The sequence below is a fragment of the Rissa tridactyla genome, chromosome 8, assembly GCF_028500815.1.
Source record: "Rissa tridactyla isolate bRisTri1 chromosome 8, bRisTri1.patW.cur.20221130, whole genome shotgun sequence".
Taxonomy (NCBI): Eukaryota; Metazoa; Chordata; class Aves; order Charadriiformes; family Laridae; genus Rissa; species Rissa tridactyla.
This window is the reverse complement of record NC_071473.1, coordinates 11,941,571-12,223,787: the sequence shown is the minus strand read 5'-3', so window position 1 is coordinate 12,223,787 and position 282,217 is coordinate 11,941,571. Positions and strand designations below refer to the sequence as shown.

At 37.7% G+C, this 282,217-nt stretch overlaps 6 protein-coding genes and 2 long non-coding RNA genes across 33 annotated transcripts; 4 read left to right on the top strand and 4 right to left on the bottom strand.

Annotated features, from left to right (window-relative positions):
* Positions 1-66,836: 66,836 nt before the first annotated feature.
* Positions 66,837-75,216, top strand: SNN (stannin). Its single transcript, XM_054211600.1, has 3 exons — positions 66,837-66,943; positions 67,705-67,976; positions 74,870-75,216. Exon 3 carries the CDS (start codon positions 74,953-74,955, stop codon positions 75,214-75,216), a length of 264 nt encoding a protein of 87 aa, XP_054067575.1. The 5' UTR covers positions 66,837-66,943; positions 67,705-67,976; positions 74,870-74,952.
* Positions 75,217-77,683: 2,467 nt separating this feature from the next.
* Positions 77,684-106,999, bottom strand: TXNDC11 (thioredoxin domain containing 11). 3 transcript variants are annotated; one of them, XM_054211596.1, is made up of 13 exons: positions 106,772-106,999; positions 102,773-102,847; positions 102,268-102,484; positions 101,449-101,546; positions 99,395-99,524; positions 92,009-92,102; positions 90,691-90,803; positions 89,296-89,496; positions 86,361-87,144; positions 84,003-84,148; positions 82,638-82,747; positions 80,655-80,735; positions 77,684-78,311 (listed from the first exon to the last, which is right to left on the bottom strand). In XM_054211596.1, exons 1-13 carry the CDS (start codon positions 106,915-106,917, stop codon positions 77,684-77,686), a joined length of 2,823 nt encoding a protein of 940 aa, XP_054067571.1. In that variant the 5' UTR covers positions 106,918-106,999. The 3 variants fall into 3 exon arrangements, with proteins under 3 accessions (XP_054067571.1, XP_054067573.1, XP_054067574.1); XM_054211598.1 differs by lacking the exon at positions 102,773-102,847; XM_054211599.1 differs by lacking the exons at positions 99,395-99,524; positions 102,773-102,847; positions 106,772-106,999 and having other exon boundaries at positions 102,268-102,399.
* A 347-nt stretch (positions 107,000-107,346) lies between these two features.
* On the bottom strand, positions 107,347-137,242 carry ZC3H7A (zinc finger CCCH-type containing 7A). 2 transcript variants are annotated; one of them, XM_054211546.1, is made up of 23 exons: positions 137,131-137,242; positions 130,512-130,615; positions 129,290-129,329; positions 128,288-128,485; positions 127,580-127,738; positions 125,855-125,935; positions 125,726-125,767; positions 124,856-124,889; positions 124,131-124,411; positions 122,050-122,257; positions 121,009-121,073; positions 120,059-120,251; positions 118,167-118,328; positions 117,321-117,517; positions 116,987-117,084; positions 115,740-115,921; positions 113,667-113,743; positions 112,986-113,119; positions 112,522-112,627; positions 111,916-112,024; positions 111,125-111,258; positions 110,611-110,774; positions 107,347-109,366 (listed from the first exon to the last, which is right to left on the bottom strand). In XM_054211546.1, the coding sequence occupies exons 2-23, from the start codon at positions 130,577-130,579 to the stop codon at positions 109,177-109,179; spliced, it is 2,922 nt and encodes a 973-aa protein (XP_054067521.1). In that variant the 5' UTR covers positions 130,580-130,615; positions 137,131-137,242; the 3' UTR covers positions 107,347-109,176. The 2 variants fall into 2 exon arrangements, 1 of the variants encoding a protein (XP_054067521.1); XR_008468017.1 differs by lacking the exon at positions 107,347-109,366 and having other exon boundaries at positions 110,635-110,774; positions 111,125-111,274.
* Positions 137,243-137,865: 623 nt separating this feature from the next.
* Positions 137,866-157,333, top strand: LOC128913625 (uncharacterized). The gene is made up of 6 exons (XR_008468019.1): positions 137,866-138,125; positions 139,008-139,176; positions 140,783-140,927; positions 142,953-143,051; positions 155,642-156,599; positions 156,914-157,333. It is a non-coding gene; the product is annotated as an uncharacterized LOC128913625 (long non-coding RNA).
* On the bottom strand, positions 151,842-155,661 carry LOC128913626 (uncharacterized). The gene is made up of 3 exons (XR_008468020.1): positions 155,560-155,661; positions 152,645-154,695; positions 151,842-152,353 (listed from the first exon to the last, which is right to left on the bottom strand). It is a non-coding gene; the product is annotated as an uncharacterized LOC128913626 (long non-coding RNA).
* Positions 157,334-158,940: 1,607 nt separating the features above from the next.
* Positions 158,941-172,865, top strand: PLA2G10 (phospholipase A2 group X). The gene is made up of 4 exons (XM_054211572.1): positions 158,941-159,170; positions 165,234-165,399; positions 168,169-168,275; positions 170,809-172,865. Exons 1-4 carry the CDS (start codon positions 159,098-159,100, stop codon positions 170,952-170,954), a joined length of 492 nt encoding a protein of 163 aa, XP_054067547.1. The 5' UTR covers positions 158,941-159,097; the 3' UTR covers positions 170,955-172,865.
* Positions 172,054-184,004, bottom strand: BFAR (bifunctional apoptosis regulator). Of its 13 annotated transcripts, none has more exons than XM_054211560.1 (9): positions 179,704-179,944; positions 179,013-179,088; positions 177,662-177,989; positions 176,611-176,812; positions 176,074-176,243; positions 175,287-175,431; positions 174,865-175,035; positions 174,172-174,374; positions 172,054-173,264 (listed from the first exon to the last, which is right to left on the bottom strand). In XM_054211560.1, exons 3-9 carry the CDS (start codon positions 177,922-177,924, stop codon positions 173,072-173,074), a joined length of 1,347 nt encoding a protein of 448 aa, XP_054067535.1. In that variant the 5' UTR covers positions 177,925-177,989; positions 179,013-179,088; positions 179,704-179,944; the 3' UTR covers positions 172,054-173,071. The 13 variants fall into 13 exon arrangements, with proteins under 13 accessions (XP_054067535.1, XP_054067534.1, XP_054067543.1 ...); XM_054211559.1 differs by having other exon boundaries at positions 178,911-179,088; positions 179,704-179,918; XM_054211568.1 differs by having other exon boundaries at positions 177,662-177,936; positions 179,704-179,918.
* Positions 184,005-184,087: 83 nt separating this feature from the next.
* On the top strand, positions 184,088-244,252 carry PARN (poly(A)-specific ribonuclease). Of its 11 annotated transcripts, none has more exons than XM_054211550.1 (24): positions 184,088-184,184; positions 184,516-184,593; positions 185,468-185,547; positions 187,389-187,456; positions 187,551-187,632; positions 188,384-188,444; positions 189,158-189,323; positions 189,538-189,603; positions 190,419-190,457; positions 192,335-192,377; positions 193,031-193,111; positions 195,047-195,103; positions 196,169-196,246; positions 197,432-197,475; positions 197,959-198,001; positions 199,506-199,581; positions 201,791-201,901; positions 201,984-202,053; positions 206,181-206,236; positions 210,953-211,039; positions 217,955-218,029; positions 233,892-234,081; positions 240,863-241,056; positions 243,313-244,252. In XM_054211550.1, the coding sequence occupies exons 1-24, from the start codon at positions 184,166-184,168 to the stop codon at positions 243,363-243,365; spliced, it is 1,917 nt and encodes a 638-aa protein (XP_054067525.1). In that variant the 5' UTR covers positions 184,088-184,165; the 3' UTR covers positions 243,366-244,252. The 11 variants fall into 11 exon arrangements, with proteins under 11 accessions (XP_054067525.1, XP_054067529.1, XP_054067530.1 ...); XM_054211555.1 differs by having other exon boundaries at positions 184,119-184,318; XM_054211547.1 differs by having other exon boundaries at positions 184,129-184,171.
* The last annotated feature ends 37,965 nt before the right edge of the window (positions 244,253-282,217 follow it).

Below are 282,217 nucleotides of genomic sequence, written 5' to 3'. Positions count from 1 at the left end.
AAGCATCAATTGTTTGAAGAAAACCTACTTCAAAATCCCAAGGGCATGAACTTCCGGATGGGATCAATACTGACGAACAAGTTATTTACACTTACAATGTCATTGTAATGTTACAATACATCAGTTAAAAAACAAACCAAAACAAAAAACACACACCAGCAACCCCCCACACACACACACACTACACCACAAAACATCAAATGGCATAACAGCAATTTGTACTGCTATCTAGTGACTTTGGTCAAACTTCCCTTCTTTAAAATTGACCTGCGTTTTAAACAATAATAAAATACACATACTACCAGTCTCACAAGCGTAAATCAATATTCTCTTCTACAGGTCCAAGGTACAAATGAAGATGTTCTGCTGCCTCTCCAGCTAACAGCATTTTTTCTCTCTCTGACTAGCCAAGTCACCATGTGACGAGTTTTGAGGTTCACACTTTAAGCCTCAAAGCTGAAAACATGACACACACCCCATACTTCAGTGTAAAGCACGTGTTCACGTTGCTGAGATGTCCTCAAAACACTGATAATATTTAACCGTTGTGAGCCGGGCACAGTTTGCCCAGATGAGATGCGGTTACCTAAGCAGGTCTTCAATATTAGATGGGAGCATGAAAAAAGGAATTTTGCATATCCCTACTAAAGCACCAACAGCACCCTTGTTAGCACCCAGTAGAGTAATCAGAACTATTCTGGCTGAGGTTCTGAATGCAAAACACTCACGGTAGAACACAGAGTCCCCTTAACTAATTCTATGGGGTTTTATACAGTGCTTTAAATGGTTGGCACTCCATGTGTTTTTTGATCAGGAAGGAGAAAGTGTCATTGACTTTTGTTTTTAAATATGTTCTCATTTGGGTTGGATCCAGGGCTTAGAGCTTTGATAAAACAAAGACTGGGACAGCATATTAGTTGATTTGGTAAATACTAACAAATAAAAAAATCTGCCACTTGCTTCATGTGTCAAGATAACGAAGGATAGGCAAGAGCTACATTTTGAAGGAATAATGTTACCACATAATATTTATGTCTACTCTAAGTTAACTCAATTGACTTTAGTGCAGGAGAAATTAATTTCAACTTCTACATGGTCCTCTCGAAGTCTGTTGGGCAGAGGACCAATAGCTAAAGGAACCACTTGAGCCTCGAAGCTTTGGTGAGCTCAGGGTTTAGGGTTTCATCAGCTTCCAAACCCACTCTATAGTAACTTCAGCACTTTCTGATTGTAATGTGCAGACAGCTTCAGTTTTATTCTCTAAGCTACTTTTAACAGTGAGTGCACATAAAAATTTCTGCAATAATCAAAACTAGGTACAACCATAGTATACTTCCTCTCAGGTACTACTACAGAAATACTAATCACAACATTCTTCAGAGCTAACAATGCAATAATTAACAGCTTGCAGAGACAGGCCTAGATAACACTGCTGGATTGTTTCTGCGTGGGTGAGCACTAGCCCTGGTCAATAAAAACAACTATACCAACATGTACAGTTATCAAAGAGTCTGATAAATGTGCCAAATTCATTTGAAAGTGCAGTTTGCTTGTGTGAAATAAGAGCAGAGCCTAGGTTTCAAGGCTGCCAGGAAGTAGGTTATCTTGAACACTCGTTTCCAAACACTTGGCTTTTAAAAAAAAAAAAAAGCTGTGATAGTGGACCTTGCAATGTTGATTTGAGAGTTAATAAATTCAACTTATTCCCGAATAAATTCTCTTTGTGACAGAGGGGGAAGGGGAAAGAAAAAAAAACAAACCCACAAACAAACAAAAAAAAGAGAACAGAACGCCCACAAATACACCAATACATCCTCCCTTTCAGAAACTGCTTTGTGAAGATAAATACCCTTTGACCGACAGCATCATTGCTTAGGTTCATGTATCAAAATAAAATTATTGCTCCACACCAATATGGAACTGGTAAGGGGGAAAAACCCAAGACAAACCCTCATGATAGATAAATAATGACTTCAAGGCCCCTCTCAGATACGTGCTGCCTTACATAAAACCATTTTCTTTCTCTGTTCCCATTTTCTTCTAGTGCCTTTTACACTTCCCCCGGTGATCCAGCCCCCTGGGTGCTGGAAACCGATGGGATGAAAAGGATGAACACTCCAAAAGTTATGACCATTAAGGAAAAAAAAGACTTATTTCTTTCATCTGCGAGTTGGTTAATACATGGGGTAATATACTTGTGGAAGACTGGAATATTAATGGATTTGTTACATGAAACAGAAGTAGAATATCAAGTCTGAAACTGCAAACAATCCCCCCAGACTGTACCTGGTTGACAGAATTGCTAAATTAATCCAAACCTAAGTATTAATGTCCTTCTTTTGGTATTGCTTCCTTCTTAATTACCAACTCCCATAGTGTTATTTGATCATCATAACAGCTAATAACAGCCGCCAGATTATAAAACACTATTTCACACTACAGCAAAACATTTGAGTATGTAAATCATATCATCTCCCCTAGAGAGCGACACAGCAGTGTGGTGTCAAAAGAGGTAACGATAGATTTATTTCTCCCAGAACGCTTGACACTTCATGTAAAGAATTACAAGGAGAATAATCATTCACTGCCAGTTATGGTTCTCCTAGTATAAACAACCAAAAAGAAATGGTTATGACAGAAAAGCTTCACATTTAAAACTGGCAGATCTGTGCTGTTTAAGTCATCCATTTTTTGATGGATTCTCTAATAATGCCATCAGAAAACAGAGAGGAAAATTATGATTCTCCAACCATTTATCCTTCAAATTAGTCTTCCACTCCCTTGACAGGGTACAGAAAGGATATGGTTTTAAAAATAAAGCTGCCTGATTATGTTTTCTACAGACAGAACTGAAGTGCAATTTCAACTGCAGTGATGCCATTGCTGAACAAAGCGGTGCAAAAAACATCTTCTCACCCTTCCTCCAGAATAATGCCTGACCTGCTGTTTGGCCAAGCTGTGGTATAGTCTTGGCTGTAAACCATCTTTACTGGCTCATGTTGTATCTGACCGCTGAAACCACTGATGTAAATGTTACATTTAAGCTTTCTGTTGTTTTCTTTAAGGCATCAGCCAGACTTATTTTAATTAACTGCTTTGATCCAACTCTGTGGATCTGAAGCAAATAAGGAATGATACAGTAGTCTCTTCTGCATAATTTGGACATAGTAATCTTTCACACAGCTGTCATCTGGACACCAGAATTATTACAACCTAGTTGGGAGATAGGCAAGAAATATGAAATATATATAGAAATTAAGACTTTATTGCTAAAACTCATAATTTTCCAATGAGGCTTTCCTTAAGGCCTTAAATACCCACTTTCCTGAAATACTGTTCCCAGCATCACCCACGCACATCATGTGCCAAGCTGGAGGCCAAGGTCTGTTTGTTTTCTCACTCTCCTCTCACTTCATGCTACAAACATTTGAACTTAGCATATCTTGTCACTTGATACTGCTTGTCCACAGGCACAAGTGTCAGAGCTACAGAGCTAAAACAGCGATAGCAATGTGAGGATTAATACCCTTTTACCAAAATGATGACTAATTATGGTGAAATGCAATTTCATCCTCCATTGCTACACATGAAGAAAGCACTTCACCAAATTTGCTGGCAGCCTTGAATGGCTTGTTACATGTGGATGCCAAATGTTCAGGACACTCCTCAGTTGAAATGAATCCTCTGTCTTTTCAGACTAATCCTTAGCGACACGCGAGGCAATCAGTAAACAACTGAATATCCTCACAGACAAACATTAGTAATAAAAATAAGTGAACAAGAAACCCTCATGTGATGGTTGAAAGCACTTGGGGATTTTGAGAGCTGGCTGATCAGCAGTACGCCATAGATTCTGCAAGTCTTGATTGTCTGCACAGCTCCTGAATTTGGCCTGCAAAAAAATCATGCGATATGTGCCACAACCAGAACAGAATCCACAGTAACTAAAAATAAACTGCTTCTGCACAAATTCATGGCTCAGTTTAGCCCAGCTCATAAGCTCTGTGTTTGCTGACCAAGTTATTTATGATTATCACAAGGTGCATGACCTCATTTATTGTCCTATGGATGGGCAATGTTAGTATCTTCAAATACTTGCAACACTCGGTTTTGTTCCTAGGTGTTTGTTTAGTAAGTCATGAGTTTTCTTACCAGGTACCTTCCCCACATTTGTATATCATCTCAACAGTAGAACCATCTGGTCCTGCTGCTTTGCCACTTGCTTGATAGCTTTCAGTACTTCAGCGGTACCTGGCAATATTGGGCGACAAATCTATTACCAGAAGCTGCTGACACCTCTGCAGCACTATAATTCTCTTGCACATGAATAGAATAGTGTGAAAGCTTATAAATCAGCCACGTTTCCAGTATCTCTTCATGACCAATTAACAAGAATATCTGCTCTAAAGCTAGAAATGGCTCTGCCTACCTGCAGGATAGAGAGAGCTGTCAGCACAATGAACATTAAAGTTTCTTTAATTAGCATGTGGTTGACACTACTTTATTTGTCCAGCAATTTTTATTAATGATCTTAAATTTAAATTACAGCCTTTTTTAATACATAAAATAGCTTCTAATTGAGTTCAAATTCGATTTTAAGTTAGATCAACTGAATTGAGGCTTTTTCCTATTAGAATCGTAATTTAACAGCAAAAACTTGACCTTGTAACCATCTTGTTACATATTTGCTTTTGGAAACATTTACCATAAACCTGCCTTATTTTAAATTTTAGAAGAAACAGGCAGTGGGATATCTGTAAAGGACTTTTACAAGACAAGATCTGTTGAACTCTGATCTCTGCATGAAAAGGGAAATGATCTCATTCAGCAAGCATAATATTTTGACAAAGGTTGGGGGGTTTTAAAGCCTTCCCTGTAAAAAAAATCCTTATTGCTTTTGGAAAGGACTTTTCAGTCACTAAAGATTGTCTTAAGAGTTGTCACTTGCTTTCTACCAAGAAATAATCAAATAAACTAATATGGGTCAACAAAGAATACAGATATATTAATTTCAGATAAAAAAAGATATTTATACAAGTTATTTGTCTCTTTAATAAGAATATTTTCACTTTCATTCTCGAAGGAAGGAAATTTCTAAAGTTTTCTTCTTTTTATTATTGGCATGTAGCAATTATGCTGCTTTGACAGATGTTTCTCCTAATTATTTCTGCTTTGTTCCCAGATGAACAGTTCTAGGTCATTGATTTAAACTTAACTAAGAAGAAAACTGCAAAGAATTTTATGTTTGATAGTTGTACAAATGATAACAAGAGATTCATATCCTAGCAAAATTAATTCAGCTTCCTCAAAAGTAAAGGAACCAAGTCAAACTCAAGTAACTTCAATTACAAAATCAGTGTCCAAGAAGAGGGATTGTTTGCACTGAGCTAAAAATATGTACTATTTTACATATTGCACAACAGAATGTCACGATCTTTAAATAATTGTCTCAAGGATTCAGACATAATGTGACTTCTCCACAAGATGGCATATGCTGTGTCCAAAAGGAACGGACACAGCAAAGTGCTTTCAACATCTATGGGAGAAAAAAAGCTTCAATGTAATTATCTTTCTTCATTTCATTATCCTTCTAGACAAGCACAGAAGAAAAGCTGTCTGTAATTATTTTCATCATTTGCTTATATAATCTGAAAATCTACTTGCCTCAGAGCTAAGCAGAAACTTCAGTTCACATGGAAAACAGAAAGTGTCTGTCATCCAGGGGAACCAGTTTTTCTCTTTGAGATTTCATGTGGCTGTAATCAAGCTAAGTCATACACAAGAGGCAAAGGCATCATAGGGAGCAGGAATATAACCTTACCACATGTCTTTTTTTTACCAGTGTCTATCTCACTGCCTAGGAGAAGCAGGCAAGAGTGGGAAGAGAAAGAACTTAGGGCTCTGAAGGGACTGACCAAAGCCCAAAAAATTCAGAATGAAGATGACAATGCTTCATAGAAAGATGAAACTAAGAACAGTCTAGAAGAATTTATCTCTACATACCCGATAACCAAAAAGGCATCAAATTATCACACCTCTCAGTAGGTCCGTTCAGATTAAAAAAAACAAAATACATACCCCCCACCCCACATCCTGCCACAGATGCTGCTAGAAATAGAAATGTTAAATGAATACAACTGACCCATCTGTCCCTTTTGGATCTCACAGTTATATTGGACTATACTTTTTGAAATAAAGTTTGCACAGGGAGGTGATATTCTTCTATTAGACTCACCTATGAAGCTCATTTTCAAGTCTACATGCTTGTCTTCAGATGAGGTGTGCCTTAAGGTCACTTTGTTTATGTCAGCCTAATAAAAGGACTTACCACTCTGCAAATTTGACCGTATTGCCATCTGTCATTAGTTTAGCATTACTAATACTATAGAGACAGCATTGGACTTTTTTTTTTTTTTTTTTTTTTTTTTTTTTAAAATGAACCCACTACAGTTTAGGACAGTTTCCAAGCCACCAATAAGGCTGAAATGATCATTGGCATATGACTGTCCTTTTGACAGCAGACTGAAGGGCCAAAAGGACGTGGAGCTGTCTGGGCTCTAGTACGAAGCAGTGTTTCCCAGCTAAGCTCAGAAGTACTGGCACCGAGTGGCTGAAGTGTAAGTGTTCCAACAGATACACTTAGCAAGTTGCCAAAGTTTGGCAGGTTTGCTGTTACTGCAACATCAGGATTTTCCACTTTTTTCTTCCAGTGATCAAATAATAATCAAACCCCCCTTATCATCCACCCTCCAGCCTTCCTCAGTTTGTTGATATTTATATATATCTTTAACAACCAATATATTGAAAACAACCAAAACATTTCTAATACTGACATCACATTTCTATTCAAGGATTATTCTGGGTCAATATTGCTTCCTCCACCAGCTGCAGCTGAAGTTTTAAGAAGAAATCCACTGGGCGATAGACTGTTCAGAGTGAAAGTAGAGGGTTTCCAACAACACCAACAAGGGCATCTCTCAGCTCAGCACGGTGACACTCAGAAGCTACAACGGACAAATGTAGAGTCAGTGCTCAGAGCTGTGTACTAGCTAATAGTGAGTGTGAAGCGGAAATCACACTTAGATTAAATTTGTTCTAAGGTTAACAGTTCTACAGAACTTGCGAAAATGCCCAGCAGTGCTATAAGAGAAACAGATGGGCACTAAAGGCACTTTTTTGGCATTTAAGCTAAAGAGACTATGGAAACTTGGGGCTAAATTTCATCTTGCACAAGGTTAGGGCTTTTTGTGAGAGTGAAGCAATATTATTGCTTTCAACTATCACTCACTCCTCCAGCTCCTACTTTGCACCCCTGTGCTGTATTCCTTCTTAAGGGAAGTTCTCTTAAGCATGCATCAGGTCTGCTTACAGGCTCGCTGAAGACAAGAACTGAGCACACCCAACAAGAAGTACTTGAAAAGAAGCAAGCTACATGAGGGGACAGCTGATAGGTAGAATAAAACAGTGGCAGTCAGAATATCCAAGTTTCACTTTCTACTTCGTTTACTGAATTGCTGTACAACAGAGTAAGTAATTCCACTGCACAGTACTACCACTGACAACATCAGATGAAGTGCCTTTACTCAGAGAGCCCCCAAAGCTGACCTCCAGCAAATTGCACAGGAAAGCCAAGCCCACAGCTGCAAGATGAGTTGAATCAATGAGATAAGAACATGGAAGTTCTTCTATTGTGCATGATTATTATGGGACTGTGTTTTGAGCAAATGTTATGAACAGTCCATTATTTATTAGTGTGTTTTGTGACAAGCAAGACGGAAAAAAGATCAGTTTAAAAATCACTCAGGTGCAGAGGTGGAAGTTACACCAATTGTTCCTTAAAAATAATAATAAAAAAAACCACCAACCCACCCTGTCCCCAAGCCCCCCAATATCACCCACACATTATATATATAAAATATAATCTGCATTAATTTTTCCAGCTCTACAATGGGAGCTACATGTCCATGCAATGTCTCCTCTCCATTTCAAACACAGACAGATTTACACAGTGTGCAATGGAATGTCCCCATCAGAAAAATCTTTTACCCAGGCACACAAAATTCGCATTGGTGTTCCATCTTATATGAAGTTGCACTGCTCCACAAGGCTACCAGTGACTGTCGGCAACAATATCAGTATGCTACCTATCCTGAGAATTTGAAAAAAGAGATGAAAAGTTGCTCTAGCAAACCAGGCATTTTATTTTCTCTTCTATAAATCAGTATGTGTGGACCTATAACTGCATATGATACTATTAATACATTCTCTATTCATTTATTTCCAAGTTGGAATATGCCTGCTGTGTTCCAGAACACCCAAACCATTCAATGTTCAGCCATTCTTGATTAGTTCAGACACTGGGTTTGGATACCCAGAGGATAGGCAGAAATGTCAGTTACAAGAGCAGACCAGAAGAGCAATGTTAAATCAGTGTGAAATCAGCATCCAATTTCCCCATGTAAAGGAATAATGGCAATGCTGCATACTTTTTAATTAAATGTCAGCCTGTCGATATTTTTCAGATTAGTTACGAATATGAAAAAATCATAAGAAAGTGGAATTAAAATGGACAAATTGGTGAAACTCCTGCAGACACATTTTGTTTCTATTCTCAGTGTCCTACCACTCTAAGAAACTACAGCATATCTTTTTACTATAGTAATGAATTAACTTACAGATTCTGCATGCGAAACATAGACCAAAATAATGTATTTATTCCAGTTATTTCAAGCCTATTCCCACAGAATATCTTTTGCTTTAGGATTGTTGCCATCCCCAAATGCTTATGAAGCGAAAATGGTTGAGAGCTCCATCTGGTATTCAGAGATGGTACTATATAGTGAAGTGTGGGCTTAGGTCAGACTTTATTAGAGATTCAATTATTAGTTGTTCTTGAGGGTAATGGAATGGGTCTCATATAATGTGAATTAATTAGTTATGGTGGAGAAAAATGAAAAAAAGAAACTGTCTTTTAAACTAAATTAGTGGGAATTGTGTTTTCTTACCACTATGCCTTGTGCCTTCCCTGAAGAAAGGGCTCTGTACAGCAGATTGGGATCCAAAATTTGTTTCTACCTGTAGCAGCTTCTGCCAGGTCTTATTGTTGCTACAGCATGGAAAGATTCAGGCTTTTTGTTTTGTTTTTTTCAAATTTGATAGCTGGAATGCAAGAACTCAGTATATTTAGAATTATTATTTTAGAAACTGCACAAGACACATTCTTTGGGGATTATCATCAAGAGTCTCCAAACACTTTGTAACATACAGCTCCATAAGAAATATCTCTGAAGGTGGTAAAGTTATAGAGGTTTCAGGCTCAACTCTCTAGAAATACTGAGAGAGACAGGCTAAAACACGTGACTGCAGCTGGTAATGCAACACCCCCCTGATGTTATTATATTATGGTGCAAGAATAGAGGATGAAAAGGAAAATTCAGGATAAATATTACAAAATTATTACTTTCTTCTCCATACCAGAATTTAATTTTATTACTCCTAACAGGATATTGAAACTTTCAAAAGAAGCAGTCAGCTTTCAATGCTGCAAGTCTCAGGTTAAAAATCACAAGGAAAAAAATGTATGTATTTTCACCGATTTAATAGCAGACATGAATTTACTCCAAAGACTCTTACTAATTTCTTAAATTCAGACTGACAAGATTGTAGCAGATTTTCAGATGCCGACCAAACCAAGTTCCACCACAGTCAGTGTTTTACAGGATTAGTCTGTCAGAAGGGAGCAATGTTGTAGAGCAGGAGACAGCTGGCATGGATCAGGAAGACAGGAAGAGTCTATTCACCTGGTATCATTTACTTCTCCCCACCCTATAGGTAGAAAATGGATGCAGATATGAAATACTGCATAGATTCAAAGATTTATTTATTTTTTTTAAGAAGCACTGACCAGTTTTGTGTTAAGAGTAGGAGGGGCTGAATTTACTTATTAATAATCACACTGCTGTATTAACAGGCTGCTGTTGCACTATTTTAATTTGGTAAAAACAGCCCTACATTGAGGCTAGCATTTATAGTGCCCTAGTGTTAAAATTGAAGCTGTAATATCATCCTTCTGGAAATCAGGCTGTGTGCTCAACCATACAGTATTATTCCGGAACCACTGACCTGAAAATAAGGAAAAAAAATCTGCTTGCCTTTGCTTCAGTACAAGGACGCTAGATGCTTTTAGCTGTGGTTATCTGAAGCACTTACGAAATCTCAGTGCAACTCCAAAAACTCGCTTTCTTCAGCAAGAGATGCACTGAATTCTCAATTATATTGCAAAAACTGGATGGGTGATAACAACCCTGCCAGGACTGTAACTGACAACTCTTTATTCTGCCCTTTCAGCAGCTATGTGAAAGCAAACTTGGAAATACAAATGATTCATTGAAAACTAACAGGATCTATTAATTAAAGCTGCCCTATTTGGGTTTCCAGGATAATGCAAATAGGCTTCACAGGTAACATTTAGAACAATTAGAAATTATCACACCGTCTCTTTTCATTTGAATTAGATAAAATTAGCATCTGAGAAATAGGATAGTACAAAAAGATACAGCTCCAGCACTTTATCAGGACACTGTATCAGAATCCCACCAAAAAGACTCAAGTGTCACCTTTTAGGTCTTCTTTCAGCCATTTATTTGTAACACAGGGCTCTCCTTTTAAGTGAAAAGCCAGAGTGCTGCTAGCAGCTAAACCCCCAGAAGATTACTAAAGCTCACAATAGAAGTGTGAGATCAGCACTAAAAGAAATGGGTGAAAGATTCTTGAGGAAGCATGCTGCTTGGGGAGAAAGGTCTCCTTAAGAGATATATTGCTGTGGGCACCAGCATACCTCCTCACCCTGACCATGCTGCTCAAGTTGGGAAGTGCACAAGGCACCCCTTGGCAAGAGATCCTTGGTGCCTCGCTCAGCCTCCATGAATACTTTTTGGGAGCACTCCATACAGCCTCAGACTACACAACAAGAACATGGCAGCACAATCCACAGCGGGAGCTTCCTGCGAGTTTAGAGGAATTGCCCACAGGCAACTCGTACCCAGTTGGAGAAGCAGACAAGTGGTACTTAAACATATCTTTGGTGCTGTAGTAGCCTTTGGCAAGCCTTAGACAGCAATAGAAACGGTAAAGGTAAACTTTTGTCCTGTGAAAATGCTGATTACTCAAGTCAGCAAGATATCTTTCTCACAATATGTGTCTACCTTTTATATAAAGGAAATGGAGTGGTAATAAGCCACTTGCTTCTATCCCAGAGAACAAGAGGCTGTACAAAGGATGTTATGAGATATGTTAAGGCATTCTGGTTGAGGGTTATATTAAGTAGAACAGCACCCTGCTACTCATCTTTCCCTCCATATTCCCTCTGATTTCTCATGAAACAGGACTGCCTCTGTCTATTAAGGGGAGACCCAGAAATAGCTTTCTAGATGTTTGCTGTCTTTCTGGTCATTTCCTCTATGCTGTTACACAGACTGTGCACCATTTGTTATCTTCTATGGCGTATGTTAGAGCATGTTTCTGCTGCAACATGCTGTTGTTGAAGGTTTAGTTACTGTGGTGCCAGAGCATGGGATAAGTAACAGAAGGAGCTGTAGCTGTAAAAAAGTCCAAGTGACCACACCACTGCCAGAAAACACAAGAGTTGTGAAGTTGCCTGGCTGTTTGTTTCACAATGAAAAGCGAACTCTGCTCAACACCAGAGGCTGGACTGCTTGCTCCCCTGTCCTCTCATTAGATTGTAACCTGCACGCCAGTAAGCAAGCATATTGTGTCCCTAACCACCAGGGTTACAGGATCTGTAGATTTTTGCTACTCTGGCTTCAAGGCCACACAGCACAGAGGAGCCAATGTGCCCGCTCCCTGTCCCTGCAGCAATAAATATTTTTAACTCTGTGCAAGATTGCAAACAAGACAGAAGCACCTGCAGCCTGGGTTGGAAAGCTGACTGTATCTTTTAACCTTCTTCCCCAAAAGGAAAAAAACAAACAAACAAAAACCAAACCCCAACACCCTTAATCTGTTATATTATTATTTAGGTGTCATAATTTAAACAGATTTCTTGTCTCTGTTGAAGAGATGTAACTACTAATGATTAAAGACCAACAGCACATACACAGCTGTAGATTCTCTTTGCTATTTTATTTTGTATGAATTGCCAAATAATGGCAGTGCCGCACGCAACACACACAGCTCCTTGACAGCTCATTGCCCTGTCTTAAACTCAGCTCCACTTTCTAGCAAAGAGTTTTCTTAGAATTGATGTTTCTTCCTAGGTGGAAAATGAGATTCCTTTACTCGAGATCCAAGTTTTTCAGGCTCACGAAAAAAAGCTCCAAGAAAAGGCAAAACTCCATTTTATAGTATCAACTTGCAGAGTTATCTTTGCATTTGAAATGTAAGTTCCAAAAGAAAAGTCATGCAAAATGCTAACTATAGACAGCAAAGATTTATTTGGACAGACGATGTTTCAATGGATTACTACAACTATTTCCTTCCTACACATATGACTTTGAAAATAGATTTCTACATCCTTTCCATGTTTTTCTGTCTATGTTTTCCCCCCAGCTGCAAGAGCTCTGTGTAGCAACCCACACCTACTACCTTGCTACAGAACAGTATTCTCTTCCATATCACCTGTGCTCCTTTTTAAATATTTTTTTAAACAGTTACAAATAGATTTCTTCCAGATGATACAAGCTATTCCCTATATGTGAGCTCAGTTATCTTTTTCTTCCTTCCACCTCCATCAGGATGGCAGAACTACCACCACCCTCTTTCCCTTTAGCTCCTTTATTAACTAGACAAGTGTATGACAGCTACTAGTAATTAGAGTATGACAATAAAAAGTAAACTTAATTCCATTTCATCCTTTGCTTCCTCCATACATGAGATATTATTCCCACTCCTGACAAGACCTTTTATCAACTCCTGATCCTTCAGTCATCCTTCCTCCTCCACCTTGTGCTCCCACGCCATCCCACCTCTGGAACCACAGCAGCTCTCCTCTGACCTCTGTCCCGCGGGACCCAGCCCCCGCTGGCTGCAGGGTTCGCATCAGGAGAGCTGTGGGAACCAAGGGCGGGACAGACTCTGGCCCTACAACCTTGTCTCGCTTCACCTCACAGTGCCACTCATGTATTCCCATTATGTTGCCTGCCTGCAACTCCACAAGGTACTGTTGTTTCTTCAAACCATTAAATGTGTGTTCAGAAGTGAATTTATACTTTCAAGGATCCCTGCTGACAACAGGATTGTTGCAGGTTGTGAGTTAAAGAACCTATTTGCAGAAAATTACTGTGCAGCTCTGACAACTCCTCAATCATCTTTCTCAAAGTGACACTAAACGCAAAGTTCAATACCTGTTTTAATACCATGAAAAAATATATATTTAAAAAAAAAGTAAACACATGAAGGCATTCTAGATCACCAGTAACACAGAATGTTATTCTCCTAGGCAATGAAAGTCGCTGAAACTCATCATCTGCCTCTAAATAATTCAGAATGCTGTTTGACCACATCTAAGATCAGTGTTTATTTGTACTCTTGCTTTCCTCTTGAGTAATGTATAACTGAACATTGATTAATTCAGTGATTAATCTCAAGTAGAAATAAAGTAAATAATTTGAAGGGGGATGTCACAAGTGGTTTTAAGCATGGTAGCATGCAGTCATTTACCAATGGCATTCAATTTCAGTTTATTAAGCTTTTACTTAGATTCACCCTAAACTGTGTACAAAAATCTTCCTCTTTCTTTCCCTTTAGAAATTCACAGTGTAATCTGGACCCTGCATCCATAGATACAGCAATTTGGAGAAGCTTTATTGTAAAGGGATATTACAAATGTATGTTCTCATAAACTAACCTTTTTTCCTAAAAGGGGAAAAAAAAAAGTTTTGCCAGTATTTCAAACCTTGAAATTATTACAGATGTACCAAGCAACAATAGAAGGAGAATTCACCAATTAAAATGAGGATGCTAAAAGATATTAAACAAAAAGGCAAGTTTTATCCAAGGAGATACAAACAAGGGGTGAGAAACCTCAAGGTCAAAAAAAACTTTGCCTCTATAGATCACAGATTATTTTGCAATTTAGGAAAGAATTTGCTTATCATGCGCAGATGGATGCATACTAAAGCCACACCACAGTGAACAGAGTGGACAAAACCTATATATCAAAAGTAACAGAAGTAGCATTTCATCACAGATCTTATAATAGGCAAGCTTAACACTCTGGTGGTAAGTCATCAAACAAAAGACTGCAGGAGACACATTCTGAGTCCTGAAAAGCGAACACAGCATTCTGTGAGAATTTGGTCATACTTCCACAAAGAATGGCAGAATAAAAACATCTTCTTAGATTCTTAAAGGATAAGCTATAAATATTTTTTTCATAGCACACTGTCACCTTTCTAGTGTTACTCAGAAGTCTTCCCAATCACAATTCTTTTGTAAATACAATAGACATCCCATGGTTCTCATCTCCAGTTCCTGCGTGCATTTAACACTCACCCTGTATCCCGAGTGCAGCAGAATACTGGAACCTGTTCAACCACCCCCAGGACAAACCCCCTGAGCTTACCCAACTCTCAGAGCTGCTGGGCTGGGCAGCTCTTTAGAGTGGATGACATAATGGTCTGCAGCTGAAAGGATCCCTTTGACACAAGCTGGGTTTTTTCAGAGCTATATACAGCCTATTTACTCTGGTCCAGCTCATTTGGAAAAGAAGAGATAATGCAAAGTTCCCACTACTCTCCCATGAATTGCTTGAGTTATTCTAGTCCTGGTCATGACAAAAAAATGGACTGCATAATTTTAGGTCTTAGGATTACATATATTAAAATATTTTATTTTTAAGCACAGGAAGAACTAGGGAGAAAATTTCAGAGTTGAAAGCAGATTTCTTTATTTGTTTTCTTTCTAGGGCCTGTAATTCCCCATCAAACATATCTGGAGAATGTCTTGCAGCCAGTAGCACCAAGACACATACTGAGCTTTGCAGTTCATGTAAGCAGAGAACAGGGTAGTTTGTATCTAGGACGTAATTGCTTAGCGATGTTTTAAACAACATTCAAAAACTTTCAATAAGGTGAAAACTAGGCTTTATAATAGGCTTTACATAGGCTTTTAATACAAAAGCCTATTTAGATTTAGAACTTCCGGAGAGCCAGAGTGTCTTTTAAATTTAACAAAACAATTGCAAAGATCCTTCATCTAATACTTTAGAGTAGGTACATTAAATTTCAGGTACTCCATTGGTTTCCTCCCACAGGAGAAAACATTGGATTGAACGAGCTGTGTTGGCAAGTCCCAGGGCAGCACTCTCTGGGATCTAAAGGTGCGTGGCTGAGTCATCCCTACAGCAGAGCTATTATATCCTGTCCTTTTAGCCTACCTCACTGATAGCAACACAGCATGGGGAATCTCTGCTGTCATCAGTAGTGGTAAAAACATACACTAGCTAAAAATTAGACTAGAAAAGCAAAATCTGGAACATAGGTTTGCTTGGTGTTAGGAAAACTCGATGAAATTATTTAAAAGAGCTTAAAAAAATAAATCAGGTTATTTGTATAAATACATTTCTTAGTTATGGCCTGAAACCATTTTTTGCTCTGCCCAAAACCAGCTAGGCAGTATGGCATATGATAAAATCACAAAGTCACCTTACGGGCTGAGTGCATTTTTTAATTTAGAGAAATTACTCAAGCTTTTCATAAAGCAGGCCGAAGCCTTTCTGGTGTCATTCCCCATTGTTAAGTTACAAGAAACAGCACTGTCTAAAGTTCTGGTATAAGTACAGGCACTTGTATAAAGTACTAGTATTTATCTACTAACAAAAATCTAATGGTAACGGCACATCTCAGCTTCCCCTTCTCACTCAGTTCAAGTACCTGTTCAGTCAGAAGTAACTATTCCATTCTCCTTCCACGGAAATTAGCACTGACAGTAGAGAACTGGTTGCAGTGCTCACACAGCACCGGCACTTGTAACTCAGTCAGTGCACTGAAAATAGTAGTGAGTCTTTGTTTGGCATAAGCCTTAAACATTGGTATATTGTGTTTAGTTGATTGCAGACTTCATCTTTGCTACAGTTATTTTTCATCACTATTAGCTGCAGAAGCCACAGCAAATCAGGTAATTTGCTTAAACTGTTTTAGACCTCTATTCACCTACCCAATTTCAGGCATCTAAGGCATCTGACGTGTTAATACGGTCACTCGCATCGCACAAAATAGATGCCCAATGACAAGCTTAACCACAGCAAGTGCTTGGCTTTGTAATTTATGATTTCTTTTAACACACTCTCTCTGTACTTAAATGTTTTGTTTAATAAAGGATGGAAGCTATTCTTTTGTACAGCAGTTCTATCATTTGCAGTTATTTTATGGCATCACTGAAAATGGCATGTTTGGAAAGTACTTGAAGTCTGTACTCCAAGCAAGTATAGGGAAATAGTGCCCTAAAGAGAGCACACCCATGCCTTAAGCTCAGATCACAATCTGCTTCATTTCTAAGAAACTTCTGGGAAAAATCTGAGTGTGTCTGCAAAGAAACAAAAGAAGACAGATGACTTTTGCATTGATTCACCCACTAGAATCATACTGCCAGTTTCATTGCTGCCAGGCTGTAGAGATGACTTAACCACAGGTCTTGTGTTGTGACTTGGCACTTATCTGGCACCTCCTCATCCTGTTAGAAAAAAGAGATGCAATCTGAAAACAAGTGTTGTTGAATGTGCTGGGCTGAGTTAAGATGCGTTCTGGTGTACACTTAGTTCTGAGGCCTTGCTCACACAAGAGAGTTACTGAGTCTAAACTGCAGTTTAAATAAAAATAAAATGAGTCATATCCAATCTAGTTAAATCAGTGGAAATCACGTCAATGATGGTAATTTCATTACCACAGATTGTCTCATTGCAGCTCAGCTACTACAGATATGGTAGAAATTTAAAAGCCGCTTCAGACTCTTTTCAAAAATGAATTTCAGTGTGATTTGGGCCATTTGAAACTTCTATTCATTCTAAGATATAGATGTCCATATACCTTCTTGTACTCTAAATGCTCAAAAATTACAACCTGAACAAGTGTAAACGGCTTGTTCCTGGTAATAACCGAAGTTTTTATTGGTGCTTTTTCAGAGAGCTTCCAGTCTTTCTGACAACACTGGCCTATACACATCTAGTGAGGCTGTGTCATTTGACTTACAGACATTCAGTGTTTCCGTTTACAGTGAAAGTGGAACTTTGCACCTCTCAGTACGGATGACATGAGTACAGAGACCTATGTACAACATAATGGTACATAGAAGAAATCCTTGTTAAAATAGGACAACATGATAAAAGGAATCGCATCAATAGAGACGCAATTAATATCACATTAAAATCTACATATAGATCACAAAGGGGTATCTGCAGGTTGAAGAGTGGGGATAAAACTTCATATCTATCCTGCTTCTGCCACATAGGAATGCAAAGCATTAGACCTCCAACCCACACGGATTTTTTCTTCTGAAGGAGCAAAGTCCCCAAAGGCTTCTGTGTGAAAACTTTACAGATGCCCCAGGCTCCAGTCACCGCAGCAGCAGCTTTGTACAGCCAGCTACCTCTCATTTACATTCCTGTAGACTCCCCTCTTTCTGCAATTTTCTCCCTACTTGCTCACCTCTTTCTCAGTAATATCACTTCATCTTGTTAGTTTTCACCATGCTTCTTGGTTGTTATTTGGTTCTGATGTTTTTTTCTTTTTATTATTTTCAAACTCAATGTACTGGATCCAACAGGGGCTAAAAGGAGTAGTGAGTATGTCCTTCCTTATACCTTTGCCTTTGCAATGGTCATAGCATATTGTGTCAGGATTCTTTTGTCTTTTCATTCCTTCATTCTGGGAATGAAGAGACACATTCTGCCTGATCACATCAGTGTAAATCAGGCTCTGCTAGTGCTAGGGGTATTACTGCAGATTTACACCAGCATCAAAGAACTTGGCTTTAGATTCTTTCATACACTTTCCAGACTCCTCTTTTTTGTTGATAGCAGTTGTATTATTCATGGTCTTCCCACAAGAGTAACACAAGGCACATCTAGACTTTAATAAAAGATTAAAAAAAGCTTTAGGTACATAGTGTATGGCCTATTGTAAGAAACTCAAAATGCCTTAGTCTTTTAAATTGTTCCTGTTTGCATGTTTGCCTTATAGAAGCGGAGGCCAAATCTACTTTTGATGCTTATGTAGGGCTCATACATATGTCCAACTGAATTGTTTACAAAGGTGGGTCTCTCTCTGGAAGTAGAAAACCATGTTTAGGGGCTACCCAAGTTGTGCCCAAGGCTTTCAACACCAAACTAATACTGAGAAAGACCTCCCCTGTTTCCCTTCCTTGTGTAGTTGTGTTTGTAGGGCTCATGCAGGACAGCAGCTGCCTGTCCCCCACCACAGCCAGGGCTAGAGGATGAGGGCAAGAGCATCCTGGAGCTCAGCACTGATTAAGGGAGGAAATGCATACTTGTATCATAAGTTTCTTCTGCCACTAGTAAAGGGTTAAATAACTTACCCAACTGCAGTCTCCTTAGACAGCATTCATCAAAAAGAAGGTACTATATAGGAGCCGAAAAAGCCTTTTCCCCAACTGCAGTATATATACAGAGGATGTGTGCTTTACAAAAGAGGCAAGAAAGAAGCAGCGCAGTGGCAGGTCTGACTGACGGAGTGGGTGTAACACAGTAGGTCTGACATCACACAGAGGTGTGAAACAGGCCTAAAACCGTAACATAGAATAATTCCACATCAAAAGAATTCAACATACTAGACAGGATCATAAACTGGGAAGTGAGCATGTTGTGTCTTTCTCCAGTTTTAGACAGGATTGTGCATATTCCTTAAGCCTCAAGGAATTTCATCCCAGAACTGGTAGGAAGGGTGGAATCCTTTAAGTGGTCTCCAAAGCACCTGGAGACACTTTGGGAATTGAAGGGAAATATATAAACATAAGTTATTTCCCCTGTTAAGGGATTTGCCATTCATCAACTCTTGCATCATATCCATTGCACTTAGTTTCCTTATGCGCCTTTAGATTCTCTGTCAGAAAGACAGTATAAAGAAAGAGAGCAGCACAGTAAAGTTAGAGGTCTAGAAGAAATGGGATCACTTTCAAAAACACTTCAGTGAGAGCTTTAAACTCTTCTACTTTATATCCGAAAAGCATACTTAAATTGGGGAAAAAAAAAGGTGACTAAATATATAGTGTACTAATTTTGTTCCTTATCTGACAAATTATATCTTCTGTTGGGCCATAATGAAACATGAAGTTAAATGAGAAGCTTCGTTCATGGTGCCAAGATCCTAATGAGCCATATTCCCAGCTTTCTGAATGAAGAACGAGATTCCTTTCCCATAGAAAATGCTGTGGAGTGGAGGGGCAGCAGGGACGACGCAGCAGTGGCAGACAGGCTGCATGAACTGCAGCACTGGCCAGGGAATTAGAAGGCAGCGGAAAAGGAACATTGTTTCCCTGACAAAAGAGCAGTTATAATGACAGAAGACTCACAAATGAGGATTAGACATCCCCGCACCAAATGCACAATACTCCATTCATTCTTCTTGAAGAAATGAACTACTTTCACCCAGACATGAAACAAAAACTGGACTCCCTACAAGAAAAGTTTAGTGTATGTCAAAGCCTACATCACTGCACCACTGATAACAAGCCTTGAAGTATCAAAAGGGACATCTCTTTTATTTTGTTGATGAATTGCAGGAACATTTCACTTCCTGTACAAAATGGCGAACAGGACTTTGTTTCCACACACACGCATACATACATAAAAACTGGTGTGCTGTGTTATCTAAACTCCACAGAGAACTGGCAAAGTGCTACAGGAAAAGTTCGGATCCATCACTTTCATGGTAAAATCTCTTCTTTGTAGAGCTCTCCTTCAACTGTATAAGATATAGCCCTATAAAGAAGAGTTGAGGAATAACATCCATAGAAATTATGAATGAAGGAAGTCTCTTGTCTTACTGGGTTTTATACATGGACTCTTCAATAAGCTAGACTATGGTCTTCCCACCTCCATAAGCCATGCCTACATTCACTGCTTCCATAAAACTGAGCATGGTGGGTTTAGATCCATGGGGATTCTTACATAAGGTCTTGCTTCCAAGTATGTAATGAGTTGTATGTCATGTTCTTTGGAGAAGCCTAATACACGGAACAGATAAAAGCAATTACTGTACTAGGCATCGGATAAGATATTCTGGCTCCCTCAGTTTATCACACCTTAGCTGGGTAGTTCTGAATGAACAAACCCACACAGCTTAAAAAACAAACAAGAAAGGAATTTATGGAATAGTTTTGCACAAGTTCTTACAATTTCTTACAGCTTTCAAACAGAGACTGTCTTGTTTCCTTAATGCTACTGCAATTTGGAAGGAAAGATACCAGAAACAAACTGTGGACATTCTGTAGTATCACTACAGAAAGTGGAAGGGGAGGCAGCAATACCTATTGCTATACCTACCCTAGAAGTTCCTAAAACAAGAGATGCCCGTCAGTATGATGAGCTGCCATCTTCCTTCTTTCATAATGTTCTGTAAGTCATTAACAACAAAGCCTACAAGCCAGCAACAATAAATCCTCTAGGAATTATTTTGAAGATGGACATCTCTGGTTTATAAGAAGCTTTCTATACCACATCATGAATTAACTCGAACGAGCATTAAATTGTAGGCTGTAGTAGTATTCTAACTCCTGCTGGAAAATCTGCATTGTGCAGTTCAGTTGCTAATCAGATCTTCAGTTTAATAAAATTGTTTCCATTTAATGTTAATCACTTTTACAATTTGCTGCTGACAGAGTTTCTAATTGCTGCTAGTAAAGCTTTCTGGACACCGGGTGATTGCACATTCAGTTCTTGATCTGATCCTACTTTGTGCTCCATCTTACAATGACCTGCTTAAATAATTATTTTTAAATCATTCTGTGACTATTCAGCTAGATTTCTATATCACTGGCTGTAGGGAGATTGGATGCCCTTTGAATACTGATGCAAGACCAAGAACTCTATTTACTAGCAAAAACATTTATGGAAAGTGGATTTCAAAGCAATTGCAGCATGCTAACAATCTGTGTGTGATCATTTAGATCACTGAGGTGCCACCACAAGGTTCTCAATTAAGCAGCAGTGACTAAATGTAGAGATTGTCATTGGAAAATTGGAGCAATAACTTGGAGCTATTTCAAGATCACAGAAACTTTGAATATATGCAAATTCATAAAAGTAAATAAACATTAATTCTATGCAAAAAGTCACTAAATTGGGAATAATTTTCTCAAATCTTTGCGTTTGTAACTCCACAAAACTGTGGCTTGAGTTTTCCCCTTACACAAGAATTGTGTGATGAATAGAACAAACACATCTCTCTTCTGATATGGGTGCAGTTGAGTTCAGAGATATTTCTTGCACTTTGTGCTTGAAAATGTATGACAAAAGCAGAAATTAGCCATGGAATGCTGCTAAGCGTTTGCTTAAAATACAAAATTTATCTATGCCTTCCTTACTAAACCTGGTGATACTTGATGCACTTACAGAAAATCTATGTTCAGGCTTTGGATATAAAATTAGTCCAGTGTCAGCAATGAAATAATCTTCTACGTTATTTTTCCCGTTTAGCCTTCAGTAGTGGTTTATCACGAACAAATAATTGTACATGACCAATCCTTTGTCAGTGAGGATTGTTAGCTCAGCCTATTTACTTCTGTCTTGCATACAAATTTCTGAAAAAATTAGAGTTTATTTATGCAAGAGCCTTAAATTTTCCTATTACGACACTGAATGTCCTGTGACTGATTAAAAACATTTTTTCTTCCTCATAATTGCAAATGTACCACTCCCTCCCTCTCTCCAAATACTGGAATTAATTTTGCGCTCAGCTGTAACTATTCAGTTTCCCCACATTACAGCTGCAGTTAGAATTGCAAGGGCCTTGTTTTGCTCCACTGAACTCAATGCTAAAACCGCAATTCAGTTTGATCACAATGTGCAGGAAAACAGGCCCTCAGTCTTTGCTACCTATTGAAAAGAGAGGCTAGGAAATGGGGTCTTGCAACTCCTAGCTAACTATCCCTGTATGAGCTCCTGTGTGACAAGCTCAGGTCTTCAGCGTGATGCTATAATGGCAAAAGTATTAGCAAAGAGATTACATTAGAGACAGCCTGCCTCAGGATTTCTTCAAAATGCTTTGAAAAAATTACTGAAGAACTTGTATTCCCTGCACTTTGCTGTTTGACATACTTAGACATCATCGTATCCTTACGTTTGTGGAGTGGTTTGTTTTTAATTTCTTGCCATGCAAGAAGCTTTAGAAGCCTGTTACAAGGTATAGGTGAAGTTGACAGAGCTTCCTCTCTCTCTTCTTTAATGCTGTTTTATTCTGACAAAGTACTTCCAGTGCCTGTCAGGAGAAAAGTCCTCATACACTGAAACCCACCAAAGTATGTAGAACAGAATGCTAATGCAATCTTAAAGAGATAAACAAAATCTTGTGAGCACAGATGCTATTATACTTCACTGATTGTGAGTTTTTATGCTTTAGAAGTTACTTCATTGCCACAGATTCTCAAGTCACTGGCATAAGAACTCCATTTTAATGTGTGGTATAGAGAAACTGGTATCAGACAGGAAAATATTGGATAAAGTTATGACTGGAGGTTGAGAGATAAGAATCTTTAAGATCCCAGGACCACATAAAAACATAAAAGTGAGAACATTTAAAAAAAATTTTTGAGTTCATTGCACAAGGTCCTCTGCCATGCCACTAATTATGTAGAGCTGACACTATCTTTCACTTCAGTAAGTTTCTGCCATAAAATCTAAAAATTCTGAACAAGAATTATTACAGAAGAATTTTCTGTGAAGTCCTGAAGTATGTAGACAGACATCAGTTGACAGGGACTGATCCAGTGCAAGACCACTATTTTCATCTGCCTGTACAGTATAAGGTGAATCCATTCCCTTATCTCCACTTCCCCTTCTCGATTATGAAAGAGTTAAAGAAGGTGATCACTTAAGGATGCTTTTCAAAGAAAATACAAGAGCCTAGCAAGCAGCTTCATCATTTGCAGAGTATATACCACACATAGAACAGTAAAAGCTTAAGGGAAAAAAATAAAAAGTAGAAAAAAAGATTAAAAGGAAAAAGAAAAAAAGACAAATTAACTCCTCTTTGGACTTCTGTCATTTTCTTACAAAGCAGTAATGTGGTACACTGATAAGAGAAGGCAGAAAAGAAGTATAGCTGACATTCTGCTGGAAATTATGGAGGTGTATCTCCTTAACTTTGGGCACTGTCATGCTCATTTGGCCATGCTGCATTAACCATTCTCATGTGAAAGTGGGAGATGTGCACCTGCTAAAGAGCTTGCAGAGCCAAACTCCTGCAAAGCTTTTGGCAGGGTAGCATTAGTTCAAGAGGAATATCTCTTCTTGGCTTCTTGCATGCACAGACCTTTAGCTTAACAATAGTTCAGCTTCATTAGGAAAGCAGATAGGGGAAATCATAGCTAAGAGCTCAGTCAACTCAAACCCTGCCCAAACCACACAGCACGAAACCTCTGGAAACTCCCTGGTTTGGATTTCCATCTCTCCCTGCCTTACGACTGGCTGAAGGTACCAAAATGAGAAGACTCCTAGTTTAGTACCACCATCCATGTACCACACAGCACTCTTGGTTTGAAAATGCTGACTGTGCAGCTCTGCTATTCACCCTCCCCTGCCTGTCAAGACAATTTTTGATAGATTAATGAACATTTGGCCAATTTTCTGCCTTCTCTCCCTTCCCCCACCCGCTCACACAGTATCTGCTTTCACAGTAACCAGAGTAAGCAGAGGCATTCTTATGCTACCTTGTAATGAAAATAAAATTTTTGTCTATTCATCCAGCTACCACTAAACCATTTCCCTTAAGCATCTGTAGAGATTTCAGCAGCACAGTGCATTTGTACTGTGTGCTGTTTATTTTTCATTTACTCTTGTGCCTTTATTTTGCCTACAGCTGTCTGATCACAACACAGATGGCATTAAATTCATTGAGTATTCAGAAAAGCTTCTTTCCTCTGGGATGACAAAAGCCTCATTTCTAGTGCAAGTTTAATGCACTCCGTAGTCTGAAGAAGAGCTGTGTGCATTTCCTTGTGCATCCATAAAGGCTGCAGCCAAGAGGCTGAACTCAAAATCCAGAACATGACCAAGGAGGTTTGTCTCACTGTCTCCCACTTGGGTTCTGTGCTTTAGAAATGAGCCATAACACTACATGAATGGCATATATTTGCTCTGTTTGTAGCCAAGATTTACTTTCCTGGGAGGTGAATAGCATCTTGTGGGTGTTTTCTGTATATGGCCCCATGGCTTATACAATACTGCCATATTGTCACAAAATCTTTTGAAATGGACCCAAAATCACCATATCAAAACACTTCTCTACAGTAGTATTCCACGTGACAACTATTAACCACTCCCTTTGCTGTCATAGATGCATGCAGACGCTACTGGATACATGCCAGAGACATTCATGAATCACAGGATCATTTAGGTTGAAAAAGACGCTTAAGATCATCAAGTCCAGATGAAGACACTTAGAGGCACTGTGGAATCTCTAAACATCTCTCAGTCTAAACTCTCCTCCAGTCAAATCATAAAACCATTGAAACTCAGGTGGAAGGAAAGTAAAAAAGGATTTTCTCTCTATATATGACACCCCCAGAAATTCTTCATTAGGCCCTCTTCTGGGGAGAAATGAACAAAACATAATCGACACTAGTATTGTGGGAAGTACCAGTCACTAATCTATCATGTTTATATATATATATATATGTTTATATGTAAATATATATATAAACAGTGTAGCTGCCCCTTGGTTTTGCTATGCTAACATAGCATGTAGGTATGCTAACATAGCAAAACCACGGGGCAGCTACACTGTCAGAGCCCAGATATCCCAGTTACGTGTTAGTTCACTCCTGTTTCCAGTCCTAGGTCCCTCTGCAAGAAACCCAGATGTGAAATAAAAGATATTTCTCTCTTTACTTGGCTCTGATGTGTGGACCAAAACAATTCTATGATTCTGCGACACTAAAGACATGAGGACACCAAGTGGCTGACTGTCAGGGCTCACCCAGGACATGGGTCTCAAAGCACAATATCACAGTACACACTACAACTCAGGCCAAACACTCTGTAGTTCACTCTCCAATGCAAAATCTCTGACAACTCTATAGCTAAAAGTGTAAGAAGTTGCTTTGTTAAAATAACCAACAAAAACCTCACAGGAGTTTTAATATTATGTGCCCACAGATGGTCTTAGGTCTGTAGTTAAAGCAACAAAATAGGCTCTGTTAATGCATAAGTATTAAGGACTCGAAGTTTCCACTACAGCTGCTTAGCTTCCACTATCTACTTAATAGAGAAATGACATTTGATTGAGGCTTGGAGTGCTCATACTGCAAATACTAGTTTGGATTCCCTGGCCCCACTATCTCCAAATACATTGGCAACACATGAATTCTTACACAACCCCCCCCCAAATGCTAAAATATGTAACAAAAGATATAACATATTTGTATCACATTTTGAAGATAAATACAGAATCTATCAGTCAACAGGTATGCTGTTAAATCAAGAAGTCTCTTAAATAATGTGGAGCTCCAGCAGAAAATATTACTATTGTTACTTCATTTTTATTCTGTCAAGATATCCAAGCCAAAGCTGATCACAGGAATCCTCGTGACTTGAAGTATTAGTCATAGCTTTATTCAGGGAAATCACATATTTGATCTCTGCATGTGAGATGACCAGGCTACACAACTGTTCTTTTCTGATAAAGTGGGGGTGGGTGGCTGTTATAATAGCAAATGATCGCTGCCTGAAAGAACACAAAGGAAATAGGTCTATGAATATTTTATTCTCTGCTATTGGGTCATAAACTGTTTTTCCTTTTGATGCTTCTTAACATTTGGGGGGTAATGGTTAAGGACTTATTTCAAGGCACGTTAATATCTTAGAGTAAGACACGTGTTGTTAAAGTTGCAGTAAGATTTACCTCACATATGATTCTAACACAGCTAGCACTAACTTTGCCCAGGTGGCAGCCTGAGATGTTTGCTTTCATGTGACAGGATGAACAATATTTGTAGGACCCCTTACTGCCTTTAGACCACAAAAGATTAAGCAACAGCAGGAACGAAGACGTGTTTGCATACTCTATTCACTGCTAACATCTTGCCATTAGGCAACACACTAACAATAATTCTTTGGCAAGGCGAGGGTCCATTGGGGTCAGTAACTGCAAATGGCAAAGCCATGCTGTGGAAGTGAGAGTAATATTTTTAGAGATTATTTGAAAGCTACCAGCAAAGTTTCAAAGAAGAGGCTTTCTTTTAATGTGGGACTCTGGAAATTTGTACCCTAGCAACTAGAAAATTTTCAACATGAGTATTTTCTAATACAAAAGTTTCCCAAATCCTTGTCGCTGGGGAGAAAGAATGACTTCCCCAGCACACTCACTGTGGAAGTGCAACCAACCTGTCCAGCACCTATTACTCATTACAACGAACACAATGCGAATGTGAGAGTGGCTGGTAATCTCTGCTCAGGAAACCCAGGTCTGTATGTGGATTTAGTATTAATTGGCAAGACTGGCAAGTGAACTAAACCATTCTTTTTCTACTGCTGGAGCATATGATATCAAGTTCTTACAAAGTGCAGAGGAATTGCAGATCATCAGCAATCGTATTTAGACACTGTTTATTCAGGTGTAAGTGAGGGCCGGGGTGAATTCAAACTAGAGAGAAAATTTGATTAGTATCCTGGTGGCGTTCACTTGGTAATGGTAATCTCTCAGTAATCTGGCACAACATCAGATTTGTTTTTGTCTGAGGACTGACACCTTTGGAAGCCGTTTTAGCTTGCAATATGATTTCCTACCAATATTTGTTAAGATAGGGAATATTTGCTATCCCCTACCTGTGCTGCCTTGTTGCTAAGCATCCCAATGAGATGCCAAAGACTAATTGTAACCCTAAGGTGCTTTCTGACTTGTGCTCTAGACCCTTCATTGCCCTTCTCTGGACACGCTCCAGCACCTCAATGTCTTTCTTGTAGTGAGGGGCCCAAAACTGAACACAGTTTTCAAGGCACAGCCTCACCACTGCTGAGTACAGGGGGATGAGCACTTCACTAGTCCTGCTGGCCACACTGTTTCTGATACAAGCCAGGATGCTATTGGCATCTGCTTCTGTTAGAACTTGCGTTAGGCCAGGTTTGTTCAAATTGACTATACTGACATGAAGGGCCAGAGCATGGAGGGGTGGCAGAGGACCTAAATGCACAAGTACCGACTGAGCCAGCTGCTGCCGTGCACAGGCAGGGACGGCAGGGTCTCTGGGAGGCAGCAGTTCAGAAGCCAGAAGCAATGTCACCATCACTCAGGGCTAAGGCTGGTCAGCTCCTTCTGCCAAAACGTACACGGATTAAACCAACACAGCTGTGAGATACTCACAAAAATAAGTAGCAAGCCAACCTGAAGAAACTCTGAGTATAACTCAGAATTCTAAAGCCTAAACTAAGTGTGCAAGTGGTACAAATTCTCTCTTTTCAGAAAAACTAACTGGAAGTAAACATAGGGACAATTTTATGTGTTCTTACATACATTAACTTAAATCAGATGACTTTTTATTCCTTCTAGACATGACAGCTGCAGAATATTACTTTATTTTATAACTCAGTTCCATCAGGAAGTCTGTGCCTGGTCTCCATTAAGTAATCATAATTCAGGACAGATATCAGAGCTAAGCAAGATTTACCATTTCTCACAGAGCTGCCAGTAGTTCATATTGCAAGGGCTTGATCTGTCTTCTCAATTACTCCTGTGCCCCCTTACGATACATAGGAAAATGTTGTTTATTCCAAAATCTTAATTATACAATTTCCAACTTGGTTTGATATAAGCAAAGTTAACACAAAACTAATAATAAGAAGTGCACAAGAATTTTATTCTATGTTTTCATTATTACACAAAAAGTTTTCCCTCTGAGATTAGTCATGTAAGTTTATCTCCAGGGAGAAAGGGTTCTGCAATCAAAATTCCCTCTTATGGGGTAAAAATTTAAATCTAGCTAAATTATTCTAATTACATATTATTCATCTTTTGCTGAACATTCAACCAGTGAGTGCTGCACTATGTTAACCCATACAGTTTGGCTTAAGACTAATAGGAAAAAAAACCAGCTATTATTGGTCGGTGTAACAGGAATGAGACTACTAGATTTTCTTATTATAATATTGCAGTCTTCTTCAGGTGAATGCCACAACCTCCATGTACAATACCCCAATTTAATTTTCAAGCCAGAGAAGAAAAACCGAGCAGTGATATTAACAGATTTTTAGGCAAAAGACCTTACAGACTAAGAGTGTTTAGCTGAACCTCTTAGAAGCCTTTAACATTCAGTGAGTTCCTCCCAGGATTTCCCTCCACCTGCCATAACTCAGTCTTGCTTCAGTCAGACCAAAAAAATCTAGAAGGTGGTCTCCTTCCGTTGCATAATCAGAATAGGGAGTCTAATTTCCATACTATAACACTGTTGGGTTTTTTTTTCTCCCTCATGCCTGCTGCCAGCCCTGGGTCAGACTTCAGCTTTACCACAGCAGCTGCAGCAGGCAGAGACACTCAGAGTTGCATGGTTTTTACTGCTGTTGTGGAGGTGCTTCATGACAGAGAAAGTAAATAACTCAGCAATTCAAATTATACACTGTAACTTTGATTTCTATCCCCCCATTGTATTAAGAAAGCGCTACAGCCACCGAGCTTATCTTGATTACAAGAAGGTATTTTTTCTTCTAAAACTATTCTTGATCCTTCTACAGAAAAGCACTAGCAGTTGCCCTTTCCTAACAGCTTTTGAACGCCAGATGAGAAAGCAGTAAATTACTTTCAGATGATCTATTTACCGTTGGCATTTAAAAGAGAAATGCAAGACTGGTCACAAGGCACTCACTTCATGATTCTATATTAAAGACCTCTGATATTATTCTGAGTAATTTATGCATTGTGCAATGCCAATATACAATCACCTATAGTGTGCATGGAGGCCTATTAGACTGGTTACACACTTGCAATTATTTAATCCATTTTGCATTTTCTGAACCAGATTTTTCCGCTGAATAACAAATCCTTACAGTGAAAAAAATGTAGTTGCAGCAGTAAAAACTTTGACCATCTCTGTTCTCACTGTGGAGGTTTACCTGCCGTAGCACAGAGCAAAACCACTGAGTCCCACCCTTGTGTGCACGTGAGGCACCGGAGCCCATAGGTTTGAAAGGTGACAGTAAACTAAACCCAGCAACCACTCATTCCCCATTTTAGTGTCTACAAACCACAAGCCCTCCTAACACTCCTTTTTATCTTTGCCATCTAATCATTGCTTACGTAGCTGGAAGTTAAGTATATTTTAATCTGTAAAATCTTTCTTTGCAATGCTTACATACATTATATTAATGAAGGACAAGATTGGAAATGGAATAAAAATTTTAGAAAATGCTAGATATACTATACCATCCCACTTGTGAAATTGCTGGATGTAAACCAAGGCCATTCTTAGGCTACTTGCACCATGGTTTTCTTCCTTAAAAAAATCCTTGGTGTTGTGCGATCTACTGTCTACATTATTGATTCAATGAAACCACAAACTGCCATCTGTTATGATTCACATTGCATTCCTGAGGATGATTGAGTAATTGAGACTGATAGAGGTGTTGTCAACACTGGAGAAAAGTATAGCTTAAGCTCTGGTTAGAATAGTGTATCTTACTGGTTTCAGATAGTATGTCTGAAAGTGTAACCTTCTGCAAAGGAACTTTTAACTTTTTTCAAAATCAGGATTTTTACTTCTGGAGGATGTGGCATGGCTCGATTTCGTCCTTTGGTACACTCTGACAGTTATCTAGTTAAGACTTTTCAGTATATTTGACATTCACAGTACATCCTTCTGTATTTCACACATTCTCCAAAACACTTCTTCTTAAGGCACCAATACAAAGGCTGAAAAAGAACCCTTTCTGCCACTGGCTTTCTGGTAGAAGGTAATTTTGACTATTTTCTTTTCTTTTTTGTCCTGCATAAAGGAAGCAGATATCTGCGGGCCCTGTAATCTTAATAATAGAGTAAGCAGTAACTCCAGAATGTTGATGCAAATATAAGAAGCAGCAACAAACTCAGGGGGCTGAGATTGCTAAGAACTAACATCAGAACTTCGCTGTTGTCATTTCAGACATTGTCATGATATGCTGCTCATGGCATTGGTGCAAGTGCCAGACAGCAAAAATATACAGCACAGAGAAAAAAAGTTAAAATAATCAGTTTTCCAGACAAAGAGACAATCCTAGTTCTGCCTTAGGCTACTGTGTCTGCAGTGCATGCACGTCACCCTGGGCTGACAGGGTACTGCAGGCTTGAGCCAGTCCCTGACCATTTACTATTTATCTTCAAGAATCAGATTTTGGCAATAGCTGTTTTAAGACTCGTTGAGTACAGAAAATCTCTCTCCACAAGTGGAACAAGGACATTAAAAAAGGATAGGGAAAACCAATTACAGTTTAAATTAAAAATTATTGCAATCGCGTCAACATTTTTAGGAAGAGACGAAAACTATTGTTTTACCCAGTCTGAAATGCATGTTTCAAAACACAAAGGAAGCATAAGAATTTTATTCAAAGGCAAAAGCTAAATAATTTTTTTTGCTGGCTTTACATTTTTCTCCACAGAATAGTGGATTAAAGGAAAGAAGTGAAGTATGTTCTCCTGCACTGTACGAGATGGCCAAAGTGGCATTAGCTGCATATGGATGCTGCATAACATGGTCGTACCAGAGTTTAGCTTAGTTTTTGGTGGAGATGGACGACCGACCAAGAAAATTGAAAAATGTCCTTCAAGCAACTGGGCATTTACAATGTTACCTGTAATTATCTCACGAGAATGCGTGCACATACACTTTATATGAAGAAGATTCAAACGCTCAGCAGCACAGCTACTACTACTAATTACATATTCAATGTATTAGGGGAAAATGTCTACTACAGTCTTAGAATCATAGAATTGCCTAGGTTGGAAGGGACCTTTCAGATCATCTAGTCCAACCATCAACCTAACTTTGACAAAAACTATCACTAAACCATTTCTAAGCATCTCTAATCACTAATCATTTCTAAGCACTATGTCTATCAGCCTTTTATACCTCCAGGGATGGTGCCTCAACCACTTCCCTGGGCAGCCTGTTCCAATGCTTAATAACCCTTTCAGTGTAAAAATTTTTCCTAATATCCAGTCTAAACAGATGTGATTTGATCCAATGCATTCCTACAAAGGTTTATTCACTGAAGTAAAGCAATGCCAAAAAGTTGGTTATTTTAAACTGTGAGTGTGAATGTTACCCTGTTGAAAAGGCGAAGCATACTTTCATATCCTTTGCCCATCCTTTGTGAGGTATTACTATCTGCTTTACATTATCTGAAATTAGCTGCCATTTGGGAGCCATAAAGAGCTATCAATTACTTTTTCTCTTTTGTATTAAATAAGCTGTGGTTCTTCATATTAGCTGAGGAGTAAGTTGATACAATGCACCAATTTCAAGATGGTTCATATTTATACCTTATGAACAATAACCTGGCTATGATGGTTTGGATGCAAAAGTATTGCTAGTGTCAAACAAAAAGTTGATACCAGCAAGCACTTTTGATATCTACTCATCATTTATGTAAGTTTTGTCCGAAATCTGAAGTTCACCATGGCTTCACACTGATCTTAGACAGTCAGATTGGAGATGAAGGCTCTTCAAATACAGAGTGAGCATTTATCTGTACTCCAGGCATACTGATTACACCATGTCCCAAAACACCCTCCAAATATTTCCTACAGTTTTCCACAGGCATTCGAAGCAGAGGCCTGTTCTGTATCTCCCTTGGCAAATCCCAGAGTCTATTTGGGGAGGATTTGCACTAGAAGCACCATCACAGGTGTCATATTCTGTCAAGTTAACTTTTTAAAAGCAATAAACATGATGATGGATCTATGTGCACCATTTAAAAAATGGAGGCCTCATTTAAATGAAAATGTACTTTTAAAATTTTTGTTAATGAAAAAATGCTGAAAGTCTACACAAAAGTGCTTTTGCTGTAGATAATACAGTGGGCTTAATTTTTAATTTTCCTTCCACATCTGGAAAAATTATCCCTCATAAATGAAGCTTCAACAAGCTGAGCAGATCTTTTCTGACCTTTAGAAACAAATTGCAAGTTGTTTAAAAGCGTTAATTATCCTCGGTCATGCCACAAATAGAAAGGAGCAGATGAAGACACTGTCCCTTTAGGCACTGACTGGAAAGCAGAGTGCAGGGCTGGTGCTACTTTCCACAGAAAGGAAACTACACAGTGACAGTACCAAAAATATATTTCAAGCTTTCCCCGTGGTTTAAAAGACTCTAGACTTCTTTGTCGCATGGCAAAAATAGAACAAATATATTGATTCTACTGCCTAATCCCCTCTGGTGCTAAATTTCTGATTCCTGTACAAAGCAGGGCCAGGCAAGTTCTAGGCACCTTCCGCAGACTGAACACTTTCTTATCAAGTTCTGTGGAGCAGAAAACACAAATCCATTCTGCTGGCTGGGATATTTTAAGCAGTGGATGAGGAGAGGGAAGAGAATAAAAATAGCTTTATTATCATAGCCCTTGAAAGGCTAAAGTGACATACAGCAGGCTTAAAAATGTTCTGTAGATAAATTAAGAAAAATAAATCTTTTACTCCTCCACACCTATATTTTAGGTGTTTTTTTGCTTTCGCTGAATATTTTAAGGTTAGTCTGGCAAGCAATGCATTTCACAGCAAAGCTAATTCCTTTATGCTCGTAGAGTCCAAATTCATATCCATCTGGGGGCTTTTCCAGGAATCCCATGGAAAAGGCAGACTTTTTCATGTGTCACATGGACAACATGTCTGCAGTAGACTCTGTGTTGTTCCTTCCCCTTCCTTTCTCGCACCCTCCTCTCCCCGCCATCAAGTTTATAGGTAGTGGTGACTGTCTTCAGTCACGGATTGCTTAATAACATTTCATATCTGCACTTTCCCCATATTATTGCAGATTGATTTACAGTTCTGATCTGACTTGACTGATTAGAGAGCTGTACTTTGCAAATAATTTGTCAGCTCTAGTACAGTATTTTAGATACTTATCATCAAGAGAGAGTCTTTCTTACAAATGTGTAAAATTAGATATTAAACCTAGGCGAAGATGTTCCCTAAAAATGCAAATGAATCATTTTTATGTGAAAATATCAGCATCTGTTGAGACTGCAAAATTAAGGTTTAGTTTGGAACTGGTCCAGGCAAAATAAACCTTTACAACTGAAGGATAATACGACAGCAGACGTAAATCTAAGCATTAAGAACCCAGTAGTTCTTTTTCTGGAAATTAAAGAATTTTAGATCTAATACAAGTTCTTGTTGGTTTGGCCTTCTCAATACAATATCTACATTTGGAATTAAACATTATATTGAAAAGAGAGGAAAGGGAAAAAAAATAGCTAATCTTTGAGATACGGTGTTCAAAGAGGCAAAGTCCTTATTATATCATCTAAAAGATGGAATTAAAAAAACACTTTCTTGAAAAAAAATTAGCAGAATTATAGAACTATGCTTGAAATTTGCACTTAATTTACTGGTTTATCTTTAATTACATACGAATTCCAGCGTCCAGAAAATCATTATAGAGTGGCTTAATTAAAAACCTCTCCGTTGACTGAGTGCATGAAGCTCTATGTAACACAATATCTATATTGGTAGAGCCAATATAGTTTGACCTAACATCTCTGTATAGGGTAGATGGAATACAACCAAAAAGCACATTAGAACAACACAGCTCAATAGATATTGGATTCCAAGTCCAATCCACTTCCCTTCTTCCACCAAGTAGTCTAACAAAACTGAAATTTAATTTGCTTAAAAAAACCAAATAAAATGATGCATTATAAAGGGGAATATTTTACAAATATAAATCTGCTCCACTGAGAACTGAACAATCTTCACAACTATTTGGATGGTATTTTTCCTCTAATCATCCTTGTTTTTAAATCCTGCAGGCAGGATTATAATAACAAAAAGTTGATCAATACAATGCATTTATTTAGATCTTCTGGTCATTAAGGAATAAGAGTGTTTTGGAGTTCAGAATAATTTCGATTATTCACATCTTACATTACGTGGTCATAAAAGCATGTCTCCTTAGAATGCCTATGAAGCCAACACTTCAGTTTCAAGACATCGTTAATGTACAGAAGGCACATCAGCCACATGTTTCTTGAAATTACTGATAAAGTAGTAGGAATACACCTTTCACATTTCATGCTTCTGTTACATCAGTGGATTGACAAGACAAAACCAGTAAACCTCTACTTAGTACTTTTCATCTGAAAGTTTGAAAATAAACATGCTAGTTCATTTTTAATAGAGCACTTTGCACATTTCTAATTGTTGTATAAATAAACACACTAATTTATTAACACCGCACGATAACTCCAGGACATGGGAACACTGGTGGACAACCTGATTTAAACTAAACCCATGGATGGTCACATACAGATTGTGGTAGGGACAGAATCAGAAAACATGTTCTGCTTAAGTGTTAGCCAAGAGCTATGCCTCCCCCAGAACTGAACTGGGGTTCCTTGTCATTTGCCACACCTATAAGAGAGTCAAGTTAAAACATTTCATTGATGCATCAAAAGTCTTTTTTTTTCCAGTTATTTGTGAAAAAGCCCCATTTAGGTTATACTTTCTGGAAATATTTAATAAGAGAATAATTTCATTGGATAATGTGCAAACTAGTACCCATCTAAATGAAGAGAAGTGACCTACTTCCACTTTTATTTTAGGCCCCAAGGAAGGATTATAATGTTCTAGCAACAATATGCCACGAACAACTATCTTTCCCCTCTGTTAGTACAGCCCTGCTTTTTTTAGTTGAATTTAATGCTTTCAAAGGTCATGGCTTAGATCCCAGAAGCAAACTTTATTGCCACTTACTTTTTAATTCACAAGGAAATCTACTACTCTCCAAATCATCCTCCTTCTTTTTCAGCAGCGTCCTTAACTATTTGTCCTAACTGCATGTTAGAGGACTGACTGGCCATTACTGTACTGTTGGGACTCAGAATCCCTGTGCGGTTCAGAATAGAGCAATGCCTAATCATCATCTCCTTGTACATAAATAAAGAACATTACTTCTTTTATCTTCAGTCCTATCTCCTCCTATCTACTCATACCTACCATAGATTATGTCAGTTAAAATATGTTCATAAAGACTCAGCCATCAATTGATTAGGATTCATTCAAGACAAATCACCTTAGCAGATCCAGCCACATTATTCTTTGAGGGCTTCTTAAGTGAACCCAGAGTCATCCTCAGCATTATTCCACTAGCTTTGCTAAAGCCACAACGTGGGTTACAGTTTAGCTGAATTGAAAAGCACGTTACTAACAAGTGTTGGAGAAAACTCTCTGTAATTAATACTAGCTCGCATATACATACGGTGCAATGGTTTGCATTATGAGGAAATGCTCTATCTCCCGTTTGCTTTGGTAAAAACAGACACTTTACAAGAGTCATAGTATTTTCTTCATCTAATAAACATGGAAATTATCTTTTATTTTTGCTTAACTGTTACATAGATGCCACTGTAAAAATAGAGGAGTAAAGTTAGCTAGTGTAAACTAAAACTTCTGAACTTTCAGAGTATTTCTGCTTAACAAACGTTTTTCAAGTGGATTTAAATAGTATCTAATCTAGTTAATCCAGCCTCACACCTTCTTGATAATATTTTGGTTTTGTAGAATTTTGTGAACAGAATTAATTAAGATAATGCAGCACTCATTAAAATACTTTGGTGTAGAAAAAGTGTCCAGTGAAATCCTAAGTTCTTAGAAGACTCAGACCAGAAATAACATCCAGATACTCTGAGACCTAGTGTATTTTTCTAGCCAAGACTTTCCTGCTCATAATTTCATACTTCTGTAAATTTCTGCCTTTCTGATGATGGTGTATAGATTGCAAAGCAGATGCTTTTCCTAGGGCGAATCAGCTCCACCTGAAGACTTTCCATCCCATCCTTTTTTTTTAAAATAACTTTTGCTCTTATTTTAATAAGGATAGAAAAATCCTTCACTGTAAAAAGTCTACAGAGGGGAAAGAAAAAAGCATATAAGCATTTTTGAAGGATACATTAAACAAAAGAGATACATAGAGCAGTTTTGTGGAAAGAAAAAGTGTTTGTTTACTTTCCTATATTCATTTTTCATTCTATTTTACACCAGAGTAAATCCAGTTGCCTCATCAAAAAGAAACAAGGCATTACGAAATACCAAATCCAGAGGAAAATCTTCTGACTTTACAGACAATATTATATTTGTTGGCAGTGAATGGTTTTGTATTGGTCATCCTTACTTTTTCGTTAGAAGTAGCTGATTTGGATACATGTTAAATGAATTAGATCGCTCACTATTATTCATCAGAAAATTATCAAGGCACTCTCACCCCTGTGGTGGAGTGGCTGGCACTAGCCACTGAGGAGAAAGGTCAAGCTTAAATTGATTTACCTCCTGGGGAAAAAAAAAAAGGTAAAGAAAGAGAGATTAAATGCTGGTAAACAAGTTTTCCTCAGTACTCCCTATACATGACCACTACTGCTTGGACATTCAAGCCCAGACGCTGCCTTTATTGCCTTCAGCAAGCACTGTTACAGCCCCAGAGGAAACTGCATAATATTTTATGTGTGTCGATAAAAGAATGAAAGTGATTAATAAGGTCTAGAGGAATGCGTAGATTTTTCCCTCTAACCACTCACCCCTTTTCTGGTCTGACTTGTGCACATTGATTTTTTTCTGTGCAATCAATTTCATTTTAAATTGCTTCTAGCAGTTATTTTGTTGCTATAGGAGCTTCCACAGTTTCTCTGAGCTATACTGATGTGTAGTTCATCTATTTATTCAGCTTCTCCTCTTAAGCCCATGACATTGAAATCACCTCAGTCCAAATGTTTTCATTTTTCTTACTTTCTTTGCCTGTCCCCTTGCACGCAAGCACTATAAAAACCTTCCATACCTAGCGGTCTTATTATATTCTGGACTTTACCTGACTTATTTACTGAGTTTTTCTTTACTTCTGTTTTTCCCTTGTTACATTAGGGGAAACAATGGTACTTCAGCCTCTTCATACTATTGACTTTCTTCAACAACACTTTTTACTCTGGTAGTTTTTAATCTATTTGGTCAAAAACTGCTTCAAACATCCTTTTCTGGTTCTCCTACCTGCAATGGATCTTCATTCTCTAAAACCTTTCCTGATCTGCCCCTACGTTATTTTGAACACATATTCTCAAATTATATGCTCCTACCTCTGATCTTCCAGTTGTTCACATTCAGTTGTACAGCAAGCATCACTGTTCACCTCTGCAGCATGGTGTTTTCCTTTCTTTTGTCCATCATGAACAGGAAGGATTCATACAAAATTCTGCAATGGAATAGCATCAAACATTTACTTAAAATTCTACCATGTGTCTTTAAAAAACAGCTAATCCATCTATATCATTGTTTCTGTTGCATTCAGATCACTGCCTATTATGTTGATCTTTCTTTCCTGGTCATCTTCTGCTGTCTCCTGCCTTCAAGAAGAGGTTGGGGACAGCCATGAGTTTTTCTGTACAGCACCCAGGATTCACATCTGAACCTTTTGAAGCCACCAGAAAACCAGTAAATCCCAAGCACTGGTACTGTTCGTTGGTGAGTGTGTACCAGCTGGGGACAGTCATATTCTCTTTCTTACCAAAACAAAGACTTGTTCATTTTCAGAAACAGTTTTCTGATACATATTATCTGCTTTTAAAAATAATCTTTTTTTTTTCCATCTAAAAAAATCTGCCTTTTTTATTCAAAACCCATTATTTTTCCTCAACATTTTTGCAGAAACAGTTCAACCAGTTCCAATAATTCTGTATGTAATTAAAGCCCTAAGTGCAAAATATAAAGCTAATTAGGAAACAAAAGATTGTGCTGTAATAAGACCAGCTGAAGTACTTGTCGTGTAAACAAAAGCACAGAATCCATTTAATGCCACTTAAAGCTTTTGCAGCCTTCATAACACTATGGCTATTTCCATATTATTTTTCCCATTCATATGATCTTTCTCTAAGCTAAGAAAAGGAGTAAAACTCTGTCCTGGTTTGAGGTAACCAATTTTCCTTTCGGTCATTTTACTTTTCAGCTAAGCCTCTTCTAACTAACTGAACTCTCTGAAATTAACAGCAGATTTTTAAGACCGTAGTCTGCTTATGGAGTGATAAGACCTGATGTTTGTAGTTTATGCCAAGGAATGGTATGCAGAGAGGCTCTTGCTTACACTTACTGCTATAACAACCAAGGGCAGCTCACTTTGTTATGTGCCACGTTGGAGGGTCAGAAGCAGAAAAGCGTAGAGGGGTCGCACCTGTAGGGAGAAGAGGACAGGACAGGGGACCCAAAGCTGACCAACGGGGTATTCCATCCTGTCAGCATCATGCTCAGCATAAAGCTGAGGGATCAAAGGATCAGTCTCTTCCTTCAGCAGCTGGCATCCGAGGAGGACTCTGTCTGTTCGTCTGCCTTGATGCTGATTCTGTGCGTTCCTGAATCCAGTTCCTGTCCATTGCTCAGTTCAGTCTGGGACTTTCACAGTGCTTGTTGATGATGTGATCGTCATCCTGGCAGCTTGATATGGTTTTATATATATTGTATATATTTCATTATTTTCTTTTTATTATTTTATTAATATTTTCATTAAAGTAGTTTAGTTTCTTTTTAAACTCATAAGTCTCTTTTCTCTCTCATCCTTCTCTCCCTGAAGGGAGCTGCTCTCCCTTCTCTGAAGGGGAGAGAAGTAAAAGAGAGCATCTGTCATTCCTTTTTAGTGGCCAACCCAGCCCAAACCACATCAAACTGAGACTACTGGGAAAGAGTATAATGTGCAACTTTTGATACACTATTTTTCAGGACAGAATAACTGTGTTACAGAAGAAATTAATATTAGATCAAACAAGACCTGATTTTGAACAGAATCTCAAACCAGTTTCTCCTTCTGCCTTTACAACTAAGTCTAGAAACAGTTGATGGTGTTCGAACTCTTCTTCAAACCTGCAAATTTTGCACATAAATGTATATTTGTGTTCAAAAGAGGGAGCCAAATCAGTTAATGCTTAGTAATAAATGCAGAGTTATTGACAACATTAGTGCTTGTATACACGTGGCTCGATGGGGCCTTTTACACATGCATGCAAAGGAGGCAGAGTAATAAGCAGCAACATTTACAGACAGAACGTGCACCATATTGAAATGCCAGTATTTCACCCTTGACTTATTTCCTGTACAAAGGAAAAGAAAGCACGATTCTCACTTCCTCCTTTGAGGTTGTCAGCACACTATTAACCTGAGAATCTTTTAAAATCAGCAATCATATGGTTAGTCTAGAACAAAACAAGGAAACATCTGTCAAAATAATAGGTGCAATATCCACTCTTTGAAATGAATTAGCAGACTTCTGGAAACCTATTGAGTCCATTATTCTTTGCTGTTCTGAATTCTTCTAAAGGATCACAGTAAGAAAGATTAATCAAAATGTAAGGGTCTGCAGTGGATATACTAGCTGGAGATAGGCTGCTTGCTTGCACGGAGCTAGGTATGGAGCTCTGGCATACTACCGAGGTAAAACACTTCATGGAACTGTGAGAGTGGCTGAACCCTACCATGGATGCACAAGAAGCAACACTCGCAAGTTGCGGCAAGGAAAATTTCTGTTAAATCATTAAAAAGAATTCTTCAGAGTGAGGGTGAAACACTGGAACATTTTGCTAACTGAGGCTGTGCAATCTCCAGCCTGGAAGATATTCAAAACTCAACCGGACAAGTCCTTGAGCAATCTGCTCTAATCTTGAAATAAACCCTGCTTTCAGAGGTGGGTTGGACTAGAGACCTTCCAACCTGCCTTCCAACCTGATTCTCCTGTATGTCTGAGTAAAGGAAACACCTCCTCATATATCTTTGATCTATGATACTCTTTTATATGCTTTACAATGAAAATTGTCTTTATAATCACTTCTTATTGTCTATTCACTCAGCCACTGAAAAACTATAGACTATAGACCTGTCTTCCTGTTCTGCAGTTCTGCTGCGTCTTAGATGCTTCCCATTTGCACATGTTTATAAGCAAAGTTTTTCAACTACTGTGACAGATGTCTTGATTTCTACCATTTATATGAGTGAACAGAAGCTGAATTCATTTTACTGGAATAACAGAGATAAGGTTATCACAAAAAAGGTGAATATATATTCACAGCCTTAGGGCTATTCACACACTGAACAAGCACACAAGTATTATAAACCCTGCATTTGTACAAGACTGTCTCAACTGTCTCCAATGATACCAGACTCAGGAGTATAATTTAGGCCCTTTGTCTCTCTAGTCTACACATTCTTTGCTGACACTATTGAGAAGTATGGGAAGTAATGCCCACTGTAACACAGTGCTTCTTTTCTGGTTATAATTTAGTTACCTTCAGTATCCTCCTAAGTGAAGGAATAGCATCCTTCACAGTAACAGGATGCTGTACGGGCAGCTGTAGCTGCTGAGATCTCTGGCTAGAAGGCACTAATTTGCATTGTTCATTTGATTTCACCTTGAAGCCAATCCTGCAACATTTTCCTTTATACCAGTTCGAAATAAACGGTCTGTATGACTCCAAATGTAGCTGCATGAAAACTCCTCACACTTTGTGCTCTCAATAATCACTCTGAAAACATCACTATGTGCACAGTGCCACAAGTGAATGACGCCACTTTCCCCTTCCTTGGCTTACAGAGGAGGCAGTTATTGCTAATGAATTTCTCTCCATTTTCAAGTTTTTTATTACATTATTTTTTATTTTGTTCTTCTGCAAGACTAAACACTTGACGTCGCAAGGGTCTGGGTGACCACTTACATCTGGTCAGTGAAAGATGGTAGCTAAAGTAGGGTCATGGCACAGTAACCATAGGAATGTCTCAATCATATAGATTGGCCAGGGATTTTCAAGCAATTCTTTCTTGCCTTTCATACACAGAATGCCCTAGTACCACAAAAGGATTAGAAGGTGGCAACTGCAGGTGTTTATATGGCAGAGAAACAACACAAAGAATTCTCATGAATAGGTTACTGGATGCATATTGGAGATTAAAGTAGGAAGACCTGGAGGGCTGGCCTATCAGAAAGGTTTGGGCAAAGGAGAGCAGGAGTGAGAAGAAAGAATGAGAAAAGCGCTTCCTAGACCTACAGAGATGACATTGTTAGTCCCCATTTACCACTTGAAAATAGTGAACACTACACAGCTTTATCCTAATTATCTCCCTTCAGGCACACATTCCATTTGTCAACTGTTACCTTTGCACTGAAGAAGCAGGAGCTGAAATGCCCTGTTCTTGCCCACAAAGTGCTGCCACATTATTCGGAATTCCATCACAAAACACAAAACTGCCAAGATTTCCCCTTGCAAAGCTCTCCTTCGGCTGGCACACTGGCACACTGCTCCCCCTGGAAAGCTGCCACAGGGTGGAGGGCACTAGAAAGCAGCTCCATGTGAGACAGGACGTTTAACCATTGCTAGAAATAGTGATAAGACTCCAAATCTCACATTGGCCAAAAGGGAAGGCAGCAGTGCAATGAGCAGTGATTGCTGCTAGCCTCCCGCAAAGAAAGTATAACCTAACTGGGGGAGTCATCAGGATTGCCTACAGTGAAAAATGTATGTCATCATCCAAGCTAATAAGCAGAGTCACTGTCTGTCTGTGGAATTTAACAATGAAGAGGTTTGTTTTTCACTTTTAAAATGGTTAGCTTTCACATCCTGTGCTAGCAAGCATTCCTTTTTCTTAACATCTAGGGTTTTTAAAAAAAAAAAAAAAGAAAAAAGGTTTCAGCCTTGACAACTTATTACAACGTATAAAGGATGAAAACACCTCTCCTTGAACAGTCCCTTCCATTGATTGTCAGCCTAGTCATTTGAAACCCTTGCAGCTTACATTACCATAGTGAGCTTAATCGTTTTGGCATAGTTAGTTTTAATGTGAATAGGAAATAAGATCTGACAGCCATCAAAACCACCAGGATATCTGCATCACCAATAAAGGACTGAAAAAACCAGCTGTTCATTGTGGAAGGCTATGACATTCTAGGGGATCATACAATGCTGCCACAGTACATCCGCATAGCCTCTTCTCTCGTTGAATTGCACAGCCATTCACTGAATTATCATCCTTTGACTGCCATGTCCCACTTCAGACCCTTGGGAAGAATTTAATCAGTCTCTGCCCACTGAGGGCTCAACATCAATGAAATGCAAAAGCAAATACTGAAGAATAAAAGGGCGAGTCAGCTAAAGCTGACTCACAGGCAGGAAAGGCAATGCTAATCCTGAATTGTCACTGTATCTCCCTTTTTGCCAGCGGCAATATTCTAGACCTTTCTTCAAAAGGGTGCTCTGAGTATGAAAATCCTCACACTATTATCAATTTCTTTGACATTAACTGAATGTCTATTTGAGCAGTTTCTTACAAGTGTGGAATCAGACATTGGACTACAATCACAGGGGCACAAGATCTTCTGGCTCGCTGCACACTGCTGATCCAACTCTGAATAGTCACCTTAAAGATTCCTGGAAACATCACCAGACAACTACTATTTTTAACCCAGTTACATGTGCTACTTTATGTAGTTACCAATGCAGGTAATGAGAGTATAAGATGAGGGCCTTGGTATTTCCTTAACATCAATAGCCTCTTTAAATGTAATTATAATTTGGATTTATGAAGATATACAACCAACTTCGGCACAACCTTGGGATAAAAGTGAAACCAGTTGGTCTGATGAGAGCCAAACCACAGAGATGGATGGTTAGGGCTGCCATGCCATCCTCAAAAGGTACCAACTGCAGAAATATGCAGGGATAGGTTAGTGTGTGTCTTCTTTTTTGAGTGAAGCTGGCAGATAGCAATTTTTCTGTTCCTGCAAGTTAATTTCTTCACTTGATAGATAATAGAATTGCTTAATTCAATTTAAGAAGCAGCTGGTTGTGTGCCGAATTAAATGCTATGTAGACTCTTCCCAGCGCCTGTTTAGGTATGCAGTTATCCAGGGCAGCCATGAGTCACTGCAGGCAGTCAAGGGGTAAGAGACTTAGAAGAGCTGAGTACAGAACAGTCTAGAGAAAATCAAGTAAATCCAGCTGCTTAACTTCTAACATTTAAAATGAAAATACCAGTATTGTGTTATTGTAGCAATACTTAAACTCCTCATTATTTTCAGAGAACTTTAAGTTCAGTTCCTTCCAGTCAGGTCATTCCAGTAACATTTATGTCAGCATTTCTATTCTAATAGCCTCCTATTTTAGAGGTTTTATAACTCACCTAACTATAAAAATACACTTCAGACTCAGGAAGTACAGACTCCTTTTCTTGGTATTACTTATGAATATAGCACAAATTTTATTTTAACCCAATTCCACATTAGTTCACAGGTGAGTTACAAAAGCAAAAGTCTTTAAGATGGCATTGAAACAGTATCAGTTGCATAGGGAGGGGAAAAACAAGGGATGGAAAAGAGGAATGAAAAAAGAAGTAATATCAAATTAGGATGGCACAGACATAATAAATAAGTGGAAAGAAAAGAGCTAGCAGATGAAATCTTGTTCTCTACATCTTCAAAAGTGGTTTGGGGGGTTTTTTTATCATTAACTAGTTTCCCCAGTGTCCTCATGGAACAGATCATTATTACCCAAGGTGAAAGAGGACTTTCTGTGTGCAGGAGCAGTGTGAAACATTCAGTATTGTGTTGGCAAAGTGGTTGGTTCCTAAGTCCTGGCCATGCATTAAAGGAAGTGTACACAGAGTTCAGGGCAAACTGCAAGTGAAGGAGACTTTCCAGAAAAGCCCTACATTGCTGCCTGAAGGGCAATTAGTGTTAGCTTCCTATCTGGCAAAGGTTTAAACCCAGTGATTGTTACAAGTGGTTGAGGATGCTCTAATAATAGCAAATTATTTTATGGAACCCAAAGTGATTTAGAAAAAAGTCTGTGCATCAACATTGTTTATTAGTGGTCTAGAAAAGAAGTAAGCACCTTGAAAAATCCACAAATTACAGAAACTTGACTAACTGAGGGTGCTTGGGGCTTCCGACTGCACTTGCCTGGTGCTGAGAAGAAAGAGAAATCCAGGCCCAGCACCAAGGCATCGAGAAATCGGGAAGCCACACATGAAGTGAGAATAAAATAAGAAAAGAAAGTACTATTCCATCCACTGGCTTTTTTTGGCAGACCTATTCAGAAGAAAAAAAAAAAGCTACGGGGAACTGTAGACCTTCTGGGAACAGATGTATTAAATGGAGCAAAACGTATCAACACAGATTCTTTCCCATTGCTTCTGGCCATTGGTGTCATCCATGACACAGATCCTTGCCAATTGGATCTAAAGGGCTTTTTTTTTTTTTTTTCTTCAGGGACTAATCCCTGTAGGAGAGTCCATATAAAATTTTCCCCTCTATCAGCTTTGGCTATCCTCCAAACATCATCTGGAATAAAGAATTTGTATCCCCATTCTGTCCAACTCTAACACGCCATTTTCCTCTTGCTCTATTTTTGCTTTTCATGGTGTAGCCAGGCAAAACTGCGTGCTGTTCTTGTTTTCCTCCAGCAGTCTGAGTGCAAGTTTAAAATATAAAAAACCTAACCCTCATAAGCACAGTAGAAACAAACTATGTTTTCAGTCTTTGCTCTGCTCTTTACATACATTTCATCTCCAGAAAAGCAGTCAATCTCAAGAAAATTCGTTTCTCCTATGTAAAAAGACAATTATTATCTTGTTTAACTGCATCTTAAAACATGTCAAAGAGCAGGTTTAATTTAGAAAACCTATAAATCTTTTTTTTTTCCTAGCTAAAGGAAAACATTGTTAAAGTGAGATATTATGAGCTCATTAAGAGAGATGCTGCTAACATGAAAGCCTCACTTCATACTTCCCATTTCAAACTTTTCACCCATTGTTCCTTACTCTGCATTTATAGGACAAATTCGAAATATTTATTACAGTGATTTTTTTTTATCCTGGAAGTAAATAGGCAGAAATTTCTGTACTTGAAGCACCAAATCTGTAAATGAATGAAGTTTACAGTAATATGATAATGACAATATCTCTCTCTGACCTGTCCCCAAAATTAATATAAACCGTTCTTTGGACTTTCAGCTAGCCTGCTATGATGGCAGCAACATGTATTCTTCTTGAGGTCTGGGGCTCTGGGATATCCCCGCAATGCAGCCTGCCTGCTGGCTCCCCTGCCATCTTGCAAGCCAGCTGACTAAGCAATCTGCCAGCTGTAGTCCCCTGGTTAACACAGACTAAGCAGCGCTGTCCCGGCTGCTTCACCGCCTGGGAAACTGGAAATAAATAGTGAGTATTTTAACTGACATAAGAAGCTGCCCCACTGTTTGACTGCTTTCATCTGAAAATACATTCAATCTAAACCAAGTCCAAACATTACGAATTTTCTAAAATCTGTCATTTTGTTATGTGGTAGACATCAAGCATTAAGAAAAAAATTCCCTTTGCTTATTGTCACATGGAAGATAGTCTGCCTGCATTGTTCCACTATCTGGACTAGATTATTTAAAAATGTCCTTAAAAGGAGGCCTCAGATTGCAAAACAATGAGAGAAGCCTCAGACAGAAGCAGGATACTGAGTCCTATATATCTAATACCATACATTTAGCCACATTTTAGAACCATGTATATTCTCATTAGTAACACAGCCTTCCTATTTAGACAAGAATTGTATGGGTCTTTCAAAAACAAAAAATGAAGGAGAGTCAATGATAAAAAGTGCCACCAGCTTGCTTTTTGTTTCTCCTAGAAGCTTGAAAAGGTGAGTGTGCGTGCTCACAAGGATGTTAACCAAGGAATGCCTTTTATTTCAGCCTTCCACCCACTCAAATACCACCAGCTACTGATGTTAAGGGCAAACTTCAGTCCCTGATCCCAGTTCCTTTCTTGTGTAATGAACGAAAATGAAATCTCTACAAGCCTTCAAAGAATTTCCTTCTCTCCTTTTAAACTGTCAATGGGAATTTGACAAATCAGTCAATAGATCACACTGGAAAAGTCTTCATTATGTAAAAGGCATGATAAGGGTAATGACATATTATAGGTAAAGATGATAAATACCCCACACTTGAATTGTCATGGAAAACAATTTTAAGTAAAATTCCTTACATCTATATATGAAAATATCCTAAGCTTATTGGAGGTGTTTTGAGGTATTGTGTTGTCTAAGGCTGTGCTAGAAAAGATATAGTTTTTATAAGCTTAGCTCTTGTCACTTTTTTTTCCAAAATGTTTATACGTGGGCCATGGTGATCAGGCAAGCCACACATTAGCTTCTTGTCCGAAACTGATACCTAGTTATTAAAAATAAAATCTCCATTTTCTTTTGTTATAAATTAGAATTGCCAAACACATACATAATTATTCGTATGCATATTATTCATTAATAAACAAACAATATTTTCTAGTGCTTCTATTAGATCTGTGACATGCCAGCTAGGTTTCTGTTTACTGACTCTGTAAAAAAAAATAGCATTCTAACAGAGACTTCAGACACAGATTTACTAACTCAAGACTCAGATTCAGGTGACAGTGTACAACCCTCAGTACAGTATTATTGCACACATTCATACGAATGAAACAGCTTGCTGATACAAACCTACTGAACCAAACCCTCTCCATTTCTGGAGTTGCTGAGCTCTCTCAGCTCCCCAGGCAGCCACTGAGATCTCCAGGTGCTCAGATCTTCTAGAAACCCACCCCACTGCAATATAACTCCAAACCACAACACATGCCTGTTCTGCATGACATCAGACGCACATTGCAGTTACTTGACCTCAATTAGAGGAATATGCATAAAAACATCCCAGCCATTGCCACTTTCTGCCTCTTGAAAGCAAGTTATTTTTCTTCTCTGTTCTAACAGAGCATAAAAATAACACTGAGCTCTCTCACATGCTACTAAAAAGACTGAAAGAGAATGATTAAATTTATGGAAAATAATTGGCTCTCTAGTAAACGTATGTCTTGATTTCTGCAACATGACAGGGCTGCATGCTTGCAGAATTAGGTAAGAAAATGCTAACATAAACAGGAAAGAAGTTCAAACATCAGTATTTTGTGGAGGGAAATACAACTTATTATTTTATTTTCACCACAATTGTTTAAACAAAAGCTGTGAAATTTGTATATTTCTAAAATGTGCAGTAGGATTCAAAATGAATAGTGTCAGATTACTATCATGGGGCATTAGCTTGTGTGCTGCTGTGCCTAACAGATATGGTAGACTGCTGACATCAAAAGAAACACAGAAAAAACATAGCACTTATGTGCTGGATGAAAAATGATTAATTTACAACTCTGCAGCTTTGAACTTCCTGACTCTTTTTGAACTGTCAGTTTTCAAAATGCTTTCCAGAGTGCTGCTTTTATTTAGGCTATCCTCTCTGCACTGAACACTGAGTGCAGAACTGCTTTGGCTTTTCCCTGAAACATGCCTCTGCTGGGAGGTGGGGGGACAAAAGAGAAGTGGAACTGTTCTAAAGGGTCTGTATCAGCTACGGAAATGCCAAAAGGCCACTTCAGACAGTTCTGCAACCTTTTCATCCTGACAAGTCCAAGAAGAAAAGCCAATTCAGGAACCTTAAATTCATACTTTTCTTTCTATCCTTGTCTTCATGTGAATAATTGCTTTTTCTCACCGCTACTCATTAGTCTGTAGTTGCCTGCACAGCCAGTCCAAATTAAATATATATATTTTTAACCACCTTATTTTCTTAGGTTTAGACACTTTGTAGTATATAAATTCTTTGGAGCAGGGACTATATTTACAGCATAATTTGTACAATGCTTAGCATACTAGAGTACTTCACATTAATTTTTATTTTTTTTTACATAAACCATACCTAATACTTGAGATATCAAATTTAACTCCCTTTGAATCCCAAAGTAATTTTTTTCCACTTAAATAGCTAAAATTATTTGTTCAAATTGGAATTTCTAAAACATTTCACTTTAAAACTGAGTATCATTTCTATAAAAACTAATACACTTCTCTCTGTCTTGCATTTGTGTAAGGTAGCTTACAAACCATTCATTTATGATTGCCTTTACCACTTTTAAGTTATATCATTTGTAGGGGAAATCTGGGACCATCTAACTTTGGACTAATACCAGATACATACCCAATTAATTTCACTAGCAATAACTCCCCTGAGTAGTTGTGCTGAATTTCACAGTTAATACACACAATCAAGGACATTTATATTCTTTAAACATTATGTAAGTTGTATGTAGAAAATAATTAGCTGTTTGTTTTGGGGTTTTTTTGAAAAGTTGCTGCTTATATTTTTTTCCATTTACAACTTGTCTGGAAATTTCACAGATACAGCATAAAGTTCTCAGAATTTACAGTTCCTATAAGAAAGGTACAGTGTGATTTCTTCTTTGAGTGACTGCTATGAAATAAATGTTTAAAATTTAACATAAGTTACCAGCTTCAAAATTTACATGCGGTTACCCTGGGAAAGTCTTAAAAAACAGGGTATGTTTTGCATATGCAGTGAATTTGCTTTTCCTCGCTGATGATGCACACTGAAAACATTATTTACAGAGTCACATACCGATACCTCACAGATATCTGCCAGACAATATCACAGACAAATGGGGATCCACTTTCAGTATGACACTCTTGAAGAGAGAGGTTATAAAAAGGGATGTTTCAGACCATGACATTCATTTACACTTCAGTTTCCCTTTATAAAATCCCTCATTTTGGATTTATAACCATATTTATCTCCAAACTCCTGTTGCAAAATCTAGGAAGTTTCTCTCTGCTGCTTTCCTGAAGGAAGTAAAAGAAATAGAGCTACACTCACACTGTAATAATGACTTCACAAAGGGAAAAAGCTAGCTAGTGCTAGTGCTGTAGCTTTCTCTTGAATTATACCTATGGCCACATAGTTCTGCTGTATTTAATAAAATTGTAATGAGAAACAGTGCCAGCCAGCTTTGCTCATTTGGCATTTCCTGCCATCAGTTTGCTGTCTCCTCCCGAGAGAACAGGGGATTAAATAATGAACAAAGGCTCTTGATGAATATAACACACTTGAATCTAATCTCTTGAAACAGAAATATTAATTACTAATACATTTCATGCTCACATGCAGATGGTATTATAAATATACTATTTTGTAAAGCTATGAAAAATATCTTCTAAATTAATAATTAATTATATGTGTTTTAGTAGTGAAAAATTGTGGAAAAGTCTGACTTGATTCACTCATAGTTGTAATTCACTCTTCATACATCAGACAACCGTGGCATCAGTCTCATTCTTATTCCAAACACAAAAAATGTACATATTTCTTGTTATTTAAGCTACTACTTTCCCTGTTTAGTCACATCTAGCCATCATTAGTTTATTCGCTTAATTCATCAAAATAAAAGTCTGGACAAACTAGCCTGTGGTATATGAATATAAAGAGATATTCATTATGCATTTTAAACACTTTCTATATCACAGAATATCATGAAGTTACAGCCCCATTTCCCAGAAAAATCAGTTGAGATCCTGTAGCAGTTACCTCTTCTGTGTATGCTAGAGATTAACAATTCATTAGAATAAGATAGTTTGACTAAAATTTTTGTAAAATCTTATTAAAAAGCCAAGTTGCCATTTAGCTAAAACTACTTTAAGTTTAGCACATTAAAAACAAACAAGCAAAAAAAACCCAAATTAAACAAAAAAAAAAAGAGAAAAGAAAAAGAGAAACTGTTATGGTAATCTGTATTTACAAATCATTAAACGTACCCCCACAGATGTGCTGCTGCAAGCTATTTTTAGGTAGAAATTTAAGACTTAGAACACTCAAAAAAGCAGAAAGACTGTGAATCATTTCCCTATATAATGAACCTTGTCTGCCTATAGAGAGGTCAGCAGGAATCAACCCAGAATCTTTAACGTGGAAACTGCAGGCTTCTCCCATTAAAGTTAAAACAAAGTGCATGTTGTTACAGTCACTACAGCCAGATTATAAAAGGAGACTCAGGATTGCTGACTGACCACAACAGCTCTAAAATCATGAGTTTTTAAATGAAAAATGATGGAATTAAAAAAGTTATAATCCATATAATGTTTTTATTCATCTATGTGTGACAAGAGAATTCCTGTCTTCCTTTCAATCTTTCTTTGAAAAATACAACATCCCACAACTTGCTTTGCATTTATTTATGGAGTCTAACTAATTTTGGTATAAATCCAAAGACATTCCTAAACCAGGGTGCAGCACATACAAATCCAGCTATTTTTCTGGTGACACGCAAAAACAAACTGCTAAATGCACTCGAATAGCAAAAATGGAGGCAAGATTTGCCTCTAGGTCCGAATCATGCCAAATGAGTAACAAAATTGCCTGCAGAGTGAATCCTTTACCTGGCTTTAGTTACTTGTTCTGTTCACTGGAGTTTGAATCTCCTGCTACTTATAAGCAATTCACTTTCTCATCTTTTTCCCATCTTTGTTTTATGAAAAGGGATCCAAGCAAATGGCCACCTCCAAGCAATATGGGCAACTGTCGGAGTGACGGGCTGTAAAGGAAGCCAAAAAAAAATTTAAGCCATAAATAAGGACAGAAACAACTGTGCTATTTGCCCAGTATACTAGAAGGGTCATAAAGAGTGCTCATGTATCCTGTAGATTAATTCCACCTTATAAGAGGACCCTATACCTGTTGCAGGCATGATTTAGTTTGTTTTGAAAACAGATTCACAAAACCAGGAGATGTATCACACATCTGATAAGTGATGTGGGAGCTTCTCTTACAGTTCCCAGACCGTGTTACTGGTGGATCCTAAAGGGAACTTAGCTACACTTCGTCCTATGATAGCTTCTCTTCTTGAACCCCTTCATTCCTGGATACGTCACCACTTCAAAAACTGGTGAAATGCAGAGATAGCTGGAAATCGCTGAATTATTTCAAGTTCCTGTAACAGCACAGAGCTTCCTGCAGAGAAGCTTGGACACATCTAACATTCAGCACAAAGTAGAGGCAAGCTCGCTGTTATGGGACATGGTAGTTGGGAATCTTGTGTTACGCTGTGTTATGTAAAAAAAACAGTCATCATCTATATTTGCATGGGTCATGTCATACACCATCTTTCATACAATGAGGAGAAATTATTAGTTCCATTTTTCAGACTAAGGCACAGAAACGAAAGCCCCATGGGACTTAGTGGCAGTTAGGCACCTAAAATCTCTCTGGGGTAATGAAATACTTCAGTGACTGTGTGCAAGGTCACACTAGGGCAGAACAGGGAAATAAGTGTCCTGACTCATTTCTGAAGTTAATGGTACACTCTGTGTTTCTACAAGTTCATGTTCCGGTGAATTACTCTTTATAAAAGACTGATTGATAGTAAAGATTATTACAACCATTTGAAATGGTACTTCAGGACACATCTTTTGTCATGTAACATACACAGATCTTCTGTTTATATCCATAATTTATTCCCCCCTCAACCTTTCTGAATTAGAAATGGAACCACTTATAAAATGAGACTTTCAGATATAAAACCCTGTTAACTCAGTAAATCCAAATAAGGACTGTGATCTTACTGCAATAAGGAAACTGCAGATTCTGTCCATATCTGTAGCTAAACACAATCTGTCTTAACGCTTGCCTACGTCATGCCCATATTTTTCAGGACTCTTACTCCAACTTCAGTGACATTATATAATTGTATTACACCTTGACTAGTTCTCTGCCTACTTCACAGGCTTGTGTACGTATTTAATTTTATTTCTACATACATAATGAAACAATTTCTTCTAAAAATCCTTCTCACAGTTTTCCCTCTAGTCACACTTAAAGGAAAAGCATCTTAACAGACATACAGTTGATTAATTGTATTAATTTTTCAGCTGGGCAAATTAAAACATTTAATACATATATATTTTATATTAAATTCTGTATTTCTGGTTCAAGAACTAAAGTGAATCACTCAGCAGCTGAACTGTTTTAACAGAAGCTACAAAAATATATTAAATGCCTAATCTCGGAGTAACATTTACAGGCTTCTAATCCACTATTTGTTGTTTTTCTTCATCCCTCTGTGTGTAAGTTTAAAAGCCAGCATTCACTCCTCTTCAGTATATTAACATATGGCAATTCCATTTCTGTAAGTGCTGATGCATAAATAATTCATCTGCCATTAAAACATAAGCTCTCCCAGAAGAACTATATATTTTATTGAGACTTTATACACAAAAAGAAATGCAGCAGCAGAGAAAAACATCTCATTCTAACTTAAAGGCTGGAAAAATACCCATAGTTACCAGACACATCTGATCAAGTATTGGCTACAGCTGTCTTCAGGAAGGGTTTTTTCAGTGTATTAGAGAGACAGCGCTTTATCTAATCTGATAAAAGTTATTAACTTCTTCTATAAACAAGGTGAACAAATACAAATGTGAATTTTCTTAACCAAGACACAAAACCTGTCCCTGAACAAAATCTGAAGATAATGAAAAAAAAGGAACAGGTAACTTTTATATCTACAATTTCGCAGCTTGAAAAAAAGTTTCATTTATCTTCATTTACACAATATCCAACAAGAAGAGATGTTTACCATAATTGGAAATTGATTTGTCCTGTAAAGTGTTGTGCTATGGAGAGGAGTGATGGAACAGGACAGAAAACACCACCGCCACCTGTGTCTTTTCAGTACAGACCAGTTTGCAAACACTGAACACTAACTATAGGAAACAGGAAAATTTTATAGCTATATAGGTAATATTGCCTCACTAGCTTGCATAAAAGTGACAAGTTCAAAAAATAGCACTGTGTAAAAAATTCCACTATTTTATCAAAAAGGTTTTCTTGCTGTTTGTTGCAGGCTCTGTTCAGTCCAAAAATATGTCTCTGGTCATAATAACCTTCCTAACAGCTATTTCTTACTGCAGGGAGTAGATCCCATTTAGAAACCTTGGTAATATCACTAGTAATTTAACTTTCAGAAAGCCTCCTAAATATGCCCCATTTCGAGACCCATGTTCTCTGGTCTGCCTTGAAAATACCACTAAAAGGATATACTTTGGAAAGCTTACACTTTTGTGTGTGTTTTACTGAGTAATTTGGACTGCTAAAAAAATTCTCTGTGCAGTTTGTCCTGATGTCAGAAACTGCAGGTGGAACACAAGAAAAGAATGCAGTTTCATCTGGCAAATTTCTCTTCCTCTGAAGATCACATTCAACATGAATTGCACTGAAACAGCTTCTATGGCTGCAACCACAACTTTCCAAAGCAAATGCTGTCAAAACCCTTCAAATACTAAGTATAGTTTTGAATATAAATATTTTCCAAAAATAGCTAGTGGACTGCTAATACAATTTCTGTCAATGCATCAGTTCCAATATTTCACTCAAAAGAATGGAATTGTCTTGTGCAAAGACTGGGAAGTTCCCAATCTAGCCTAGCAAGCATTCATTCAAAGAAGGATAAGCTATTTTTATTCATTCTACATAATAGCATTTTCAATAGTACTTAAATATTTCGGTCTTCTAGGCCAATTAGTTTGTTAGATTGACAGCTACTTATCTGCAGCTGCAGGTGTATACATAATGTGGCTGAGGGCTAGATATTTTCTTCTCTGTCACATCCTGAATAACAGGGAAAGATGTCTGCAGGCTTAGACCTTCGAGCTCTCCCAATGAAATCTCGCTCTGGCAGCCAATCCATACACCAAGGAACACAAAGATCCTTCCCCAGAGACAGCAGATACCAGATTTGTTGGCAAACTATGAAGCTACTTCAAAAAACATCATGCTGCAGCAGTGTTTCTACACCTTCAGTATTTGACATTGTGTTGTTACCTCTTTGTAGTCTCTCTTTGCACTGATTCTTTACCCTTGATTCACTCATTGCGTATGTGTCCTAATCTCTGCATTGGTATAGTTCATGTAATTACTTTATCTCACATACTAAACTGTTCATAAGGAACACATCAACAGCAGAAAATGGAGGTATCATATAAGGTGTTTTCCAGAAGAGATGGGGTCTTTTGGGGGACCCTCAATTGAAGAGCCTAACGAAGGCTTCTATTTATAATAATAGGGTGGATGATCCAATTTTAAAACTGTGCCATAAGCTGATTCAGCAACAACCAAAAAAGCTGAGCCAAGATGGACTTAAAGTGCCAAGTTCTTGATCTCTGATTCTGCTATTAAATGCACCTAGTAATTTGGTGTCCTAATTACAGCTCTTTCTCTTTTTTTACAGGTTCTTCTCTGCCTATTAAAAGGGAAAGGCAAGACAAACACTGGGAGGAGGAGGAAATGTAGTATCTACGAAGAATGAAAACTGCTTAGGTTCATTGGCATGATTAAGTCACTTCAGAACTTACTAGGAAATTAAAGAGGACAAAACCCCCCACATTTAGCACAGCAATACATTTAGTCTGCCCTGAAAAGAGTGGAACAGAGCAGGATCAAGACTTCTACAAGAGAGCTCAACTGTACCAAAAAGAGCCAAATTGCACCATTTGATAAATGTGCTATAAAGAAATATAAATATGTGATAATTATCACTGGAACTGTGTAGCCTCTACTTTATGACTTTGCAAGCTATAATAGTATATAATCATACAATCTATGTTCCTCACTTTGTTTCCCTCCTGCCTTCCACTATGAAACAGAAGTGACAGCACTTAGGGGAGCATACAACGTGCGGTGAAACTACATATTAACTCAGATACAACAGTCTCACAAAACACTTGTGCCCCTACCAAGCACCCCTCCAGGTCCCCATCTGCCCCGGGCATTGCTCCGCAGGCAGGTGCAGGCAATGGTACACTAGCTCTTCTCACGCTTCAGGGCTCACAGTCAGTTCTGACTGTGTTGGCCTGTGTTAGTTTGCATAAATGGCTTCCCAACCAGAAGTCCACCATGATTCACAAGCTCAGAACCTAGATAAATCTAATACGTGACTGTCTCTGCTTGTCACCATAAACATGTCTTCTGCCATCTTTACTTCTCAAGTCCTGAAAGGCTTAAAGAGGTGAATTGCTCAGAAGTTTCTATCTACACCAGGTTAGGATGGCTTGTCGCATAGCAGGGGGAGGTAAGTGTTTAAAGCTGACTCTTCCATGCTGCTAAGGAATCCCTTTGCTGTTCCTTTACTTAAACACCGCTCCAAGCTTTCAATTTGCAGTTTGGATTTTTAGAGCACTTCATGTGCCATCTGAAGAAGCATCATGTCAAAGTATCTTTACCTGAACAAAACTATGCTGAATGGGAGCAAGCAGTGACCTGGAAGATGAAAAACTTAGTGAGTAAAATCCCACTACTCCTCAGTTAAACAAGCTTTGAATCCTTTCTACTGTTTGCATAGACACCATCACTTTAGCCCCTCATGAAGTCATAGCACAGGTTCTAGCTAAGGAAAGGGAAAAAGAAAAAACAAACAAACAAAAGAAAAAAACAGGTTTATACTAGCTAACTTTAAATGTGTTCTTCACTGGAAGATCCTCACATGACTCCCACTTAGCAATTTGCCTTTTCAGTACAGTAAATTAATTAACATAAGAGTGTGGGCCCTGTTTTCTGTCACTGGTGGCTGCAACGTAGACAGACACAGGCTGTGGTGTTTGGTTTTACTAGGCTATGTATTATGTAATCAGAATACAAATGTAGGTTTGGTTTTGCTTAAGTGAAAGGATAGGTTTGGAGAAAAGGATAAGAAAAAATTAAAATCCCTAAAACTACATAAATGATGCATAGTCATGTAATACAATAGGAAAGGGGATTCTAAAAAAAAAAATCTCATCCATGGGTTTGCATCCATCAATTTGGCTGCAAAAATAATTCTAGGGTTAACTAATTACAGTAGAACCGCATGCTGATGCACACGAAAAAGGGAGCTTGAACACAGAGTCCAAGTATTGTCCAGCTGGTGCCAAAACTCACTGCTCTGCCAATTTTTAGTGTGAACACAGGATGTGCCTGGCTCAACACAGTCCACTGCACTGGTAGCTTAGAAGAAGTGAGTATAAGTGTTTGGTTTTAACACAGCCTGAGCATGAGTGTGAACTGTTAATGTTCTGTGGCAGCAATCTAACACTGTGTGACTGCTGGGCACAAATGCAGGAACTGCACCAAGGCCTGCCGTACACAGCTAATGTCAAGAAGGAGGTGCTTCTTCCACAATAAATCCATCTGTATTCACACATTTTTAAAAACAGGCTAGCAAATTTAATCTCAACAGCTACCAGAACATGTGAAGAGCTTTTGCAGTCTTGCTGTTAATCTTCCAGAAGTGTGACAATAGCTTTTTTATTTAAAATCAGAGCAGGCAAGGATTCCACTTTTCTCACCTTTCTCACATATGCAAAATTGTTTGCAAAGAAAAAAGTCAATGTATTCCAGGGAACACAACCAGCCTGCACTGGAACAAGAGTGTTTCTGCCAGGAACATACAGGTCTGCAGAGATGGGAACTAATGCAAAGAAAAGGAACAGCCTAAGGAACAAATGAAATGCCTTTCTAGAAGTTACCATACCATGCCAACAGATCCCTACATAGATTTAGGCGAGACTTTTGATCACAATCCAAGGAAATGCGACTGAAACAGTCCAGCAATGGAACCAATGTCATCACCTAGTAGCCTAGCGGTGACACAGAGCTGCTACCTCATCCGCAGTCATTCACGCTACACTTGGGTCAAATGCCTTCAAAGACAGAGGCCTATATTGCCAGAAAAGCCTAGTCACTATCTATCAACAAAAAGGACAAAGCACTATCTATAGATCTGTTGCAATTCTTTTTTTAATTCAGAAAGGTTATCCTCCAACTACAGCCTAGGCCCAAATCTGCCTGAAGTTAACTATTAACCTTATTTTACAGAATGAGCCGCCTGTAAATAGTGCTGCCATATCCAGTTAAGAGGAAGGCTTATTTATGTCTCTGATTTGCTGTTCTACTGTTTCCTTATCTCTGTTTTTGACAGTTTGTCCAGTAATTCTTAATATAGCCTTTTTTTCTAAGAAGGAAAATCTTAACCTTGACTGAGACTTAACTCAAGGGTTTTTAGACACTGCTTGAAAAGGTTTTCTGAATGCCCTATGCAAGAGTATACCTAATAAAATATTATCCTGAACAGAAATTCACTGAGCCTTGAAATTCCTTGTAGTAGTTAGATACCAATGCCTGACACTGAAATTGAGAATAACTTGGTCACATTTGATTGAAGACTAGGATCTTTGGGAAAATTTAGTTTAGCAGCTCAATTTAGAATTTTGGTCTCTTGCTGCTGTCTCAAGCTTTCTGATATATAGTCCTTTCTTTAAGCCCAAGCCCTTGGAGAGACAAGAATCTGTTTTCATTATTTTTAATGTACTCTTCCACCCTCCTTGGTTACAAAGGAAATTTTGAAAATGTATTCAAGCTAACTCTTCAAATGGAAGGAAATAACTCAAAAAAAAATTTCTTTTCTGGCATTTTAATCCCCTCTCTAGGGGCATTTGTCAAGAACATATTGACTCATGGGTTTCTGAGGTTAGAAAAGCTAGCAAACTAGCTAAGGTAAATAAATATGCAGCTGAGTGGAGAACACTGTAACAAATGAACATCTTATTCAGATATTTCCATTCAGCATGCAAAAGAAACAAGATGTCCAGAAGACTGACTTGCACACTAATATTACTAAGGTCTACAGTAACATATTGGAAGACTTTAATTTCAACAATTTATCATGGAAAATGTGTTGAAAGACGCAGAGAAAAGCTGGTGACTTAGCAATTCTTACTATAAGGTACTTTAGACCATGTGCTTGTGCGACATGCAATGTCATCTTCTTGGATTTTAAGCAATAAAATGGAATATGGCTGAATGTGACATGAGATGCAGAAGAGGTTGCAATGCGTAATGTATCAATATATAGTAAGCAGTACTCCCTGCTCAAGGGCAATGAGTGTCATTTTTCTGCAAGGTTAAGGAGGAGTCATCAGGGTTAGGAACTTAAAGCAGGAAAAGGCTGTTTGAGTGAACATTGTAGCTCTGAGAAAATATGACAAGGTTAGAGAAATTTCCTGTTGGTGCAACTGAATGATTCTTCCTCTGCAAGCCAGGCGATCTGGAGGGTTGGCCGTTGTTCTCCCTCCCTTGTCACTCTGTTCCCTCTTTTCCTCTAGTTGGTACCCGGCTCCACAGGACAGAGAGGAACAGACATTTTCTACTTAAACCTTTGAGGTAGTTAAAATGCATGACTCTGTTGCACATGCTCTGATTTTGACAAGGTGTGGGTTCTACCTAAGGATATACCTTTGATGGAAGGCTGAGCTGTTACAAATCAATGCCCGTTAAATTTGCACATCTAATTTTCCTGAGCACCCTCTCCTAGACAAGCTGATTCTAACCTCATGTGGCAGTGCTTGGAAGCACTGGATACAGCCTGACGATACATAACAGGACTAGGGCTGGTACCGCTGCCCCAAACCCCGCTAAGCACAACAGATGAGATGATGTAGTTAATTACAGAAGACAAGGAACCACAAGGAACCTGAGCATAAAGGAGAGTAATAGAAAATAGATATTGGGTAGACCCAGGTGTCTGGGACATCTCACTAACTGCCTTGTCTGGCATCTTCCTATCACAGAATAAACACCTTCCTATTCTTGGCACATCTACACCATGGATGTCTACAGGTGACACTATGGATGTCAGATTTCCATTTACAAGGCTTTTTTTATATTAACTCAGCAGTAAGAAACAGGTCTCTAGAATGATCTGTTTACATTTCTGCCCAACATTGTGAAAAGGAAGGTATCAGTTGTGTCTAGGAGGCCTTCCAAGTGTCTTGAAATTAGCTGGAAACCTGGTCTAAGTGCTCTGTTGGGTCTGTGATAATCTTTCGTGTCACTTCCAATTTGATTCTTTTTAGAGCTGGCTGTTGGAGTCTGCTCTGCCACAAGCTAAAGGTAAAACCACTGGATTCCTTTGTGTCTCTAGGCAGTACGCTGATTTCTATTCCAAAAAGTTATTGGTTTTTTTTGTTTTAAATAAACCTAAATAACATTTGAAAGGATGAAGAGCTGTATAAAACAGATTTCCTCAACAGTTTCCTTTGAGCGTTTCAGCTCTCTGAACTGTACTGCGGGCTAGTCTGGAGATCCCACTCATATTCTCTAGTGTTTTGACCCACTATCTGCATTTCATTCCTATCAGCCATCTGAGCACATTGTAGATCTCTCAGCTACAGCTGTTAATCTGTGTTTAGTAAATAATGCCCCATTAAACAATCAGAAAATACACAGCTTTGTCACATACCAGAGGAACCACAGAAAGAGCATTTCAGGCCTGTCTGCATCATAAGAGGCTGGAATACCAAGTCCATCAAAGCTGTTAATTTAATTTTTTCCTTTATACTGTTCAAGATTCATAGACAGGTTAAATGCATCTTTGAAACATATACATGAACACAATGGGCTGAAGGCGCTCTGCACTACTATACAGGCTTGAGTAACTGCTAATAATCTGAATAAAACACTGAAAAGCAATTTAGGCTATTAATACAACCTAAGCAATATATGTACACATGCAGCTTATCTGGCTACACATTGACACTCCCGCAAAGAGAAGCAACCTGTTACTACTTAAATGGAAATATGAGATACAAATAATCTCACTGGTTACAGCCCTACCCAGACATCTAATAGGAAATAAGCTCCAAGGAAAACCATACGCTAGCTAAAGCAAAACTGTTCACAGTTATAACTGTTCACGGATGTAAATTACACCTTAGTAACACCTTTCATGTCTGAGTACCTACAAATTTTATTGCTTTTTTCTGTTAAAAAAAAGCATACCTAATGCCAGAAGACTGTTTCCAGAATGACTTCATATCTGATATGCTATATCCCATCAGAAGCTACATTCAGAGTCTTTCCATAGGTATGATGCCCCAACAAGTAAAATGGAAAGGGACTATCATGTTTGGGATAATCTGCACAAGTTGCTGGGGTGGTAGTCACTGTCTCCCGGTGCTCTGTATTCTCTTTTAGCTTTTTAAGCATTTTTCTTGTCCTTCAGATTGCCTGTTCTCTGTTTTTCCTGCTAATATCCTCACCATAGAATTCTTGACTCTTCACAAGCCTAAAGGAATTAAGAGAATTGCCCTATACTAATAAATAACTGCTCTCTCCAGCAGCTCCATTCACCGTATGTTCTGTTACTCAATTTGCAATATCCTACAAGCTCTAGTACAGCACGTTGTCTTTGTTAGCGCTTGGCCAGTGCCATAGGCCAGCTGCTAGCATGGGAACAAATACAGTGTCTACCTCTGGAGATAGTCTAGGCTATCCAGACTACCCATTATTACTATAGCTGCAATAATGAATAATAGCAGAGAAACTTCACAGGAAAGTCTAGTAGAGATGAAACTCTTAAAGAGACACAGAAGTCTCTAAAATGGACAGCAGGTATTCAGGCAGGGTGTAAGAGCACCTAGGGAATAGACAGGAATAAGAGAAATGTCTTCATTGTATTTAAAGGATAACAGACTTTTCAATGTAGTAAAGTGATCTGATTTCTTAGAGCAATTAATATCAGCTTCAAAGAATTCTGAAATACAGTGAAGAAAAAAGTTCAAATATTTCCTACAAAATTTGTCTTCCAGGGAATAACTGCTGACTGGAGACCTCACCATAAGGAATACTGTATAGGTTTTCTTTTACAGAAAAATGCAATGCTGTTTTGAAGTCCTATGCATTCACCCTGGGGAATCTGCAGGGTACTTTGTATTGTAAGAAAGATATCTTGTCATTAATGACTAATGACTGGTGGGTAATCCTGCAGCACAGTCCCTTTATCCGACAGGACTGCACACATGGATGACTTGCAGCAAGATTACCCTAGCACGGTTGCTAGGTGGCGAATGTAGTGCCTAGAAAACATTTGATGCTGACAGCTACTGTAAACTGTTTTGTAGGGAACAGCTTTACCAGTGCATTAATTCTGCTGCAATAAAGGATTTTCTAAACTAGAGCAATTCAAAACAAAAACATCATAAAAATCAAATTTACACCTAACTTTTGACATATATACATTAACCCACATTTCTCAAAAGAAAGAGTTATAAAAACAGAATTCTCTAAAAGCTGAGTCAACAAGACAGCTAGGTCAGTAGAGAAAAGGCTGTTCTGCTCCTTGCCCACGGGTTATAGGCCTGGATCACAGGCACTCACAACTCTGCCCTCCCTGAACTTCGGAGGGAGCTGGCACTGCTCAAATAAGCATCTTAGGTGATGAAACAAGGACGGAAAATTTTACTTTCAGAAATGTCAAGCACAAACGTACACTTCTTATGCACTGCTCACCATGCAGGGTTAACACCTTGAATTTCTTTGTCTTCAAACCCCGTCTCCCCTAAGGATTTGCATATGTTGGTAACTACAGTACAGCACCTCTCTCTCCCCAGATACACGCGTTGAACTGCGGTAGCCTTGCAGCTTTCTGGCCTTCTTCAGGAGATGCGGTCCTCCATACAGTGACCGATGCACCATCCACCACAGCTAACTTCCATTTAACACCCTCGAAGGCCCTGCTGCCCCTGAGTAAACTGGTCACAGAATACTACCAATAATTATAATGTAGCAAAAGTCACATACTCTGACATTTAGGATTTAACATAGCATAACACAGCTACTGTGGAGCACAATCAGTTCAAATTATGTCCAGCTACAGATTTTCAGAGGGAGAGTACACCTAATCCTAAAAAGGAGATAAAAATATCTTTACTTGAGATTTGAAACAATGGAAGTAAAAGGAAGAGGGGAGAGTTACAGACAGATTAAGCTTCAGGAATGCAAAGGAGAACGAAGGCATTTGCACAAACGGCATCAGAACAGCTTATGGCTCAGCTTCTAGTATAGTGAGTAATTGCTGGTATTCAGGAAATTAATCTGAAGGTCTTAATTGCAACTAAAACAATTACTCGTAATCAGATGACTATATTTAATAGTCTTTCCTAATAATAGATAAAATAGCTACTTTGCATATTAAATATTGCCTATGTTAAATGTTCTGATTGTTCTGATGCAATATTCCTGTGCTGGGTTTCATAGGTACGTGGGTTGCCTTTCAGGATCCCAGAGGAATAAACAACAACGTTCACACAAAATTTACCATGAAACTTGCAGAAAAAATTGGTGACCAGAGCTATCAAGGGACTAGATGGAGCTGTCTGAATTGATTTGTCAGTTTGGGTTTAGCTTTCCAGATCATTTCCACCTTCGCTGTTTACATCACTCAAAACCCATTTTGTCTCTAAATCACCTCTAGCTTCTCTACTAACATCAGGCAGTTGTAATCATTAAGTGCAGTAGCAAATGTTTTCATTAAATTTCTGTTCTTTTGTAGGTATCAGCTGTACAGTGTTTTCTGGTTTTCTGTAACGACTGACACTTTGAGTTTAAACTGTTCACTGTGATTCGGTTTCAGGAGTGCTCCTTAAATCCAAAGCAAATTAAGGCAAGTTGGCACAAATGTTGAGATAACAAGGGATTTCTTTGTCTCTTGGCTAGAGTAGGGAAAGTTCAAACTAGGCTTCATCTGGAGAGATGTTTCACTGCAAGGCAATCTGTCACAATAAATGCAATACACTGGTGTAAACTATGATTTGCATTAGTGCACTTACACTGTTTCAGGAAGCACTTGCTGTAAAAAGCAGAACTATTGTGATAAAATCTAGTAAGACTGTCAAGAAGTTACTAAACATTGGACTACTCAGCCTCAAAACAATATCACTCCAATCTGAATTTCTAGCTCTATGTGAATGTAGCTCAAGTACATTGTGAAGCATATGGACCAAATAGCTTTTTCTACTCTGTATGCTGAAAATGTAAAAAATGTGTTTTAAACATGAAAATTAGCAATCTAAACAGATTTTTCTTTGGGTTTCCCCAGTTAACACATTCAATATGTATCTGGAAGACCTGACAAGAAATATGGCCCAAGTAGGGGAAGCAGTAAACAATGACACGGCTAAAGACCTTATAAATGTTCAAAACCACTTTTTTTTTTTTAATTTGATCAAATGCACTTAAAGTGGTAAACCTGAGAGAGAAAAGCTTCAGTTCCAGTGTCCAGGATGGGATATTTACCTGTCCGTATCTCCAAAGCTTGGTCTCATTTTCTCTGTGATATGTGCTCTCCAGTGGGCCTGTAAGTAAAGGTGCGAGTTGTCACTTATATGTCCTTCAATAAAGATAGTGGCATTTTTTCCTCTTTAACAATCCCTCTATAGATTTGCAAAACAGCTATTTCTAAGGAACAGTTAAAACACACATAAGAAAGTGTTCTGCATGGACAAGTCTATTTCCCAAATACACTTTCTATGGTGCAAAGATGATTACTGAACACATTTTGCAGCAAAGAGTGCTACAAAACAACAGAAAATTGAACAGATATTATAGGTGTAATATATATTTGTTGCATATTTGTTGTCTTTCCAAGTGGAAATAGAGGAAGCACGTGGATACTAGTTACCATTTCAGGAATAACACAACAGATGCCCCTTATTAAAGGAACAAATATTGTCAGTAACTATTCAAAATTCAAAGTTAATAGATCTACAAAGAATATACTTAGAGGACACAGGCTGTAACTGACAGAAGGAAACTCCAGAAAGAGGTACATTTAAAATAGCCATATTATCTGAAAGCCATTGAAAGTCAAGGAGAGTGTGATGTGAATTTGCAACAATGGAAACAATTTCTCTCTAACAAAACAAAGTGAAATACAAGCAAATCTTAATCTGATCATTAATTTCTCTGGCAGTGGTATAGTCCTGAAGAGAAAACAAAGAAACTCCATAATTAGTAACTCTTAAAATCAACATTGCTGGAAACTATGCTCGGGGTCAGAGCAGCTCCAGCAGAGATGAGGATGACTGTGACAATGACTACAACTGATCCCAGAATTCTGCAGATAATTCCCAGTGAAGTCAATAAGCATATGTAATGATTTAAAACGTTGAGTGCTGTGATATGAAAGCATCAAAGCAAGAGGGTAAGCTTTAAACAATGTTATAAAATTTAGAAAACTGTTAAATCTGTTTATATATGTTATGAATACTGTGGGAAATATCTTATTGATGAACTTACCTTTTTTCCTAGGAAGAGAAAACTATGTCCTACACTAGCATGTTGCATGTCCACGGTTGCACATTACTTGTGCACAGCTAAGAAGCAATAGCAAATAAGTGAGAGGAAACTCTCAATTTTTCATCCCTAGCACAGCAGAACAGCATGTTACTTGATTGCCTTAACTGAATCTTCCAGTATGCTTCACAAGCTCCTGGTAAAGTATAAAGTGGGTTCTTCCTGCTTCCCAGCTGTGAGGATCAGAGGTGACTTGGGCCTTGCCTCTCCTATAAACCTCAGGCATTAACTAGGGACTGGTGAAGGTTGCAAAGTAAGAGAAGTTTTTAAGCAATTTTGAAGGATTAACAGCCCTGTACTTTCTGCACAGAAGACTGGAAATTTCCCATGCTATAAGCCTGCACAGATTAAGCAGCCCATTTGCAAAGATAAGAAACTGATGTGAATGAAGCAGCTTTCTTCTCTGTGCATTTTACTAAATATGAATTACAAAATCACTATAAAAAGCGTCTCAAAGGCAAAAAGTTTTCAAATTATGCTAAAAGAGATTGGTGGTCTTCTCTTAAGGCTGTGCTATTACTGGATGGCTTTTACCAGTCAGCTCTGTTGTAATTGCATTCATGCTTTTTGTACAAAAGGGCATGACCCTTCTCACTGAAGTGGATTAGGACACTCATATACAGTGGAGTCTACAGCCATGGCTATGTAAGTAAAACAGGCATCTCCACAGAGTTTCAAATATCTAAATGGAATTTATACATCTTATTAAAGTACTGGCCCAAAGGCTACCTCTGCATCTGCTCACTTGACAGAAAGATAATTTACTGCCATGGCCAATATTGCTTTGCCAGACAATCCAGACCATTAGTTACTAACAGTGAAAGTAACCCTGTGTCAGCGCTTGGTCTTCCACTTCCTTTCGGAAAAGATTCCGAACTTTTAAAGATGTGTTTAGTAGTACTTTTATCATCTCTTGTATGGTGGCTGATGCATAAAGACAATAGAAACTGATGCTATACTACACTCATTAGATCCAAAATTTAAATCAAACATTAATTTTACATTAAACAATGACTTTTCTAAAATGTTCTTAATTGGCTGTGGTATCTCAGGTATTTCATGCCACCATGCATTTTTGATTAAACAAGATGGTGTGTTTAGGGCAGTCTGTACTATGACACAGCTTCTCTGATAATACTGCAAACCAGCTATGTAGGATTTGGGAGCAGTCTACAAGTACCTGTCATCTTAGGAAGGCCTCCGGAGACACCAAAATGTGTGAGTGGGGCTGTGCAGCTTCCAGGTGAAAGATGGCTCCTGTCTGGACGGCTTTGAGAGCGAGCAGGGGAGGTGAGGCATCCATTTGGGTACTGGGCCATATTTAGCTTTTCACTGAATAAGAATGGAAAGGGACAATGCTCTTAGGATTGTCAACAGGCTCATGGTGGACACTGCGTTAATGCAAGGAAAAATTACTTTTAATCCCTAGAAAACTGTGCATGATATAAACCAGCATCTGTATCGTAAAACAGGTATTTGTATAAAGTCATGGTAACTTCTGAACTTGATCTTCTGTCACCGTCTATTCCCTCAAAACTCCTTTTGCCAGAAACCTCTTAAGACTTTGGATGAACGTCAAACGAGTTGGGATCTGTTTAGCCAGCAACTATACCACATCAGAGGAGTCGCAATACTCCATCATCTTTTTGCTCTCTGGCATCAGTAAGGACCAACTTAAGCAGAAAGGTGAAGAAACCCTGCATTGAGCAATTTCCTAATGCATTTACATAGCTACTGCACCACCACGGGGTGAATTACTAAAGAGAATGGACAAACAGGCAACGAGATCATACCAGACCCCTTTCAGACAGATGACCTTTGAGAGCCAGGGAGGCCTGTCCACTGCCTGCCCCAGCCCCAGCAGGAAGGCCCGTCCGGTGGCCCTCAGTGCTCACCAAGCACCACGGCGGCTCTGGGGTGGCCTTGGCGGTACCGGTGAGCCGCAGAGCCGAGCGAGGGCCTCTTGCAGCACCAAGGCGGTAGCTGAGCCGTTTTATCCCCGCAGAGGTTGGCGAGGGGAGCGCTGGGGCCAGACCAGAAACCTCCGTCCCCCTCCGTCCCTTCGCGGGGCTGGCTGCGGGGCTGCCCGGCGCGATCTGCTCCCTCACGCTCTCCCCTCGCCGCCGGCCAGGGCTGAGGCGGCCGAGGAGGGCGGCGGCGGGAGGGGGCGCGCCCCCCAGGGCAGCCCTTTACCTCAGCTTCGCCTTCTTCGAGCCCCCAGCCTGCTCCCCGAGACCCGCCAACGCCCCGCGGGCCGCCCACGGCCTCTGTCAGGGCACGGCCCGCCCGCCGCCGGCGCTCCGCCCGTCAGCTGTTGCTGGCCGGGCCCTGCGCGCCGGGCGCTGATTGGCCGCCGCGCGGTGCCGCCCGGCCCCCGATATAAGGCGGCGCGGGCGGGGAAGGGGCCGTCGCGCCCGCGGTGGCGTCGGTGGAAGCGTGCTCGCGCGAGGCGGGACGGTGTGCGGTGGGGCCGGGACCGACCGACCGAGGGTGAGCGGGCGCGGCGGGGTCGGCCCCGGCAGCAGGGCGGGGAGAGGCTGGTCTGGGCGCCGGGTGGGGGGCGGGCCCCGCATGCTGTGAGCTGGGGCGGCGAGGCGGGGGAGGGTCCCGCGGCGGAGGGGCCGCTTGCGCTCCCCCCGCCCCACTATACACACACACACACCCCGCAGGCCGGGGCCGCCCCCTCCCGGGAGACGCTCTTTGTGTCTGCCGTGGCTCGGCGGGAGGGGTCCGCGCCAGGGCGGCGGCGGGCTCCGCTCCGGCCCTGCCTCGCTGCCGGGCGGAGCTGGGGGAGCCCCGCAGGCCTCGGCGGGGCCCGGCGCGGGCGGCGGCTCTGCCCCGGGGCTCGGCCCCCTCCTCCCGGTGCCGTGGCGGCGGTAAACGCCGCGCTGCAGGCAGCCAGTCACAAGGCGATGCCTCACGGCTTGGCGGTGGGGCGGGCCCTGCCGCCCCAGCCGGGCCCCTCTCGGCCGGGGAGGCTCGTCCCCCTCCCTCTGTGCGGGGCGCTGGGTGCGCGGTGCAGAGGAGCCCGGACCGGCCGCTGCGCTGGCAGCCCGCGGAGCTCACGGTGGGGCCAGTTGCTCAAAAGGAATCCCCATCCTTCTTCCGAGCAGCGCGCCGGTACCCTGCTGCCCCGTGCCCTTCCTCTTCCTGTCACGCACGCAGGTGCGGGCATCTGTCAGTAGGTGTTGCTTTTTGAATAGACCCAGAGAACTCGGAACAACTTGTAAGACTCTTGCCTTGGTTGGCAGGTGGGCGAAGCAGTATCGGATCGTCTTCCCTGCCCGCCTCTAGCGGGAGCTGCGGGTTAGCCGTCGTTGTGTAACTCTGGAGAGCCGAGAGCAAAAGGCACTTGGGATGTGGAGCACCTAGGGACCAGTGTGATCCCTCTCCACAGGAGAGGAGCGAGGAGGAAGACTTGCCAGACAAGATCCAAAACTAGTGTGACCTTCAGTTTTCCATTCCACTAAGCTGATTCTGGAACGCCGAGTAGAGGACTCCCAGCCCGAGCTGCTTGGTGCAGGTACGCGATAGACTTGCAGTACTTGTGGTCTGAAGATTTGAGCTGAGTATAAAAACCGCTTGAATATCAGGAATGCATGGGTGCAGTCTGGCTGCTGTTAGACCAAGCCATTAAAAAAAAACAAAAACAAACAAACCCACAACCAAACCACACATTTGGAGAGCTACCTTGACTGTGTTGCTTTTTTTTTTGAAAAAGGGTTTTTTTCTTTTGAAAAAGGGTTTTTTTATTAGCAAACTAATGTTGCTGTCTCAGCAATATTTCTAATATATCAAGAATTAAGCTCTGCCACAGGAAATACACAGCATGTTACTTCTGATAATGGAATGTCAGAAGAGACCCTGTTATCTTATCAGGACAGACCTCTCATTAGAGCTCCATGTGGATGTGACACTGACAAATATAAATCTAGAGTGTGACAGATGCTTTGCCTGTCATGCAGTTGCCTCTGAAGAAAACATAGTCTTAATACTAGAAACCTGCTTCTAGTTCTACATAAACTGTCTGACTTGCCTGATGGGCAGTTACAGTGTAGACGTATTCCACTTGCTGTGCTACTGAGAAGGTCTCCCTGCTCTTGGAATTGTGTCACTGTGTCTGAGAAACTACCTAGACAGCTGCTCTCCTCTCTTCATCTTACTGTCTCCTGTAAAATATTGAATTCTGTGTGGTTTAGCATGGTGTAAAGCTTTAAAAGCAATTCTTGATTAAGTGTAAGGTATTACTACACCTCATGCTGAAAGTAACTGCTGTTCCAGTCAAGGCTTTTAGGTATCAGTTTTCGTTCTAGTGTTTGTAACAGTAGCTTGAATGTTAAGTTGTTGGAAGACTGTCCATAACTCATTAGCCACAGAAAGGCCTTTTTTAGCTGCCTTCCCTGCTCTTTTATTCCTCATCACAAGTATAATAAGGGTTGGGAGGAGGAGATTCGCATTGAAGGCTTCTAAACAGCTCTCTGCTTCTAAAATAGCCTCTGGCCAAGCCCCACTTTGTGCAAAGCAGCTTGGCTTTATCAGAAAGAGGTGGCATTAACTGGAGTTAATTAGGAATAACAGTGATCCCACTGTTTTTTGGAAGTGGTAAAGCCTGAGCACTCCTGTATTGTAAAGGCCTAACTTTTTATGGCTGGAGAGTGTGGTGCTGTAGGCACTTGTGTGCCAGTGGTAGAGCTACAGATCTCATTTCCCCGGAGGGTTTTCCCCTCACTTTCCACTGGCAATAAGGATGCTCTTGTGATGAGTATGCAGCACTCCTCAAAAGTAATCTTGCTGGCACACACAGGAAAAAGCGTTTTTTACAATTAGTAGCATGTAGTGCAAGCTGCTGTTACTTTGTCTCTTAAAGGTCTTAACATGGAGGCTTTTAAACCAACCAATCATTACTAAATCTTTTTTTAAATTAATTTTTTCTTTTTAAGGTGAAGGTCACTCTGGTAGTCTTATTCTCATTTCCTTTGCTCTACCCCATGCAACTTTAGGTGAAATACTGTAATGGAAAGTATACACACACCCCCCCCCCTTCAAAAATACAAAACCTAAAGATGTAATACTTGCATCTTAAACATAACTGCTTAAGGACTCTGGTATATTTGTGTGAGATATACTAGATTTGTTTTTGAAGCCTCTTGCTGTAGCTTTGGCTTCTGTGGTAGCAGTATTTCTTTTCAGAAACATGCCTGCAGGCATTAACGATAGTGAACTTAGCAGCAGAATGCCTATAATCATGAAAAACTTGGTTTAGAAACTAATGCCAGCCTTGCACTGAATTTGTCCCCTAGCAGCCTTCTGCAATTTAAACTGCCTTTCTGTTTGCCCTTTACTTACAGCTTCTGAATTGGATAATAGAACTTCACAAATGAAGTTCTGAGTAGAAGCTGGTATTAGGCAAAAAAGAAAAGAAGCAGTTATTTATGGAAAAATGGCTTATAGCTGATGTTTTCACTGCTTGATTGCTGTAAGAACAGAGACAGGCTATTTGCAGTTCCCACCAGTGAATCTGACTAATCTTGCTAATGAGTAAATATGCTTAGATGCTTGCTTTGATAGTAAATGTGGTGGGAGGAGATATAGCATGAGAAGTACCACCAAGTATATATGGATGATGTTATCAATCCCTTTGAAGATCAGGAATTTACAGCTTTTAGTATCTTACAGTAAAAGTGATAAATGAACTCAGTGCTGCTCCTGTTGTACTTGTGGACTTCTTTAGATCAGGTATGCTTTAAGGGAAGAGCGAGTCTGAAAGCTAGTTGTAATCTACTTTGTATCACTCTAAGGGTATCTACAGAATGCTCTCATCAAGAAGTGGATTTTGAAGGCAGCTTAATCTTGATTTCAATCAGTTGCTGGTGGAAAGCGTAGTGAGGTTGGAGTTCTGCATCTAGAAAACAACACAGAAACCAAAGGCCTCTCTGGTAGTTCTTGCTAGTATAGTTACAACATGCAAATGTACAGTGCTAAAGATAGAATTAAGGCTGCAGGAGAGCTTTAGCTCTAGCTATATGGTGACCTAAAGCCAGGAAAATAGCAGCATGAGCTAGCAACAACACTGTAGCTTTCACTGCCAGAATACTGCAGGTGTTTGGAACAAAACTATCTAAAGCTAATAAAATAACAGTGCCACCAATCCAGTTACTATCATGCACTATTAACTAGCTGTTTGTACCATTCTAAATGTGTACAGGTGCTTAATACCTGACTTTATATAGGGCGCTGGCTCCAGATGCCTTGAGTGGGAAGGAGAAGAGGATACGCCTGCAGAAAGAATGGCTTCTACACTTTACCTTTATCTCCCTGAGAAGTGGAGTTGAAGTGCTTTGAGAAAGTGACCTTGAATTTTATTTAGTTGTCCTTCTCCTAGAATGTGAATGTCCATGGAATAATCTTTCCAAAGATACATAGGCTTGTTTTCTTCTACAACTCTTAGCATTAACTATGCTAAGGTGCAAAGATGTGATGAGCTCTCCAAATAGAAGCTAGAAAGGGCTTCGTGATGCAACCTGATTATCTTGGCAGTGTTATTGTGAGATCACACTCATTTCTGTTGCTAGAGAAAGGGAATTTGCTGGGCAGTACATCCAGAGGAAGTTGTGCTCTTTTCTGTCCCAGAGTTCAAACTGATGCAGGTCCTTTGAATTTTTAATCAAATCAAAAAGCATTCAGAATTTTAAATCCTATTGATTTGGTCAAGAAAGGTCTTTAAGAGGAATCTGTAAGTGGTTGTGTTGCACTCAAATTTGGACTGAGAATTGTTTAATAAGGGTAAATCAGCCATCTGCATCCTGGAGGTCCTTAGTTCTGAATCTTTTAACACTTTCTACCTGCCCATAACAAAGCTGAGACACAGAAGAGCCTAACCCAGCTAGAAGTAACTTTCTAGTGTAAGCGGAGTGAGCATTCGTGTCTAACATCCTGCCTCAGGGACAGGTCCTGCAACTTTCTGTTTACATCTACTCCTGTTAACATCTGGTTGTCTTCAAGAGCTCTGAGTTAGTTGGTGATAATAAATACAAATGACCTCCTAGACTGGAAGGGTAAGTTTAATAATATTCACTGTGTGTAAAGTTACAAGCAAGACTTCCACAAAAAAAAATGACCTCCCAGTTGTTAAATCTGTCCTTTTATAAAGGATTCATGTGAATTTATTATAGAAGGAGCTGTCATGACCAAGCTGAGTTAACTTGCTAGAGCAGAGGATAAAGAAAGAAAGTGGCCATACCCAAAGTAATCGGCGTGTTCTTCCTGGTCAGCTCTGTACCTTGAAACTCTCTACTTAGCTTCCTGACTGTCATCTGCTGTAAAATGTCATATATTCTAGAAGCGCCAGCTGAGTGGGAGTTGCCAGCGACTGAGGTCACCCGCTCATGGAGTGCATGTGGGCCTGCAAGGTTTTTCCCAGTGCCTGCTGAGAAATAAGACTGATGGAGACTTGTGTCTTTGTATAGTTTAATATCAGGATTTTTCTAAAAGGTGGAAGTAGGGGTTAAATTGCCTCAACTTCAAGCAAGCAACAGCAGTGTTATTAAGCAGTAATTGTGGTGTTAAACAGGAATGTCCAAGAACAGTAAATAAGAATTAAGAAGGTACTATGCAGCTTTTCACACAAGGACTGCAATAAATGCCTACCTCTCATAACTCTTCTGAACTGCTCCTGTGCATGCTTTATTCCTTTATTCAGAAAAAGCAATTTCGCAAACAGTGGACTTCCTGGTCTAGCTGTACTCCTCAGGATCCCCGAAGAAATGGGAATGGCAATAGCCCAGTGTGTAATCTGATAAGAGAAAGCTTTGTCTCAAGACAGAGGTCTGCAGCCTTAAAGAGCCCCATTTCTCCCTCAGATAGGAACTTGCAGACCTGCCTGTGTTTTCCAGGTCAAACTGAGACCATTGCAATTTGTGGCTGTTAAAAATGGGGAGGGGGAAATGTATTTTCATTCAGTCCAGATGGATGTAGGTCCTTTGTTACACAGACCTAACATCTAGCTCTTGCTTTCAGACTTGTTTCTCAAGACTACTTGCAAACATCTGTGTCTTGCTAGCTATTATGCTGAGTTCTAAAAACAGCCTGCCAAAACATCCTGGTGATACAGAGGATGGTGATGTGTGAAGTCTCATACATTGTATAGCTGTTACCTCTACTCGCTTGAAGTCTGGCAGAGGGGTAGCACTTGCAATGCTAGTTTCAAGTATTAAAAGCTATTTTCTAGGTGACAGTAGCTGTTCAGTTCTCGTGTAACGTTATGCGCTGTGTCAAACTGCTGTAGAGAAACAGTGCTAGTAGGTTGGCATTGCTGCTAGTAATTGTGCAAGCTGCAAAAGAGGGCTTAATGTGGGCAATACACTGTCTGCATGAGCAACAAGGTAAACCATCCTTTATGCTGATGCTGTACTGTTGTGGCTAGATCAAACAGTGCTGCAGTTCAGACATGCCCTGCGGAAAATGAACTACATGAAAGTCACTCTTAATCACCGTCAGCTGATCGCCCTGTGTTGAGTAAGCATTGCAGAACCAAGATGATTACGACAAAAATCATACACATCTCTGGCTGCAGTGGGCACATAGCTCTGTTGAGGACATGGAGTGTACTTCATTTTATTATTTTCTTGCTTGGGCAAAATTGGGTCTGCGTGACCTGGCTGTTTGTATCAGGTACACTACAAGCTATTGGTTGTCATTTACAGGGCGGGAATGTAGCCAGAGTGTGTGTGAGTTATGTGACACGGGATCCTAATGATGCTCATGCTGAACTTCTCATTAGTGGATGTGTCCTTGCTGAAATGGCTATGTGGCAGTGGGCATGGTTCTGCCATTCCGTGATCTGTTAGGGAATAAACTTAGTCTCTAGCTTGAGTTCTGTTAGTAAAGATGCTGCACTGTAATTGCTTTGACTCATTCATGTTGGAGTGTTGGTGAGAATTCAAGTGCAGTGCATAACACTCAAAATAACCTAACGGTTCTGGCTCTAAGTTGGTTAAGACTGACTTCTGAGGGGTCTATATGAAGATGGCTGCTCTTGCAGCTGAGACAGCAACAAAGATGGTACCTTTCCTGGAAAGGTATAAGGCCCTCTATAGACTGGCACTTATGGCAGCCAGAAGATACTCCTGTTGTTGTCCTATTGCCAGCCAGTGCCTACATGTCAGATGAAATGCAGACATTGTTGTTCTGCACTTGCAGCTGATCTTAGAACCATGAGAGACTGTATCTGTTGTACCTGAAACTGTAGTATCGAGTCCTGACTCATACCTACAGCAGTAGAGAGGTAAGATATGTTCCTGGGAAGGACTGGCTCTGGTCTCTACTAAAGTCCTCCTTGTGTTTGTCTTGTTAGAGTAGTAAGAAAGAATTGTCTTATATCCCAGCTGAAGTGGAGAAATGTAATGCTACCAACTTTGTAAACAATAACTTTGAAATTTAAGGCAAGGCTCACATGATCCCTTAAACAGTGTTGTGAATTCTTAAGTGGAAATAGCAAAGACGTTCCCTATACACTTTTGTCCTGCTCTAACTCTGCAGCAGACTGAGGAAGTCTTGGAGCTTTTCCTTCCTCCCTCCCATTTTAATGCCTGCTGTCTCTGTTCCAATTTCAGCTGCAGTCCTAACACATTACCTTGCTCTTGTGGCTTTCAAGCCACTAAGAGGAGCAAAAAATTAAAATAATGATCTTCCCCTTCTGTTTTGTTAGCCTTCAATAAGTCCAGCTCTACCCGCCTCTTATGAAAAATGCATATAAAGCAACATCTGCTGTTTTTGATCAGCTCAATGAACAACCAATTAGTCAACCCTTATAAACAGACCAGTGTATGGACAGGCCTATAGTAATGCATTAGCATTGCACTTACCTTTGCAATTAGCTTATCAATCCTGGAAGTGTTAGTAAGTAAGAAGGATGTTTGTAAAATAAATTTTAAAAAGGGCCAGACTTCTGACTCAAATGTACTGTTTAGGAAAACTAAAGGTAGCTGAATTGCCACCTTGTCATGGATTTGGGAGCTCACTCATGATTAAGCATTTGTGTTAAACAGTTTTAAACCTCTAAACCTGTATAACTTCCATACAGTCTATTACATGTCTGTCTTGCCTCATCTTGTGTCTCCTAGGAAAAATTGTTACCTCATAGCAGGCCGACCATGGTGCTGTCTTGGCAAGCATGTCCAGAGTTAAAATAAGTTTAGCTTTCATTTGCTGTAGTTCGATGTAGAAACTTGCACCTTCAAAGGCAGTTTGTTGAAGGAATAGCTTAAAGTGACTAAGAACTGTAGGAGTGTGAGAAGCCCAAAGCACTGAATGCAAAAGGGTCATGTGCTGTTGTGAAGGATCCCAGCCATGAATATAACGTTGCTGAATATGGTAAAACTGCCCAACTTCATGAAGTGTCTGTTTTTTCCACTGCAGGAGTTTGAAGATGCAGCAAGCCTGATTGATAGTGAGGACAGAAGAATCTCGTTAAAGCAGTCTGACAGTCTGAAATACCAACCATGTCTATTATGGATCATAGCCCCACCACTGGAGTGGTGACTGTTATTGTTATTTTGATTGCTATTGCAGCTCTTGGTGCCTTGATACTGGGCTGCTGGTGTTACCTGCGTCTGCAGAGGATCAGCCAGTCTGAAGATGAGGAAAGCATCGTGGGTGAAGGAGAAACTAAAGAGCCCTTTCTTCTGGTGCAGTACTCTGCTAAAGGACCCTGTGTAGAAAGGAAAGCTAAGCTAACTCCAAATGGCACAGAAGTACATAGCTAACTTGGAGCAACACATGTATATGGACTGTGCTTATGATGTGTATAACCAGCAGAAGAATCTCTATACTGTGAAGAAGCTGGTCACATGCACACTACTCATCAGAAAATACCTTGATGAGGATTAAATAAGCTTTGTTCGCAACTGCATGCACTGAGAAGTTGTACTTCGCATCAACTGTGTATCCTAATTCCTCTATGATAGGAGCTAACTCGCCTGGTGTAATGTCCATTGCCGGCAATGGACACAGGGATATATTGGTGTGAAGAGACTACTAGTGTTTTCTGTTACTTGAATGTTTAGCTGAGCCTATTTTAATGGAGCTACTACTGTAATGTGAACTACTTTAAACTGTGAACTGTAAATAGGCTGCCAGAAGCTTTTTGCTTTGTGTTCCACAGCATATGGGAATAATGTGATGCAACTGTACGTAACTCAAGGGGACTCCTGAACCACAACTGTTGATGCGATTCCAGACCTTCAAAACCAAATCTGCAGTTAAAGCTTGCTTCTGCTACTAACTTGAGTGCACAGCCAGAAAGTCAGAACTCCTACTTGTAACAGTTTATTGGACTGATGCAGAATACTTTCTTTGAAAAGAAGGTATAAGCCTTCAGTAACATGTTGAGGGAGGAAACACGGGAGCTCTACGAAAGGAAGCAATTTCCTTTAGTTGCAGCTAGGTAGGTTAAGCTTTTGACTGCTAGAACAGAGTTCTCTAACTATGTAGCTACTGCAAGGAAACTGCCACTGTGATGGATTCCAACCTGGGAACTAATGATGGATACTGAACCCTCAGGGATGGTCCAGAAGGTTTCCAGGAGTTTGAAATGGCAGTAGAGCAGGCTTTTCTCTTCTGTAGGTCCGCATGCTGAAACTGCGGAAGTGGTTACTTACTAAAACTGGCATAAGTGCAACTAGTATGAACTATTCCTAGAACCCCTGTTTGTGTACTTAGCAGTTAGGGTATATGTTAACAGCCTGTTGTAAAAAGGCATTTTAGTCTACAGACAAACAGTCAAGTATAGAATTCAGTCAAAGTATCTTGTAGATAAGTCTTGTGATTGAACTGTACTACTACAAGATAAGTTTCAGTCTTTTGTACAAAAACAAGTGTTGATATGGGGAAGGGAGATTGCTGGTCAGTTTTTAGTCAGCAATGGTGACATCCCTTCCCTTCCTGCTCTGTGCTATAGTTCAGCTATAGGAACTGTAAAAAGATGTGTTAAATGGGGAGTTATGGACGTCTAAGGTTTGGAGGGAAGGGGGGGGGGCAGAAAGGGGGGGAAAAGGAACAACACTGAGCCACTGAGGGCAGCTTACATATACTAAAACTCTTAGGGTAGGCATATGAGCTTTGAGGCCACCCAGTTGTTTTCTATGACTTCATACATGGCTTCCTTTACCTACTGAAATTTTTAAACACTTAATTGCCTAGGAGAAAAAAGCTACTGTAAATCTGTCCTTTGAAGTCCAAGTTCTTGAGCTCTATAGGAAGCATTAGACTTGCTTCTTGTACCTGTATGTATGGAGCAACTAAGTAACACAGGTCTAGGATGCTTGCTTGAGAATTGTAACTATATGCAGGACAACAGTGTCCCTTTCTTCTACAGTAACATCTTGACTTGCATTTTTAGTGCTACAGTTTCCTTCCCCCCCCCCCCCTTGAAGCCCATAATTTGAAGCAAAATTAATGCTGTCAGTAGTGAAAAGCTCCTGCTATTGTCTCTTGAATACAATATTGGGGTACAGCTGACAGAAGGCTGTTCTTACCCTGGCACATGCTTTTTTAAGATAGTAGTCTCATAAGACTTGCATGTATAGCCAGACCCATACACTTAAACTCCTGTATTCTAGACCTCTTACAAATCAAGGAGAAAAGGATTAGTTCAGTAAGACTTTTAGTTTTCAGCAGAGAAAGTTCACACATGGCTCTTGCAGGTTTCAAGACAGATAACTGGTATACAAAAGTAATACAAAGCACTGAAGTTCTAGAACAGAATAGTTGTAGCATGATGACTTTGTCCATTCAAGTTTACTGATTACCCAAATGAAATATTTCTATTTTAATTCAGCAAAGAGAATGCAGTGTAAAGGGCAAACTTCAGAAATTATGGAAAAGTATAAATCAAAGGTCTAGTTTCTCTTCTAGGAGCTGTAAGAAAAAGCCAGTGAAAAAGAAATGGTCCTTAGAGGTGCTTCACACTGCTGCCCCTAAAAATCAGCATCTTTAATTTAAGTGGATAGGTGTTTCCAAGTAAGTGCAACAGTAAAGTGCAGAAAGTGTTTTCCATTTTCCTCTTCTCTTTTGATATGGGTATCTCATAAGTTGTTCAAGTATACAAAAAATATTCCATTTGATTTTTTTTCTAGATCACGTGGGGGAAGAAGTCTTTATTTACAATGGATTTCAATAAAAATTTGCATAAATACCTACCCAATACTGCATCATTTGACTTTGTGTAAGCAATTATTCTGTCCTGTTTCCGCTACTGTGCTCTGTCTCTATGGTATCAATATTATCAATCCTTTTTTCATCTAATGTGGCAATAGCTGTTGAAACTGATATATCATTATCTTCAGAAAGTATTTGCTCTGACTGAAGGGATTCTTTTGTTTCATCTTTGCTTTGTAGCTTTCCTTCCCTTGATGCCACCAAGATTCTCAGTAAAGTATTCTCTTTAAGGAGGTTTTCTGATGCATCAGCTAATTCTTGAAGCTTTTCAGCCATTTCCAATAATTCTTGATTCTTTTGGTCATATGTGGCCTGTAACTGCTCACTGTGGAGCTGCAGAGTCTTGTGCTGCTTTTCCAGTGTGTGTTTTTGCTGCTGCAGTCTATGTTCTTCTCTCCTAGCTTCAGAAAGCTGTACTTCAAGCTGGTTGTGGGCCTGATGAAGGGCACTGATTTCTGATCTTAACTTCTGAATTTCTCTCTCTAAGTGGGAGATGTGTCCTTGCTGTAGAACTGCCTCTTTATGTAGGCATTCTTTGGTACAGGGCTCTGATGAAGAAAGACTTGAGTGATGTAAAATAAATTTAAGGAGATTAGGAAGGTTAACTGAAAAGTCTTCAGGGAACTTCACACTTTGTTCCTTCCTAGAAAGAAATAACAAGTTAATATTAAAAAATTCAGATGGATAAGCAATGATAATTTTTCTAAGCATCTGCTGTTCAGCTCCAACTTGGTATTTTGTTTTTTATTGAGAATGGTTAATATAGCAGCTAAGAGAAACCTGAACTCATGTACATAAGTTCAGTATTTTCTTCTGATGAACCCTTTTACCTGTATTCCAGTCTGGGTACTGTAAGCTATCTCTGCACTGGATTTGTATTTGTCCAAGAGCAAAGTTTTCTGTCAAATTTCAGGAAACAAATTTTACTTTTTTTTTCTTTTTTAAAAGTATCCCAATTATAGCTTATGAGCTTGAAGTATGTATGTTAGTATCACTGTTGGGCAGGTGTGATCACAGAGTAACATTTGTTAATAAGTTTAAGGAGAGTGTTTAATTGTTCCTAAGTCTATATACATACTGAGAAATTAAGTCCAGATGTATAAAGCTATCTGATGGGAAATTACTATTTTGAGCATATCTATGTTATCCTGAAAGAAGTAGCTTAATGTGTTCCAACATCAGAAGGGTATTGCAAGAAGCAGAAAAATACAGTTTGCTTTTATATGGTAAGCAGTCACTTTAGTCAGAAGCAAGGGCCTTCTGCTATCAAAAAACCAAATCCTTTTACTTGTTCCTCTTACTACTTTGACTTTATACCACTGGGATGATCAAGGAATCAAAGCAAACACTTTTTTTTTTTGTTTTCTGTTTTTTCTTTTTCCTGAAGCCTGTTATATGCCTGTGAACATTAAGCACAGCATATGAAGAGGTAGGCCCACTGCTTTCTGCAACTGCATAAACTGTTACCCTTCACCTGACAAGAGTCGAAGCTGCTTGAAGATGAACCAAGTACCAAATTTCTTCCTCAAGACTACTAACCACCAAAACACACCCACAACCTCCAGCTGTGTCACATGTTAAAATTATTGCCCTTTTTGGACCATGTGTGTACTTCTATCACAAAACATAGGAGGCTAAACTGTCCTCCAAGGACTAGCCAGGAACTAACTCTTAAACCTTCTCTTTCTGAACCAGTTGTCTTCAGCCTTTCACTGAGCATGTTCCAGTATAACATGAGTTTGCTGCCTCCTGACTTGCAGTAGAGCTACTTCCACTTCAGTATGTTTAACTGGGAAGTAGCTAATAGTTTATCACTTTGTATTGTCTTTAGCCTTCTCTCTTTCATTAGGGAGCCATCAAAACAAGAGAAGAAAAGCTTATTTACTTCCGTTTGGTTGCTAAATTCATAACCAAATTAATGGTATGTAGCATACATTCAGACATGGGTTAATTATACATATCAGAAAAGGACACAGGTTAAACCCAAACAAAAATTATTCCAAAGCAAGAAAGCCAGATTCAAATATAATGCCTAATAATTTACCACTGCTGCTCCTGTACACACACTATGGACAACTTGTATATCCCCACATATACGGCATTATGTTTCTGAATTGCTTACACTGCATCTGGAACAGGAGTTACTCAGTTACCAATTACAGTTGCCTCAAAAATGCTTTCTGTGAAAGCCAACTCATTAGCATATGGGATATTTACTAAGAACTATTTATTGTATTTCAGGTAGAAAACAGATACCATATTTTATCAATAATTCAAGAACTTCAGATGAAGCTCCTGTTCATCAAAATTAAGCTATTTCTGTAAGCGTAAGCAACATGATTTTTTTTTCCCTTGCAGACTTCTGGTGATCAAGAAAGTTATTCTCATAATTACCCTCAGCAGTTTCTCAGATGACAATCAGCTCACATCCAAGTTTAATGACTCATGACATGATTTAGGCAAAAAATAGTCTAGACTAAGACAAAATTAACTTATTATACAGTGGTAATATTTTACTATGTCATCATCCATTGTTATTGATCAAAAACACAGTATGTATCAGAAAAGGTAAAAGGCTATTAAAAAAAGCAAAATAAAATATAACAGCATGTGTTAGAAAGAAATCGGGATCAGAGTTAATTTGCAAAAACTGTCTCATAAGGCAAATGCATAAGGAGCTGCACAGAAAGCCTTAACGAGGCACCTTTATAGCCAAAATTAATATATGACTACTCTAGTAGTGCTACTGATACTACAAATACTACCAAAACCTAATTTTCTTGATTTACCTAGATGCAACAAAATATAAAACACACTGGAGAGGAAAAGCAGGAGAGAAAACAATGACTAGCGGTAAGGTACCTTTCGAAACCAACTGGAACATTACAAAGCCAATCTTACTAAAACTAGTAAGACATGTCACCAGATAATTATTATAACTTAGTAAAATGAAAGTTAGAAACCACGAGGAAAATAATTATATTACCTCTGATGAGGAAAAAATAAAATGGTTGGGAGACGGTCTGTCATAAATTCCCATGGAAGGTCATTTCGAGTGATATCAATTCTGTTAAGAAAAGACACACTGATGAAGAGAACAGGCACACGAACAATCTATATTTTCCTGTAAAATGCCATTTTAGGGAATGAGAAGAAGGAAATGCAAGTATCTGTGAAAGTAAGCCTAAATGTGCTATATCAAAAAGTGTTGCAACTACTCTCACACAGCAATTAAATTCCACGGTCACTCGTCACATCTTCAGTCACTTATGTACACATCTTCCTTACGTACACACCTTCCTTCTCTGAAACAAACAGGCCTGCCTAACAGTTTCAACACTAGACTGAAGTTTTTTTCTATTCATGAATTTTTTCCTCAAGTACAACTCCATGAATGTTTTCCCCTCAAGCAGTTTTGGGAGTAAATGAATTTGCTTCTTCCAAGGACAAGCACATTCTTAAGGCACAATTTTTTTCTAAAGCTCTACATAGAAAGGAACACAAGATTTTGTGCATGAAACACTGAGTCAATTGCTTGTTATGTTTTTCTCTGCATTTTTAGCTTTTCTTTGATTACAAAGAAAATTCTTATTAATTACAACTTTACTATAGAAAAAAAACCCATAGACAATTGCATCACTAATACTGCAATAAAAATAATGGAACAAATGAGAGAACTTCAAATCAGGAAAGAGAACTGGTGTAGATTTGACAGCACTACATCTGTGTGAATAAAGCCGCAATTATGAACAGGTGATAACTCCAGATTTTTAACTGAATTTTCTTCCTATACATCTCATGCTGTCTCCCGGCATCAGAATGAAACAAGGATGCAATCAGAGCAGATGTTGTAAGTATTGATGTATTATCAAATACATGAACAATAATGTTTAGGCTGCACTGAAACATTAAAAATCCTGGAAACACCAAACAAAAACGTGTGGTTTTTTATGCATATATAAAAAATATATGTATTACACACATGCATATATACATATGTATAAAAATATATGTCTATAAACTAGTTTTGGCTGGGATAGAGTTATTTTTCTTCATAGTAGCTTGTATGGTGCTATGTTTTAGATCTGTGATGAAAATAGTGTTGGTAACGTAGGAGCGCTTTGGTTAGTGCTGAACAGTGCTTCCGCAGCATCAAGGCTGCCTGTGTTTCTCACTCTGCCCCCGCAGTGTATACAATGAGGGGTGGGGACACAACCAGGCAGATCACCCAGACTAACCAAAGAGCTATTCCATACCATATTACATCTTGCTTAGCAATAAAAGAGAAAAGAGGGCTCTTTACGAGGGTCATGCATCTTTTACTTTGAAACCACCTGGGCATCAGTCTAGCCCTAGGAGGCGGTGAGTGATTGTCTTTGCATCACTTGTTTCATTTTCTTCTCTCTCTTTCCACTTATCCTTCACTTTAATTAAACAATTAATTTGTTTTGCTTTATCTTGACCTCCAAGTTTTCTTCATTTTATTCTTCCTTTCCTCTTCCCACATCCCAGTGCGGATGGAAGTGGAAAGTGAGGAAGTGGCTGTGTGGCACTTAGCTGCCCACCAGGGTTAGGCAAAATACATAATTTTTCTGGGTCATCTCAAACAATTTCTCAAGTACAGTACTACAGGATATAATTATTTGCTACAAACTATCAGAGAGGGGGGCAAAAATTATTTTCTGCTGCTGTTTTATTGATTTGTTTCCTGAAATTAGGAAGCTTCAAGGTTAACTGCACTGTTTAAAAATGCATTTTAATTAAACTGCATTAACTACTGCAGTAAGACTGAAACCCATCAAATTTATACAGAGGAAAACAAAGTAATGCATTCAAAGAGAAATGAAGCAGATGACATCCACATCTACTATTGCAAGACTGTAGGGAGAAAAAAAATAATTATTTTTTAGGCTGATGACCTCAATGAACTTAAGTTTTTCTAGAAAGGTGAAATTAGAATCTTTTTTACCTTGCCACAGTGAAATTATCTGGAGGCAAAAGCCGAGCAAGTTGAATAAAGATGTGATTAAGAGAAGCACAGAATCCACACCACTGTGCATAATAGAGCAGCAAGACATTCTGGAAAATTAAATGGAAGAGAGTTTGATTACCCACTGTAGTTAATCTGCAGTAAAGGAGGACTGTTTTTCACAACATCTAAAACTTGGAACCCTTAAAATGTGAAAGGAAACTATATCCTAATGTTAATAAACTTTATTATAAGCTATTGACTGATGCCCTCTGTCCACTGAATTAACACTCAAAAACTCTTTGGAAATTCTCTTTCCATAAAGAAAAAGCCAAAATGAAGAGGATTATTTAGTTTAGGATCATTCCCTTTAAGTGAAAATGCAAACTTTACTACACTTCCCAAGATTCTTTTGCAATCCTAAATTCCGATGTATCTAATAGTGACTACATACTTCACAAGGGGGTGAGGGGAGATGATGTCTAGACTTCTGCTTTTCGCCTTTAACTAGGCAAAGCAGGAGTTAGGTCTGCTGAAAACCAGTTACTGGAGATGTATACATTCAATGCAGACCTCAAAGACAATACGTATTAATCCTTAATATCACATCTTTAAGAAATCAAAGTAACTTAACCACTGTGCAGGATGATACATTATGTAAAGCAATTTCATGGCATGCAATTGGGAAGTTTTTACCTGTGACTTGTGGGGTTTTTTGCTATGTGCTTTCAAATGCCTCAGGTTTAAAACTTTTTTTTTTTCCTATTATGTTACTTTGCAATAATTTTTAGATTTATTTAAGCTTTTTAAAAAATGTAATATAGAGAAAAAAGCTGTACTGTATTTATTTCCTTTGAGGTATGAAGCACAGAAATCAGAATATTCTTTAACACTATGTATTTAGCATGTGCTTCTGCTACAGCGGAAGAAAGGAAAAGGAAAAAAATCACATCACAGATATTTGGTTGGGTTTGTTTTTTTTTTTTTTTAAATTAAAACCTGTATTTCAAACACACAGGAAAAGCAGCACACACACACCCCCCCAAAAAAACCCCCCAAAACCAACCAAACAACCCCCAAAAACCCAACAAACTTTGAACTGTAGCAGAAACCCGTCAGGGAATCAGCTGCACTGACGTTTTGATTATTTTAACACCAGAAGATCTTTTGCAGATTTATGTAACACCACACTATTTCTAATAGCCTTTTTTAAACAAAAAACAAACCAACTTTTGGATTGTTACAATATAACATAGTTTATGTTACAAAGAAGCAAAGCACATCAATGTAAAAAAAGAATGAGACCCTCTCCTCAAAAGTCTGAGCAATGATTTTGCAAGAAACATTTTCAGTAATGAGGTGTACCTTTTCACTCGAAAACACGGTATCATGGAAGGTGTGAGTAGTCACTTCAGTGATTACACGCTGTTGATGAAAATGGAGAGGAGGGCCATCAACAAGATGCCTTTTCAAGGGACTGTAGAGAATACTGAAATTTTTTATGAAGTTCTCTGAAATGAAATTGATACATAACAAAGTTATTTCAGTTTCACCAAATACGTGATTTGGGCAGTTTTTCTTTGGAATTCAGAAGAATTTACAGAGAAAATACAAATTCAAACCCGGTTTCATGTCATTAATTTATGAGTTTGTTTTCAACTCTTAAGTAACCACCACTGATGTGAAAACAAGATAAAATTTCACTGGTTTTTTTTTGTTTTGCTCATTACAGTCATCTTTTCACTTCCCACACTACTTTCTAATCTTGCTTCTAATCCTATTCAATGTACTATAATAGTAATTCTCTTCCCTCCTAATCTAACCACATACCTGGTAACTCATAAATAGTATCCTCTCACTATTTTTCACTTTCTACATAGCATTTAGATAGAGAAATATTATTCTATCCATTATAGAGTAAGATTATGCAATAATGAAGACAAAAGATATAATATCAAACACACTAAAAATAATTATTTGATCAAATAGCAACATCTTGTGCTGGCACTTCCAGTCCAAAAACTAGGCCCAAGTAAATCTGGCACTTTTGTACATACATAGAGATGAAATGCAACCAGCAGTATATTTAATTTGATCTGGTGTGAGAATTTAACAAAATGCTGAATAGTAAATATAAACAGATAATCAAGTTAATCTCTAAAATGCAAACAGCAGTACATTTAATTTTACATTTACTATTCAGCATTTCGTTAAATTCTCACACCAGATCAAAACAGTCTTTTCTTTCTAGATCTCCAGATTTGGAATATCTATGCATGATTAAGTAGTAACTGAAAGGAGGGGTCTAACTAAAAGACATACTCCTGAATTTTTAGAAACCATCTGTAAAAACTGAAATCTTTTAAAGGTATTAAACACAAATCTGTTTTAAAGTATCAAAAGTTAAGAGGCTTATGTAAGTAAAATAAAAATTTAAAACCCCCACAAAACTAAAATATAAATCACAGTTACTCCTTGACAAAATATGTAGAAGCCAAAATTTTCCGGAAGTTCAAATGACTTGGAATAGAAATATACCAAGTGTCACTCAGCAGAGAAACCCTCGTCATGCTCAGGAAATCCTGTGACGTGAAAAAAGTTTGAGACAGAAAGTACTGGGAGCAGAAAAGGGAAGGAAATTTATATCTCTTCACTTGGAACTTAATATTTCCTATGCGTCCTTTTATAGTCACTGGGGTTTTTGTTTGTTTTTCCAGAGTTTTTCTGGGAGGTTGTGATGCAGACAGGATTCAGGGCTGGATGGGATCCTTAATAAGAACATGGCTATTTGTTCTAAGCTGTGCATACATTTGTGCTTACAGATTTATGGCAAAATGGAAGTGTAATTAATGCTGTAAGAATTATATTGATATATCTTCTTAAACAATTTATTTTAATACTATGTTCACATGAATTTACTTCCACATTTACTTACACTGCTAACATTAAAAAAGCTGCATTTTCTGAAGGTGAACTGTTTTGCACATCATCTCGATAGGTAAATGCATGTGGTTAGGCATGTTGTGTCTTACTCAATAACTTGCAAATAACTCAGTACTGCAATCATTAGGTTGATTGGGTTTTTGTTTGGTTGGTTTGTTTGTTGTTTGTGTTTTTTTCCCCTCCAATTCATCCAGGAAATAAGAGTGTTGACAGATTTGGCCAAACCCACTTCAGAGTTCTACCTTGAAAACACACACACTTTTCAAAATAAATTTAGAACTATCTATAAGTTGGTTTCAAAGGACAAGAGGAAGGGCTAATCTCTGCTGGTAAGTGGGCAGTATCTCATGAAATTCTGAGGTATTTTAGTACACAGAACAGCTGAGCAAACACTACCACCACCATTAATATACAAATGTCTTCTGTAATATCAAATGTGTTAAATGCATAGTAATTTTTTTTCCACAAGCAAATTAGCTTAGATTTTACCAATTCCTTCAATGCATCAGGCAGTCGAGAACCACACATTCTGAAGTTCACTTCTTTTAAAGCAAATTACTTTTGGTATATGAAACTTAGTTCTCACGTCATCTAGACCACTATTCTACTGCTTGGTTAACTACTAAATAAATTAGAACAGAATAAATTAGAATTCACAATGTTGACTATATTCTCACTTTAAAAGCAGTAATTTTCAAAATGGCATTAAGTTTTCCATTTATAAGCTTACTTGCACACTTAATTCTCTTATTTCAAGCATTCGTATAGTGGATACCATACCCAAGGTAGATCCAACAAGTGACTGATTCTGATCCAGGACATAGTGCACTTCTTCCTTCAGGTCAACAATAGCAGCAAACTCCTTAAGATGATTAGATCTCGATGCTCCTAGTCTCTCTGCATATATCCAAAAAAGATTTGAATCCAGTAGATAGAGATTCAAGGTTTTGTTGGTCCTGCAGCTCAGGCCAGTAATGTTAGTGCCACTAATATGAAGGTCAGGAATAAACCAATTCCTATCCTCAATGTGAGGAATAGAATGTTGGGTGTTATCTTTCTTCCCATGGGAAGAAAATGCTACTTTGGGGGTCTGAAAGATGGTCTTCTCAGAACTAATGAAACTTAAAAAATGCCTGTTTACTGTCCTGCAACATGCAGTGTAATAGCTAAAGGGACTGTAGAAACTTAAGAAATTGCTGCATTCTATGGTATTTGATATAACTTGAAAAAAGGTACGTTCCTGGAGGTAGAAAGAGTCCAAAGCTGCTTCTATCTCTAAAAAGTTACAGTGTGGCACATGGACTTTATTTGGTTTGACACCAAGTGTCTGATTAATGCAAAGCTCACAGACATTGTGAGTTCTAGATATTGAATGCCACTGCGGAAGCACCACGGTGTTACAGCACGGGTACTTGGTTATTGAAAATGTTTCTGATAATTTCATATGTGCATCTGGTACAGAGGAATCAAAAGCTGGTGAATCACTGTCTCGTAAGTGTTGAAGATCTGGCTCAGCTGCTTGGCTTTTATTACAGTTGTGGTATTCCAAGGCCACTTTGGTAACCTACAGGGAGAAAAAAAAAGAAAAAAAAAAGCAAGATTGCAGTTATCTGTTGCACGCTTAACAACATATATGCAATTAGAGATGGAATTTCAGAAACATGAAGTTGACTACTCTTCTCCTTCATTCTTACAAAAAATTACAAGGCTCTGACTTAAGTTTTCAGATATTTCAGCATGTAAGAATTAAACGTACAGATCAACAAAAAGCTACTTCGAATTTTTTTTCAGTCCACTACAGTGATCTCAAGGTACTCTTTGCATTGTATTTATCACAGTGCAAATAATAGTAGATTTTAAGCTTAAATCCCACCACGTGAAGCATTAATCAGAACAGGTTCTTGAATTTTCCTTGTTTTCCAATACAAGGAGAAAACAAATAAAAAAAAGCCTGCCTCTCAGTGCAAACATACCTGTGCTGCATCACCATTTTGTTTTTCATAACCAATCAGAAACGAGCAGCGAAAAAGGCATTTGTATGGACCACAGAAGGAATGCCCTTTCTAGGCAATAAATAACAGAACATAGAAGAAATGAAAGAGGAAGTTTCCCTTCATCCTCATCTATCACGTTAAACATAATCAAAATACAGAACATACACACATTGCTTACACAAGAACACTTTGATACGTATCACTGTAATTATCAAAAGTGTGTTGATGCATCACATCTAGGTGTGCTGCTGTGTCACAAGACCGTCAGTATTAAGATGTGGTCTATAGCAACACTTTGTTACAGTCTTTAAAAATTCCTTGTAAGATGTTTTCATCCTGAAAATGCTCAATTAAATACTTAAAAGAAACTTGACTCCTCGTACTATAATCTAACCTGAAGATTTTGGTTACCTACATAGAGAAACATGAGAAGTTATTATGAACAGAAAACCAGATTTGCTATAAGAAATCTCATTTCAGTGAGCTACTATCAGAAAAAAAAATTTGCTCTGAGAGCTTTCAACACACAACTTGACAGCCTTGTTCTTTGCAACTGCCTTACAGTCAAGGGGTTTTGTTGCTTGATGAAACCCAGAGGATGGCTGCAGTAAACATCTCTTCCTATGGTAAACAAGTTGCATAATATTTCTCTATCAAAGTGAAGCTATACGAGATCAACTGGAATATTTTGTACCTCATTTCACATTTTGATATAAATACTCTTACTTAGTAGAATGAAATCTGAAACTGAACATCTTATGTTGCACTGATTTGATCTAAGTAAGCGGTACCTGTTACTAAAATATTTAATCTGTGACAAGCATCACTGAATTAAGTCTGACAGACTTAAGCCAGGTTAGTACAAGAATAATTGCAGTTCTTTTCCAGTCTTTCCACAAAGATCTCACCAACCCTATCCTGTAGCAGACTAGCTTTTATTGTGTCTATTTCTAGTTTGTCCTTGGTGCTATGCGATCATCACTATGATGCGCAGCTGTGTAATATACTAAATGGGACAATGGGTTCCAGCTGAAAAATAGCCGGGGCCGGGGGGGGGGGGGCAGGCGGGCAGGCAGGGCAAGAGGAGTATTTTTCAGCCAAACTAGTTTCCCTGTCTCTCTCACCGCACAGCTACACAAACTCCTGTCCTAGGCAGTTCAGAAATGGAAATAATGGCAGAGGAAGAGAAAACTGGAAGGCGACTAAGAACGTATAGGATATAAAAATCATGTTAGTTCTGAGTAGTTTTTCAATTGGGCTATATTTCAAAAACCAGTCTGGTTTAATAAAAAGGTCCATTCTTCCTTACATAACCACTTCTGGAAAGAAGGAAGGAGAAGAGAAATAGAGTGGGGTGGACAAAACACAAGTCCTGCAATACTCAAATGCATTCTTGCTCTTTCATTTGAGCTATGTCGACTGGAACAGAAAACCAAAGATCTGTGCGTGTCACAGCAGTCACCACAGGAAGAACAGAACCAAGGAAAAGAATTAGGTGCTTGTTCTAAATAACTGCTGACATGAGAAAAAATCATATTGTGTGGGGTGCAAACCAGCATAAGGGATTCGTGATAATATGGCTTAAGAAAATGTTTTTAAACAAAATTGAATACTTGGAACAGTGAAATAGAAAGAGGTATCTGTCACAATTAAGCTCAGAACCCTGACTAGAGTTCTCAAATTCTAGTATGTTTGAAGTAAAAAATAATTATTTCACTTACTTCATCTAAAAGAGGATGAATTTCTGCTAAGGGATTGTATGGTATAAATATGAGAAGTGCTGGTCCTTTCTTCAGCTCATTGTTTAGAAGAAGGCTTTTTCCACCATGTGGTCTCAGCCAGCGTATGAGCATCTCTCGATTTTCTAGAGCCCACTTGCAAATGTTCTCAGCAGTAAAGTTCATGATGTCGTTTGGATAGATCTTGAAGGGGGAAAAAAATAATTATTTGTCCTCACTTAAACATATGGTTTAGTAATGAATGCAGTTCTCAAATGCTGCATACTTTGTTACTGTAATGCCTAAAACTCTTTCTAAATTCAACTACTCAGCGACCTTCAGTGTTTCATATACCCTTTTCCCTTTGGGAAATATTTCCAAATACTCATCAGTTCATATGAGCACTCACATCTTTCAGGCAAAAAGTATTCTAACAGGGAAGCTCCTCTTTCTTTTACTACATCTTTACAATCTTTACTTTTCTCACTAGTATAAATTTTCTTTATAAGTGAAAGAGCTCCGTCTCTAAGCTGGTATCATCACATACCTTGATTTATGGCATATTAGAAAACCTTTTTCCAATACTCATTCACAATATCAACTCATTTTAAATTCGTCTTTTAAGACCCCAACATCAAGACTGATATTTTATTAAAATATTAAAAACTGATATTTCTGATTACTGAATGCAAGGAAAGAAATGCATAATAAAAAGCCCTCACAGCTTGTAGAGTCATTTTAATAAATTAAGGCAAATTTATCTTAATTCATTTGCATAGACAAAAGTAGTTTTATGTATTTACCAGAAATTTGACCTGGAAAATCCATGTTTTCCCTAGTCTCAATTGAATAAAACACACGTTACAATACTTATTGTCACAGAGTTTCCACTCATGGCAGCAGTTTGGATAAATAAAGTCTTTATGCCAAATAGCAAATCTGAAAGTTAGTATTTTCATTCTTAGTCTTCCAAAAACAAGGCACGTGGATTAAGAGTTACTACAAATTTTAAATTAAATTAATTTGCATGATTTTTCTAATCAGTGTAATATCACACCTTTAAACTGAAATGCAAGTTTTCACTGTTTCCACATCCTCATTCAGGTAGCCTTCTAATTCTGACCCACTGAAAGAGGTAGACGCCTTGGGAAAAAGTCTTTGTGTAGTAATTTCTGAGATGCTTGGGTTTTTTGGGTTCTGGTTTAATAGAGACGATCAGCTTGGGTTTTAGCTACTGTTTAAAACAGCTGCTGACTGGTAGAATGACAATGTGTATTACTGCACAAAAATATTGTTCTTAAACATCCTATATCCTAAAGCTCTGTGAAACACTTATTAATGGTCTACTACGACAGAGCTTCAATCTCCATGTCACTACAATGTAAATACAATACTCACAAGAGATGTGTTGACATGTCTGTGCAAATACACGCTGCCCGAATGCACTAAAGAGATTTCCTCTGCAACACGTTTATCTGTGATCACTCCAAAGCGTATTGTTCCAAGGTAATCTGAAAGGGCAAATTTTCAGTTTTTAAACACGATTATACACACTGAACTTCTCTCCTGAAAGCCTAAGGCGGCACAGAAATCTTACTGACTAGCAACTGCCAATATTGGTGATTAAGTGAGGCAGAAGAAAGATGACAAGAGCGGAAGATGACAAACGTTCCTCTTCTGCACTCAAGCTACAGCCAATGTTAACCTGAATTGACTGATTTCTTGATTTGCTTATTAAATATATAATCTGGTATTGCAGATAACCATAACATGTAGCAAGATGTATCTCAAAAACCACGATAAAATACACATGTAAGGAAAAGGTATGAACATTGACTGTTTAGATGATGTATGTTTACTGTAAATATATATATTATTTAAATACATATTCTAGTATTTCTATATTTATAAGTATGTACACACAAGGATAGAATGCTTCTCATCTTCACATTGCAAAGAACTATCCCAACATATAGATGGGGAAATTACAGAATAAAATACAGGAGAGCAGGCTCTATATCATATATCAAGTCAGTGGTACAATAAAAATCAGAATAATGGTATCAATTTCCTTCATTTGCTGACAGGAAGAAATACCCATAAAATGCGCCAATCTGAACTTTAAGAAAGTTCTATCCAGAATATATAACCCCCCCAAAAGGTATTAATCATATACAAAGTTTGCATATTTAAACACAAGATTTTTTGTACTTTAGATTATTAATGCAAAACAACAGGGGGAAAAAGCCCTTCTCATCGTGTTACCTTGTACCAGCTCTGTAACTCCATCCAGGAAAGCACTTTGTTGAATTCAGTTACTAAGTAATGACAAAGTCAAGTTCATCCTAATGCCCCTGAACCTGACAATTCAAATGTTGCACAAGACAAACACTCTTAGATTCAATTTATGTGCTAGTCTGATTAAGGCTCTATATGGGTTGCAGCTACACATTTAGGTTTTTGAGGAAACTGTATCTTAATGTATCCTTGAATAGCAGACTGTCATATACTTTATTCCATGATGGCCCATCACAAAATACATAATAAGCCTTTTATATAAGCAGTCCTCGCACTGTAATAGAAGTCTCATAATTAGATCAACATCAAGAAACACTCAAAAGGGATTAATTCCCAAGTTACAGAATATTGCAAAAAAACTACTGAAGCCCATATACATAACTCATTCACAGATGCCTCATGAAAATGAAGGTTTTACCTTTCTTTAATGAATGTAATGCTGACGTGAAGAACGTTAAATAACCAGGCGGCTGAGGTGAAGCGTTGAACTCAAAATATCCTAGAACTCCAGGCTGAAATAAGAAGGATTAGAGTTAGTTAAGCTATTTTCAAATATAAATATACGGGGCACTGAACTTATCTGCCTACAGTAAAACACAATTTTAAAAAGACAACAATGTTCACTGAAGAACAGTCACTTTATGCTGCAAAAAAAATTTTAATATTAACAGATTGAATGGAAATCAGTTCTAAAGTTGTCATTCAAAAGCTATGTATGAGAGAGGGTTTTTAAGGCTGTAGATGCGTAAGTTTCAAACTGCTTATTTCCCATGTTAGCTATTAAAGGTCACTAAAAACAATTAATATTTGCTTTGCAAAAATTGTGAGTCAGTTCCAGCACCAACATAAGAACCACAAGCATCATAAAGACTTCTTTTAGGATTGGAATATAAAATGTGATTTTTCAGAGTATGAACAACTTACTCAACGCTAACACTTTAATTGTTCTCTGTGTTGCGCATAATTAGCAACTACATATGAATTTGTGCGTGAATACTTGAACTGCTAAGCCAATTTATCATCCCATCATTAAGCTATCAGTCGTTGTAAAGTCCTTCAGTATAACCTGCAGGAGTCAGTGAGAGACCAGCTGCACAAAACTAATGAGAGCACCCCATATCCCACCTGCATATCCATAAAGTTCTACAAATTGCCAAACAGATGATTCAAAATTTAAAAGACTTATCCCTAAATAGGCCTGTTGAGTTTGCCAGGTATGAAGTCTGAATGGCTTCATATTAAATTCAGGAAGAGAATCTGGGAGAAGCTGACTTGGAACAGAAAAGTGAGTAGTCTTTACACTTCTCTTGTTCCAAAATTTCAATTAAGTTTTGTTTATAAATTCTGCAAAATATAATCCATTAAAAATTATTATTAATTATGTTTTTTTAAACTCATTACTCAAATTGGCTTAATAAACTTTCAGGAAAGAGTAAGTGATGGAATTTGGTTATTTTGTGTTATTTGTTTCCCAGTTCCACCCGTGCATACAGAAAGAGCATTTGACGCATAAAGCAAGAGCGCTCAAGGGATTGCTGTAGAACAAAAGATTCCAGACCCACTGATCACCCATTTGTGTGGCAAATATTCCCACATAAGTATTTTCTTTTGGCATTTTGGAGGTTGCTTTATTTTTTTGTAGAATTTTACATATAAATTTTTAAATTTCTTTTTAAAACACAAACATATATTTTACCTGTTACTGTCATTAGTGATATGAATTCAGATAGTCATACCAGCCATAAGAATTGGGCTAATTCAGTATCGATCAGTGGTCTCGGGATGCTCACTAACAACAGCATTGCACATTCCGACTAATGACTTGCTCTTTTTAGGCAGGAATTATCCTTCATAAATGAAAGCTAAACACAAGACTCGTGTTCATAAAGACTCATTATGAGGTACCATCAGAAGATTATCAATAATAAATATAAGATACAAGCAATTAGTGAAGTTTCTGCAATAACAATTGTCAAGAAGAAAATAAAAATAAAATTAAAATAGAAATGAAAAAATACAGTAAAATAGCCGCACTCTTTTTTTAACAGTAAATAGGTGAGTAATTCTTGTTCATCTTTTTCTCCTAGTACTAAATTAAGACAGTAAAAAGAAATAAACCCTTACAAAAAACATTTAAAGCATTCAAGTGAACAAAAATAAGGAGACAGATATAATCAAAGTTTTAGTTTCCCTTTTTGTAGGACCATTTTTGAATGCCATTACTGAACACAGCAAACTTATGCACCAAATACTGAATGAAAGAAGAGTCAAAAGCGGCAGTAAAATGTGACAAGACGACAAAAGTCAGATCTAGAAATATTTATAAAGTTATTAAAAGAGGTGATGTTCTGATTCTGTCCGCCAGTTCCGTTGAACATTGAAAAATAAGATGCTTCCATGTGACATTTTTGGAAAGTATTTTTTCAATAAGAAAAAATTGTAGTGAGAGAATATATACTAATGCTATATGCCTAATCAGTAATCTGGTTAATTAATATCCTTTTAATGATCATCCCAGAACAGTTAAAATTTCTTCCCTGTTACAGACTGCAATTAAACATATGAGGAAAGCTTCTAAAATGCTGTATTTCTTCTCAAGTACCACACAAGAGAGATTCACTTGCTAATACCAACTACTCTGTTCATTTTAACAAAATTGAACACTTCCGGATGCTAGACAACTAAGAAGGAATCTTGCTCTATTTAAAGCGAGATTCATGTCTTACAGAAGAGATATCTCAATGTAAGTAAGAGGTTCCTAGTTTTGAATACAAGTATGCTAAGAAGAGCTTGACGGCAGGAATTCCCTTTCATGCAAGAACCTCCAAAATAATAACTGATGCTGCAACAGCTACCTGCATGCAGTTTATGTGGGCACCTACATACAAGCTGTTACTGATGATGAGTTTCTTCCAGGCAACCATCTGTGTGGAGTTATGGTTAATTATCTTCAGCAGGCAGTTAGGAGTAACCAGTTGCAACAGGATATGACTTGCTCTGTATAAAGTTGGAGGATAAAATATTGAAATGTGACACAGGGATAGCTTGAAGACACCAGATTAGGAGTGTTGGTGTTGCTAGAATGGAGCTTACTGGCTTTTCTTTCCATGAAACAATTTTCAGCACCTGTCTCAAACTGAGTGTCTGTAGGAAAGGCTTTGGAACAAACCTGAGGGCATCAATAATGAAGAGTCATTAATACCATCTCCTAGTGAGACTCATATATGGAATACAAAATCGTTAACTGTACTGTAGCCTATTTCTTGCTTAGTCTCTACACCAGAGGAATGGAAAGTGATGTGTGATGCCAATTAAATTAAACAAATAACAGACTTGACAAGAATCTCAACAATTACAGAACAGCAAGTTCATAGAAACTTTAAGAATTAACAGCTATCTTCAGGTCAGTAATTTTTATTGAAGAACAGCCGGCATGGTTTTATTACTGAACCATGCCTCAAGTCTATCACAGTTCTTTGAAGGAATGAGCAAGCATGTAGATGACTGATCTACTCAATGCAGCACCCTGTAATTCCCCAAAAGCCTACAAGAAGTTACCAAACACATTGGAAGAAACTAAGGTGACAAGGAATAACACAGAAGGTCCTTTTCTATATTAGCAGAAAAGATAGAAAACTGCAGGTAGAAGTTATTGGTTTTCCACAGTCAAAGACAGCCAGCCAGGGTGAGTACTGATGCTCACATAGTTCAACATTTCTATAAACACTTTAGAAAAGGGAAAGACGGGGGAGGAACAAAATTTGCAAAGGTTATTGGGAACCATCGAAAGTATAGCTGACTCAGAAGAGCTACAGAAAGACAGTATTAAATGACTATGCGATGAAAGAGCTCAGAAATTTAAAGGCCAATAAATGTGACGTAATGTGAACAGAGAACAAAAAAAACCCCACTGCTACTGAATAGCTTTTACAATTAGATAACCACTTTTACTACTCAAGTTATTTCTACCCCGTTTTTTATTTATTTATTTTTATGTTTTGGCTATATTACATTGAGGTATGGGAGATGATTTTTGTTTTCAGAATCTCAGACTTGTGCAGGCAGGCAATTCCTGCTTCATTTTATCTGTGAACACAGGAAAGAAAACAGCAAGAGGAAAGGAATGTGTTATCTCTGGGATCTGAAGAACCAATATTACATACCATTAATTCTATACCGTAGACATGCAAAGAAGAAACTGCTGATCGATATTAGGATTAAATTCACAAGTAAAAGTCTGTTCATTTTCTAATGATGTTAAAACATTGTGTATCCAGAACTGAAAGCAAATCGTCACATCATCATTTAACACAGGCACAGCAGTACCACACACAAGAGCAAATTATTAAGTCAAATCCATTTCTGGGACAGATCCTACACAGCTGGTTAATGCTCAGGAAGCATTTCTACACAAATAGAGCAAGGAAGAAAGCTGCCAGCGTACTAAGATACATGCCAGCAAGCTCCCAGACAGAACAAATCCTCTCCCCCACCTCTCCCGAAAACAGGAAATGATGAGTTCCCTGGGCACATTTAGTTTTCGTAAGCAAATGACGCTTCCTGTCTAACTACAGAAGCTGCATGTTTTCTTCCTCTGTGCCTGAGAAGGATGAGGCCGTTTCTAGTGGCTGGGTTAGTCAGGTGAGGAATGAGACATGCCAGCCTGGATTAAAATGAAACTGTTAAATCTCTGCAGTTAAGAAAACGAAATAAGCCTGATTATAGGTACTTACAGGTACCTGGAGTTATGGTAGGAACTGCGTAACTTTCTCCTGATGTAACTTAGATCTTTCCTATACACTCCAACATTTTAACTGCTTTCCAAATGAGATTTTTTCCCTTGCTCTCAAAAATTGAATTCTAATTTTTATCCAGTTCTAGTTTTGCACTAATACCATTCCAAAACCACAAAACACCCTTAAAAAAAATCAGAAAATGCAGAATCTAAACTTTCGAGTCTTCAACCAAAATTTTTTCATGGGATTTGAGCGCCCTCTTGTGAGAGCAATAAAGCATCTCATGATATTCATGATTTGGTTGAGCAATGCATATAACACCATTAACTAACACCACCTGCTCTTACATTTAGCTGGATTCTGTTCATCAGTATTTCTTAGAAATAAAAATCATGCTAATTAACACTGGAATACAGGATAAAATACTACTAGATTTCAGTATCATTTGGTGTGATTCAACTTTAAAAAAATGCTTTGTATTTTCATCTTGGTACCTTTACAAGTAAACGTTAGTTCATGCATGCTAACATGTTTAATAGATTTCCATATTCAGTTGAGTATGAATAGAGCTCCCGTTTTTTTTTTCCCAGATGCTTTTTCTGCCAAAAGCTGGCTACTGGAATTGGAACACAAGATTAAAGCATCAAAAGCTTCACAGATTAGATGGAAAAAGACAACTATAGACTTGAAGTCCTGGCTATTAGTAACTTGACAGGCAACAACAAGATGCCCTTGAAACGCGAAAAGAAGGGTGCAGTAGCTCTTTTAAGTGTGAAAACACAGGCTGAGCAGAACTTCAGCTTGACATGATGCCCTGCAAATAAACCAATCATCTACTAATAATTTACCAACCTATTATATACTCCAGATTATACATAGTGCTACCCTTGCACAGAGAAACAAAACGAGGACCGGAAGTGAGCAACAGACAACTGCTCTGCGACCTACTGCTTCTTTAGTATGGGAGATCTTAATACCAAAGTAGAATGAAATAGCCAAGGAAGAGAAAGGGCACTGCCTACGTGCAGTCTGGGGATCAGCTAAAAAGAGGTTCTTTTTAACTGAAATTTTCAGGTGAAAAATAAATATCCCCTAAGTTGGCAGAACCCATTCCCTAGCAGAACAGAGGACTGAAAGTTAGATACTGATGATGACAAATGTTTTGGAAAATATTCTGAGCTTCAAATTAATTAGATTTTCAATGAAGAAATCACAAAAACCTGATCAAGCAGCAAACAGTTGACAAAATGACCAATGATCTATCCTTTACAGTGTTCTCTCCTTTCCTTTCTCCTAAAAATTAACATTTTCAATATATAGAAGATCAAAAATCAAAGGAAGACACTAGTCAAGGCTCTCAAAACAGCAATTAGCCATGCATGCACTTCCTGTAACCTACTCAACTCCTCAAACTTTCTCACTTCTTAAACACAGGAGTCACCTCCTGGATTGTATCTTCTCTTACAAAAGATATGAAGTACCTCAACTTCCACAGAAAACATAAGAAAGCATTCACATTTCTAACTGTTTAAAATGATAAAACAAAGCATTTATTTCTGGTTTAAAACTAACTTTTTCTTTGTGCCTGACCACGTTTCCCTCTCCATCCATCTTTGTACACGATTCTTTATTTCTTGGGTCTTCTCTACATCCCAGCTCCTGTTCACTCAGAATTTGCTTTTCTGGACTTGCACTAGCCAATGCCCTTTTCCCTGAATAGATCTTACTGCGCGGGTTGGCTGTTACTGTTGTAGCCCCTTTGCCCCCTCTTGCTTAACTTTACAGAGGCAAGACACTGAGCACCTAGTGCCCCAGTCTGGGAAATAACCTCAGCCTTAAATGACTGAGGAACAGCATAAAAGATCAGACTATTCTTAGCTCATTTCAGAAAAAAGAAACAACAAATGCTGAACATAGAGACCGGGCATTTGGAGACACAGAATTTGAAACACAGGAAGGGGGGAAGTTTGAACAAATCTCTACAGGAGGCAAAAAAAGTTTTAGAATGGCAAAACTGAAGCAGTGAAGAGACAACAGAATTGCTTGTGATCACACAAAGCATCAGCACCAGAGACAGACACACAACTCACTCCTGCCTCACAGTCTCCACGTAAAACACTGGAAAACTAAACCCATGAATAGCTCCTGAGGGATAAACTGGAGCGAGAATCTACCCATGATAACTACCAGTGGGCATCCCCTTACGCTGTGGCAGCTTTCCTTTAACAGCACAGGTCATGCTCCATCCTGCAGCAGAACCGTCATTAGAACACGCGCTACTTCAAAGAGGAGCTCTGCTTCATTCTGAAACCATGGAGAGCCCTTCACATGTTTTGGCCACTGCTACAGCATCAATTTGTTGATCAGGTTTTCCGTTCTGCTCTAACAGCTTGGGGTTTAGTAAGATTATGGTATTTCTCCATTGTGCAGTACAGAAATGAACAGTTATAAAGGGATTATAAATAGTTCTGTTGTAAATGCATTTTGTCTAATTGGAAGCTATTAATCCACTAGCATTGCCACCAATCTTGGCACCTCTGAACACAACAGACTGAAAATTAATAAAACACAATGTACCAGTGGATTAAAATAATGAAGTTACAGCATACAAAGTGGTTAGGAGCCATTATCTCAACTGATTTCGCATTTGTCTTTACTTATCATGACTTATCTTACTAGTAAGGTTTAATATTCTTTTAAAAATTAAAGCAATGATTATGTATTTCTCAAATGCTTTCCCAACTTAGACTGCAAGATTTTTGTGAAAAGATTTCTCCCTTCTTTCTCATTCATATGTAACTTTTTGGTGAGGTAACAACTTTGGTTGTTATCTCTACATACTGAAGTACTTCAAATTAAGAGCATCACTAAATCATAGGAGTTACTATACAGGGAACCAACATGATGAATTTGTCATTTCATGTTTTATGATTTTAACAAATTTACAGGGCACTGATTTCAGGATCCCGGAAATAAACTAGTAGTTCGGAGCAGATCAAATTTAATTGTGAAACAAGTCAAACTCTTTCTGAACCACAGCAGTAAAGCTAGAGAAGAGAGACAAGTACCTCATAATTTGAGAGGAAATCTAGTAATTTTGATCGAGACGAGATGTAGAGTAGTGGTGTCATCACCCGTCGAACAAACTTTTCAATATAAACAGCACTCATAGGGCCTTTGTATTCAATTGGTCCAAAACTAGTACCAAAAAAAATAATAAAACATTAAGACTTAAATTAACAATAGAGAGAGTCCCTCCTGGGGGTGGCAGAGATAGGAGTTACATTGACAGCATGCTCAGCCTCTAGGGAATTGCTCTCTGTGTTAATTAACAGTGGCTTCCGTAACTGATAGAGGAGTTGTGTTACCAGACTCAAAGTACAGCACAGAAATTGCAGTGAGTCTAACACAGTGTCTATGAGTAGGTGCAAGTGTGTTGGTGGGGACGAAGGGATGGATGAGTCCCGTTAAAGATGTTGATAAAATACACATATGAATTATATGATCATATACATATCTTTCTGCTTTGTCCAAAGTAAATACAAGTGACTTAAAAATACAGATGTGAAAAATGCCACTATTTTGACATGATTATTTTAAAACTCTAAACAGCATCAATCTGAAAAGGTGCAATATTTTTACATAGACTTTTACAAGTAGCACTCAATAAAGCAGGGACGAATCCAGTCACACTGCTGACGAACAGACTCAGTGAGTCTACAGTTTCTCCCCCAGCCATCTGATAAAACAGGTGACACCACATTAGGTAGTGCAAAAACAGAAGGCAGGCCAGGCCTTGTGGCTATGATTTCCAAAGCTTCTCCTTCATCCCCTCGAAATCCTGCATCTGATTTATTATCATTAGGTTCAACGAAGCATCACAGTCCAAAATGAAATCAAACACAAAAAGCATAAGGAATTAGTCCATTCCCACCAAAGAATTTAATGTGATGCATTTTTTAACATAATTTATACATAAAGACACTCTGAAAAATATCCGACTTGCACTGAGATACCTATATTCAGATGCTTTCAAATGGTATTCTAAAGTGCACTATTCTACATCCTACAGTGGTTTATTACAAACTTTTGTCTTAACAGCAACACGCACTGCTTCAACATGTTGCATGCCCAGTATGCAACATTCAAGATTTAATATCTCCAGCATGAGCGGTTTTTATGAACCATCAATATGAATTTACATTTCATCTTGTTGCAACTCCATTTAAGGTTACTGATAACACCCAAGTGTATCCATCTAACATGTTGTAATTTCAAGATCAACTAAGTTTAAGTCAATCTACATCCAAGTGGGGCTGTTGGGTTTTTTTTATTATAGTTTGAATTATGCCAGTGCCATCTGTGTCTGTTCCAAGTTCAGCTGACAAAGATCAGGATTGTTCCTCCTCAACACATAAATCCCCGCAAAAACCCAAAATCAGCCTCTGTAATGGAAGAGAGCTGTAGTTCAAGATTAGTGTACACAAGTAAAATGCAAGGGATAAACTACACAGCAATCAGCTCCATTGTACCTAGCATTAGAAAGTGTGTTTTCTTACCTCTTGCTCCACACAAAAAGGAAAGGAAAAAAAAGGACAATACATGCAAATACTGAAAAATAACAGTGAGGTTATAGAAAATGATATCTCAACATTTGGACCATAAAAAAAGTGAGCGTAAAGTTCAAATTTAGAAGAAAGTCTTCAGTACATAGTGCCATTTAAATATGCACTTCAATTCCACTAACTTCAATAGCCCTTAAGTACATACTTTATTGCTGTCACAAACTGGGACCAGGTGATGTAATCCATCTACAGAGCAAGCAGACAATTGACATTAATATATAAATCTGAATACTTTTCATTGGAGGCAGAACTTCCAGGAGATGCACGGGCAAAAGAAAATTTCCATAAGGATAAGAATTGTGCAGCATGTCATTTAACTGACATTTACAGTCCTTCTTGACACCTAAGTAGCGTACAGGATGAGCTTCACCCAGAATCTCCTCCTCTATGACTATTTACTATAGCCATAAATGTAACATTTTCAAAATGCAACATTTTATACAATCTGTTTCCCGAAACAACAATAAAAAGCCCAGACTGTAAGTATGAAATCTTACCTCCGATGGTATAAATGTATCACAGGAAAATAAAAGAAATGCTTCTGCTTCCTGCATTTCCCTTGGTTCCACCAGCAATTTACAGCCACAAACAGCACCTGCAAAGTAGGTAAAAATTCACAGCTAACAAACTACACTACTGTGACCTTCTTTATGCAACGTGCATTTTTTCCAAGCCATTCCATCTGCTATTTTCAGTGTCTTTTCAACTCAGTGTTCCGTTTATGCTCCTCCTAATTCTCACAAGACTTTTGTTTGTTTGTTTATTACTTTGCAACAGCAATCCTTTCGGTTACTTCTCTTTCTAGCTTTTCAAGCTTCTTAATCTAAAGTCTTCAAATTTACTGACTTAGTCATAATCCATATTAATTACTTTTTCTGCAGAGTGTAGCTCAATGACCAGAGGTTTAGGACAGCTGTACCTGTGAAGTGTTCATATGTAACCAACTGCTACAAAGCAGTGTGATAGTTGCTATCTTATGTGATTATCAGTGTCTCCAAGGATCCTGGAACCGGAAGCAAACTCCCTGTAATTTCTGTCTGAAGGCAGGTGAATAAATCTGAGAACATTTTACCAGAAGAAATTTGTAGCGTTCCCCATTCAGGAGCAGAAATAACAGACAACTGAGCAGGAATCACAGATTTTCTCCATTTATTCTAATGCTCTGTATGTTAAATTAAAATTAAGACAACTGGCTGAGCCTAAAATGCGAGCATTCAAGTCTTACTGGTTCCCATGGGATAAGATAAATTAGCATCAGCTTGGAGATTAAAAAGCTGTCAGGTCGTGTTTAAGATTTGTATCTTCTCTGGAGTTACCTGGTCTGATAATCTGCTGGCCACATGTTCTATTTCTTCTCTTGCTGCAATGGACTGGCCGCACCACGGCGCATAGAAGAAATACAGCACGATTTCTGAATCCTGACGAAGGTGCTCTGCATAGTCTAATTGTCCACGAAAAAGATCAATGACTGGAGATCTTGTGGAGAAAAAATTCACTGGAAGCTTCGCTGGCATTGTTACATCTTTTGCTCGGCTGCAGGAAGGAAATTAAGCGTGGTTATTGAGACTGCACAGCAGTAGTTAAAAGAGTGCCCAAAGCCCTAATTTTTAGTCTTAGTAAAGATCATGCAATGACAAAACTTTAGAAATTGATGCAAATGACTACAACTTAGATTGTCTGAGTTAGTTTCATGAAATACCACAAAAATCTAAAGACCACCCTTAACAAGCTTTAGGAAGTCACGCTGTGATACCATGCACTATGTTTATGGGTATGTTAGCTCACACTCTTATTGCTGGTTGCTACAGAGCATAAAATTACCAGGAAGAGTGATTTCTTTGGATTTCTTCCCTGGCCTCATCCTCTTTTAACACTTGTACTTTAGGTAACAGGACCCTGATAAGAGAAGAGACACTGGTCATAAAGTTTTGTGATGTGATGTTCATATAAACAGAGACTAGTACCCTGCCTTACACTTTGCTTTAAAGTATTCTACATGTCTATTCTTTTATATTGTATTAGGAAAAAAATCTGTAAATGTGTGTTAGTTTATTTTACTGATTAGAGTAGGGACTGCAAACCGTTCAGGGCATATTTTCTCTTCAATGTAAGGACAATATCAACAAATAGAGAGCCCCAATTTAAAGCGATTATGACAGATTTTCTTAAGAGAAATTAGTTTGACCAGTAATACCAAGAACATAAATCAAATACTCAGGAAACCATTTTCTAGCAACTAAACAATCCAGAACTTGTCATTTCCAAGGTGTTCAGAAGTTGTTATGGTATAAACTGCCTTAAATGCAAGTGAATGATCATATTATCTTTTTTATACTCTCTTAATTCTAAAATTTTCTGCTAGCTATATATACACAAGAGCAAGTCAGGTTAAAAACTGGACCACACCACTGTAATGCTCAATTTTGCCACGGTTCCTTATGTGACAGGAAGTTTTAGGAAAGACTATGCATTCCTTTAACTTGTATCACAATAAAAAGCTAGCACAAAAATCTTTTTACCTGATATTTGATCTTTCTCAGGTTACAATTTTAGTAATTGTGATAAAATTATTGAGCCCTGAACACCGTCGAACTCATATGTTAAGCAACCTCCTAACAATACTGCCAGATTTTCAAACTTTACAATTATTCTGGTTTGTAAGTTGTTTTTACAATACAGACCCACAAAAGCCACAGCTCTTCTCTCATTTCCAGGTTACTAAGCATATACTTGAAGCTCAAGATTTAAGAATCACTCCAAGCATATTTTCTAAAAGTTATGGAAGTTCTTAATTAACATGTAAGAGACAGTATTTGCTTCAAAATCCAGAATTTTAAAAATATTAACTGGTCCCTCATGTTTCCAAATCATTAATTTTACTACTCGAATAATTATGTTTTCACACAGATGGCCAAAAATCTAGTTCCTTCTACGGACCTTTGCTCCTTCCCTTCTCCCCCAGTCAGTAACCTCCTTCCCCAGTCCTTAAGCTCTTACGTCACCTCACAACCACCACCTCTGGTTCCCTCCTATTCCTGCACCGCGCACTTATCCAAACTGCTTGTTGCTTCCCGTGATTTGTAACTGCTAGCCGGACAGGACACAACACTGACGTGCTACAGCTCTAACTCACACGTCAGCACACACCCCCTGATTAGCTGCCAAAAGCAAAACACAGCAGCTAAGCGCTGATCTCACGCTAACACATACTCCTTCAGGGACATTAACTAGAATTTCTCCTCTTTAAACAGTTTTAGCGAAAACGGACAACCTAAACATGTTTAAAGCCTCTGCTTCCCCTACTGAATTAAACTGAAAGTGGACAATTGGTTCAAGAGTTGTGATGAGAAGGCAGACAGATGGATACAGAACATAACAGCATAAGCCTTAAAAATGAGATATGGAATTGGCTCCAAATTGCAAGGAAGTGTAGAACAGATCAACAGAAGCCCCATGACGTGAATGGGTCAGGAACTACATGGCTACTCTCAAATATGAAAAAAACTCTAGTAATTATTAAAACCCGAAACAATAAATCAATAGCAACCAGCTTATGTTGATTTGCTCAGTAGTGACTCCCTCTGCAATACCAAAGGCATAACAGAGTACTTTTACATAATTCCCAGGTTTACAAAGAGAATAGGGCTCTGATCCCCTAAAAATTACACAAGTATAAACTGATTACATAATACACTATTATACAAACATAATAATCACATATCGTTTATTAAAACACTTATTGTGTTATTTACCTGCACAGAGCCTATAAAAACTTAAACTCATTTCAACAGAACCACCTGGTAATAAAGGAAAGCACATGCAAGCGCCTGTAGGATCAGCAACCGCCTTTGACTGCAAGGTCCTTAGAGTGGGGTTGTCTCTAAAGACATTTGCATAGTGCCAGAAATAATTCAGGTTCGAAACCACAGGCTTTCCATAATAATACGTATTAGGTCAGGCTTCATTTGGCTATTCCTGGAGCCACTATGAACCCGCAAAACCTCACACCCCACTAACAGACTGCCTTGTAGTAAAGGAATTTTCCCTTTCCTTACTTTTTATCCATTGGTCTCGAAAGTTACATGTTGTAAGTGCAGTGGTAGTAACTGTACTCTGGTGCTGAGATTTGCTTGCAAACCGTACTGATGTGTGGTGAGAAACTATATACTGTAGTCACAATTAACACATGCAATTAACTATCCTGCAAATTGCACACAGAATTTTTACGCTTGAATTTTCTATGTTTCTGAAAGCAACAGAACAGGGGATACAATTCTGATATTAGTTTGTGTATTTAACTACCCTCTGAAAAGTCAAAACCTTTCTAGAATCTGAACAGCCAAAACCCTTTAATCAAACTTCCTGTACAGAGTACAGGGTGGTGAGAAGCACATTCCAAGCACATTCCGTTTGTGAGCTTTCAAACACAGCTAGCAGTAAAATGAAAGGAACATGCAGGTTTTAAATCAGAGAGGAGCGGGAATAAAACAGAAGTATCACTGTAAGTGTAAAAAAAAAATTACTCATTTAGTAATGGACAGTAAAACAGGGAGGTGGTTAAGTTCAGAAATCCTTCACCATACATTTTGTACCAGGGCAAGAGCTTTACACTTTCATCTAAATTATCTGGTCACTGTGAGATACAGACTACTGGAACAGAGGCACTGCTGCTCACAGAGCAACTCATTCCTAGACTTAAAATTCACCTGATTTAAATAATACACCCTCTGTGGACATGGAAGAAATGAAGGCCTTAGTATTTTTCAGAAGTATTACCTGCAAATCAAGTATTTCTTGGAATGAAAATTTGTGAGATTCTGCAGAACAGGGAAGTAATCAGATCCTCGTAGCCTTCTCCCACTCCCAAATGTGGTAGATGTTCTTAAGTTAATATAGTATGACTTGAAGCACCTAATAGTCACCTTGACCTAAAACCCATCCAAGACCACTCAGCTCCCAGTTCAGGCTCCAGAATGGAGCTGCCCAGCTGCAGCGCGTTTACCTGCCTCCCACGCACCACCCCACTCTCCCGCCCGGTCCCACATACACCAGGATCTCCAGGATCTCTGCAAACAGGAACCACGGAGACTTTTGCAACGAAGGCAGTTCCTCCCCACCAGATTAGGGGAAAACAAAAAGAAAGCGCAGCATCCTTCAGTGGGAAGCAGGTGCAGGTAACGGGAGTGCCATGACATCAACATGAGCCAGAAGAGACCCGTTTCCCCCTACTTTGTAGCCCCACTGCCCGCAGCCGGCTGAGCGCGCTGAGGGAAGGGTCTCGGCCCCCTCAGTCCTTCTGGGGCAAAGCTGGGTACGAGCTGGACATGAAAAACAGCTTTCTCCACAAAGCACCTGTCCCTCAGGTGCGTGTGCGTTCGCGTGCCCACCGCCGCGCCCCCACACCCTCCGAGGAGGACACATACCTGTCTTAAAAATACTGACGCTTCTTCCCCACCCCCGCGGCACCGCCGGGGCCTCCCGCCCTGCCCCGCCAGCCCCCGCCCGGCGCCGCTGGCTGGGCCCCGTGTCCCCCCACCGCTGCGCTGGCGGCAAGGCTCCCCCCGACAGGCGAAGGGCCGCGGTTGCCATGGGGATCGCATGCCGTCGGGGCCGGACACGGACATCTTCCTCCCGGCCCCGGGAACGGCCGCTCCTGACGCCGCCCGGCCCCGCGCGGCGCCTCAGGGAGCCCGACCATAGAGCACGGGGAGACGCGCGGCCAGAGCGGGCACAGGGCGTCGCGCTCCAGGAGGGCCCCGGCGGCCGCTTCCCTTCGGCCGGGCCCCGCGTACCCCGATCCCGCCTGGCCTCCGCCATTACCTGCAGGTGACTTTGAGGGCGACGAGGAAGGCGCAGCCCAGCACGATGGCAGCGCCGCACAGCAGCTCGGGCCGCCGCGCCATCTGGGCGGCGCGAGGCCGCGGCCGAGGGGCAGCGGCGGGGCTGGAGCCGCCGCATAACGACATGGCCCCCGGCCGGAGCGGGGAGGGGCGCGGGCCACCGGGCCGCTCCCGCTCGCACACGTCTGCCCGCCGCCCGCCTGTCAGCCGCGCCGGGGCGGCACCCGCCGCCGCCGAACCCGCCGCCGCCACGTCGCGCCGCCCCGAGCAGGCGCAGAGCGGGGCGGGCCGGCCCCCCCCGAGGGAGGCCGAGGGGAGCGCGGGCGCGAGGGCCGGCGGCAGGCCTGGCTGCGTCCCGCGGCCTCAGGGAAAACGTGTTGAGAATTAATTCGTTCGCCTCCTGCTGCCTGTGCAGGACGTGGTTAAAATCCCCTTCACCAGGATCAGTGAGTAAATAATCGTAAATAAATCCTCCGCTTCTGGGAGGGCCGAGCCCCGCCGGCAGCCACTCCCCGACAGGCCCCCTCTGCACTCATTAAAGACTTCACACCGTCCTTACAGAACAAGGATTTCATGTTTAGTTTTGTCTAGAATTACTTCCAAGAATTTACAGAGCACTTACATTGAACAATGAAAGCATAAAATCCAGAAAACAATTCAGGAAGGCACACAATACAATCAGGTTTTGTCACAGAAATAACAGTGTCCATAGTACTCTATTTCAAGCTGTTTATTACAAACAAGGTAAAAAATTAGCATTGCAGCAGGTGGTATTTCAAGCCCCAAGCTAATTTTGTATGTTTACTGTACATAGTATTCAAACACACTTCAGCCCAGCCCCTCAGGAACAGCCACTGCGCAAGCGCCCCCATGGCTGAAGCTGTTGGTTTAATATTCATTGTGCTTTTCTTTCCGTGAAGTGAAAGGGACACAGCATCCAAGCTTGTCATGTGTGCGGGTACCAGTGAACTTTGGTTCAACACTCTTTCCATACACACTATATGGCCAATGACTACATTCAAACTACAGAAGTCATTCTTTAAAGCTCTTCTAATTATATACGGTCAGCCAATAACAGAGAAAAATAATCTCAAGAGGAAGAAGTCATGGTCGGGGGGGAAACAAAAGAAACCTAGCTTTAGCAATTTTGAATAGATGACTGAAAGAAGCTTAGTTTAAAAATAAATAATAAAAAAAAAGTGAATACACAAAGAAAACTGAAAGAACCATCTGTAGAGAAGCTGAAATGCAACAGAAGCTCCAGCGACTGTAAAGCCCAAAAGCTCACCAGTCAGAAGTCACCTCTGCCCATGAATGCTGTTCTATTTCCTGGAGGAAATGGAATTTGAAGTACCACCCGCCTCGCAGCTGAGGTGGTGGTTCATGCCCAAATCAAAAGGCTAAAAACACGTCCCAGCACCACATAGCTCCAAAATGCTTGTCTACTTCGCAAGTTAGTTGGCCATTTTTGTTATTTTAGTGATGCAATGAGCTAATGACAATACAGAAAACTGCAAACAAGCATCTGGAGACACAAATACCAACTTCTTAAATTTTTACCTACAGGTGCTCAAGCTTTTGCTAATAGGCAAATCATTGTTTATTTTTTACAAAATCTCAATCCTGAGAGGCTACATGCAGAAAACAGCTTTGTGTAAAGTTCTCTTTATTACAGGCAACATTAGTCCATACAATAGTACACAATACTGACATACAAGTGTAATCTTTCAAAATCATCATTTAAACAGCAAAGACCAAGAAACATAATTTTAACTACTTCATTTTCAAAAATTAATACATTTTTTCCTCCCAAGATCCTTTTTCAGTAAATTATATTGAAACATACAAATAGAGAAAAAATACCCATTCAACATATATTGTAGTTAAATGGTTATTTTGTTTAAAATCTTTAATAAGAAAATCCTTTTTAGCAACCTACATATAGATAAGTAGCAAACTTTGTTTTAAACAAATCCTCTCCATTAAAAGATCTGAAGAATTTTCATCCATCATTTTCTCCTTAGCCCATAACACTCTGTTTTGTAATACCTCGATACCTTGAAGTTTTTCAACTGAAGGACTGATACTAGGGGGCTTCCTAGACATTATAATCTCTCTTCCCCCCCTTCTATTTCCTAACGTTCTGTCCAACAGAAGGTGAATAAGCACGTAATACTTCAGATTTTTTTAACCACCACTCTGTTTCATGAGAGCACAGACAGGTCTGCTCAATCCCCCTAAATCTACTATATTTTGCTGTTCAGGAGGAACAATATATGCCAATAAAAGCAGAAAACCTGCAGCTTTTCTGTCACATGCTTTTGATTATTGTCAAATTTTCTGGTTTATGCTTCCAGCTGATAAGATGTATGTGTCATCTCAGTATTAGTTTAAATCTTTAAACAAAAAACTATATTTTCCAAAGTCATTATCACTGGGAGCAATCAAGTGGTCTTTTCTTGCTTTGCTGAGCTTCATTCTTAAAACTTGTCTTCGTTCTTCCCACTCATGGAGTTCAGCGTTTCCATGGGCAAATTTACAGTTGTTTCCTTCAGTGCAAGTACCAGCCATATATCTGTTAAGACACATTTCAAATAGTGTTTTCATAGAATTATCATGATCACTGTTGTATCTAGGTACTTTCTTCTGGTCATGTTTTTTAAATACATTAACTCTGTTTAGCATTTGATTATATTTTCCTTTCCCAGCTGCCAAGTATTTACAGAGGACAAGAGATGGCACTCTGTTCTTCATGCTCCTACTTTACTGAGTCATTTCATGCTTGAAACCTTTAATTTCATCAGGTAAATTAATACCATATCATTTAACTTACTAAGCTAAAGAACTACAATTGTTAAAAATATCTGATTATTTAATTACCCTTTGTTAACTGCATTTGGTTTTTAAGTACTCAGTATAACTTAATCTATTTTATCATAGGATTTTTGTATTAAGTTATAAGCATGCCAGTTTGCATTCACTTTATATTGCATATATGAGGTCTGTTAGTGCTCAAAACATCAAATACATTTAGAATGTTACTTAAAAATTTAATGAAGCGGGCACGTAAGCTTCCATCCAAAGACTCAAACAAAAAATAAGTTGGTTTTTATGCTATGCAATTTCTCAAGATCTCTAACACATTCAAAATCTTTTATTTGAAATGGAGTGATAAAGATATCCGTACCAGCAAATTGAATCTTTAACTCCAGAATGCAGATTCCAAAATTTTTCGCCTTCCAAGAAGATTCCAACAGTGGAAAGAACTTTCAACAGATTTACAAAAAAGTCTACTGCAGTCCGGTAAACAGGCTGCATTTAAGAATTAATAGGAGCAGCAAAACATACAACCAATGCTGGGGAAAACCAACAGGTCTCAGAAGTTCTCTTACACGCTTTCATAAACAATTTCCAGTAACAAATACAGATTTGTTTTGATGCTAACAGCATTTTTACTTGCCTTAAAAGCTCCAATGTCACTGTCCAGCTAGGTACGGTTCTTGTGTTCCACAGGTAATTAATATGCAGGCGCCTAATTAAACTTGTAATACCAACAATATTTTTTGCACCTGCCATAAACTTGCAACCTCTTATTAACATCAAATGAGCAATTAATTTGATTCCACAATCAGGCACCTTGTCACTCCCTGAGTTCTAAAACTACGTGTTAAAATACTGTTAATTACTTAATTTCTTGTTGAAAGATGTATGCAAAGCAAGAAATACTAGAAACAACGTATGTCAAAACTAATAATCACCTTAATTATTTACACTATGAACTGTCATTTTTTCAGCATTTTTGACATCTTAAACACATACCTATCACAAATGCTAAAATATCCGGTTGGAAAGCGATACTGCCAGCAGTTTTGATCGTCCTCAGTGTGGAAAACCTTCTCTTTATGCTTTTCAGAAGAAATGTGACCCTGCCATTGCTTCTCACTATTACAGTTCTTCCCACACATCCAACAGTGAAAATCCACCTGTTTTACAGGGAATTTGAAAACAAAACATTAAGAATTCAGTACTGTAAGCAAAGAACTGCTCCCAATACATTTTGAATGTTTTCTTTATGTTATCCTGTAAATTGTTGTTTATCTAATCAGATATAGCTATTTAAATAATCACCTTAAGTTTATGATCTCCACTGTCTTTAGAGGATTCAGAATAACTGCTTTACAAGTGTCAGTTAAAGTTTGCATTTAGTGTAGCTAGCTATGATCTAAGAAAGCACCAAGAAAGTAAGGACAACAATGTATGTTACTGACTGGGGGGGATGACACTACAAAAACCCCACACGTGTGAACTTAGAATTATACCACTGATTACTTACTGTAACTTCAGCGTAGTCAGTTGGCATGTGAATTTGCTTCCCATTTTCTTTGTTTGCCTGAGCAGCTGTATCATCTCCTTTTTCTGGCTTTTGACTTTTTAGCCATATGTCATACAACTGCTCCAAGTCTTGAACTAATGAGAGCAGAAGCTAAAATAAGTAATTAGCAATTAAGGCAAGAGTTTGAGAATACTAGATAAATGACTGAGTTTGCAAGCATAATTTAGTCCCACCTATTGTAAGAAGAAAAAAGGAAGGACGCAATGTAGACAGTTACACAGTTTAGAGATAAGAGCCAAGTGCAGTTATCAATCTCTGGCTACTTACCAAGAGCCATTTCTCCCTATCTAGGGGAAAGTAAGGTGTTACACATTTCTGAGCAGGCACCCAAAGTACAGATAACAACTATGCCACTGCGTATCAATATCTGAATTTGGAAGTACTAATTATAAAGTGTGCTACAATTTGGGGTAAATTTAGTCAGCTTTCTTGCAGACCATGATATTATCATTCACAGACAGCGCATAGTAATTCCCAGTAAATACGCTGAGGGAGGGGGGGAAATTCTTCTGCAAATAGCTTGCCCCCAGTATGTTGGTAACAGAATCCTAGTGTGTGCACATGGCAATACAGAGTATAACTACCAAATAATATTGCTGCATGGATCAATATACTATTTCTAAGATCTAAAAAATGGACACAAACTACTTTATTGTTAAAAAGTAATTGAGGAACAAGAATGAAAAGCAGAACAGTTCAATTTACAACGTTAGGTTTACTCTTCTACTTACTGCTGTTCTCCTTCATATAGGTCCACATTTCTCTTTCCTCGGGACTGTGAGCAAAAGAGCAGTTTCCATCATACTGACATTTCTTGCCTGAAGCAATATGATTGCACAACTAGAACGTGAATTAAAAAAAATATCCTTATGAATATAAAGTAAAATGGACGATAGTAGAAAATAGGGTTTTTTTCAGTCTCGGCTACTGTTTCCCCTCCCAATCAGACATTTATATCACATGAAAAATAAAATCATGTTTATTTTATAAAAAGCTTATATATTGTAGTTAGAAAAAGCAAACTGCTGGAAGCAAGTATTATGACTGCTTTTTGCCTCCTACCAGATTACCAGAGCACAGATATATTTCTGAAATATTTATCTGAAATAGTAAGAACTCAGTTAAATCACTTAAAAAGTTATTAACTTCCACTGATAAGAAAGGGTTTCAGTAATAACATGCGAGATCAGTGCTTTTCTAAGGCTGAGCTCTGTAGAAACACTATTAACATATTCCCAACTCCCATGGGAATTTCTGCAGAGCTGATGAAACCAGCCCAATTGCCAGTATAGTTACACCATTTTCTTAACTAAAACATTAGTTTTGGGTTAACATACATCAAATTGCAGAGGCACTTGTTTCTTTGCGGGAAGAGGACGAATGGTCATCCACTTCTTACGTTCATTAGACATGACTAGCACCACACGGCGATCTTTGGTCCATCTGAAAAACAGATGCATTCAATGAAAGAAAATACTCTTCATAAAAGACACACCGTGTACACAGAAGAACCAGGAAAGCTCAGAAGCGTTCCTTATAAGGCTTTCACCATATATTTGAGATTTAACTAAATTCTACTGAAACTTTACCATAACAATCAAAAAAAACCCAAAACCAAAAAACACCAAAGTATTTCTCATTACCAATTACTAACATATTACAAAGAGATGACTGTGTTCTGCTTCAATATGTTTTTTTAAACTCCTCGTATGACCTTTATGAAGCAGTAACAAAGTTTCCCAACAGAGGTTTTAAATGGCTGACAAAGTGGTAAAATCTTCCACTGTTTGGTATTACTTACGGGTGTCTTGCCTTTGCACTACAGTATTTTTTGTTTCTGTCTGGCTCATTAACTTGACCGTTTCTCCAGCACTGACCACAAACAAACTTCATCTTCAAATTAAGTGATCCATATTTCATTTGGTTTCCAAGGATCTTAAGGCAAAAAAAATAACAACAACAATAAAAGGTATTTTGTATCTGCAAAAAAATCCATACATAATTATGAATTACCCCCCTACGCTAAAAGTTTGCGACACACATCCGGAAGCAGATGTTACACTGCATGCCTTGTAATAGTTTAGCTTGTAATTTCAAACTCGACTTTTCTTAACAAATGCATTTTTATTTAACTTATTTCTGATTTAGGTACATGTACCCAGAAGCTATGATAAGATATACAAACTAAACACATAACAGTCCTACCTATTGGAAAGAAAATTAATTGCCCTATGGCAGCTGACTTTGAAATTATACTTAGGCTTTATGTTCCGTCTATGACAGAATAAGCAAAGCAAAAAACGAATTGCAAAGCAGGCACTGTATGGTAAATGGAGCAAGCCGAAGAAAGCCTACAGTGAAAGAGATAATTTGAAGAAGACATTAAAAAAGTAATTTCTAAAATAAGTTACATTACACACTGACATAGAAAAAGAATTATCAAAGTCACCGCAGAATTAGTTTAATGGAAAAATGAAAATACCTGTGATCCATGTGCACTAGCTTCCATGTTCTGCCAGTATTTCTTTGATTCTTGAACAATAGTATCATGTGAAATACCTGTAAAGGAAGGGAAAAACTTCTTGAGCACTTATGACTTTGTAGAATTCCGGACATGCTCAAACTGGAATGCTACTGAAGCCCCAAAGCTTTTGTCTATTTTTCTTTTTATATATTGCATACATATACATGCACTCATGGGTGTGGATATACACTTACATCCACATATATACACACTTAAGAATTTTGTGAGGGCCTCCAAAACAGAAATACTGTATACATCATTACACTGGAAAGCAAACAGAAAAGCTTCTTAAATTACAGATTGCTCAAATAAGTTAAGATGCATCTTCGAGTATTTATTTAAACATAATGTACTAAACCTCTATCCAAAATGCAAGCTGACAGACACTAGATTGCCCCTGCCTTCTTTACAAAGTTTTTAGACAAGGTCTGTTAATTATGTTTTGTTTCAGAAAAAAAAATATCTTATAAATACTTTGGCTAAGGTTACCATCAGAGATATACATTGTTCACACACACTGTAATATTTACTGCTCTAATTTCACACAAGCACAGACTATCATTTGTGTCTGGACTGGAGGGTTGGTAAAATGTTTCTTTCCCAAGGCAGCGTTCCTTTACTTCCCACACCTTACATTCAGAAGAGGAACCTCATTCAAAGAGCAGAGGCTGAGCTTTGACTGACTTTAGTGAAGCATGAGGGCAGCAGGAACACATCATAAAATAAAAAATATGCCTTCTGTGGAAAAATCAAGTTTCTCAGACAACCCAACCCTTACTTCAAAATAGAAATTATATGGTAAGTATTTGCTATCCTTGGCTTTGTAGGGGCAGCTGGTAAGAAAATAACTGTGTTACTTTCACACAGAAGCTTCTAAAGGCTCATCCCAGGAGAGAGAACAGGAAATCAGCAAAGTCTCTATTTGACTTTCTTCCTCCAAAATTTTCAGGTCAATGTGACATCTTGTGTCAGAATGCCTGTATGAGAATCTAGCTAGAAAGCTGAAGCAACAAGGAGCTTCTTCAAAAAAAACAGGACGGGTGAGGATAAATCACAGACATAAAGGGGCAATAATGCCAGAAACACTGCAACACATTGGGATTGCCACATTTCCCTTTTTCCTCCGTGCATTGCCATGATCCAACACAGTTACTTAAATATGTAAAGTACTGCTGTCATGCAGAGCAAGATAGGAAGAATGAGCAACTGTTATGTGGTACAAATTATTTCCTGCTAACAGTTTAAATGCTTTTTAAAAAAAAAAAAAAAAAAAAAAAACAAAAAAAAACACGTAAGTCACAGAGAGTTTGGAACTCATGACCAAGGAATGGGCTGTAAATACAGACACATGCAATTCAAAAGCTATAATCTAGAAACGAAGTAATAAGATTTGTTATCCTCAAAGAAGCCAACAAAAACAAGCCAGATCAACAAAATCAGTCAAAATGTCCTGCGTGAGCAAGAACAGAATAATAGTTAAGTTTTAGCAACACATACACTAATGAGAGACAGAGTAGTGAACTGCAAAGATTTGTCTTCTGGCTCAATATATAAAAATATCAGAGTGCCAGTAAGCTAAAAGAAAGGTTCAACTGGGAAAAACCTTGACTCTTGTACTGGGGGACAGAGGGAAACAACGGCATAAATATTTCAAGCTTTTCTTTCAATGCCCTGTGAAAAAGAAATCTGATCAGGATCTTTCAAACTTTGAAGGTTTAAAAATAAAAAGTTTGACTTGGATTTAATATCGGCTCAAGACTTCTAGTTTTATTCAAGAAAAAAAATCTGATCATAATTAGCAGTTTTGAGCAGTTTTTATTATCAAAAACTTCCTAATTTTGGAATAGCTAGTAGCCTACTCAACACTTCTTATCGTATTTACATTACTGTTTATTGACTATGCTGTACGAAAAATTACAGCAAATTCTAAGTTAATTCACTGATCCCAAATTGCTAATTTCAGAAGGGAGTAGAGACAAGGAAGAAGTGGCATCACAATGAAGAGTAAAGCGCGCATTTTACCAAACTTACCTGTTTCCTTTTGCATTATCCAGACTTTAAGCTCTACCAGACTGTGAGCATAAAAGCATTTATCCTCTCGTAAACAGCCATAATGCACCTCATGTCTGCACAGGTCAAGCTGACATCGAATTTGAAAGGGGCGGATTTTGGAATACTTCACCATAGTTTCTCGCAAAATGTGGACAAGGCACCTGTTTTGAAAACAGTCAGTTTTAGACATTCTTTAAAATGGTTTTGTTCATGTCTGGAAAAACACATAAAATAACCATCCCTCATCATAGCTTACTCTTTTTAACATTATTTACAGCTTAGTCTTTTTAACACTTTTTATTCGAAATCAGAAAGCCAAAACAGTTTCCAGAAGGAAGTAGCATCTAATTATCATTTCTAGGCTGAGTAAACCATCATGGAACAGTACTCTTCTGAAATCCAGAGGTCCCCCTTCCGCTAAGCACTACTGAATTTTATCCAGCTGGATCACTACTTTCCAAGAGAGAAAGCATATCATGCTCACTTTCAAGTATATATTCTGACCTAAATACAAACACAAGTACTTACTCTTTTGAAGAGCACCATTAAAGAAAGAGTTGATGCCTAGCTCTTATAGCTGCAGCGTTTCCTCAATATAGGGAAGTGGAGTACAAACAAAGCAATTAAAATGCTCCCACTTAACGTTTCCATCATATAAAAATGTAAGTCTATTAATTCTCCAAAGCTTATTTAACACTATTACCACTACAAAGTCTTTGTTAACTTTCAAAGAGTAATTGAAAACACTTTCCTAGCACTTTTTTATCAAATTAATTAATAAGGACTATGGTCTATTTCAGAGTAATTAAGGTAAACTTGTTCTTTAAACTGTTCTGAGTTAAAACTACAGCAAAATAAGCAAAACAGACCAAAGAGAGCAAACTTATGAATTCCTATATTAATTTAACATCACACATCTATTTACAGCAATGCAGCTCACCAGGTAGATAAGCCATTAACAAACTGACACCAAAACCAGTAAGATTCAAACATGAGGGTGCATACCACTAATTTTGAATGCACTGATAAAGAAATAATTCACTTTCAATTTAATAATATGAGACAATCCTTGTTCAGTAAGTTTATCTTATCAATACTGCCAAAGCATAACAGTCACTTAGCAAGGAAGAGAATTTAATCAACACGTAAGAAATGAAAGTCAAAATGCCCTGAAACCTTTGCTTTTAATTTGAAACTTAAAGAAAGAGATGGTATTTCAGACGTACTTGTTGTCTTCAAAGTCATGCATAGCAGGGTGAGAACAAGACGATGAGTTATCCTTGTTCCTTTTGCTTATTATTCTGGGTTTATGATCAAAACATTTCTGGAATACAAAAACAGGTAATTATAGAGTATGTATTTTATACATTTTAAAATATACCTTACCTTAAAGATTTTCACAGAGACTTCAACTAGTCTCTAATATAAAGCCAGACAGATTATTATTGAACATGCATTTCAAAGTTTACAAAATAGTCACACATGAACCGAAGTATTTCTTTCCAGGGAATTTTATTATTTATTATCATTATTATCGTGTCATTAGAAATAAAGCAGCACCTCACAAAGAAACATAAATAATCCATGATGTTCTTGAAGAAGTCGGGACACAGTCAAGTTGATCTTTCCGTTTCCTCCAAAAAGAGCTTCTCGACTAAACGCTCCTTTGCGCTCCAGTGTCCACACATCTATCTCCTCTTGGCAATATGCAAAGGTGCAATGACCTGGGTATCTGCATTCCTCTTCAGCAGCAACATCTAAAATGGTAACATTGAATATGACATTGCTTTTACGCAACTTTTATTGGAAAATCATCTTAAAACTTCCACTATCTCCATTTCAAATGTTCTTCATACAGAAGATAAATCTGTTGTAAACGGGTCACTTAAGTCTAGCAGAGAGAAGCAAAACCTTATGCTGAATGACTTGCTGAAAATGTAAAACTCCTCAGAAAGGCTGATGCCAACCTCCATCAACTCTCCTTTTCCAGTCTAAGGCTACAATGCTGAGAACCCAGAATACCCTTTGCTTAAATATCATCAGATATAGCTGATAATTAATCCACGAGTCATCTTGCTTATATCATAAGAGGAGGTTCATACAGCAAAACTCTAACAAGAATGCTTTTCTGTTGTTGTTTTGGACAGCAATAGCCCAGCACTTGGAAGCAAAGTTATTCATGATGAAGACCAGTACAGAAGTACAGTGCATGTTCTCCAAATAATCACATTAATGGTCAAAATACGTCTCTCCTTCCAGCCTTTGAAAATACAAGCAAGCCAGTGAACTTCCTTCTCAACCTCCCCTGAGCAAGAATAAAAACCTCAATCTATACTTCACTGTGGAAAAACTAAACTATATTACTTTGAGTGTAGGCATTAACATTTTACTATCTATAACACCTACCTTTACAAATATAATATGGTCCCACATACTGTGTTTTTGTTGGTCTTGGACGTATTTTTTTCCATGATTTATCTTCAGAGTTTTTTATTCTACCAATTAGAATATCCTTCTTACATTTATGTTCTAAATTGGGATGGTAAGCGTAATCCAATAATTTAGGACCTGTAACAATTACAGCAAATTGCTTATATTTGCATAACTTGCAGCATACTTTCAACATTTCCATACACAGACTGGCATGTAAGTCCAAAAGCAAAGTACATGACCACACTGTACAGAATTCCTACTTGCAACAGCAACTCTGAAGAACCAAAAGTCATTAACAGCCATGTCGAGCAGAATAGAAAAAAAAACGGAATACTTACAAAAGGACCAGTCTCAGCAAGAAAAAAATCCCCACAAGTTATTTGGGGAGGGATGATGTGTTACCACCTTAAGATTACTTTGGGACAGCAACAAATTGCTGCCTTTTTTCAAATCCCAAAGTATACGTTTCCGTAACATTGATTTAAAACTTAAATTGCTTCTTTATAATACGTCAATGCGGATGAATTACAAGGGTCAGTAAACAGCTCTCTTAACCTTCAACTTATATTGTATTAGAACAGCTACTATGTTCAGAGACAAAACACGCTAGGTAAGAAGTACACACATACCAAAAATATAAATGCCAATCCCAGAACTGTGTGGATTTGGAAACAAAAATATACTTAGCTTTAAACTCTGTCTTTAGGATGACACTAAAGCGAAGACTACATTACCACTAAAATGAAGAAATCAGATGGAGAGTCTGAAGACAAGCAATGCTCAGTGAATTTTGCTATTTAAGGGACTACAAAAACGTGAGCGTGACCCAGTTTCTCTGGACAAGAAGCTGATGGAACAGTACAATTTCAAAAGTAGGTAGTAAAAGCAGGAGACACTTAAAGGCTTTGATAGAGATGCAAGGAAACAGAAGAAATAGATGCTTTGATACAAAAAGTCAAGATAGGAATGCACTTAGTATTTCCACCATCATTTTATAGCTCCTGCTGTTAACAGAATATGTTTAATGGTTTTTCAAACATCACTTCATGGATTTTTCTTGTAAAAATCATTTTAAACTAATATAAAAGTTCTTAAAACTACAAGAGTCACCCTCTAAATGTCTCAATACAATTCTTTATAAGATCCATTACTACGCTGCACTTTATTAGTACATATCAATATCAGTGACACCTATGACTTTAAAGACAATGCTTATTTTTAAGATTAGTCTTAATAAAACCTTTTGCCTCTAGAATACAGCTCTGTTTAACAGCGATAGCTCAGGCCTAAAAGATTAGTTATATTAAAGCCCAATGCTGGTTAAGGTCCTTTGAGTCAATACAGTGGAGTTAATTATTACTAAGGTTTGGAAGCCTCAGGATTATGATTTAGAATTAGTTTGAAAGAACAATAAAACAGATGGGACGTGAAGGTTACCGGGTACTTTGAACTGCGGTTCAATTCCCCATGGCCAATCAGAGAGAGTACTGCAAGTTTTTTTTAAGTCTTGAGCAAAGGTGTCATTCTTCACAGTACCCTGGGGGTTGGGAGGAAAGTGAATACAGAATGTGAACGACCTTACATAGTACACCTACTGGGTGGGGAAAGCGTGTGGTGGTTTGTGGTGGTTTTAGGAAACAAGAATCCATTAGGACAAGAAATAAAGACAAGAAGAAAGAAGATAAGTTGTTGAAACATTTTACCAGTTCCTTAATCATAAGATCGTACTACATCTGCAAAGAACAAGTCAGGATTAACACTGTTTAGAAGCCAACAGTATTTCACTTTATGAAAACTAAAGTTTTAAATGTATGCTTTTTATTTTTTTAATAAAATCAACCCAGTTGAGTCCAGAGGCCTCTTACCTTTTTTGACAAAACATAACTGGCAGGCCTGTCGTAGCTCATGTGTGCCTTCTAATGGGTTTCTTCCCGCAAGTGCTGAAGATACAGGTGTATTAGCAGTTGCACTGCTAAAAACATTTGAAAAATCATTTCTAGTTTGGCCTGCAATTCCCATGTAATTTTCGGACCCAAACAAACTACTAGGGCCATTTATCTGTTGGAAGAAAGCATATTTTACTTGATCCATATAATTTATCTACAATTAAAATGTAACCTACTGAATTTATTCTTCGAAGCGTAAGAAAGACTATACACAACAAATTCATAATACAAGCTTAACTACACGTCTAAGAAGGGGACACAGAGATTTTACAGAAGCCATATACCCAGCCCAGACGAAGCATATAACAAGACCCAACCAGGTACAGGGAGTACAACAGCACTTCCCAGGCTAATTATCACTCCATCCTGGCTCATGAGGATCCAATCCTTCATGCCACCCTTCCCCAAAAAATCAATGGCCAGCAGCATGACTGAAAACATAGCGCATGACTAGAACACAGAGACCAGATGGATTCTCAGACACAAGGCGATCTCTGCTCTGTTCCTGTACTCGGACAGGTCTCCAGGATTTCTAACATTTCGCACTCAGATCGTAAGAGATTTTCTCGCTCTTAGGTTGGTTACTTTACACTTCCACAGTATATTACAGCAAGTTCCTCAGGCAGCAAAAGTGGCTATGACAGTAGTCAAAGTTTGCCTATATAAAACATTTGTAAATTTTTTCTTGTGTTCAATTATTGTTGTTGTGAGCTACTGTACAACTGTTTTCCAAGCCAGAATCGTATTTTAATGATAAAAGTGCCATTTTTTTGAAAATAGAAACTTCTACTGTAAAAATTAAGATTGATGTTAAGCCTTCAAAACATTAACATTTGAACTGATGTGAAAGAAACATGAAAAATACTCACAAACAATGGGGAATTATTGCTGCTAAGTGTTGGTGTTCCATCCCTAGAAGCTGAACTTGAGAGATCTAAAGGAATAAAAAGAAGTTTTAGTTATTTCATATCCCCAAAACACCCTATGCAAAAAATTATTTATCACTCCTGAGAAGTATCAAATGTTTGGTTTTTTGACAAATACCAAAGGGGTTTTTTGGTTGCTATGATTATTTTTTTTCAATTACGTAAAAGCCCCTTGTAAACATCTGGGCTGAAAAATTACCAGGTAATCATCTTCAATATAACCAACTGATTAACATCAGCTGTAGCTTCACAGGCACATGCTGAAGCAACAGGAAGATACTTGTGCAGTAAAAAAAGGGTAGCTAGATAAGCAATATCTGACTATGAAAACTGAGGAGATGAAAAAAGGTTAAGAGGATTCTTCTATTTTTAATTTTATTTTGTAAATTTGGCTCCATTCTATACAGACCATGCTTCTGTAACAGTGGTAATTAGAGGCAAAACTTTATCTTTTCTAGTTTATTGGCTATTTATGTCTTATTATTTCACATACATAATTATAGTCCCTAGAGTCTGAATCCAAACATGTAACACTGGTATACACGGTTATATTACCCTTTTAGAATTTTTGTTTATTGCCAAATCATCATAGATGGTTTAAGCTGTAAGAACACATTTGTTGTTTTGTGTTTGTTTTTTGTAAAAAAAGAAAAAAAAATAGTTTGAAGGAACACAGCTCCTTCTTTACATTTATTTACCTGAAACAATTAACTTACACAATAAATGCAGAAAAACTGAACAGAGGGAGCCTGGAGCATGCTTATGTAGACCCTAAGTAAACAAAAGCTTTTTTAATCTAAATTTTTGTTTACAGTCAACACCAATTATCAATACTCTCAAAAATTGTGAGCACAGATCAAATGTTATGTAAGTGCTAAATATTACTGAATAGTTGTGAAAACTCATTTGTTAAAAAGGGAACCCAGTTGGCTCATGCACAACCCTCTCATTATATAAGGTCAAATATTAAGACTCATTTCTTACCTCTTTTGGGGTCACTGATTGAAAACGTGCTTAATGGTGAACAAAAATTTTCCAGTGAAGAAGCCAAAGGCTGTGAAAAGATTTCTGAAAGAGAAGGTGAAGGAACAAATCCTGCACTAACTGGCAGCGTCCCCAGCAAAGAGGCAGAGAAAGGTACACTAGGAGCTACACTTCCTGCAGGAATGGGTCCTCTGGCTCCTGTAGTTTGCTGGAAAAAAAGAAATTTAAAAAGAATGTTCACTCAAAGCAAAAAAAAAAAACTCTCAAGAACACAGTGTGCAACAGTTATTTCTTTTAGTAAAGTTTTTGCAAAGTTTTTATATACCTACTGAAAAGCAACTATAAAAGGTACGCTACAGCATGACAGTACTGTACAGAGCTGCATTACACTTAGAGAACTACAGTAATCAAACCCTAAAGAATGCCCTAATGCAAGGAATTATCCATGAATCCACCACTTTAATGGTTCAGTTAGCTAAAGTTTATTAACCTACTAATAGATTTGGATTTTTTTATGAATCAGATCAGATTTAATTTCCAAATTATGTTAAAAATGTAAGACAATAGGTAATAATCAGAAATTTACATGATTTTTTCTAAATAAAGAGAACATCATTCAAGCTGCAGTACAGTAAAGAGTTAAGAGTTAGCTTTGAAATAAATCCTCAGGTGTAATCAAATGATACCATGTTCTGCAAAGGCCAGATCACCCTTTTTTCCCCCCATGGAAAATAACATATCCTTTTGTACACCTTTGTTAATGACATTAACAAGTAGAGGAAGTTTCCCTCCCTCCTCCCAGACAGCTCCCCCTTGTCTGGAGGCTGACCAAATTGGTCTGCACAGAGTTTGGCCAACATTAAACTCCCTCTGTTGCCCAAGTTGTTAGCCTACAACTCACTCACGATTTCTACTACACGAGACTGCAGTCTATCTTGGAAGATTACACTTCCTCCAGGCTTTCACTATGACAACGAGTAGAGCATAGGCTAGAATATAGAATATTTCAGTTGGAAAGGACCTACAGTTGGACCTTTAGTGCAACTGCCTGACCAACTCACAGAACTTCCTAGGATCTCTGAAAAATAATTACTTTCTGTATCTCCAAAATACATTCTACAAAACAAAGTGAAAAAACAGAAAATTAGAAGCCCGAGCATTTTTTGATTTAAAGATTTACAACTGCATCCACAGCTGAATGAGGAATTAAAATCACAACTAACTGAAGAATTACATATGCCACAGTCTCATTTAACATTGCAATACTAAGGGCTCCAAATGACTGGCAGGGCCACAGCAGAGAGTCAGTAACTTGCTAATAAGCTCAGACATCTCTGCTCATCAATCAGAACTCTCGTTTTGACTAACAGTTAAGAAACTCTGTATGCTTCAGTCTGTTCTAGCTCTGGAATGATGGTGTAATTAAGAACAACTCTTCATATGCCTAAATTTCTCTAATAATCTCTTATAAAAAAAGAATTAAATTCATGATGGTCTAACTATTTCTGGTTATCCAGGAGGTGGATCTGCACAAAGCTCTGATTGCAGAGATACTGGTGAATGCAGTAGAAGACCACAGCGCAAGGACTAGTGTCCTGCAAAGCTACTAGCATAAGTTTACCTACAGTTTCTACAACTACGGGGTGGGCACTCCAACACACTCTCAGTTTCTGAGAGGGTTTATTTGCACCAAAACACCCCCAAAACGCACCAGCTGATGACTCCAAACGTCTACTTCACTATGCATAGTACTTCCTGGGAGCTACATCCCTCCCACTGTGGTAGCACTGTAGTAGCATAGCAGTATTTCTGAGGTAGTACCTCTCCCCCAGCAACCTTGCTCAGGTTTTCCAACACACAAAACCAATATAATTGTCCTTGGAGCTCTGCTGGGTCCTGGCATCTTTGCAGCCACATTAGCAAGAATCTGCACCAGAGAAAAATCAACCCAGTAATGCACAAATACAGCTCAATGTAACTAGGAAATTCAACTCACATTTCACTACTAGCCCACTTGATAAAAATACAAGATCCACTCATAAGGGTAGTTTTGAGAAAGAAAACAAACAAATTAGTCTTACCATTACACCTTCATCTGGATCAGGCACAGAATCAAGTAATTCATCAAGTTCTTCACCAATAATTATGTCTCCATCTCCACAATCTAAACATGCTTCTGGCATAGAGAAAGAAACATTCCCTCCATTTGCCAACACTGCAGAAGGCAAAGAAACCTTTTCCACTTGAAGAGGCATCACAGAAGATAAAGATGGTACGGGTACTGATGACACTTTAGACACTTCAGAACCAAAGTTTGATGAAGAAGCAGCAGAAACCATGTCTTGCTTCTGGTCAGATAGATCTGAAACAGGTAAGATGGGAATGACTGGAACTTTTGTTCAAATATGTAAAAAAAAAAAAATAATAAAAAAAAAGATCTCGCGTAACTTTTACCCTGACAATGTGAGGAGTGAAGGAGTGGAGAAACACGATAAACATGATGAATGTTTATGCAAAACCACATTAAATTTCTTCAGCTTCCACTAACTTTCAATTCATGTGTACTTATATCTCAATGTCTGTATATTACTCAAAGTAAAAGAGACAGGAAAAGTTACAGACCTGATACGTTACTAAATCTTTGGCATATTCTCCCTCCCTGTTTTTCCAAGTTAAAGAGAACAGTATGAGACACTCACTATAAGAACAGTTACAACCATATCAAGTTGAGGAGACTGAAAGGAAATTTGCTCAGCCACTTAAATATGCTTCCTAGCATTAATAGTGTCACACAACCAAGACTCACCTAACTCAATATCTTCTACAGAAGAAGAAGAATTCTGTAAGTAAGAAAAAACATACCTCTCAGCACTTTGCACAAGAGCCATTAAAATTTTCAAAAACATATTTATAGACTAAGAATGTTAGTCCTCAAATTTAGGTTTTATAGAATTTGAAATTTATGAAGTCTAATGGAATTTAAAGGTCAAATACTTTTTTAGATAATGCATCCATTTGCAGACTGAAATCCACTCACATTATCACTAAAAACCTGCAACCAACCAACAAAAATGAGAGTGGTACTTCAGGGAATAAAAGAGCCTAAACAGTATCTTAAATGAGCTGTTCCTACATTTCCCCATTCAGTTACAGCTAAATTGTCTACATTCCTGTGAAAAAATTCTGTAAGATTAAGATGAACTCCTCTTCATTACTGCTATTCAGGCACATTACAAATTGCAAAATAAATGCAAGTTCAGCTGCTAGTGAAGGTCGAATTTGGACAAATGCATAAATTAAAAGGAATTTTATCCCAGCACCCTTCACTTCCATAACTGTTAACAAAATAGATAAATAAATACATACATAAATGAATAAATACATAAGAAAGCACATTAACTATGCCCTTGCCTCAAGACATTAAAACTAAATATATTCATTGCGCTGGATTTAATGTTTTAACTAACATTTATTCTACAAAGATAACTTGAATGGTGATCTTGCGTCCTAGTCTGCCATAAATATATAGCAAAAATGAAGAACCCTGAAGTCCAAAATAACGGCATCTTCTATAAAATGTCAACTGCACAATTTTCACTTCATCATCGTGAAATTATGAAACAATGATTCCCTGTAGTTTAAAGTCAGCTTGCACTTGGAACATGCAAAACCTTACCTGAGTTGATACATCGCTAGAAACTGAATTTGAGGAGGGTGGCTGCAATGAAAAGACACCTTCATTAAATACAGAACTGGTATCGAGAGAGGGAAACCTCAATGTAAAATGTTAAAAATAAAATCTTACCTTTGCTCTTACATACGCTTTCCTTATTTTTAACCCTAGTTTCTGAGCTAGTTCTTGGGTAAGCTTAATCACACTTTCATCCTAAAAGACACAAATAAAATTTCATAATTTACATTGTCATCCAGTCAAGTCGGTGTTTACATCTCAGTCTATATTCAGTAAGATCCCTATATGCAGAATGTTTCACAATGCATCTTTACTCTTCCACAAAAATATGGGACTACAAGCCAACGCGGAAAAATACAGCTACCTTCAAGCAAAATTACTCCAATATTTGGAATTTTTTAAAAAGCCAGAAAACAGACAGTATCCTTCTCTTCCACTTGTTTGAATTTAAAATAACAGAAAGATTTTTCCGAAACCAGAAAAGTTCAGTGAAGTGGGGAGGGGTTGTGGGGGGGTGGTTTTTGTTTGTTTGTTTGGGGAGGGTGTTTGGTTTTTGAGGGGATGGGGGTTTTTGTTGTTTTGTTTTTACACAAATTGAGGGCCACATTTTCCATTACCATAATGTCTGCTACTACAAAACACTGCTGAATATTTAATGAGAACTCTGTATTTTGGCAGTAATTGTATCATACAACTAGAAAAAGTTGAGTTAAAAACCCGGTCATATTTCATTTTGTCCTATAGTTATAACTATCCATTTAAATTATTTTAAGAGTTAGTTTTCAGAATGAGTCCTACAGCTAGAAAAAGCTATCTATAAAACTTATATAAAGGCATATAAACCTGAAGCGAACACATTCAGATCTGGAGGTGCAAAGTGAGGATCCAAAGTCCAAAGTTACACAGTCAGATAAGCTGCTGCGTATTTGGAAACACAACCGAAACCTTCTCTATATCAGGAGGTAAACCTATGCTCAACAGTTTGTCTAGCAATTTCACTGTAACTTTGATGTAGAAAGGCGAATAAAATGCATCTCAGTGTTCTGTCCTGTGATCAGTCTATTTTGAGCAAAGCATGCAGCTTCCATCAGCATTTTAGTTCAAATCAGGAATGCGTTTCTGAAGTGAAGCTCTTAATCATCCTTTTACTGCGTTTTAGTTTGCGTTATGAAGTGTCTCAGAGAACCAAATTAGATTAATTTTGGATGAAACTAAATCAAAAGTGCTGTGGGAATGCACTTGATGCACTCCAACTCTCTTGTTTTTTTTAAAAAGCAACAACAAAAATAAAAAAAACCCAACAAACCATGGAAATCAGATCCTCAGAACCAGCATTTCAGTCTACAGATCCTCTCCTATTACACCCCACACTGCTGCATAATAAGTGATTCAGATGGAGGACAATGCACAGATAAGGTTGTTACTAAATGCTCAGAAAGCTAAAATACAGTTATCAAAAGAATCAATATTTACATTATATTTAAGGGTGTTTTTTCTCTTTATGTCATGAGTATACTTCTGACTGTAAAGAATTTTAAACAATTAATTCAGTGGCTCCAGTGTTTATTGCAAACGTTTATGGCACTTGACCCTCCCTGCAAATTGACTATTTCTTGTGCTGGAAGTTAACACAACAAACTGAGCTTGGGGACTGTAATCTCTGCTATCAGTCTTCACCGTCTTCACTTCCACAAAAAAAATAATTCTTAGAGGAATAAAAAAATATTTTACTGCATTAAAAAAAACAAACCAACCAAAAAACCTTCAATGGTCTTGATGTAAATACATGTTTTCTGTATTAAATCTTTAAAAATAATCATCAATATATAATTTACCTACCTGCGGCACAGCAAGAGAACATTTTGCTACAGCATCGTAAGCCTTCTTATACCTTCCCAGTTCATTCAAAGCTTTTGCTTTCCGATAGAGAGCTCTGAAATTGTTTTCATTCAATCTTAATGCTATCTCACAGTCTTCTAGAACTTTTTCATGCAATCCCTACAAGGAGAAAAAAGAAAAAAGGCACTATCAGAACTATTATCATTGAAATACTGAATTTAAACTGTATTAGATGAAGGTATTGAAACACTATAAAACATTCACCAAGGCCACTGCACACTGCACACACGAGTTTTGCTAAGTCACCAACGTATGCAAGTAAAAAAAAGCAGGGCCATCATTCATAGAAAATCCAATAATAGTAACGAAGGCAATTTAGCTCTTTCACAAAAGCTATCTTATTCCACAGAGAAAGTAGCAGACTTGGGTGCAATCAGCAGTATAAATGGATAAAAATACCGTTCCATCAACCTCCAAGTCTAGTACGACTCTTTTATGTTAATATACTAGTATTAGTAACTGAAAATATCTCGATGATTATACTTGTGTAAAAATAAGGGAGTAAAGAATATGCCAAATGATGATTTGAAACATGCCAATTCTCAAACCAATACCAAGAGTTTTCCACTCACTAGGAAACTTTCCATGTCTTCACACTCTGTTAGCGCATTGTTCTTGAGAAATCATACAGTTTAAACAGAAGCTTACCATATTTGAAAAACATGCTGTCCTGTTCACGTGCAGCTTCTCTAAAATATCATCAGAAACATGGATTTCTTCAGAATTAGCATAATCAGCTATATTTATAGCTTCTGTGTAGTGACTCAGTGATCCTCTCCAATCACCTTCTCGGTACACATCATTTCCTTCATTAAAAAGATTTCTAACAAGCTCTCGTATAAATAACTGGAACAATGAAAAGAAACACTCATCAAGAGCAGTATTTGTTGTTTATCTTCCATGTTGCCAAATACATTTTAGAATAGAAAATTTATACTTGTAACTTCACAGAATCAAATGCAAAACTTCTGTCTGTTAGTATTTTTCTTCTGACATTTTTCCAAGACAATCCCTAATATAAAATACACAATACATGTAAACAAAAGAGGCTGAACTACTGATAAAAGAATTACTTTGTATAAATAAGTTAAGACAGATGTGTGTGTGTATGCTGCCATAGCAAGATTTTTTTTTAATCTAAAATGTGAACAACTGTGTTTTTATCTAATATGTTCTTAAATCCAATGAAACCACCTTCCACTGGTTAAAAATGCTAACAAGATGAGTCTGAAAATATAAGTAAAAAATTATGCAAAATAATAACACGTACAGAAACAAAATGTGTTATGAAGATTTATGTGACAGAGGTCCTTTTATCTCACTTTTGCTGTGCTTCTGTAAACTTTACTCAGAATAGTACATTGTTTTATCCATTGAACACCCCAAATTCATCCGTAACACCAGTAGAGAAAGAGTTAATCTGAACTCCTATATGAGCACGTATATATGTATATGTAGTACATATGTATGACCCCAGGCATCCAAATGTCTGAACACCTGTTTCACAATGTAAGTAGTCCAATATTGAGACATTGTAAATTACCATTCATATTATACCATTTCTTAAATGATGATTAAAAATAAGGATAAATATAATAAGTTAGGCCCATATTAAAAGCCCTTCAGAAAATGCAAAAGTAATTTCATTACCTCATACTGTTCTTGCGTCCCTGGATAGGGCAAAGTAGATCTAGAAAAACAAATTACAAAATTTACTCACTATACGTATTGCTTTAAAAGACAATCAGATGGGAGAATACTGGTTGTTCCTAAAAGCAGACTCACTTGCTGCAACAGGCAAATTGCTAAATATTGTCTATTGCCTGCACTGAACAAGGCGGGAATGTCATAGATCAGTTTTGATTAAACAACTGTGTTTTCTTATTAGTAATGACTCATTTTCATTTAAAGTTACAAAGCCAGTCTTAACTCTGCTGCTCAAAACATGCTAAGGTTGTGAATGCTTTGAGTTTAAAGCCTCAATGTTGTTTGTTTAAAAACAACTTCCTTCCTCTCCTCCACTATGCATAAACAGACTATACATGAGGAGAACGGCAATCTTATTGTAAGTATTATAAAATGACAAATTATCTGTCAAAAGAAAACATGAGTTTTAATTAAGTCATACCAATGACACTACAGGAATTTTAAGAGTTCTTTTGTATGACATGCAACAGGGATTTCTTTAACACAGAACAGAGATATTTACTTCTAACTTTTCAGGAAGAAAAATGGGAAGCCTTTCCCTTCCTGTATAGGTTACCTGAGAATCTGTTTCTCAATAATTTTTAAAAGGGCAGTTTTCTCCCCCTGCTCTCCCCCACTCCCCCCCACCACCAAAGAATGCCTTACGCGAGCAGTGAACTAGAGTGAGACTTCACAATGATTTTAAGCTAGCCAGGATCTTCTAGAGGAGAATTTGGCATTGATCCAAACAAAAATTAACTACTAAGATGATTTTTCATTAGGTTAAATTTTAGCTCCAGAGAGTTGAAACACTTAGGTAGTGGTGAGCAAATCCATCCCTTTCCCTAGCAACTCAGTCTTAGGGGTAGCTGCCCACAAGTATAAGGTGGATTTTCAGACTATCAACATTTTCCACCCACCAAAAAAATTCAGTGCTGATTTTTCTCAAAGGCAGAAAAGGAATACCCTCCCACCTTCAATCTGCTCAGTTTGGGAACAAAGAGGGGTTCTGTCTTTTCTTTAAGAGTGCTCTCCATTTCCATGTTCATGGTAGGAACTATTCTGACGATAAAGACAGGTCCTCCTCCTTCCTCTGCTGGTGCTGTATTAAAAGGACTTTCCCAGAGCTATCCATCTAATCTACATATGTGTATAAGCATACAAGAATAAAACCACAAAATCATACTCTATAAACTGGAGTCCTTTCTTAATGTCCTGTTGTCTAGTGCTCCTCTCTTCCGACACATTGGACATGTTATCCTGAACATCCACTTTTCGGATATGCCACTCCTCAAAAAGGAAGAAAGATAAATGGCTGTTAATATATAGCAGTTTGCATTTGGACCAGAAGGATCCGATCTCCCATCAACACTAAGTCCATCATACAAACATGATACTGCAACGCAGCTTCAGAGAACATGCTCTGAAGAAACTTCACGCAAACACCGCAGTGCTCACAGCCATGCGGGCCGAAGCCCCAGGTGAGAAACAACAGCCCCTCTCTCAGTGCCCAGTCACACTACACTTTGGCAGAAAACCTTTCTTATAATCTCTACTTCATCTTTGGTTTTCCACTTATTTACTCCAGATCACCCAGAGTCATGTTAGTGAAACTGAACCAACCAACAAGCACAGCTTGCACAAACTACTGCTAAACCAGGCTCAGGTTCCACAGCGTCCCCCTTTAATAGCTTTATACTTTTATTTGTTTGTTGAAGTAGAAATAAACTCAAGAATGTGGTATAGTTATTAATAAACCCCAAACTGACTACAAAACTACCATTAACTCTAATTCTAGAGTCTCTCATCCTCACCCAACTCCTAAGGTGTAATTAGAAGCAAATTCCTACTGCTTTAATAATATCTATCAGTTGACTAAGGTGAAAATCTTGGAAACCTTACCGGTAGCAAAGACTACCTACTTCATTTGAAAGACTGGATTACTGTAATGTAATTCCACATCATCAACATGACATTTAAATCCAATTTAAGTAGTCTGGATCAGTGATTTATTTTTTTTCTTCACGTCTTTCATTTACTGGATTTACAAATATGCAAGTTAAACAGGCTAAACTGATCTGTATAACCTTCAAGATAAGGCTAATTAAAGTATGGTTTCACTGCTGCATACATTTGTGACTAATTGCAATATAAGAATACAACTTATTTTTACAAAACAGATCAGTAGGAAAAAGTTTTATTCTGAAAATACTGAAATTCAGAAAAAGGCTTTTAGCTTAAGGAATATTTTTTTTTGTTAAGAAAATCACTTTTTGTAGGAATTTATAGTTAAAAAGAAAAAAGGAATTGCATGCAGTACATTTCTATTGCTCTTGAAAGTAGGCTAAAAAAGGGCAGTATTTTGTGCCAGGTTACCGTTTCACCTCAACAACAGAAGAATGAAAACAAAGTAAAATAAAATAGAAAAAACTAAAATAACCTCCAGCAAACTCAACAAAACCTCAAGTGAGAATAGAAATCAGCTGGAGAAGATTCCCTACTTTCTCAATTAATGTGGAATAATGAAACAATCTGAAGAGCTTTCAGCACTAATAATGTTTACAAACCTTTCCAAAGCATCTTAAATGAACACATAAAGTCTACACTATTTCAAGTCATTAAGAGTTAGCCCTATTGTAACACATTCTTAAGAGAAGCAAAAGAAACTGAGTAATTTTCTTAAGGTCACTAAGCAAATTAATGGAAGTACTTCAAGTCCCCATTTCACCTCACTTCTTACTGTGACCTGTAATATCTGTAATACTGTAATATCACCAAGCTTTAAAAAAACAAAAAAAAAAAGAACAAGTCTGTAGACAAATATCATTGACAGCTACAATAATTTACTGACATGAATTGTTCAGCTATTGCTTGGTTAAGTATATAAATAGCACTCAGTCATCTACTCTCCAGAGAGGAAATAACCATGAATGCCTTTTGTAACTGTTTTTCATGTTATTTTATGCACCATCTTTTCTTCCACAAGTTAGCAATACATACAGGGCTTTTGGCAAGTACATGAAAGACTTTTATTATAAGATAAATGTTTTCATGAGTAATAATAGTTTATCTATAAAGAAATCTAAATATAAATGCCAAAAGGAAATCTATTGGGGATCTGAATATATTTTATTAAGTCATTCATGGTTTAGATTTTAGAATTCAAACAAAGGCTAGTAAGAGTAAGAAATTCTCACAGTAACCAAAGACAGCAGCAATATCAGCATATGCTTTCCCACAAAAATAGGTAAGCTATGTAGAACATATTTTATTCCCCTGAATTAACAGCTGACAAAGTAATATCCTGCCAACACGAGAGTCTTGCATATGTCAAGATCTGGGCAAATGTTAGGATCAGCTTTACTCTAATAATTTTCATCAGCCCCAATACTCCACACCAACAACTTGCAGAGATGAAAAGAGTTCAACATAGCAACAACTCCATTTATTTATCACCTCTAGGATAAATATTAAAGAATAAATGATATATTGAAACTTGAGGATGTGGAGATCCAATTTCTCAATAACAATAAAGTTAATGGAAATGTTACAAACTGGCATCACAGATAATAGAAAACTGCAAGTAATGAACATATGTGAGTGGTGCAATTTACTATTCAAAGCAGTTTTCTATTTTTTTTGCTACTTACTCATCTGCACCATAAGATGTTCAGGCAAAAATTATCTTTCCTTAACATACTTTGACAGTAACATTGCCCCAATATCAGATGATTTGGCAGAGTTTTTAAAATTGTTTCAGATAGCACATCTAACAGCATCTCTCCCATCCAAACTATTCTTAGATCCTCTTGAGCAACCAGAAACACGTTAGACTCGTACAAGGCAAACAACAATCGTGTCTTGACTTTTAATGTCATGCATCCATTTTCAAAGTTTAAAAACCCCGCCTATTTAGCAACAGCTTTTCTCTTCCATCTGCAGGGACAGAGTTTAAAACAAATTATCAATATATACATATATTTTAAAAGTTAAAATGTTGCTTTGTTGCTTTTAACTGTTACTAGAAAAACTTTACTCCGTACAATTCACTGAATGAGTCAAGCTAAAAGAAAAGAAAGAAAAAAAATAATATGGGATCAGAAAAAAAAAAAAAGGCAGACTAATACATCAGTAATTAAGGTCACAGGCAGAACTGATCGTTGCATTAAATGTTGTATTTCTACAGCTGCTGGTACATGACCAATACAAGCTCAACTTGCTAAATCTAGTAGAGTAAAATGAAAGCTGCCTAACCCCAAACAAGTTAAAGAACAATTTATACTCTTTTACCTTTATCACAGGCTTCAACTCATCATGTTTCGCAAAAGCCGAAGCCAAGTGACAGAAAGTACACTGCCAGTAGCCAATGTCACCTTTGTCACCTTTTCTGATAGATGCTGGTCCAGTTATACAAACAGGAGATACGGAGGAAAACACGTTTGTGCCAGCTCTGGCAGACAGGAATACCTACACGCTTCTCTTACACAAAGCCACTTATGCCTCTTACTGGTTATGTGCCTTCCTTCCAGCATAGGGCAAGACAAATTTCTCATTTTCTGTATTTTGGCACTTCTGAGACATTCAAGATAAATTTTAAAGGACACTCATAATATTTAGGGATAATCCTTCAGGCACAAGAGCGTTGAACACAACAACTGCTTAGACTATCTTGCAAAGCAAAACTGATCTTTGGAATGCAAGCCAATAAAATCATGCAGAATGCAGGCAACCGAGATGTTCTGTAGAATGAATACAGGCCTCAGTTATTCTGAAAAGCAAGGTAACACTGCTTAAAACTTTGGAGAGTCAAGCCTTTCCATTTCTCAATTGCAAATCCAGGGAGCAAGTATCTACAGTTTGAAAATTCAGTCCCGAAGGGCAGGGAACTGGGCAGGACTAATCCTCTCTCCTGCTGCCTACGGTTGTGCAAACAGCTTGTTTAGAGATGGTGAAGACAGGAAAAACACATAACGTTATTTGGGGACCAGAACTGCTACCACTGGGAATTAACGACCTTCAGCTGACCAAATAATTCTGTTATTGTTTTTTATTGACATTAATGGTTTCTGCTATTTTAAATACTTAAAATAAGCATTCTCTGCAACTTCAGACCTAAATGGTGAAAACAATTGGAAGTCCACTGGTCCTCACTGCACTTCCTTCTCCACAGAGCTAAAACTTAAAAACTAAGTGCAGTGTATAGATGTGTTCTTTTAAGATATAGAAGCATATCCTCTTGTCACGCACCACTGAGTTCAATATTAGTGCAATTACTGGGTTACAGGGATCTCAAGTTAGAGCTTTGTATCGTACAAAGCACATTGAAAATTTTATCATGATTGCTGCTGATAGATCTCTACCAGCCTCGGTGGTTCAGCTGAATTATGAGCCCTGACTGGGGAGCAAGTCTAGTGAAAATCACACTGAGTGAAGGGATCCCCTTTTGTATTCTAGCATCAGCCTTCTCCCCCTTTTTATGACACAGGCAGGAGAAGGTAACAAACTCAAATATTAAATCAACTCAGTCACAAATTAACCTATGATTTACACCATCACATGCCAAAACTTGGATCAGCAATCAGAATTTATGAAAGTGTACAAAATCAAAGTGTGAACAGTTCACCAGTGTTTCCACATAGGAAAACTGTACTGCAGAAGACAGCAGTTACACCTAGAGTAAAGACAATACTGCAAAGAGAATGGGGAAGATTGAACCAGAATGGCAGTAGTGACTATATGGCTAAGAGACAGGCAGTATAAATCCCTTTCTCCTATAAGAAGCGAAAGCCCATCGCTGCTGCTGCCTCCTGCACCGCTACCAGCAGCAGCAAGCATCATGTGTTCAGGCATCTGGATCCAAAAAGCTGTCTGTGTTTAATTCCCACCCCAGGGGCACAAGAAAGCGGGGAACTACCTTAACAGAGGCAAGTAAGAAAAGAAGGTACACACATGCAGCTGTACCGTAACTGCTTCCTAGGGAGATGTCAGCAACAAAACCATCTCCGGTACCCCCAGCTCCAACCCAGACAAGAATCAAACTGGACACCAAGCACCTGCCCAACATAGCCTGACCCAAAGCAGACTCCTTGCTCATCCTGACCATCTGACAGTTTAAATGAATGATTACAGATAATAAACTACAGTGCAAATTAAAGCATGCCTCACAGAGACTGTAAACTGCTCAACAGACTTGGACTGGCATCAAGGTGAGGAAGAGAAAATAGAAGTCCTAATACAAAGCCTTTTTAGAAGTATCTTCCTCAGCACAAAAGATTTAATATTCATGCTCATGCATCACTGGGCCATTACACGGGACACTTCAAACATATAACATGCTGGGGGGCAACAGGGAAAAGCGTACACAGTACACGTTTCAATAACTCAACACGTTAATTCCTCTGCTTAATCTAATACTTTTGGTTACAATCACGCAGTTCTGTTATGTCAGCTGAAAAAGCCACTTAACACAGACATTACTCAGTTTCGTTTTTATTTTTGTAAAAAAAAAAAAAACAACGCACAAACTTAACTGTTGTCAAAATGAAACATCTAAATGAAGCAGAGTATACAGCAACAGTTTAACATCTACTCACTCCACATTCTTTATTTACCTAAAGTATGTAGTTGCATCTCCTCCCACTCGTTCCCTACCCACAAAATACCAAAATATTGTTCAAGGTTTCTTTTCTATTCTCATAGCTTTCCTACATTTTTTTTTTAAATCCGTGAAAGAAACAGGAGAGAACAAAGGCGCTTCGTAAAGTCGCTTCATTTCCCTTGGAAATTAAGGAGTGGGGCTGGAAGACTTTGGTTTATGGTTCCCTTAGACATTTTAGTAAAGAGCAAATCCAAAATTTGAGCTGAAGAAGGAGCATCTTAGCAATAAATCCAGGTTTACGGACGGAATTTGAGTTGATTACCAAGATAAGCTTTGGTAATCGATTTTGATGACTGCAACTGACAGTCTTTGGCGTTTTTTTTAAGCTTTTACTTCCCGTAATACATTATGACTTTCTGTAACGAAGCAGTGACAGTGCTGCCTAACCGGGGACACAGCCTCAGCAAAGCGGAGGAACGGAAAACGGGCGTTGTTTTTCCCTTCGGCTGGACGAAGGGGGGCACAAGTTGCACCGCGCACTTCTTCCAGCAGAAAGCCCGAAAAACTCGTCACACGCGAAACGTGTCCGGGACGGGACGGGTCGGGGCACCGGCGGGACACGGTCCCGCTCCCAGCCGCTGTCAGCGCTTCCTTCTCCGCGCCCCCCGTCAAGCGCGGGGGTTTTGCTTCAGTCACGGAGCACCAGCGCTCCCAAACCCCGCTTTTCCCAGAGAGCGGCAGCGGGAAACACGCCGGGCCCGCCTCAGGCCGAGCGGGCCCCGGCCCCGCCGCCACCCTCCGCCGCCGTCCGCCCCGCGCTCAGCCGGGCCCGCCCGCCGCCGCCTTTGTTCGCGCCAACCGGCTCCCGATCACCGACGGACAGCCCTCTGCGGCGGCGCGCGCCGCCCAGCCCGGCCAACTGCTCCAGCGGCCGCGCCCGCCGGCCCCCGCTCCCCCGGGAAAGGCGAGACAGCGGGCCCCGCGGCGGCGGCGGCGGGGCAGCCCCACCCTCGGCCGGGAGGCGGCTGGCCCCCGCGGCGCGGGGAGGAGCGGGAGCGGCTAGCCCCGCCGCACGGAAAGCGGGCCGGGCCGGGCCAGGCCAGGCCAGCATCGCCGCCCGCGCCTGGACGCCCCTTCCTCAGGCGCAGAGGCCCGGCCGCGCCGGAGACAGCGGAGCGCGGCTCCCCCCGCCACGCTCAGCCCCTACCTGCTACTAGGGCCCGCGGGAGCGCAGCACCGCAGAAAGCGGAGCCAGCGAGCCGGGCGCGCGGCAGCGGCAGCAGCGGCGACAACGGCGGCGGAACCACCCCCGCCCCGCCCTCGGCCCCCCCTCCCCAGAGCGCCCCCTGCTGGTGGGAGGCCGCCGGGTGCAGGGCCCGACTCGATTGGCCGGGGCGCGAGCGCTGGGAGCTCTCCCATTGGCTTGCCGCACTTGTTTTGGAAACCGACGCTTCTGATTGGTTACGGCAGTGAAATTATTTGCTGCTGATTGGCTAGATGTCTAGGGCCCGCCCCCCCGTGCTCCAGTTCCCTTCCAGCTGGCCGCAGAGCCCGCCCCGAGGCCCGCCATGGCGCACGACTGGTTGAACAGGTAACGTCCGCCCCACGCATGCGCCCGTCATCCCGGCGCTGCGGACCCTTGCGCTTCCCATTGGTTCTGCCGGAAGCAGGTGGACGTGGCCGGCCTGCCGGCGGCGCCCTATGGGAGTCCTCGCGCCCACTGACGTCATCCTCCTCCTTCCGCCGCGCGCGTGCGCCCTGAGGTGCCGCCGGCGCTGAGGGGGCGCGAGGCGGCGTGAGGCGGCGGCGGGTGGAGGGTGAGCCGCGCCCTGCGGGATCCGGAAACGGCCTTCGTTTGGGCGCCGGAGAGGCGGCAGTCTGTGGGCGATACCCCAAGGGTCGGCGTTGGGCGCCGCGCCCTCAGCCGCGCTGAAGCCTCCGTCTCTCGCCTGGGATGCGTATTTATGAACCCGGGAACTTATATCTTCTGACTCTCTATGTTGGAACTCACAAAAAACGTTTGTGAAAACTTGTTTGCCACATAATAAAGCCCGAGGCCGCAGGCGGTGTGAGGGACGTTGCTTGGCCATTGCTGTCGGAGCGGTGGCGGCTGATGGCGAGGGCGGGAGCGTCCCTCCGTGACAGGCGTCAGGTTCCGCGCCCGCCGGCACACAGGCCCTGCCGGGAACCGCTGGATTACGGGTATTTCTCTGCCCTCTCGCATGTGAGGGGTCGGGGCTTTTCCTGTCTTACAGTGGACATAATTGATATTCTAATACTACTGTTTCCTTTTTTCTAGTGGTGTTAGTGATGGCAACTTCAGTAGTTTAGCCTTGTACAGGTGTCCCAACAAATAGCGTGATAAAAAACATTTCATACACTGCTGTGGCATGTATGGTAGAGCTGTATAAAGAAAAGCTTTCCAGGTTTTAACAAATACAGAATACAAATTACACTACCATTAATTGAGACTGAAAGGAATACAGCCAATTAGTAGTTTATCATGTGAAGTTATGGTGAGGGAGGGTTCCCTGACCTGGTGTAGCATAACCGTGTTAAACATCGTTCCAGCCTAATTACTATGGAGGGACTGCGAGAATAAATTGTTGAAGCTCTGCCTGGAGGCTTTTCCCAACTCCAAAGGGCAAATTACCTCCATTTGATCTCAGTCATGTCAATTCTTGAGACTAAGTGTGACAGTTTAATGGAGCAGTCAGATACTAAATAGTTAATGCTTAAGTGCGTAGAATGAAATTTAGAATTCCCATAGGACTCAATGCAAAATTGGGATTTTGCTTACTGCAGGAACTAAAGGGAGGGGAGAGAAACAAAAAGAGCCAAAAAAAATCATACATAGAGCAACAATTATACCTATGGGTCATAAACTATGAAATAGACCATAAAAATGGTAAGAAGGCTTATCTAATTCTGAATTACAATTGTTTGAACATTGAGCAGCTTAAGAGAGCAAGCAGTGTGATCATTCTCATCCAGAACAACAAACCACTGCTGAGGTAAAATCTTTTGGCTGGTAGTAGTACAATGAAAATATTAATCCTGGCTGTTAATCCTTTTGATTTATAGGTATTACATAAATCATGTTGCTGACTTTTCTAAGCCTGCTGTTAGGATTGGCTACATACCATTCACCTTTAGAGAATGGCTTGTTGAGAACTCCACCGATGGGCTGACTGCTTTGGGAATGTTTCAGATGTAATACAGACTGCAAAAGTGAGCCTGAAAATTGCATCAGGTAAAGTTAAATTACTAAAAACATCTATACAAATACCCTACCTATTAAACACTTAGAAAACAAAGTAAATTTAGTGTTAGAATTAAGAGGGTATTGAATAAATTGTTCAGGTGTTATAACACATTGTACCCTATTAAGCAGAGTGAGAAGCACAGCCATGTACAGCTTGGCATTGTGTTAGAGTGGGAGCTGTAGAGCCGTGCTTTCCATGATAGGTACAAGGTGTGCAGAATACCTTGAGGATGTGGCTAGATAAATACTATAAATGTCTGACAAAGTATGTTTTTATGGAAGTAATATATTTAGGTTTTATATATATTACATTGGAAGAGGGTAACAAGTAATTATCTTCATTCCATGTTTAGTTACACGATATAACAATTAACTACTCGGAGGAAAACAAAAGTAGTTATACTTTTCCCATCTTGACTAACTTGTTATGAGTTAACTGATGAGAATTAATCCTGTTATATACACTCATTACCTTTCATTTTAAAATATTACTCGTGGAAGCCTACATAAACTTACCTGCTTATATTTTGACTATTTAAACTGCTGACCTAGTTATACTGAGGTGAAAAAGGGAACTTTGTTACTGTTGTGTGTGAGAGCTTAAAATATTCCTTAAAGGGAATTTAGAAACATGTTTCTGTATCAAGAAGAAATTACCACTGCTAGAACATGGCTAAAGTCAGCTAGAAGATCTTGCAGTTGCAGTCTTTGAGAATTACCCTTCTGTCATGTTAATAGTAGTTTTAAGATGACAGACGTTTCATCGGTATTTGTACTGATGATTTTGAACAAACTACGTTAATTATTTAACAGTAAAAGGAAAAACTAGGTATAACTAGAAGTTATAGAGCTTTTCCATGCTTTGGAGAACAACAGGTGTTCTGTGATAAACTTAGCCACTGTCGCCGAATTGTTTGCAAGAAGCATATGTTTTAGTTGCTTTTATGAGACTGACCAAGAACCTAGTTGAAGTTGAATTCAAGGAATTCTATATCCCAAGTTTCAAGCTGAATAATAGACCAAATAATGTATTGCAGGACAGGCTATGGTGAAATCATAACACATATCACTACATTTAAAGTATTTTAGTTTCTGATATGTTTATTTTAAAATCCCAGGGAAATTTTGTCATCTTTTATTTGTGTTTTTGCTATCATCGTCTAAATTTTAAATTTAGAATGCCATGTATTTATGAGAATCTCCTTTAAAAGTTATATTCCTATAAAATCTTGAAAGATACGGTCTGAACAACAGTTGTTACTGGTCTCATTATTTGCTGGATGCTTTGAAAAACAAGCACAAGCAATTCCTTTTTTCACGACTTTTACCTTAAATCCTAACTAGCTATTGCAACTCTTTTTTTTTTTTTTTTTTAATCAGAAATGGGAATTCTCAGGTCGTGATGGGATATTTGGCAGTAAAGTGGTGACTCCATCAAAAATACTTCTCATGTTCCTACACCTCTGTTGCTGTGGTTTTTTTGCGAGTGCTAGAATTTGGCGGGCTGTGTGGTGGAGTAGGGAATTGACATAGAAGAAAAGTAGTAGCTGTGTTTCAAAGACTGAAAGACTCCCTGATCTGGTTCACCTTGCAGCCACACAAACAGTTGCATTGGCAACAGAAAAATGTACTTTGAACAGCTTCCTGAAATTGTCATCACTCAGAAGAGAATATGCGAGAGAAACAATCTGAGTTATGCAGCACCTCAGGTGGCAGAAGTTGCAGTATTAAGTGTGAAGGTAAAAACAGCAGATACGAATATCGTCTTATTTAACTAGGCACATTACAAAGGACTAAAACTTAGTATTTGTCAGCACTGCAATTGTAATTACTTATGTTATCCTGTGGATAGCGCTAGACTTCATTCATATTGATGACAATCCATTTGCAGGGTGGGATGCTGGCATGCGCAGGAGTGCTTCATGGCTGCTGTTTCAGCACATTGGTTACAGCAGTAGGTTTGTTGATTAAGGCTAACCTAAGGGAAAAGGAGAGGCTGGCATGAGCAGCCTTTTTCCCTATTAGCAAAGTAGATGTGGCGATTCTCTTTAAAAAAGGTAAAAATCCTGTAAGATTGTCACTGTTGCTAAGTAATAGCTGTGTTTTTCATCCCGATGCTTTTTACCATTCTGTCATGTCCGTCTGTATGTTTATTAGCTTCAGGTGAATGACAGTAGTTGTGATTTTATAATGCTTTTCTCTTCCTGACTGAAATTCCTTAGGGTATTAGAGTTTTTAACCCATTAGTTAGTTATTCAAGGAAGCATTTAAACTGAAGTTAAACTGGAGTCTCGTTCCAAAAACACCCAAAGTGCACTCCAAGATTCAGTCACTGAAATATACCCTTGTTGCTCTACCATTGGTTCATCCTATCTTCCAAGCTTGCTACGTTTGTGTCTGTTGTAGGATTTGTCAAAGCTACAGCCTGAAAAACATTGTAGATTTTTTTAAATAGTGGTATTAAGACAGAAGAAAATACATACTCTATCCTTTTGCTGCTTTACAAGTAGATGTGTTCCTTGTTGTTAATCTTAAATTATGATGCTGTCTGAAGATTTATAATTGAGTAGTTAATTTAAAAAAAATCCCTCATGAATTCCCTCGTTTAAGTGGTTAAGTGATATTTTTTTCTAAGGAAGAGCTGGCACTTGGAAATTAAGGCATTTATGCAGCTGCCTTTTTCAAAAACATGGCCAGCTTTTTAAACATTTTTTTTCCACAATAAGCTTATAAAACAAAACAAGCAAAGGCACTTCTCTTGAACAAAAATTTTTGGAGAGGAAACAAAACAAAAACAGTCTGATTTTTATAGTTCAAATGTTACAAAGTAAACTGCTTTGGAACCCATATTTGTTATGTGCTCACTGATCAGGAGAATTACATAGCTGTGAACAATAGTTTTAGATGAGTGGAAGACAAGTAAGTTTTTTCAGTGTATTCTTTTATCTGCAGCATCTGAAGTCCTTATCATGCAACACTTTCTGACATTAGGATTCAGTTCACTGGAAATTGTGACGTAAATAAGTTATTTATGTGTAGAGATAATTCCAGGAATGTATTCCCTTCAAAACTGTTTTGGTTTTGCTGTTTTGAAAGAGTCCTTGATTCTTTCCCAGACCCAGAATTCTATCATATATATGACATTGCTCTGTTTCCTTAACCAGTGGTTATGGAATATAACTACATGTGGAATATATGGTTATTCCAGTTCCTTGTGTATTTTGGGAAAGCAAAAAATATATCTCCCTGAATAATTAGGACATTTCAAAAAAGATATTTTTTTTAACATCCGTAAAAACAGTCAGTTTTGGTCAGACATTAATATATCTTCTAGCTACTACCAAAGGAGATATTCAACAACAAAGAATGGATACATAAGGTCTACAAATACTTCACCAAGATAGAGCTTTATACAAAGCAAGCGTATGAAATACAGAACTCATTCAGTGGAGGCATGCTTAGGACTCTTGACCTGAATTAAGCAGTTTGAAACAGTTAAGCCGTATTATATCTTTATGAGAAGAGAAACCTGCAGAATTAAACTGAACTAAATTAGATTATGAACAATTCCCTTCCAAAGGCAGGTGACTTAACCAAAATAATGCCCTTTATTTTTAATAATCGTGTAGATTAAATATAGTTTAATGTAATCCATTCTAAAAGTCAATCTGTAGTTGGTGGGGCTTTTGCTTGTTTTTTCTGGGGTGCCCACGCTATTATTGTTCTATTTCCTGCCACTACTTGACACCCCTCTTTTTGCTTAGGATACCCAGAGAGGAGTGAGCATTGCTCTGACCAAAATAGGAAGACCTATTGCACGTTTTTGTAGCTGGTGAGCATATGAAGGAGGACTCCCACTAAAGGTATTGCCAATCTTAGGTTTTGTTTCTGCTTTTTTTGTTGGTAGTAATGGATTCTTAATTTCTCCATGATAAAACATTGAATATTGCATGCGAGTTATACTCTCTGTGGTATTTTGTCTGTTCTGTGATGTGCATACCATGCTTTTGAAAACCCTAACTCACTGCGTTACTGAAACAACAAAAGCTTTTACTTCACAAATGCTCATGAAATTGTACATTGTCATTTCCAGCAGTTACTGGTCAAATTATGGGCTTGACCCTTGGAAAAAACATGAACTTTTTTTTTTTTTTTTTTAAAACAGCAACTACATCAGTCTACACTCTTTTTTGAAAGCCATGCAAGAACAGAATATCCTCTACCAGACAACACTTATCTCTGTAGAAATAAAAAGGTTTTTTGGTAGGTTTTTTTGACTTTTTTTGTTTATCGTTTTCTAAACATCTCTGTATTATTATTTAATTACCCTTAGACTTCAGCTAAACAGCATAACAATATCTTCCTACACAAATGGCATTTTGCAAAGTTGTGTTTGTGACTTGGTACTCTAACAGCCATGTTTCAGATATAGTTCATTTACTTTTTGCATACAGTGGTAATGCGCTAGCAGAGAAGTAGTTTCTGCTATCACTAAGAAATTGGTGGTGGTGGAGGGGCAACAGAGTATTTGGAGAACCGCTACAAGGCAAGTTAAACTGTAACTTTTATTATGTGAGCCTGATGTGAACTATAAGTTTTTTTATTTCCTTAAGAAACTTAAGAAATTAATTTAAGATTTTTTGCTTGTTAAAACATTGTTGGAAATTGTTTAAGCCTGTGAAAAACCTATGGGGTTTTGCCCAGGAGTTAGTGTAGAAATCTCAGTCATATCCTTTACAAAAAAATTAGGTATTAGTATACAATAGAGAGTATCTTGGTTTTGTTTCAAGGTCTCAGTCGTAATCTGCAGCAAAAATTAAAAGCTAACAGTCATTCCATAATGCCTTGCCATAACTTCTAGATTATTTTACTAAATCGAAGAAGAATTTTGCCTTCCACAGTATTGGAGTTGTAATCCAATAGCCCAGCAGAGGGCATAAGTCCTACTCCTGCTCTGCCTGGGGGGGGGGGGCAGGCCAACAGTTTGTAGGAGCTGAATCCTAGGGGGTAGCTACAAATCTATGTCTGACCCGAATCCAACAAAAAGTAGGAAGATAACAATTCTTTTAGATTGAAAGGTTCAAAATTGGAAAGGACTTCTTGAATTTAAAAAAAAGTCAAGCACTTTCAGTGCAGTATTTTAGCACACAGAAAACAAATGTATTAAGCGGGGCTAGTTGAAATTTGTTAACGCCAGCCACCATCATAAGCATTAGCTTCAGGCCTCTGAATAGCCTCAGAGGACAGTCATGAGTAAAATATGTTGCAGTATGACAAAGGTCTAATGAGGATGTGAACAGAAAAGATAACGATTTTTTCAAAATGGGTGACCTGTTAGGGATCTTCTATTAACCAGAAAAAGAAAAGGAGGAGGGGATCATATATACATTGCTTCAATTCCTTATTTGATGATATCTGACCTATTCCAGCTGATTATAGGCAATTTTGGCCAGGGTAATGAGTGGTCAAAAGTTCAGACAGTTCTGTGGGCAGCTCTTACAGCACCTCACTTCATGTCCAGTGAGCTAAGGACACTTTCTGAGAGTGCAGAATATATCTTAAATGAGATACTGATTTATATATATCAAGATCTTTTAGGGATTCAAGGAAAGCACATCATGAAGGTAATAATTTGTCAACTCTCTTCTTTCTGAGAAGCTTTTAATTTTCATTTTGTTAACATTGTGTTAGTCTTTACAGTTTCCCTAAAGAAAAGAATATCAGAACTTTTCCTACCCTTTAGAAATAATCTTTCTTATTATTTGTTATGGTTAAGAAGGTTTAAATGTAGCAATCTATACCCACTTAATCTATTGTATTCTTTTATTCTATTCCATTTTCTCTATGCTCTGTCTTACTCATTTGTATGTTATAAACAGGCATTGGAGATTAAGCTGAGGAAAATTACACTTATTTTCTGACCTATTTGCTAATATAATATTTACATCACTGTTGTAACTAGCTAACCCATTATCATGAGCTTCAGCTGTTTACATCAGATCTTAATTTATCATTTTCTTTCCTGTAAATATGGCTGTGCTGATTAATTTAACAATGTGAGGTGTGTCTGATTACTTCCTTTGGAAGACAGAGAATGCCACTGCATCCACTGTTAGCATGAATCTCAGGAAGTGTTCTATTCAACGTATGATGCTTGTTGTAGCTGTATTTTAGAGCTATACATTTTTGTTAGCTTCAGTATCTTGATTTTTCACCTCAGTAGTCCTGTTGTTATTTGCTTGGCTTTATATTTAGAGGTTAACTACAACAGATGTTTAATGCTAGTGTAAAGTGAATGGATCAGTTTTCTATCACAGGTTATATATGAAGTTTAAATCTTCCCATAAAGAAGATGGGGGTGGGGAAAACAGTGGTTTATAATCTAACGCAGTTAAAGAATGGTGCTTTAGCAAATTCTGCGTTAGCAAGCAGAACTGAAGGATACCTCTCTAGACAGGGAGAGTTCCCTGCCAGAATAGCAAAAAAAAACTTTTTTTTTTTTTAGTTTTGCAAGATCTAGAAGGCCTCAATCTCTTGAAATTGTCAAATGCTCAGCATCAATAACCATTTTAAGGGTTTTACTTTGCAATAGCTTTAGCCTGAACACATGGATTGAATGTAGTGGTTGGAGCACACCTTCCTGTCTCATTTTATCCCGAAGGAATCCAAGTCACATGCTCTGAGACAACTCTATAAAATTAAGCAAAGCACAGTACATGGGGACAATCAATTTGGCTCACTTCTGAGCCAAACTTAAATGCTCACATAGACACACACTTTGCCAGTTAGATTGCTCCTAGCAGGAATTATCTATCTGAAGAAAGTTTTGCAGGAGACCTTCACATAAACAAGCAGGGATCAAGCCAGATTTTCTCTTTTTGCAGTCAGGTATCCTAATCACAAGCTAGTGTCACTGGTGTACGTTTCTTTCTCTGTCGCTGTCACTAAATAAGAGACACTCTAATTCTTTTCACAATTTCAACAAAAAGACCAGAGGCAGTAGTTGCTTACAAACCTCTTTAAGCTGTCAATCAGATTATCCTTTTTGTAGGTGAGCTAAGTAGGTTAAATATCTTCAAAGCCTCTAAACTTTATCTCTCATATCCTGAAAGCTATTAACACATCAGCACTCTGTCTGCTTCCCTGCAGTCTTAGGTCAAAATGGCTAAATGTTATGCCTCTCTGCCTTGTTTAATCGTATCCACATGGCTGAAACAGCAAGTCCCCAATCATCATATTGGCTCTTATGAATTTTTAACTCTCTCTCTACTATAGAGGAAGCTCAGGCCCTTCAGATAAAGAAGCAGCCACCACAATGCTCAGTTATAGACTAATACCTTAATTCCTGTGAGTAGTATAAACAGTTATTCATCAGCTGATCTTAACTGTCATCCTTATTCCAACAGGTCAAGCAGTCATCCAAAACTCAGGTTTATAAACACTAGTAAAAATGGCAAAGTATTTTCAAGCTGACTGAGTATACTTAAGGAATTTTTCAGGTTTACCTCTGACACATTCTAAAGAATTGGAGTTTCAAGTTCTAACAGTAGTGTTTACTTTTTGCTTCATATCATTCTGCTTCATGTTGGAGAACATACTGAAAACCAAAATCATTTTAATAATCTGCCTCTTAAAACTTAGTGAAACAAAAGCCACATTAGAAAACTAACAAATTTACATATACAATTAAATACTCTGACTGAATTTAAATAAAACTTTAAATAAGGAGTGGCCAGACTTGGCTACGTTCTTTCAAAGAAAATACTTTTGACAGAAAAACAAAGGACAATGAAGCTAGCTGATGCATTTGATCTAGCTTATTTCTGTTTTTATATTGCTGAGCATCAAACTGATGAGAGGTTTTTCTGTTTTCTTTATGATTCAAAATACAACTTTTTCAGAGGGCAGCGGAGAGAAGAGTCTTCGCCCCTCCCCGCAGTATTTTAATTATTGTTTGTCAAACTAGGATTAGCATTTTACAGAAATCATAGAAGTAAAGCAGAAAACATGAGAATGCTTTGGATGGAGCTTTGAGCAACCTGGTCTACTGAAAGGTATCCTTGCCCAGGGCAGGGGGGTTGGAACTAGATGATCTTTAAGGTCCCTTCCAACCCAAACCATTCTATGATCCTATGAATGCTGCCATTGACACCCTAAGAAAGTATTTTCTTTAAAGAATCATACATTGCATCCGTCTGTCCAGTATCTTAGTATTCAAGCTGATATGACTCTAAAATTATAAAATCTCAGGATTTAATTGATTTACCACTGAAGTTGCTATGTAGCAATCGTTACACAATCAAACACAATCATTAGAAGCTATTGATTCCACAGGGAATTGTTCTGAAGAAATGAATACTTGGAAAAATAACGTTAGCACATTTTCTTCTGATCTGAAAGAGTCAGTGTTCCCCAGTGTGCATACTGCTCAAGAATTTTGGGAAGCAAGTGTAAGCTACTGTGCTACCGCTGCCTAATTTAGTAGTGCTGACATAACTGCAGCTGTGATCTGTATTATAAGCATCTAGGTATATAGGAATTACTACTATATACACAATTCCAGAAGTGATAAGGGTTCTGTGACGGCGGACTAACACAATATACTTAGTTTCACAGAGTTCTGATTCTGAAGTATGGAAGAGAATCCAGATGAGTAGGCAGTTTACAGTGGTCATTACAAATAATGGCACTGATGGAGCCATTCAGCAAGACCATTCACAACAATCTTGGTTCACATGGGTATTACAAGGCAGGATATAGGATACATGAAGTAATGGAGGAATGTTTTTAGGAAACAATTGCAATTGCAACAGAACTGCACTGCTATTAACATAGAAGTTGCTACAACAGGCAGAGTCCTGCTCTTTCCCATACCTTTGCACTAATCAACTTTTCATTTATTTCATGCTCTTTTAATCTGTTTTATAAATCCATTTTTGTGTTTCTAACCACTTGTGCTTCCACAAAATTTGGGTTTTGAGTTAGTATGCTGTAAGACTCAAAACAAACCTTCGATGGCTGGGTTTTTAACTCGAATCTTGTACGCTAAAATGTGGCACCCCACCCATTGGCTGTATACAAAAGGAGGTTTTAAATTGACAGGGAGGTTAACATTCTTCCAAACCTCGGTCTGGAGCATGTATAATTATGATAAGTCATTGTTAGAAGCTATTTTAAAGGAAATGTTGCCTGCCTTTTGAGGCTTTTCTATATACATATAATTTGGGCATGTCAGCCTTTCTTTAAATCTACAGCTTTATTGTTCGTGATAGAATAAGCAGCACTAGGACACTGTAAGGCACAGAAAATAAGCAACTGGGCTCTTCCAAGTTTGTATCTCTACATTGCCACTGACTTTGCATAGAGCTTCAGTTATCCTGGGTCTCATTATTTAAATTTGTAAAATTGAGCTTTCAATTTTTAAACCTATGCAGCTGTTGCAGTGATTATTGTTTACATAAAATCATGCTTTCTTCTGTAAACTGCTGAATCTCAGGTATTAGATAGCTTTATGCATTTTTCTTTGTTACCTTTCAGAGATAGTAGGAATGTACTGGCTTAACTGAGGACAGAACCTAACCTGTAGTAAATATTGTTTGCAATTTGCTTATATTTTCTCAAGGCTAAAGTGTCTCTGTCAGTTGAAACATTTTAGTATTGAACTTAATGCCATTCCTTCCTTTTCTCAAAGGCTCTCCCAAATTATTACCTCTAGCAAATATTTTTCTTACTAAGGAAAAGAAATTGTCTTTATTAAATTTTATTTTTACTGTAAAACTATGACCCACTTCAAATGTGCGTAGTCCCATCTTGCTATAAGTCAATCATTTTTAAATAAACTCTCCCCTAACTAAGCTGTCCCATCTCTACTTCTGGTGCATACTCCTGATTCAACTTTTTTCCAGCCACAGGCCCCTTACAAAATGTTCTTCTGTTAACAGAACAGGAAGTCCCTTATCTTCTAAAATTGTGTGACTCCAAATTTAATTATATGCTTTAAGTGGATAGAAAATTTGCCTTGCTCAAAGAGAAATTAGTTGGGCTGGTACAAGAAATTTCAGGGCCTGTGGCATACAAGTCAGATGAGATGATCTGACCTTCAAATCTTTGAATAAATGACAAGTGACTTAAGAAGGCAAAGAAGAAAATATGATGGCCAGAGCCCAAAACAAAGTGATGAAAAACAGAATTCAAAGACAAAAAAATAAAAAACAAAAACAAAAGAAGCAGCCTACCAGTAAGCAGTTACACTTGTTTTGATGGTGACCCTTATCTAAGGAATTGTGCTGCTCAGTGTTATCACATAGGTTCCTAAGTCCAGTATTTCAAGTAAAATTAGGACTGCTGCAGCTCCTCCTCTTCCTTTAGCTTGCAGTCATAATGATCATGAAAGGACCCACCTAATTCCAGTCCTTCCAGTTGTGGGGTAATCAGGTAATTATGCAGATTATAGAAAACTGAAGGGGGGATGCAATATATGTGCTATGGTACAGAATATTTTTTTCTTTATGTGAAAGAAAGTGATCATTTAATGCTTGTATTATTTAGTGCTCGCTTCCTGTCCAAAGGAAGATACATTCTCTTGCTTAGGATCAGAGATGAAGACGTTACAGAGAATTAACTACTTTGGTTTACATTTTAATTCAACTTCATCGCATGCATATGCAAAACAAGTTTGCACACATCCATAGACAAACTATTTGTTGCTTCAACAAAAAATAATAAATGAAAAATACAACTTGATTGGAAGTGAAGGAAATGAACCTTTAGCAGCATCTCAGCATTATCCGTGAACATCCATGCATTTGAAAGAGTGATGCACAGTACTGACTTTCATTTTTTATATACTATACAGGTATTTTCTTTGGTGGCTATCAAAAAGAACAAATCTCAACAAGAATTCACAGAATTTTCCAGAATATTAATTAGAATTGCTTATGTAATTAAGTTTGGGTATGCCTCCCCTTGACCCTCCATTCTAAATAAGACTTGGACACAAGGAAAGATTATCTGTTCCTGGCAAATCCTTCCTAGGGATTACATGATGCATAAACTACTAAGGGTTTATCTTTTTTTCTTTCTGAGAGCGGAAATAACTAGAGCAACGTTAAAACATTAATGTGGCATTAAAGAATTCCAAACAGAATTAGGAAATTAAAAAGTTAGGATTCTCACAGCAGTATCAAATCACCATTAAGTTTAACTATGCAGATCTTACGTGCAGACTGCACATACAAAATTGAGAATGCTCCCTGTATGCAGCACTGTTTTGCTTTGTGAAGTAAAAATGTCAAGTATGTACAAGCTGTTTATTTTAAAAGATAATATGAATATGGTCAACATAAAGTTTTGTATGCAGCACCATATTATTTTTATTTTTTAGGGTGCCATAGTCACAAAACAAAGCTAGGCAAAATTTCTACCATTCAGCATAATTCAAATGAAAATACTTATGGTAAAGTAACTGAGACACAATTAGAATGTGCTAAGTTTTACACCATAAGAAGGTAAATATATATTTAGTACCTGCCATCTGAAAGACTTCCATGATCACTGTAAAATGGCTATTTGGGACTATGTCTCTCTGTTACTGCAAACTTTAAAAGGCTGATCAGTGAAAGCTACAACATCAATTTGAAACTAGGAAGTTACCAAAGAAGGCCGAAGAGGAATTAACTACTTTGTTACTTGTCACCTTTTGACCTCTGGTTCTTGAGATCACCTATGACTTGATGTTATGTATATTTTAGAGTGAGTCCTTTAAAGAATTTAAATCTATTTAGCAAGATTCACACATCTAACACTTGAAGAGGAGACTATTGTTTTTAATGCTTTGCTATGACTGATTCCTTGCTCCCATTTTTTCTTGCTCTCTCACACATCCTGATGCCAGTTAGGGAAGCCTATTACACACAGTATAGCCACCTCCCTTATTCTGTACAGTAAATGCAAAGAGAATGACAGTTCCATCACTGCTAGTAAAAATGGGGGAGTTCATGGCATTTGATGTATTAATTTTATGATGGCATCTCATACCCAGTTAAAACTTTTTCTCCTTTAGACATAGGAACAAGATTCTTCATACATGTTATTTTAAAGCATGCAGCCCCTCTATGTGTTTAGGATGGTGTGAACTTTATTAGTTACAGGACCTGTAGACAAGAGTTTTTCTAAATGGGTCTCTATGAAATTCAGTAAATACAGTATCACCATTAGGAATTTGGTTTCTTTTAAACCAAGGAAGCAGTTTATGTATTTGGATCAGGTCATCTGCGTCATATTAAAATAAAACCCAAAAGAACGACCAAGGCTTAACACTGCCAAACTCATCAGTGTCCTAGTTTTTAGTCTGTACAATGGAAATTATGCAGCATTTCTATATGTCATGAAGATTCAGTGAATTCTGTCAGAGTTAAGTATCATCATCTTCCCTGAGCACTATCATGTTTTCAAGATACTGTAACTTCACCTCAGCAGCTACCTTCAGACTCAACTGTTTTCTTAGCTGTTTCTGATAATGAATCTGCAAGTCTTCTGCTTGTAAGTGTCCTGAACACGTCTTCTCTTGTCCATAACTGGTCACTTTTAAGGGAATATAAAGCCTATAGAATCATAAACTCTTTGTTAGTTTTAGCAAAAAGTATTCTTAAACCAGTAATTGGTACTGTAAAGAAGCATAAGCTTAAGTCTTTATAATTACAGGATATATAAATTGTTCTAAATTGTTTATATTATATAGTACCCATGGCATTTGTTGCCTTCCAAATGCAGTGGAAAATAGGCCACATAGAAAACTTAATAATGTGTTTGTTGTGACGGCCCAGATTTGAGAATGCATTTAAAATCTTACCCTTTATTGAGATGAGAGTCCTCACTTCTCACAGGCAATCAAACCAGCAGCTAGTGGCTAAACAATAGCAGCTAAGCAAACATTTTACTGAACATTGACCTGCATGTGGTGCCCTTATGCTCTACGCATACTCCTCAGCAAGTGACTATTACATCTTTTGGCTGATTTGGAAGTATCTGGTTTATTTCAGGTGTAGCAAATCATGATGGTAGTGCTGACAGTTCTTTGGTTCAGTCACTCCTCATCCCAACCACACTGGAAAAGCAAAGAGTAAAGATGGGAGACAATCCAACAGCAAAGACAGATATCCAGAACCTGCGTGACAAGCAACACATACTCAGTTCTTCCACACTATTGAGCCCCTCTTTGATCCCACGTGTCTTAAGATACCAGATTTCTGGTATTCACTTCGTTCCTACTCATAAGTTCTCTAGCTAATCCCAACATTCCCCATTGCTGAGTACTTCCAGGGTCTTTTTGTCTTTCAACGATACATTTAGTAACTTCCCAGTTCCCAAAGCAGTCTGGATGGCATTGAAGCTGTTTAAAGATAGATAGCTCTTGTGCTGGTTAGTCTGGAACAGACAAGGGCTACATTCTACTTACCTTTCCTTTGACTGACACATAGCTTAAGGGTTTTATCCTCTCCCAAGTGTCCAAATGCCATAAAACTCTTCACAGCTGAGGAAGCAGCCATCACGAAAAGAAAGGTTGTGAAACAAAGCTGTAATACAAGCAGACCAGACCAATAGGGCATTGCACCATTAACAGAATCAAGAACAAAACAATAAAAGGTGAAAAAATAAACAGGTAACAAAATCCACCATTTTATTTTTAGGCAATTTAAAACATTTAGAGACAACAAGGAGCCAGTAGACATACTAAAAGGAAAAGTTACATAAAATCATATGTGCATTTCTGTCTCTTCCAGTGTAATGTAGTGTCTCTTAGTGTAATGTAGTCTGCACAGTCTCTGTAAATCCATGTTCTGTCTTCACCTTGAATACTGCATACACTTCTGCCGCTTATCCCCCATCTCAGTAAAAATAGAACTGGAAGAAGATTCAGAAATGGTCAACAAGGACAAAGGCATAGAAATGGAATTTCAGAATAGTGAGTTAAAACAGTAGGAAAGTAGTTCTTTATGAAAAGGGCACTGCTTCTGTTTATGACAAAGCTGTTTAGATAATAAAAGTAGGCAAAGTCTCGACTCTCTTTGAATTCAGTATGGATGATTTTCCCTGTGCACTTGCATAGCTTAGTTGGTGGTACATGGGAAAAATAATTATCAATGAATTTGTTATTGCAGTAGAACAGGCCTACTGCCTTCCCTGCCTGCAGGGCATGGTTTCATGAAAACCTTTAGGCAAAAGGAAAAGTGTTATTGGAGTCTCTTCCCCTGGCAGGGTGGAACTGATAGTTTGAAGCTATCTGCTATCACATCACAAAATCATGGAATCACGTAGGTGGTAAGGGACTTCTGCAAGCCTGCAGTCCAACTTTCTGCTCAAGGCAGGTCCCATTAAAGCAGGTTGCTTTGGGTCTTCTCCAATTATTTATTAGTATCTCTGAGGATGGAGTTTCCATAGCCTCTCTGGGCAAGATGTTTCAGTATTAAACTATCCTTTGTTAAAAAAAAATAAAGAAAAGAAAAAAAATTGTTTCCTATATTGAATTTCGCATTTTGTAACTTGTGCTCATTGCCTCTTATGCATCTCTAGGAAGAATCTGGCTCCATCTTTTCTACATCCTTCCATTAGGAAGCAGTAGACAGCAGTGTGATCTTCCCTCACCATCATCATCTTTAAACCTGAGCAAACCTATCTCTCGGCTGCTGCTTGTATGTCATGAGCTGCAGCCCCCTGAAGAGTTTGGTGGCCTTCACTAGCCTAGCTTTAGTATGTCAATGCCTTTCTTAAAACAAGACACTAAGCTCCAGATGTATTCTCTCAAGTGTCAAATAGAGGGGAGGAATCACTTCCCTCCAAACCTACCAGTTAAGCTCAGCGTTTGCTGCAAGAACACACTGTTGACTCACATTCAATTTGTCTATTATGACCCCCAGCTCCTTTTCTACAAATCTGCTCTCTATTCGGTCAGTTCCCCACCTGTCCTACTGTATGGGGCTATGCTGGCACAGATGCAGGGCTTTGCATTTGCCTTTGCTGAACTTCATGAGGTCCCTAACAGCTCATTTTTCCAGTCTGACTAGGTCCATCTGAGTCGCAGCCCTGCCCTCCGGTGTATCAACCACTCCTCCCAATTTGGTATCACCCACAATCTTGCTGAGAGGTCACCGTATCCCATCATCCTGGTCATTACATCAGCCATTTCAAGAATCCAAGTTGGTGTAACCTGAATAAAAGAGAGCAAGTCAAATGTCCTTCCAGAGATATGATAGCGAGTTCAAATTTTGTTTTAAGAGATTAAGCAAGTCAGAAATTATTTATAGAGTCCTTCCCCGGAATTCTCCAGTCTGTTGCTTTGCTCAAAGGCAGATGATATATTTCGATATCAGAAAAATGGACAGAGTTGTGTCAGGATATATATGGTACTTCAAGAACGTGCTTGCAGTCTTGCTATTTTTTTGGGTGATTATATGCACAGGATGGCCTTTGTGCTAGAAGCCATTATACTTAAGGAGCAGAGGGTGGAATCTGTAACAGAACAAAACCAAAAAAAGACAGATGAAAAAAGAAAACCGTAGGAGTAATTTAGCTCCTCTGCATACATTATAACTGTAAACCAGTTTCAAGAACATTTATGTAATAACAACCTTTCCAGCACACAACTGTCTGTTATGGGCAGCTACGCACTAGCACAGTATTTTTGCAGAAAGGACAGAATAACATCACTGCCAAAGGGCATATAAAGGACAACATTACAAACATGGTCCCCAGAATTCTCTCAGAACATATTATGCTACTCATAGGCTTACTAGTACCAAAGACATTGCCAGTTATACTATAGCCTGCCATGGTCTTAAATCAAAGTTGGATTTGGTTCTGTATGCTAGAAATAGATATGAGATAATACCAAGTACATTGGAAAATAGTATAAAATGGCTTAGCAGAATGTTTTCTAATCTTCCTTCTACATGGAGCTTAGCTCTCCAAACTATGCCTTACAATTCTCATAGTTTTTGGAACAACATCCCCAACAACAGGAGCTGATGAAAACGTTGGTAAACAGGAAGCACTGGTTGTGAAAAGGAACTAAGGGAAGATGGAAAGACATGAAAGAGAAGGAAGCCAGACAAACCTCTAAAAATGGGAATGAAGGCACTGAATGTTTCCAAACAAATACTTGAATAAGTAGGGCTGGGGTTTTTTTATGAAGACAACGATGATAAGAAGGTGATTGTGTACTACTTGGACATTCAGCATCTGAGGGAACATACACTTGTAAGGGATGTTTTCCAGGACAAATCTGTGTTCCAATCCAATGTTTAAGAAAACGTGGGTTAACTTAGGGACGTTTGCCAAGTATAGCAATCAAGTAAATACAGTCAGTTGACTTACTGCTGGGAAGCAGCTCTTCGGCTCTAATTATTCTGATACCTTCACATTGAGGCATGTGTTCTCTTTCCTTATTTTCCTCCAGGAGTCAGTGCCACAGAAGACCCCAATCTGGGACTTAAGCTGGGATTCAGAACACCAAGGTGCAGTTTCACAGCTCTGCTCCAGTCATCAGATGTCAGCTTCAGCAAATGACCCTGCCTCCGTTCCCATCTCTACCAAAGGGAAAATAATTTCTTTCACCATTCTTTATTTGTTCATTAATTCAGTGGGGCAGCAAATATGTCATATAGCTTAATTGTCACATGCTTAATGTAGTAGAATCCTAATTTTGTAGGACTTGGCTTAGATACCTACAGATCTGAGTACTTCTATACTCATCATCATCACTACGCCTCTTCGTAACAGCTAAATGTGGAGTATATATAAATTTGACCAAGATAGGTGGTTAATGCTTTTTCATTTCTCAGTAAAAATAACTATTCTTACTAAATAAAAACTGTTAATGGAACCAACTTCTGTTACTATAAAAATACAGCTTTGCAGCTGTTTAGTCAGCAGTAAATATACTGTTACACTGCCTTCACCTGCTCACAGGGAATTGGATAACTTGCACTTACGTTAACCATATTTTAGACCATTCTAGCACTTTCCATCAACATTTTAGCATTTTAACGTATTCTGTCATCTTTCTGCATGTACAGAATCACAGACATTGAGGAATGAGGCGTTTGCAACTAACTTAACAAGTTTGCCTTTAATATTGTTACGCTGTGAGAATGTTCGTCAGTACAACTATGTGTCTCAATTATATTAATCTATTCCTCAGACTTAAAAACAACTTAATTAAAGCAACCATTGAGCACATGCAACCTTGTTTGAGAAAGTATATTTGTAAAGTAAATGCTTCTCCCTGCCCCTGCAGAGCTCCAGTTGATGAAAGAACTCATCAGTAAGAAGGAAAATGCCATTTGTCACATACGACTTACACCAGTCACCAAATGCTTCAGATAAAAGGAACACCACAAAAAGCAAATACACAGGTCTGCACTGCCACATAAGTTTTTATATAAAAATGTAAAGGGAATTTTAAATCTAATTTTTAAAAAAAAAAATCACTATATGATCGTAATCCCTATTAACTTCCAATCTGTTACTAGTATATTTTCTTAGCCGTATGCCACGACAATTAACTGGACAACCTAACTCCCCCTCAGTGTAAGTATTTCCTTCGATCAGACGCCTGACTTGCATTCCTTACTTCATCACTTCGTATAGTTTTTGTCACTTTGCATCTTTGTCTACTTTCTGATAGAAGCAACTGTAGTCTGAACATGTTGGTCTCATTTTTTTTCAGTGGTTTTAAGATTACTTTCCTTCCTTCAGAGGAAATGTATCAACTGCACTAATCCAACATCAAGTGCACTAACACATTGCATCAGTCAGTCTCCTGAAGAACAAACACGAAATGTAATTCATATTGCTCCCCTGGTTACTGTTTTCATTGTCATATCCAATGGTATGCTGGATGGGATACTGTTCAACTGGAAGTTTCACTAAATTGCTATTGAACACTATTAAAACGTTCTAATAGGTGTGACTTATTCACCGGAAGAGTCAGTAAACAAATGCAGTATAAGTGACAGTATGAAAATAGAGTAACAGTAATTAGCGATGTGACTCCATGAGTAATAGGAAAATTGCTTTGACCCAGTTGATGACAGTAGCAACAAAATCTAAAAAAAAAAAAATAATAAACAAATTATCCCAAATAAATGGGTTTTCTGTTATGACTTGTACATTACCAAGACTTCTCAGGGTCATTGACAACATTGATGATTGCCAGAGATCCTATTTCACCAGTGTTGTAGCCCATCTCTGTTGGGAAACGGAGTGGCAGCTGTGGTGCACTGTGCTGGTGAGACCCATGCGCAGGGACAGCCAGCCTGGCTGGGAGCGCACAGAGCACATCCTCTCAGAAGCTGCCTGGCGTTGACCAGCAGCAAGTCACGGTCACGCAGCAAGCCTCCAACAACTTCCGTCCCTTTGCAGAGTACAAGCTCTCGAGCTGGAAACCCTGTTTTCTTCTGGTTTGTCAAGTTCATACCATGATCCTTTCAGCTTCTTGAAGCAGAGTTAGCACAGAGTGGGCTGACCTACCATTTCTGGTGTGCTGCACGTTGTTGCACCAAGGCGGATCAGGTGTACAAAGGCATATCAATATCTTACCTTAAACTGATGTGCTTCCACGTTTATCCCACGCTACCCTAACTTCAGTGCCAACACAAACATTTCATAGAGCGTGGATTAATGAGAGCATAACAAACAAATCTGATCTGTCTGTGCATGCTTTTCGTCTTTTGAAATCAGACCACATATGATTCTCTACTTCTCTTCTGATTAGAGAGTAACAATATAACGCAGAAATCAGAGCATTTTAATGTGAAAGTAGAATTGTCCGTCGGTATACACATGAAAAAACGTTTTATTTCTTTCATGAAATACCATTCACTACAAAAAAAGCTACCAGCTGCTCTCCAATAGTAAGATGACATGACCAAGAACAAGTTCTTGGAAAGTTCCATTAAAAAAACTTTGTTTTTTTCTCTCCTTCCTTATCCTAGCAGTGTAGGCCTCAATGGGATCCCCCCCCAAAAAAGAAGAAAACAAACCACACACACACACACACAAAAAAAAATCAATACCCAAAATTTCAGGGGTCCTGATTGCTTGAACAACTGTCGGGAAATACAGTGGTTTCAGTGCAATAATGAAAGATCTGATTAAATACATGGAACATACGAGAAAGGAAAAATGACGGAAAAGGAAGCAGTACTGTCTGTGTGTTGAGAGGGGCAATGAAACCGTGATTGTAATATGGCAACTAGTTGTAGGTTTTACAAAATAATACAAGAGTTGGAATGGAAAAAATGTGAAGATTGTACAATGTACAAAAATATTAGTCTATCTTGGTTGAAGCAAGGTTAAAAAGTTACTTTGATCAAGCTACAAATGCCTGTAACCAGTTTAGGAGTTGGTCGTTCTTTAGTCCTCCAGGAAAAGTAGCAATCGGGAGATGAAGTTTGGCAAATTCAGACTGCGGGCACAGCGCATGTGTTCAGCACCAGTTATAATTAACCCCTAGAATAACTTACAACTCAGTTCACTGCTATCTTAACTCTTTGTATCTAGATTAAATTGTCTAGGAAGTGCTGTAATTCAAAGAGAAATGATAGCTACCGGAGCAGGGAAGGAGCGGAGCGGAGGCCCCCTCGCCAGGGACCAGCAGACGACCCGCCGGCGGGTCCCCTGCGTGTGTCCCCTGCCCGAGTGACAGGTCCCGGCTCTCGGGCGGCAGCTCCTCCCTTCTGCCCAGATGGACAGCGGAGCGCGGTCCTCAGCCCTGGCGCCGGGGGGACCTGACTCGGGGCAGAAACCCGCCGTTTATAGCCGCACGCAGCCGCCCCGGCTCACACCGACACAGCCCGCGCCCGGAGCCGGGCGCTGCCGCCGGAGCCCGCGCCCCCGCCCGCCGCTGCCCATGGGACCCCGCCGCCCGCCGCTGCCCCTGCGCCCGCCGCTGCTGCTGCTGCTGCCGCTGCTGCTGGCGGCCGGTGAGTAGAGCCGCTGCGGGCCCGCGGCCGGGGCTCCGCCAGGTCCGGTCCGGTCCCTCCCGGCGGGGACGCGCCCCGGTCCAGCGGCGCCTCCCGGCCGCGCTCGCCCCTCGCCGGGCGCCCCGCACCCGGAGGAACGGGGCTTGGGTGCGTCTGGGGGAGGCGGGAGAGGAGAGCGCGTTAGGGAAGATCATGGCAAGGGAATACCCTCACGCTTTGGAAAGAAGGACTTCGAGAGTTTGTCTAGGGCGCGGGGGGGACGCTCCCGAGCGGGAAATGCGAGATGCCGGCTGTAGCAGCGGGGACAGCCCGGCCGCTTCTCAACGTGGATGCGAACACGGGAGCCGCGCTGGAGGGTCTTACAGCGCTTTTTAAAAGTTCATCAGTAACGTGCAAGTGCGTTAAAAAGTGCAGTGTTTAAAATCAGACTGCAGATTGCATGTGTAATACCGGTCTTCCTACAAAGCCAATACATTTACCCACACTCTTCTTGTGGGTGTTAGGGAGAGGTTTCTCAGAGCGCTTCAGTTACGAAGCAGCTCAAGAGCGAGGAACTGCTAGAACTGAGATTGCCGGCAAACCCATACCTGGGTTATTCTGAAAGAATGAGTCAGTCTTTATGAATAAGTTATGATGTGAGAACGTAATTAAAGGACCCCTGCCTCACACCTGAGCATAGCCAACTACTCACTTTGCAAGTATTTAATTATTTTTTTTGTCTTCTATGTCCTATTTATGAAGCAGTATTAAAGACCAGTTGTAATTCTTTACAGTCCATTTCCTCATAAGTTTTCTGAGGTATTCACTGGTATAGTATCTGAGTGTACTTATTTCACACTTCTGTGAAACTATATTATCATCCCTTTTTTTTTCAGAAAGGTTGGTGGGCTGGCACAAAAAAGCATCGCCTAATTTTAGGTTCCCGTGGTGACATGTTAGAACCCAATTTTAACTACGACTACTTACAATTATGCAGAACTTCAACTAGTCAAAGCCTGGCTCTCACTGCATGTTGCAATAGTTTGGTACCCCAACCCCAGGATATTCAGCAGGCTGGGAGCGTACTATTAGTAAACATCAATAGGCATTGTTTTAATGTGATTAAACTAACCTTATGCTGAGCCTTTTTGACAGCTGTAAAGATAAAATCCAGTTTTCCAAAATAGCATTCAGCTGCCTTAAGAGATTCTCTTTTGTCTTCTCGCACTTTTTTAATACATTCCTACACAGCTCGCAAATTTACCAAACCAAATCTTGCAAAAAGAAGGATCTTAAGGCCTCAATTCATTCTTATCACAGATTCTGTCACAGAATGAAGCAGGGTCTGGAAGGGGGGAGGCAATCGCATGATTAAAGACCACAGGGCAAGGTGCTTGCATAATGGGGCCAACTTCAGGTCCCACCAAGCTCACTGCCCCAATTCTGCCTCCTGACCTCAGCATGACCCTATTATTCCTTCTGCATTGTGATCATCCTCCGGACTTCATCCTTTGCGCGGCGCAAACCTCAGCAACAACTTTAAGGCAAGCAGTGAAAGACTGTTTCACTGCTTCTGCCAGCCTGCAGTGATCGTTACAGAGAGCCTGGCTTCTGTCCGATAGCTCTGAGTCAGGCACCGCAGTCACCCACTCCGTAGGCAGTGAGGAGGAAGGGAAATGCAATTTACCTGTTTCTCAATGCTTGGACCACATACCAAAACAGGCAAATTTATCCTTTCAAAAAATTTACCTGGGAGCACAGTTTGTGGAGATAGCACATCAATAGCCTGGGCAACAAGATGAAGAGAAAAAGGCCATTACTGGTGGGTTATGAACCAAGAGGAAAAAAACTAAGCAAAAAAAAAAAAAGTTTCTGTAATGCGTAAAGTTCAAAGGTTTCCACTTCTGGCAAGATCTTGGAGATGCATCAGAAAGTCTGCTTAAACCTCTGGAGCACTATAACTGGACAAAGGAAATACCACTATAGGAAACCTTACACATACTTAACATCAAAAAGTGTTTCTGCAGTCTCAGTCTTCGAAAGAATGGCTTAAAATTTCTTTTAAAACACACAAAACATCATAGACATTACTACATGCTAATGATTAATGTAGTTACGTATCACAATTATGCGAAGCTGTGCATCTCAATAAAAATATAATTATATATCTGCAAAAATAATTACTATGTTTGCATTGTGCCCACTGCAAAGAATATAATGTTATAGAAAATATGACCTTTCACAAAAAATTAATGTGTTTCTAAATTTTTTTCCCCTCTATGCGCATGGAAATTTAAGGGACTGGATTTTTAAATACTATTTTAAGCTATTCAGAAGACTAGGAAAAAGGGAGAGTAGGAAGGTATAGTGGAAAACATCTTGCAGAGACATCATAATGTACAGCAATTAGCACAATCTGAACTCTTAAGCACTTACACAGGCAACAAACCAACACAGTATGATGAAGTTCAAATTCTCCTAATGTGGCAGGGCTCCAATTTGGGCAACGGGATTTACAGTTTTAAAATCAAGCACAACACAAATATAATGTGATTAGTTACTGTTACTTTCTCTCAGGCTGTCTTTAGTGTTTACTTAATTTCAGTCTTCAGAAAGTCACCTCACGGCTTTTGATCTCTCTGGCTCAGTCATTACAATCACAAAGACAACTGCATAGATTTGTTTGGGGTTTTTTCTTTGACCACCTGCTATTTCATGGTGCCTAAAGTAGCCTTAGGACTGGTATAGTTTTGGTTTCCCTTCAGCCTTTACCTTTAAAGCAGCTATATCACATGCAGTTAAATCTGAGTTTGCTGATGGACTAATCTCTTGTTAAGTTTTTTTTCCTCTCCCAAATACCTGTTTTTGAAGTTTTCTTTCAAGAACAAGAACAGCTGAACCTTTGAAAAAAGCTCCAATTCCTATTATGCAATAAATACTGGAATTAAATACTACAAGAATATTAAAAGCCATAACAAGACTAGACTCCAATTGTCTAACTGTAAATTATTTTTGCACACTTAGTTGTACTTCCTGTGACCTCTAGATATCAAACCAATGTGGTTTTGATTTTTTCATACACAATTTAAAGCAATTAAATTAAAATAAATGCAATCTGATTCCCTCCCTTTTTCCCCACCCACAATATTGTGTTCGATAGAGCTGCACAAAACCTGCATGACGAAAACAAAAAACACTAGACATAGAGGGATGACACTACTCCTTCAGGAATGCATAATCAAACCTACAGGAATACTCTTGGCCATAGCAATAAATGCAATGTCTTCATAAAAACAAACGAATCCACACAGAAGATTTTAAAAACATAACCTTAATCGCAAAACATTTGGAAATACACAGAATGTCACTTCACTCTCTGACTGTATGCCACAGAAGTTCTGAAAAAATACTTTAGAAATTTTATTATGTTGCTAATACACTAATGCTACCATCATCATACTGATCCTCTGATTATTTCCATAGTTCCATGCATTCTAGGATTGTCTTTTGATGCTTTTATTGAACTCAAATTACAAAGCTGTTGGGATAGAGACTTTTCCTTCAGTCATACGCAGAGTATCTACAGTACAATACACTCTTGTTTTATACCTGGATGTCCAGACGCTGTAACACAAATAAACTGCAAGGATAAAAAGTTTATGTCCTTCCTTTAAGTTACATAGCACATTTTAAAGATTTATACTTCAGCTCCTCAGGGAGCAGACAGTTCATCACTTCTACTTCACATGGATTTAAATCAAGGGACTGGATTTCTCCGAAGTTAGCAAACAATTCTCTGATGAAACCAGGAATATGAATCGGAAATTCTTAGTTTCCTCTTCCTGTCTTGTAGCTCTCCTACACCATCCTTCCCCAGTTGCCAGAACTGAGACACAATGTAAAAATTCTTCACTTTCTTCAGGATCACTAATGTTATGGAGAACAAACCCAGCTTTGCCATTAACCACTAACATGGTTCCTTCAGACATTACTGGCTAACTACAAGAGTCTAGCCAAAGCTTACCAAACGTTTAAGAGTATAAACAGAATGTCATTTGTAATGCTGCAGCCTTATTGCAGATTTTTTTTCAGTTGGAAATTTACTGAACCTGTACTGGCAGCATGGCTAACTCAGTGCTATTGTAAAGATAAGAATCTGGTTATACTCAAATGGATGCTTCCACAACTGAAACACATATCCAGAGTTTCAACAGAACGGGAGATGATGACATGTCAGTTCCACAACGTGACTGTTATTTTGACACCTAGAACTACAGGTTCCAAAGAGTCCACCCAGTACACCTTATGGACCCCTTGGGAAAGCACAAGAGGATTTTTTTTACCAAAACCCCTATTTAACTAAACAGCAGATAATATCCTGGAATTGGAGCCACAACATAATAGACACTATTCACTATCTTAGCGATTTAGTTTTAGTGCTAATGGAACAGTTTTTAAATAAAACTGCAAGCAACTACACAGCCGAGGAATCTTTTGTAACTCCTCAAGATGTGATTGCTTTTAACCAATGGCCAAAGATGCATGTGCAAGTTTAAGCACCCTTGTTTCAACATCCTCTCCTCTCCCTAGATCATATGCCCACAAAGCAGGAGGGAACGAGATCTGGGAGTAGTCGCTAGTCAGAAAAGTACTAAATATTGTTTTCGGAAGCCTAGCTATTTTCATAAGTAAGGACTAGCTACAAACATTCTTTCTAAAGCTTTTTCACCATTCTCACATACAAACCAACTGTATTTCTTAATGAGGCAATTTCATGAGGTGTTTAAATCCCTTTGTTCTGTGAAATTACGAGTGCTGGAGGTCACCAGCATCCCACACGTTTCAAGTTACTCAACTGTGCTGGGAACAATATTTTTTCTGGCAGGTCTTCCATTAACTGATTATAGTTAATCATATGATCTATTATAGTAGATTAGTCTATTAGTTATTCTATTATAATAGATTATATGATTATACAGATTATATACAAACTGTATAATCATATAGTTATTCTGTAGGAAAATAAATATCAAAGCCTTCAATAACAAAGTCTAAATATTTTTTCTGCTGTCTCTCACAGATATTATCAGTTATTAAATCTTAATGTCTTTCACAATCCGTATCCAATACTGGGAGTTAAGGTTTATAAATGGTTCTCCTCATACCAAAATAAATCATTAGTTTAGTTAGTAAGACAACTCTAATCAGCATCCTTCCACTAATTTGTTTTGTACTCATCCAACTTCTTAAAAATTGCTGCAAATAGCTTGGAGCCTGCATTGCAAGGAAATGCTGCCCATTACGACTAAATGTCCTTGATGCGTTAGCTCAACCTGAAGGATGATACGGAACCCTAAAAAAACTCATTTGGTGTCTCAACATTTATCTGCTATCCTGGACCTACTGCTTTAGTACTGACATGGGACGGTTAAAATGAAGTTCTTAAACACAGTCTTGTTCTGGAGAAATAATAGTGAGAATCCCTTAAACAACAACAACAAACACCCCAAACAAAATAAATCAGAAAAAAAGCAGCAACCCTTCTTCTAATTTCCCTGGAAAGGACCCCAAACACCCGCCCATTTCCCAGCTCTACACCCACCCCTGCCAGTTATGTGGCTTCTTGTCTAAAAATGAGGAAAAACAGAACCCCATCATAAAGGACATCTTTGTTCCAATGTAAAGCCTTACATTCTACAAAATAACATGCGCAAAATTGCATATTATGATAAGGAGAAAATGCTGCAACGCTTAGGGCATCTAATCTTAGCAGATTAGTGGACCTAGACCACAGAACACATGCTAGCCCTTGCCAGCCTGAAGACTGGAAATGACTGAAGTCTGCCACCGTATGCTGCCTTGATGGGAGGAAACCACTACAGCTATTCAGGATGTTGTTTAGAATTCTGTTCACCATAGATTGGAGTAAAAAGGGACTGGGTCAAGCAGTGTGGCCCCAAAGTGTCAAAAGAAAACTGTATTATTTTCAAGTACTGACATTCATTATCAAAGTTTAAAAAAATAAATCCTATTTTATATCTGCATGTTTGATTCAATAAAAAATAAAGAGTTTTTCTTCCACAGTTTATAAAGGCACTTTTGGGGAAGCCCATTTTAGAAATCGAAGAGGCATTCTTGAATTAGCCGGAGCCATTAGATGTACTACAGGACGATCTCCTTTTGCCTACCTACGTTACGGATGCTACTGTGGTCTGGGAGGAAGAGGATGGCCCAAGGACAGAGTAGACTGGTAAGAGTAACTATCTGAGTAATTAAGTGCTGAATGTATGCAGATGACAGAGTAAAAGGATTAAAACATGAAATTAGCCCTATTTAACATCAGTGAGGGAACTGAGGTTAGACATACCTCAGACTGCTAAGAAACTCTGAAGCATTAAAATTGTGTTACTGTAAATGTACACGAGTCCTACCTGCCTTTAACTGAAACTCTCATCGCGCTAATATTGGATTCACAGTACAATTGATTTTCTTTGCTGTTGCTGTTTGGCCAAGAGCTGAAGAACTCAAGTCTTCTTGGAGAAGCTTTAATACTCAAATATTCAAGCTACCTATAAAAGTAAAAATTAAAAAAAAAAGCTACTGAAAAATCTTTTGATTCTACTACCATCCATCCCATTTTATTAGTATTTAAAATACATGGGAAATTATGCAAAAGTCAACCTGTTGAAAAATAACTTCAGAATAAAAGGAATTATGAATTGTTACTAAAATAATTCTAAAACCAGACCTTTGTATTTAGTACTAAATCTCAGCATATTGGCTACCAGGAATTTAATTTCTAATTGAACATTAGCTGACAGGAAAATGATTTTCTGGTTACAGTAGTCAAATAAAGGTTTTATATTTTCAAATTTATCATTATAATGATACATTTCCCCACTGTCTGTGACATCTTAAGATCTGACTTATCAGACAGGTATGTTATAAATTAAAAGGAAAACAAATGTCTGATACATTTAGGGTAGAATATATGGAAAGTTCAAATCTGATTTTTTTTTTTTTTTGGCATGAAGATACTAGTCATGATTACACCTATAACTTTTAGAATCTTTGCCTACGTATTTCAAGTTTTTGGATGTCTAATCTGTTATTTTAAAGACGATTTTGTAGCACGTAGTTGCTACTTTAATGACTGGGAACACATAAAAAAAGAAGGAACTATTATTAGTTCTGGTCCTCCGAATACCTAAAGATAATGATGGCGAATCTGCAGTTTGCCAATCTTTCATTGTAGGCCATTTTTTCACTTTGTAAAAGTCCCACAGTAGCAAGAAGCTGCTTCTCCACAAAACATGGTTAGCTATTTGTGGTTAGGATTTCAATAGCTGTGGAATGGTAAGAACAAGCCAGAAGTGAGTGTACTTTACTGCATTTGAACAGAATCAAGAATTGTACCAATTGAACGCAGATACAAACTTCCTTCGAATCAGCTTCGATTTCTTAAAGTTTTGAGCTACGTGCTGGTCTGTTTACATTCAGAATTATGCCTGAAAACAAATTAAACAGAAATACTTAATCTGAAGTAAGAATGTCTGTAATGGAATTATTCAAATAATAATTATTGCAATTTAGATTTTTGCCTGCCACTTATGAGCTTTCAAATAGAGACAATCATATATTGCTTTCATAAGATAGAATGTAAAATCCTTAAGCATCTACTTTTATTTAAAATGCTTAAAAGAAGATTAATTCTAAATTTTTTTGTAAACACATTAAGATAGACTGCACTATGGCAAAAGAAGCCGAATTTCCTACTTTATTTACCTTAGTGCTGCTACAAAGACTCATTAGAAGTCAGTTTGGGTTTTTTAATTTCTATGCATGACATGGACGTATTCAGCTACTTCACAGGCATGTGCCGTTCAACTGTTACATACCGCAGGACCTTTAAATCAAGATTTGTGTGGCATTACCACGTAATTATTTAATAAGCATCACAAAAAACAGTAATTCAAATGCGAGCTCACAGCATTGACTTTTTCTATTGCAGACAAAAATTCCTCAGGCAATCTAAACACCATCTAAACATCATGTGTCTACTATAATACGATGGTTTAAGTCTACCAGGAGGAAACCGAATGACTGAATGCAATGAGCTTGTGGACACATCCTGTTCTTCCACTGAGACAAAAAAAAAAAAGAGTATAGTTAGTTTGCGGCAAAAATTTACAAGCTATCTAATTTCAGATCCTTGCTACCTCCCCCTGCTTGCTCTTCTGGGCTTGCAATGACTCTACACCAGAAGAGTAATTCTTTTTTTAAGCACTAAAATATGCCATTAATGCTTACCTGTATGTTCAGTTCCACAATGTGATAGGAAGTCTATGAATTCATTCTCTCAATTATGACAAGAACAATTTTGAAATATCATTTTGGGCAATTTTCCAAATTTTCTCATGATACCGAGCAGTTTTAGTTATACTCTGGCATAAACAGCACTCATGGCTATTCATTACTTAACATTTCCCTCACTCTCAGCTTTTCTACCACCATCTAAGGACTTTGCTGTAAGACAACATTTATGATAGCATGCCGCGGCCTAACAAATCTTCTTGTCCCTTTCCCATTACAGTTACAATAGCATCAATAACTGGCAGAAAAATACATCATTCACTGTCTCACAAACTATTCTGGCATTTAGTCTTTTTCTTGGAAGAGGTTAGGAGAGAGGCATACCCACATAATAATTTATTGTGTTTAAAACTGAGAACGCTTTAAAGATTCCTTTTATTTTCATCTATGAGGAAGTTCAACCAGATCAATGTGTATCAGACATTTTCTTTATCATTGATTACATGAAAGAGTAATAATTTTTTCCAGGTGATCTATTAAACGATTACCCTGTTTTGGTTCCTGAGCAAATAACTCTGTACATTCGCATATGCTTACTTATATTATCTCACAGCCTGTAGAAACACGCTGATAAAATCCATCCAGATTATGTGATCATAAATCACTACAGTATGAATTAAGGCAAGCCCATTTCTGTTACTCTCAGGTGCTGCTTTAACCACGACTGCTGCTATGGTAAGGCAGAACAAGCAGGTTGTCACCCAAAGATCGAGAGTTACCACTGGGAATGTGAAGACAACACCCCTGTCTGCGGTGAGTGAGCTGTTCTAGTGTTTTGTTAGTGGAGGGGGTTTTTGTTGTGTTTTTTGGTGGGTTGGTTTTTCTTTCTTTTTACTTCTATTGATTGTCTCACTGACTTCATAGAAAGACATTTTCTTAATTAACTGTAAAATTCTTATTTTAGCATCCTTCCCCTTGTGATTTTTTTTTTTTTTGCCAAGGTAAGCTGTGCCTCCAGAAAGCCCAGCTATGCTAATCAACTGATTGCAGTTTCTTCTTCTTAATCCCACCTACTGATACACACAAAGTTCTGATCTACAAGCTTTTATTAACCCTTTCAGAAAACACTACCAAAAAAACCTCTTTTTACTTGGCATTTACATAAGTTGAGGAACCCACGACATACTGCTCCCTGCAAGTCTCCAAATGGAAAGCAACTACAAACAGGAGGCAAGAAAATTACAATTGTTTAAAAAGGATCCTTTTTATACTTAGCAGAAAATACTTCACACCATTCACAAGTTTATGATGGATCAGTTATTGGCACACTTAGTTCAGTAGATCAGTTGCACTGCCTACTGCTAGTGTCTGCAATTTATGAATGAATTCACAATTACAACTTACAATTTCAAACACCGAAGTAATAAAATATTTGATGAGTGTGTTTTTATTTATGGAAGTAACATGTCCACAAGCCATAAAATGTTAATTTGGAAATAGTTACATAATTAATGTGTAAGTTGCAACAGATGGCTGACCGCATCCTGATAAATTCTGTTTGATTGCTCTGAAATATGAATGTAATATAGTTGCCATGCTACAGTATAAAAGGACAAACAAAAAACATTGAACAGCAAAAAGCAGCATTTCTTTTACATTATTTGTTCATAACTCCCAAAGTTTTAGCAAATATTTTCCAATACACTTCAAAGACTTTTTGAAACCATAACTCCTTAAAAGCCCCTAAAGCTTGCAGGGTTTTTTTGTTGTAGGTTTTGGTTTTGTTTTTTTTTTTAAATCAGGTGCTAGGTCAAAGTTACTTTGCTTGTAATTTTATGCTACCACCTAGAATGCAAATCAGACTGAGAATTGGTTATTGTTTGCACCACAAAAATGCAGACCCCTATATAAACTTGTTTACAAAAATAAGTGTGATTTTTTGACTACCACAGTTTAAAGGCACCACAGTAGGCCATTCAGAGAAAACACAAAAACCTTTCATTTCATAACTCAATTTAGAATTTGCCTGACCTGAAATCAAATGAAAGTTTTTGGCAATATTTCTTTTCCTCCTTTTCATTCAATCTCTACTTTGCCCAAGTATCTACGTCATACAGAATCTTTACTTGCTGATTTCCTGCTCTGCTTCAGAAGTACTAAGTGTCTTGTCTCTCAAACTATCTCATTAACTGTCAAGTTACAGTCCACCTGTATTGGGCTGTAAAGGTTCTGCTCCTGTTCCAGTCCAGAAGCTCACAATATTTTAAAATACTGACCAAGACAGTAGGCACGTCATCAAGAAACAAAGCTGAAACAAAGTCCCTGACATACCATGGAGGAGATTAAGTTTGGAGCAATAACAAAAGAAGGAACAGATCTCTTGGATTAATGGGTTTTTTTCATCCTACCGTGTTTATACTACTTATGCTATTGAGTGGTTCTTAGGGTAGCTAGTTGCAGCATCAACATACATACATTAAGAATGCTTCCATTTCATAGCAGAATTTGAGTTCATTCACCAAACTGAACACTTGTTCTGCTCCTAGACAAATCTCAAGCAGATTCAGCTAAGCTTTCAAAATGTTAAATACTCAAACAAAATATAATCAAGGATTTTTCAGTTTACAGACAGTTGCAGAGAGAAAAAAAACACACATTACTGGGTTGGCACAACAAAACCAAAATATCTTGCTGTAGAAGAAAACGTTCATGCCAAGAAGAAACATTCATGCCAAGAAATCTGTTAAATTACACCACCACAATTATAAAACAAATATGGCCAGACAAGGATTTTATTGTCCTTAAACACATTACCTAAATTCTTAGTGAATGCCTTAATAAAAAAGGTGGGTGATGTAAGTTGAACATGGAACATCTTTGCATTCCTTATTTCACATGTATAATTTTAATGTTACATTCTTTAAATGGAAAATATCATCCCAAACTCAAGTTTCACTAGAGCAACAGGGCAGGCAGGGAGGGTCACATACCACTTTCTAAAGTGGAATCAGTTATCAGAGTTCCTTTATTAAAGAATGTGAAGAAGGGAATTTAAGTCCTTATCAATTATATTTTCACCTGCCAAGATAGTTCCACTGATTATTTGTCACTAAACCAAACCCTGCTTGTATGTTCTCTGTCGCTGAGATGTCCTAGCATGGAGCTCTGTCTGAAGAACACAAAAGAACTGTAAATCTTACTAAAGCTCGGTACAGTTCCTATTGCACTTGAAATAGAAGAGCCATTTATATGGCAAACGTGGAATGTGAGGTAGCAATTCTTGGTATTCCATTTGGGGTTTTTAATTACTTCAGACTAACATCAAACTTACTGTGTTTTCTTTCAGAATCACTAGAAGACAAATGTCAAAAAATGGCATGTGAATGTGACCGTGAAGCTGCCAAATGTTTTTCTAAAGCTCCCTATCATACAAAATACCTTTTATGGCCAGACTTTATGTGTGGTGAGATTCAGCCTTTGTGTAGGTATTAGAGACATGACATCAGTCTTTATGGAAACTTTGTATGTATTTAAATCTAAAATGATTTTTTTTTTTTTTTTGGTCATAGTAGCGATAACAAATGATTTTCTACTTCAGCCTCTCCACGCCAGAATGGCCAAAGTAAATATTTTTTCTCTTATTTACCTTCTACAGTGCACAGAGTAAAAGCAAATTCTTTAGTTCTGTGTAAGCTTTTATTGACTAAATAGGAATTTGAGTTTATCAGATTAAGGAGTAACTGACAACATTAATTTTGTTTATATTCAGATTCACAGATTTTTCAGATTTATATCATTCACTGTGAACTTTTTACCCCCCCTCCACTGGCTGTGAGATACAAATCCAACTTTTCCACTAACATTTACCTTAACATTTGTTAACTTTGAACTGAACAGAAGAAACGCATGAAGTGACAGTGTCAGCACAAAGAGCTCTCTCATCTATATTAAACTTATTATGAAGCCTAATTTAACTTTTGCATCTCATTCACCTTAAGTAGTCCTACCTGTATTAAAAAATGGCTAATTCTTTTTTATTTTTCCTTTCTTACTTTTTAAATACAGTTTTCTAGAGAAGTTGTTGATTTGATATGGCTCAAGCTCCTTACTTTATGTACACCTTGAACTTCCTGTGGGCACAGGGACAAATTCTACCCTTAAAACTTCAGAGCCAGATTTGAAAATGCAAACGCAAACCATCACCAAGACAGAAACATGAAAAAAGTAGCAGTCACTGGGGACTGACTGCCTTTCCCATAAGTTTCTGGTCTTGGACAGCATAAGTTTGCAGAGTTCTGAAGTGTATATATACGTCCTAAGGATGTAAAGATGGTTTTAGCTGGGGTCACTTCATAGTTTTTTGAAATCTTTTAGGAAGAGGTATCAGTAACATGAATTGCTGAGTAATATACTTTTTCATAACTGCTAATTTTAGCAGTTTAAGAACCAGGAGTCTCTTATGTCGACTTTCACGCACCTCAGCTTACTTAAAGATGCAGGGCTACAGAACAAGTTTGCACAAGTCAAAGCTAATGACAAGTACTTCAATATAAAAAAAAAAAAAAAAAAAAACACACTTCTTTAGGAAGGATGAAATTTTCAAAAAAGATCTTTAATCTTTAAAAATATTCATAGGCAACTTTAAAGTTCATATTAATGATACAAATGAAAAAAAACAAACACCAACACAAACCAATGTTGAATGCAAGGCGACAAAACTCTTGAAAAATCCAACTTCTGCTTCAGTCAAAAACCATACATTAATAAATGGCAACCCGGTGTACACAAAATAACCTTGCTCACAGATCTAGATACACACATTATATTGCAGTAAGATGTAATTACAGTGTCAGGCCACTTTTCCAAAACAACCCTTTTTAAGAGAGAACCCTGAATGTAAGAATTAGCAATAGACATCAGGAGGAGAGCATTAGAGAAGCCATTGATGAAGTCTAACTGATCTGAATAAAAAATCTGAATGGCAATCGCCACATTTTCCAAAAGACAAGAAAACTCAAGCAGTCTTTGCCTTCAACAGCAGGCATTTTACAACAAACTCTACTCTGAGACTGTGTACTGACAGTCACAACTTTACACGTAAAGCAGACTGAAAACACTGAAGTCCTTTCAATATCAAGCCTACCCAGGAAGAGCTTTCCTTTGGCAAACTTAAGTTGAAGAACACATTGCTGGTATGACATGCTAAGTTAAAAAAAAAAGAGTTAAAAAAAAAAAAGTAAGAATCACTGTAGCTGTTCAGAAGACATTGATTTTAAGGCAGGCTTGAAAATAATCAGAATGCTCAAGACAGAATAGCGAAATTTGATTTGATCAAAAATAGGGTGACATGACTGTGTAAGTTTTACATGGCTAAATCAGGAATGTAATTTTTTTTTTTTTTTTTTAAATAGAAAATTCTTTTTGGATAATAGAGCCCATCCTCAGATTTGGAATCAGCTAGTTTAAGAGTAACTTACCTTAAGGCTTTTTTGTACGTTCAAGTTAACATAATCCACCACTTTCACTGCCACATACATAAAGAAGAAAAGCAAAACTTATTTCCAATGTCCATTTTTGGAAGCTAAACAGCTCAGAAGTTCCAATGCCAGTCACTGCACTTGTGTCTCCAGACGCCTTACTTCTTTAACCACAAGATCAATGTTTATAATTGGGTTAAAGTACAAGGCCCAGTAAAACAAACAATTACAGACAAACTGAGGAATAAAAGGCCAAAAAATGGCAACAAAAAGACCCTGGGTTGAGACCTTCCAGAAATGTCTCCACATTCTGTGAGGAATAGTCCTGTGAAAAAGGAAAGGGAGAGGCTTAGAGGAACTTCTCATTTTGTTTTACCTGTACTATGAAAAGCTAATATGTGCTGCAGCTTCAAATTATTTAAGCCTTTACTCAGGTACCTGTAAAACACCATTTTGCACTCCAGAAAAACTTCCTTAAAAATACAGTAATACTAGATATTACATGAGGAAGCATTAAGTCAATTTATTCAGACCACAAAGCACAGCAAGTTAAAGTGGTCAAATTCCAGATTTGTCATAGATTATTTCCATGTACCCTGTTCTCTTTTGAACGTGTTCTGCCCCCTAGCTGCTGGCAGAGACAGTGAAAACCCAGTATACACGAAACAAGAATTTTTCCTATGCAAGTTCTAAAAACTGTAAAGGATCACAGCAATTATGAAGTAATATTAATACGCTTGAATTAAGGCTAAAGCAGTAACTGAAAACAGCAATTCTGGTCACCTATCAGAAATAATATCAATCTAACTAAACTTATTTACGATCCTGAGGACTCATCATTTAATAACTATATTGTAAGCATATCATGACAAAATTCTTACATATTTAGTTCTCAGCTGACAGCTAATACTAGTTACCATAAAAGTTCATTCTCAAGGTAAGAGTTAATATTTACCCAATGGTTAAGAACATGCTTATTACTGTTCCTGCATTTGCTACATCCGATCAGTAAATCCAGCTACAAGAAACCCTTTCAGGTATTCACAGAAATAAAGATATTCAAGAGTAAGTATTAGTATATGTGCAGATTCAGATCACACGCTCTTATTAACCTCAGAGTTGTAGTTAGACACTGTCATGTCAGTAAGCAACTGTGAAATTATAAGACTGTTACTTTCTATTTATAAGGTGATGTACTTCCTACCCTCTTCAACAAGCTCAGTAAGACTTACTTCAATTCTCTCCTTGACCACAGCCTCCAAAAGGAGAATAATTCCAGAACAGAGAGCAACATCGCGTTTACAATTATAAATCTCGATGTCCAGTAGTGCACATCCAGCCAATCCCAAGCAAATTCAGCTATCAACTGGTACGGCAAAAATAAATACTTCACAATGAATTCTCTCCACTGTTTCCAAGAAGGATCTTTAAGGTCCTGTAAGTTAGGATAAAAAGACTATTAGTCAATTTCCTATTAAACAGGCACAATACTGGCTTATTTCCACTATTTTATTTGTTATTGTTTTTTCATACATTGAAAGCAGTAATTTATCTTTACTATACTTTCAGGTACATAGTAATTTCCATCACATTAGGATAAAACATCACAGACAGCCAGACCTTACAGTGCCATTTGCTAAAATACAGGTATTTTTGAGTGAACAGTCTTTCTATAGTCATGTGAACTTCAAAAAAAACAGTTTTGCAGATTTAAAGTCTTAAAAGCCTTAAAATCAATCTTATCAAAGGTAATGGTCACGACACTGGTGATCACATACAACAAAATCAAGGTACCACCTACTTCGTAGGCCTTTTTTTTTTGTCTTGTAAGGAGATGAAATGGTGAATAATCACATCATGGTTTTATTTAGTCTTAAAATGCTTATAACTAAAGCAATAGCATACTTAACGTTTTGAAAACTTACTAGTAGTTTTGTGAAGATATCTTCATACTTGTCTTCCTGCGTAGGGCAAATTGTGTGGATGAAAGGTAGGAAAGCTTCTGCATAATCAAACAAATATAGGTATAACATACTGAGTCTTGGAGAGCTCTTCAGTGCATACAGGAGAAAGAGTGATTTTCCTGGATTTACTGCCTGAAAGGTATCAAATTATCAAGTTTCAAACAACAAAAAATAAAATGAAAGGGACATGGCAGTTCTTAGATTTTTCTGACAATCATTTTTCAAAGGATCATTTTTCAAATACAACAGTTCGTTAAACCAAGCAGTTTTTACAACGGTATTCCTACTACGTTAACACTCTTCCTGGCTTTAAGAGAATTTTCTTTTAAAGGTAGTATTTTAAAAATACTTAATATACGTGACAGATTTTATATAATATTTACCTTATATTCCCAAAGGTTCTGTGGTGGTTTAACACCTAAAGTTTTCACACATTCCAGTTCCGCCATAATTGCTTTTCTATGGTTACTGTTCTCTATAGTGTAAGGCTCTTTCGTGAAATCCTCCTCTGTCAATGTTAGGAGGAGTCTACAAAAGCAGAAGAATTCAGATGGTAAATAGTGCCTCTTCACCAAAAAGGTATGACTAACAAATTAGCAATTGCATACTGAAACAATAAGCTACTGATAGAAGGTATCACCTTTTGGATTACATTCCATACCAAGTGTTCTGAATCAACTGCGTCTCAGAGCCTGGGTTTTAAATATCCTTCTTTTCAAGTTTTCTCTTGCCTGCTTTCAGCATGCAAATTTATCAGCTTGTTGGCTATTACTGAACACAGTTCTTCAGTACTTCACAGACCTAGTCTGGTCTCCTAGAGCTCTTGGGTGGAACGCAACAATGCATATAGCATAGGCATATTTTCACAAGAAAGAAAAGGTGGGAGGGGTGGATAATACATTAGTAGAATTTTACTTTCAGTATCATTTCAGTCTGTATTGACATTTAAAAAATTTCTTAGAAAATTTTTAGTTAGCTTGTTTAGTATCTACTACTAAAGTTTTCAACTACAAGTGTTAAAAACTTCCCCTGAATTTTATTCTGATACATCAACAGAACGCTCCCACAATGTGGAACGAAGTATGGTCATTTCACCATATACTGTCCCCAATGAATGCTATCCAGTAGTCCAATCAAATGACAGCTGTTCTTGACAATTAGGCCTCTCACCTTCCATTCACTTTCTCCAGTAAAAATCTTTCTTTATAATGTGAAGCCCATGGGCCCAGCTGCTCTAGCCAAAGTATCACTTCCTCAGCAGTCCATTTAGCCACAGGCTTGTGGACAAGAAGATCTTCTTCAAATTCTCTGCTACTCCAGTGATATCCAAGTAGAACTACCTATAGGTAGATTTTTAAAAAGAAAAAAAAAAAAAGGAAAAAAAGAAAAAGAGATCCTTTACCTGCAGAGCAAATATATTAATGATACAAATAAACACGCATTAAGGGGCTTGACATGTAGAATCTTCCATTTCATGGACCCTAGAATATTCAGGTTATAAGAAAGTATCTTGAAGTTTTACCCAACTTGTCTAACTTCCCTTTGCAATTGTAGTTCCTGCCAGACAACTCTGAATGCTATCTTATTTACTCTGCTCAGCGGAAGTCTTTTCTGTGCTGATGATCTTTTTTATGTGCATGTAATTTAAGTATATTTGATTGCATGCTTAATGAAGTAAATATGAAAAATCAACCAGATGAAACTTACTGCTACACAAGTTAAAGCTGTCAGAACGCCTGAGAAAAACCCTCCTCCTCGAGGATTAATTCTTCCTGTGTTCGGAACTGTAGGGATCTGGTCATTCCCATATTTTTGGAAGGTTGCTAAGCTGCGTGCTACATCACTGTTTTGTTGAATATCTTCTTTTCTTTGTTCAATGGCATCAGAAAATAGCTTTTCAATAACATCCCTAATGGGAAAAATATTTGTCATTGTACTATAACCATTGAGGCTTAACATTCAGAAAAGGGACTAATTTTTGGATATTTGTTTTCCAGCCTCTACTAAAGACTATCATCTTTGAGAGGAAACATTAGTTATTAATACTTAGTAAAGTTAAATCACGTACTTCCACGTAACATTTTCCTTAGCTTCTAAAGATAGAGGAAGTTAAAATATCACATTAAAGAAAACTAAATCCTTATTTCTTATGTAAAACTAGAATTGCGTGTACTACTGGCAAGCCTTGACTATCCAAAAACGCTAAGCAGAATACAACATAAAACCCTAGCATCAATCCTACCATCTATTTATTAATATATTATTAACCTCAGATAAAGTATTATTAACACAAGAACTTGTGGGTAATTCAAGACAGCAAATTGATATTTCTAGTTTTGTTCTGCAATAAGATCACATTTCTTCCTATAAATAATTCCTATTACAGAAATAATTACACAATTATCAAAGATCCTTCTAACTTAGAATTATTAGGAAACAACCAGTTGTATTAAAAGATGCAAGTGTCTCAATACTAAAAAAGGATCCCTCCTCTCCATCCCCCAAAAAATTCAAAGAGGAAAAAAAAACCCAACCAAACAAAACCCAAAACAAAACCAACCAACCCACCCCTTAGTTCCATGCATAAAAACGTGCTCGAGCACTTCAGTACAAGGGCAGAACATGAAAGACTTCAGGATTTAAACGTCCTTGCGACGTTCAGATTACTGATAAACTATGAAAATCTGCATCAAACTCAAGAAACCAGACAACAAATTTTGGTGGGTTTGGAAATCCAAAAATGGCATAATACACTCACCTGAGGAGGATGTTGACTTTGGGGAATCCTTCCCATTTTTCTCTGCATTCGGGGCATTCATTCTTCTTGGACGATGCCCACCACAAGGCTAGGCAATGTCTACAGAAACTATGCCCACAGTTCAGGGTGGTGGGATTGACCAGAATGTCGTAACAGCAGTGGCAAAGGAACTCACTAACTGATATCTGCCGACCGATCTCAGGAGGAGCATGTGTTTCAACTTTTGCCCTCTCCGTTTCACTTTGTAAAGTCTCATCTTCCATTTTCTTTTATGCCTAATGCACACAGAAAGCTCTCTCAGATCTTCAAACCATGCAAGGCATTACTTCTGCAAAGCAATAAGATAAACCTCATTAAGAAAAAAGTTACTATAGAAGTTTAGAATTGCAAGCAGTATAATTTATTATTGTAATTCTTTTGTCACTCTGATGGTTTTAAACTTTTTAACTAACTTAGCTCTCCCCAAAATGAAACACGACCTTCTACTTTTTCAATGACATATTCATTGCAAACTACAATCAAACCCAGACTGTAGATGTAAACAGCTGGGCTCAATCTCCCTGGATTTTCTTTTCCTGTGTTACATAACACATGAAAGTGAAACGAAAAAACTCACTGTTTCAGATGACTTTTAACAGTATCTTTAATCAAGGTTTTACTAAAAGAGACTAATCAAAAGAACTATCATTAGAAAATACCATCAGAGAATACAAAAATAAAACACCAGTATGATGTAATGATGTAATTTACTCCATCACTATTCTTTTCAAGCATATGGCATAAAATATTACTAACAAAGGATATGCTTCAGAATTATAAGGGATTGATCTGCTTGCCATCTCAGTGAAGGACTGAACTCCATATTGTATTAACTTTACTGGTAGTTACTCTTTGCTAGTATTTCAGAAAATGGGCAAGTGAGAAGAGTTTAAGATTGTTCTATGTTTACCAAAAAATATAAACCTATTTGCTTGATGTTCCTACTATATTCTCTCAGATTCCACATCTAGTTTCTTAAGAAAAACAGTGATCCAGATCACTTATCACTCATGGTATGTTAGAAGCTATCAAAAACTATACAATTTTCTCCTCAGACACTAGCAACCCAAAATACACTCTCTGCCATGTGGCTCCTCCTTACTACTAAGTTACCATCTTTCCATTCAGATCAAGCACAAAGAGGTAAGCATGCAAGCTGGTAATGAATTTAAAAAAAAAAAAAAAATAGAAGCGGTATAGAAATACAAACCAATAGTCCAACTAGGATCCTTAGACTGCTTACAAACATGTCATTTTCCAGCAAAGCAATGATTGTTGACTTTCTAAGAGACAAACCTGAAACATCACTTACAAAAGGAGAAATAAAACCAAGGTTTTGCACCTACGAACATTCTTCTAGCTTTCCTGTGAGACAGGCAACAGGATTTCTGCGGGCAGAAAAATATTTCACCTCTCAGTCTTGGCACCAATTAAGAGAAGGGTCAGAAGCAGAAAGCTCCTCTCCTGCCTCCTCTTTCCAACTTCAGCCCGCGCCCTCCCCGCGGCGCTGCTCCCAGAGCCGCGGCACCGGGGGTCTGGGCCTGCAGCGCACGGCGGTCGTTCCCCCCACCCAGCCAGGCAGGGCCCATCTCGGAGCCACCACCAGCACCTCCCTCCCTGCTCCAGAGGGGCGCCCGGCCACACACCTCCGTTCCGCCGCCCCCATCCGCCCCCTCCCGAGCCACCGCCGGCTACAGGGCCCGCCGCCCGGCCGCCTCCCCGCCGCTTCCGCCCCGCGGCCGCGCCCGGGCCCCGTCGGGCGGGGAAGGCCGCGCAACTCCCGCGGCTCCCGGTAACGGCGGGTGGGCTCCCTCAGGGCCGGGGGGCACTCGGCTCCAGCGGCGGCCCCCTCCCCGGGGGAGACTGGGCTCCCAGGCGCTGCGGGGCCGGAACATGAGAAGGGGAGGCGCGGCCTATGCGCGCAGCGCCCGCTCCCTCTCCGTCCGTCAGCGTTGTATTGCAAAGCTTTTAAAATCGCCGGACAGGAGCACTAACACACTCACGTTCTTCTGAACACGCTCACTTCCATATTGGTGAGAACTGAGCTGCGTTTGCCGAATGCGCGTCTGCACCCCCGGGTCACCTTCCCTCGCAGGACTCGCTCAAGGCTCGCGTTACAGGCCAGGAGCTGCGGGTCCAACCTCACAAGTAACCTCGATGATAGATGCTGGCTTGACCGCAACGTTAACGCCACTGCACCAGGCTGGCTCGCACAGAGCCTATTTTTACCACATGAGAGTATACCTATATATACACACATTCACAATTATTTATATCAGCCTCTGTTCCCTTACTGTATTTCCTTTTGACTAGAGTCCAAAGAAAATCGAATGATTTTTTAAAGTACTGTTGAGATGTATTTTTTTCCACCGTGCAACATAGTGACATTTTCTTAAAGATTTTGTTCTTGTTCCAGTTTGATACAAGCTACAATTCCAGTTCAAATGACATGAGTTACCAAAACCAAGTAACTAACTTTGCAATTATTCCAGCCTATTTCAATAAAGAAAATAATAGTATCTCATTGTTTCCTCTCCCATATTATTCAGATTTCTCCAGAGAACAATTATTACTGTGCAGACACATACATAGCTCTTGGTTTTGTTTGTTTGGGTTGGGGTTTTGTTTTTGTTTTTTGTTTTTTTTTTTTTTTTTTGCTTTAGAACTATCCTAATCAGATTTATGGGACAGAAAAACATATAGCTGGAAAGTTCATCAACTGTTTGAGCAATGATCCAGTATTTGTATATCACACTTCCATACTTAGTTGTTTTATGTAACAGTTATTGCTTCTTTACTCGCATGTGCAGTTCTGTTAGCAAGCCTGCAGTATTATTGCTCAGATCCATTTGTGACAAAACAATCAAGATCCAATTCTGGTCTTCTTTAAAGTAATACATTAAAGGTACTAGACAAATTTCCTACTGACGTGGAATAAACAGGCATTTATGCTGAAGTGTACATGCCATTTCAAGATTTTTTTTTAAACACAAGATTCTAGCTATAACAGTTCAGGGATCACAGGAATGTTTTCAGCTTTACCCAAATACAAACTAAAACTCCACTAGCAGCACACAAGAAGCGTTGACAAGCAGGTAAATCAGTACAAGTTAGCTTCCAAGGCTTACTTTATGAAAAGATCTACCAACCAGCACATACTTAATTTTATCTGTAGTTTTAGTTAAATATTTGAAGTTAAGTCCCAATCAGCACATCCTTAAACTACCCTAGCATAAAAGTATTAAACCTCTCCTAGATCACAAGAAGTTCATCTAGATCTGCCTTAGGACATGCGAGATGAAAACGTGGTCCAGAATATTTAGGCCTTGTTCTAGAATCTAGATTTTTACTACTACGTTTTTTGGTGTGTTTTTACTTAGCTTCACATTTGATGTTCAGTAAAGTAACAGAAGGTACAAAAGTGTTTGATACAGACTGTGCTGCAGATTTATGTGATGTTGTGGAAACGTAGCCTTTTTGTTCTAGTTTATAAAACTCATGTACAAAAAAAAGCAACGCAGTCTTGTAACTAGCTGTTTGTATTGCTCTCTTCTAAGAATATCCAGCAGTTTGGGAAGCAGGCAACCCTTTCTGGTGTCATAGAAAAAATGACAGATTTGAAGAACTCTTATTACAAATTACATATTAATAAGCATGGTTGCTTTAATATATGCATGTAAGAGAACTAAACAGGCACTTAATTAATTAGGCAAATATGTTATCTTATGAAATTAAACAAAAGTGAAGATGTATGCCCTCTGAAGCATGCTGCTCTTAGCAGTTTGTTATGGTTTGAGAAACACACAACAATTTATTGTCATTTAGACAACTATTCAATCATCTGATGAACCCTCCCCACCCAGGAATGGGAATCGTGGAAAAAATCAAGGAAAACCGAGAGTTGAAATATAAACAGATTTAATAGACTAAGACTAGATAATGAATATTAATAACACTAAAGAACCAATATTGATCCCAATACCAATATAAAATATAGAAGGATTATACTCAGCCAATTCTATCAGTAGGAAGCTGTGCACTCCCGGCAGCGGACAGCAAATGCCAGACACTGCAAGCACTATGCCTTTGGGAGGAAGGGAAGGGCTCAGGGCTCCGGCACCAGGGCAAGAAGTCCTCAGGATGGCAGCCATCAAGGAAGAGAGAGAGAACTTCGCAGCAAACTTTCTAATTTATATTGAATGTGATGTTCATGGTATGAAATAATCCTGTTGGCCAGCTTGGGTCAAGTGCCCAGGTCTTGCTCCTCCTCATGCCTGCACCTGGCGAGCTCGAAAACACTGAGACCTTGAAACCCAAATCCCACAGCTGGCTATAAAGTAAATATTTTCACAAATTCAGACACTAGAGTCTTCTAAAAGTGCACCTTTCCCAAGCATTAGAAGATAAATTGGCCCCGTATCGCTCAAACCATGACAATTGCAAGAACAAAACTAATTAAGGAAAACTACACAATAACAGGGATCAAAACTTGAGTAAATATCGTGAGAGTTCTAAATTCTTCTTAACACATAATAGCAGTTCCTTTTTATTGCAATATATTATATACAAGAAAACAGTAAAGAGGAGACTATTCCTAAAGAGGAACAAAGCCAGGGAATGAGGCACCTGGGCTGTCAACTGCACCATCAAAAATCAGATTTTTCTCCAAACCAGATCTTCTCGGAAAGCAAAGTACTCCCATCTATCCAAGCTATAGGGACACTAGCAATGACAGCTGCAAATGCAAACAGGAGTTATCTAGTAGTTTTTGAAAAAAGAAACCAACCCAAAAAAGCAACACAAAAGTAAATCTGAGTGGATTACCTGGACATTAGACTTTTAAAGAGAAAAGATGTATAGTCAGAACAGTAGTTCTGACTACTATCAACTAGACAGAAATTGGTTGAGACGGGTAATTGTCCTAATTCAGCACAGTACTTTGCTGTTATTGTCAAAAATTACTTTTCATCCTATATGCAGGGCATATTTCCAAGATGATGTCACCACAAAAAATAACAGAGCATACAGTACTATATACAAGGTAAAACTGTATTAATTCATAGTGTAGATTATTGCCCCGCATAAGTATTTTTGGAGCTATCACCAGAGTCAATACTAACTATAATTGTGCTGATTTAGTCCCACTATTCAAGTTCCTTATACTTTTTCTCCTTCCAAATTAAAAATAACTTTTTTAATAACTAAAACAAAAATCCAATAGATTCACCTTTGTTTCAATTTTTCCTTCTAAACATGCAATAATACATACATGTCGTAGTAGAAAACATCTAATCTGCAACACATAATACTTCAATTCCTAAAACAGCCATCAACCACTTTAAAGTGCCATGAGCACCTTAGAAACTGCAGGAGCATTTCTTAAAAAATAGAGGAGTAAACCGAAAATTTTAGGCTTCATCCAGTTTACTGCAGAATAGAAAAATCTCTACTACTATTTTAACTAGCCTCTTACTGCACACCATTTAATCATAGAGATGCACGTAGAACAAATTGCTTGTATCAAAAAGGCAAAACTTTGAAGAAGTTGAAATCTTGAAGAATCTTTAAAGGCTCTCTCCACCCACTCCTGCATAATTCTGTATCTTCTGCTTAATGCAGAGGTTACCTCACTATTTAGGGAGGATTTTGTTGTTTTTGTTCTGCTGGAATTCTGGAAAAGATTCTTCATCTGTTGTGTGAACTGTAAAGCTGCAGCACACACGCTAAACTCCGTCCTTGCCCACAGCTTCTGCTTTCTGCTCTTGTGCAACACCTTATCTCTTGTCGCCCACAGCAGAGGTGCGGGGACAACTTCCTGGGCGCTGAGCTTTGTTTATGGTTATTCTACAGTAACGTGTGAAAGTGGCTTTATCATCTTAACAGGAAGACAAAGTGTTCTTCCGTAACACTTCAAGCCTACCAGTTCCTCCGGGCTTAATGAGACATCATTAAGGCATAATCATCAGTAGCTCTCCACTGTCCTCCTGGTGTCTCCTCAGCAAATCCCCATCCCTCCTTTCTTGCTGGCGCTAATTCTGCCTGCCCGGTCTGAAAGGCAGAGCCCGTGTTTCCAACAGCCGCCACGTTTCAAAACACCTCACAGAAAAGCAGCTGTGTCAGGACCCCGCTGGCGGGCGGCTAAGGGGCCCTTTGCAGGCCTAGCGGTCCGCTGCAGCGGCGGCAGCGGGCATCCTGCCTTTCGCACGTAGGCGGACGGGCCTTCCCTCGGGGAGCGGTTCCTCAGCCGCCGCGCCCAGGCGGGGTGGGCCCGGGGCCGTGCGAAGGCGCGACCGCCCACCCCCCTGAGGGACCCGGCCCCGCCCCGGGAGAACATGGCGGCCGCCCCGCCCGCCGCCTCCGGGCGCTCACGTGGGCGCTCACGTGCAGCGGGGCGGGAGGGGCGGTTTCCGGAAGCGCTCGGCGGAGGCTGCGGGTGGCGCGCGGCTGGGCTGGTGCGGGTGCGGGATGGAGGTGATCAGGAGCAGTGAGTGACCAGCCGCCTCTCCGCGCTGCGCCCCGCGGGGGACGCCCCGGTGTCCCGGCTTCCCTTCCCCAGGCTGGCGGCAGGGTCCGGCCTCAGCCTCTTCTTCCTCAGGGGAGAACGGGGTCCCCGCGCCTGTGAGGGACGGCGCTGAGTGGGGGAGGCGCGGCGGGCGGGCCCGCGCCCCAAGGCTGAGGGAGCGGCGGGCAGGCCCTGGGGCGGCAGGGCCCACCGGCCCCGACACCAGCCCCGGGCCCGCTGTCGCCTGAGGGGTGGTGGGCTGCGGTGGGAAGTCGCTAGTGCTCTCAGGTGTGTTTTGCCCCTATACCCGCAGATTTTAAGGATAACCTAAGCAAAGTTTGTGAAGCCATCGAAGAGTCGGACTTCCTGGCCATTGATGGGGAGTTTTCAGGTACAGTCGCGCCGGTTCTGTGGTTGTGAACTGTGGGCGATGTCTGTGTGGGGTGCCAGGTGTGCTCGTGTGACGTGTCTCAGTGTTGGCTTGAAAAAGCTAAAGCTAGGGCTACCACAAAGTGATTAAACCACTTATTATATGTGCGATAGCAAGGTTTTGGTCAACTAAAGGTACGTGTCATACTCATGCTGCTTCTATTTCCTCCCCACAGTAATCTTTTAACATGTTAATTGATTTTCAGCCGTAGCTCAGGGGAAAAAAAATAAGATTTTATGTGTGTCATGAAAGCAAGAGATTGGGATAAATAAGGGAAGCCCTGCAAGTGTTTGGACAGGGAAAGACAGCAGCAAGAACTTCTACATTTGTAAAATCCAGAGGGTCCATGCATCAGAGGCGGCTTAATATGTGCTTTAGCTTTGAAATACAGAATTCAGTCAACCGTGAAACAGAAATGTGATCAAGATTAGGTTTTGTTAGATGTGGTGCGTATGAAAATACAGTTGTTGTTATGTATTGCTTAAGGTGACTAAGTCAATAAAACTATGGTCAGCACTCTTCTGATTTTTAATTTGACTTTAAGCCTGCATTGTGTTGCAAAGACCTATCAATATTTTGTCACTGGTAGATCTTTTCATGTTACTGTCATGTTGAATAGGAATCACAGCAGCAGAGCCTTACTGCTAGAACACTACCATTAAACTGTGTGGCTTTTATGTGAATGCGCATACTTTTATGCAGTAGAAAATCTTTCTCAACAGAAATAACCTTAACGTGTACTTTAAGTGAAAACATTTTTCTTAAATTAGCAGTTGTTGCATTTGTTTGCTTAATTTTGAAAAGCTTACCCAAAGCAAAAATAATACTTTTTCAGGGATCAGTGATGGGCCTTCTGTTAGTGCATTAACCAATGGCTTTGACACTCCAGAAGAAAGGTATCAGAAACTTAAAAAGGTAAAGTGTTTACTTTAACTAAAATCAAAATGCTGGAAGAAGCTTACAGCTCCTTAGTTCAGAATGGAGACAATGTAGGGAAACATGACAGAGGTCTGTAAAACTGAGTTACATAGAGCAGATGGGGATTGCTTCTTTCATTGTCTCTACAAACGCAAAAATTGGGGAGTATTGCATTAAACTTGCAGAAGTCATGGTCAGGACAGACAGACATGATTCCTCACGCAAGGGTTAGTAGATGTGTAGAACTTGTTAAAGGATGTTGAGAGTGTTAAAATCTATCTGTTCAAAGAGGGACTGGGTAAGACATTCAGTGATAGAGAAACTACATTAGGACTAGGATTCTTCCCAAACTACCTCCACTGCCAGCATGTGCTGTCCCTAACAAAACTTAAATGCCAGCTGCCACCACCACCTCTGTTTCTCCTCAGCACACATGAAAAAAAAGGGGCCTGGAAGGTGTGGAAGAAGTTTTGAAAAATAGCCAAATGACCACAGGAGACAACATATGGTGTGTGAGGGTCAAAGGTCAAAACTGGGGTGTTATAGTTTTGGTGTTTGGTTTTGTTGTGGGTTTGTTTGGCACTTTTTTTCCATAAAAGAAAAGAATCGGAAAAAATAAATGCTAAGCATCTTGACACCTGCTGTTTCCTGAAGTGTCTAAGGAGTAGATAAACACTGTTTACTAATATTCTGTTAAGAGACGTTGCAGGATGAGGGAATTACTGGTTAGTGCTCCTACTGAGAAACCAGGACAGCAAATGGCAAAAACTGTGGAGGAGGCTGTAGCTAAAAAAAGACACCACAAAAGGCAAAAAACCCCCAGCAACCCCAAACGCTAAAGGAGACAATAAAAGTAGAGACCAGTCTCTGAAGAGCATCCAGGAAGCTAGATGGTGCTATATTCTGTTCATCTGGCTGAATACGAGCCTTTGAGAGCTTCAGGGTAGCTGATGATTCAGGCTCTGTAGGCACAGTCAGTATCTTGCTCGCTGTAAGAGACCTGGTGTATCAGAAGCCAGCACCAAATTCTTTGTTGTCACCTTCTTAAAACTTGACTTTTACCCGCTAATAAATTGACTATTGATATTTTTGATCTTTGTACTTGAAGATAAGATAAGAGAAGAGGACTAATTTTCTATGTCCTGTTGGCATTCATTTTTTCCCTATGATAGAATTGAATAATCCTATGTCTTCTTTGTGTTTAAAATGGGTGTTTGGCCCTCAGGAGGAGCAAATCTTTCAATAAGACCACAATGCTTGTTTATTTTCTCATTCACTTGCAGTGGTGTTAAAAACCTTTCCAATATTGATCCAACAATAGTGAAATACTAGAGGACGTGATGATAAAGTGCCTAGTAACTATGCTGGTACTTTTGTCATGTTATCCACATGGATTAGAAGAATATTAAATGTATTATTACATGTATTTGAAAACTATATCCAGCCAGTGTCCCTCAGGGCCTGCTCCTACACTATGGGGAATATAAGTGAACATTGAGAAGGAGACTGACAGCTGCTTTAGATGCAGCATCTCATGTGTGTGAGCAACAGGTGGACAGAGATGGCACTTCCCTCAGTTCTTGGTTGTTTACGGGATGGAAGTGCATACTACAAATCATCTTTGGGTAACAGTAACATGGTTAAATGAGGATGAGAGCTAGTTGAAAAACTCTGGTGTATTTACTTCAAAATTACCAACAGAACAAATGTTGGTTAAGAAGATTCAAATTTGCTTAATTTTGAAGCAGAGAGAAATCATATTTATCATCGGTACACCCTGGTTATCTTTAAATGTGTACAATTTTTATTCTAATGCAAAGTTTTCCTTTCCTTTCCAGCATTCCATGGACTTTTTGCTCTTTCAGTTTGGCCTTTGCACTTTTAAATATGATCAAACAGAAGAAAAGTATGTTATTCTCTTATTCCTTGTTTTCTTAATTGAGGAATTTATGAAGTAATATTGATAAGCTGTATTGACATGCAACTCATCTTTTTCACAGGTATATAATGAAGTCATTTAATTTCTATATTTTTCCAAAACCCTTTAACAGAAGTTCACCAGATATCAAGTTTGTCTGTCAGGTTAGTAGAAAAACAAGTTTGATTTTGTTTGGTTAAAGTATACCTGCAGCAAACATTTAAAAAATATTTCCAGGAAAACTCTGCATCATTATAGAGGGAGAAGTGGTTGGTTCTTTTGACAGCTTAAAAGGCAGATAGATGTAAGTTTCTGGTTTTTTGTTTTTGTTTTTTTTTTTTTTCTTGTAGAAGAAATAAGCATCAGTTAAGAACAGGGCCTAAAAATGAACTTTAAGGGAGTACCTTCGACTTCAGCTTTTAAATCTTGTTACACATTACATTATGTGGTTTCTGGAATCAGAGATAATATTCCAAACCTGGCAAGATGATTCTTTTTGTTTCTTTTTTTTTTTTTTTCCCCTTTCTTGTCTGGCTTCCTGCTGCCTTGGTTTTTCTGTTTGATCTTTTATTTCCATCTGCATATCTCACTTTCGCTGCTTCCCAGGCTATTGCCAGAATTTTTCTGATCTCAGATTTGTTCTCCTGAACCGCATTTTGCTTTCTTTAGTTACCTCTTTCCACATAGCTCATTCTTTCATCTTTATGCCTTTGGTGTATTTATTGTGCTTGTACTTTATGGAAGTTGAAATTAAATAACGAAAATAGCATAGCCTAAACTCACTGTGGCTTCTTTAGGGTCACAAACTTGGTTGCCCTTGACTTTGGACTTAGTAGAAGTGTAAAAATAACTGGATTAATCTTTTTATGCCACAGATATTCTTGCCAATAGTAAACTTATTTTCTTTTGTTGCAGAGTTCAAGTATAGATTTTTTAGCAAACCAAGGATTTGATTTTAATAAAGTTTTTCGCAATGGTGAGTTCTTTTTTTTTCTTTCTTTCAATGTCTACAAAACTTATGATGACATCTTTCTTTGTTTTCTCCAAAAAGAAAAAGGCAGCCATTCGTGATACTCTCTTAACACATAATGAAGTTCTTAGAATTATTCTTATCTGATCTACAGCTGTGCTGATAGTTACTCCCTTTCCAAAAATTCATTGTATAGATTCAAAAGAATAGAATTCCTATTTAGATAAAGTGCTTGGTGGTTTATATTTGTTTGGTGGGTAGAGTTTAAATGGATAGAGTAACAAGTTGTGTAGCTGTGTAACGGATCAGTAGTAACATTTTAGAAAAGGTATCAGTGTGTTGTAATAGGTGCTGCTGCAGTCTGTTATTGAGGTGATGCAGACAGCAAGGAAGAGGAGTACTGGGTATTTTTGTGACTGTGATCTACAGCTCTGCAGTCCTCGGGCTCATGCCTTATGTAAGATGAGGCATACAGCTCTTAAAAGGCCAATGGTGCCAGCTAATCTGGTGTGTGCTAGAAGGAAGCTTGTATAGGCACAGATAAAGAATGGGGTCTAGAACAGATGACTGAAATGGAAGGATATGTTTTGAACCATCAGGGGTGTAACACTGGAAAATGCTTGGTTAGTAAGAAGTCTTTGTTAAATCATACATTCTTAATTTGTCTCTAATTATGATGAGCTTTTAAATGTCTCTTCTTTTTTTTTTTTTCATCTTAGGAATTCCGTATTTAAATCAGGAAGAAGAAAGACAGCTAAGGGAACAGTATGATGAAAAACGTTCTCAGGCCAATGGTGCAGGATCTCTAGCATACACTTCTCCTAATGCCACAAAGTGTCCTGTGACAATTCCTGAAGATCAGAAAAAATTCATTGAGAAAGTAGTGTAAGTAAAATTGTTTAATATCCTCTATGTTGTTGAAACTAAACCATAAAGAATAGTGGCATGCTCATCTGTTGGAGCTATTTTTATTAGTTCAGTAGTTGTGAAATAGTTATCTTTTTGTTATGAAGTGGTTTTTTTTTCTCTTTTGGGGAGAGCTATAAACATTGTAAAAAGAAAACAGTAGCTATAGAAGCAAATGATCTATTTCTTCCAGGGAACAGATAGAAGACTTATTAAAGAATGAAGAAAATGAAAGTTTGGAACTGGAGCCATGTACAGGGTCAGTTTCTGAAATTACATGTCTTCTAAAAAAAATTATTTATTTTGGCTGTATGGAATTAGGGGAGTGACAAGGAAGAAGAATATCTTTACTTATGTGAACCATAGCATTATCTACATTTGACTGATCTCTGAAGGTTGAGGAAACGTGGTAACTTACGTGGATGTCATACTCTGCTTTATGAGCCATGACTTGTGCTTGTAGTGACAACATACTTAAGTATAGCCAAGAAGTGTCTTGCATATGTGAACCTCCTTTTGCTGTAGCTGAAGTGTTCTGTAAGCCTTCGATATGCATTTTATAAATAAATTCCTCAAATCTCTTGAGCTATCAGTTACTCATAGTTGGCACTGTGTATGGAAACCATTTTTAGTGGGTCTTCTTCTCAAAGTCTATTTAGCTTTGGAGCCCAGATGTTTGGGGAGTACGGTTATTTAAAAAATAATTTTAAAAATTGAATTTAGAAATACTAGAACATTGTGATGCTGGGGGTAAGGTAGCATCACTGTATCTTTATTCAGTAATCATGACTACAGAATATTTGCTTATGAGAAAGTATGTGGGTAACTACCACATATTTACCGCACTTACCAGGTGTACCTAGTACATATTTACCAGGTGTAAATGCCTTACAGCTCGGCAACTGAACATCAGAATTCAGTAAAACCCTTCCAAGCCTATAGGTTCTGTTAGCAGTGACTTATGCTTTAAAAATCTTTCTACAAATGAACATTGAGCCAGCTTTAACTGAACATTATTACTTTGTAACACTTCTGTAAGTGGAGTATTAGTAACACAATGTCTTTTGATTTTAGATTTCAGAGGAAATTAATTTATCAGACCTTGAGCTGGAAGTAAGTTACTGGTAATACTGCCTTACTGTATATTTTTAGTATTTCTGATAAGAAATCTGGGTAAGATCTGATCTACTTAACCTCAGAGGTGATTAATTTAGAGGGTTTTTTTCCTTTAAGAGAAGACTTTTATAATGTTCTGAAGATAAACTGCATTAAACTGGTTTGTGATGTTTCATTTGAATATTTTAAAGCTTCGTATAAATTTTATCATTCCTATCTAAAATCTGTGAATAGAACAGCACAGCCTAGAAATATGTAACAAATGCAACTTGACGGGTTTTTAGTGAACAGGAAGTGCATGTCCTTATACAGATTGGGGTTTTACTTGAAAAACTACTACTGTAGTGTGTACTGGTATGTTTATGGTTTTGTGTTAGATGCCAAGTACAAGCATTTCTGATGACTTAAAAATCCTAATTCTAGGAGTAATTCTCTTTTCCATTCTTGGCTTACTTTATCCCTCACCTTTGTCCAAATATATCTGTTCGGGCCTTAGGAGAAACTGTAAAGCTGTAGAGATGAAGTTTTAATTGTTCTGACTGCACTAGAAAAATGTGTAAAACACAGTGGAAATAGTTTTTTGTATGTTTAGCTAATTCAGTGTTGCAACAGTATCTGGCACTCTGTTACTCAGACTGGAAGTGGATAAAATAAAGCTTCTCTCTATAAAATGGAATCTCAATAAGTGAGCTTGAGATCTAATCTGAAAAAGAGAAGTGTATTTTCCAGAATTTTCTTGTGTGAATTTTTTAATCTGTTGATAGAATATCTATAGCTTCTAGTAGCACATAATGTTATGCTTATCTGACACTTACTCTTGTGTCTTTTCTCAGTGGATGGAGGAGTATGTTCATGAATTGTATTTTGGTTTTTTTAACGTTCAGCTGTGTTGCTTTAGGTGTATACAGCTGTGTATATTGATGAGAGAAGGCAAAGTTGTAAAGTTCGCATGGATCAGAAAACAGTGAGGTTATTGATTGCCCTTGTGTCCTGAACTCTTCACAGGTCATTTTCTCTGAAGTGTTCTGTTGTGCAACAGTGTTTTGGTGCATCCAGTGTTTGTGACATGAAACAGTTTGTAAGTGAGGTTTAGGCTCAAAATTCTCTGAGAAGTCAGGGTGGTGAGGACACAATAATACTCTAGTATGTGTTCTCTAGTACTAGTTTTAGTAGTAGCCAGAGGACGAAGAAAATGTGCTGGTTTTGCAGTGGTTACATAGTTGTGGTTGGTTTATTATAATGGGAAGGTCAGAGTAATGTCGACTTGTTAAGCAGCGAAAGACAATATTCTCTGACCTTGCTATTGGTTGGATGCTCTATGTATGGTAGTACTTTGGTAATTAAATGTGATTGTGGTGGAGTGATGCAACCCTGTAGCAGAGGTAACGACATTTGTATTAATATTTCCTATCAGAGCTTACTGTTAGCAGGAAATTCTGTAAGTGACATATTAAAGGCATGCAGTCACCAAAGAAGCTGTCTTGTGGCTGCAAGTGAGAGAGAGCTTTCTCACCAGTGTTTTGGATTTCTTGAAAGCAGAGATTCTAGATTCTGATGAAATATCTAGATGATGTTTACTTAATAGTACTTAAATAAGAAGCTATAGGTTCCACAGCAATAGGATGGAAAATTGCATAAGAAAGCACATTTTAGTGCTAGTTACTGTTAGGTAGTATAAGGAGGACAATTTAACTAGCTTATTGCTTCAAATTTTCCATTATTTTAAATTAAGAAGGAACTTTTAATAGTTCTTTTGCACTTAAGACTTACTGTAATAATGAAACACAAAATTACTGAATCACTGTTGTGGTTTCAATATGCTAAATGCCAAATTAATAACTACTTATATTAACCTTTCTTTTGTTTTGATGTAGGTATCCAAAAGGTATCCATGTTGAAACTCTGGAGTCGGATAAGGTACCTAGGCATGTTATTGCCTGTAACTTTTGTTCTATTTAAAGGAAATTGTATTTCTCAATTCTACCAACTCTCCTAACTTTTAGATCTGACTTGAGTTTTGTTATGCAAAATGTGGAACAATTTAAATGGAATACAATGAACAAGTTTCTAAACATTAAGCCATAAACATGTGACCAACATATCAAATTTAAGCATGTCTTTGCGTGGCTTAATATTTTTTTTTTTTTTCAAAAGGATTCTAAAGGGTATTTTAAAATAGAGTGGATCTGATGTTCAATATTGGTAAAAAGTAGATCTTGATCTTAGAGGAAAAATAGTGGCCTCACATGCTGTACCCTCATTTCCCAGCACAAATCTCTGCATGGAAAGATACTTGAAATCCAGTATTTACAAGGAACTGCCGATAACCTTTCCTTAGACGTAAAAAGTGGATTTAGTAAAAGTTAGGTTTGGTGGATGAATCTAATACAGCTTTCTACGGTAGGCTTTTGGGATTAGGTGATAAAGTGGTGCTTACAATAGAAACAGTCATGTTGCCAAGTAACTGCTTCTGAGGTATGACTTAATTTTCTTTCCAATGTAAATTTACAGAAACTTGCAGTGGTCTTAAATATGAACTTCTCAGACTCATTCCTCATTTTTTACTTTAGAAGGAGAGATATATTGTTATTAGTAAGGTAAATGAAGAAGAACGAAAAAGAAGAGAACAGCAGAAACAAGCAAAAGAACAGGTAAACAAGTTCCATTTCATTAGTTTATGTGAAACAGGGAAGGGGAGAATCTATGACTTCCGTCACTTATGCAAAATTGTGTGATAGGGTTTGGTACTATTTTCCTTTTGTTTGACTGTGGCTGTTGTCTGAAATCAATCCTCCAAATTCTACCAGATAACTTAGGCTTTGCAATAGAGCGGGAAGAGTTGCAAGACACTCTGCAAAATTTTAAAGAATGAGTAGTTGTAGAATACTGAACCAATATTCTGGAGAAGTGAATTCCTCCTTATGTGAATCTGCTGTATTAGAGAAGTGTGGTCTAGTAATAGGAAACATCAGTTGATTGCGTTTATTAGTACCATCTAACAATATTAATTGTAAAAAGTCTTGCAGAAGTTCTCGAGCAAGTTTTCACATTATTTGGATTCACAATCTGTCCTTGGATTAGTACTGTGTTACAAAACTCACTTGCTCTTAGTTGTCTGAGCTAAAATGTCTTGTACAATTAATATGTCATCTGACTTTTCTTGATAGAAACATGCTGCGCGTGAGTACTGTAGTAAGAATTTGGCTGGAAGGTCATGTCTGGTATATTCAGACAATCTCAGGTTATGAGACTTGGTATTTTTGCTTACTGAGTCTGCATAAGTTTCAAGAAGTCGTAAGACTTGAATTGTGGGAATTCTTGATCATGTTCTTGTGATTTGTGCTTACATATTTCAAGATGAAGTCCATTTGGGTGGAGCAAATAATACTTGCATGCAGAATGCCTCTTAAGAGGGAAAGAAATATCTAACGGAGACTTCAACTAATGTGACATCTCTTTTTCCAAAAGGCAAGTTAGGGAGAATTTACAACTACAGTAGATTTTTCTGAAGCAGTCTTTATAGGTGTATTACTCTGACTAGTGGCATTCAGAGCTGAATTAAAATAACAGTGGATGTTTTTATTGAATTTAACTTCTGGTTGAACAAAGACAAACAATGCAAGGCAGAACTTACTTCCCTAGACCTGAAAAAGAAAAATCTGTTACAAAAAAATTCCTTAAGGGAAACTAAAATATATGCTGTAGTCAGATCCCACCCCCCCAAACCAATCTGAGTCATGTTAAAATGTACAACTCACGTGGTATACTATTGTAGCTGTATAATATTTCTTATTTTTGTTTATATAAATAGTGAAGAATGTTTCTTCCCCAATTTCAATGTTAGCATAAAAATACAATCTGATTTAATAGAAATAACAATCTGGTCAACCTGTTGCATCTTAGAACAATGTATGTAAAAAATATGGCTGAAGATACGTAGCTTAATTCCAACATCTTCTTGAGCTGTTTGCAGTCTAATAGCTGTTGAGCACTATTGAAGATATTGTATTGACAGTGAGCTGACTACAGCTGTATTGATCTGGTTGGGGTGAAGTTAACTTTCTCAGAGCAGCCCATATGTTGCTGTGCTTTGCATTTGTGGCTAAACCAGTGTTGATACCATACAAGTGTTTTCACTACCACTGAACAGCGCTTGCACAGTGTCAAGGGTTATTCTCTCTCTCTTTCACATTTTGCATTCCTTTGAATTTCTTTTCTCTCTCTTTTTTTTTTTTTGTTTTTTATTTTTTTGTTTCTTTTTTGTTGTCCTCCCTGTCCCCTGGGAAAGAGGAGTGAGCAAAAGGCAGACTGGGTCTTTGGCTTCTGGCCACGGTCAACCCACCACAATAGCTTGTGACTTGTCCTACTTTACAGTGAACTAGAGCTACATATAAAACTAGAATTCTGTCAGCAGCATCCTGCTTTGACCTCATGTATATTCCAAATACTGACATTTCCTCTGTGGTCTGTTCTTGGTTATGTCTGAGAAACAGTTGGAGCCAAACTGGTGTGTCTGCCAGTTGGCAGGTACAGTTTTGACAGTATTTGTATTTATGTTTCACTAATGTCAGAATCTTTGCTTATAGGAAGAATTGAATGATGCAGTAGGATTTTCCAGAGTCGTTCATGCCATCACTAATTCTGTAAGTTAACGTGATTTTTAATGTACCTTTTGTTGTAAGAAAAAAAAAAAATAATTCAAAGAAGTTCTTTTGCTGTTACATTTTGGAAGATGAGATGAAATACAAGTTAAAGTGGCTTTTCCCTTTTTTTTTTTTTTTTGTTGAAATTCATGTTCTTTCATGTTTTACAGTGGTTGAGTACGGTAGGTTAAGTAAGCTCTTAAACTAATGGCATGAACAACCTCATTATCTGAGTCAACAATACCAATTTCTTAGGGCTTTTAACAAGATTCTCGTAAGTAACTAAGCTTTGAGGGCTTTTTCTTCTCTGTCATGAAAAGATTGTTGTTTTGGCCCTTTTTTTTTTTTTTTCCCCCAGCAGTTAAAGGCTTAATCAGAGAAGGTCATCTGGTTCTCTTCTACTTACATAGTTAAAATAGGCTATAGTTTTACATCTGTCCTCTTCAGCCCATTTATTTTCATGTAGTTGTTACAGCCTGCTGTGCAGAAAAAAAGATACCTACGCGTATTGTTTTCTCTAGCAAATGGAGGATGCAGGGAAGCAGAAAAGGTTGTCATGTCAAATTAATCAAAGCTAACATTTAAAAATTTTTTTATACTTTTTCAAGAAGGAACTTGCTTGTACAACATCTGGCGTGAAAGGTTCTGTACTGTGAGAACCAGATCATGCCCCTGATAATGATTGTATATTACAGCCAGAAAGAATATATTGTCGGTTGTTGTACAAATTGTAAATTAAAAGGTAGTGGACTGAGACATAACTTGACTTCAATCTTAAATAGATTATACTTGGAAACCAAGTTGTAAGTAGCTGTTCTAGTGCATCTTCTCAACGTTTCAAGCATGCTGAAGGCTATGATAAGTGTTTGGGAGTAGAGGAGAAAGAAGTAGCTGCTCTGAGAGAATGGAGGAGTTTGTGGGGCAGGCAGAGAGCAAATGTGGAGGTTTGATTTGTATTTGTTCCCAGATGCCCTCGGCTAGTATCTGGGATAGGTGCTTTTCACATATTGCCATTGTTGTGTCCATGATTGGAAATGTAACTAACATTTAATGTTCTTTTCACAGGGCAAGCTTGTTATTGGGCACAATATGCTACTGGATGTTATGCATACCATACACCAGTTCTGTTGTCCCCTACCTGATGTAAGTAATCCTCTGAGTGTTCAGATGATGAAATAAATGCCCTAATGTGTTTGTCTTTAGTCTAATCTCCATGGAATGGAAGCATATGACAGCTGACTAAGAACAGCAGAAAAGTATTTTGAAAAGAACACTTGTTACTTCTAGGCTACTGCCTTATTTTCTTAAATCTTCATGTACAAAGCTTAGTTGGATTGAATTCTTCTCCTTTATGTTTTTAAAATGTTCACATTAAACATTCGAATTGAATTGTGGTTTCTGCTCATATCCATTAGTCCTTTAGAAACTGCTTGGATAACGGCAGGTAAATTTAACTGACAGACTTTTTAAGATACTGGTTTGCAGCTTCAGCGTTATTGTGTGGCATTTTTCCCCCTGTAGTTTACAAAGCGGGAATACATGTTTTCATATAATACAGTCCAATTAATAGAATGATAGGAAATCTTGTAGCAGGGTTGATGTTCATCGGGGTGAAGAGGTGGAATGTCTGAATAATTGGAGGGAGCATACTTTCATGTTTCCTAACACAAAAGAGTTCATGACTGCAATAGTCTAGCAATTAATTTAAATTAAGCAATGTATTGGCAGTGAGGACATTAGCTGAAGAAGCCAAAGGTCCCATTGGAAGTGTGGCCCACATGATGGTTATATTACTTGCAATCCTCAAGGGCTTGTGGGTGTTATGGGAAAGACTTGATTATGAGAACGGAGAAAGAAGTTTGGGACCTGTTCGGATGGTGTTAGAGCATAAGCAGTTTCAGTTGTTCCTGTACTTTTGGCACCTGGAAGGTCTAAACCAGTAGGCAGTCAACTGTCCACCTGGAGTGACTGCTTATATTCCATTGACATATTAAATGCTGGGAACGTGTAAGTGGAAGTGTTAACACAGCTGGAATTAGAGGTAGTGTAGGTTATATAATAGGATAGGGTATTGGAGGCGATAGAATATTTCTCTTAAGAATCACAGACAAATCAGAAATAATTAGTCTGTAGTTCTATGTAATTGCAGGTGATATTTATGGTAATGCTCCATTACCATAGGTGGTGAGAAGTCAGTCAGTGTATTTCAATTTTAGAAGCTGATTGGGTAATTGTAGCTACTGCTATCTATCATCCCTATCTGTCATCCTGAGACTGACAAACAGTTAACTTATTTGGATTTTGTCTTCTGGTTTAATGTTAAATTAGGACCTAAGTGAGTTCAAGGAAGTAACATCATGTGTCTTTCCTCGGTAAGTTCTTAATTCAAACTTTCAACTGTTTTAGTATTGTTTTAGCAAGCTGATATTGTTTGTCCTAGCCCTGTAACCTAGTTGTTACTGGAAATAAAATTGGGAACAAGTTAGATAAATACAGTTTTTAAAGTATTCTGTAGCATCTCTCTCAGAAGAGCAATGCTATTGTTCTGCTTCTTGGCAAAAGATGCAGCTTTGCTACCCCTTTGTTTTTGGCCTGATGTTTGATATTTTGAATCTGCACTACGTTTGGAATAAGATTTATTTGCTACTTATTGTTTGCATTTCTTGTAATTGCTTAGTTGCTGTCCTTTTTCATGCTGAACAAAGCCAAGGAGTTTTGGCTGCTCTAAGATCTGAGAGTAATCTTTCACTAGGGTGAAGCTGGTGTTTCCCAGCTAATCACCTAAACATTTTTGAGGATTAGGCAAAACGGACATTCTTCCATTTCAATTTATTTAGCTCTTACTCTGTTTCTAGGCTATTGGATACTAAACTGATGGCAAGCACACAACCTTTTAAGGTAAATTAATATAACAGTATAGAATGATTTGAAGATAAAAGTTTGCTTTAAGTGTGTATTGAAAAAAATTAATTTTTTAAGAGAAAAATGTCTAACTTTTCTGTCATGCTCCTTTTTTGTAAAAGAATGATTTTTCTTAACCCCTTATTTAAACATACACATTTTTAGAATACAAATGTTTACTTTTGTACAAGTGACTTTTGTGTCTGTTGCAGTTCTAAGCTTTAAGTGTTTGCAGCTTTGAATTCCAAAATGTGTACAGTTTTTGCTACTTAAATTGTGATTTGCAGATTTTTTTTGTCTTGTAAATTAGCACAAAATTGCATATCTCCTCAGGAGGGGAAAAAAAAAGTGGTTTTCATGAACAAATAAGACTTGGAAGCTGCTTGTATACTCAAAGCTTTAGAATATTGTGAATGTGGACTTAGATTTGTCTAGAAAAAGGTGCTTGAACATCATCACTATGTTCTTTTGTGACTTGCCGTTCAGTGGGTAGTCAGCAGGAGAAACAAATTTCAGGTTTCTCTTAAACCCTCTTGCACCATGAGTTTTATTCTTCCAAGCAAGTGTTGACATAAGTGATCATACTCTCTTGCTTTCCTGTATGCCTTTGGACAGAATTAATTAAAAAACATGCTGGTGAAGCAGCATGTACTTTCTGCATACCTCTCTGACCTGAGAGCATTGCATAACAGAAAATCTCATTAAAATGTACTTAAATATTTTCAGGTTTGTCTTCCATAAGATTGTAGTAAGAATAGAGGCTTTTGTGTTCTGAAAACTAATAATCCCACAGGAGTTCTATGTTTGGTACGGTTATGTTGATATTTGTAATTTTTGGAGTAGATGCTTGGGTTTTAGGCTATTGTTATCAAATGGTGCTTTGGGATGCCAGTATAATGCATCATTTGAGCTTCTGCTCAAATGCAATCTGTATATCTTTTTGTGACATCTTATATATGCATATATAGATTCAGTAAAGCAACTCAGCTAAGCTGAAATGTAGGAGCAGCTTTCTGATTGTCAGGCTTCTTTCAGTGTCTTTGTATTTCTTTAAATCAGCAGTATTTACACTTAGAAAACTATTCAAGAACGTCCGGTCAGCAAGCACACTTCAATACTTACCTTGAATGCCTTCCACCTTTAGGACCAATATTTAGGATGTTTTGCCTTGCTGTTTGTGCTGCCTTTTTCCCTGCCATGTGTACCATGCGTGGAACCAGATTCAAATAGGAATAGTACTTTGGCATAATTCATCATCAAGAATTCTGAAAAGTATTAATAAATACTTGTGACTCATAGATATTGTGTTGTAGGTGAGGCAAGTTAACTTTTCAAAACTTGTCTTGATAGACTTCTCTGGTGTATTAGTTTGAAATGAGGCTATATATAAATCCTTGAGAACACAAGGTGGCAGCAGTAAATACACATTTTATCCTATTTGATTTCAGTTTCCAGGGAAAATGTGCTTGGCATTGGCAGTTAATGATATCTTTTCTTGCAGGAGATCATTAATAATACATCCCTTGCAGAACTGGAAAAGCGTTTAAAAGAGGTTCCATTCAGCCCTCCTAAAGTTGGTGAGGATATATTAAAATGGTCTTATTTCTGAAATGTTTTCCTCTTTCAGAGGAAAGAAGGTGTTTTGATTATTTTTGTTCTTGGTCTGAAATGTAAATTCCTCTATTCATACTTAGTGTTTTGATGAAAGGGACTTTAAACATGGGCAATATACATATTTCTATGTATAAATAATAGTTCTATTTAGAACTATTAGTGGAAGTCAGTAGGAATCCTCCCACTTTATTTCAGATAACAGAAGAATGGATGTATTCAGTGAACAGCAGTTTCCTCATCTTCTAATGATGGCATTTTATTTTTTAGGTTGATTTTTGATGAGTAACTTGAAATTGTTTTAAAACTGTTTCACTTGGTTATTAATGTTCAGATCAAAGCCAGAGTGCTCTAATAGGCACTTGAACAAACCAAACCAAGAAAACTTGTGCAGTAGTGACTAGACATGTGTGTTCTAGAAATTATTAAAGTTCCTTGAGAGCTTTCTCTGCTTTGAGGTCAACGAAAAGATAGTTAATCAAAGGGCAAGTTTATCTCAAGGTTCTGGAATTTTTCTTAAGCTGCTGATTTAGAAAAGGGAGAGCAATACTGAACAGTGGAGTATGTTGGAAGGGTAAGTCTCAATGCTTAGTCAAAACCAAGATGAGTGATACTTTTTTATATTGCTGAATGTGCAGAGCAGATGCACTTAATCTGTAGTAACAGGAGAGATAATAAGATGGATAATCTATAATCTCCTTAGACAATGAGCAGGAGCTCATTGGTGCCTAGACCTGAGTAATACCGTGCATAGGGAGTGTACATTAATTACATGCAGACCTCTTAGAGGTGTATCCTCTGTAGCTTCTTCTCAGGATGTAAGACAATTTGGCAGCTGTCAGGTACTATTTTTGCTGATGCAATGTAAAACAATAATTTTACCAATTTTTTTTTCTTGAGCAAAATATGACCGTAATGGTTAACTGATTCAGAAGTGTTAATGTTTAATCAGAGATTATTAATGTGGTTCAGAACATTCAAAGCAAAGCATATTTAAAAATACTAGAATACTTTTGTTAACTGTTCACTTATGTTTTCTTTTGGATGTATATTAAAAAAATAAGCACTAGGAAATGTCCTTTCCAGCTCAGCCAGTATAGCTTAATGTTGTCTGAATCTGACAGCTTTATTTTTTAAATAAATGATACAAGGGCTCATCTGAAAACAAGGCCTGATGTTTTGCTACTCTACCTTTATATATAAAATTTCGATTCAGGTTTCTTTTTACAAAATACAACAAGTATATATGCTTACAAATTTCCATTGTACAAGTTATCCTCGTGGGTTTTTTATCACAGTTTTAAATCCTGGTTATGTTTCATCACTGTTTTATCTTCTTTTGCTATGGTAGAATGCAATAAATTAAATGGAATTACAGAGTTAACTTTTCAATCTGGACCTTAATGTAAGGGTCGTGATTCTGGCTTTTTAAACAGTTAACTTTGTTCTTCCAGTCCTATTCTCAGTATAGCTTCTAGAGGAAAATGAGCCAGCTTTCTAGAGGTTGAGAAGCTGGCTACAGAGGTTAAACAACTTTGATGCTGGGAGTGAGAAAAAATTAAATGATAAAGAAAAAAGTGTGATGTGCACTTATTTCTCTGTTACAGAGATTTAGGCACTTTTGGACACTTCTCTCAGAGCAGTGCCTGTTAAGGGTCCCATTTTCAGAGGTGATTCAAGGGATACTTCTCAAGGTCTTCACGTAAACACCAAGCATGATTGTCAATAAAGTTGTCAATAAAGACGTCCTTTAATCACTTAGTTCCATCTTCATCATTTAAATACCTTGAAAAATCTGACCATAGGTCGATCAGATGGTTAGCAAACAGGTTAATAGAGTTTTCAATTAGTCTGAATGTCTGTTCTTTTAAATGAAAGACAGTCAAGAAAAAAAATGCTGTGTGGGGAATCCTGCTGTCATTGTGTTAGAATTAATACTCCATTTTGGCTAAGTAGGTCTGTGAATTAACAGTTTTTTAATAGGAAAGAGTTTCTATTGTAGGAGCTTATTCTTCTTTAAAAATACAAAACAGAACTGCTTTTTTCAGAACTTCTGAAAGTCATATAAACTTACCCAAATAATGTTTACTCTGACGAAATGAGTGTGTGGGTAAACATACAGGGCTGTCTTTAACTTCTGTGATAACATGTTTATAAGTTGTTTTTTCTCCTCAGAAAGTGCAGAAGGGTTTCCAAGTTATGATACAGCTTCTGAACAACTTCATGAAGCAGGATATGATGCCTACATTACTGGACTGTGCTTCATCTCCATGGCTAATTTCCTGGGTATCTATGTAGTCTTTTTCAAACCTCCTTAGTGCTATGTGTAGCTGCTTATTACATACTGAATTTCTTCTTCATTCGTCAGGTTCATTCCTCAGTCCTCCGAAAAACCATGTGTCTGCTAGATCAGAACTCATTGAACCTTTTTTTAACAAGTAAGTAGCTATTAAAAGCCCTGTTAAAGTATGGAAATACAACACTACCCTTAGAGTATTTATCTTGAACCTCAGAATCAATGGCTAACTGCGTTTTTCTTTACACTTGAATTTTGATTGGCTTTCTAGTTCACACCAGTAATGCTGCAGAAGCCACGATCTGTAAAGTAGATACCTTTTCTTTTGAAGGTAATGGTTTACTTTCTGTTAACCCGTAGAAGACACTTAGAAGAGAATTTGGACTGCTTTAATGGTCTTGTCCATGCCAGTATTGAGAATATGTTTACAATTTAGAAAATTATTTCTGGAGTAAGCTTTGAGAGTAGTGGAACTGAAGAAAAACTGGTCAGCTGTTTTTTCTTGTAGGGTATTCATGAACTTGTGATAGTTAAAACTGAGTATGCTAAACAGTCTGGAAAAACTAAGCTATCCCTACTGTAATATCAACACAAAGCTATTGTATTAACATTATTAGGTAACCCATTTTTAAGAAGGCATAATAAATACATATGATTAGTATTTTATGGGATGATGCTATGATCGATATTTTGCTTTTGAATTGGATCGTCGTGCAAATTACTTGAACAAATTGAAGTAAGACTTAAAAAAATCAAGTACTTATGCATGGATTTGATTCTTTTCATATTCAATCTGTACATTTTTACCTTACGAAGCTTCTAAAGCTAGTATAACCTGACACGTAAAGGGAAATTAAAAATCACCCAGTGCTTTAGTCTGTCTGTTTGTTTAAATTCAGGACAAATTCCATCCTTTCAAATCCTATCGTATAGGAGTTAGTAAAAGTAATTATTTTAGCTTCGTATGCCCACAGAAATGAGGGAATAATTTTGATCAATGGTTTTCAGCTTTCATTGGTGTCTGGAAACCAAATGACTATAGTGACAGCAGTTAGGAGATTCTCATGACACTGAGACATGTGAGGCAGTAACTCTATATATTCCAGCAGAGGTTATAAATTTTGTGTACGTCCCTTAGATTGAACACAGACCTGCAGTGACTGCTTGATTTGAACATGAAGGTGATGATAGAATTGATCATCATAACTTCATTTTAAGATAGGATTTATCACAGGGCTGTTTTCTGTAACACCAGTGCACACACGTGCCAACTAGTAGATGCCAATTGAGAGGGTTATTTTTTCAATCATTAACCAAAATGCTTTCAGTTCTTTCTAGAGATGCGTATCTGCAACACGTACAAACTGAAACTTCTAAAACTGTAACAATAATAGGTTAAACGTAAGCTTTTTCAAGTTAACTAAGTTGTATACTTCAAATGTGACATTCCTCTAATGGGCATTTTGAGAGGAAACCTCCCACGTCTATTCTGGCTTCAGAGTTAACACTGCCTGACTATAACAAAAGGGAAAGTTACCGTTAAATTGTAAGGAGAACAACAGCGTGACTTTTTTTTTTTAAGCAAGAACTGAAAATTACTCTTTATAAGAAAAAAAAAAAAGGAAGTTTATCCATTCTGTTATTATTCAGAACTTGTAGCTTCTCATTTCAGAAAAGTTATATATTATTTTTAAATCATGGAAACTTGGACGACTTGTCTTGTCTTACTTTCACATGATCTTAGAAGCTTTGCCATATTCTAACATCTGCCACCTTACCTCAGTCAGAGCTTGGAGATGAGATTGTCTCACTTTTTGCTTATAGTGAGCAGGCCAAGGCTCGTGTTTTTAAAGCTTTTTTGTTTTTTCACTATAATACAAAAATAACAAATCAGAATAAGACAATCCCATTTATTTAGTTATTTAAAAAAAAAAAAAAAAAAGATTTAATTACATGTCAGAAGTTGGAGCTGTTGGGTATTTAAACGAACAAGTCTTTTGCTCTGTCCTTGCAGACCAGATTGCTATTTCCAGCACTTGGTCTGTTTAGCACCTAAGTAGCATCCAGGGCATGTGCAATTTACCTAGTTATCTTAAGGTCCCTAGTAAGTATGTTGCTTCTGGGGCTTTTTTGCAGGTATGCTCTGGGCTGCCAGCTAGTTTCCTGCTACAGCTAGTTTTCTCTAGTTTGTGGTCTAGAAGCTTTCCCTAGCTGAGCATCATCTCTTCCTCCTGGGGAGAAAAAAAACTATCTTCCTCCTTCCTCCAGAAGTTCTACCTGATCCTGTGGGCAGCAGTCAGAACAAGGAAACCTTTTCCTTTGTGCTGTAGTCATGTTCTTCAAGCAAAACACAAACTACAACATGCAAACAGTAAGCTAAACAAATGAAAGTTATACTATCTGTCACAAAAGTTTTTCCTGAAAGGAGCTGAACAGAGTAGTTTATTGTAAGGCCATTATTTAGAAGCAGCGTTCTCAGTTTGAACTATTGTCAAGATAGTCTTAGAAATGTTCTTTAAAGCAGACCACTTTATGATTCTTTGGTTTGCTTATAAAGTCTTAATTTCAAGATAGGATTTTGGAAATGTTCTTTGTTTGAATCGACTTGTCACTAATGTGAACAGTGGGAATAATCTTAAAACTGAAAAATCAAGCTTTGATTTTTACAAACCCAGCCTTCAAAGGACAGTAATAATTTTTTCAGTAGTTATTTTGACTTCTTTCATTATGTCAGCAAAGTTATGGAACTTCCTGGCTTGCCATTCAAGAATGGTGGCCAGCATATAAGTTAATGTTCATATAGGTTAATGATGAACATAGGTAAAATCTTTAGTTTCAACTTCTCGTAGGAGTGGAACTGATTAAAAACAGACTTTGCCTTAGGGTTGTTTGGCTCTTTTAGGCATAATGCAGTAAGTTATATGATAAACAACTCAATAAGCCAAGAATTCCAGAGGTGCATTTCTGTAATCTTTATGCTTCGTTGTATATACAACATCTTTGAAAAAATCATGTGAACAATGTGCTGTGAGTAATCCCTGATGAACACTTAGGAGTTGAGATGATGGGACTTCTTATATCGTAATGTCTTAATTCTTACGTGTATAATTTGAATGCTGTATTGTGTTATATGCTTTGGAGTTGATTTGAAATTTTTTGACTTGTTTTGTTTAGAGCAACATCTCTTCTTCCATACCTCTCTTCCCCCACCTGCAAGCCCCTCCCAAACTTTTAATGACAATTTCATTTTGGATCTCCTTGGATCGTTTGAATGTTGTTTTTTTTTTCTTTTGATGTAGCTGTATACAGGGGGTGAAAGAGGTGTAGAGAAATTAAACCATTATGTTTTATTGAGCTGAATAGCATGATGGGCTGTAGAAATATAAATTATCTTAGAATTATTTTTTTTCATACAAAGGGATATCAGAAACCAAAATGTGACGTATGTGCACAGAGCTTGGTTTTGTGCTATGTTTGTGGAAAATGTCCCGCCAGGGAGCTAGGTTCTCTGGCATGTATTGCAAATCAGTTAATTTCTCTCTTGGCTTTTCTGTATTAATTTAATTTTTTTTGCAGAATTATTGCAAAAGAACATCAATGTACTCTTTTGCACTTTGACCGGTAACTTCAGTCACAATGTAGGAGTAAACAATTGCTGTCCTTGTGCTTTCAGCCACATGCGGCTGTACTGGTTACTGAGCTGGATTGGTAAACTGATCTGGGTTTAAAAAGATGCCTTTTCTTTTTTCAGCTGCATCAGTTTCTCTCCACAGTTCATCACGCAGCTGTGAAAACTTTCATCCTAACTCAGTGCAGAGGAAGAATGTTGACTACTTGAGACTACTTATGCATTGCTGTGAAGTGGTGTGATCACAGCCTTGCTCTCCTTATTTTACTTGACTTGCCACAGAAACAGTTGTCTTCCAACTGGCTGTCTCAAAACACCTCAAAGTTCCTAGGACATTGTTGTATATTGAGGAACAGACGTCTGACCACGTGATCTGTCTGTAGCCTCTAAACAATTTGATCTTTTTTTGTTGAATAAGTAAAATTACTAGCATGATGCCAAGTAACTTTTTGAATCTGGATTGTCAGACAATGGATTGGACTTAATTAGAGGGTCTGTTTGTTTTAATATAGCCTAAAATATGATTGGGATGGTTAATTCTGCTTCTTCAGAAGCAACATCTAAAAAACTATAAAAAGGAAAGCTTATTAAAAGGTCTTTCGGCAGAAATTTGCTAATGGTGCTTTTCCATTTTGCTTCAGGCTATTTCTTATGAGAGTAATGGACATACCGTATCTCAATTTGGAAGGACCAGACTGTAAGTAGCTTATTTCATTGTAAATTTACTGCCATTCTGACAAATTTTCTGGAGGAGGAAGTGTAAAGATCAATTACTGTATATCGAAAGCATGGGGCATCAGCTGTGTTTAGGTTATTAGCCACTTAACAATCAAATGATCTAAAAGTTCCCCCCCCCCTTTTTTTTTTTTTTTTGAATGGAAATAGTAAAACTGTAAGTTCTTCAACTTTGATCACAGAATCTGCCTTGTAAAGGGGATTGACTGGAAGAAACTGTTGTAACTAAATGTAACAGAGTTTGAAGTTAACGGCTCTGCGGTTATTTTGGGTCTCTATTCTTACATACCATGTAAACATTCTTACACACATGTAAAGTGAGGTCTTGACGCTCTCCACCTGTCGCTTCACCCCGGCAGTAAATACAGGATACAAACCAGTGAATAGCACATTGTTCTGAAAATCTTCTGTCCGCTTTCCTTCACAGTTTGCGTGTGGCAGTACCTTCACTTAACTTCAATCAAAACATCAGAATTCTTTTGCCATGTGAGATTATGATTACATAAATGGAAAAATATTACTTGAAATATTTTTACATTTCAAGTTATTTCAGGTTACAGACCTGGGGCTGTCATAAGTTGCTAATACATTTAAATGAAAACAAATTTTACTAACATAAAGGTCCTTACTGTTATGGGATGTTACACTATGAGGGAGAAAACTTCAGATGAGTGTTACTGCTGATGCCTTAACTTAGAAAAATATGAAGCCCTGGAGTTCAGTCTAGTCCTTGACTAGATGAAAGCTTAATTTCATGCTGTGAAGTCATATACATGAATGTCTTAAAATTGATACCCATCTGGAAGCTGTATTGATGTGAAGACGTTTTCCACTCCATGCATTGTAAAGCTCAGACTGGAGGATGACCCTTTATTAGATGCTAGTTTAATAGTAACAAATGCAGTTCTAGAAAGATGGAAGTACCTACTGGAGAGGAAAACATATGCTGTAAGGGCATACATTTAATTTTTAAATACATTTAGGTGATCAGGTCACTGAGCTCTGGCTCTGCAGCTCTGTTGGAATGGTTATCTAATTATGTTGCATACTTCTTTCCCCAACCATTTGATATTGAGTGGAAGAATGTATAAATACTTCAGGTCATTGAGAGAATGCCAAAGCTACTAAGCTGTAAAGATGCTACTTCCACTTGCTAGCCAACTTACAGGATTGTTTTGATACTTTGCCAAGAAGAGTTGCCAAAAAAGCGTCTGCCTCTCTTATCTGAAAGCCACTCCTGTAGAACAGACTGATGCAGATGCAGATGTTACAGCAGAATCTGAATCAGGGAGACTTTCTAAGCTTCAAAACGGAAAGTACATCTAGGCTGGCATGTTTGGCTGGCTGCTTCAGAAACTTTCATTTCTATTCTGAGATTTAACCGCTGTTGTAGGTTGATGAAGCCATCAGGTTGGTTGTTGTCTATAAGGACATTTTTGCAGAGAAGTAAAGCCATGCAAAGAATATTCACCACAGAAATGTGGCCTTATACTTGGAGACTTTATTTAAAAAAAAAAAAAGAAAAGGAAAAAAGGTGAGGCGCAGATAGCTAGGTGACTGTCATAAGTTATGTTGTGTTTGTCAGGTTGTTTGTCCTGTAGTGTTCTAGCTAGTTTGTGCATTTTTTCCAGAAATAATGGAGTTTGGTAACATATGCTAGGTCAAATAGCATTGAATATGTGGACATGACTTTAATTTTGTTACATGTATTAAAAATTCCTTTCAAGAGAATGAAGTTGCTACACAAAATGACTGCAAAGCAGAATATGAATCAAATATTTCTCACCTGAGTAGGTAGAAGGTATAGAGGTTTAATAGAGGATTCAAAGTGAATTTAAGAATAAACTGATACTGGAGGGTTAGGGGTAGTTTCTTCTCTCTCATCAATAGAAAAAGGTTGTTAAAACATCTGAAACTGGAGTTGTTACAGTTACAATTGTCTGCTATTGGATTGCAAATACTTAACCTTTGAATCACCATCTGTTCAGTAGGCTATACAGCAATGAATTGATCTTCATTGGCTTGTTAGGACAACTTGTGGGGTTTTGGTGTTTGGCGTGTATAGTGCCAAAAAAACTGAATTCTGGTGCTTAAAAATTTTCTGTTTTTTTTTGCTTCTGAAGTAGCACATTTAAGGAATAAGGCTCTCCCTGTCCTCATGACGGGATTGCTTCTTTAGCTGCTTGTGTCTCCTTCCAATCTGACGCTCAGGTGCTCATGCAAACCGGTAATTTGTGAGCAGGGAGTTTCTAATAAACTCATGCTAACCCAGATTGTTTTGAGAGAAACAGATTAAAGCATTTGCAAGCAAATCACAAGTAGGTGGAGGCTGGCAGCTATAACATCTTCAGTTAATACTGTTTCATCTGGAAAAGGCTATATTCCTGCATACCTGTCTCCAGTATCAATTTTATTTCAGCTGATATGATCAGACAGATGAAAAATTCACCCTTTTCTAAGCTGCATGGGTTCTGCTGACCAACTAATTAGACATCATGTTACAATTTACCACAGGGTCATACTCTGGTCTTCCATTTTTTTTGCAACTGAAAAACTAGGTTCTTTACCTATGTGGAGCAAAAGAAGTACTTACTCAAAACAAAACTTATGAAGCTTATTTTCCCCTGACTTCATTAAGCATTCAGTATTTCAGTTATGAGATGCCGAGTTACAATTGTATTATTTTTACTGTTGGTACTTGCATAATGGTGCTTTTGTGAAGATATTTTTTTTCCATATTTTAATACTATAATTGAGTTCATGCTGCAGCCTCTTCTTTGGAAGACAGATGCATTTGGAAATCTCTGTCCTATTTCCATGACATGTTTTGGTTAGGCGCTTGAATTTTAGGGACCTCTAAGTAACTATTGTGCTCTATTGAGTTCAAACAAGACGTTAAAAAATTATTTGGGAATAAAAATTCTATTAACCCTTTGGGCAGGGGTGGGAAGGCTTAAAAGGCATAAAAATCTGTTCTATCAATTTGGGAAACTGTAGCTGTTGCAAGTGAAGTTCTCATGTTCATGCAAAAATGAAGCGTGCCTTGTGGAACAGTTACACCTGGAATTGTACGTGCTGTCTACTATGAAGTACATACCAGGCTGAGGACACCACCACTTTCTGTAATTACTAGTCATAACTAAATAGTCGTAATTGCTAGTGCTTAACTGTATTTATGAAATTAACAATCCACAAGGCTTTCACCAGCGAACAGTGCAAAGCTGCATCTTAACCAAATGTGTCAAAAAACCCTAACAGGTTTGCCCCTGTATAATGGGGTCAAGTACACATGAAAGTTGGATATAGCAATAACAAGTGGTTGGTGGTCCTGTTTTGGACACATGTGCTCCATAAATGAGATCCACCTTAAAAACTCTCCTATTTTAATGCTGAAAGCTAAGGAGATCACGAACTAGAAAAGTTTGCATCGCAAAAGAATTCATGAGGGTGATTCTAAGATGAAAGTCAGTCCCTGTATCTCTATACCCAAAGAAGAGAGAAAGCTCTTCCTGAGGATGTTCCATGTGGTCAGGTTAAAATCTGATCATATAAAGCTGTGTGTAGTTAACCCTTGAGTAACCTTTAATAAACTGGAGCAGTAAATTATAAAGTGGAACACTCCACTTTAATGGTTCAGCCTCCATCTAACATCAAAAGTAAAATGACGAGGGAAGATCTAGCAATGTGTCAAGCATAAAGACATAAATCTCTGCAGATACCTATGGAGAGGATCAATTAATGACTTGTAAATAGTTTCATATGAAAATGGAAAAGATTCCAGTGTCTTTGCACGTTAAAATATAGTATTCCACTTGCTTGTTCTTAAAATGTTACAGGAATTCACAGGTTCTAAAAGCTCAGGTGTCTAGTGAAAGGAACTTCAGTAGCACATACATTGTGGTGGTTTCTTATGTACAAATGATCTTTACTGGGAGAGGTCAAAGGTCCATCTTGTGCAGTAGGCTGCCTCTGATGATGACCAAAACCAGGTGTGTAGGAGGAAGTGTGTAAAAGTAAGGCAGATGTATAGTGATAATTCTGCTGTACTTTTACCTCATACAGAAGTTTGACTTGGATTCTCTCTCTGATTCACAAAGCTCCAGATACCTTCCAGTGTACACCAAAGATGTCTTTTGCTCTATTTCTTTAGATGTTGGCCTTTATATGCTATTTCTTCTTGGTGTAGTTTTTAATTAAAAAAAAAAAGTCTGTCAATGTGTATATTCTACCTTGTACCTAATGTTATATGAAAACTGAATTGAACATTGTTTCACAGTGAGTTTTTTATTGACAGAAAAATGGCAATATTGAATTATTGCTAAGAATTTTTTAAAGCTGGAGCATCAAGAGGTTTTTTCTTCTGCCCTTGAACTTGGTGCAAAGGATGTGAAGGACTAGATTTGTGGGTATTTTCCATGGCATGTAATGCTGTTTCAATTTCTTATGCAGATGAGCTAGTAGGATTTAGTTTGTCTATTTCATGCATAATTGCAGGCACATTTTTGTTGGTGCATGATGTAGTTTCATAGATCTTGGCCTGTTTTCTTATTTTAAAAGAAAGAAAAAAGGAAAAGGAAAAAAAAAAAGAGCTACATGACCATATTGGATAACTTTTTTAGGATATTCTAAAGATACCAGTAATGACTCTTATTTTAACAAATGCTTTATTGTTTCACAGTGCAGCCAAAACGAGATCATGTTCTTCATGTTACTTTTCCAAAAGAGTGGAAGACTAGTGACCTTTACCAGCTTTTCAGTGCCTTTGGTGAGTGATATAATCTGTCCTTCCCTATATACTTTTTTTTTTTCTCTTTGTCTTTAGCAAGTATCTCTGGTTTTCTTTGTTATTTTTAATTTGTGGATGCAGACTTACTCCTACTATAGGTAATGATAAATTGCCTTTTGTAATTTTTGAGTGGTGTCCTGTGGACTTTGTAATGATGTGTTGAAAATGTCCACCCTGATGAACTGTTCTTTATAAATCTTCTTATGTGGTGCTTGTTGAATATTGCGGCCCTTTGAGCCTTTTATTTACAGCCTCTCCTGGGAGAAGGTGATAAGAGGGAATGGTGGTGGGTAAAGGGAATGGGCATTGGTGTGAAAGACAGATCAAGATTTTGGGAATAAGGTTCATCCTGCAGTTTGCTTAAAGCCAGATGCTAACTTATGTGAGTCTAGGCAAGCGAGCAAGCTTGAAAATAGTCAAACTGATTCCAAGATTGTGAACGCGATCCAAGTCAGAAGAAACAACAGAAAAGCTGTCTAATAACTGGGGACTGGTAGTCCTGTTGTTCCTCTACTAAGTGTTAGTATATAATGTAAGCACATGGAGATGCTCATTAATTGACAGTCATCTCCTAATACCTCGCTCTTGCAGCAGAAAACAGTGGTTATGCTTTTTGTCCCTAAATCAGAAAAAGAATGAACTTTCCTAGAGTCCTGTGTTGGATGTTGTTTCCAAGATTTTTATTGCAGATTGGTTTCTCATTTTTATTGCTAGGTAAGGTAATGCTTCAAAAGAGATCCTTTGGGCTTGCAAATAATTTTGAATTGTTTTTCTGGGGTTTTTTGTTTGTGTTTTTTCTTTTTTTTTTTTCCACTGGTAACTTCTTTCCATTTCTTAAAACATTTAATGTAAAACAAAAATTATCACTCTTACTAAAATATCTTTTTGCGCGATTTCCCACAGATATTTGCTTGCAATACTTAAAATACACTATTGAAAATAGCTTATTAAATGTTACATATAATAGACATTTAGGCATCTCGTCTTCCTCAAATTCCGTTATAAGGATTTTAATGGGAAATTGCTTCAAAAAAAAAAAAAGCAAGCTATTTACCGAAGTGTTTACTGGGGGGATCACTTTCTCAAGTCCAGCACTAAACTCTTGTCCTATCACTTGTTATGCACCACATTTAATGACTTATGTCAGAGTTTGTAGCATGGCAAACAAATTCAGGGCAAACCTGAACCTAACCTCCATTGAAATAATTGCTGTGGTATCCATAAGGATGTTTAATCACCAGTGAAAGGATGGAAGTCCTTCCTTCAGTGTGCTCAGTCTTGTCACTCCTATGCTTGCTGTGGGTTACCATGCTAGTTAACAGAACGGTACTGTTCTCTTCACCTAGAGCTGTGACTTGGTAGTCTGTGCGGGTTCTCTGGACCTGTATAAAATTCACTTCCTTCTGACTTGTTGATCTGCGCTGCAGCTTGGTGCCAGTAACGTTCCGAATAGGATTTAATATTCCTGATTGGGAAATGTAGAATGTGAGAATGCAGAAAGCTACTGAGATTCTTCTAGAGTTACCTATTGCAAGGGTAAGAAACAATGCAGTTTGGACATTGTTTCTATAGGTTTTTAAAGACTCGGCCATATAATTGTTTTTATTTCATCAACTCCTTCCCTTCAGCGTTAGTGTGAAACGCAAGCACAGATCAGTACCACCAGGGGTCACACTTACACATCTCAAAATACTATTCAATTTTGAAATTCTTGTTTCTTACTTCTCCAGACTTCGGAGCTGAATGTTTTCATACCTGTATTTACAAGCTCCTTGTATTTGGGTAGTACTTAATCTGCATTTTTTTTTTTTTAGGTCTTATTGCCTTGTTATCTCAAAACAAACTGCAGATTATTCTTTCCAAAATTTGAGGAGTACCCATGCTTTTTCAGTTGTAGCAGGACAGAGAGATAGAGAGTGGCGCAATGTGAGGTTATTTGCCAAAAGCCCCAAAAATATGGCAGTAACAGACATGAATTATCCTAATTTATTACACCAGTTAAACAAAAGTGTTGTTTTTAAAATAAACGTTTGCCTGGAATAAAAATCAATTGTTAAATTGAATAGCAACATTAATCTGACTTTATAGAAAAAATATTTTGAATTTGTTTTAGCCTAGTGTGTATTGAAGCAGAGTTGTAACCTTCCATGAAGCTTGGAATGAAAGCAGTGAAACAGCTGAAGGGGCTGCAGTGTCAGACTTGGAACTGTTTTACGTTTGCTACTCTAGAAGGAGTGTTCACGATTCTGAAGTCTTTCAGTACTGCATGCATACCAAGTGGACACCTGTTCATGCAAGATGTTTTTACAGTCCCATGGGTGAATGGAGTTTCACTGTACAAGTACTTGCAGTACTATGCAGTCTCTTAAAACACTTTAAATTCTTAAATTTGTGTAGTTTATTTGGTCATGCTGATATGAAATATGAAGGTATTAAAATAGTATTTGCTGGAATACAGCTTTTGTGCATAGCCTTCACTTCTACTTAAATGACTGTCTTTTGATGGGCTTTAATTAAAACACATAGTATAAAATATTATAAAAACTATGTAAAGTTTTTGCAAGTGAGTGGAGTCAAACCATTGTATTTTGTGAGAACATGAGAGTTGTCTTTAACGGGGGGTGAACACTGATGTAGTTCATGGAGTCATAGTGATCTTGAAGATGCATAAATTACTTCTAAAATGTAACCAGTCTTTTGTGTGTTTAAATCTTGTTCAGTAGTCCAAGGTACTACATAGGTGAGTTTTAAGTGACTCTTAAATACATTTTTGAGACTCATTTACAAGTTCCATGCACTGTGACATCTGTTCCTGTTAACCACTATACTGCAAACTCAGTTTAACTTTAAAAAAACATAAAAAATAAAATAACATAAATAACAGAAAAGGAGCTTTAAAAATGTCCCTTTCAAAGGTGAACAATCTGGTTTAAGGAAAACTTCTAGCACAGGATATGTATATTAAGTATTCTCCTGAGCTCATGTTCATGTAGACACGTGAGCTTTGGTTCTTGATTTTTTGGTTTTTGGGAGTTTTTTGGGTGTGGAGTTTTTTTTTTTCGTGGTGTGGGGTCTTTTTTTGTTTGGTTGGTTTTTGTTGTTTCTTTTTTTGCTGTTTTTGGAGGGTCTTTAAATTTTAATCCTATTTTTCTCTGTGCATTTCTGGCCTTTCCTCCATCTTCTCATGCCAATGTGTCCTTCAGCTGTTCTTGCTTTCTTTGTACCTTGTCTTCCTGCCAGAAAGGTAGAAACTCTGTTAACCCTTCTGAATTATTCACCAGAAAAAAGTTTTTTGTTTTTAATATGTGTTTCAATCCTTGCTCATAGACTAAAAGCTTCAGCTGTTCCTGTTTTCTGATACAGTCAGTGTCCAGAAACTATTAGCAATTTTATCGTGGGGTCGGTGTGGTCAATTTACTTTTTTTTTAATTGTAAGAAAGTAGAATATATTAATAAACATTTTTGGTTAAATGAAAGTCCATGTTGTCCTAATAGCTATCCTAAGTGTTTAATTGGCACTAACAGTTGTTTAGGAAACGTGTAAGAAAAGAGCTAAAGTAGAAGAACTTTCCTACCTTCCAGCAATCTATAACTTAGGGACTCATGAGCTAGAGGCACACTTGCCTTTCACAGCCTTTTGGTAAGTGATTCTAAAATCATTCTTTATCCCATATATATTCTTGTCATCCACAGCGCTTGATGGCAGTTCACAAACTGCAGTTAAGCATTATGTGAAAATTTATTTTGGTTTTAAAACTTTTTTATATTTTATTAGATTTACCTTAGTTGTTTTATAATGAAAAATTACAACCCCTCTGTACGTCTTTCGTATAATTTATGTTCTCCTATCTTCCCCATAGACAGGTATAGACATCTTCCTTAGATTTTTCTTTTGAAGGCTCAGTCCTAGTTTACTTAGGCTCTTATACAGAAACCTTTCCATACCTTTGGTCGTTGCAGTATAAAAACTGAAGGAAAATCTGTTTGACTGACATAATCCATCAGTATCATTTTATTCTGTGGATTTTAATGTTGTTTGCATGTTTGTGTTTATACAGAGAGAATTTTCAAATTCATTTATAGGAAAAAAACCACATTACTTTGCACCTTCATCTCAGAAGCAACAGATCAGATTTCCATCTCCTATTTGGATGAAGGTGTTTTATTTCACTTGATAATTCTTTACCCTTCTTTTAGCAGGGGACATTGTTTGACAGTGCACGTAGTAGCAAATAGACAAGGGATCATATAGGCTAACAATGGTGTTCTTCAAAGTATTGAAGTGTAGAGAGAGAAATCTTCTGTTTTATTTCTCTAGACCTGGTATTCTATTACATTGCTGTATATGGCTTATTTGGATTAGCTTTGCAGCAAATTGGCATGCAGCTATGTTGATTGCTAAATACTGAACTTCAAATGCAGATGCATTTGTTCTTCAGATCTTTATTGCCCTTTCACCATACTTTTGAAATGCACAATATTTACTGAGTGCTTAGCAATATTGCTGAATGATCTAATTTATTAATCTTACCTCTTCTAAATTCTCATTTCTTAATAATAATGAAATGCGACATACTCTGAGAAGAGTATCGTTTAAGCACAAAGAATTGCGTAAGAGCATTTGTTGCAGTTCTCTGCAGATTACAGCTCAGTGTCCACTATTTAATGTCTGACTTGTGCTTGAAATTACATGTTTAAAATGCATAAATGTGAGTATAAAGGCAGCATATTTTGGCAGGTATTGAAACCCTTAATTATCTAAAATACCAAAGTCTTTTAGAGGGCAGCAGCCTTTTTGCAGCAATGAATAAGTATCTGATACTGAAATGATGTGCCATCAATAGTTTGGATTTTTATTTATTTAGCTTTAATTGGTACTTAGTGAAAACATGGGCACTGGAGTCCATTTGAGTAGTAGCTGAACCCCTTCAGGAGACTGTAGTCCATCGCTGATCCTCTTTGATATTTTACACTAAGGGCGCAATTGGAAGATGTTCATGATAATTTTTCTTTCTAACCTTTCTTTTGGTCTGTTCAGGGTAGATATGGAATTCATTAACTGTATATATAGGAAAGGGACAGAATCTGGACAGCGCTTCCATGTTGAAGAATTACAGAAGAGTAATGGTCTCAGGTGCCTCAAATGATTGTTTAGAAAAATTTCTGATTAGTAATGCAAAAAGGGAGGACTTGATACCCAAAGAAATTCAGAGCGATAACTTGTCAATGCACTTGGAATAGTGTTAAATTGTTCAGTAATTTCTATTATTAAAAGGAAGCTTGGTGTTAGGGTCCTACCAAATGCGCTACAATTTTGAGTTGCAACCATAAATCAGCTTGGGCTTTTCCTGTGTCATGAAATGTTACGTGTCCTGCCAAGAGCATGTTCTCCCTATAGTAAAGACTCTTACCCATAGGCAGCAAAGATCTATGTTCTTCAAACACTGAATTATTAGAAATTGAATTTATTTGCCCTACAAAGTGTTTAAAGAAATTAGAATGTTTAACTTCTCAGTGTAGGCTCTTCTTAATAGCAGCCTTGGCCCTTTAGTATGGGGAAATGTCAGAAACCATACTGAATTAATTATGCTTTTGGCAATGATCAAAATGATTATAACTTAAAGTCCAAAATAGCTGGCTACTCAAAGGTATAGCATGCAAACTAAATCTAACTAGGCTTTTATTTTTTATAATTAGAAAATCTGTTTATTATCTGGCTGGATTTCAGAAGAGACTTCTATAACCTTGTAACCTGTAGGCTAAATTAGATTTAAATAGATTAAACATCTGAAAATAAAATGCATTTTAAGCCATTTTGCTTCATTGTTTTTAACCTTGTAATGTCTGAAGGTTAAATGATGGTGTAACATTATATATAACTTGATTTCCTAGTCTGTCTGGAAAAAAAAATTGCACCAATTTTCAATATCTGAATCGTACAAACAGTAGAGCACTTAGATGAGGACAGGAGATGTAAATGGATTTCAGACTATAATAAGGCCTTGTGTCTGGAATGGAAATCCTTTCCTCTACTTTTGCTTGATTATGAGCTCTTTTAGTGCCTAATGTGACGCTTTAAGCCGTTCACATAGAAAATAGACTAACTGTGTGATGAATGGAGGAACTTATTTCCAGTCACTATTCCACTGTCACAGCTTCCAAATGAGGTCCCTGATTTTGTGCGTTTGTCCTCATATTTACTCAAGTTTTCATTGCACATTCAGGAAATGGTGCATGGCTTGATCCAAACAAACCAGAGTTTGAAGATTTAGTGTTGCAATAACGGGAGTTCTCCACTTCCCTGTCCGCCTATACTGGAATTTCTTATCTTGGATGTCTGTACTAGTAAAGGAACAGTGAGTGGTAACTGGAGCTTGTCCATGCTGTGTCTTTAGGAAAGGCTGAAGTTCTGAAGGATGGATAGGTTTGAAAACCCAAAGAGCTATTCTTTATTTTGGTACAGAGATGAAATTTCCCAGAAAAAATTGCTTTAATTTTTGTTGTAGAATTGTATATAATACATGAAAGGAGGACTCAAAAAACCATCAAAGATTACTTGAATTGTTATAAGATTTAAAAAAAAAAAAGGCACTATGAAGAAGCAGAAGAATACTCTTGGAGTGAAAAAGGTATTAGATGTCTCTTCCTTTTGGTCCTTACTCTAGTGGGTCTAAGGGTATACAGGATGCAGAGGCAGCCCTAACAGACACTGCTTTCTGAACAGTGCCAGGCTCGTGTACATCTGTGTATGCATTACGCCCCTTTACAGGGGACAAAAGCCTTCTCAGCTGAAGTTACTCTTAGTTGACTATCTTCTTTCATGTCATGGCACATCAGATAAAATCTGTGACTAAGCCTAAGATAAAAATAGTCATAATAATTTCTTTTTTCTAGGTAACATTCAGGTTTCGTGGATTGATGATACATCAGCATTTGTATCACTGAGCCAGCCAGAACAAGTACAAATAGGTAAGTGTTTCTGAACTTACTTCAGTATCAAGACTTTACTTCAACCAGCTCCTGTAAAATGCTCTGCGCCAACAGTCTGTGGTTCTAATGGCAAAGCTACGGACTTGGTTCAGATGCTATAGGAGGAACTAAACTTTTATAGTACCAGCATGTGTTGCAGCACAGACAACAAGCCCAAACTGGACTTGATTGAGTTTTGGATTTCGTTCCGTGAGTCTCTAAGTGCCTGAACCTGTAGGTAGAGTAATGCTAGTTTCTTCACTTGATGCAGTATTTATTGAGGTAATTTACCATTACATTGCACAAAGCGGAGCTATCAAAGACTTTTATGGTCTTTGCCCTCAGATATCCTTTGGACTGATGTACATGTTTGGTTTGGGTTTACATTTGGAAGTAACAAGTGCAGTGGAAAGCCTTTTGGTGTACTGTAGAACACGTGCAAAATAATAGTCTCCTAACAGTCTGGACTGCTAATGTGTCTACAGTTTGTGTACTAATAATATGCAATCTCTCCAGACCTTAATTTTTTTTTTTAATTTTCATTTGAACTTTTGAGCTTAGCTTTGAAAAAAGTTCATGGAAGTATACATGTTTAACTTTTTTTTTTTTTCTTGAAAGTTGATTGGGTTTGGTTGGTTGTTTTTTTTTTTAATATACTGGTTCTTGGTTTGGATTTTAGAAGAGGGATTAGTTTAAAGAAAAAAAAATTGTGCGTGATTACATAAATACTCCTAGTGAACCCACATTCCTAATTCATGTAATTGGGACAGATAGCAATATTGTACTATTTACAATTGTTCAAGGTACTCTAGAAGGAACCCTTTCCAGTAAAAGAAGCTGACTGAAAGCATAGAGCAAAACGTTATGTAGGTATCAAGAAAAATATGGAATAAGTAAAAATGTACTCTGAGCTGTGCAATCACAAATGATATGTTTGTGAAGTAGCAACTTAATTGAAGTGTCTGAAGCTTTTTATTTCAGACCTGATTAATCTTATTCAGAGTTTGGTCTCCATGTATGAGGTATAGGCTGAGAAAAAATTGAATAAAGGGTTAGAATTGTTCTACCTTTTTGTCTTTCCAAGAGGATTTATCTTTGTGGTGAAATGCAACAAAGTTGTGTGTTCTGCTTTTTAGTTCAGATGCCCTGATGTACAAAATATTTATAGGTCATTGTAAGTTTATATATCTACGACTTTTTTCAAGCTGATTGCTTATTTCTCTGAGTGAGACTTGCAAGACTTTTTCAATAAAAAACATGTGGTTTATGCCATTTCATAAGCTGAAAGCCTTCCTGGATGCTGCTACAGTAACTTACCGGCTTCTATCACCTCAGTCACTTGCCTGTTCTCTGAATGCTTGGCATACACATTCACCACCATTCTTTTTTTCTTTTTAAATTTTTATTTTTTGTTACATCAACTACATATTGTGGAAAGAACTGAATGTCTGCAGATTATTTAAACTGAATCTTTCTGGCACTGCTTTGTGTGTGTGGTTTTTTTTATGCTTTGACAAACTGTGAGGCTTGTTCTGTGGCCTGCATGCTAGGAAACAATTATTTGTTTGAAAGCTGAGGTGATTATAGTCTTTCATAGATTTTTATGAAATCAGGTTAGTAAAATCTCCTATACTGAAAGCAGTCAGCTGACCAAGCTGATAAACTATATCAACCTCAGTTACCAAAAACCTGTGCAATTTTTACTGTAAAATCGCTTAACCCTCTTGGGTTTTTTTTCCTGTAATAAATACTTCATAAAATCAATTCTGTTGTTCTATTTCCTGATCTTAAATTCTTTAATAAACTGCTTTGGCAATAAAAGTCACTATTTGTACTTGTGATTTAGTGAGCTGTGTTTAAGTGAAGAACCTAGGAAAAACTAATTATGTGGCCTGGGTTTTAACCTGTTTATATAAATATGTCTGCATCTTCTGGACTATATAAAAAGCCTTGGAGAACTGTCAAACAATATGATCCAATGCAAGATGTTGCTGCAGACATACGTTTATGCTTACCTCTTAAAGATGTTTCTGGCTTTAAGCTGGTATTAATATGTGTTCTTAACAAAGCACACATGTGCAACAAAAACATTTATGGAAAAGAAATTGATTGAGAACATGAAGGGTGTGTGGAAGTTTCCCTGTATTGATGAGGTGGTCGGACTTGCATCATACGATAGTCTGAACACTTTAAAAATATCCAGACTTGTTTTGCCTGCTTTTAGTAAAGGATTGTGTGGGGAAAAGCTATGAAAATAGGATCAATTTCGGAGTAATCTCAATGTTAACTGATTCTAGATCTTCCAAATTTTTTTTTTTAAAGTCAGTTCAGATCTGGGAGGTGTCTTTATTTTTCAGATGCAGCAGCAATTCACGTACTGACTGTTTGGCTGAACTAATCTAAAGTTACAGAATTGAACAGCAGATCATTTAAAGACTGATCTGCAGTCATGCCTTGAAGTGTACATAGGATAACCAGTTGATGAATCTGTCTCTTTTCTTAAAAACTTTTCTCCAATGCCTTTTTATTTTGTTCAGCCTTGTAGGTGTTAAAACAGAATTTGAAACATGTGATTTGTCCATATTACTAGTTTCGTGTAGCTGTATCTAAGGGTTGTATTGAAATCGTGATGGTCTTGTGTCCTAAATACGGGGAGGGTTTTCCATGCTGCTTTGAAAAGTTTTGCTTTTTGAGATTAATTTTTACCTGATTAAAAAAAAGGAGGGGAAGGTTGGAGGAGAGAATTTTGTTTTTCTTCAAGTTGTCTTTCACATTTCAGATAAATAATTAATTTTCATACTTTACATCAAACAAACGACAGATCTCTTAAAATGTCACACTTTGTATAAGCTGTTGTATGCTGTTTCTGTTGTTTCTAACTCTCCTGGCTTCAGGTATTTTAAATGGGCTAAAAACTTGTTCATCTGCACCCTGGGAATATGTTGGATTTCTCATGTTAATATGAATAGAAATCCATTTTGAATATGTAGGTAATAAAACATATCTGTTCATTCCCCGGTGCCCTTTAAAACAGTGTTCCTGAGTTATGGAATGTCATGGATGGTAACCATTAAGACCTAGTCAAAAAGTGATTGATAAAACATTGGGCCATATGCTTTTCTGTTTAAACAGTATAAATCTGATTAGCTGAATTAAACTAATGAGTAGCTCTTCGAATTTCACATGGTAATCAGTAGTGTGCATGTGGCCAGGAAAGAATGCACATTCAAATTTTTTAATTGTTAAAGTGTTACCCTGAAGGACCTATGAATCTTTGCATAGTATAAAAAGACTTGTTCCCTCTTCCACTTACTTCCCTCTGAAAATAATAAGTAGGGGAAAGGGCAGTATTTTTATAGGCAATTTTGGAGCTGCTCATATGTTTCAAACTGAATACAGCATGCTTAAAACACATGAAACAGAAACCTCGGGAAATAAGAAGCAAATCCCTTAACCTTCTCATTTTGCTGCTTGTAATGATGTCCAAGAATCTTCATTTTATTTGGTTATTCATGCGACTCGCATATTGGCAGACTCTCTAATTTAGTATGAGTAGAAAAGGCTTGTTCGTGTATAAAATCATTACAATTAGAACACAAACTTCAGCTTGAAGTGGAAGCTGCATCAAGACAAAATGTTAGCTAACCATTTCATAACCACCACGCAGTTCGGTGCCGGCCCTCTCTGTCTGTGCAAGTTGTCCCTGCATGTTTAGTGGGGGAGGATGGTTATGGGGTTCTAGTGTCAGTTATCGCTGCTGAACTGCTATGTTGTCATGTTAAAGCCAATAACGAGTTTGTGGAAGCGGTGATTTAACTGGCTGTAATTTGTGACTTCTTGCAATATGCTGTCCTGTAAACTGATTTCCAAGTTACAAGCACCTGAAAACAATAATGGACAATAAACACAGTCTGTTTTCTGTTGAGGTTTGCTGTTCGAGGCAGGTAATGAATAAGAATTTGTTAAATGGTTGATTTTCCTTTAGTTGGACATCTGTGAGACAGAACTTAATGTTGCCAAACTGTACTTCACGTGGTCTCAGCAAATGTGGAGCACGTGTTTTTTGAGTGTGTGACAAAAGATAAAGCAGTGTGCGCTCTTACAACTGATAAATGCAAGAAACTTCAGAATGAATTTTTGGTGTACAACTTCTGGCTCCTAAGACTTTCAGCTCGCTAGATAAGCTTGCTTTTGGATGCTGTTCAGCTTCATATATTTATAAAGTTGGCTTTTCATCTGGAAAGGTTAGTATGAAATAAGTACTATTTCAATGCTTCTTGACTTACTGGGGTCTAGACTTCATACAAATAGTCTGGAAATGTGGGGAAGATGGGAGAGACTTCAGCTTGTCTTAACTTTAAAGTAGACACATTATTTTACTTCAATTAATTAATTGATGCAACCTGAAGTATTTCAGTGTTTCAACCATTTCAGTATCTCGCCATTCTGGACAGTTAACTAGTTTGTGAGTCCTCAGTTAATGCTTTGTATCAATGATAAGCTCTTGTTATTCATGGTTTTATTGAATTTTGTTGCCAGCCAACTTTCTGTGACTATTGAGGTCACTGGTCTAAGAAGAACATAGATGCACTCTGAAAGCGAGGTTTCTTTAGATGTCTTTGCGCTTGTGGAGTCTTTATGGGCCATCTAAACTGTACTCTTAAAAATTACTGTTACTTAAGGGTGGGTTAATTTCTAAAATGAGGGAAAAGTCTTATGTCAGATTTTTAATATGCTTGAAAGTGAAATTGGGTTTCTGTTCTGAGACATTTGACATAGTTATATGTTAATGAAAATAATGGGTAAGTTTATCGGTGGTACTTCAAAAATATACCTGATTTATTTTCCCTTAGCAGCTGACTCTTGCTCTTAATTCTCCTTACCTAAGACTTAGGTGCAGTTTGATAACATTTATATACTGATTATGAGCAACTTCTGCAGTATTTGAAGACCACTGGACTTAAAAGTAATTCTAACTTGAGAATCTTCCTGAGAATTTTTTTCTCGCTGTTTTAAAATACAATAAATACACTTAACCTGAAATTTTAAATACATGTGAAAAGCAACTGCTTGTCATAAATGGCAAGCATTGAAATAATGTTAAGTTGTTCCATGTGTTAGTGCCCCGATACATGAGCTCATATAGAATTTACTGTGTGCAAGATATCTCCTTCCTCTAGGCATTGAGTAGACTAATGTATTTAGACAGCAGGGGAGCAATGGACTAAAGCAGGTGCAGCAGCTGAAGTTGTGATGGCCTTTCAATGATTCTTGTTTAAATCATTAATCTTTCTGAACTTGTGAGTTTCTGAGACAGGGATGGACTTTATGGTTTATTGGTGTTTTTTAAGGTTTACTATAGAGCCTTCTATCTAGCATGAATGCTTACCACCACAATTTAAAAATATACATTTGTATTTTGAGATTGTGTTCCTGTCAGTCTCTTCTCACTGCATTTGGGGAAATGGCATGTAGTAGATAGTGTGTTACCCAGATTCTTTGGAAAGTTATATTTCACATGGCAGTGTTCTCAGCAATAAGATAGTGTGAAATTCATGTCAGATACATACTCTGGGCAGGAAACTTCCTTAATGTAGACCAAGGAAGCAGGAGTCATACTGCATCATGTCGCATCTCAGCCATTACTCTTGTTTTACTTTTTCTTTGAATTATGTGCAGTCTCAAACAGTTTCTCTATGTTTGTGGGTTTTTGTTTTTTTTTTTTTTCTACCCTCCCCGCTGCCCCCCCCCCCATATCAAATTTGCCGTTGTTAGGATCTACAAGGTTTTGATGTTTAGGAAAGCTTTGTTTAAATTTTGCATCAGTGGCTTAGTATTTCTCATGTTAATTTTTGAGTGGCTTGAATTCTTGTGCTGCATCAAAATGGCATTTAAGATGAGACTAACTAATAGTTGTAACAATTATAGTAAGATACAATCATTTTGCAGATGTGTGCTTTTAAATTATTTTCACGCAGTTGAATTTTTTAAAAACATACGTTACCTTGAAACTGCATATAGTTTTTCAAAAGTTCGTAATCATTTGTTATACGTGCCTGTATGCTGTGTAAGGACTCGAATGAAATGGTTTCACTAGGAAGACCTGAACAGTTAGTCCGTACGTTTTGCACTTCCCATGGTTAATAAGGGTTATCAAAATGGAAAAGTTAAAGATTTAGTTTTATTTGCGGTGCCATGTTATGTGGAGACAGTATCAACACATTTTTTTGATGCAGTATTGAATATATTCATTCTGGCAATGGGTGCAATCATTCCTGTAGCAAGTTGTATCTGATGGGTGAACTCATTACCTGCATAGTTCTTTTTGAAGCACCCAACATGTGGAGCATCAATAGGCATTTCAGTTGAAAATGTCTGTATTAATCTTGAACAGTCTTCTGGACAGCACTGCCATGAGGATGTCTCCAAGCTCAGGTCACTAGTTCTTGTGCTGAAGTTCTGAACAAGTATCAGAAATGTCATCAGATTTTGCAGGACTGTGCTTCCTGCAACTGCTCAGCCTTACCTGAAATGTTTAATTTGCTGCTATTAAAATATAGGTAACGGTTTGTGCCAGTCTTAATCCTTCATGTTTACATAAAGGGGATGAATCTTTCCCCACTCCAACAGTGAGCTTTCACTGCTTTTCTTTTGCTGGTTCTGTGTCCAGAAAAAATAATAAAGGAAAATTCCTGCTGGTTTAGTGAGGTGAACTGGCTCATCAGCAGGTCAATAAACACCAGAAACACTGTAAAGAAGGAGGGCATGGGACCAGGTGGCTTGGAGCAGGAGCTAAGGAGCAGGGAATGGGATTCTCCCATTTGGTAACAAGCTGTTAGATGAAATCAGCTGTCTAGCCAGACTGTGGGTTCCGTTTCTTTCCAAAAAGTCTTTTAGATCTGAGCATTCTGTGCTTTGAGTAATAATAGACATTGAGACCTTCTGTCTGACTAGAAAGGAAGTGTTCTGTACGTTTTACTCATTTACTTTGTAGATTAATGGATCTGAACGCTTTACTGTACTCCTGGAAATTAAAATTCTCCAGTGTTGATTTAAAAGCATTTCTGTACGAGTAAGTGCAGGGTATGAGATGTGGTGAATTTCTACTTATGTTGTTCAGCCATCTTGACTATAACAAGAAAATTAATTGCTGGTTGATACATTCTAGTAATGATTTTACAGTGGAACCTGTGGTATAAATCACATGACAGACAGCTATTTTACAATTTTCAGCATTAGCTATGCAGAATAAACAGGCCTGTATAGACTTGCCTTCAGGCACCTGCAGCCATATTTTTTCTCATCACTTAAAAAGACAAAACAAAAAAACCCCTGTGCCCTGTAAGTTTGAATATAGTAGGTTTCTTCTTAATATAATGTTTGACTACCTTTTAATTTGATTTGGATTTTTTGAAATGGGTTATATATTTCACAGCCCTTTTTTTCAATTGCTGAGGTATTTAAACAGGGTGCAAAGGTTAAGTAGCTTGAATTCTTTCAGTAATTAAAAACCTGCATCTTTAAGAAATTTAAAATCCTTCATAACAATCCGCATACATGTGCATAGCGTGAAGTGTCTCAGTGGACTATACTTATCATCTGTGTTCTTTGTTGAGAGAAATTTTTTGAGTTTAAAACATTGCCTAAGGATCCTTCCTCTTTCTCTTTGTACTGGCATTTTTCTTTCTTCTGTAAAACCATTTCCTTTCAGACCACCTGTTCATTTTCCCATTTTTTCTAAAATGGAGCATCAAAGACTTATTTTAGTTTGCTTTCTGTCTAATTTGCCATCCTCCTTTGCAAGGTGAACAGCTGCTTTGTCACCACATTGATCCTACTTTGGATTCAGAAGCCAAAAGAGATGACAATCTTTGTAAGACAGTCTGTTTTAAAAGTCTATTTTAGAATCTGTATAGGCACCTTCTGCTATCTTGGGCTAATACAGGAGAGGAAAACAGAGAGGGATGGTCAGCACCATGTACAAATTAGAGTTTCAGTTTTGATACAACCTGCAGATAGTTGCTATTATCAAATATAATTCAGAGACTATGGATCCTTCAAATTGTTAAATTACTTTTCTCTATCATACTCTAGTACGCAGATTCCTTGGAGCAAGAAAATACATCTTCACCAGCCTTAATTTGTGTTTCTATGCAGTCAGTATGCAGGTTGTGAAAATAGGTATGGAATTAACTAACCAAGTTAATATATTTTGTAACTTCAAAAAATGTTGTCCTAGCATAGTGATTTGTCCTTGAACATTTTGTACTTAATTCTGTATCTATGTCTCAGAACAAAGGTGGTTTTTACAAAGTTAAGATTTTCTTCATGGACACCAAAGAATAATGCAGTATTTTATCTCAGGGTTTTTTTTTCCTGTTGTTTGTTTTATTTTAGTAAATGTAATTCAGGTGATTTCGAAGAATTATATATATATATTTTTTTTTTTTTAGAGTAGTTTGAACAGGTGGTCTATGTTGGTCAAGTTGATAAAATCTCAAGTTCTGTAACAAAATGTTGAGACTTGGCACTGTTAAAATACAGTACCTTCCAGTCTGTGTAATGTTTGGGCGACTGAGGAGGAGCAATGCATATACAGAAGTTTAATAAATTCCCTTGGGAAAGGGGGGGGAAACAGGCTTGTTAAATAATAGAAAACTTGTTGAACACACATATTTTATGATTGAATGCTACAACTGATACTAAGAGATTTGAGACTTTCTAATAGTTACATTAAGGATGCTTCCCTTATCACTGAATAAAAGACCGAATAAATCATTCTGCTGATCTCTGAGACGGTCAACTGTTGTTATATTTCTGGAAGTATGTTGACTAAGTAAATAGCTTTTAACTTCTTCAGGGCTTTTGACTTTTTCTAAGTGATGTTGGGATCTAAAATTACACTGCATTGTAGGTTTCAAACAATTAGGTTCTGACTTCCAAATGGCTAAATGATTTTTATCAGTAAAATAAATTGTAAGTGAATTTTAATTACCTCCTGACCTTAGGGCAAACTAAGACTTTCCCTTCAAGATGCTTCAGTGCAGGATGATCGTAGAGGATCTTCCATGAGATCTTGATACCTTGTTTTATTTAATTCTCTACTTTCCCCTCCCACCCCCCAATAAACTGTTTGCAGGGAGAGGTTTTTTCTTCTCTTTAACCTTTCTTGAGGACAAGGATCTTGAGAAGCACACTGATGAAGTGTCACTTCATTCAGCAACACTGGGCAAGCCTGCTGTAGTTACCTTGGCATGTGCAAAAGGGTTTTGATGCAGTAGCACAGCTATTATGGAAAATGGAAAGCAGGCGGTCAGGCTTTCTGTAGCTGAATTAGCAGTTACTCTTGACTCTCTTCAGTCACAATCGAAATATTTGTTTGACTCTATTAGAAGGAGACCTGTGCAGGAAAACTATTTTCAGGATAAGGTTTCATCTCAATAGAAGATTTAGGAAAGGGTATGCTGAATACATCCAACTCAAGAAAAATTGCTGCCTTGATAGTGTGGGTTGATGACCAAGGCTTTAAAGAATCCTGTCTGTCATATCTAGGTGTCTTACCCTGATAAATTAATGAGGCCTTAGAGAGTAAGAGTTTTGAGAGTAACAGTGTTAGATGGGTTTACACTCCTAAAAATCCACTGTGCTCTTCAGCTGATTGGTGATGAGTTGATGTGAGCATTCCAGATTAAAAAAATTAAAAAAAAAAAAAAAACCCAAACCAAAACACAAACAAACAAAAAAACCAAAAAAAAAAAACCCAACCACAAACAAAATCCAGCACTTTAAAAGCAGGATTTAAGAAACATTCAGATCTTTCTGTTGAAATACAAATGAATTGGAATTCTTCTGATCTGCTAACAGTTTTGCTTTTTTTTTTTTCATAACCAGACTTGAGAAAATGGTCTAATCCACTACACTTACTTGTTTTTTTTAAATTATACTTTTGCAAGGGCTAAGAGTAACATACTACATAGGGCAGTTATTCCGAGGATCACTTCTTTCCTGCTAATGAAACATACTGGTTTTATAGTCTTCTAGATTCTTCTACATGCCTGTGATATTTTGAAAATCCCTGAATAATGCAATAAAGTAGCCAGCTAGTTTAGAACTTCATTCTTTGTATGTACTGGGAGAGAAGAGAGCACAGAGATTGTGAGGTTGAATCTGCGCTATTTTTCTCTATTTGCGTGAGTACCATTCCTAATTAACTCTGGGGTACTACATGGACTTACTCCAAGTGAAGAAACATTAAGAAAGAACACTAAATACAGTAATTTATTGGTAGGAGTCAGTATAGCCTGCCTCCTTCCTAATCCTAAAGATTGCTCATAGTTTTAAAAAAAATGATCATTCAGTCTGGTGGGGGAGGAAGAGCTGTGCCAGTGTTGTCCTTGTTCTTTAGTGTTCTTTGTTTTGGCTTTCAAACTGGACTATTTTAAGAAAAAAAAATAATGGTAATGGAATAATTTTTGTAATATGTTTTTGTTTGCCTGTTTGGGGTATGCTGGTCCTTCTTGGAGGTGGACCAAGGTTTCATTTCACCAAGGTTTTTTGTAGTGCTACACAGACCAGCGCATGGTTCCAGCCCCGTTGTCAGCTCTGCTTCCTTGTTTTAGGCAAGGGATGGCCAAGGAACTAGTGAATAGGGATTGGATTGGGAACTAATTTGTTTATGTGTTCGGATAGAGCAAAGAGGCTGTGATTGGACCAGGTTTAGAAATTAAACTGGTTTGACTCTAAAGAAAAATGCTTTTGACAAGGACTACCCTGCATGAAAAAAAACAACTGGGATAAAGAACCAGAAATGGATAATGGGGTGTGGCTTCATTAAGTTGGGGAAAACTGGTGCCTAATGGTAACAGAGACAAACAATTGAAAAAAGGAGGTAGGAGTATGGTCTTGCCAGAGAAAATAGGAAACAGTGAGTTTAATATTGAAGAATATTTAGGATTATGATAGATTGCAAGACAAATATGAGATAAAGACACACCTAGAAAAGACTGAACTGGGAAAAAGACAAATTGGAGAGGGTAGGATAAGAGCAGAAATCAGCAGAAATGATGGCTAATTAGCTCTTTCTGAGAGAAGCCAACAGAGAGTGTGCCCGATGCTTTTTATATTGAGTCAACACTAGCAACTATCAGTAACTTTCATAATTCTAGTGAGAGAGGCTGGAGAAATGCATATAAAATTTCTGGTCCAACTAATTAGTCACAGAATCATAGAATTGCTGAGATTGGAAGGGACCTTTAAGATCATCGAGTCCAACCTTTAACCTACCCTGACAAAAGCCACTTCTAAACCATGTCCCTAAGTGCCCCATCTACCCTTTTTTTAAACACCTTCAGGGATGGTGAATCCACCACCTCCCTGGGCAGCCTATTCCAATGTTTAATAACTCTTTCAGTGAAAAAATGTTTCCTAATATCCAATCTAAACCTCCCCTGATGTAACTTGAACCCGTTTCCTCTCGTCCTATCACTTGTCACCAGGGAGAAGAGGTCAGCCCCCATCTCTTTACAACCTCCTTTCAGGTAGTTGGAGAGGGTGATAAGGTCTCCCCGCAGCCTCCTCTTCTCCAAGCTAAACAACCCCAGCTCCCTCAGTCGTTCTTCATAAGGTTTGTCCTCCAGACCCCTCACCAGCTTTGTAGCCCTTCTCTGGACACGCTCCAACACCTCAATGTCCCTCTTGTAGCGAGGGGCCCAAAACTGAACGCAGTACTCGAGGTGGGGCCTCACCAGTGCCGAGTACAGGGGGATGATCACTCCCCTAGTCCGGCTCACCACACTGTTCCTGATACAGGCTAGGATGCTGTTGGCCTTCTTGGCCACCTGGGCACACTGCTGGCTCATATTCAGCCAGCCGTCAACCAACACCCCCAGGTCCTTTTCTGCCGGGCTGCTTTCAAGCCACTCTGCCCCAATCCTGTAGCGCCTCATGGGGTTGTTGTGACCCAAGTGCAGGACCTGGCACTTGGCCTTGTTGAACCTCATACCATTGGCCTCAGCCCATTGGTCCAGCCTGTCCAGATCCCTCTGCAGAGCCAAGCTACCCTCAAGCAGATCAACACGCCCGCCCAGCTTAGTGTCATCTGCGAACTTACTGAGGGTGCATTCGATCCCTTCATCCAGATCATTGATAAAGATATTAAAGAGAACCGGCCCCAGCACCGAGCCCTGGGGGACACCACTTGTGACCGGACACCAACTGGATTTAACTCCATTTACCACCACTCTCTGGGCACAGCCATACAGCCAGTTTTTTACCCAGCGAAGAGTACACCTGTCCAGGCCACGAGCAGCCAGTTTCTCCAGGAGAATGCTGTGGGAAACAGGGTCAAAAGCTTTGCAAAAATCTAAGTAGATAACATCCACAGCTTTTCCCTCATCCACTAAGTGGGTCACCTTATCATAGAAGGATATTAGGTTTGATAGGCATGACCTGCCCTTCACAAACCCATGCTGACTGGGCCTGATCACCCTGTTCTCCTGCATGTGCCGCGTAATGTGTGTAAGAGTGGGATGCCTTGCAGCAGAAATAGTGTAGGTATGCTTAAAGGTCTGAAAACCGCCTATAGGCTAAAAAAAAAATAATTAATATTGCAATGCCAATTTTGCTAATATTTAACATATTATAGGTGAATTATGCCTATCCATTGATAAAGTTCCTGGCCATGTGATCACATGCAGTTTCTTTTGGAGAATTTTGATTTATGACTTCTCTGGGAATATGTTAATACATTTGCTGTGTAGGAACCCAACCCTGATTGAACGCTCTGTGTAGTGGACAATTTAATTCCATTTAGGTTAATTTAAAAGATACCCTCTAATTTGGGATGTTGAATCTTTACTTCCGGTTTCTGTTTATAAAATAGGCTCTGCTTCAGCTGATGAGCTTTACTTTGAAACACTGGACGATGCCATGATGAAAAAAGTGCACATGCAAACTTCTGATTTTTTAAAATGGAACGTGAATAGCCCTAGAAGTCAGTAAGGCAGGCTGTGGAACCACCATACAATGACTAGTGAGAAAAAAAACAAAATACTGAATTAGCTACTCACAAATTGAACACTGTCGATCCGACTGAGGCATCCATCCCATGTTTTAATTAGTACATGATCAGATAAGACTAACACAGCATCTATACAGAGGTTCCTTTAAGACTTCACAGGTGAATTTTTACTTTAGTATTTCATAAACTTGAGCGTTCAGTATTGCAGCCTTAATCTCTGTAGTTCTGTGTATTTATTTTATTTATATATTGTTGGGTTTTTACCTACACAGTTCACTTAAAAAATTGTCTATTTATTAAGAGACTAAAGGCTGTCAGTGGCCATCTGTCAGGATTCTGCTCTGCATAAGAGCAAGGACTTGGTGAAAGAGTATCTTTGTACACATTCCTCTTGGATCGCTCAACATCAGTCAGCCTGTTGAACAGCTTGCCTAGTAACTAGGGAAGATGCCGTCCTCTAGAAATGTTTTTCCTAAAATAACATGCAATTACTATTATACTACTATAAAACAGAAACTTAACTTTATGGCTGCAACTAGCGTAATGAAATGCAGCCATGGGGTCTTGGTTACTAGGTCAGGTTTCTCACAGAAAGATTTGTCTTCTCTCTTATCAAATAAATAAGTAAATCAACCCCGCTAAGTTCTCTTTAGTTTGTTAGAATTCACAAAGCGTTCTAGCAATGCTATTGGCCATGCAGAGCAATGTAACTGCATTCTATTGGCAATGCAGAGCAATGTAACTGTATTGCTTTGTTTGGCAATGTGGACATCATTTATCAAAAAAGCATCAGAGAAAATGTATTTTAAACTTTTACAGGGAGCTGCTCTTCAGTTCAAAACCATGCAAGATTGATTTATCAGTGTGGCTTCATAGAATTCTCCATATGCCTTCATTTCAGTTGTTCAATGCATGAAGCAATATATTCAGCATACAACTTTTAACGTTACATATATGTATGTACTTGTGTGTGCATGTGTAATACGAATGGGTTGCTGCAAAATATAGGCTTTATCTCAGGAAAGTAGAGTTGTCTTTGTTCAAAAATATTGACTCTTACACAGGTTTATTTTAAAATTATCTTTAGGCTGCATAAGGATGATTCCCTCCCCCCCCCCCCCCCCCCCCCTAAATACAGGCCAGGTTTGTCAGGGAATTAAATGGAAGAGCCATAACTTTGTCTCTTAGTTTATAGCAAAACAAATAATGTGAAATGGTTATTGTGTTTTAACAAATCACTATTTATCAGGTGGTCCATGGTAACTATGTGCTTGATTTTAGCAAGTAAAAACATACTTGAGTTTAACTAAACAAATTTTACCCTGAGGAATGTCGGCTGGCATGCAGTAACTCCAGTGAACATTATTAATTCATTCATGATGCCTGCACCATAACTTCATGGGCAATAAATACACTCCTAATTCTTACAAACAGATCCTGTAACTTCACAGTTCAAAACAAGGTATGCATAACATCTCTTTGGTTAGCGCAACAATCTCACGAGGCTATTAATCATAATGGCTGGTATCTATTCTTGGGATTAAAATTAAATATACAAAGCTGTTGCCCAGTTTTATGTACGTTTGGAAGACTTTGCAGAAGCAGCATCTATGTGCTGTGACTGGTATTATGGATAATTCATTTCACTGTAGCATAGCCAATGTGCAGAACAGATGATTTATTTGGAAAGAGGAAAAAAAACTAATCCACCCATCTTCCTAATTTTTTATGAATTGTGATGCTGGAGCTTGCTATTTCTAGTGTTTGGGCTACAGTTAATACAGAATACCTGTATTCAAGATGACAACACTTCAACTAGAATCAGAAAGTTGGATACACAGCTGAATTTTTTACAAGAAGACTGGAAGTACATAATAAAATCAGGATTTTGTCTCCATTACAATTATGGTATTTTAAAATGCGCAGTCCAAGTACATGAAAAACAGTCTGGGTTGGGGTTTTTTTTATATTTAAACTGGTTTACTGGTTGGTTTACAATACTTCCTTTCAGTGAGTTAGGCTGAAAACAGCAGAGGACACCAGTTGACAGTCAGTTTAATTTGCTGATTCATCTGTTACAGTGATGGCTTCAGGCCAGAGCTTGGCTTGCAGACTAAAGGCTGAGAGCTGTGAAGATGCTGGGATTTGAAGGAATGTTGGTAAATTGTTGCTGAGTGAAGGCAGTGAAAGTTTTTTCTTTATTTTTGAAGTTATTCTAATTTTGCATTGACAGAAATCCTTCTACCTTGAACTTCGGTCTTTTATAGTTAAAAGAAGACCAAACATGAGAAAGATACAAGGATGGAACAGCTGGATATTAGCTAAGTGCTGCTTCCACGGGTATCTTGTGCAACCAAAAATGCAGCTCAAATAAGCTTATGTTTCACAGCAATCAAACAGAATTTTGGCAGAGGCTTTGCAAATGTCGTCTTTTCCTGGCAGAGATGCAAAATAAACCTGCTGGGTTAAGTAATGAGACTAAAAGGGAAAAAATCCAGGAAATCTTTTCTTGCCAACAAGCAATCTGGAAGAGGGTTACAACTGAAGAATTGATGGTTTCTAATTTGAAAGAAAAGTCTTAAGTAGATTTAACCCTTTTTGTATGAAGTCTGACTCTGAGAAGAGTTTTGAATATCCAATTCAAACATTACCATGTGAATTTAGGAGAGTACAGCATTTTCTTTTTTTTATTTTTTCTGATGACTAACAATGGAACTAGAAATTGTTCATGTGAACAGAACAAATAGCTCACTGCCTTCTGCTATTCAAAATACGTTATTTCAGGAGAGGACGTGCTGGCATTTAACAGTGTTTTGTATGTAACATCACTCTTCTTCCCCCTAGCTGTAAACACCAGCAGGTATGCTGAAAGTTATAGGATCCAGACATATGCAGAATATGTTGAGAAAAAACATGAAGAAAAACAAGCAAAGAGAAAATGTACAGAAGATAGTTGGAAGGAGATGGAGAGAAAGCGGTTAAAAACTCAATGCACACCTTACGTTTCCCCGAGTCGATACTACTGTGTTAACAGGTGAGACTTTTCCTGCATTGCCAACTCTTATTTTTATTGCATTTTTATTAAAAGACTAGCAATTTTCAGGTAGTTCTTAACCAATAGGCGACTTTTTTTTTTGGTGCACATTTCTTTACATGTAAATCAGTAGTGGTACATCAGCTGTCACAAGATCATAGGTAAAGGAGCAGAGATAATTTGCTCACAAACATGTTTAGACAAATTTTTAAAATATTGGGATTTTGAGGGCAGGTCAAATCGCAGCTTCTGAGCTTGATGTAGCAGCACCATTTCTTATAACCAAAATAAAAGAATTATTTTCTTTATTCATTTGACACCTTTGAATGGGTTGTGTCATCTGGAAACTTAGCTGTCATCTTATAACCTTGTAAAGGCTGTCTTGGTTTTTGGATGACTTTTCCATGGTGATAATACTGCCACAGAGAAGGCTATAAATTACCATCTTGAGCAGTCCTGACGAAGTTTTCCTTGTGCTTGAGAAACAGGAAAGCAAACGATAACATTTGCATGGCTTTTTAAGGTTTTGGAGTAAAACTTTAAAAAAAAAAAAAAGTTTTAGTTCATTATTTAAGGAAAAAATTAAGGCAGGAGATGCACGTTTTGGTTCTGGTACAGTATATTGCTGTGTGTACAACTTGTTCTATTTTTACCCCCTCTCATTACTGACAGGTTTTGGATATATGATGGTAAGAGGAGGCTGCTTCTTGTTATCTGTGTAGCTGTGAATGGGAAGGGTCTTTCAATATTAATAAAATTATATAATTAACCTATCAAGGTATTGCTATTCTTAACCACCACCCTACCCCCTGATTCTATCAGTTCTATATAAAAATAAGTTCCAGTCCAGTGGAGTGCATGAGTTAAATGTAAGGTCGTGTTTTGGGGGTGTGTTTTTGTTAGTTTTCTTGTTTTGTTCTGTTTTGGGTTTTTTTTCCCCTGGGTAGACAGACCAAATGAAATGGTAATAAAACAAACACTGAGGTCTTTCTGCTTTATCTTTCTTGGGAATGCTGTGATAAGTTCTAGCTCTCATATCTTCCTATAAATGTTATTTGTCATGTAACAAATACACTAAACTTGTTCTGTTCTCACATGAGCTTATGATTTGCCTGCTTTGCAAAATTAATTTTTTGTCTAGTTGTCAAATTTTCATGGCTTTTGTCATGGAGGGAATGCTAAATGTGTTAGACATGTTTGGTCCTTAAAACCCATATGGATGAACTTGGTGATAAAATCCGTATCAAATGAGGTAAGTTTAATTGAACTATTGTGCTTAGGAAAAGTTGGGAGTGCATGCTGTGAAGAGATGAGGAGCATTAAAGATTGTCCTGGCACTAGTTTACATGTGGCTAAGGTTTAGGTCTATAACTAAGTCTGTATTAAATAGTGTGAAAAAACTTATCACATTGTGAGTGTACTGCAAAGAAATACGAAGTCCTAGTTTTGTTTCTACTAAGGGACATATCTCTCCTCAATGAACGTTGGGGTTTTGGTATCTCACAGATACTAGACAGATGGTAAGAGTGGCAGCTCATGGTTTGAACCATAGACAACTTACTCTTTTAAGATATATTTTGGAAAACAGTAAATGCGGAACGCTGATCTGTTGTCTCGCAAAGAAGTTTGACTGCGGCAAATGTATTAATTTGGAAAATTGCTGAATAAAATTTTCAGTTAATTCTTTCCTTAGAATTATGATACACTGCAATGAGTTGTATGCCTAAGCACTTAATCTTCTTGAGAATTTTTAATCTATTTTATCTAGTGTTGTAAAATTCTACAAGAAGCAGCATTGTTTTTAGATGGTCAGCACTTTGATAGCCTTAGATTGCAGCCTTTATTTTGTTGATAGAACTTCCTTTGTAATTGACGTTCGTGAATTTTTGTTCTGTCATTATTCCATTAATAAACTGATTTGTTTCTGTCCCAAATTCCCTTTGATGCAGGTCTTCTGACATGTTTTTCTTAATTTTATTTTTATTTGTTACCAGTTAGATTGTGTTCTCCTATCAACTAATATTTTGTGTTTCCTCATAAGTGTAATCTGGGTAGGTATAACATGGAACTGCAAATTTTGTGGTCTTTCAGTTCACTTAGGATGAACATTTTCCTTTTGTTTCTAGACAAAGATATCTCAAAAATATTTATTTAGATTTTTATATATTATATAATAATTTTTATATAAAATAGAACATAAATATTTATATGAAGCAATCAGGACAAGTATATGTGTATATTTGTCCAGATTAACTGGAATCATATATAGTTGAGCACTCAATACTGTGATGTATCTAGCAGCTGATCTCTTATAATAGCTTCATGATACCACATCCTTTATTTATTTATTATTTAAAAAGCTTACTGCACCAGTTTCTGCCAGGGAGCACAGCTGCAGCATAGCTGTTCCTCTCCATGATGACAGTATATCCTGGCTACTTTTTCATTCAGTAATGAAGTTGTTGGGTATTTCTTGTAAGGAACTTTTGTCTTAAATTGACAGATTGACAAGTATGTAACAAAGATTCTTTAATTCCTGTCTCACTAAAAAAAAAGAACTACAGTCCCATATTCTAGAGGAACTACTCTTCCAAAAATATAGTGTAATAGTATTAATAGCAGTCACAAGGTAAAATCACTTATAGTTAACATATACCCCTTGCATATAACTTATTACTACTGTTAGATATCAAAATTTATTTTAATGGCAATATGCCTAATTATTAATGTTAGATGGAGAAGTAGAAGAGAAACTGATGCATTTGACAAAGTAGTTAATAGGATCCCCTTTTCTAAAGCTGTTCACTAACCAGAATACACTTTTGAAAAGGATGGATCATGGTCTCTTGTATATTATACAGTACCGGCAACATTGTGCTTAGCAAATGACTGCCTGCCAGTTCTGCCATGACTGTTAAATGCATGTATTTAATATCGTTTCCTTAGCAAAACAGTGTTAAACCATAGCATGAAAAATAAGGTATGTTCTGTGTAAAAGTAGATACCCTGCTCTACTTGTAGTTACTTACTCTAATTTTCCTGAATCATCTAGGAATGAGTAAAATAAAATAAGGCCAATAGCAAATTACTTAAACTAGTATGAAGTACAGGAAAGCGATACGTCATTTTGCCTTACAAGTTCTCTAGCTAAAAGCAGGAGTTCTGCATCTTCTGTCAAGTCAGGGTGCTGTTTGTAGCACGGCTTCCTTGAATGTGTTTATTTTGCTGAAGATAGTCTGTCTCATTTTTGAAACGTTCATGTATTTCTGCTGATGATTCTTGTGATTTTTATAGAAATGGTTGTTTATAGTGGTTTATTACGAAATAAATGATAAGAATTGGGGAAAGCTGAGTCATTAAAGATATGCGTAATAAATATTGCAAGCAAATTATTATAGCATTCCAGTATTCTTGTGTTATTTCAGGAGATTTCCCCTGCTCTTAATTTGAAATGACTGATTTTAATGATGGGTCAGTAACTACTTCCCCCGCCCTCAATGTTGTTCAAAGTGGGAAGAAAACTCAGGGTTTATTTTTTCATTTAAATTAAATTTACTTGAAGTTGGAGGCCTGTATGTATCCAGGCCAATTCAAGATGCTCTGTTGTGATGAAGTAAGTGGCCCCTTTAGATGTGGGACATGCTTTTCCAAAACAGAAGATGTTTAATGCTACATATTGGTAATCGTTTTCCCACCTTTAGCCCCCTTCCACTTGCTGATTCTTTCAAAATAATTACCATAGTACTAGTTGAGTTGCTGCTATTTAGTAGCTGAAATGACATTCCAAAGTTCATGGGCAGTTTAATCAGGTGGAGTCTGTGTTCTTTCTAGCAGTAGTGATGTATACTTCCTCCATATCCTGTTGATTCATCTAGTACTAACGTTGCTAGTCATACTACTGGAATGTAACAAAAATACTTATTCTTTGTTGATCAGGATTGTACTTAATTGGAATAGAAGTTGAGAATAAAATCTAGATTTTCTGTTTCTACCGCTTTCCTCCAGTGGCATTCATCCTTGTCAGGTTTGCCTGTGGGCTGGCATTAAAACAGGTCAACAGAAGGGAGAGGTTGAGGAAGCACTGGCTGATGTGAAAGCTATATTGTGTTCACACATTGCCAGCTGGCAATGTATGATAGGCTTTTCTTGTGGTTTTTGTTTTTGTAGTCATCCATTGCCTGTTCCCTGCCTCCCCCCCTCCCCCCCCCCCAGGGAAAAAAAAAAAAAAAAACAACAAACCCAAACCAAACCCAACTTGGCTAGTAATTTTATTTAAAAAATTAGAGCAATCTCCATTTCAATATAAAAAAGAAAATTCAGAAACTTCTTAAATATATATGTTTTTTAAAAGCCTCACCAAAACAAATAACACCCCCCCAAAAACAATCAAACAACAAAAAACTCTTGCCTGGATAACTGTTGTATATGTGTGTTTTGAAACCTAAGTGCTACATTTGTTAATGGGTGATGTAAGTCTCTGCCTCTAAATGGCTCCGTATCCAAACAGTTAAGGATCCTAAACAAGTATATCTGAATTGGACAATTAATGATAGCTATTAATTTGTTCGGTTCTTCAACTTTGTTCAGTTGTTTCTCAACAGACTAAGGAAATTGACACAGAAATATGGACATATTCCAAAATAGCTGGTATAATTAGAAAACTGAACTTTTCTGAGTAATGCTCTAACTTGTATATACAACCACAGTGATTTGCAGCTATTGCTAAGTGAATAAATAATGTTGCTGTAGTCCTTGAATCTTATTTTAAGTCAAAGAGGAGTAAGACACATAAAAATAAACCCTTAGCCATCTAGAATCCATGCAATCAAGTAAGAAATGTCGAATAAAATTAATATTTTTGGGAGAAAGGAAGAAGGCAACAGTTCTTGATTATAAAATATCTATATTTTGGATTTTGTGCTGCTAGTTTTTTGGGGTTTTTTTTCCTTCAGGTATCTGCAAGAAGAACAGAAGGCCTAAAATTAATTTTTATTTTGTACTTCAGTACACAGCTAAATATGCACTGAAGGTCAAGAACTTTTTTCTCTATTTGCAATAACTTCTCAAGAGTCTAAGTTGAAAAAAAATAAATGCAGCCATAAGACCTTTCAAAATGGGAACTTCTTCCCACAGTAAGTGAAAGTTCCCTTCTAAGAGCCAAGTGCTCATAATATGTCCAGGAAATCCCGGGATCATAATTTATGGCTCATGAGTTTTTCTTCCTTATGTATTTTTCAGAATATCTTTCCCAAAAATAGCATTCTTATAAACTTTTCTAAAGAGCTTTTTAAAAAGACCTTTTTTCTTTGCAAACCTAGTTTTTGCCTGTTTCACAATATTGAAGTATGTATGTAGGATAAACAGTTCTGTCCAGCTTTTTGGCTTATATCTTTTTATTGATGGTAGTTGCAGTGTGACTCGAAATGATGATTTGTAAGAAATCATGCAAGAAGGCCTTCTGTGTATGAAGGTTTAGAGGAAAAGCCAGCTATTCATCAAAGTAAACGGTGTTTGTGCTCCTAAAGTGGAAGTAAGAGCATGAAGCGTAATCATATGTTTCATGTTTGTTTATTGCCTTTGGACATCCCAGAAAGAGTCTGTTTTAAATTGCAAAATGTTCAGCTGAAAAAATTCCATTTCAAAGCCAAAACTATACAGCCAAATTTAACAGTCCTTTAGCTGAAACCTTATTGAAACATCAAAATTCCCTGCTATTACTGATTAGAAAGAAAAAATAAAATAGCTTGTAAAGCTTTGTTCTGTCATTCTGTATTAATTTTTATTTAAAGAAAAGAATAGAACAGAACATGGCTTAGATGCATATAGCTATTTTGTGTAGTTCTTAATGACAAACTAAAGGTTTTTAAATCTACAACTACCTTTTTTCAATTGTTTATTCTAAAAGAGCATTAAAATAGATATTTAAGTAGCTGATATTAATATATCTAGAAGAAGGAGGAACTTATTTTTTTAAATAGCTGCTTTGCTAGTGCATATGTTCTTCTACTCATGCTAATTTGATTTTTAACGTTGCCACTTGGCTTTCAAGGAAACTTAACAATAGCATTCCAGTTGAATGAAAATCTATGCAGCTTTATTTCAATGTATGCTGAATGAAATGGAGCTCTAAGTTCATCTTCATGCTGTATTAGTCAGGCTTCATTCAAATACTACCTATGCTATACTAGTACATTTTTTTGTGCTTTTTATTTTACCAGCCCATTGGATGGCAGGACTCTTCACTTTAAGGCCTGATTTAAAGGGTATTTTTATATGGAGCTTCATGGTTTTTCTCTACCTTATGTAACAGAAATGCTTTTAAAACTGCATATAGTTCCAGGAGAGGACATGAAGTTAGCATGTAGAATCCTTCAATATTAAGGTGTGTGTTTGAGGCTTAACAGTTGTATACAAGTTAGTGTCCATTGAGAATGCTTTAGAAGAGCTTTCATAACTAGGAGAATAAAAAATAAAATTAGGAAGGGATAGAGAACAGCTTTAATTACATTTGAATGGAGTGATCTCATCAGAATAGCAGCTAAGCCTGAGACATCTATAGTACAAAGAATTAATACCTTCATCTATGTAAGATTGGGTTGGATAGCCAACTTAAGGAATTTTATAGTTAAGTCAGGTCTTCCAGATAACATAATTTCATGGTACACTACTTACTACAGTTTATTCTACTGCCTTCATAAGCATTTAATTGATGTACAACAGCTAGTACCTGTGTAATAGTTATTCTTGACTCGTACATAATCGTGTTTCTTCTACATTTCAGTTTTACAGGTACCACTACAGTGGGAAAGAGAAGCATGAGTCCTATTCAGGAAGAAACTGGTTCTGATGATATGGAAGAGGGAGACAGCCAAGATTCAGAATATGATCAGACAGACTCCTGCGCAGACTCCCTTCCAGATGGTAAGAAGAGAGCCAGAAAGTTCAAAAAGATCAAGACAGAACAAGTTCCAGCAGGTAAGCGCAATGTTAGTGTGCATGGTTTTCTGTTCTGTTTGGAATTACCCTAGGCCTGAACAGAACTGAAGTTGTTTCCTTGAATGTCTTAACTTTTCTCTACTTCTATGAATGTAATGTAATAAGTCACTGTTATAAGTTATTTTGCAGTAAGTTATTTAAACTGAAGATTGCATCATACAAAAATTGTAAAAATAAAACCCCCCAAAATACCAAATTCAAAAACTAAAAAAAAAAACCCCACCATGAACAAACAGAACCCCACCTGAGACCAACCAAAGGAAGCTGAATGTAGTTCATATCTTACTTGCTTACTTTCTTCCTTAAAATAAAGCTCTTTGAATATTTGTAGCTATTCTTAGCTTCTTTTTTTTTTTTTAATGCAACCTCCTCGTTAAGGTACCCGATATGTTTTGCATATTGTAAGCAAAATTGAAGGAATTCTTGAAGTAGGATTCTAGAGTAGATTTCCCTGTTAATTCGTACTTTACAACGAAATGTAAGTTTAATTTAATATGAACATTTTCCCTGAAGCTTGAATGGATGGAGTCATGGCATAATTGCATGCACATAGCTTGACTTTCCAGATGTGTGTCATTAGAAAACCTCTGTTGCTTGCAAATGAGTCCGGTTTTAATAAACCTACCTGCTGACCTAAAAGCTAATATATGTGCCCTTTTAATTAGCACTTTAAGACTATATATCCTAAGAATATTGTACTAACATCCCTTATTTACAGTTATTTGTGAGATAAGATATTTCTGAAAGTTGAGAAAACAATGGGATTTCTCAGCCTGGTCAGAATATTATTTACCTCTACAATTAAGCCAAAACTTTGACAGTCTACCTGCCTGCCCTTCACTATCACTCTGGCACACCTCTCGCCACAGCGCTGTTTCAGGTTGAGTGCAATTTGACCCAGTCAGACTGCTGGTTTATATCTCCTGGTATAAGTAACTTGGCTGCAACTGCAGTAAAACCCTTTCGTCTCCAGAACACTTTCTGAGAATGTGTTGACTTTCTGAGACACCTCAGTGAAAGAGGAGTAAGCTGCTGGACAGGTGCTGATCTACTGGGCTTTTAAACTAATGCAGGCCTTTTTGCTTTCTGGGTGCTTTGCATTGATGAATCACTTAGCTGTGTGTTTTTTTTCTGATAACACTTGGCAAGATGGTAATGAAAAGTGAGTGTGTCTAAAATCCCTTCCAAATGTTTTAGATGGGTGGATCATAGTCACCCTGAACAGTTCTTGCAGTCTGCCACATGTTCTGAGTAAGCCTTTGCTTATTTGAAAGGCTTAGTGGACTGTGAGCAGATGATTCCCATTTCATAGACTACGAGTCGTTGAAGCTTGAGGGATCTCACTTTCAGGAGATGCAGATTTTGAAATGTAGAAGAAAGTGTCAAATTGTGGATTTGACCAGGTGGTAAAATGTTTTTCTTTTATGTATCTTGTAAATTTTCTTTTTGAATCTAGTTTAGAACTCACAATGTAGTGCTTGAAAGATCAATAGTGTTTCTAATACAAATTATAAACCCAAATACTCTCTCTCTCTCTTCTAAAACCTGTTTTGATGTAGGCATTAGTATCGGCAATGTTCTGTGTGGTGTTTGTAACCATAGCCTTTATTGTTCTTCATTGGGTTGAAGACTTTTCACCTACCATTGACGTAAGGGGATTTTTGCAGACTTTAATACATATTTTTTAGCCAAAGTACCTTGAACTGTATGTCTGACTAAACAGAGGCAGGTGACAATCAGATAACTTAAGTTTCACCTATTATTTTTGCTATGTTGTGTGAGTTATTGCAGCCTGTACAAGAAAAAAGTAATTAAATAACCCTAGGTAACATGAACTTAAACCTCAAAAGATTTTATTTTTATTGATCTATTTATTGTTGATTCTATTTCAACTTTTGTTAGTAATTTCTTGCAGAAATGGATTAGACTATATTAAAAAATTAAGTCATGTCTTAATTATTGGTCATCTGGAGCACTGCCGGTCTTGAAGTATACTCAAATATTAATATTAATAGTTAAGACTTCATTTCAATATCTGCTCTAGCAGATAAACTGTCTCTTCGTTTCCCTTTGTAAATATTGACTTGCCAGTAATGTATCTAGAGCCTCACTCTAGAGGAGAAAATGTCTTTGTATGGTCTGAAAGAATCAAAATATTCTTGATTTAATTTTTATTCCTTTCAGTATTTGTATATTGAAATCTTTAATCTATTGTTCTGTGACACTCTCTTTTAGGAACTCTCACAAGTAGTTCCACTGGAATTTTTGAAGTCCCTGAAACATGGTAGGAAACAACTGCCTTAACAAGTGGAATTGATTGAAAGCAGTTGCGAGAATACACCTCTTGGAAGCCATACTTTATTTAAATAAAGTGGTGTTAACAAAGCAGTATGTGTCCTGAAAATCAGTTTAATTATTTTAAACTGTTTATTGAACAATCACTGTCAATTTTACTTGTGTGTATATTAACTAGTATATGATTTGTTGTTGACCATGTGAAACCCTTGCTGTCGTAAATGATGTTAGATTTAAGAAGCAAGACTAAATGTATTTTTGTCACCTACTTTGGCATGCTGGCTATGAAATGTACAAAAAGAACTGGCACTCTATGATTTCGTGCTAGGCTGTTTACTGTGCTTGAGGGGAGTTACCACAAATCTCCTAATCTTTAGCTACTTTTTCAGGCAATATCAGTATGCCGTCAGCATTCTTGAAACAGGTAGAACTGCAATTTCTCATATTGCTTTCTACCAGTTACTTTATCTGGAAATCTCTTTTAGTTTTCCATTCTCTACCCCCCACCCTCTGTGCAGCCAGTATTCATCTAAATACCAACTTTACACCTACCTTTCAAAAACCTATAACTTATAAGTGTCTCAAACATTAATTTCCTGGTGGGAGGTGGTTTTTCTTTGTTTTCACATCTATTGCTGTTTACACTCTTAAGTCTTGATCTGTTTCTTTCCTCCTCCTTCCCCAGCCTGTGGGGTTTTTGTAAAAATGTTTTTGGTACCTGTGACAAACCTGCTAACTGCACCAGCCCTTTACTTGTTTAAAAAAGGATCTGCATTGTTAGATTTCAGAAAATGTTTGATATTTAACATTTTTGTATCATGGAAATAAAACCAAAAAATGTATTTCCATAAAATGAAAATTAAAGACATTTTCTTAGGAACTGGTTTGTTTTTATTTATTAGCTTCTGAAATGTTTTCAATGAACATAATGTAACAATGTTTTTGTCAGCCTGTGATTAGCAGACCCTTGTGGTCCATGGACTACTTTCAAGATATTCGTGAAATGTAACAAAGAAAAGCAAGTCTGTTGTCATAAGATTTAAATTGCTATGCATTTCCCTTGGAGGGGGTAAAAAAAAGAATGGAGTTCTGCAAATCAGCAAGTACAAAGCCATTGCTGTGGAAGACTGGAATATTAAGAAGGCTTCATCAGATTGTATTTACGTTGGAGTGGGAATCGCTGTCATGTAAACAAGGCAATAATCGGTTTGAAGGTACGCCAAAATTTGTGAGTTTTTAAATGATTGTGAGAGCTATCTTGAACTTGCATTGCAAAGGGGAAAAGAATTTAAAGATGTGAAAGTTGAAATGTTTTCGTTCTAACCTTGTACTACAACCAGAAGTGGTATAATTAAGTTATTGTTTTTTTAATAGCCATATCATCACCTTCTCACACAGAAATGTGGGAAAGAAGACAGTGTTATTAGTGATGCAAGGGGAAATTAGTAACTGAACTCTTCTGCTCTTGAGGTTCCAGAGACTTTTCTCTCTGAGTTTCATGACCTTAGCAGTAAATACTTAAATCACATTTATCTTGAGTATCCAAACCTACAAAGAAACTGCAAATTTAGTTCTCAGAATACACGCAACACTTGTATAAAGTTGTATAAAAAGTAAAGTTGTATGAAATATTAATCTCTTATGGAGATGATTCGGGTAATTTATATGGTGTTCTATCTAAATGTACGGGCGGGGGGGTGTTTATAAACTGTATATCCTAAAGAATGGTGTCAAAAGGATAGAAAAGCATTTAAAGGGATTGTCAGAAGTGTAGATTAAGAGGCAATGAAGTCTGCTCAAGAGCTATAGAGGCCCTTGCTGTCCCAGAGAATCCACCCAAAGTCTTTACCTTGAGGCCATTTGGATCTTTATGATACTGACTTCACCCTCAAACAGCAACGCTTAAATATCTGCAGGGATAATATAAGTCTTAATTGCATTACTATCCAATCCCTTAAAAACTTGTTTCTGAGAGGAGGCCGTGTATATCCTTCTCTAAACTACAAAGTTTAGTAGATATTCATACTATTTCTACCCTCCTCTCCTCTCAAATTGTCATTTTGAGGATCAGGATCCTTATCTTGACCTGTAATTAATACTTCTTCAGACAAGAGTGTTCTTCCATTTTCTAGTCCTTATATGTGTTTGATTTTGCCAGTTAACACCTAGATAAGCTAATAAAATGTGAGTGGATGCGGGACTACAATGTTTATAATACTACGTTTGAGTGGAGAACTGTCAGGGGTCAGTGACAGATGGTGTCCTAAGAAGGAACTGGCCCCATTGATACCACACAAAAACTCATTATTGTGTGGGGTTTGGTACACTTCCCTTTGTTTTAAATTAAATCATTAATTCTAGATGGGAAAGAATGTAGCTTCTTAAATTAGATCCACATTTGTTTCCTAATGTATGTTTGAAATATGTATATAGAATTTCTCTCTTTACAGCATTTTTTTCTGGAAAACGAAGCTGCCATTGCTAGTCCTCAGGGCTGCGGAGGTTCCTGGGTTTGGTCTGGGGGTTTAGGTGCTGTTCCAGGACCGCGGGGCATGGCTCCGTCTGCCCTGGCATGGAGCTGGGACACTGCCGAGAGGCTGTGTTTTGGCCCAGTAAATAGTCAGGTGCAGCTGTGTAATATTTGATTGAGTCATTGTCTTGAATTACTTTTTTGGGGGGTTGTGCACTTCATTATCCTTTTTCTCCCCAGTGTGGGGGGGAACGCATGCATCTGTTCGATTTTAGAGCTGCTGTTTTGCTTTCTATTTGGAGGAGTTCGGCGCCAAAGCAGCTGTGGGCAGGAGGACCCTCTCGTGTCCCTCGGGCGAGGTGGCCGCCCCTCTCCCCTCAGGGCCGGGCGGGCGGGCCGGGGCGGGCTGAGGGGAGCTGGGGCCGGTCGGCCCTGTGGTGGGGCCAGTGGCTGCCGCCACCGTCAGGGTTCTTCTTTCTGCCTGCCAACTGCGTAAAACAGTCGGCACTGCCTTGCTGTTAGTAGTGCTGGAGTGAAAGATTTTCTTCAGTAAAGGGCCAGGGGCTTTGGTGTAACCGTATGTGTCCTGTGGAAGGCTGTCCTTGCTGCGGTGAGGCGACGAGCGGCCTGTTCCTCACGGCTGGCTGTGCCGGGGGGCAGTTGGGAGCTGTGTGGGGAGGTGAAAGAGGATGTTAAAAGCAACAAACAACAATACAGGGAAGTGCTGGACATAGGGGTTGAAGAAAATGAGGAGTTTCCTTGAGAAAATGCGGGAATTTTGTGAGTAACGTGGAGAAGAAAAGATGAGGACTCAGGAGTGTAGAGCGGAGCATGAGACGATCTGAAGAAATGCTGTGGAGAAACATGGGGGAAGCCGATCTCAGCAGGCAAATGAGGTAGGTGGGCCGACATCCTGCCTCTTCAGAGGAATAAGAATGTATTTATTTGACTGAAACTTAAACTTTATAATGACCATGTATCAATGGTGATTGAGTGGTTCGTTGTTAGCATCAGAAAGCAAGTTAAAACTATATTTAAAGTAATAATTTTCAAATCCATCTCAAGCACTTATGGGTGAGAAGTATTAACCTGTGTCAGAATGCACAGGATTGACAGCATGGGGTATAGAAATTGCTAGTAGACAAGAAATATGGAAAAAAAGGTAATCGTGTAGAGTAAGAGGGAAGAGTGTGAGTGTGTCTGTAGTATGGGTTTCAACAGGGACAGGTAAGAGACAATGAAGACTAAGGGAGAATGAACTATCTCATGTAAAGTTAAAGGCTGAAAGAGCTGGGACTCTTTAGCCTGGAGAAGAGAAGGTTGAGGGGGGACCTGATTAATGTTTACAAGTATCTAAAGGGTGGGTTTAAGGAGGACGGAGCCAGGCTCTTTTCAATGGTTCCCAGCGACAGGACAAGGGGCAATGGGCACAAGCTAGAACATAGGAAGTTCCGTTCAAATACACGGAAAAACTTCTTTACAGTGAGGGTGACAGAGCACTGGAACAGGCTGCCCAGGGAGGTTGTGCAGTCCCTTCTCTGGAGATTTTCAAGACCCGCCTGGATGCAGCCCTGAGGGATGTGCTTTAGGCAGTCCTGCTGTAGCAGGGGAGTTGGACTAGATGATCTCTAGAGGTCCCTTCCAACTCTGAAGATTCCGTGATTCCGTGACTGCTGGGAGTACTGTAACCTATTCTTGGTCTCAGTTTTGAGCTTATGGTTTGGACTAAATTTAATTATCCATCCAGTGGAGAAACAAGAGGTAGAAAACTAAAACTTCCAGTGATTTGGGGGGGGGAATAATGTTCTAACTCGTTCTTTATTTAATTCTTTGAGTTCTGTCATGGTGCCTGGAAAAATGTCTGGTACTTTTAATGTTCTATGTCTTTAAATCATGTTAAACATAATGCAGACAAAAATGTCATCTGCAATTGAGCTTCAGAACATACACAAGATGACTCCGATAATCAAAATTTTTTGGCTTCTGAAGTCTTTAGACTATTGCCAGCTGACCAGATGTGTACATTGAAGAAGTTTCCTCAAGTTACTCCACAGTACATTTAGTAAATGAATAAACACTTGGCTGTATTATAGTGTTGTAGCTTTAAACTTACACTAAACTAACATTACCAGTGTGCTTTACAAAAATACTGCCACACTTCCATTGGATGAGGAGCAATAGATGGTAGGTTAGGCTGGGATTTATAGGGTCCTTGTACTCGTAATTGAGATATTCTTTTTGTTCTAATATATATGCATGAAGCTCCTTTTAAAAAATAATTTTTTTTCCAGCAGAATAATTATTGGCGTCCATGTGCTTCCATGAGCACTATAGCAGATCACAGGTCGGTCCCAGCTCAAGACAAACTCATATGGAACACATCTATTCATAAATGCAGTATAGAAAACATTCAGCCAGACTGTAACAAGTTAGATTTCCCTACCTTTATATTAATTTCTTAGAAATGACTGATAGGTGTATTTATACATGATCAGTCTATAGTCTGCAAGTTCTTGCAAACAATTTTCTGCTTTATTACCAGAGTGACCCTATATGATGTGATTGGTATTAGTATGCAGTTGAATGTGAAAATCTGGAGGTTGTGGCTGTGCCAAGCCAGTTCACAACCCATCAAATGACTGAAAATAGAATTGTCTTAAAGCTGATGACTTCAATTTCATCCTTTGAAGTTGACAATTCCATATATAAGCCTCAAAAACCCGACACTGTTACTGTGGTAAGAATGGCTATTTTGTTTGATTCTAAAGACTTTGTGAAGAATTTTCTCTCAGTAATAAGTCTTAAGTGTTTGTATGTACCTACATATAGATACATTTTAACTTTTAGCTTGAGTATGTTTGTCTCTTTCAAATGTGATTTTCAACTTAGAATGTTCAAAGAACACTGAACATATTGAGTTCATGTATATACTCAGGTTTTTTGTGTTGTTTTGGGGGTTTGGGTGGGTTTTTCTGTTTGTTTGTTTTGTTTTTTAATTAGCTTATCTCGTTGTGGGCTGCTTCTTACTCTTCAAAAACAGGTCTGCCCCAAGCATGTGTAGTAGGTATGTCTGTAAGTCTGCCAGTTCAAATTCTTGCATCAGGGGAAGTTGCTTGCCACATTGACAATAAATAACTGAGACATGTTTGCTAACAATTCCACAATAATTTAAAATTGGCCCTCCATAATATTTGGTAAAGGTCTAGACTTCAGCCTTCCCTTTTAATTCCCTCATGTGCTGGATTTAATTTCAGTTATCATATTTTTAATGTACTGTTGAGAAGCTGAGAGTTATCAATAGAAGCTTTTTTACTACGATAGTGTAGAACTGCTGAAAATGGAAACAATAGTTCAATTGTCTGGTCCTATCATAAGCATATTGTTTTCAATAATAATGTAGTGTTACAAAAAGGCGTTTTACCAGAGGATTTCACCTCAGTGTCACCGGACTCCCTTGCATGTAGTCTAATAATCCTTTCTCCTAGATTGTACCATACTAGCCTCTCTAGGGCTTTCTAATTATTGTTACTAAAATAGATTAAGGAATGGTGGTACTAAATGACTAGTCTGTGAAAAAGTTAATGGGAAGTGTTTGTACTGGTAAATTTTAGTAGGTAAATGATGTACTGCTTGAAATGTTTAATATTCCATTCTCCTAAAACAGATCACTGTATTTTCAATACTTAAGTTTCTTAATTGAAATAAACTCTTCCATCTCTTAGAGGGTGCAACTGTAAGGAGTTCTAAAGTGCTTATAACATCTTAATACTTTCTAATGTATATTTGCAATTATGCATGGAAGAATGTTTGAGACTCTCACCTTTGATTTGAATAATGTCCAAGAACAGGAATTTAACATCTAATTGATCATCTAATACATGTCTACCACGAAAGTTGAGCTAAGTGCTCAGTAGTTTTGAACAAAATAACCTTTTCTTCCTGTGCATCATCTCCTTGCATGTCAGCAAAACAGTCCCATTCAGGAGATTTTTAACCTTTGTCCGCAGGCAATAGCGCAAACCACTGCGACCACCTCCCCCAACAACCAACCAACCTATCCTAATGTGGTATATGTGTAGTACATCAGATGCAAAACACCGAGTACTATTATTATGCTTCCATTCAAAGGCCTACAGCTTACAACTTTATTGGTCTATAAACTATATGTAAATGTAAACACAGTCCTGTTGTTGAAAAATGAAGCCACGTTAACAGAAAAGAACACTGTATTAACAGATTGTTAAATAATAGTCTGATAAAGGATGTGACTAAAGTAAAACGGAGGTTCAGTGGCAGAATTACTTGTTTAGTAACATTTAGTCTTGTAATGCCTTTGTGTTTTGGGGGTTTTTTTGTTTGGTTTTTTTTTTAAGGAAAAAGCAAGAAGAATTAGACTAAATATAAAGTAAATATGAAACAGTATTTTTAAAATTACAGTTTTAACAAATACTTATTTTCCTTACAATTACTCTGAACGACTTCTTTAAACACTTGTGATGAGTACTAGCTCATACTAAAATCTAAATTTAATATAGCTTATCTTAAATAGCAGCTACAAACTTTAAGAAACTGTTTGGGCATGTAAAAAGACTAAGGAATAGAATGATGCTCAATTTAATAGATTTCCACACTAGTAGTACTCTAAGTTTAGCGAGGTGGAGCTATTTTTTCACCTTGGAAGGAATCTGTAAAAGGGATACTTCTAAAATTACCACTCCAACGTATAAAATAAGTTTAATAAGTAACAGTAGAAAATAGCACTTTTCTGAGGAAAGTGCACGATTTTTTTTATGGCAAAAAAGGGATGCAGTGTTATGAGAGGATTCCCAGTTACAGTCTGACAATTTTATTCTGATGAATACGCAAACTCAGGTCTGTGTTTTTAAAAGAGAACTTGTCTCGTTTCTTCTTGCGTATATGGTACGTAATCTTAGGGTATGTATGTTATGAGCAAGGGCTACAAGCTTTTATACACGTGTTCCAGGATCTTAAAAAACAGGCTTTCTTACTCTGTCTTGCCAAAACATGCACTCAGGCCAATGTATTTTAGTGGAACAGAAGATTTTCTATCAGTAGATGCTTTTCAGTCTAGTGTAGATGTTTTTTTGGTTTAAATAAGGAATTTGGAAAGTTCTGTGTTTTGCTTCTAAGGGAGTTCAGATGAGACAGAGTTGTGAATGTTCTGAATTCCAGTTTCTTAAATAAAGGTAGTTCCCTGCTTTCCTTCCTATGCATACTTCAACAGTTGTAAGTTAGTGCACACCAAACTTAACCATGGGTACCACATTCTTATCTATTTACTAAAATGCTCACTCATGTTAAAGATATCAAACACTTTCTTGTTCCTTGAATACTTTCCTGAAAAACACACGCACACAAACACAGCTGTACCATTGCATTCAGAACCCTTTGAAAAATGTTTAATGTTTACAGTACATATAGTTTTACTTGTGTGTATCTCTCCTTTATATTTAGGAATAAATTATTGGGATAAAAATACTCCTGAACATATAGTACAATTTCAAATTTAGGTACACAACCTAAGGTGGATTTGTGAACTGTAATCAGTATTTAGATCTCCATTACTTATTTTGGCAAATAGATTTCTGCTTGTTTCCCTCTGCAAGAACTGAAATTATCACTGTTTTGAAGTTGCACTCTCTTTACCTCTCACACACTGTGTTATGAGTCAGGCAATCTGTGTAATCTCAGTCTATTAATGGATAGAGCACTCCCATTTCCACATGTAGAATATTTACATGAAATGGAACATAAAATTAATAATCTGTCATGTTGACTATTTAACATGCTGCAAAGGATAGTAGAATCAATGTGTGGCTGTTCAACCATGCTACCACCAGTGCAGAGGAATTCTCACAAGCCAAGGCTGGAGGCACTGCCAAACCGCTCATATAACAGCCGGAAGAACAGTACATTGTCAAACATTATAAAAGCTAGAGAAAACTAGAAGAGTTTTTTTCTTGGAGGCTGAAGAGATAACCAAAAAAACTAAAAAATCCTAAAACATACTAAAAGAAAATGGACAGTTATCAGTAAAGATGAGAAGTTGATTAGTTGTTAGAATTTTGAGTACGTCTGCACATTTAGTATTTCTTAAATAGAACTGAAAAGACTTATGCAAATAAGACCTCATGTAGGCAGTGTTCGGTGATGCCCTTTGACACGGAAATGACTAGTAAAGATTTAAATGCGATGCTAGGTTGAGAAAATAGAGGATAAAAGCGTTTTCATGTTTTGTCATACAACATGCATCTATATTAATAGTGTAAAGTCTAAGTGTTGAGTACTCATCTGGACCATAGGATGTGGATGTTCTATACTAGAGCAGAATCGTACCGTCTGTTTGGGTGTCTTGTCCTTGTTAGGGACAATTAGCACATAGTCATTCACATTCTGTAACTGCATGTGAAAGTCTTAAGAAGCTCTGAGGTTACTACTTATTTCCCATAGGTCTTTTGTTAAATGCCAATTGTGTGGTATTTATATTACGAATCTCTACGAAGTATCTAAATTTTTTAGTGCTAAAAAACAATATGCAAACATTTAGTCAAATAGTCATTGGAAGATGAAAGAACCAAATGGTTCGTATTATGCAAATTCCTTTCCTTCTTTCTTTGTACATTCTTAATAAGAACTGGGCACCTCCCTTAAACATTTAATTTCAGTTTGTAAAAGTGAGCAATATTTTCTTATCAAGCATTCCTGCTAGGTTTACTATCTGTATGTTTCTTTGAGACAGCTGGAAGATTCTGTATGTGTTCTTAGGTTTTTCAGTTTTCTGCTTAATTTTTCAGTTTGAAGATAATTACTGAGAGTGTTACCAGATTTTGGAGAGAGAAGCATCACTACAACAAGAGATGTTTGTCTTAGTCGTCATCTTTGAACAGAACATTCAATTTCTATTCCATTCTGTTTTTTGGGGTGCCCGATTGTATTGCAAGGCATATTCTAAAAGTAAAATATTAAACTGTGTTGTCTAGCTCTAAATGTAAGTATTTCATGACTGCAATCAAATGCGTACGTGATATGAACAGGAAGAATAAGGCAAAGCATTGGCATCTCAGTACTGTGGGAAACAGAGCAGAGTAAATGATCTTTTGGGCCTATAAATCTGACTGAAGTTATACTTGCTAGCAGTCCAACTGTAGAAACTTCTGGGAAAAAATAGTGGGAAGCTGACACTCATCTAGTATTCTGAATAACTTAAGTGCTAGCTAACTGATGTTCAGGAAACTTGTTTTTTGGCTTTTTTTTTAATTCTAAAATGTATTTGAATGTCAGATAGATTTAGAGTTGTGTCTGGCAAAATGGTGAGATGATTTTCAAGTTTTGTCTAAGGAGAACTGAGTTGGTTTCCAAGTTTAATATAGGCTAACGTAGAAAAACGAAAAGTAAAAATGTTTACTGTAGTGAGATGGAAATACTGTGACTTTTAGTAGATGAGAAAATTTTGCAGCACTGTCGCATTAGCTTTTACATTTTTTTTCTATTGCTGCTCTTGCTCTGTATATTCTGAACCTAACAGACATAGATGTTTACTCCATACATTAGAAGAGCCTTATTAAGATCTATCCACATTCAAAATAAAAAAAAAAAATCATCACACTGAATTTTTAAAGCTTGTAGTGCAAGCAGCACAGAATTATCATTGTAGATAACAAACTGACAGAGTGCTGCCATGTTCCAGACTTCTTTCTGTGGAACAGAAATCAGAGTGAATGATCCTAAGAGAAAATCTGAACTATGCCACTGATCCCTCTGGGCGGGTGGATCCATTTTAGCGTGCTCTGGCTGGCTTTTTAGGTAACTGAAATTAGTACTGGAAACTGGAATGGAAAAAATGGGTAATATAAATAAGTTAAAGCATCCATAATCATAGATACACAGTATCCGCTTCATAATAAACTCAAAGCGGGAACTTAACAACCCTTATAAAATTCCAAATATCCAAACAGAAGAATAACTGGAGAATTTACGTAGTTGAGTTGAAGATCTTGAGTGCTTTACTTATATTTCATTAGAAGTAGGTAATGGCTTAGTGATTAAATAATATTATGCCACATTCAAAAGCAGTCTCCCACTCCCCCTTCATTTCCTGAAGTTTGAGCCCTGTTTAAATCACTGTAAAACTGCTTGACACTTAATCATATTCAGACATGCCAGTTCATGCACTTCTCTGGGATCCAGCTCACCCTCACGTGTCTGCAACTGTCTCGCACCTTTTGTGCTATGAAAGACTTTTTTTTTTTTTTTTTTTTTAGCACCGAGTTGATTGGGAGCTGCAAATGCAAGCTTCGGAGTTTAAGCAGCTGCGTAAGTTCCTGTGTACAATGCACAATTTTCATGCAATACGTGCTGCTGAATATTATATTTTGCAGAATCCTAAACTTGGAAGCTGAAAAGCTGCTAGAAATCACTTGTCTGAAACTACAGTAATTCTTCACAGAGTGATTTGTCGGTATTCCACCCAGGGATATTTATCTGAATTTTAATGTTGAAATGCATGGTTGGTTGGGAATCTGCAAACATTTTGATCTGTGTTTTTGTATGCACTTACATCAGATTTTGTAACAAATATGAATAATGCCTTTTTCTTCTCCTTTAGTTCATTTATATTTCCACTGCACTGTGGAGGATTATACAGCAGCATAAAATTTATCCTGAACAGTTCACAAATGTATTTTCAAACTTAGTGTGGAATAAGATCCAATTTAAGGGATTCCGTACTTGCCTTTACAGTGCTTTTAATTCTTGCAACACTATCTTATTTTCAAAAGATAGAAACCTTCTTTGATTACTGGGACTATATGTAAATAGCTATGGCTGGGACTCTTTAATAAGTAAGTATTGTATGAAAATGCATATACTTTGTAGATAATATTTATTAAGATGTAAATTGCATAACCAGATAATGGTGGCTTTAAACCCAGAATTTTTTCCATAGTGGTGATAATATGTTGTGAGGATTTATTTTGTATTTAAAGAAAATCAGTCCACTCTCAGAGATTCAACACTGTTTTTTTTTCTGGGGTACCTATATTTAGCCATGAGCTGGATAAAACCTCCCTCCTGAAAAGTCTGCATTTTTATGCTTGTGTTGCTGTAGCAAAGCTCATTTAAGTTAAGATAATATTTTCATTAGTTTAGACTTAATATTTGTGAATATCAGACAGAGTTCTGACGTTCTTTTTTCCTGACAGATAAAATTCTGATTTTAATTTACTCTTTGTACAACTTCTGAGGTATATCTCAGGAGATTGGTTTATGTGAGGTTTGACAGTGCATAGAGTGAAGCTCAGCTACTCAAACCTACATAGGTTTAAAGTGTTTTCTAAATGTGAATTTAATATCATATTTAGCTGAAGTTTCTAGTTGAGGATAGTTCTTTACTGAACCTGTGAAGGTTTATGGCATTATGAGGGGAAACAGTACAATATTTCCTATTTTTGCTAGCTCCATATAGAGTAATTGTTCTGGTATTCTACTGGCACTTCTCTTCTTTCAATTTACCATAAAATCACATCACAGAGAACCTCACATTTTCCCAACAAATTAAAACAAAAAATTTTAAGATTTTGATGGATCCCAGGGGTGGAACGACTCCAGCATTTAATGTTTGATATTGTAGAGCCGGTTTACTGCTACAAAGCTAAAAGAGGATGCTCTGCTTAACTTTTATGTTTCATTAGTGTAATATAAGTGTATTCTATTGTTTTGTTGTGTTCTGTTTTTCTTCCTTTTAATAGCCACCTAAAAGGAACAGCCACTGAAATGCTAAAAATGAGGATGAATGACACATTGTAAGGAAAGAGGCTCTACGCCAAATTCCACACATTTACCCTGCCAACATTTATCCACAATGTTGGCAAAGTGGAGAAACACTTCTGAGCTGTTCTGTTATTTATGAGACAGATATTTATTTTTTTCCTGGTAGGACAGCACTGGATAATCTGATTTTTTTCACTGTCAGCTTAGCCACCAGTTTTTAGTGTGACAATGGGCAACTTGCTTTAACCCATCTATGTCTCTTGTTTCTCCATCTGTAATATGGAGGTAATAGTTATGTATTTGATATTAGTATTCTGAGACTGAATTCAGTTAAGATCCAGGAGTATATTGAATTTTTAACAGAGTCATTATGAGATATGAAAAGAATAATTACTTACATCAATTTAATGAGTATTTACCCAGATGTTGTGAACTTTGTCCATAACAGCAATACACAAGGAATTAACTGTTTTTCCATTTATTAATAAATGTTTGAAAAAATTAGGTATGACAGCTTTCTTCAATTTCATTAAACATATATGACCATACACACTTAAGGGTGTTCTGCCTCATTTGTATTTCTGAAGTCATTCCAGGATCTGTATTTGTATTTCTGAAGTCATTCCAGGATCTGTCTTCACTGTGAAATACCATGTTTTACCGTCTTGGTCCTTTCTCTCCACTCTGTCTCTTCAGTGTTATAACTGAACTGTATTATTCTGTGTTCTAATTAAATGCATAAGGATGGTGTTATGTTATAGAGTCTTAGTTTATGGAATGATTCCTGACCCCTTTATTGTCCTGAAAAGACCTGTAACACGGCTTTTCCTGCTATTGTGAACTCCCAACAGAGAGGGTGAAGTTAGAAACGTATGTTCATTCAGTGAGAATGTTAGTTTGAACAATGCGTACTAAGTCCTTATGCATGTGGAAGTTAATTACTGTATAAGAGATTTCATACAGAAGTTCATTCTGGAAAGTTGCCTTAGGCAAAAAAAGACGAATTCTTACTCTTCGAAACATTTTCACTACGGCAAGCAATGAAAGTATGTCTAAGTTCAAGCAGCTAAATATTCACTGTAAACGTAACCTGTGTAGTTACAAAGAAGCCAATTTTTCTATGCACCTTCAATACTACACAGGAATAATCCATCTGAAAGAAGATAGGGGAAATGAAGTAAAAGAACAATTAGAATAGCTATTCTTTTGAAATCATAGTCCAGATTTTCTTGGTTAATTCTAAGTGTGTGTTTGTGTAGGAGTGGAGGTCTGTGGGACTACATACCCTTTTCATCTTGGTATTTGTAGGAAGAGGCATTACTTTTTTTATTCCTTGAATAAATATGCAAAAATACTTTCTAGTAACATTTAGAATCTGCTACAGTTCTCTTCAAATATTTTCCTCATATAGTTTAAAGCATCATGTAAGCACAAAGAGAAAGCTTTATCCTGTTTCATGTGGTCAGTGTTAGACATTGGAGTTTCTTTCCATTCATGTTTAGTGCATTTGGTCTTCCATAACAGATAGATCAAGACTCTAAGGTCCAATCCACTGATCTTTATTGCTCTGATTATGTTGAAAATACAGGTAAATTGAATAAATTGACTATTTTTTTTGAGGGGGTGGAGGGTGGTTGGTTTGTGTTTTGTTTGTTTTGTTGTGTTTTTTTTTTCTTGAACTCTCCTGAGTAGAAGTATCTCCTCGCAAAATCTAATTTGCCCTCCTTTTTTTGCTTTTGAATTTGTGTGTGGAAGATAGCATACCAAGGAAGAAACAATGCTTCAATTTATTTTTTTATTTCAACTTCTATTTAGGCTCTCTTTGTATTCTTATAGTTTTATTTTTTTGAAAAAAAAAAAAAAAATTCAACATTAATTTCACTTTCAAGATTTTTTTTTTTAAAGTATCAACAAAGTCTTTTTTCTATTTTATTCCAAAACAATGTTTTCTTTTGTGCTTTGTTTGAACTTATTAGGCCTCCTAAGTAAAAAGTAAAGATTTTTTTTTTTTTTAAGAATCGTGTACATTCTGCCAACTAAGAATATTGTTGGTGAGCCAGCTATCTCCAGGAGAAGGCTTATAAAGGTGGCTTGAAAGTGTCTGGGGTTTAGAGACCACACATTATAGAAACTCATAAAATACATTATTTATGCAGAGAGAGTTCTTTGAGTCTGAAAAAAAAGTCTCAGGAAAAAAGGTAGCAAACTCTAAAAAATATTTTTAATTTGCTCAGGATATAATTCCTCATGTATTATAGCATTGCCTGCAAAGTGCTGTATTCAACTCTAATAGAAGCACCTCAAGCAAGTCAGGACTTGGTCCAAAATAATTTAGCCAAATTGAACGTACATAAGTCACTTATACTTTTTTTTTTTAAGTTACAGTGTAAACTTTAAAAATATTTTGCTGTGATATAAATGTTGAATGTGTACGGTAAGAGAGGGACTTTTGTGCAGACTGACTTTAGCATTTATAGTTTCCTGACTTTCAACTGACTTTTTTTTTTCCAAATTGCAGTCTTAGATTGCTGCAACACAAAATCACCTCTATACGCAGAAATAATGTAATTAATGTTTCTGTTTTAAAGCTTGTAGAATCTCTGTGTACACACTGATCTCAATTTAAGAAGCGAACAATTTCGTTTCCATATTATTTCCCTTGTCCTGAAGGCAGAAGTAACATCTATTATTTATGTCAATACTAGGGAGGTTATAAAATTTGTGATCCCTCCTTCAGCTCCCCAGGAGCCGTTGTAGTCGGTGTTAGGCGTGGATAAGCTTTGTGATGGGCAAAGTTTTGTTTTTCTCTCAAAATTTTAAATTGGCAAAATGAGTTACCAAACTCTTTCTTCCTCTGTTAATTTGTCTGCAGTTTCTAAGGATGAGAAACGCTTAGACATCTGCTCCTAAATAAAAGACTGAAGTACTCATATTCCAAATGTAAGAGAAGGATTAATTTTGCTGGAACATCTAATTAAAGCTTCATCTAGTTGAAGCTACACATCAGTTTCAATAGGAGCAAACCCTCTGGAGGATGGTTCATCTCATGCTAATGCAGGTCTTCTGGAGCTCTCTTCCCATCAACTGCAAAGCAAAAGCAATGGTCAGAGCAAACTGCTCTTACCTTTAAATGATAATTTATTTGAGAGGAATCTTACCCAAAGTGCCCAAATGGGAATTAATCAGAAATTAATAGCTGTGGTAAAAAGCTGGAGTCTGTGGCATCTCACAATCAAGGATTTTAATTCTGTCTCTGAATTAACTAATTAATTTTTGACTCAGAAGTAGTGCTTCTGCATTTATAGTATGTCAATGAGAAATAGGGATGCCTGGAAGGTTTGGTACCTTCTGAGATACTGTGAGAAACCTGAATAACTATTGATTCTTGGTAGAGTACAGGAGAAGCCAGATGGTACACGCATTTCTATACTAGTAGCAGGGTAAGAACATAACATAAGGAAGTATAATAAATAGTGCTCGTTCTTTCTCTTTTAGATTTTGCAGCCAGTTGTGAATCACTATTAATGCAAACAAAGTTAATTTGTAACAGATTATAAAAGCAAAGAGGCACCTAATCATCTGTCTGCTAAGTTGGAAAGTAATAAATGCAAGTGAAACTGTAGGAAAACAAGGTAGAAAAATAGGAAAGTCAACTAGGCATTGCCTTTTCCATGTACTGTTAATATTACAGTTTTCAGAAAACCTCTTTGCCTTGTCTTGATGTCATTGTTTGATTCTAAAGAATGAATAACAAAACATTGGAAAGAAGAAGAAGAAAAGCTTCTCTTGCATGCTTACGCTTGCATGTAAGCAAGGACGTGCCTACAAGACACCATTATGGAGAAATCCCCCAAACCCTCTCCAGGAACATGCTGGAGTTGAGGTCCTGGAATGCTTTTATACTACTGCACACAGTGTGGTGAATAAACAGGATGAGGTAGGGGTCTGCGTGTAGCTGCAGGGCTGTGTTGTTGTGAGGTTGGCTCCCATAACTGGAGTGTTTTGATGGAGGAATACGGGATCTTTAGGAAGGATGCAATGGGAAGATGAGGCAGGGGAGTTGCCCTTTATGTGATTATTGATATTTCTTAGGGGGCTGAAAGAGATAGATAAAGCTTTTTGAAAGGCTATACACAAGGGAGAGTAGCCAATGTGCTTCTCCTCAGAATTTTAAGACACCCGTTTTACCTCCTAGAGAAATTTACTTTGAAATGTTGTAACTTTGCCATTCTTACACTTGCCAATATTGTGTCACATTTGTAGCATGAAATTTACTAGCTTACTGTTTGTTAGCTTGAACTATTTTGCACATATACAATTAGAAATGATTAAATAGGGTTTCAGCTAAACAATCTTCCCCTGACAAGCTTAAGCAAAATTTTATTTCAATAAACAAAACTATCACGAAGCCATCTGTTTGAAAAAAATCTAGGACTTTGAATGTAATATTTTTGTCTATATTACCTGTTATTGAATTGTTGACTCTTGTATTCCTAACTATGTGAAACCCACAAGCAGAGATATATAAATCTTGGGATTTATATACCAACTACAGTAATTTTTTGTGATTATTTGTTTGCTGCTATGAATTGTAAAAACAAGAATTGCTCGGTCTCCTAACTTGCAGTTCCTTAAAGATCTGTGATGTCTTTAGTCTCCATCACTTTCCTAACCCATATTTTTTTTATTTTTTTCTTAAGTGGAGAAATAATGTCATACACACAGCAAACTTAAAAAAAACCAAACTCATGCTTTGTTACCTTTCCCTTAGCAGTTTCCCATTTGGTACTTTACTTTGGATGGTATATAAAGCCAATAAGCAGGTGGAAATTGGGTCATAGGAATCTTTCTGGTGCCAAAAACCAACTTAATGGAAATTGTTGAGCATAGCTATATTTTCTAAGGAGCTTTTCTGTCCTCATCTGATTTTGGCATAATATTCTGTATTCTGTATGTTTGAAACAATTGTAAATTAATGCTGAATCCATTTGGCTTTCATCAACTCCTGTCAACAGCGAACCCGTTTCGTACTGATGTATGTCCACTGGAAGTAAGAAATATTTTATTTGAAATGTTACAGCTTTACTTTTATATTTTTATGATCTTTAAATTTCAATATTCTTAATCTAGACAAGAGCTGAAGCTGTAAAGCTTCAGTCTACTGAAAGCTGTTGATTAGGTTAATGCTTGCTTTTAATATTATTGAATAAAAACGGGTTTTTGAGTAGGACTGACAGTTGAATGCGTAGATTATATATATATGGTTAATTTATTTATCTATTTTTGGTTTGTTTTTTTTTCTTACTATCTGTCTTTCTCCAAAAAAATTACTATTTGACAGTCACTCATGGTTGGGTAGAACAGGAATTAATACCTACTGTGGACATCTTAATCTTTTTAAGATCTTTCTTTTCAGAGACAGTACATATTTGGGACAATCTAGTGTATTGTGAACTGTGTCACCTCCTCAGATTCCTTCCCAAGAAGAGAGAAAATAATAATGTATCTTTGCTAGAACTCAGGCCTTACTTGGGCTTATAAGTAGTTTTCCACGCCTAAACTTCTTACCAACTAATGAGTGATGCTAGCATATTATCAGCTGTTAAGAATAACAAGTAGGGTAATATAGGTACTAAAATCTGCAAAGCAGTATCTGTGTTCATACAATTATCAATATTGATTGAGCATTCTAATTGAAGGCTTGCTTAATGCTATCCTAGAAATCAGAATGGGATTAGTGGGTTTGCGTGGAAGACAAATTCATATAAAGCGTTGGCCACTGAAAGCAGACACTTGTCCTATATGTAATGTACAGTTTTGAAGTACTTCATATAATTGAAAAACAAAAAAAATAAGATTTTCAATTTTGTCTAACTCCACATTGTTGCTGTATTGTCTTTTGGATACATTTGATAACTGGCTGATGGTTTGCAGATATCAAAAATCAGAACTATTTCTGAAGAAATAAGGTGTAACTGAAGGGGAAAAAATACTAAATAATTTCAGATAAGGAGGGTAGGTGATCCGTCATCCACAGGATGTCTGAGTTCTAATATATGTTGAAATGGATGGACTAATCTAAATAAAATAACTGATTCTGGGCCTCTTGGAATGGGAAAGCATTTGTCTGTCAAAAAAGCAGCGTAGACATGCTTCAGAAACAAAAGCAATGGCATAATTGCTGCCTTCACTTTAAAACAAAACAAAATAAAACCAAACTCTGAAATGATTGTGTCAGCAACGCTTGATTTGCAATACAGGGGAATGAGACAGTAGCATGTTTATGAAACACATCAACACACATGCTCTCTCATTATTTTTTTGCTGTTTAATTCTTTTCATAATGGGCTTTTTTCCAAAAAGAAAAGCTTCTTGTTTATTCTTTCACTTGATTTTAACAACTTGTGTCCTACTCTTTTACGCCTCCATTAGCTAAATTTCCCTAATTTTTTCCAGAGCTTGACAGTGATACTAAACCTTAAAAAAATAAACAAATCTCTTCAGTTCTGACAGAAGTCAGAATGTAATCTCTCCTGAGTCAAGATGCAAAATCAGTGGGTCATGAGTGGCTGGAAGAAGTAATTGTCTAGATTGCTGCTGGGTTATTTCAGAATAAATGTGAGGTTCTGAAACGCCGGGTTAGCTGTAGGTGTGGCACAAGCCTGCCTGCAGCAGTCCAGGAAGGATGGCTGAGTTAAGCCTTGTCTCAGTGTGCAGAAAGAGTAGAAAAGGTGGTGATCAGCCCAGTAGTGGGTTCACAACTGCAGATCGCAGCACTGGCGACCTGAAAGCACACAGGTTTGTTAGAAGGAATTATAATGTGTGGGCAGTGAGACTAAAGAACACTAACTGTACCCATATTTGTATTAGTACCATTACAGTTACTTTTGCCAGGCTACTCTATAAAAGACATTTCCCAGATGTGAAAACTGTTAACGTGTAAACCCAGTTCATCTTTCATCTAACTAGCATTCTTATTTCTGATTATTAAACAGTATTTTGAAAGGATTGTAATTCTTGTATCTCACTATTAAGTTTAGATAAGTGATAATTCACAATTATGTCCACAGATTAGAAAGATACTGATCTAAGAAATTTAATTCCTGCAAATAAACCTTAGGTTACATAACTTTTTTAAAGCAAGTCATTTATTGCTGTAATTTGTGTAAGTTGTTTTGGAACAGAGATGAATTTGTTTCTTTTTCAGAAACATTTACTGGGAACAAGTGTGTGTTATACAGCATTTTGTTTAGTTACTAGGCTACTTAACATAATTATATCTTGATAGGATTCCATTCCTAAGAAGGATCAACACTTTAATCTTACCCTCTTTTTGTAATGCAATGTCTAAAATTTAATAAGGACACACTATTACTGCTAAAAGGTGACATGCAACACGTATGGCAGTATACAGTATATAATCTTATGAAATAAATCTATTATATCCAATCCATTTAATTTATTTTGCTTAATCATAATTTGTATTGTAACATAGAGCTGTTTTTTGAAGTAATTTAAAGAGAAGTTTCTCATCTATCACAAATATGGCTTGTTATGTTCACAAGAAAATTATAGCTGCTAGAAATTCTGCAAATTATATCCTTATGTTATGATGTTTTTAACATAAACATGTAAAAGATGAGTCTGTAGTAGGTAGGCTCCCAGCATTCATTTTCATCGTTAGTATAACTGGACTAAAAACTACATTTTTTTTTTCATTTGGGGCTTATTTTGTTGGGGTTTCTGTATTATTATTTTAATGCCTTCTGTGTTAACCAATTTGTCATTAGATGTTCACAGCATTCCACATGTCATTGCTGGACCAATTAATTTTTTTTAATGTCAGCACAATATGCTAACATTATGTACTTCTGTAATAGTTAAAATTGGTGTTTACATCTACTTAAATCTGTGTGAAGCGAACACTTTACACAGTATGCCATCTCTTTGTGAAATGGAACTTTATGCAATTAATTGCTATTTGATCCTACATGGTAATTGTTCGCAGTTGTTGGTTATGATTTACTTCTAATAGTTTTCATAACTAGTTGAAAAAACCCACCTTACAGCATTTTTTGGTTGGTTTCAGGCATTTCACAGTACAGAATTACAGGCATTTTGTTACACTGTCTGACAAAATACCAAAAGATTTCATGCATATACATTAAATTCCTGGTGTTATTTTTACCATTGCCTTGTGAGACTTGATAGTATAGAGTTTGTGGCTGGAACTGGGAAGCTTTAATGTCCTTCAAAAAGTCTTACTAATTAAAATATTAAGAAACAGAGAGAAATATTCCGAAGGAAAGATTTGGGGGTTTTGCTGCAAACTTAAATTCAGCCGCAAGATGAATCATCCTTTTGTTGGATTACTGAATAGACTAGACAAAGAAGGTGATATCTAAGCTTGCACAAAAAAATCTTAAGTTTCCTAATATTTTTATACCTGACATTGAGTATCTGTCCTTTAAGACAGATTTTTTGAAAGTTAGTACACAGCAGCTACTGTTGCTGCATGCTTTTGGTATACAAAAGTGTTAATTCAGTGAAAGATCTCAGATGTTGACTTTGCTATCCTGAAGTGAAGGGCTTTTTTCTAAATGAGCACGGAGTTCCAAAAGATATCTGAAATACATATTTCAGTCAGCTTTGGTTTTCCTCATTTTTCTCCCTTGAGATTCAAACCTCCAATTCAAATGTATTCTCACATAGGTATTCGTAAATAAAAAAAATTAAAATGCATCCTGTACTATTCTGAGCACTAGTAGCAGGACTAAGCTATTTTACTATAATTAAATGTATACATGATTTACATCATTTTTTTTTTTTATTTTAAGAAAGTGGCATGATGTTGGGATTTGATAGAGCATCTTCAGTCCTACACTGAAATAAGTGCATTGCTTTGTATAGTTGGAATAAAAATCCGTTTTGTATCTGTAAGTAAAAAAAGAGTGAAGTGCTGTAGAGGAAGTATTTCTGGAGAAGTATTTTACAAATCAAGATTTTGCAAGCAGTTGTCTTTTTTTTCCATACAGTTTAGAGAATGGTTTGCTTTGAAAAGTTTGGAGTGATGAGACATTTTGTTTGAGGACATGCGGATCTTCTCAGTTAGTATGAATCTGATGACAGTCCTTGAAAAGCCTTTCAAAAGAAAAGACAAAGATTTCATAATCTCTGCATCAGAATTTGTGGTAATGCAAATTCATTATATATGTTAGTATTTCCTTCATTAGCTTTGATGTCTAATTTTACAAAAAGTTGAATTTTGTATGGGCTAAGTGACAAGGATTTTGCCATACTTTGAATTTTTTCTAGTAAGCCCTAGAGAAGATTGAATGCTCTGGAACAAGCTACACCAATCTTCATCAGATTTGGTGCCATAAAGGATTTCTCTTGTTTGTCAGAATTTGTCGGAGAGTTAGGAGCGAGTTAAACCTGTACCTGGAATTTTAGCATGTGAGTCACAGTGAGCGCCTCTAATAACAAATGTTTTGACTGGGTGTCCCAGGTGGAAATAATTGGCCAGTTAGATCTCACTGAAGAACAGTTCTATAGTTCTCTCTTGACCTTATTTTTTATTAATGTTTTATTGTTTCCTGTGTGGAGGAAAAAAAAAAACCCCGACACATTCACACGGCTTCTTTTATGGTCATGATTCACCACTATGGAAATCAAGCAAAGCTTGGAAGAACACTGCGTGGTGGCTTGCCAGCGCTTTGAAGTGCGTGGCAGTCAAAGCTATTTGGACATGGTTTAACTTGAACATTGTGCTAATGTGTGATTTCCAAAGTTTCTGCTTGTGGTTCTCCACCCAGAACATAAGAAGACAATGACAATGGACGCTCATACTTTTGTGCTAAAAACACATTAGAAATACATAATAATGAGGAGGAGTTGAAAATATTAAAAATGCAAATTATTATCCTGAAAAGTTGCAGTCAAATGATTCTTGTGAGCAAAGAAGTCAAGGACAGCATTAGTTACATATAATATTAAGACAACTCTGAATGTTGTCCTTATCTTGGTTTTGGTATCTCTACAAATGGTTTGAAATTCCAGTTTAGTAGCTTAGACGTAATTTTACAATATATTGAAGAATATGCATTTTCACTAGGAACAAGTTGCTGTCTTAGGCAGGAAATGTTCCTTTGTTATTTGGCTAAGAACATGGGAAGGCTAACAAGATAAACAAATATGAGCTCAAATTTTGTTAGTTATTTAATGAGGAACACTCAGGTAGTGAAGAGCCCTTTATAAATATGTCTGCATGGAGTGTTTCCTAAAATCATCGTAACTATGTTAAGTTTTATTGAAAATGAAAACTGGACAACTGACCTGCGATTTTTAACTAATGCTGCAGTGAGAAGAAACACAGGCATGTCACAGGCTTGATAATGTCCCATCATCTGGAAATGTACTGGATTGCCTTGTTTCAATTCCAGCTCTCTAAGCCCATGTACGTTTAAGCTTTGTTTGGTCAGAGTTGGAAGCAGGTTTCTCTGGTTCAGTTTCCAGTCAGGATTATTTGTCTTCTGTTCCTTGGTAAATGTGAGACTTTACTGGCTACTTGCACATGCTCCCCCCTCCCCAAGGATGAGTACTGGCAGCTGGGTCCCTAAGTTCTCTGAAAGATTAAGCACATCTTTTCCTGTAGTCCCCATTTTACTTGCTCAGGGTTTACCGTTCACCTCTGGGAAACATGCGATAGATGAAGCAGACAAGCACAGATGTAAAAATTCCATAAAATCAATGATTCTTTATATTAGCTGGCACAAAATGTCATACAGATGAGAAAACACTAAATATACTGTGTATACTTCCCTTTCTCAGTTTTGAATGTTGTTTTGGGCATAGTCTGTGTGCTCTGTGTCATCCATTTCTGTACATAACTTTTCTAAATTATATTGTATGCATGTCTGTGTCAGAATTCTGAAGTCAGTTTCCTTCTTGCTTGGCTGGCCTAGAGTTAGCAAAGCATGCCTCACTGTTCCTTCTCCATGCACAAGTTTTCTGTCTCTCTGTGATTCATGGCATTTCCCAAATGCTTTAGCTTTTGAGGTCCAGTTGTAACATTTGATCTTCCTTTCAGGATTTTGGGAAATTCCATAGCTTCAAACCCTGGCTTGCAGGAAGAGTTTGGGTGAATTGATTGCTGTCTGGCTCAGGCACCCCATTGTACTTTTATTTTCCCTCTTGACTGGGAGCTGCTAGGGTGGGATGTTTTCCACAGTCCCATGTCTGAGACACATATGACTCAGCCCTGACAACATATGGTTGACTTCACATCCTCTGAGGTATTTAATGATACAGCAATTTCATAACCGCAGCCAGGATTCATACTTTGTATCGGGGTAGATTTCCCACATTGTGACATAAACTGTTTCAAATGTAGTTTCTTAACAGTTTTGAATATTTTACCTATAAGCTGTACTGGTGGCATTCTACATTTCACACAATACTTATTCACCTGACTGCTGCTTATGTGCAGAGTATGTAAATGGGTGTTAGAGTGGAATAAATATGAAAAGTGAGAACTGACACACCATGTAAATTCTAAGTAGAAGTGTTAGTTACAAAGCCAGCACCTGCTTTATATAAATCTTAAAAGATATAGCCAGTACTTCTCTGGGCAGAGTCTCACGTTCATTATGAATCAGAAACATGAGAAAAACTGATGCAACAAAAGCCTATTCCATATCTTTCCAGGTTTGTTTTAGACGGTTCAGTGTTTGCTTATAAGATTAACTGACAAGAAGGTTGTCAATGTGTCTTAATATTTTCTGTTGCAAACCTGTAATGTATATCTCAAATTAATATAGATGTTATCTATTGTACTGCAAACATTTTAAATAATCAGCATTTTCATAGCTTAGTTTTATGACAATACACATAGGTCTCAGAAGGCAAAGCCCTCATGGAAATTGTGGAGGACCAACCTGTTTGGCTTCTGTGATGAATCTGCTGGCTCTGTGGAAGGTAAGGTAAGGGATTATTCCTCTTGTCACCAGCACTTGTGAAGCTGCATTTAAGTACTGCATCTGGTTTGGGCTCCCTGACAAGCTGGAGAGAGACCAGCAGAGGACCACCTAGGTGACATGGGGACTGGAACAAGGCGTGCAAGGAGACACTGAGGGTATTTTTTTCCTCAGAAAAGGCTGGGGTGGGTGGAATCTAAACTTAACTAGGCACATTCCAGAGAAACCTGCTTTAACATTAGTCATGATTTGAGCAGGAGATTGGATTAGAGATTTCCAGCAGTCACTTTCAAACTTATTTTCTATAATTCTAAAGTATTCTTTTTGTAGTTTTTTGGGGTGGGTGGGTTGGTTGGTTTGTTGGGTTTTTTTGTTTTTTTTTTTTTTTTAAGAAAGATCACCCTGGGTAGATCATAAAGGTCTTGAGCAGCATCAAGCCTTGTGTATCACAATTATTTCTTGATACATTAAGAATAATACATTTCTATATGCTCTATTTACTAATTTTCATCACTCAACAACCAAGTCTTATTTGATAATACTTCATAGATAAAAAACCACATAGAAGGCTAGAGGCTTGGAAGCATAATTTTGGCTTTTGTCACCCCTGAAGTCACAACCTTTTTCTTTTTTTTTTTCTGCTGTAGTTTTGAAGAGAATCTGTTATTTTTGACTTACACACAGTAAACTTTCTGCAAAGGCATTGGAGCAGCATCACTTCTACTTAGTTTTGTGCTACCTTTAGTGTGCAGTTTGCATATCTGGCTGAACCAGTCTAAGAGATGGGAACCGTCGTCTTGATCCTGGCTTCAGATTCCTGCCTCTCTGTTATACCAGTTCAAGGAACTAATCTGGCAGAAGATGATTTCCTTTTCTGTCAGGGTAGTATTTTGCTTGCCTCACTCCCTGAACTTACTGAAAAAGATCAGAAGGGTCTTTCTGACAAGGATCTTGTCTGGAGATGCTCGTTCAAGGGGAGGAAATGAGAATGTGTGGCCAGAGACAAGAGAAGCCCTTTCTGTCAGCACCTAAGTCATTTTATTGACTTAGACCCATCATCGACACTTTCATTGTCATGTTGGCAATTTTCAAATTGAATTGCTTTACTTAGATTTTTCCAGATTGATGTGCATATGAACTTATCAGCTAAAACTCGGTGTTAAAAACTTTTCAGATACCAGATGACTGACTGAGTTTCAAAAAATGAAGAATGCTAATTAGTGTACAATAGAGCATTCAGAAGAAAAAATTACTATGAGGCAATTTTAAGTGTTCTAATTTTACATCAGTGGACATTTTATTATATCTGCTTGTAATCTCATAACATTAAATATATTTAATGCATATGAAGAATGAAAGAAATTTTGATTTCTTCAGATTGTGCCGGATTAATGTTTTGATACTTGATCCAAGCATTTAAATATTCTAAATGAGTATTCCTAGAAGTTACGTTGCTGTACCCAATATCCGGATGTGATAGCCTGAGACTTGGTTTGCTAACTCTGAATACTGTAGCAATCCTTAAAAAAAAAAAAAAAACACAACACCAAATACCAACAAAATCCCCAACAGCCAAAACTTAGACAATAAACTTTGACCCATCCTTTGTTTGTAGAATGATTTACATTAATAATATGTTAACTATTAAAAAGGAGAGACCATAGAACAGAAATCTTTTCTATTTCTAGTGTAAACATGGTAAAGAGTTCTTCTTTTTTTTTTCTTTTTTCTTTTTTCTTTTTTTTTTTTTTTTTTTAAATTAAGCCAGGGGCCAGTGTTCTGCATTGTCCTCATGGTCTGGCAACTTTTTTCTTTGAAATACTGGAATGACCCAAAGTCTTGGAATTGAAATTTGATGTTGGCAGGAAAGTGGCCTGTCTGTTGAGCATGTGCTTTTTGTTATTTCTGTGAAAAATCTACATATTTAACCAAGTTTTAACCCTTTTGGGCATAACTCCTAGTACGATCTCTGCTTGATGGATTTTTAACAGCAAAATCTTTGATAATTCTATTCTCTAATTATTCCCGTAAGTTCTCTCCGCATGGAGTATATGCATATCAGCTCCATAGAGCTGTTGGGTACGCTCTATCCCCTTAGAAATCTTAATGTGACGAGACTGCAGGTACCTTTCAATGTTGACTTAGTGGCATAATGAATTCAGTCATCTTTAACAGTTGTTGAAGGTGATTCAACTGGCTCTGGAAGTACATTTCGCTTACTGGGAGTTGAGGTTGGTAAAAAACTTGTAAAAGATGTAACATCTTAAAACTGTCACAGCTGTTTCTGAAGTGTTTCACCACAGCTGGAGAGCCCCAGTAGATGAAGTTCTTGGCAAGCTGATTAAAGAGTTTACTGCACCTATCTGTCTGCTGTGCAACTCAGCTGGCAGTGCCTGTTCCATAACAGGGCTGCAGAACCAAAGGAACGTTGGCTTTGCGGTCATTGCAGTTTGCAGATCTGTGTGTTAAAATGTAACAAATAGCAGCTTAATTTCACATGCTCACCAATGAACTGTAGCCGTTTTCCCCGAGGTTTTGTTCTGAGGAATTAGCATAAAAAGTTACAGACCTAAACTGTAGATGTGGCTGGCATGAAAAAAGTACAGTGTGTAAAAGGTTGGCCTTATTTGATGTTACCAACAGTTAATGGCTATCAAACATTTGCAGTTACTCAGCCCTTTCACCTGCTACTGAGAGTTATGAGACATGACAATTATATCTGATTATGATGGTTTAAGGAACATAATCTGTCTGCAGGATTCTGCAAAACCACTGAATTGCAGAAGTTCAGAACTTTCTTTGTATCTGTAAATTAGAGATTTTTATTTACAGTATCAGCTTTACAGGTGAACCACCTTATGTGAGTTCCAATAAGGTAGCTGTATAAATGAATTATTTTCAAGACTTTAGCATTAATTCAGCTTTCTGTAATTCCTGTCACTCTTTGTAGTAGTATTTATATACGTACTAAGTGTAATGATTTTGTACTTTATGATTTTTGTAATAATCCAGATGTTTGAAAAAAATATTAAAAGAAGTAATTCACTGGGAATATCATTTTAATGTTGACCTTCCTCTGACCTTAATCATCTTTAATAATTAACGTTTTTGGTGACTATTTATGATTACTCTGTTTAAATATTGGGCTGCTCACTGCACTATGACTAAGCAGTCTGGGTGCTTACATCTTAAACTGAGAGCAGAGAGAGTTCATCATTGAGACAAAACTGTGCAGTGGATTACATCTCAAGCAGCAAAATTCCAGTCATCTCATAGGCACACAGAAATGCAAATATAAAGTTATATGTGTAACTTGCAAAGGGGAATCAACAAGTAAAAGTCACCTCTCACCTTGTGATATCTCTGGTGTCTCTTAGATAAGAGATAAAATTAGTGCAAATGACTGTCAGAAATACTGAGTAGACAATCTTAGTTTTACTTATGTTTTGTGCAGAAATGAATATGTATATGAAGTGCCATAAAGGAGAGAATAAGGTCCCAAAAAATCAGTACCTTTCAACTCCGGATACTTCTTATTTTATGCTTTCATTTTAATGGATATAAACATAATACTTAGAATTAAATAATCTACATTTAAACAATTATTTTATTTTGATTATATTTATCTCCTGAGCATACTGAATCTTTGTAAAGCTTATGCTGTAGAAAAATACCCTCTGTAACTCAACTGTTATTTTTCTTACCATTGATTTATAATGAGTATTATATATCTAATGCCGTCATAATGAGTATAACAAACTGGCAGAGAGAATTCTGGGATTCTAGCATGCTCCTCAGTATTTTGCTTGTCTGCTAAATATGCTATCCAATTGTGCTAAAAAGTTTTTCAGTTCTCATCAGTCTCTGGAAAATACTATTTTTCTAGTAACTCAAAATGTTTTGGATAGCTGACTTTCCAGTAAGTTATTCCACTGCCATAAGTAAGCTCCAGTGAGTTTGCTGCATCCTTTGCATCTTGCAGCTTCCAGTTGCTATTGGATCCACCTTTTTTTAAAACCCAATAGCAGTTTCATTAGTTATGGGATGGTGGGTCTGAGTATGGGTTTAAATTCTCTTCAAGATTTCCTTTTTCTTCAAACATTACAGCCATGTATTTTAAACATGTTGGATATATAATACTTGCATGCATTTGTGCTCTGTTCAAATATATATTTTGCTTTACTTAATTTTCTCCCATCAGGTCTTTGAAAGAGCCCTGGATTCCAGTACATAAAAGTTATAACATTTAGGGGTGATAGTGGAAATACTTGAAAGCAAAAGCATTACTTCACCACCTGTCACTGCAGCAAGTGTCTTACCAAATTGGTATGAACGCAGGAGCCACTGAACTTTTTGAAGTAATTAATTTACTTGCAGAAATATAGCTGTAGAGAAAAGAATAGAAGTACATTTACTTCTACTTACTTTACTCCTTAAACTTACATATTTAGCATCATCCAGGATGTCATGAGTGATGTCATGAGGTTTTTGCAAAAGCTTACATTAATTTTAGATTATGTAGAAATTCAATTATGTGAAGCGTTGATTTTTGTGTTTTTCTTCTATCTTCTTTCTCTCTATCTTGGGAGAGTTCTGTGAATTTACTTTTTTCCATGAGTTTACTTCTTTCCAGTTCGTATAGTAGCTATAGATAAACTTTTGTCCAAAGTTTTTCTTTGCCTTAAGCCTAGATCTAAATACCACCTTTTTCTGTTGTATTCTGTTTACCTCAATAAAAATATAACTTTGTGTTGTTACATTTCTGGCTCGGAACAGAATCTGGCTTTGATATTCTGCTGTAACCAAAGTTAGAGCAAACAACTTTGCTGTTGATTCCCGTGAATAAGACTCCAGGCTGGCTCTTCTTCTGAAAAGCAGTAAGTTGATTATGCTTGTCCAAATCTATTTGCTTTTTATTTTTCTCTTGGCATGCACTAACGCATGTCTAGCTTTCTGTGTTTCTTACCTGATTGAGATGAACTGTTTCACGTTTCTCCTACAATACATTATTTGAAAATAAGCCTATTTAGCTTTTGTTGGATTTAATTGGAACACAGTTTGTCATTTGATATGAAATCCATGTGGTCCAGAACCCTGGAATTTTTCTTCTCTGTCAACAGGGAGATGGAAGCAAATTTCATTACACTTTTCATTTTAAACATTAAATTGTGGAGGTCTTGCTGCATTTGTTTTCAGTTTCTTATACACATCTTAAAATGCAGCCATCAATTTTTAAGGTTGTTCTTACAAATAAGCTGTGGAATAACCTGAACATTATTTTGCAGATGCATAATCTGACCTGTAGTTTCATGTTTAACAGTTTCATCCACAATCTGCAGGATGATACCTTTGATTTTTCCAGATCTTTGCACTTTTGGGAATATTAGTAGTATTTACCTGTTGACAATTAATGGGTGATCATGCAGTTTGAATTGTGAAGGTCTTTTGCATGCTATTATTTTTGAACGGATTGAGGATTTATTGATTGTAGCTCTCCTCGCCCCCCGTCCCCCCTTATTTTTTTAAAATATTCAGTCTTCCTGTGCTTTTTGTTTTCTTCTCTGGTTTTTGTTGCCTTGCATTTCACTTTAGACTGCTGGGCATGTCCACCCTCTTCTTTATTTTCTCCACAAGTCCATTATTAAGCATGAGTGATAATATGAAATAATTTGTGACAAACATTACTGTTGACCATCTGAGTTTTGTGGCAGTCGTATTGCAATCAGAAGCTAACATCTTGAGAGAAGATGCTATCTCTACAGCGGAGAACATCTGTGAACAGATTTGTAACACATATTTGAAGTATTTACTTGTGAATCCTCCAAAGAATATGGATTCCATCACATTCCATCCATGTTCATATGCAGCAAATAAAACCCATTATAGTTAACATGTTATCCCAAAACTCACTTTAGGCTGGTGCACCCTCTTTGGTTAGCAGAAATAGGATTCAGAAAGAACATTAACCCTAGAAAGAGATAGATGAAACAGTAGCAGAGAGATTAATTCACTGCAATGTGGTAGCATTGGAAACACTATCTTCCCTTTTTCCCTGTAGATGAGGAAAAGTTGAAAATGTTACAGAGCTACTGATTACTTTGGGATCTTACATCCTGCTCTTCTGGAAGCCCTTCCAGGGGAGCCATTGAGCCATTGGTCCATGTTCTGTCGTTCTCCTGCACCCTATGATTCTCAGATAGCTGTATTTCACTACATTTATTTTTGAAAGTATTGTCTTGTTTGTATTTGTTGTCTGTGTTTGAAACCTGTTAATCAATAGGTCTTATAATCCTCATAGTATTCTTCAAAATCAGGGAAATTATTACTAGCTTTCATGCTTCAAATTTTTCTTGATGCCTACCTGTTCCATGTGAGGATAGCAACATCTTGTTTTCTTCTCTGCTATGAAATTTCAAGAGTTTGTTATATGGGATAGGATTCTCATTATTGTTTCACATTTTTTTCCATTTTAAGATACATATAAGAGTGAGATTCTGCAAGGTGGTTACTATATGTAATGCAATTTTTAATTCCCATGAAAGATTGTAGTTAAGAATGCTTAACATTTTGAATGTCTTAAACTTAGGAAAGATGGATATTCATCAGGGTCAATGATTCTGGAAATTACAGAAGACTAAGGAAAGGTATCAGCTCCAATTTGCCACTTTTCTTTTTAATTTCTTGCATAAATATTTTGGTTAAAACATCTCTTCCATAACAGTATACTTCCTGAAAATAGCAACATGATTTATAAGTTAAAAAAATTAAATTACTAATACATAATGTGTTACTTAAAAAGAAATTTACAGTTTGTCACTTATATCAGTTTATTTGTACGGTCAATATGTTAGAAAACTATGACTAAAGAAAAGAAAATGAAAGGCTGTCAGGGTTTCTGTGCTTTGGATTTTTTATTTTCTTTTAAACATTCCATTTAGTGAGTAATTATTCCATGGCCCCCCTACTCCATAACATGAATATTAAAACGGCTTGAAATATATTCTACTAAGTAGTAAAGCAGTTTTTTGTATGTTAATGGTAGTTTAGGATAGTGGGAAAGAGAGTTGTGTTTTAAATATGCAGAAAATATAAAGAAGAATTTCTCAATTTAGTGGAAAAAAATACATAGACAATCTAATGCATTGCTGCCATAAAGCATTGACTTATAAATGAATTAAAATAGTGTAAATGTTGAATTCCATTAATTATGTTTTCCCTTGCAGAATGGGGTATTTTCTTTTTTGCATGTGTGGGAATGAAAGTGCATGATTTTAAAAGAAACAAACAAAGAATTGCAGTTATTTCATAGAACATCTGATTCTTGCAGACTGCAGTCTGAGAAGCTCTGATGGAAGAGGTTAGATTTTAAACAGCTGGCTGAATTTCATTGAGAACTTAGAGAATGAGAGAAACAGCAGTTACAACATAATTTATCTTGATAACCAGGGAGATTGAATCACTTACCACATTCCCATAGTGCAAATATTTGTGCAGCTAGGTTTTCTGGGTCTTTTCTTTGCCTAGTCAGAATCTTTGACAGCTTTCCTCTATGCCTTTCTAATGTGGATTTCTTCTGGGCTTTTCCTAGATGAGTACTGAAGAACATGAAAGAAGCGCAAAGATTGTTTTCTCATGTTTAATTACTAGTGCTCCTCATGTTCTATACCTGCTGTATTATAAATGCACACACTCTTAGGTAATACAATTAAAGCAAGAGACAATAACAGAGGTAAAGAACGAGTTTCAGAGAGCAGAGGTCCCAACAGAGGGGCATTATTTTGTACATGTGATTTGGGAATCTGGAAAAGGAATTAAAAGTCTTGTTTAAAACTTATGAGGCTTAGTCAGGATTTTGTGGAGTGTTTAATTTGTTTAATTCAGATATTTTTCTTTTAAATTATTCAAATTTAAAAGCTATTAAAATTAAGCTATTATGTACTTGCAAAAGTACATAATGTCATCAGTAATCAAATGTATAGAAGGATATATATTCAACGTCAAAATGGATTAAAATTCGTACTGGTTATATTTTAGTTGCATAGGGTTTTCAGAAAGTGAGAAAGAAAAAAGTTGGGTGAACATGCATGGTTTTTATTTTTAATATGAAAATAATTTCAAGGTTAAAAATGAACCTTTGAACAGCTGTAGTATGTCCATGGCTTGAGTGGAGAAATGAAAAATAAGCCAACAGCAAGTGAATATTTGTGGATTTTAAGTACTATATAAATAACATATGCCATCTTTAAAGCGATGCTACAAAGTAAATCGGAGATATTAGAGAGAGATTTGTAGAGTCATCTTGGCAATTCTTTCCAGTTGAGCCCTTTTCCATAGTGATGTAGTCTAGAGCCATGTGAGTTGTCCTGAGTCACCTACGTATATGTTGTTTCCTCTTGAAAAATACCCATCCCATACAAATGGAGTGATTGCTTTGGAAGGGACACATCTCTTCAGTAGTTCAGGACTGCTACTAACATAGATTCTGTGACACCTTGCTGGGTGGGTTTTTCTTCTGTCTGTATCCACCATAAAGTTAGCAGAATGTGTACACAATAGCTATTTAAATTCAATATATTCTCAAGGAACAAAATGCTATTATAAATTCTCATTAATAGAGAAAAAGTGCTATGATAGAAGCACAGTGTTTTTCCTCAGTCTTCTCAGAAAATACTTTGTGGTTATTTTAGTGCTGAGAAGCCAACAATCAGATTATACAGATTTGATTTACCAAGGAGCTAGGCAGAAAAGGTAGTCAGTGTCATGAATTATCTCCTTATCAGATTCAGGTTTGCTATCCCACATTGCTGTTCCAAACTCCAGATTGCTAAACTATTTTAGCCATGCAGAATTCCATTTTAGCAATCTGGAATTTGTCCCCTTCATTTGTGAAGCCAGATGAGAGAGAATTGTCTGTTGTGTTTGTGTATTTCCAGTTACCACAGAAGTCTTTGTTTTTGAGACACCTAGAGATCTTTAGAATTCCTGCAGAATTCCTTTTCTTTTGAATACTTTCTTTTAGGAACTTTTTTTATTTTTTTTAGGGAATCTTTCTTTAATTCCTACTACTATAATTGTATCAAATGTAACCATACTGTCATAATAAAAATGAAATAGATATATGTAATGGTGTACAGAGACAGTGATGATAAGAGGTGGAAAAATTGCAAGATTAAAATTGTATAAGATGCCTGGTAATTATTTACAATGAACTTGATATTATCAGAGACTCTCAATACAGAAATTGTAGCAGGAGGCACAGACTTGATTTTTACAGAACACATGTAGTGCTTATAATCTTATCTATTTCTTATAATGCCTCTCCCAGATATTATGAAAAATCAGAAGGAAAAAAGAGACAAGAAAAATGTGGGGGGCTTGGGTGGGGATTTTTTGGGCTTGGTTTTTTTGGTTTTTTTTTTTTTTTTTTTAAATGAAAGGGTGGAACTTTCCTTTTAAAAAGATGAAAAGTATAATAATAATAAAATAGCAGACTTGTTGAGGCAAACACATTGAAGTCATTCAGAAAAATAACTGCATGACATCATGTGAGAAAGACAGAACCAAAAAAGGGCAAGTTTTGTAGGCCAAATAGCTTCTATTCATTCCCAAAGAATTTGTCCTACTCACACAAGAATTGGGAGAGAGAAAGAGATAAAACCTTCATCCTTGGAAGCTCACAAAATACAAAAATATTGTCCCAGATAAAAAAGGTCAAAAAAGTAAAAAACTAAAATAAAATAAAACCATGACTGTAATCAGGAATATTTACTGAGAAATACTGACTTTCTGCTCAAAAAATTAGAGCTGAAGGTTACTGACAGTAACCCAAAGAAGTCCTGGAGCCATTGTGAATCACTGTATGCTCTTGTTATCTCACATTTTCAGCAAACTAGTGTTTGCATATAAAAGGATGATTTTTGACACTTTTTTTCTGTCTTGATCTCTCAGAGCAGCAGTAAGAGTTTTATGAATTCAGCAAGGTGATTCCCAGACACTTGCTTGGCATTAGCAGATTTCAGAAACATGAACTGCTACACAAGCTGGTATGTGCCCTGTAGCTTATCCTGTTCTTAGGCAGATAATTCTGTTGTCTAAACTAACCCATATATGTCAGGAGGAAATGAAGCATTTGGGTTCAGAAGACTTCCAGGACTAAAGTGCTATGTAATACGTCCCTTGACATATTATACTTTGAAGTAAATGCTATGCTAAATGCTATGTTTGTTTGAGATTACCATCCCTACTTTTCGGCCCTAGGCCTTTTTATCTTCCCTGGGCTGTTACCAAATAGCAGAACAAAACAAGCACCTGCTTCAGCTGTTTCAGTTTGTTGTTTGACATGGTAGCCTAAATCAGTAAAATGGGCTTCTGTCTTCAAGGTTTGGTAATGGGTACATGTGCTGTATTGCATCTGTAGTAGGCATACTCATCTCCTGCCCTTTCTTATGTTCAATATATAAGCAATTAATGTTCAGCATGGCTGTTCCTCATCTCTGTTACTCTTCATGTTGTCTGGTAGGGCAAGCTTTTCACTGTTCTAGTTCTCTCTGTGCATTTTCTTTTCTTCTCACCCATCAGAATCTGCATCATAAGCTTGCTGCACAAAATCTAAAATGTTGAATATATAGGCTCTTCAAAGATCACTTTTCAGCCCCCATCTTCATAGGACAGTCATGCTCTGTGCGCAGAGCCTGACACCGGGGCCTCTGAAGTGCAATCTTCACAGTTGCATCTACTGTCTCTTACTGTGTCTATAAAAAGAGAATGCAGTGCTCCTGTACAGGATGGAGTATTCTTGAGGAATATGGAGGTGGGTGATATTCCTCAAAGAGTTCCGATTAACTTTGAGTAACCTCTGTTTACTTTATCACAACGGGATCTGTTGAGCTGTAGGCATGTTTCCTATTTTGCTGGCTTTGGTAGGGAAATGCTAATCTGCAACAGCCACCACACCTTGATTGCTCCATGAATCAGAATCAGCACCCTTAAATTTGGCTATACTGAAAAGAAATTCTGCTTCATATTGAAACCAACATGATATTTTTTGGATTATATTTTTGGGACATATTTTCATTTTTTATGAAATGCTACTACAATAGATAGGTATCGTTACACAATATACATAGTTTTATTAATATTTATCCAATTACTTTTGCCTAGATGATTTATTGTCAGTTTTACACCTTATGCTTATCCTGTAAGAGGAGTGCTTGGAGTTTTGTTTTAAAAATCCATTTCTGTTTCTTTACCTGTCCTATTATTATTTTGTGGCTTTCTGTGCTTCAAGGACATCTGTTTCTGGACAGATATCTGCCTCCCTGCCTCTTCATTGTTTCTACATTGTCTTATGATGGTCAGTTGTCATTACTGCACCTTCCCTCCAGCTGTTAGCAATTGTCACATCAGTTAGTTCTATCTACTTTCTTTATTAGAAATCTTATTTGTTCTTGAACATGTGCAATATGCATAGAAACAAGTATATTAACAACTTAACATAAGAAAGTCCTTGAAATTGGTATTTTTTGGAATGTGGTTAAACTCGTGCACTATGTTAGTCATAGCATTCTGCTTTTGTCAATAAAGGAGCTACTCTTGTTGAGAAGAAAATAGAGCAGCAAAAAAAATGTCAAAAGTTTATAAAAGCAGCAAGATAATATCAATAGGGAACTAGCTGTTTTATACGAAAGATGAAGAGGAACTAGTCTAAATGAGTACACTTGGACAAGATTAGGATAGTTGGGTACCTTTTAGTGCATGTATATAAATAATCACAGTTATTTTCTTGAATCAGTCTGGGGCTACCTTCACAAGGTGGTGCACCTTAAAATAGCATTATTGCCATACACAAATGTAATTTCCAGGAAAAACATCTAAGGCTTCAGAGGTGTATTGGTGCTTAAAAGCAGATTTGCTGACTTCCTGGCATATTGATTTTGATCAGCTTTATTGGTAAAATGATGACATAGAGTATTTGAGACACTTTTAGCTTTGTTATTTAAAACCAAACAAGAGTAGTCCTAAAGTTCTAAAATACTAAAAAGGAAGTGCCATTCTTAAAGGAGCTTACTTAGACTATGAAATTTCTCTTTGTGACCATGCAGAGTTTTAAGGCAGCAGACCAAACCAGATCATCTTGAGTGCCATCATGCGGCATGTACAGGACAACCAGGCGATCTGGCCCAGTCAGCATGGGTTTATCAAAGGCAGGCCCTTATTAACTAACCTGCTCTCCTTCTACGACAAGGAGACATAGCGGACATTCCCTTAGTGGACAAGGGAAAGGATGTGGATGCTGTCTACCTAGACTTTAGTAAAACCTTTGACACCGTTTCCCACAGCATTCTCCTGGAGAAACTGGCTGCTCATGGTGTGGATGGTGTACTCTTCACTGGGTAAAAAACTGGCTGGAGGCCCGGGCCCAAAGAGTTCTGGTGAATGGGGTTAAATTCAGTTGGAGGCCAGTAACAAGTGGTGTTCCCCAGGGCTCAGTATTGGGGCCAGTTCTGTTTAATATCTTTATCAATGGTCTGGACAAGGGGATCGAATGCACCCTCAGTAACTTTGCAGACGACACCAAGTTGGGCAGGAGTGTTGATGTGCTTGAGGGTAGAAAGATTCCACAGAGGGATCTGGACAGGCTGGATCAATGGGCCAAGGCCAACTGTATGAGGCTCAACAAGGCCAAGTTCTGGGTCCTGCACTTGGGTCACAACAACCCCATGCAGTGCTTCGGGCTTTGGGAAGAGTGGCTGTAGAGCTGCCTGGTGGAAAAGGACCTGGGGGTGTTGCTCAATAGCTAGCTGGATATGAGCTAGCAGTGTGCTCAAGTGGCCAGGAAGGCCAATAGCATCCTGGCTTGTATCAGAAACAGTGTGGTCAGCAGGACTAGGTCCCATGTGCTTGGCACTGGTGAGGCTGCACCTCGAGTACTGTGTTTAGTTTTGGGCCGCTCACTACAAGAAAGACATTGAGGTGCTGGAGCAGGTCCAGAGAAGGGCAGCAAAGCTGGTGAGAGGTCTGGAGAACAAGTCTTATGAGGAGCGGCAGAGGGAGCTGGGATTGTTCAGCCTGGAGAAAAGGAGGCTGAGGGGAGACCTTATTGCGCTCTACAACTACCTGAAAGGATGCTGTAGAGAGGTGGGGGTTGGTCTGTTCTCCCAAGTCGACAGGTGATAGGACAAGAGGAGAAGGCCTCAAGCTGTGCCAGGGGAGGTTTAGATTGGATATTAGGAAAAATTTCTTCACTGAGAGAGGGTCGTCAAGCATTGGAACAGTCTTAAAAGATGTGTAGATGTGGTGCGTAGGAACATGGTTTAGTGTTGGAGTTGGCAGTGCAAGTTGATGGTTAGACTTGATGATCTTAAAGGTCTTTTCCAACATAAACGATTCTATGATTCTATGATCCTTCATGTAATTGCTGGGGGGATGTGAAGTGAGATTACCCCATGCGCACACAGGTGAAAAGCTACATTTAGCTGCAAACTTGAAGAGTAAATGTTAGTTTAAAATAATTTTTTTGCTACTGTTACGCTTACAAAAAATTTCTGTAGTAGCAATGTTAGTCTTCAACACTGCATGATAAGCTATATAATACAAATTGGCTTACTCTCTGTAGGCTTGCATTTGGTGTGCAGCTGTCTGTAGTTCTGCAGGATTGGTTTTAGGAAATTGCCAATTAAAAAATATACATTAATTTTGGAGCAATGAACTGTGTGTATCCAAACATCCATCCCTGATGGACCAGTTTCCTGGTAATTTCTGTGACCAGAGCCTGTTCTGGTCCTTGCTCAAATCAGAGGAAGTTTTAATCTCTTCTGTGACATGATTCTCACTCCACCTTTTCAAGAGTTGGTTGTTTAGTCTCAGTTACTCTAGAGTCCCTCAAGAGTCAGTCCCTAGGAAACAGGCACTTCCCCTCCCCCTCTAAAAGCAGGCACTTCCAGAAGGCAGTTTTTCTGCCTTCTGTCTCTTTCCCAAGGGTGCACAGAGAGCATAGATTTAGATGAACAACTTTTTTTGCATGTCTACAGAAAATTAATCCCACCTGAATCATGATAGAAATGGTCCTGCTTCTTTTACCTTGTTTTCATACACTGATAGAAAGCATTGAGAAAATCTTCCAATTAGTATTTTATGAAGGCAGAATCCCTCTTAGAAGGCCTGTGTGAAATATGCGTATGTGCTAACAACTAAAAAAAGACAGAGCTTTTCTTTTACACTGTCCAGAAGAATCACACATATTTGTTTCTACAAATGTAATTGAATGAGCCTGCAGATCTGCTTAGTGAACTGTCATCTAAATCCATTGAGCAAAGAAGTGTTTACTGTAACAGTCCAGGAATCTTTATAAATGTAGTAGTTAATCCCTTATAATTCAGGTCCAAAAAAACCCGTGTGCCAATATTACTTTCTCATAATTGAAGCATATTCATCTTTCTAAACAGATGAAATGGTTTTGTCATCTTTACTCTGAGATCTAGGGAGGAGAACACACTTCTCTATCTGAATCTTTACTAAGAATGAGGGAGTTGTAGGTGAGGCATAAAAAAAACCCAAACAAGAGTCATGACGACATTTTTTTCCATGTGCATACAAAAAGATCCCCCACTAC

Bases quoted from the DNA above. Each gene is read 5' to 3' on its own strand.
- SNN (XM_054211600.1), top strand. From the start codon at position 74,953: ATGTCTATTATGGATCATAGCCCCACCACTGGAGTGGTGACTGTTATT.
- PARN (XM_054211550.1), top strand. The intron at 193,112-195,046 runs GTAAACAAGTTC...CTTTGCTTATAG, and splicing joins AGAAACAAGCAAAAGAACAG to GAAGAATTGAATGATGCAGT. The intron at 199,582-201,790 runs GTGAGGATATAT...TTTTCTCCTCAG, and splicing joins ATTCAGCCCTCCTAAAGTTG to AAAGTGCAGAAGGGTTTCCA.
- BFAR (XM_054211561.1), bottom strand. From the start codon at position 177,924: ATGGAAGATGAGACTTTACAAAGTGAAACGGAGAGGGCAAAAGTTGAA. The intron at 176,813-177,661 runs GTGAGTGTATTA...TTTTCCCATTAG, and splicing joins AAAGTCAACATCCTCCTCAG to GGATGTTATTGAAAAGCTAT. The intron at 174,375-174,864 runs GTAAGTTTTCAA...CCTAACTTACAG, and splicing joins ATATCTTCACAAAACTACTA to GACCTTAAAGATCCTTCTTG.
- TXNDC11 (XM_054211596.1), bottom strand. From the start codon at position 106,917: ATGTCGTTATGCGGCGGCTCCAGCCCCGCCGCTGCCCCTCGGCCGCGG. The intron at 89,497-90,690 runs GTGAGTATTGTA...TCCCCCTTCAAG, and splicing joins GACATGTCAACACATCTCTT to ATCTATCCAAACGACATCAT. The intron at 78,312-80,654 runs GTAATATAATTA...ATTTCTTTCTAG, and splicing joins TTATTTTTTCCTCATCAGAG to GAAGGAACAAAGTGTGAAGT.
- ZC3H7A (XM_054211546.1), bottom strand. From the start codon at position 130,579: ATGTCCAATGTGTCGGAAGAGAGGAGCACTAGACAACAGGACATTAAG. The intron at 111,259-111,915 runs GTAAGTAGAAGA...TGCTCTCATTAG, and splicing joins CTATATGAAGGAGAACAGCA to TTCAAGACTTGGAGCAGTTG. The intron at 109,367-110,610 runs GTATGTGTTTAA...GTGTCTTAACAG, and splicing joins TATTTTAGCATTTGTGATAG to ATATATGGCTGGTACTTGCA.
- PLA2G10 (XM_054211572.1), top strand. From the start codon at position 159,098: ATGGGACCCCGCCGCCCGCCGCTGCCCCTGCGCCCGCCGCTGCTGCTG. The intron at 165,400-168,168 runs GTAAGAGTAACT...TGTTACTCTCAG, and splicing joins CCCAAGGACAGAGTAGACTG to GTGCTGCTTTAACCACGACT. The intron at 168,276-170,808 runs GTGAGTGAGCTG...GTTTTCTTTCAG, and splicing joins AGACAACACCCCTGTCTGCG to AATCACTAGAAGACAAATGT.